General features: G+C 43.1%; 13 protein-coding genes, 3 long non-coding RNA genes and 3 other non-coding genes across 34 annotated transcripts; 8 read left to right on the forward strand and 11 right to left on the reverse strand.

The window, feature by feature from the left end:
* Positions 1-2,116: 2,116 nt before the first annotated feature.
* On the reverse strand, positions 2,117-60,528 carry LOC139534930 (DENN domain-containing protein 4C-like). The gene is made up of 34 exons (XM_071334469.1): positions 60,077-60,528; positions 37,224-37,534; positions 34,995-35,247; positions 34,384-34,453; positions 32,886-33,055; positions 32,119-32,360; positions 31,817-31,883; positions 31,678-31,736; positions 30,360-30,504; positions 29,955-30,130; positions 29,683-29,783; positions 29,253-29,471; positions 26,643-26,788; positions 26,130-26,168; positions 25,355-25,488; positions 25,052-25,184; positions 20,350-20,556; positions 20,001-20,129; positions 17,825-17,972; positions 17,364-17,495; positions 17,014-17,139; positions 16,717-16,860; positions 15,407-16,533; positions 14,902-15,106; positions 14,580-14,671; positions 14,159-14,334; positions 9,594-9,785; positions 6,987-7,176; positions 6,078-6,188; positions 5,654-5,791; positions 5,265-5,382; positions 4,880-5,033; positions 4,678-4,742; positions 2,117-4,454 (listed from the first exon to the last, which is right to left on the reverse strand). Exons 2-34 carry the CDS (start codon positions 37,520-37,522, stop codon positions 4,318-4,320), a joined length of 5,844 nt encoding a protein of 1,947 aa, XP_071190570.1. The 5' UTR covers positions 37,523-37,534; positions 60,077-60,528; the 3' UTR covers positions 2,117-4,317.
* Positions 60,529-64,391: 3,863 nt separating this feature from the next.
* Positions 64,392-71,895, reverse strand: LOC139534932 (HAUS augmin-like complex subunit 6). Its single transcript, XM_071334470.1, has 16 exons — positions 71,469-71,895; positions 71,170-71,265; positions 71,003-71,081; positions 70,759-70,891; positions 69,162-69,306; positions 68,759-68,821; positions 68,560-68,614; positions 68,277-68,450; positions 67,793-67,992; positions 67,444-67,573; positions 67,222-67,324; positions 67,049-67,127; positions 66,629-66,761; positions 66,343-66,429; positions 65,495-65,627; positions 64,392-65,399 (listed from the first exon to the last, which is right to left on the reverse strand). The coding sequence occupies exons 1-16, from the start codon at positions 71,594-71,596 to the stop codon at positions 64,633-64,635; spliced, it is 2,505 nt and encodes an 834-aa protein (XP_071190571.1). The 5' UTR covers positions 71,597-71,895; the 3' UTR covers positions 64,392-64,632.
* Positions 66,186-66,316, reverse strand: LOC139534975 (small Cajal body-specific RNA 8). Its single transcript, XR_011667061.1, has one exon. It is a non-coding gene; the product is annotated as a small Cajal body-specific RNA 8 (non-coding RNA).
* Positions 66,849-66,979, reverse strand: LOC139534974 (small Cajal body-specific RNA 8). Its single transcript, XR_011667060.1, has one exon. It is a non-coding gene; the product is annotated as a small Cajal body-specific RNA 8 (non-coding RNA).
* A 69-nt stretch (positions 71,896-71,964) lies between the features above and the next one.
* LOC139534936 (tripartite motif-containing protein 16-like) lies at positions 71,965-75,272 on the forward strand. Of its 4 annotated transcripts, XM_071334478.1 has the most exons (7): positions 71,965-72,054; positions 72,170-72,799; positions 72,945-73,040; positions 73,249-73,539; positions 73,721-73,880; positions 74,002-74,061; positions 74,176-75,272. In XM_071334478.1, exons 2-7 carry the CDS (start codon positions 72,209-72,211, stop codon positions 74,703-74,705), a joined length of 1,728 nt encoding a protein of 575 aa, XP_071190579.1. In that variant the 5' UTR covers positions 71,965-72,054; positions 72,170-72,208; the 3' UTR covers positions 74,706-75,272. The 4 variants fall into 4 exon arrangements, with proteins under 4 accessions (XP_071190579.1, XP_071190580.1, XP_071190582.1 ...); XM_071334479.1 differs by having other exon boundaries at positions 71,966-72,799; positions 73,730-73,880; XM_071334481.1 differs by having other exon boundaries at positions 71,967-72,799; positions 73,249-73,482; positions 73,730-73,880.
* Positions 75,273-75,492: 220 nt separating this feature from the next.
* Positions 75,493-81,080, reverse strand: LOC139534950 (uncharacterized). Of its 5 annotated transcripts, none has more exons than XR_011667041.1 (7): positions 80,712-81,080; positions 78,180-78,223; positions 77,992-78,031; positions 77,704-77,791; positions 77,569-77,605; positions 77,106-77,352; positions 75,493-76,815 (listed from the first exon to the last, which is right to left on the reverse strand). It is a non-coding gene; the product is annotated as an uncharacterized lncRNA (long non-coding RNA). The 5 variants fall into 5 exon arrangements; XR_011667042.1 differs by having other exon boundaries at positions 77,106-77,414; XR_011667043.1 differs by having other exon boundaries at positions 77,704-77,874.
* An 8,424-nt stretch (positions 81,081-89,504) lies between these two features.
* On the reverse strand, positions 89,505-94,776 carry LOC139534940 (perilipin-2-like). Of its 2 annotated transcripts, XM_071334487.1 has the most exons (9): positions 94,661-94,776; positions 94,310-94,341; positions 93,753-93,948; positions 93,204-93,286; positions 92,591-92,876; positions 91,816-92,000; positions 91,520-91,627; positions 91,038-91,328; positions 89,505-90,263 (listed from the first exon to the last, which is right to left on the reverse strand). In XM_071334487.1, the coding sequence occupies exons 2-9, from the start codon at positions 94,337-94,339 to the stop codon at positions 90,141-90,143; spliced, it is 1,302 nt and encodes a 433-aa protein (XP_071190588.1). In that variant the 5' UTR covers positions 94,340-94,341; positions 94,661-94,776; the 3' UTR covers positions 89,505-90,140. The 2 variants fall into 2 exon arrangements, with proteins under 2 accessions (XP_071190588.1, XP_071190589.1); XM_071334488.1 differs by lacking the exon at positions 89,505-90,263 and having other exon boundaries at positions 90,563-91,328.
* A 3,127-nt stretch (positions 94,777-97,903) lies between these two features.
* LOC139534938 (stabilizer of axonemal microtubules 2-like) lies at positions 97,904-104,150 on the forward strand. Its single transcript, XM_071334484.1, has 4 exons — positions 97,904-98,232; positions 98,712-98,894; positions 99,031-99,230; positions 99,324-104,150. Exons 1-4 carry the CDS (start codon positions 98,174-98,176, stop codon positions 100,361-100,363), a joined length of 1,482 nt encoding a protein of 493 aa, XP_071190585.1. The 5' UTR covers positions 97,904-98,173; the 3' UTR covers positions 100,364-104,150.
* LOC139534935 (la-related protein 7-like) lies at positions 100,554-108,884 on the reverse strand. Its single transcript, XM_071334477.1, has 14 exons — positions 108,711-108,884; positions 108,469-108,599; positions 107,951-108,184; positions 107,517-107,617; positions 107,330-107,413; positions 107,075-107,239; positions 106,871-106,976; positions 106,342-106,704; positions 106,048-106,186; positions 105,657-105,805; positions 105,301-105,416; positions 105,027-105,186; positions 101,950-102,041; positions 100,554-101,768 (listed from the first exon to the last, which is right to left on the reverse strand). Exons 3-14 carry the CDS (start codon positions 108,165-108,167, stop codon positions 101,691-101,693), a joined length of 1,770 nt encoding a protein of 589 aa, XP_071190578.1. The 5' UTR covers positions 108,168-108,184; positions 108,469-108,599; positions 108,711-108,884; the 3' UTR covers positions 100,554-101,690.
* A 494-nt stretch (positions 108,885-109,378) lies between these two features.
* On the forward strand, positions 109,379-115,722 carry LOC139534951 (uncharacterized). Its single transcript, XR_011667045.1, has 5 exons — positions 109,379-109,545; positions 110,803-110,904; positions 111,261-111,297; positions 111,415-112,017; positions 112,308-115,722. It is a non-coding gene; the product is annotated as an uncharacterized lncRNA (long non-coding RNA).
* A 2,898-nt stretch (positions 115,723-118,620) lies between these two features.
* On the reverse strand, positions 118,621-121,453 carry LOC139534945 (ceramide-1-phosphate transfer protein-like). 2 transcript variants are annotated; one of them, XM_071334498.1, is made up of 5 exons: positions 121,018-121,453; positions 120,832-120,902; positions 119,794-120,011; positions 119,275-119,643; positions 118,621-119,075 (listed from the first exon to the last, which is right to left on the reverse strand). In XM_071334498.1, exons 1-5 carry the CDS (start codon positions 121,100-121,102, stop codon positions 118,847-118,849), a joined length of 972 nt encoding a protein of 323 aa, XP_071190599.1. In that variant the 5' UTR covers positions 121,103-121,453; the 3' UTR covers positions 118,621-118,846. The 2 variants fall into 2 exon arrangements, with proteins under 2 accessions (XP_071190599.1, XP_071190600.1); XM_071334499.1 differs by having other exon boundaries at positions 120,832-120,897; positions 121,018-121,335.
* A 35-nt stretch (positions 121,454-121,488) lies between these two features.
* On the reverse strand, positions 121,489-132,330 carry LOC139534939 (uncharacterized). 2 transcript variants are annotated; one of them, XM_071334486.1, is made up of 5 exons: positions 131,883-132,330; positions 131,396-131,449; positions 129,507-130,677; positions 122,350-122,548; positions 121,489-122,038 (listed from the first exon to the last, which is right to left on the reverse strand). In XM_071334486.1, the coding sequence occupies exons 2-4, from the start codon at positions 131,408-131,410 to the stop codon at positions 122,352-122,354; spliced, it is 1,383 nt and encodes a 460-aa protein (XP_071190587.1). In that variant the 5' UTR covers positions 131,411-131,449; positions 131,883-132,330; the 3' UTR covers positions 121,489-122,038; positions 122,350-122,351. The 2 variants fall into 2 exon arrangements, with proteins under 2 accessions (XP_071190587.1, XP_071190586.1); XM_071334485.1 differs by having other exon boundaries at positions 122,412-122,548; positions 131,883-132,324.
* Positions 132,331-132,871: 541 nt separating this feature from the next.
* LOC139534954 (zinc finger HIT domain-containing protein 1-like) lies at positions 132,872-139,995 on the reverse strand. The gene is made up of 5 exons (XM_071334508.1): positions 139,864-139,995; positions 137,988-138,164; positions 137,727-137,806; positions 134,667-134,836; positions 132,872-134,168 (listed from the first exon to the last, which is right to left on the reverse strand). Exons 1-5 carry the CDS (start codon positions 139,886-139,888, stop codon positions 134,147-134,149), a joined length of 474 nt encoding a protein of 157 aa, XP_071190609.1. The 5' UTR covers positions 139,889-139,995; the 3' UTR covers positions 132,872-134,146.
* A 141-nt stretch (positions 139,996-140,136) lies between these two features.
* LOC139534955 (uncharacterized) lies at positions 140,137-143,792 on the reverse strand. The gene is made up of 2 exons (XR_011667046.1): positions 143,663-143,792; positions 140,137-141,535 (listed from the first exon to the last, which is right to left on the reverse strand). It is a non-coding gene; the product is annotated as an uncharacterized lncRNA (long non-coding RNA).
* Positions 143,793-147,689: 3,897 nt separating this feature from the next.
* Positions 147,690-167,057, forward strand: LOC139534952 (coronin-1B-like). 2 transcript variants are annotated; one of them, XM_071334507.1, is made up of 11 exons: positions 147,690-147,824; positions 149,206-149,411; positions 150,063-150,185; positions 150,522-150,651; positions 158,826-159,007; positions 161,327-161,446; positions 163,278-163,382; positions 163,503-163,648; positions 163,902-163,959; positions 164,157-164,495; positions 165,072-167,057. In XM_071334507.1, the coding sequence occupies exons 2-11, from the start codon at positions 149,208-149,210 to the stop codon at positions 165,192-165,194; spliced, it is 1,530 nt and encodes a 509-aa protein (XP_071190608.1). In that variant the 5' UTR covers positions 147,690-147,824; positions 149,206-149,207; the 3' UTR covers positions 165,195-167,057. The 2 variants fall into 2 exon arrangements, with proteins under 2 accessions (XP_071190608.1, XP_071190607.1); XM_071334506.1 differs by lacking the exon at positions 147,690-147,824 and adding an exon at positions 148,042-148,182.
* Positions 167,058-180,836: 13,779 nt separating this feature from the next.
* Positions 180,837-186,152, forward strand: LOC139534573 (uncharacterized). The gene is made up of 3 exons (XM_071333806.1): positions 180,837-180,974; positions 183,571-183,700; positions 184,022-186,152. The coding sequence occupies exon 3, from the start codon at positions 184,024-184,026 to the stop codon at positions 184,687-184,689; it is 666 nt and encodes a 221-aa protein (XP_071189907.1). The 5' UTR covers positions 180,837-180,974; positions 183,571-183,700; positions 184,022-184,023; the 3' UTR covers positions 184,690-186,152.
* Positions 186,153-186,313: 161 nt separating this feature from the next.
* On the forward strand, positions 186,314-186,385 carry trnaa-cgc (transfer RNA alanine (anticodon CGC)). Its single transcript has one exon. It is a non-coding gene; the product is annotated as a tRNA-Ala (tRNA).
* Positions 186,386-186,655: 270 nt separating this feature from the next.
* On the forward strand, positions 186,656-206,001 carry LOC139534574 (E3 ubiquitin-protein ligase DTX4-like). 4 transcript variants are annotated; one of them, XM_071333808.1, is made up of 9 exons: positions 186,656-187,042; positions 187,480-187,527; positions 187,726-187,940; positions 190,675-191,818; positions 201,497-201,558; positions 201,854-202,015; positions 202,400-202,782; positions 202,928-203,017; positions 203,170-206,001. In XM_071333808.1, exons 3-9 carry the CDS (start codon positions 187,733-187,735, stop codon positions 203,398-203,400), a joined length of 2,280 nt encoding a protein of 759 aa, XP_071189909.1. In that variant the 5' UTR covers positions 186,656-187,042; positions 187,480-187,527; positions 187,726-187,732; the 3' UTR covers positions 203,401-206,001. The 4 variants fall into 4 exon arrangements, with proteins under 4 accessions (XP_071189909.1, XP_071189908.1, XP_071189910.1 ...); XM_071333807.1 differs by lacking the exon at positions 187,480-187,527; XM_071333809.1 differs by lacking the exon at positions 187,480-187,527 and having other exon boundaries at positions 190,714-191,818.
* Positions 206,002-214,892: 8,891 nt separating this feature from the next.
* On the forward strand, positions 214,893-217,689 carry LOC139534575 (myb/SANT-like DNA-binding domain-containing protein 1). 2 transcript variants are annotated; one of them, XM_071333811.1, is made up of 3 exons: positions 214,893-215,369; positions 215,639-215,926; positions 216,538-217,689. In XM_071333811.1, the coding sequence occupies exons 1-3, from the start codon at positions 215,110-215,112 to the stop codon at positions 216,836-216,838; spliced, it is 849 nt and encodes a 282-aa protein (XP_071189912.1). In that variant the 5' UTR covers positions 214,893-215,109; the 3' UTR covers positions 216,839-217,689. The 2 variants fall into 2 exon arrangements, with proteins under 2 accessions (XP_071189912.1, XP_071189913.1); XM_071333812.1 differs by having other exon boundaries at positions 214,904-215,363.
* The last annotated feature ends 4,188 nt before the right edge of the window (positions 217,690-221,877 follow it).

Genomic DNA, 221,877 nt, shown 5'->3' on the forward strand with positions numbered 1-221,877 from the left:
TTTGTTTTTCAACAGGACAATGACCCAACACACCTCCAGGCTGTATAAGGGCTATCTGACCAAGAAGGAGAGTGATGGAGTGCCGCATCAGTTGACCTAGACTCGACAATCACCTGACCTCAACCCAATTGAGATGGGTTGGGATGAGTTGCACCGCAGAGTGAAGGAAAAGCAGCCAACAAGTGCTCAGTATATGTGGGAACTCCTTCAAGACTGTGCAAAGCTGTCATCAAGGCAAATGGTGTCTACTTTAAATCAAATAAAATATATTTTGATTTGTTTAACACTTTGGTTACTACATGATTCCATATGTATTATTTCATAATTTGGATGTCTTCACTATTATTCTACAATGTAAACAGTAAAAATAAAGAAAAACCCTTGAACGATTAGGTGTGTCCAAACTTTTGACTGGTACTATATGTGTGTCTGCATCAGGATATAAAGCTGGTTCCACATATGTCCATCTTAAACAAACTGCATGTGCCAATAAACAGTTTCTCAGGGACTGAAATAGCTGAAGCACTGGTTTGCAGCATAGCCTCTTTAAGATACATCTTCTATTTTATTAGATTGTTAACTTTAGGATACTAGTAACATATTTAGCTTTGCAGTTTCTAGGAAGTTTTGAAAAGATAGATCTCATCTTTTATGGAATAGAAGAATAGTCAGGATCAGACAAAACATTTTGCGGTTGCATATAGGATATAAAGCTTTAAAAAGCTTAATAAATGTACCCCTAAAAAATGGTACTGTACTTATATTTCTATTAGTTTACATCAGGGAAAGGGTCAGGGAAGAGGAGGGATGGTGAACAGTAGATTACACAGTGTTTGGTTTGACATACAGGTCAAAGGTTATTCCAAACTTTGGTGGCTTTCGTGTAGTTGGGTGTGTCATTGTGACAAAGTACACTGATGAATTCTTACCTTGGTGTAAGAGATGATTTAGGTTGCTTTAGACCACACTTAAGTATGTTGGCGATTCCCCTTCTAGAATACTGTTTTTTGTTTGATCACCATCAGTATGAGCGAACAAGACAATGGTTCAGAAAAAGCTTTCCAAAGTGTTTTTCCTGCATCGGGCGTCATTTGTTCGTATGTTAGGAGTAGGTTAGCCGACCTGCAAAGCAAGTGCTTCGAAAACAGTTGGTGTTCTTTCGTACTTTACAGTGCTAATGGCTTTGACACCAAAGACCATGAAAATAAACTTATGAGGGTAGTGAGAGCGGAAGTAGGAGAGATAAAGACGTAGATAAACTAGAAAAAAAACATGCTATGAATATGTTTTTCTTGCAGTCATAATGAGATATGAAATATTATTCTAATCTCAGCCCACTCCCTGTATACAATGACAAAGGTCTTGGTCCCAACCACAATGCCCTGGGAGAACTTAGTTGTTCATGCAGTTGTTCTCTTCCTTCCTGGTCCTCTTCAGGCATGTTATTGTGTGTATTTGTTAAGACCGAGAACTGTAAGTCTTCAGAAGCAGTACACTGTAAGAGTAGTATGTACAGATACACCAATAAAGTTGATGATCTTGTACATGACTTGACTTACCTTGTACTCATGCATTGATGTTTTTGCATTTTGTATCATTTAATCGGCTATTGCAAAGGGCTATGATGATAATTGTCAAATGTGCATTCATGTGTGCGTGCATTCAAATTGTGTGCTCAAATTTGTTTACATACCTTTTAGTGAGCATTTCTCCTTTGCCACGATAATCCATCCACCTGACAGGTGTGGCATACCAAGAAGCTGATTAAACAGCATGATCATTACACAGGTGCACCTTGTGCTGAGGCCGGATGAAATAATTTAAATTGACTGATTTCCATATGAACTGTAACTCAGTGAAATCTTTGAAATTGTTGCATGCTGTATTAATATTTTTGTTCAGTATATATATATATATATATATATATATTTGTATTATTTATTTTTTACATATTGTTAGTATTTTAAAATCATTAATTCTAAAAAGGTATTTTTCCAGAACTGTGTTGGTGTTTTGGTGGCAAGATGTACTCCCTTAATGCCATGTTGAAGAGTGGGTTAGTAATTGTCTCCAAACCAATGCAGTGACTAATGCAAATAAATCACTAGATGCAGGGTTTGTTTTGAATCAGGTCACAACTAATTTATTGCGGCACAATAGTGTATAGACATTCACATCAATTCCACAGGACAGTAGAGGGTCCGTTTAACCATTTTGTATAGAACGGTCTTTCTGTACATCCTCTGGCAAGCATATCATCATAAGCTCTTAGCCAACAGGAAACGCTCAAATGTACAATACCACATATGGTGGAATCACTTCAATATAAGAAGTTAGTCAAACGTATAACACCACTGTGTGATTGGACTGATACATGTTCTATAGTCCGTCCATATGTTACCATATCATAATAACAAATCGTTGGAATTAGGTTTATTTTAGGTTTCCTGTAGGTTTTAGATTCTCATCCCATTTACTGATTTGGAAAGAAATGGTGAATTCAATGTTCATCGGTGGTAATGTTTGATGTTTAAACCTTTAAAATGTTGGAACAGAGGATAACAATTGTGGTTAAATCATGTACTAATCTAAGCAGGGCAATCTGAACAATGAACAGTATATTCACACATCTGTATATTCACCCATTGTCCTACAACGCGGTGTGTAGAGCCGTTGTAGGAGTTAGGATACTTTCTGGAATGTAATTTGGGTCCGTATTCTTAAAGCATCTTAGAGTGCTGATCTAGGATCGGCACTTCTATTCATAGGCGCTGGGCACATCTCTCTCGTTTGAATACACTAGACCACGTTGGTTTTAAGTCCTTTACGTTCTGTGTAAAGTCTCTTCCGCTCTTCATTGTCAAAATTGATATTCCATTCACAATCAATGGAAAACAAGAGACGTGACAAAATGAATTAAGGCAGACCACACTAACATGTAAATCTTTAAAGCTAGCTTGTCCAAAGAAAACAGTATTTGCCATAACTACAATGCTTCATAATGCTTTCCAAGGGAGATGTACTAATCTATATATTATGGTTTATGATTAAGGAGTAACCCAAGCATGTACACAAGCAGATTTTTTATCACATGAATGCATATATTGGCATATTTTACCATAATCGTTTTACTGTATTGTATGTTGCAGTTAAAAATGAAATCGTTAAAAACATAACACATTGGACTGACTGACTGGTCACTACTGAGGTACCGCAGTAACTTACCATGGTTTCTTTTCATGTGAGAGAACCGCTCTCGTCTCTTGCTTAAGGCATGGAGCGATGGCAGGAGAAGGAAAGAGCTGCACTTCAGTGGTTTGGCATCTTAGTTCCCTTCCAATTTACGCTTACGTTTGATGTCTAGCCCCAAAATATCTGGAACATTCAAGGTTTTTGGGTATGCTATCTCTCTCCTATTGGGATGTCAATATTGTAAGAATCCAACCTCATATAGTTCTTGCTTTTCTTTAAGACACAAGTGCAGGGTTCTGGAATGTTCTCGAACTGATCTTGACTGACTGTGGCAGCCTCAAACCGCCCTTATCCAACACTTATTCACACACAAACAAGAGAAAAGTACTCCTCAAAAATAAATTGCATCGAGAGAAACACCCACAAAGACAATAGCATTTGTTTATATGACTGAATCTGGAGAAATTATCAAGGCATCAATATTCCTCCTCGTTTTGAAAAAAAGGCAACCCCGGTTTTCAAATTTCCCACATGTAGAAAAATATGTACAAAAAAGACAAGCAATGGACTGGTAAAGTTACCGTTTCTAAAAGTGCACATCAATGACAGTGACGATCAGTATTCTGTCCATGGGTGAATGGCCTCCTAGGTTACTACAAGGTGGTTCTAGAGGTCACCGTGGGGCTACAGGACAGTAGGACAGAGCTGGAGCAAGGTCACTCAGGACTGGGCAGTGAGATACACACTTCACTCGCTCTACAACATCGATAAAGAAACACACCATTTCATAAAGAACAAGTCTCTCTCCCTCACCCTCCAGAATATTCACATAAATAACTATTTGAGTTACAAATCGGCCTGTGGGAAGAGCTACAATAGGCAGGAGAAAAAACAGGGCCTTTCAGGATAGGGATAAAAAAAAAAAAGTACCATCTTTGGGCGATAGGAGGGTGTAAAAATGATCTGTCCAAGATTCTCCCTTACACCCTGACCCACCACTACCCATCAAGTTTCTTTCCCCTTTTTCTCTGTCTCCTCTCTCTCTCTGCTTCTCTCAATGGCGTGAGTGAGGGCCACAGGTGGAGTGCTTCTCAGACCGTCCAGTAGAGGGCAGCGGTGGCAAGGTCAGATGACTGGAGCTCCAAAGCACTTGAGGCACCACTGGACATTGCTGTTGGGTGGCCGGTCAATCTTGTGCAGGGCCTTGAGCTGCTCTGTGCTCAGATCATCAAAGGCCAGGCGGTATTCACGGTCAAAGGCCTCTGTTGGAAACACAGGAGGGAAGATTATCGAATCAGAACATGATAGAAACCTGGAAATAGAATTCGTTTTTTTATACAAATAGCTTATCAAACTCAGGATAGAAAAGCTCATAGTAGTTGTGGTAACTATAGCAGTCTCAACAACACATTGGTTGATTGGAATTACCCAAATCCAAGTCTTGGTTTAAAGAGAGTGGTTGGGTTATGAAAACAGTTCACTCACCGACGTCAATGTTCTCCCGTCCCAATGCCACAAGCGCCAGGAAGAGGATCTCCCTATAGATACCCCTGATAAGATACAGATCGATTGATTCATGAATAGATCAAAACAGTACAGACAGACACCAACAGAGAACATTGACAAATGCAATGCTTTCGTCTCAAAAAAATGGATCACCCAAAATCATAAGCTTCAGAGGACGTACCTTTGGCGTTTGACCTCTGGGTGCCGCTTGACCTCTCGGAGGAGCAGATTGATGGGGCCGTATACGTCGTTGGTCTGGATGCTGCGGACGATGCTGTTGAGGAGGGTCCGTGTCTCCTGATGGTCCGTGGGGGCCAGGGTGCCCTTCTTCTCCACTGGGGAACAACAGATGGCTCATTACTCATTACATTCACTGTTCAATACATTAGAATAATGTGTGTCATGGGTATGGATATTTTTAATAGCACACATCCCAAAGTGCTGTCCATTAATGAATATGGCCAAAAATACATCACACACACAGACAGACAGAGACCCAGAGAGAGAATACACAGTGTTCTGATTGATCAGACGTACGAGCTCTCTCTCTCTCTCTTTGTACTCACGCAGGGTCCTCCAGCTCTGGTAGAGGGGATCGCCAGGCTCCTGGTGCAGGTTGATGTTGTCCCACAGCAGCTGCACATACACCTGTTTACTGTCCTGGGACAGGGAGGTCTGGGGGAGCTGCAAACATAGTGAATGAAAAATACAGACAAACACAGTCATCTTCTGTTGCCTTACTTGAACAGTGCTCCGGCGTGATCATAAGTAGAGAGAGCAATGTTCCTAAACTTCATGTGACTATCTGCGTGAGATTGACCACTAGTCTATTGTTACAGTATTCTCAGGTGGAGAGTAGTATGTGTGTGTGTCTGTCTGGGTGGGAGGGTGTGTGTGTGTGTGTGTGTGGGTGGGTGAGCATGGGTGTGTGCGGGAGCTCTGCATGGCCATGTACCTGTACTCCGTTGTTGCAGTGTTCTGAGGTGAGGATGAGGCCAGGCAGGTAGCTGGGCAGGTCCAGGCGACAGAAATAAAACACCAGGTTCCAGAAGATGATGGGGTGCTGACTCAGGAATTTATGGGTGTAGATCACCTGGTTGTGAATTAAACAGTGCTCAAAAAGAGGTACTACAGCTTATTGTTCAAATCTGTCAAGTCACTGGGATGATGGAAACAGCAAAAGCAAGGTTGAAAAATGACCAGATCTGCTAAATGACTTAAAAAGTCAAATGGGACACACACAATAGCATCTTGACATTATTGACACATAACTAAGTCATAATACATGTGACAATCTATGGGTTCCATTTTGCGGTCCTGTCTAGTTGAAATGTTGCATCTTTCTGAACATATTCTTATGTCTGTTAAATGTGTGTTACCTGGTCCCCCTCGTTCTCTAGTAGGGTCTCCAGTTCTTTGCGGAGGACCAGGGGGCTGAGGTAGGGCACAGACACTGGCATGGGGTTGGGCCGCTTTGGTCCCAGGCCATCCTGGGGGAGACACATACAGACGGCTTTAGGCAGTTGCGTAACTCCTTCTGACCATCCACACAAGATAACATTTGCTGGAAGGTGAACCTTCGCCCCAGTCTGAGGTCCTGAGCGCTCTGGAGCAGGTTTTCATCAAGGATCTCTATGTACTTTGCTCTGTTCATCTTTCCATTCGATCCTGACTAGTCTCCCGGTCGCTGAAAAACATCCCCACAGCATGATACTTCCACCACTGTGCTTCACTGTAGGGATGGTGCAAAGTTTCCTCCAGACATGCCAGTTGGCATTGAGGCCAAAGAGTTCAATCTTGGTTTCATCAGACCAGAGAATCTTGTTTCTCATGGTCCGAATCATTTAGGTGCCTTTTGGCAAACTCTAAGCGGGCTGTCATGTGCCTTTTTCTGAGGAGAGGCTTCCGTCTGGCCACTCAACCAAAAAGGCCTGATTGGTGGAGTGCTGCAGAGATGGTTGTCCTTCTGGAAGGTTTTCCAATCTCCACAGATGAACTCTGGAGCTCTGCCAGAGTAACCATCGGGTTTTGGTCACCTCCCTGACCAAGGCCAATGCACTGTAAATGCATGGCCAGTATGCATGCTGCAGTTTTAGAGTACAGGAAAATTACATTTCAATGAAAGTCCACAAATAGAAAGTAATTTTCGACTCAAAGATGAATTTCAATTGATACCCTGAATTGACTAAAGTCCTGGTGCGCTGGAAGTGGTAAGGTTTGAGAGGACATTACTGGGACATTGTGAGGACATTATTGGTACGTTAAGAAAACATTCTAAGGACACTCACCACCTCTGTCAGGCTGCAGGGCAGGCTGGTGGTGGACACGCCGTGTCCGGGTTGTCTCTGGGCAGAGACCAGGCTCTGTAGTGGCCCGCCCACGCTGTTACTGCGCGTCAGAGACGTCCCCCGCTTCCCTGCCTGGAGTTCCAGCAAGCCCAGAGGGTCCGACTGAGCCGGCTCCGGTACCGGTACCAAACTGACAAACGTACAGAGGAGGGGAAATACAGAGACATAGGAACTTTAACAACAGAAACATTTACAGCAAGAGTGAGTCAAGTCGTCAGCTTGTGATGTTTCGGCTCTGACAGTTCAATTTAAAAGAGGAAGAAGTTAACATCATTAGGGTACACGTGATGGCCCTTATAATAGTATCAAATATATTTAGAACTGGCCTCTCGAGTGGCGCAGTGGTCTAAGGCACTGCATCGCAGTACTAGCTGTGCCACTAGAGATTCTGGGTTCGAGTACAGGCTCTGTCGCAGCCGGCCCATTGGCCCAGTGTCGTCCAGGTTAGGGGAGGGTTTGGCCCGGCAGGGATGTCCTTGTTCCATCGCGCACTTGTGACTCCTGTGGCGGGCCGGGCGCAGTGCACGCTGACACTGTTGCCAGGAGTACGGTGTTTCCTCTGACACACAGCTGTGGCTGGCTTCCTGGTTAAGCGGGTGTTGTGTCAAGAAGCAGTGCAGCTTGGCTGGGATGTGTTTCGGTGGGTGCATGGCTCTCGACCTTTGCCTCTCCCGAGTCCGTACGGGAGGTGCAGCGATGAGACAAGACCAATTGGATACCACGATATTGGGGAGAAAAAGGGGCTTTTATAAAATTGTATATATTTTTTTTAACACACACTATATACATATATATATATATGTAAACTCAGCAAAATAAGAAACGTCCTCTCCCTGTCAACTGCATTGATTTTCAGCAAACATAACATGTGTAAATATTTGTATGAACATAACAAGATTCAAACAACTGAGACATAAACTCAACAAATTGCACAGTCATGTGACTAACAGAAATGGAATAATGTGTCCCTGAACAAAGGAGGGGGTCAAAATCAAGTCAGTAAGTATCTGGTGTGGCCACCAGCTGCATTAAGTACTGCAGTGCATCTCCTCCTCATGGACTGCACCAGATTTGCCAGTTCTTGCTGTGAGATGTTACCCCACACTTCCACCAAGGCACCTGAAAGTTCCCGAATATTTCTGGGGGGAATGGCCCTAACCCTCACCCTCCGATCCGATCCGATCCAACAGGTCCCAGACGTGCTCAATGGGATTGAGATCCGGGCTCTTCATTGACATTCCTGTCTTGCAGGAAATCACGCACAGAACGAGCAGTATGGCTGGTGGCATTGTCATGCTGGAGGGTCATGTCAGGATTAGCCTGCAGGAAGGGTACCACATGAGGGAGGAGGATGTCTTCCCTGTAATGCAGAGCGTTGAGATTGCCTGCAATGACAACAAGCGCAGTCCGATGATGCTGTGACACCGCCCCAGACCAGGACGGACCCTCCACCTCCAAATCGATCCCGCTCCAGAGTACAGGCCTCGGTGTAACACTCATTCCTTCGACGATAAACGCGAATCTGACCATCACCCCTGGTGAGACAAAACCGCGACTCATCAGTGAAGAGCACTTTTTGCCAGTCCTGTCTGGTCCAGCAACGGTGGGTTTGTGCCCATAGGCGACGTTGTTGCCGGTGATGTCTGGTGAGGACCTGCCTTACAACAGGCCTACAAGCCCTCAGTCCAGCCTCTCTCAGCCTATTGCGGACAGTCTGAGCACTGACGGAGGGATTGTGTGTTCCTGGTGTAACTCGGGTAGTTGTTGTTGCCATCCTGTACCTGTCCCGCAGGTGTGATGTTCGGATGTACCGATCCTGCTTAGGTGTTGTAAACGTGGTCTGCCACTGCGAGGACGATCAGCTGTCCGTCCTGTCTCCCTGTAGCGCTGTCTTAGGCGTCTCACAGTACGGACATTGCAGCATGCCTAAGTCACATTCACACAAATGAGCAGGGACCCTGGGCATCTTTCTTTTGGTGTTTTTCAGAGTCAGTAGAAAGGCCTCTTTAGTGTCCTAAGTTTTCATAACTGTGACCTTAATTGCCTACCGTCTGTAAGCTGTTAGTGTCTTAACGACCGTTCCACAGGTGCATTTTCATTAATTGTTTATGGTTCATTGAACAAGCAATGGAAACAGTGTTTAAACCCATTTAAATGAAGATCTGTGAAGTTATTTGGATTTTTACGTATTTTCTTTGAAAGACAGGGTCCTGAAAAAGAAACGTTTCTTTTTTTGCTGAGTTTATATATCGAACTAAACCAAGATACTTCATCTGTGTTCTTTTCAATGGGAGTAAATGAAGCATAGTGGGCAGAGCCAAGAACAAGCTAGCGAGACCCCCATTGGCACATTCCAACATGCATTTGCATATTTCTGTTAGGGAACGTCTGCAGAATGTAGGCCCAGTTGCATTTCGCTCCATACTCCCCCCACTGCCGGCCACTGGGCTTCCTCTCCTCACCAGATTTATACATCTGGGTCCTTGTTCTACCTGTGTTAGTATCGTCACTAAGTCATTCATGAGACAGGCATTTCTGTGAACAGACCTCTTGTGAGTGGCGGTTTGGCTGGCCGGGGCCTCCCCTGGGTCCTCAGAGGAGGATTCTGGGAAGCTGATGAGGTCCGGGCGCGGGGTGTCTACTGCACCCCCCACCTTGAGCACAGTGGAACCCGTAGTTGTGGGCTGGTGGCTGGCGCTGTGGATACTGTCTCCTGATGCACTGGGCTTCAGGTAGAACCTGTAGGGGAGATCAACACTATGAAACAGAATAGAGCATACACAACTATCCAGCCAAATACAGTACTGTGAAAAAGTATTCGCCCCCTTTCTAATTGTCTCTATTTTTTCATATTTTTATACTGAATGCTATCAGATCTTCAACCAAAACCTAATATTAGATAAAGGGAACCTGAGTGAATAAATAACCCAACAATTACATACTTATTTCATTCATTTCATAAACAAAGTCATGCAACACCCAATGCCCCTGTGTGAAAAAGTAATTGCCCCCTTACACTCAATAACTGGTTTTGCCATCTTTAGCGGCAATGACTGCAACCAAACACTTCCTGTAGTTGTTGATCAGTCTCTCACATAACTGTGCAGCAATTTTTGCCCACTCTTCCACGCAGAACTGCTTTAACTCAGCGACATTTGTGGGTTTTCAAGCATGAACTACTCGTTTCAAGACCTGCCACAACATCTCAATTGGGATTAGGACTGCACTTTGACTAGGCCATTCCAAAACTTCAACTTTTTAGCCATTTTTATGTCGACTTGATAGTGTGTTTCAGATCATTTTCTTGCTGCATGACCCAGCTGAGCTTCAGCTCACAGACAGATGGCCTGACATTCTCCTTTAGAATTCTCTGATATAGAAGGAACCATGTATTCTGCTCTGTAAAGGTAAGTCATCCAGGTACTGAAGCAGCAAAGCATCTCCAAACCATCACGCTTGACCGTTGGTATAAGGTTCTTAGTGTGGAATGCGGTGTTTGATTTGTCAGGCGTAACAGGACCCATGTGGTCCAAAATGTTATACTTTTGACTCATCTGTCCATAGAACATTCTTCCACGAGTCTTGATGATCATCCAGGTGCTTCCAGATGCTTTTTGGCAAACCTGAGTCAACTTTTTGGATGAGATGGGTCCCATATATACACATACAGTGGGGAGAACAAGTATTTGATACACTGCCGATTTTGCAGGTTTTCCTACTTACAAAGCATGTAGAGGTCTGTAATTTTTTATCATTAGGTACACTTCAACTGTGAGAGACGGAATCTAAAACAAAAATCCAGAAAATCACATTGTAGGATTTTTAAGTAATTAATTTGCATGACATAATTATTTGATACATCAGAAAAGCAGAACTTAATATTTGGTACAGAAACCTTTGTTTGCAATTACAGAGATCATACGTTTCCTGTAGTTCTTGACCAGGTTTGCACACACTGCAGCAGGGATTTTGGCCCACTCCTCCATACAGACCTTCTCCAGATCCTTCAGGTTTCAGGGCTGTCGCTGGGCAATACGGACTTTCAGCTTCCTCCAAAGATTTTCTATTGGGTTCAGGTCTGGAGACTGGCTAGGCCACTCCAGGACCTTGAGATGCTTCTTACGGAGCCACTCCTTAGTTGCCCTGGCTGTGTGTTTCGGGTCGTTGTCATGCTGGAAGACCCAGCCATGACCCATCTTCAATGCTCTTACTGAGGGAAGGAGGTTGTTGGCCAAGATCTCGCGATACATGGCCCCATCCATCCTCCCCTCAATACGGTGCAGTCGCCCTTTGCAGAAAAGAATCCCCAAAGAATGTTTCCACCTCCATGCTTCACGGTTGGGATGGTGTTCTTGGGGTTGTACTCATCCTTCTTCTTCCTCCAAACACGGCGAGTGGAGTTTAGACCAAAAAGCTCTATTTTTGTCTCATCAGACCACATGACCTTCTCCCATTCCTCCTCTGGATCATCCAGATGGTCATTGGCAAACTTCAGACGGGCCTGGACATGCGCTGGCTTGAGCAGGGGGACCTTGCGTGCGCTGCAGGATTTTAATCCATGACGGCGTAGTGTGTTACTAATGGTTTTCTTTGAGACTGTGGTCACAGCTCTCTTCAGGTCATTGACCAGGTCCTGCCGTGTAGTTCTGGGCTGATCCCTCACCTTCCTCATGATCATTGATTCCCCACGAGGTGAGATCTTGCATGGAGCCCCAGACCGAGGGTGATTGATCATCATCTTGAACTTCTTCCATTTTCTAATAATTGCGCCAACAGTTGTTGCCTTCTCACCAAGCTGCTTGCCTATTGTCCTGTAGCCCATCCCAGCCTTGTGCAGGTCTACAATTTTATCCCTGATGTCCTTACACAGCTCTCTGGTCTTGGCCATTGTGGAGAGGTTGGAGTCTGTTTGATTGAGTCTGTGGACAGGTGACTTTTATACAGGTAACGAGTTCAAACAGGTGCAGTTAATACAGGTAATGAGTGGAGAACAGGAGGGCTTCTTAAAGAAAAACTAACAGGTCTGTGAGAGCCGGAATTCTTACTGGTTGGTAGGTGATCAAATACTTATGTCATGCAATAAAATGCTAATTATTTACTTAAAAATCATACAATGTGATTTTCAGGATTTTTGTTTTAGATTCCGTCTCACAGTTGAAGTGTACCTATGATAAAAATTACAGACCTCTACATGCTTTGTAAGTAGGAAAACCTGCAAAATCGGCAGTGTATCAAATACTTGTTCTCCCCACTGTACATGTTTGCAGCCACTTAGAACATTTTAAAGACTTTGACAACTGCAATAAGGTATCTAACATTATCCCGTTAAAATGTTTTCAAAGTTTCTGACAAAGCCTTCCACCTTATCCTTGAATGCAGACATTTGTGTGAGCGCTTGATTGTGTTTTGTACATGAAATCTGATTTAGTGTGTCCAAATGAATTGAGGTTAAAGGTCCAATGCAGCAGTTCTCAATATCAAAAACAAAACAAAAGTAGCATCTTCGCAAAGAGTAAGAATTTTTCTAGGACTGTCTGGGAGTGGTCTGAGTGGGGAGGGGGAAACTGAAAACTAGCTGTTATTGACAGAGATTTGGAACTATTTCTTATTGGTCTAAAAACAAATTTACTGCCTGGTGATGTCACCGGGCAGTCCAAAACTCCATCCCACCAAAACAGGCAAAAAAATAAGTATTTTCAAACAGCTCGTACAATAAAAGGGCATTATCATTAATTTCACAGCATTATTCCAACCTCAGTGTGGAAATACACACTACCGTTCAAAAGTTTGGTGTCACTTCGAAATGTCCTTGATTTTGAAAGAAAAGCAAATTTTTGGTTCATTAAAATAACATAAAATTGATCAGAAATACAGCGTAGACATTGTTAATGTTGTAAAGGACTATTGTAGCTGGAAACAGCAGATTTCTTATGGAATATCTACATAGGCATACAGAGGCCCATTATCAGCAACCATCACTCCTGTGTTCCAATGGCACATTGTGTTAGCTAATCCAAGTTTATCATTTTAAAATGCTAGTTGATCAATAGAAAACCCTTTTGCAATTATGTTAGCATAGCAGAAAACTGTTGTTCTGATTAAAGAAGCAATAAAACTGGCGTTCTTTAGACTAGTTTAGTATCTGGAGCATCAGCATTTGTGGGTTCGATTACAGGCTCAAAATGGCCAGAGTTCCTCTGTCCAGTGTCTGTGTTATTTTGCCCATCTTAATCTTTTCTTTTTATTGGCCAGTGTGAGATATGGCTTTTTCTTTGCAACTCTGCCTAGAAGGCCAGCATCCCGGAGTCGCCTCTTCACTGTTGACGTTGAGACTGGTGTTTTGCGGGTACTATTTAATGAAGCTAGTTGAAGGACTTGTGAGGCATCCGTTTCTCAAACTAGACACTAATGTACTTGTCCTCTTGCTCAGTTGTGCACCGAGGCCTCCCACTCCTCTTTCTATTCTGGGTAGAGACAGTTAGCGCTGTTCTGTGAAGGGAGTAGTATACGGTGTTGTATGAGATCTTCAGTTTCTTGGCCATTTCTCACATGGAATAGCCTTCATTTCTCAGAACAAGAATAGACTGACGAGTTTCAGAAGAAAGTCCTTTGTTTCTGGCCATTTTGAGCCTGAAATCGAACCCCCAAATGATGCTCCAGATAATCAACTAGGCTAAAGAAGGCCAGTTTTATTGCTTCTTTAATAAGAACAACAGTTTTCAGCTGTGCTAACATAATTGCAAGAGGGTTTTCTAATAATCAATTAGCCTTTTAAAATGATAAACTTGAATTAGCTAACAACGTGCCATTGGAACACAGGAGTGATGGTTGCTGATAATGGGCTTCTGTATGACTACGTAGATATTCCATTTCCAGCTACAATAGTCATTTACAACACTAACAATGTCTACACTGAATTTCGGATCAATTTGATGTTATTTTAAAGGACAATTTCTTTTTGCTTTTCTTTCAAAAACAAGGACATTTCTAAGTGACCCCAAACTTTTAAACGGTAGTGTATATAAAACACAGGGAAATCACTGGGTTTTAAACAGGAAAGATATACTATTAAACGGATCTATTCAACGATCAACAAATCCACAGACACCCACGCTGTGTTGGTGCGCAGGTCGTGGAACTCAACGTGGAGCAGAGGCAGGAAGGCGGTGCGGCAGAAAGGACAGGTGGTGTTGAGGTTGGAGTCGTCTGCCGTCCAGCCCGCCATGATCTCCTCGTCGTACACCAGACACTCACACGACCGACACAGGGAGCAGCTGGACATCAGCACCTAGGAACACGCGGAAACGCACACAGAAACATTACAGATGCACCTGGCATAGGCTACTTGAGGATCCCTGGCTAGATAACAGCAGCAAACTCGTGTTATGGATAGCAAGATGTCACAGTCTAAAATGACTCTATAGCTCCTATGTATGTACTGCCAGGTTACTAAAGCACTTGTACTCACTCTTTGACTCGGTGAGACAGAATGTTGAGTACTGTAGCCAGTAATTGTGAGTATGATATTCTCACCTCTAGGGCACAGTTTTGGTAGATACTTGAGGAGCTGGTGTGGTGGGAGCCTTGATCAGAGTCTGGACCTCTCCCTGGCCGTCCTGGAGTCACTACACACACACAGAGTATACAGTCACTCACTTCTACACTCAGTTTTCAACCATACACCCGTCCACATATATTTTGTGTGTTTACTGTGCGCGCACAGGTAACGTTTCGACTGTGTATACGGGTAACGTTGTTTGTCTCTGCGTGCATGCATAGGAGTATGTGAGTATATGCCTACATACTTTTGTATTTATATAAGCTGTGTGTGTGTGTGTGTGTGTGTGTATCTTACGTGTGGAGTGAGGTCCTCTCCCTGTGTCACTGCTGCTACTGCTGCTGGCCAGGCTGGTGCTGCTCTGTGTCAGTCCGTTGGACACCAGGCCTTGGGTTGGCCCTCTGTGGGTGGGACTGTCCCCTCCTCCACCCCCTGACAGCATGGACTCATCCAGCCCGGCAGGGAAACTATCCCTATCCCTGTAGCCCGGGGCCAGCTCATCCTGGGGAGAGGGGGGAAATAAGAAAAAATTCAAACTTCCAAACGATTGTGAATCTTCATATTATTCCCATGTACAACATTGAACGCATTCTGCAATATGATTTGCGAGGTGAAACTGAAATGAGAAGCTCTGCTTGCATAATGAAAGTCTTACATCATTTTTCTGTATATAATGGTGTTTGACCGTGTGGTATCTATATCATCCGGCTGTTGCAGGTTATTTTTGTGCAATTAATTACCATTTTACTGTTATTTCTTAGTTAATCTATGTATGCATGTTCTGCAGTCCATCCCCGCTCACCTCGTCATCGGAGTAGGAATAGGCTGAGGCCACGGCCCCCCACACTTTGCTGGCCAGGTTCCCTGCCTGCTTCATGCCTGACTTCAACACGTCCATCTTGGGACCAGAGAGCAAGGTGTCCATCTTCATGCCTGAGATGGAGTTGATGACCGAGCCCAGCGAGCCGTTTTGCGATGACCTCACCAGCGCCGTCAGTGACGACCTCGGGCTGGCCACAACACCGCCGGAAGAGGCGGGGCTCCTGGTGGCCATAACGGTGAAGGTCTTGGAGCGCGTGACAGCGGCAGGGCTGCGTTTGGGCGTCGAGTCCCCGCTTGAACCCCCTGGGTGTTTGACAGGGGGCACAGGGAGGCTGGACCTCCGTTCTAGAGCTTGCTTAACTGGGGCAGTGTCCGGGGAAGAGCCCCCTCCCTGGCCCCCCTGGTGGAACTCCATACTGGAGGACTTGGGGCCCAGTGGGCTTCGCAGGCTCATGTACATCTCAATTTCGTCTGCCAGGTTTCGGGACACCACGGCGGGCAGGGAGTGCGGCAGCTCCTGGCTGGTTACGGACGCCAACTCTTCGTGCTCTGAGACCAGCAGGGAGAGGGGATCAGCCCCGACCTCCACCTCCTTCATCTCCAGGGTTGGCAGAGAGCTATCACCACTCCCCCCTGAATCTCCTTCCTCCTCCAACTTCAGTCCCATCTCATCCTCACCGTCCATTCTCTTCTCCTCTTTCCCTAGCCCCTCCAGTGCGGTTGGGTCCAGTACAGGACCCTCCTCTGACAGTTTCCCCAGCATCGGACCACGCCCCTCCTCTGACTCCAACTCCTTAAAAAGGGCCTTGGATGGCAGATTTGTAGGCGGTTGGGTGGTGCCACACCCAGAAAGGGCAGCGGCGAGGATTCGGGCATCGGCGCCCATGCGTCTCGCAATGTGGTCCACGCCATGTTTCTCCATCAGCATGCCGGCACGACTCTCGACGCTGAAGCTGCAGCTGCGCTCCGAGAAGGCCTTCTGGCGCTGGCCCTGCCCCTGAACTGCAGGCCCCTCCTCCCCAGAGCCACCCGGGGCTGCAGACTCACCCTCCTCCGGCAGAGAGACATCCTCACTCTGGCTGCGCAGAGAGAACAGCTTCCCTGGGCCTGGTGGTAGAGATGAACACAGAAGCATGCCTTCAATTCTGGGGGCCATTTTCTGTCTGGAAGTTTACTCAACAACCCCCCCCCCAGAGTTCAGTGATATTGCAGATGTTACCCTTAATATCAAATGTGTGAACCTCAGATTGAGATCAGGTTTATAAGTTTGGGTCTGCTCCTGTCACTTACCAGTGTCTCCTCTCTTCGTGGCGGTATCGAAGCTCCCTCCTGTGGACAGCTTGACGATGCTGGGGACATGTGGGATGGCTTCAACAGGGCTGGTGGGCTCCGCTACGACCACAGAACTGTCCACCGAGCCAGCTATGTCCCCACCTGAAGAGACATTATCCCACATCAATTGAAAAAAAAAAATGTAATTCATTTTTGCTGATAGAAAATCCTGAATAAAAGTGCATGCTCAACCAGCAGACGAGTTCTTCTAGATTAGACTGGTGTTTATATTTTGGAAATGCCTGATTTGGTTACCATTGTGCTGTGCTTTGGGCTTGCTGCGGTGATCCACATCGACAAGAGGGGCTGCTGATTGAGCCAAATCCACTTGCACCTGATGCAACTCATCTTTAGAGCCGTAGCCCTGGTCAGACTGACCTCCTGTGGGACACAAACATATTGTTTTCATCTACCCAGTCCGTTCAGATCTGTGCATTTCTAAGGAGTTGGGGCTCAGTGCTCGGGGCTATAGGCTAGTATCTAGGGGTGAGGGGCTAGCAGCTAGGGGATAGGGGCTAGGAGCTAGCAGCTAGGGGCTGGGCAAAGTTGTGTGAGTGGCCTGGTCCAGTGTTTCCAGGCTGTAGTTTACCTGTGCTGCAGCCTACCTGTACTGCAGTGGTTGTCCGTGGCATCTCCTATGATGAGGCTGCGGGCGAACAGCGTGTGATCCTCTCCGTTCACCTCACTGGAGAGGTCTGCACTCCCGGGGCTCAGCCGGTCACCACTCACTGACACCACTACAGACAGAGAACAAGCCTACATCACTTCCTGTGTCCCAGATCAGAGTTTTAGGTGAGTAAGGTAAAAGGGACCTACTGCCCTTTACCATGTAGTAGTTATACAAAGAAACAAAGCAATACAGCCTGTACAGTATAATACTGTATTATTGTGAATTGACTTTACTGTCCTACAATCAAGCACTGATTCATTACATTGCATCGTTAAAATGGATTTAAAACACTTAGAAAGAAATATGCATTTGGTGCAAAACCTGTTGTGATTCCACTCCAACCTAAGTGAACGACACTCTCCCATGCTCTGTCCCTGTAGTGTTCTGACACCTCACCTGGCGTGATGATGGTAGGTCCTTTCGTGGCGGGCATCCGGTGGAGTGCCTGTTTAAATTGGGCCACAGTGCGCACCACGTTGCGAACCTTGGCCCACATGAAGAGACCACTGCGGTTCCGACTTGGCCAGGGGCCTTCCAGAACAGCCTGGAGGAAAGAGCGGATTGCAAGTTAACATGGACCTGCTTTGAATTTAGGTATTTGTATGAGCTAGTTTAAAAGTGCCCTAACCCTCCCTACACCTTTTCCCTAATCTTAAATGTTTGCAGATATATAAGGTATAAGCAATATGGTGGAATCTCCACCACTAAACATCTTAAAGGGATAGTTCGATATTTTGGTAATGAAGCCCTTTATCTACTTCCTAAGAGCCTGATGAACTAGTGGATACCATTTTTATGTCTCTGTGTCCAGTATGAAGGTAGCATGCCAATGTTTCCTGTAGACTTCCAGTCATTGCGCTAACGCTTGTTAGCATTATCTCACAAAACTACTGCTAACTTCCTTCATACTGGACGCAGAGACACAGAAATGGTGTCAATGCGTTCATCAGACTCTCGGGAAATTGCCCAAATCTATCCCTTCAACCCTATCCAGACCAAACACTGAAGGGTCAAAGGAGATGGGGCAGAGAGCTAATTGGACTGCCAAAATAAAGGAAACACGTGAGTAAATGAGGGATACAAAGTATATTGAAAGCAGGTGCCTCCACACAGGTATGGTTCCTAAGTAATTAACATCCCATTATGCTTAGGGTCAAGTATAAAAATACCCAGTTGCCCATTATTTTGGCTACCATGGCTAGTTGGAAATCTCAGTGACTTTGAAAGAGGGGTCTCAAAGGAGTATAGGGTGTGTGTGTGTATATATATATATATATATGTCACAAAATATATATATATACATACATACATACATACATACATACATACATACATACATACATACATACATACATACATACATACATACATACATACATACACACACCCACCCTGTACTCCTTTGAGACCCCTCTTTCAAAGTCACTGAGATTTCCAACTAGCCATGGTAGCCAAAATAATGGGCAACTGGGTATTTATTTATATATATGTATATATACACAAAAGTTTGGGGTCACTTAGAAATGTCTTTTTTTTAAAGCACATTTTTTGTCCATTAAAATAATATAAAATTGATCACAAATACAGTGTAGACACCATCACTCCTGTGCTTCAATGGCACGTTATGTTAGCTAATCCAAGTTTATGGTACTTGTCCTCTTGCACAGTTGTGCACCGGGGCCACCCACTCCTCTTTCTATTCTGGTTAGAGCCAGTTTGTGCTGTTCTGTGAAGGGAGTAGTACACAGCGTTGTACGAGATCTTCAGTTTCTTGGCCATTTCTCGCATGGAATAGCCTTCATTTCTCAGAACAAGAATAGACTGACGAGTTTCAGAAGAAAGTTATTTGTTTCTGGCCATTTTGAGCATGTAATTAAACCCACAAATGCTGATGCTCCAGATACTCAACTAGTCTAAAGGAGGCCAGTTTTATTGCTTCTTTAATAAGCACAACAGTTTTCAGCTGTGCTAACATAATTGCAAAAGGGTTTTCTAATGATCAATTATCCTTTTAAAACGATAAACTTGGATTAGCTAACACATTGGAACACAGGTGTGATGGTTGCTGATAATGGGCCTCTGTACGACTACGTAGATATTCCATTAAAAAATCTGCCATTTCCAGCTACAATAGTCATTTACAACAATAACAATGTCTACACTGTATTTTTGATCAATTTGATGTTATTTTATTGGACAAAAAATATGCTTTTCTTTCAAAAACAAGGACCTTTCTAAGTGACCCCAAACTTTTTAACAGTAGTGTATACATACATACATACATACATGCGTGTCTCTGTCACCAGATCTCAACCCAATTGAACACTTAAAGGAGATTCTGGAGCGGCGCCTGAGACAGCGTTCTCCACAACCATCAACAAAACACCAAATTATGGAATTTCTCGTGGAAGAACGGTGTCGCATCCCTCCAATAAAGTTCCAGACACTTGTAGAATCTATAACAAGGCGCATTGAAGCCGTTCTGGCCCAACGCCCTATTAAGACACTACGTTGGCGTTTCCTTTATTTTGGCAGTTACCTGTAAGTGTATGGGCTGGTTAAAGTAACCTACCTTGTTGTAGTAGCCATAGGTGATAGCGTTAGGGTGCACCCCTGCCTTCTTCATCTCCACCAGAACACGGACGGCCATGACCGGCTGACCGTACAAACCACACAGCTGCATCACTACACGGTAACACACCTACAGAGGGAGAGATGGTGGCTAATAATAACAACCTAATAGCTACAGTAGACTTCCACTGTAGTCGTTACCCCTGTAGTGGAAAAGATGACACTCGTGCACACACACAACCACACATGTTAACGTTGACAAACACCTTTACATACCAATCTCCCCACCATCCCCACAACCAAAACCCCACATCCCAACCCTTCCCATTCCACAACTGCCCTCCCTTCACCTCATCCAGGACCTCCACCTCAGAGGTCCTCATCTTGAGCAGGACGTTGTAGGCCTGCTGCATGGCCCAGCTCTTTGACTGGACCAGCCTCACCCCCACGGGCAGACAGATGAACCACAGACTGTAGCAGTGGCTGAACAGACACTTGGCCCACAGTGGAGGGTCGGAGTAGAAGCGCTTGGCCATCTTGTAGGCCAGCTTGATCTCCTGCAGAGGGGCAAAGTTCATTTCTGTTCAGTTTAAATGAGCTTTATTTGTCACTTTAATGGGGGTGGGAGACATGAATACAGTTGAATGATTATGAGTGATTCCAGATTATGTTAAGTTTATTATTATCCTGTGCTATTTCCTCATGGTCAGAGTTGGGAGGAGAGTGTGTGACTGTGCACGTTCCTAATGGTGAACCTTCCCTCTCTCCGTACAACAATGGCCTAATAATACTGCATGTGGCCTTCTGAGGCGAGAGTCTTTCAAGCGCCACAGAAATATTAACGCCCACATACTGACACCCACCACGCAGTGTTTGTGGTATGTGTTTGAATATAAAAATGTGTGGTGCATGTTATGGAATCTATTTATATAATTAGATTAGTAAAAATAAATGTTTTGTAATACCCGTGGTATACGGTCTAACATACCACGGCTTTCAGCCAAATCAGCATTCAGGGCTCGAACCACCCAGTTTATATTATGTAATCTATTTAGGTCTTCTACACGTAGCCAGACAAGCGCTACACATACACAGCAAACAGTTTTGTCTGACCTGGAAAAATATATTGGCCTCCCACAAAAGCTAAGGACAACAAAACAACAAGAATCACAAGACAAAGAAAGCCTGTTTCCTGGGAGGTCTATTATTCTAAAAACAGGTCACAGTGACCCCCTTCCCCAAAACACACACACCCCCTGTTCCATCTCTGTCCAAAGTAAGCTGGTTGTCTGTACTTGGCCTAGACAGAACTCAAAGAGCAGCAGTGGTACAGGCCAGAGTCTGCTATTCTACTCTGCCCTATTGTAAATAAGTTGCTGCTGATGACATTGGTGAGTGACTTATTTTTATTAGAACCAGCCTGTGTACCATTCCAGAAGGAGAATGGTTGTCCAAAATGGCACCATATTCCCTACATAGTGCACACATCACCCTATAGGCCCTGGTGAAAAGTACAGTACTATATAGGGAACAGGGTGCCATTTGGGACACCGGGTGAGAGAATGACTCAGCAGCCGACAGCGTCCATGGCAGGCAACGTTATTCCCTGACTGGGGAATTGGTCATGTGGTCAGGGCAGTAGACAGGGCACAGTGAGTAAAACTAAAATGATCAGGACAATGTTGTTGACCAATGTCTGTTGACCAAGATGGCGCTGCAGTGAATTGTAGCAGTTTTACGGGCTCCTGAGCAATTCTGCTTTTTGTGTTTTTTTACGCTGGTCTTAACTTTTTTTATTTTACATAATGTCTCCGACATAATTTTCTATGACCAAAAACAGCATCTGGACATCAGAACAGCTTCGAGGCACGCAACACTGAACCATGCATGAGAGCCCCAGCTGTTCCGGACAACTGTGTGATCTCGCTTTCCAGAGCCGATGTGAGTAAGACCTTTAAACAGGTTAACATTCGCAAGGCCACGGGGTCAGATAGAATACCAGGACACGTACTCAGAGCATGCGCTGACTAGCTGGCAAGTGTCTTCACTCACCTGGTCTGTAATACCAATTTGTTTCAAGCAGACCACCATAGTCCTTGTGCCAAGAACACCAAGGTAATCTGCCTAAATGACTATCGCCCCTTAGCACTCACATCATCAGCCACACTGACCATCAACACAGGGGCCCCTCAACGGTGTGTAATTCATCCCCTCCTGTACTCCCTGTTCAACCAGGACTGCGTGGTCTGACGACACAACAGTGGTAGGACTGATCACCGACGACGATGAGGCAGCCTATAGGGAAGAGGTCAGAGACCTGGCAGTGTGGTGCCAGGTCTCTGATTTGAGGGCCAATGTCATGGACTACAGGAAATGGAGGAGCGAGCACGCCCCCATCCACATCGATGGGGCTGTAGTTGAGCGGGTTAAGAGCTTCAAGTTCCTCAGTGTCTACACACCCTTAGGAGGTTGAAAAGGTTTGACATTGGCCCTCAAATCTCAAAAACTTCTACAACTGTACTGCCATCCAGGACCTCTATATCAGGCGGTGTAAAAGGAATGCCTGAAAAATCGTTAAAGACTCCAACCACCCAAGCCATAGACTGTTCTCTCTGCTTCCGCATGGCAAGTGGTACCGGCGCATCAATCCCGACACCAACAGGCTCCTGAACAGCTTTTATCCCCATGCCATAAGACTGCTAAATAGATACACCACATGACCAAAAATATGTGGACACCTGCTCATCGAACATATCATTCCAAAATCATGGGCATTTAACACGGAGTTGGTCCGCCCCTTTGCTGCAATAACAGCCTCCACTCTTCTGGGAAGGCTTTCCACTAGATGTTGGAACATTGCTGCGGGGACTTGCTTCCATTCAGCCACAAGAGCATAAGTGGGGTTGGGCACTGATTTTGGGCGGTTAGGCCTGGCTCGCAACCGGCGTTCCAATTCGTCCCAAAGATGTTAGATGGGATTGAGGTCAGGGCTCTGTGCAGGCCAATCAAGTTCTTCCACACCGATCTCAAAAAAACATTTCTGTATGGACATCGCTTTGTGCACGGTGGCATTGTCATGCTAAAACAGGAAAGGGCTTCCCCAAACTGTTGCCACAAACTTGGAAGCACAGAATCGTCTAGAATGTCATTGTATGCTGTGGCGTTAAGATTTCCCTTCACTGGAACTAAGGAGCCTGAACCATGAAAAACAGCCCCATTATTCCTCCTAAACCAAACTTCACAGTTGGCACTATGCATTGGGGCAGGTAGCTTTCGACTGGAATCTGCCAAACCAAGATTTGTCCATGGGACTGCCAGATGGTGAAGCGTGATTCACCACACCAGAGAACACATTTCCACTGCTCCAGAGTCCAATGGCGGCGAGCTTTACACCACTCCAGATGATGCTTGGCATTGTGCATGGTGATCTTAGGCATGTGAGCGGCTGCTCAGCCATGGAATCCCATTTCATGAAGCTCTGAACGAACAGTTCTTGTGCTGACGTTGCTTCCAGAGGCAGTTCAGAACTTGGTAGTGAATGTTGCGTGCTACAGCACTTGGCGGTGCCGTTCTGTGAGCTTGTGTGGCCTACCACTTCGATGCTGAGCCGTTGTTGCTCCTAGACATTTCCACTTCCCAGTAACAGCACTTAGTTGACCGGGGCAGCTCTAGCAGAGCAGAAATTCGAAGAACTGACTTGATCCTATGACGGTGCCACTTTGAAATCATTGAGCTCTTCAGTACTGGCCAATTTACTGCCAATGTTTGTCTATGGAGATTGCATGGCGGTGTGCTCGATTTTATACACCTGTCAGCAACGGGTGTGGCTGAAATAGCTGAATCCACTAATTTGAAGGGGTGTCCACATATGGGGCGACAGCGTAGCCTAGTGGTTAGAGTGTTGGACTAGTAACCGAAAGGTTGCAAGATCGAATCCCCGAGCTGGCAAGGTACAAATCTGTCGTTCTGCCCCTGAACAAGGCAGTTAACCCACTGTTCCTAGGCCATCATTGAAAATAAGAATTTGTTCTTAACTGACTTGCCTAGTTAAATAAAGGTCAAATTAAAAATTAAAAAAGACTTGTGTGTAGCTAAGAAAATGGCTACACGGACTATCTGAGTTGACCTTTGTATTTTAATTTTGCACTGTCACTCACAGGGCTCTACGCACACGTCACTCACACACTCTATGCACACCCCAACATAAACACTCACTCCATAATTTGCTCACACACACATTTATACTGACACTACAAACACTCACATACAATCATCATATACACTGCTGCTACTCTGTTTATCATATATCCTGATGCCTAGTCACCATAGCCCTATACATATCTACCTCTATCGATCCAGTATCCCTACACATTGTAAATATGGTACTGGAACTGACCCTGTGTATAGTATGCTTATTTACTTTATCGTGTTCTTATTTTTATATCTCTTGTGTTTTTGTTCTACCTTGTTATTTGTAGTATTACATTGTTATTGATTATTGCATTTTAGGGGATAGAGCTTGCAAGAAACGCACTGACATTAAAAATGGAAACATACACCCTACCGCACTAACTCTCCTGCACTGACTATGAGCACACACTGGATTCTACCCACACACACACACTATACGCCCACACTTTCACACTCACCACGTACGCTCTGCTACGGTTTTACCTATCCTGTTGCCTAGTAACTTTACCCCTAACTATATGTACATACCTTCCCAATTTCCTCATACCACTGCACATCGACTCGGTACTGGTACTTCCTGTATATAGCCATGTTATTTTCACTCTTTATTGTTATTAACTGTGTATTTATTCCTCATGTCACCATTTCGATTTTATCTTTAACTCTACATTGTTGGAAAAGGACCCGTAAGTAAGCATTTCACGGTTAGTCTAAACCTGTTGTTTTACAAAGCAAATAAAACGTACTGTACCAGAAGTAGCCTGTTACACCTGATCCTCTGGCTAACTGTTTGTTATTGTACACACCATTGCATCTATCCCATGATCCTGCAACTGTGCGTGTGTGCGCGCACGCGTGTACCTGCTTGGTCCTCTTGGCCAGCAGTGCAGGGCTGCTGGACAGGCTGGCCCCTGGTGTACTGCTCCTCAGCGCTGGTATCACCTCTCTGGGACGGTCAAACAGGTCCATACGCAACCGAGGGAAACTCTTATAACTAACAGAGTGAGAAAGGAAAAAAAACACCACAGGTATGAGTGTGAAGCTAATGCAGACCCGCTTCCCTTCCTCTGAGCCAGACGTCCACTGTAAAACACTACCGGTCTCACTGGTGTTATTGTGCTGTCAATGTGTTGGTGGTGCAGCATGTACTGGGGGGTAGCTCACCTGTAGCGGGTAGGGGGATCAGATTCATCCTCCGTGTTGGGAGGTTCTGGGGGCATGACGAAGACTGTATGCTCGCTCTTCTGTGATTCGTCTAGTTCCATGAGCTTAGTGTCCTCTGAGGACTCACCCTCCACCTATGGAAAGAAAAACATGTTGTCAGTGTCAGCGCACATGGCCATACACACACAGACAAGCCTCTCGAGTGGCTCAGTGGTCTTAGGCACTGTATCGCAGTGCTAGCTGTGCCACTAGAGATTCTGGGTTTGAGTCCAGGCTCTGTTGCAGCCTGCTGCAACCGGGAGACCCATGGGGCGGCGCACAATTGGCCCAGCATCATCCGGGTTAGGGGAGGGTTTGGCCGGCAGGGATGTCCTTGTCCCATCGTGCACTAGCAACTCCTGTGGCGGACCGGGCGCAGTGCACGCTGACCAGGTCGCTAGGTGTACGGTGTTTCCTCCGACACATTGGTGCGGCTGGCTTCCGGGTTAAGTGGGCATTGCGTCAAGAAGCAGTGCGGCTTGATTGGGTTGTGTTTCGGAGGATGCATGGCTCTCGACTGTCGCCTCTCCTCAGTCCGTACGGGAGTTGCAGCGATGAGACAATTGGATACCACGAAATTGGGGAGAAAAAAGGGGTAAAAATTAGATAGAAAAAAATCACTAAATAAAAACACAGACAAATCAAAATCACTAAAACCATTCTTCTAATGCATAAAAATGAGAGACTAGTTGGAAAAGGAGATATGTTAAAACTTGATTAGTGTCCGAGGGATTACCTTAGTGCCTTTGTCGTTGCCTTTATCAGAGGGAAATAGCTGCAGGGGGAAAAAAGTAAAAGGAACAGATTAAATCAGAGGAAAATGAGCCTTCCTCCGTCAGTCTCCTCTGGAGGAATGTTACGACTGAGTCACCAATAAAACACATTAAAAACAGTACCACAGAAATTGGGTTCCGAAAATTGACATTGCTCTAGGGCCATGTTCTTGTCTAGCAGGGTTTGGGGGGAAATTCCAAATAAAAAATCTAAAAGTGAAGTTCATTTTCAAAGATACATTTTCAATTAATTAATTGATGTTCAGTTCACTTCCTGGCTTGATGGGAGTTGGAATGGAATTGGCCAACCCAGCAGGCAAAGCATAAAAAAATGGCATCATTACAAGCAGTTTTAGCTGCAGGGAACACTGTTGGAACTCAAAATCATTCATTGAATTTCAATTAACTCCCTGGATTGACGGCGTTGATATTAAACTGACCCCCCACACGGACTCCTGTTGCTTGATAATGCTCACCTTCTCGATGCAGTCGTCGAAGAAGGCAAGGCCTGTGTCCTTGTCGCTGACGAATGTGCACTCCTCGATGAAGCGGATGAAGATCTGAGTCTTGGTCAGCTGCGAATAGAACTTCTGGTGGGCTCGCTCCCTGCTCTTTAGGAAACCTGGGAGAGGACAGAGAGCCAGGTCAATGGGCCTATCCCATAGGAAACCCTCAGGAAATGCTACACAAATGTTATCTAAACACTAAAACGCTGTGTGGCCAGAGTCAAAATAAAATGCCAAAGGAAATTTGCATTGTGTGGATTTTATAGTGTCCTTATTTTAAATTACAATTCTCCAGTATTAAAAACCAAATGTATATTCAGTGAATGGGTAGTGTGGGACTCAGTGAGATGGTGAACTAACCTTTTAAATCAAACGGGCAATAGAATATAATGGTATAAGTATATTTTCTTACGAATGCATTATGTAGTTGAAAGTATTTAACCCAGGATGAAGACAATATAGCCACTACAGATGGTCACATAACCAAGATGTGTAGCTCTTTCCCCACTGGTTCTGCAGCCTCCATTGGCCTCCATGGACCTAAATGAGGATGTGATCCCTTTCCAAGAAGCCTACATCAGTGGAAAGTCTTTGCAGCCAATGCCACGGATGGTTGATTTCAGATACTTTGAGCAATGACTGAGTAGGCTTGTGAAATTAAAGATTTGCCTGTTATGAACACTTGGAGCAGCAGTCAGATACGCTGTCTGGTTAGCACAGCTCCTGGATAACATTAAAACAATGTATAATATACAGTACCAGTCAAAAGTTTGGACACAACTACTCATTCAAGGGTTTTTCTTTATTTTGACTATTTTCTACATTGTGGCATCTAAACTATGAAATAACACATATGGAATCATGTAGCAACCAAAAAAAGTGTTAAACAAATCAAAATATATTTAATAATTGACATTCTTCAAACTAGCCAACCTTTGCCTTGATGACAGCTTTGCACACTCTTGGCATTCTCTCAACCAACTTCATGGGGAATGTTAATCCAACAGTCTTGAAGGAATTCCCACATATGCTGAGCACTTGTTGGCTGCTTTTCCTACACTCTGCAGTCCAACTCATCCCAAACCATCTCCATTGGGTTGAGGTCAGGTGACTGTGGAGGCCAGGTCATCTGATGCAGCACTCCATCCCTCTCCGTCTTGGTCAAATAGCCCTTACACAGCCTGGAGGTGTGTTTAAGGTCATTGTACAGTTGAAAAACAAATTATAGTCCCACTAAGCGCAAACCAGATGGGATGGCATATCGCTGCAGAATGCTGTGGTAGCCATGCTGGTTAAGTGTGCCTTGAATTCTAAATAAACCACTGAGAGTCACCAGCAAAGCACCCCCACACCTGCTCCTCCATGCATTACACATGCAGGGATCATACGTTCACCTACTCTGCATCTCACAAAGACACAGCGGTTGGAACCAAAAATCTCACATTTCGACTCATCAGACAAAAAGGACAGATTTCCACAAGTCTAATGTATATTGCTTGTGTTTCTTGGCCCAAGCAAGTCTCCTCTTCTTATTGGTGTCCTTTAGTAGTGGTTTCTTTGCAGCAATTCGACCACGAAGGCCTGATTCAGTCTCCTCTAAACAGTTGATGTTGAGATGTGTCTGCTACTTGAACTCTGAAGCATGTATTTTTGGGCTGCAATTTCTGAGGCTGGTAACTCTAATGAACTTATCCTCTGCAGCAGGGGCAACTCTGGGTCTTCCTTTCCTGTGGCAGTCCTCATGAGAGCCAGTTTCATCATAGCGCTTGATGGTTTATGCGACAGCACTTGGAGAATCTTTCAAAGTTCTTGAAATTTTCCGGATTGACTGACCTTCATGTCTTAAAGTAATGATGGACTGTCGTTTCTCTTTGCTTATTTTAGCTGTATAAATAAATAAAAACCCTGTAATGAGTAGGTGTCCAAACTTTTGACTGGAACTGTACATTGCGCAATTATAATACTTTGATAAATGTGTTAGATTGCAACAAATAAATTATAATTTGACTGTTATTTTAACGTTTTTTGTTGTGGTATTTTTACGTCACTTTTTCTCCCCAATTTTGGTGATATCCAATTGGAATCCAATTATGATCTTCTTTCATCGCTGCAACTCCCCAACGAGCTCGGGAGAGGCGAAGGTCGATTCATGCCTCCTCCGAAACATGAGCCGCCAAGCCGCGCTTCTTAACACCCGCTCGCTTAACCCGGAAGTCAGCCACACCAATGTGTCGGAGGAAACATCGTTCAACTAACGACCGAAATTCAGCTTGCAGGCGCCCGGCCCGCCACAAGGAGTCGCTTGAGCACGATGAGCCAAGTAAAGTTTTAGTATACTAATTATTTTCTTAACTGTCTATTTGCACATTTTACGTCCGTTTTGTGTACAGCATGTGTGCAAGATTTTGTTCTGGGTACCGTGATAATTGTTGTGGGCAAATAAATGAATTAAGGACTAAAAACGACCCATTCCCCATTGTTTCAGTGTAGGTAATTTAGTGAGTCGGAGGCGGTGGCCTTATTGGAGGGGACTTGGGTGATGGGTTTGAGATGAGAGTGGTGACACACATCCACACTAACCCTGTAGGTCATATAGTGAGTCTGCAGAGGTGGCTTTCTCAGAGGGGGCCTGGGTGATGGGTTTGAGGTAGGAACGGTAGCCCTTCAGGATGTGGGCCATGAAGCGCAGCAGGGCCTCTTGGATCTCCATCTCCAGGGAGGTCATCTTCTTGTGCCAGGTGAAGTCCGCCTCGATGGGGGTCATCTCCACCGCCAAGCCCTCCTGGGCCGTCCGACGCACTGGAAAACAGCCACCAGATAGGGATAATTACATTTCACATGCTAAAGGACTAGGGATAGTAGGCTAAACGTGCTATTGACTTATATCCTTTTCACCAATCACACTATGCTGTATCAGATATCTTCCAGCACGGTTCCATGTCTCAGGCATGAAGCAGTTTCTATGAGACTCGAGAGTAAAGTTGAACTAGAATTATATGACTGTTTGTACCGATGCCCAGCTGGTGTTGCAGGTTGGTCAGGGAGTTAAACAGACTCTTGCAGGGCTTCTTTGGGAGGTTCTTCCAGTTGCTGTGTTTCTTCTCATCAGACCTGCAAAGATGGTTCAGAATGTTAGGTGTTACTGGAATATGCGCATGCTGGTGTAAATTATAAAATACCTCATACGCGATATAACGACTGAAAAACGGTTTCTATCGACAACAGTGAGGATAAGTGTGTTAAGAGATGGGGGAATGCTACTTTAAAGTGTATGGATCTTACAGGTAGATCGTATTGGTGTCCAGGTCCACACAGACCACGTCCGGCGGGGGGTCATAGAGGTCAAAGTAGCGGGAGTCCACACCCACAATGAAGGGACAGGGTGCGTTGAGGACCCCCGCCAGAGAGAGCGGGCAGAGGGGGATGTACGGGCACTGCCACTGGAATGGAAAAATCATCTAGATAGCAGGACATAGACAAGAGAGAAAATCAAACTTCTATTTCACATTTTGATCCAACTTTTTCACATTTTAACCTAATGTCATTCCTACATGGGCCACATAATGTATACAAGCGGTAACTGGATAAAAAAACTCCAACCAACCAACCAATCCATCTTATTTATATAGTCCTTTTTAAAACACTTGTCACAATTAAAGCTGAGTGACCATATCGCTTATCACTCACCGCCACCACAGCCTCTGCTACCCCGGTGAGTACAGCGGGTCTCAAGGAGTGCAGCAGGATCTTACTCTCCAGCAGGACAAAGTGCAATAGCGTGGCACAGTTCTCTGAGCCCAGGTTAATCAGCAGTGTACTGTAGTCTGCACCACTGAGGAGAGAGAGCAAGGGACGAGAGAGAGGAGAGTTGGAAAGAGAGGAGCAGAGGTATTGGGGAAAGGATTCAAACGAGACTCAGGGATACAATGGGTCATGAAAGGTTAGATTGGATGAAAAGTTTGTAAACGGTACATGTGCAGTGAAGAAGGTGTGTGGCTAAATCAGAAAGGGGTGAAGGTAAACTGGGGGTAAATCAGGGAGGTGTAAAGGTAAACTGTATTGAGACAAAAGATCAGGTTACAAAACCTGGTTCTTTTAAAAACCTTTTAAGGGGAAAAATACTTTATTTTATTTTCAGAGAGTAATAGGTTCAAACTTTACATAGCAGCAAACGCTTGTAAATCTGTGCCAAAGGCACTAGCCAGCAAGTCTTCCAGTCCCAAAAGGCATGAACTCACTAGCTGAACTCACATCTATTGAAGAGTTTGTGGTCATAGACACATCTTTATGAAAATGAAAAGAACTGAAAGTCCCGCACGCTGAATATGCTACCAATTTAGCACCTTTATTGACAATGTTTTGAATCGACACGGATCTTCTTCAGGTCAAACGAAAATCCATGTTGGATCGAAACATTGTCAATAAAGGTGGTAAACTGGGAGCATGTTCAGTGTGCAGGCCTTTCTGTTCTTCTCACTAGCTGAGCAACAACAACATATTCAATTCTGAAATGAAAAGTCTGGAAAGGAAAAAGCCTGATGGAAGACATGAGGTTTCTTGGCAGAATGCAATAACAGCACAACAGTTTATTTCATCTGTACAGGCTCTGTTTCTGCACTAAATAATGACGGACCTTTCCACAATGTGACAGACAGGCAGTGCTGTTTCTGGGACAGTCCTAGTGCCTGTTTTCCAGTGGTAGTTTCAAAGTGTGAATATTTGACCTGGGAAAACTGTCTGGAATTCATGCGTTTATCGAGACAGAAAGTTTAGAGTGTGCTTGGTGGATGATTGCCTTTCCTAACCCCGGTATTTCCTCTGGAAAAACTGTAGTTGATGCTCTACCATGACAACAGAAACGACCGGGCCCTTTCTCTTTCTGTTCCTGAAGTTTTTCCTTAGGCCCTAGATTATCCTGTCTCGAAACCAGTTGTCGAACGGACGTACCCTCTGAAATCAAGCTATTGAAAAAAAAAAAAAGTTGATAGCCTAGAAAAGGTCTTACCTGAGAGGCATAGGAGTACACACAGGCTGTGCGAGCATCAAGGTGTCGTGTGCAGAGAGCTGAAAGAGAATACAACGCTGTCACAACAGCGACACCAACATAAACTGCATTCGCCAGCATAGAAATAACGACATCTCACCTGGACCAAGATTCTGGGCCTCTGAGGTGAGGGGAAGGACACGTTGTGCATGAAATGTGAGATGTGCCTGGCAAAGAAACACACGCAAGCAAAATAACAGTATTAGCTTCAAACACCCACCTACTCCTCTCCAGACCCGGGTCAAATACATACGTCAAACACTTTAATCTTGAGCTGCGTCTGATTTCCTGGTACAATGAAACAACGGAATAGTCCCAAAAGTGAAAACCCCAAGCTAAATCAAGCACATCTCCAACTCAAATCCCCAACCCCCCACCATTGACAAATGACGTCATCCTTACTTTTCGATGGGCAGCGGGTGGGGCCCCGAGACGGACAGCTTGTAGAGGAACATGAGGAATTTGCGGAAAGACTCGAAGAAGGGCCAGCGGGAAAGGAGGCAGATGCACTTGTTGGTGTTGACTGTCCGGTTGGGGATCATCTTCTTCTCCACGGTGGTGAGCAGGCCCAACTGCACCTTCTGCTTCTCACTGAGGAGATCTATGGGGTAGGCCTCATAGAACTGGATGGCCGCGCCGTACACCTGGGACAGAGCAAATTAGATGAAAGACATATTGACAAGAATTTTAGGGACTTTATCGAACACCCTTCACACATTTTTATGATAGGGTGAGTAACATTTATGCACCCATTAATAAATTGCGAAATGCAACACAATTATATAACAAAGTACATTTTGAAAAGCAAATTCCCTACTCCTAGCTCAGGGAAATGCAACGTGGTTTGTGACATAACTTGTGATGAGATTGTAGTTCAGGTGCCTTGATACACACAACCTGAGGAGAAAAGTGATAATTCTCCCCAATCCCAATGTCACATGCAGCTCGGGAAGTGAGACTTGAATGTTGACTACTGCAACTATCACAGGGCTGTTCAATTCCTGTCCTGGAGGACCAAAACACTTCCGGTTTTCATTCTCTCCTAAAGAAAAACTAAAACAAGTGTTTCAGCCCTGCAGGACATACACCGAACAGCCCTGATCAATCTATTCACGAATCATTGTAAATCCCTGTTCACTGATATAATGCCATTGTTATAGTCCACCTACCTTTTCCCCAGAGGAGTTGGTTAACACAAAGGTGGAGAAAACAGGCAGAGGGTAGCGTGTGTTGGGGGTCCAGCATTCGATCTTAGCCCCCATGGGGAGGCAGAACAGGGGCACAGACTCAGACAGGGGGAATGACTCATAGTTATCCTCTGGGTAGCGGAAGATGAGGCCTGGAGGAGTAGGAGAGCAATCAATCCATCTTTTTTTATACTGCCAGTCACACACAAGACATGTAATAAACCTAGCTACATGTAATGTGAATCTAACTGGGGTACATATGATGTCAACAGATCCCACTAGACAACACTGAAGGGACGAGAGGAGGATGAAAGGACAGAAATTGGAATAAGATCAAACCCCTTTCACTCGTCATTCCTTCATTAAAGTCAGCCAGTGTGTTGAGATTTAGAACACATTATTTTCAAAAGAAATCAACACTTTGCTGACCACTGCCTTGTCACCCATGGCCTATTGTGAACGTTAGAGAATGTTGTAGGGAAAAAAAGCAACTGAAGGAGTAGGCGGGGTAGGAAGCAGTGTGTGGTCTGGCAAACAAACGTCGTCACCTCACAGGAAGAAGGCTTAGTGAAGATAAAGCGTATGTGCATGTGGAGTCTCTGAGCAGGGGCCCGTCTAAGCCAACACCCAGCTCTGAACTCAGAAAGTAGCAAGTTGGAGACGGGGACAAACTGCTGCATTTACAAGAAGGTCGATACATAGCGTGAATGAAACCATCTGAACAATTTAAGGGGTAAATGTGTTCAGAAACATTACAAATGCATGTGTAGAAAGGTATAGTCCATAAGAACCTGTTTGGAGGTCATTTAAGTGAAAAACCCAAAAGCGAAAGGATAAACCATTTAACACCGGGTGACAGCATTGACGCACACCCCTATTTTCCACCTTGAAATAAATTGGCACCAGAAATATGCCAATGAGAGTCGCCGTGAACCCGTCTAATGTGAGGCCGGTGCCCTTTTCTAAACTCCAGGTGGATGAATAGTGATTTCAACCTAGGACTGTGTCCCAAATGACACCCTATTCCCTATATATAGTGCACAACTTTTGACCAGTGCCTATAGGAAATAGGGTGGCATTTGTTACGCAAAACATATCTCGAGATTCAAAAACGCTGACAACAGCCCCCAAACCAATCCTGCCAATTTCTAGCCATTTATTCCAGGAATCATCAGGGAGAATGTGGTTCAGTTTCCAGGTATTTGAGTGACAGATAATAGAGCTGTCATTTGCCAGTGCATTTAGTCTTATCGACAGCACACAGAAAGCTCCTTTCAAATGAGATCAATCATAGGAGATCAACGTACAATTACTGTGAAGTCAACTCAGGCACAAAGCAAGTGGAAACGTATGGTAAACAGCATTGAACAAAGGCTAGAGAAAATAATAGCTATCCATCAATGAGAGCAGAAAAGAAAGACTGATGCGGAGAGATGGGTAGATTGAGAGTAACAAAGAACCAATAGCGCGTGAGACTCACCGGCTTTGTAATTAATGGAGTTGGACACCGACACTGATTTCTTGTAGCACAGGAAAACACTAGAGCCCCACTGGAGGAGGAAAAACAAGACCACGTGACTTTGGGCTACAAACAACATTTTCAACGATTCATTTCGACAGAATGTGCTCAGCGAGGTTGAGTGGCATGGCCTGAATTTCATATCACGGTATATTCCAGCTCCATACTGTACATTCCATTCCCATTGATTCCCCAAAGCTCTACTTTTGTGGGCCAGACGAAGACCCTTTTAGGGGTCGAAATGTTGTAAACCAACCGAGAAGCTATGTGTTGGAGAAATTGAGTGTGTGGTTAAGAAAGTAGCCGTGTACAAACCAGAACTACCCGTAGGGCAGGAGCCCATCTCCTGTTTCTGTAGCGTGAGGGAGCTTGATGTACAAGTCCACCCCTGGACAGGGCTCTAGTCTATCTCCTAATGCAGAATGTCAAGCACAGAGGCATCGGGTGCCATTTTTACAGTCTTTGATATGACTCGATGAGGGATGGAAGCCCCAACCTTCCAATCACAACTCTAATCACAAGGCCACTGAGTTAGTCATGAGCCTACTTCATTACCAGTGGCCTCAACTCACCATGCCACAGTTGAGGTTCTTGTCCACCTTGCAGAAGGTGTGCGGCGGCGTCTCGCCCTTGCTGGTGACGATGACGCAGATGTCGGTGACGGACAGGGAGTTCTGGGGCTGGACGGGCGGCGCGCGGCGTAAGGTGATGAAGATACGCTGTGAGGTAGCAGAGCTGTTGTTGACGTTGGCACAGCGGCCATACGGCGTGGCCTGGATTACCTCACAGCCCTGGATGAGACGCTCCTTACCTTCATATAACACCCTGAGATACAGAGAGAGGGGGGGGCAGAGAAAGAGGGGGGGACAGAGAAAGAGGGGGGGGGACAGAGAAAGAGAGGGGGGGCAGACAGAGAAAGAGAGGGGGGTGAGGAGAGAGAGATAATATTAGTGTATAATATGTACACATTCACCCACATCACACATGAATACATACAACAACAAACACATTCACAAACTAGACAGAATCATTCTGCAGATGAAGTTTTTATTTATTTATTTATTTTTTATTTAACCTTTATTTAACCAGGTAGGCAAATTGAGAACACGTTCTCATTTACAATTGCGACCTGGCCAAGATAAAGCAAAGCAGTTCGACACATACAACAACACATAGTTACACATGGAGTAAAACAAACATATAGTCAATAATACAGTGAAAAAAATAAGTCTATATACAATGTGAGCAAGTGAGGTGAGATAAGGGAGGTGAAGGCAAACAAATATATGTATAAATAAATAAAAATATAAAAAGGCCATGGAGGCGAAGTGAATACAACACAGCAAGTAAAATAAAAACTAAAAACACTGGAATGGTTGGTTTGCAGTGGAAGAAAGCGCAAAGTAGAGACAGAAATAATGGGGTGCAAAGGAGCAAAATAAATTTATAAATAAATACAGTAGGTAAAGAGGTAGTTGTTTGGGCTAAATTATAGATGGGCTATGTACAGAAGTGAAGTGAAGTGGATTGGAGGTTGGGGAAAAATGGATTCAGATGGATGAGCAATTACTTTCACAGAGTTACAGAGTCTTTCACAAACTGGTAAGAATGAAAGGGAAACAGAAAGACCCAGTACCACCATGGCCAAAAGAAAATAAGCCTAGGTATGGCCAGCGTCTCCAACTACAGGACACCACTGGAGTGGATTTTCGAAATGTTGTCCTACATATCCCACTGTAGGTAAAAACTGAGAAAGAAAGAGTGTCACAGATTAATGCCTTCGCCCACGCGGCTACCCTCTGACCTGCATTCAAAAGGCCTGAGCGTCAACTTGTGAGGAAGCTGAGATTGGCAGATAGAGTGTTGCAAAGTGCTGGCAGCGGAATGACTCCTGCCTACACAATCAGTGCTCACTCAGACCTGGCCTCTTGTTCACTCTCTGCAGACAGAGTGTGACCTACTGTAGTAGGCAGTCACTACCACAGAACACAAATGTTTCACTGAGCCATCTCTGGAGTTTAACCCCAATAGATACCGCACAGTCTACTTCAGAAAACATACAAATTGTAAATAACCTGGTCTTTTGAAGTTTATTCAACCTTGCAACACCAAAAGAGGTTTTGGAGTCTCGATGAGTTTGCATGGTGCAAAGTTTAAACTTCAGTGTAGTCATATTTCAAGTAAAGCCAATGGGGGTTATTGCTACGCACCTCCCTCTCCGGCCACAGAGCGTTACATGGCCGCTGGAAACAAAACAGAACTGCAGTGAAGGCAAAACGCAAAAGAGTAGATATTGTCCACTGGTGGGGGAATATCTGTGGTTTCTAGACACTAATTGAAGTGGGTGACGTCACTCTTCCAAAATGCAACATTATTGGGAGCTCTTATTTCCCTAATAGACAGAAAAGGAAAAGTGCCTGAAAATGAAATGATTTACTTCACAAATTGGGATGCATTCAATAAATCTAGCATATAACCCATTAAAAACTCATAATAAGCACACACTATATTACCAAGGGTTAGTCCACAAAAGCGCAATAATATACGAGAAGCAATATTTCACTACCATTTTCTCTCTTATCAGTGGAAATGTATTAAACCAGATGTACTTAGCAGCTTTATTAGAGATGACTACTCTGGTAATTGGTCTCATTAGGACGAGTAAGGGACTTAGAGGTTATGGCTTTCCTGTTTTAGAGTTACACAATGGTATCATTAGGGTTAACACTTTAACTAGTGTGGTGCTCACACACTTTGAATAGTTAATTTGGGTTCACAGAAGTGCACACACACACACATACCCGACGTCAATGAGCGGGGGCTTGTCGTGGCCCCTCTTGTAGCAGAGAAATATCTCGGGGCTCTTAAGGCTACCATGGTTGAGGTTGGCCTGCTGCGCGCTGTAGGTGCTCTCGATGCAGGTGAAGCCCTCCGGCACCGTCTCGCCCGCCGACTTGTTGATGACAGCCAGGTCAGTGATGGGCGCCTTGGGCCCGCTGGACTTGGTCTCCGACAGGTCCTGCTCCAGTGGCGTGGACTTGTCCGTCAGCCCGGCCACCACAAAGTAGTCGGTCACACGGTGACCCTTGTCCTCGATCATGACTGGGCGTGCCTGAGGAGAGAGAAGATCAAAGGTGAGGATAGAGGTCAGAGAATGTAGCCTAGGTCTTAGGGTGCCATTTGTGACGTAGCCTATGCGCACTATGTAGGGAATATTTATTTAACTCGGCAGGTCAGTTAAGAACAAATTCTTATTTACAATGACGGCCTACACCGGCCAAACCAGGACGACGCTGGGCCAATTGTGCGCCGCCCTATGGGACTCCCAATCACGGCCGGTTGTGATAAAGCCTGCAATCGAACCAGGGTGTCTGTAGTGACGCCTCAAGCACTGAGATACAGTACCTTAGACCACTGCGCCACTTGGGAGCACAATAGGTTGCCATTAGGGTGTTAAAAGTATAAAGGGAATAGGTTCACTTTTAGGACACAGCCGTAGTCTATAGATGGTACTGAGGAAGTCACATGGGAACGATCGCCTACTTATACCTCACTTTCACCATGGGACAGTCCTATACATTCTAACAGCATATGTAGAATCCCTAATATGATTGTATATGTCTAACATTAAGTGAGTGCCTGAACAGCATCCCACCATAAAGTACCTAATGTACTTAAGGAATGACTGGACTTGTTCACTTCCTGGTCGCAGACTGAGGGGCATGGAGAGAGTTAGGAGCTTCGTGACTCGGGAGAGGCAGAAGGGAGCAGCAGAGCAGTATGGAATCCACTGTGAGCATAAATCAAGACGAAACACAAGTCTTAAAAAAACGCTGTGTGAAAACTAAAGAATTGGAGTCTTGTTATTCTTTTCACATGGTATATAAAACGTTTCCATCCGGAGAATAAGGACGGCTATGCTAAAGCTCAGAGAAGATTTAACAGATGTTCCTGCTGTAGAAGACGTAACACGACTCACCAATTAGCAGTAATAAGCACCATGGCAAATATTTAGTAATTAGCATATGTAATTAGTGATATGGAATTTATTCCTTGTGTTACTAGTTTTCGCTCTGCATTGTTGGGAAGCAGTTTACACCTGTTATTTACAACGCAAGTTTGACTCAGAGGGGGTGGCAACTATCATAGCTGCTCTCTCTTTGTGGGTATAAAAACCAATGACTTTTATAATAGTCTATATGGTACTCAAATCCCTCAACATATCTCTGAACAAGCCATTGGCTGGGCACGATAAACACAAGCATAAATACTGTCAACGGTACAGCCTCTCAAATAACTTGCCAGCGTAAGTCCAGGTCATCTTGCATAATGTGACATGTGAGAGTGTGGGGATCCCATTGAAGACTGACTGCTTTATACACTTTGGAGCAATTGGAGGAGTTCTCTGTGGTGCAAACAGGGCTTATTCAGACGTCCAATAAAAACACTGGGCTTTGGAAGGAGAATATAGCATAAAGAAGCAACACGGCCGTCTAAGAAGAAAGAAAAGCTAAGAAAGCAGCGGAGACCCACACAGGAAGAGACATTTTCCAGTCGTGAGTCAGGAGTCAGCTGCAGCATGGGGCAGGAGCCAGAACGAAGAAAGGAGCAACGTGGCTCCTCTGAACTGAAAGAGCACACGGCTCTGGACTTAATTTAGCCGGCTTCATAATAGTGTTAAATCATCTCTGTCTCAGACTTTTAGCACGGCACCATGACCTCGTTCTTGCCACTTAACAGGGCAGACGTTATCCAGTGCGTCACGTGTAGCAACATGAGCAGCAGAGGAAGAAAGAGGTTCAATCTCCACACAGGCGGTTGGGGAGGGAAGCATAGCAGGGTTTCTTTATTCACCAGCAGCAAAGTCAAGTGGGAGTTTCAGGATATCCCTCTGGATTTAGCAGCCTTTAATTATCTCACTAAAAAGGTGTAGGGATAAAAATAACTGCTACCAACTCAACGAAGAGCAATATTTTAGATCAGAGGTACACAGCTCAGCATCAAGAATCTCAGAGTAGGAATGCTGAACTAGGATCAGATTCTCCCGTCATGTAATTTTATAAACTGTCATCAAAAAGGCTAAACTCATCCTAAATCAGCACTCTTACTCTAAGGCACTTGATACAGTCGCTGTATGCTAATCAAAGACTGATTTCTCAGCACGACTCAAGAGTCTGAGTCTGAGTGGTGCAGCCCTGTTGGATTTCACCCTCAAAGCATTACATCATGGTCCAGAGCCAGACAACACAGTTTCATGTTTTGTGAAAGATCGAGGGCTTCCACAAACAAGGAAGGCCATAAAAAAAAACGCCTTGATTAATGAGCAAGGGGTGGCATCCCCTCTGATGGGGTTTGGTTGTAGAATACAATGGAAATGCTAAAGTTCCCTGGAGCGTTCCAATGGTCAAATGGTGAGGGAAGGCGGACGGACGACATATGCACACAGTAGCTTCCTCTTTGGCTAGCTCAATGGAGAGAGTGAGTGGGACAGACAGGCCCTCAAGCTCAAAGGAGCACACAGATGCATCCCATAGAACACTCTTACCCGTGGCCGTCTCCTTCGCTCTGGGGGGGGTGCAAACCACAGCCAGCATTCCTTCCATACCATGAGGGTTTGTCATGCTATTGAATCTATACATGTCCCATGTAGTCCAACCTAGAGAGTAATGTTAGCCTACTTAGTGGTACTTTCCAAATCAGGGGATAGAGACATACGCAGAGTACTGATCGTGGCTGATATTGAATCTTGGCCAAAATACTTCCTCCGAGAATGTGTGTGTGTGCAAATCAAAATGCATGAAAATGTATTTTCGCGTCGCGCATTAAACAAAGTTCTCATCCAAATGAATCCGAACATGCTTTCTCGTACCACAAATATGTTGTTTGTCCAACCCCTCCACCATTCAGATAGTGAGTTAGTTTGATTCAACAGAGCCCGTAGTATGCTATGCAGTGCACTATAGCAGACAGAAGAGATAAGGCACTGACAGTCCTACTTTCTGCAGAGATTTAAACCATCGTATCCATGGTTACACCTCACTGGTAACAGAGTCGAGAACTAGACGTTTGTTTTTTTTATACATTGTTTACCGTATAATAAAGCACACCATAAAATGTGTTCCAGCTAAACGCTCCGTTATGACACAGAGAACGTGTTGGTCTGGTGGTGGATAGTCGACTTGTGACTGGAAAACAACTTGTCTTGTTAGTTTTTAAATGTGTATGCGTAGGCAGAGGGGTCTGGCGCTCTCAAAGTTGTGTCAGACATTTCACATCAAAACTCTGAAGACCACTAATTGGTCTTTTGACAAAGCACATCAGTGCTATTCACATCAGATCTTTTTCAGATCTGATTGGTCAAAAGACCAATTAGTGAAAAAAAAGATCCGAATTGGACTGCCAAAGTAAACACACACACAAAAAAAACACAGCTGAATTTACAGGTTTTTGCACTATGGCAACATAACACAAAACTTAGTGACTGACGTATTGTTTGTTTCAGAGCTAATCAATACTATACTGTATTGCCATAATATCTCAATTATAACATTGCATTACACACAGCTTAACGAGGCTAGCCTGAATGGGCTTTTAAAGCAGCTTGCCAAGTGCCTTGTGACAACGAAAATATCGATATTGATGGACTAGGGACATGATAACTAGACCAGAAGCATACACCTATTTAGAGTAGCCTCTAGACTTGTTCATTCAAGCAGCTGTCACTCAAAGTGTGTTGTCACGTTTGTCTGAGTCTGACGCCTAAAGGGGTCTACACAAATAGAGCCGACAGAGGTCCGTTTGTGTCGCTCTACACGTAGTTGTATGTACATTTGTGCGGCCAAATTATTTGGAACCTCTGTCAGCTCCGTTTGAGTACACTGTGTAGATCCCTTAGAGTGAACATAGTGTTGAGAATTAAACTATGAATTGGCATTGCGCTAGGGTGGATGGGTGCTAGCCTTAGCCTAGCTATCCTGAGGTGCTAAGCTCATGTTAACTGATGAGAGGTCAGGGGTCAGCAGCAGAGCAGTGTTCATTCCTTGACCCAGAGGCCCTCATTCTTTAGCACTGTCCATGTGGTGCCAGTATGGAGGAACTTGATTTCAAAATCATCACTTAAAATGTAGTAATTTGTAGTAGTAGGCTGCTTAGTAGTAGTAGTAGTAGTAGTAGTAGTAGTAGTAGTAGTAGTAGTAGTAATAGTAATAGTAGCACCAGCAGTAGTAGCAGTAGTATAGTATTAGTAGCACTAGTAGTAGCAGTTGCAGTAGCAGCAGCAGGAGTACTAGTAGCAGCAGCAGGAGTACTAGTAGCAGCAGCAGCACTAGTAGCAGTAGTACTAGTCATAGTAGTAACAATAGTACTAGTAGTAGCAGCAGGAGTAGTAGTACTAGTACTGGCACTTTTTGCCAGCCCTGTCTGGTCCAGCGACAGTGAGTTTGTGCCCATCGGTGACGTTGTTGCCGGTGATGTCTGGTGAGGACTTGCCTTACAACAGGCCTACAAGCCCTCTATCCAGCCTCTCTCAACCTATTGCGGACAGTCTGCAGCACTCGTAGTAGTAGTAGTAGTAGTAGTAACAGCAAAACGAGCACTAGTAGTAGTAGTAGTAGCACTAATCGTAGTAGAAGCAGCGGCACTAGTAGTAGTAGCAGCAGCAGCGGCACTAGCTGTAACCTAGCAGTAGTAGCAGCCTAGCACTACTAGCAGTAGTAGTAGTAGTAGCCGCAGCCTAGCACTACTACTAGTAGCAACCTAGCACTACTAGCAGTAGTAGTAGTAGCAGCCGCAGCCTAGCACTACTACTAGTAGTAGCCTAGCACTACTACTAGTAGTCTAGCACTACTACTAGTAGTCTAGCACTACTACTAGTAGTAGTAGTAGTAGTAGTAGTAGTAGTAGTAGTCTAGCACTACTAGTAGTAGTAGTAGTAGCAACCTAGCACTACTAGTAGTAGTAGTAGTAGTAGCAAACTAGCACTACTAGTAGTAGTAGCAGCCTAGCACTACTAGTAGAAGTAGCAGCAGCCTGGCACTACTAGTAGTAGTAGCAGCACCCTAGCACTACTAGTAGTAGTAGTAGTAGTAGTAGTAGTAGCAGCAGCCTAGCACTACTAGTAAAAGCAGCAGCAGCATTAGTCATAGTAGTAGCAGCACGAGGAGTAGCAGCAGCAGGTGTGTATATGTGTGTAAACCAGAAATGATCGACACTGATCACTTATTGCAGGCATTTTGCTAAAATCGTTCATTACGATAAGTAGCCTATACTAGAGAAATGTGAAGTTTTAAATGAAATAAGTTGACTAATATGACAGATTGTTAATGGGACAATTGATGGCTACAACCATAAACCTAGTTGTAGTAGTTAAGAGAAATACAATTTAAAAAAAGGTGGGACAGATTAATGTTAAAAACGTATCATTCTATTTATCATTATACCATCAATTAGTCAATTTATCGTGATATGGATTTGTCCATACAGCCCAGGTGTGGGGATTAGGACACTAAAATCCACTAACATAAACCATATTGCCTTTTGGTACATATTTTCTGTTGAATAAAATTACCAACTCAAACTATTAGTTCACAATCTCACTGGATTATTGAAGACTACTCATACACGGAGTATAAAACATTGTGGACAGTTAACGTTAGACCACGAACATCCACTAACACAAAAAGAGCTCCTTATTCCTCTAGCTGTCTGTGTGGTGCCAGCAGGAGTCATGAACAAACCCTTATCCCAGATCATCCTTTAAGGTGGTAGAAGTAGTAGTAGTGGGGGGTATGACTCATTCATGGCCATGCCAGCTTCCCGGCAGCGTGGGCACAGATTCCTGCTCCCTCACATAAACAAGCAACACAGGCAGACAGGCACGCAGACAGACACACTGTACTGCCAGTCCTGCCAACACGCCATTATACAAAACGCAGTTAGGCCTACATCAAATCTGTCAATCTGCACCTTGTAAGGCTCAGAACAAAATAAATCCCCCAAAACTCCCTTCAACCACAACAAAGTCATGTCGTAATTTGTGTAGGCCTAAATAAACTAATCCACACAGCATCTCATATCAAACACACCCTTCGCTGGAATTAAACAGAGGAAACATCACCCTTTATAATCACTGTCTGGTATGGATGATACTTCCTTTATCCCCCGGGATAAGAGGCATCACGGCTTCGTATTCAGCACAGGGTCCTGACAAAGTGATTAGCTCCACCGCCGTTTCCCTGACAACGGCACTCTCAACCAACCCAATTGCTTGGAATTCTGCAGCACAATGGATTACCTGCTGAACACCTACACTTAGAAAAGTACCCCCAACACACACCACACCCACACATCCTGAGAGATGTGTTGCCTGCCTGCCAAAAACCTGATCCACCATGCCAAGAGCCTCCTTCTGACACATAGGGCCAGATCAAATTCCTCCAGTAGACAGAGGGAAAGAGAGGAAAGAGACAGTGAAAGACAGAAAGAGAGAGTTGAGAGAGAGGCCCTTGTCAGGTGTGTCAGGCCACATGCCCCACAGAGCAGAGGATGTGTGTTTCCTTGTGGTAAACAGTTACCCAGAACACACACGATATGACTCACATATTGCACTAGTACAATAAGACAACAAGTAGGCGGCCAGTACTTTACAATAAACTTTTAGTGAACTAACAGAAAACATCTACATAATAAAACATATAGGAGCAGATAAGCATTGTACATCAGGAGGCACAACTGCAAAGCGTTTCGACAACTAGTCTTCCAATGAGAAGAACAAGCAGAAGTTCTTCTCTTTGTGGGCAGACTATGCAGGGTAGACAAACACTGGCGCTGCCATGGCAACGCAACCCCAACAATGCCAGGCAGCCTCGTGTTGTTATTCTATCTGGCCAGGGGTGAGTTGCCATAGGAAATCAATCTGGTGTGAGTCTTTAAAGGGTGGCGGGCAGAGACTGTATCCCTACATGCACTCTGAGGTCTACAAACAGTTAAATTCAGATGTAGGCCTACAGTAAATAAAAGCAGGGAAGGGCTGTTTTAAAGTCCACTTTAAACATCCGGAAAGCAAATAAAGATAGCTTAGGTAGGGATTGAACTAAAAGCCTTTGAGGTTTGTGGTGCTGTAAGGTTCAGTTGGTAGAGCATGGCTGTAAAGCATCTCTCTACACCCGCAATAACATTGCTAAATATGTGTAAGAGACCAATAAAATTTGATTTTTATTCTATTGGGAGTTCAATACCCGGTGCCACCCATACATAAAATGTATACACGTTGCTTTGGATAAAAGTACCTGTTAAATGGATTATTATAAATTAAAAAGCGTGCATGGACTCCATTCTCGTTCGGCCATCTTGTCTTGTGAGGATAGCAGTCTGTGTAGACTACGGGGAAACATGGAAGAGGCATCGGCCAATCAGACTGCGTGGCCAGAACTAACCGTTTTACAATCTGACACCAACATAAAATGAGTCAGCAATAAAATGTGTTGAGACAAAACAGTGACAAAAGCAACTGCAGGCCTCAGGCTAATAAAACAAATGAATATGAGAGAATTATCAAGCCCAGAGGTTCATAATAATAATAATAATAATAAAGGACAATTGAACTGGTCTGTGAAATGTCCATTGTACTAACTACAGTCTTTCCTAATGTTGTAACTTGAGCCCGAGTCACTAAAGGTTGTGAAGATAAAAAAAAATGGCCCCTCCCTAACAAAAACCTGTTCCTGTGTACCTCTGGGGCAGAGCTGAACTACTCGGGCGTCACACTGTATTTGTTTGGCCTTTACTATAGGAGCGCTGTCTCCGCTATGCTGGCTGTGTGACTGAGCAAGAGGGCAATATCAAGTGCCAACACTACTCAAACCACTCTTGTTTTCACCCAACTTTCACATGTCGTATTCATTAGACACCAAAACAGAAGACAACGGACAGGGAGGGCCAACCTGAACTGCAAAACGTTTTGCTACGGTGTTCCCCAATGAATATGTCCCAAGAAAAAAAACATTCTGACATGGAGGCACGACCTGAACTTGTCCAATAAGAACGCACATTTTCTGTTTCAAAACATTTCCGTACATTGTGCTCTTCAGAACACAGCTCTGTTGTAGCCATATGGCAGAAATTCCCTTCGTCTTTGGCCAACCACGGGGGCGTGCTGGCCAGTTCCTCACACCCAAATTATATATATATTTTTTTTTATCTCCATTGAGTCTCTCGATTCACAGGGAACGAGAGGCCAGGCCCCTCTATGCATGTGTTTTGATGGAGGTCATGTTTTTTTGGCTGTTGGGCTGGTCTCAACTTGAAAACCTGACCTGCAGGCAGCCCTTCGCAGCTGATTCTGAACGGACCGAAAAAAATAAGAGCAATATGTATATTTATAGACGTGGAAACGCGCCCATTCTCAGTGGGTGAGAATAGGGGGTTTCAGCATCTCGTGTAAGTGCCCGAGCCACGTTACGAACTTCGCCCGCTCGTTACCCATTTCAGCAAACAGGTAGTACTCGCTCTCTATAAGCAAGCTAAAGCCCAAGTTGTCAATGAATTGGCCAATGCACCCAGTGTTGCGTTTAATTACAGATTGATGGACCTCCAGGGTTACAGAGCGCTCACAGAGTTTCTAAACTATGAGGTGTAACATCGCGAGACTTCCGGGAACGCTTGCAAAAATGACCAAACAGAACAGGCCGGGGTTTGGGATTGAGAAGTGAAATATTATTCGTTAGTTGTTCATTTAATCAAAATCTAAAAAGGCACAAGCTAGATTTGACAGGCCATTACATTACCCCGGACTGTGAAAGACACACCCTCTTTATGAAAGTCACACAAGTGCACATATTTTTTTATCTTTGTAAGAAAATATTATAGCATAGACCTATACAATGTCAGCCTTACATATTGATTTCATGAACATATTTCACTTTATTTTACTGTTGTTTTCATTTAGGAAAATACAAAGGGTTGTTATTCCTGATTGTGCTCTCATCAGGCATTATGACTCATGATCATATATGGAATACCAACACTTTGTATTTTCTTAAATGAAGCACACAATTACTCAACACTAAAATAATGTGCAATATGCGTGTGAAATCAATATGTAAACATGGCTATTAAATAAACAAAAATTAACTACAGTAACTGTTGGCATTACATTTTCCTGCTATACCAAAACGTGACCCCAAAACCGCAATACGTATCGAACCATGGATTTGGTGAATCATTACACCCCTAACCGTATTTAAAAAATCCATACCGGTATGTACGATATATCCCCCTTCCCAGCACTCTTATAAAGTTTATGATAGTAGCTTGTCAACTTCTAAGCAAGATCTACACAAATCAAGGGAATAAGCAGTAGGGGCAAAAAGCCTCATCTATAGGGTTATAGTGGTTCCTTCTTCAGCGTGAGCTGTAGAGTGGAACACCCCTAACTCCATCCCCAATGGTCTCCCCCACCCACAGTTAGTGATCTCATTCCTGTCACACAAAACACCATGGATGCTAGATCTTGTGGGGGGAAGGATGGGTGCTTGTGTGTGGTGTGTCGTCATGGACAGCAGACAGCTTTGTCTCAATTATTCCAGTAGATCAGAGCCCCCGTCATGCAGCTCCATTTAGTGGGGACTGGGGACCAGCTTGTCTGAGGAGAATGGCAATGGCAGTGAGTGACACATATACAGTTGAAGTCGGAAGTTTACATACACCTTAGCCAAATACATTTAAACTCAGTTTTTCAAAATTCCTGACATTTAATCCTAGTAAAAATTCCCTGTCTTAGGTCAGTTAGGATCACCACTTTATTTTAAGGATGTGAAATGTCAGAATAATAGTAGAGATAATGATTTATTTCAGCTTTTATTTATTTTATCACATTCCCAGTGGGTCAGAAATGTACATGCTACCAAATACTAAATTTAGTTTATTGCCTTTAAATTGTTTAACTTGGGTCAAACGTTTCCGGTAGCCTTCCACAAGCTTCCCACAATAAGTTGGGTGAATTTTGGCCCATTCCTCCTGACAGAGCTGGTGTAACTGAGTCAGGTTTGTAGGCCTCCATGCTCGCACACGCTTTTTCAGTTCTGCACACAAACGTTGCTTGGGGTCATTGTCCATTTGGAAAACCCATTCGCGACCAAGCTTTAACTTCCTGACTGATGTCTTGAGATGTTGCTTCAATATATTCACAATTTCCCTTCCTTATGTTGCCATCTATTTTTGTGAAATGCACCAGTCCCTCCTGCAGCAAAGCACCCACACAACATGATGCTACCACCCACGTCCTTCAAGGTTGGGATGGTGTTCTTCAGCTTGCAAGTGCCCCCCTTTTTCCTCCAAACATAACAATGGTCATTATGGCCAAACAGTTAGATGTGTGTTTCATCAGACCAGAGGACATTTCTCCAAAAGTACGATCTTTGTCCCCATGTGCAGTTGCAAACCGTAGTCTGGCTTTTTTATGGCGGTTTTGGAGCTGTGGCTTCTTCCTTGCTGAGCGGGCTTTCAGGTTATGTCGATATAGGACTCGTTTTACTGTGGATATAGATACTTTTGTACCAGTTTCCTCCAGAATCTTCACAAGGTCCTTTGCCGTTGTTCTGGGATTGATTCACACTTTTCGCACCAAAGTACATTAATCTCTAGGAGACAGAACATGTCTCCTTCCTGAGTGGTATAATGGCTGCGTGGTCCCATGGTGTTTTTACTTGCGTACTATTGTTTGAAACAGATGAACGCAGTACCCTCAGACGTTTGGAAATTGCTCCTAAGGATGAACCAGACTTTTGGAGGTCTCCAGTTTATTTTCTGAGGTCTTGGCTGATTTCTTTTGATTTTCCCATGATGTCAAGCAAAGAGGCAGTGAGTTTGAAGGTAGGCCTTGAAATACATCCACAGGTACATCTCCAATTGACTCAAATGATGTCAATTAGCCTATCAGAAGCTTCTAAAGCCATGACATCATTTTCTGGAATTTTCCAAGCTGTTTAAAGGCACAGTCAACTTAGTGTATGTAAACTTCTGACCCACTGGAATTGTGATACAGTGAATTATAAGTGAAATAATCTGTCTGTAAACAATTGTTTGAAAATTTACTTGTGTCATGCACAAAGTAGATGTCCTAACTGACTTGCCAAAACTATAGTTTGTTAACAAGAAATTTGTGGAGTGGTTGAAAAACGAGTTTTAATGACTCCAACATAAGTGTATGTAAACTTCTGACTTCAACTGTATACACAAACACACCTGTCATACAGAGTTTGTGAGAGAGATATGAGCGTATCACAGAAAGAACTAACAGAGTTCGCCTACCGAAGAACAGATGCTTCTCTCTCGATAACTGTTTACAGAAAGTTTCAATAGGTTGCAATGACAGGAATCCCATTGCCTTATTTTCATGCATCGGAGTTGAAAACCTACACAATTTAGTAAGCCATCTCCTTCCCATTTACAGTGCTATAATCAAACAATACTTCTGAGCGAACACAAACAGGATTCAGCAATATCTCCAGGGAATCAAATAGAACACAAACTAATATCCAGAGGGTCCTGAGAGAGGGCAAAGCAATTAAATTCATATAAATTTGAGGCTCATTCCAGTTCACACAGCAAATATTGCTTTGACAATTAATTCAAACCTACATTCTTTAAAGACAAGAACAATGTGTTTGTCTCACCCCCATAACATCAGGATATAGATTTTGATTGAATATACTTCAAAATACTTTCATATACAAGATACATCAGCATATTACGTATAGCCTGCCCTAAACACATGGTAAGAGCCTGCTTTCGTCAATCTGGTGACAGCTTGGACTAATACCCCCATCGTGCAGGACCCATGTCTCCCTCAAGTGCCACTCCATGGTTTTAGTCTGCCTAGAGCTCGTGGCAAAGCAGCGGCCCTGCCACCTGTCATCACAGAGTGGTGTCTGTCTGCGCCACAGAGCTGGGACAAGGTTGCAACAAAACTCCCATTTGAAAGGAAAGAATAACAGTAAAACCAGGTCTTCTGGTCTGGGGGAGGAAAGCAGGCTTTTAATGGGGTCAATTCAAGTGGTGAAAAACCCTTTGCCTGTTGCGATTCAGATGGAATCCCCCCCCCCCCCAACACACAAAAATGAAGTCAAATAGTGACTTCAGTGATCTTCAGAGCTCGGTCTTGTCTACACTTGACACTTACATGTGACTTCTGCTCTCAGAATACGAAGCTCACATTGAAGAATACAGGTCTAGGTGCACAAAAGTTGCTTTGTGGTCTGATTATATTCAGAACTGGCTGACCACTTCAGGTGGTGGTCAGGGATTAATTGTGTGCGAATTTCTCCTCAGTCTGGACACAATTAGGCTACCAAAAGGCAATCCAGTGGCCGATGTCATCAGCACTCCTCCCAAAAAGTCTCCCGAAAACATGTGTTTTTGGGCCCGAGAGGCACCTTTTCATTATAACATTGAAGGAAATCCATTCCTAGTGTGTGAGGAACGTGTTTGCTGGCCTCAAATGCTAGCCAGCTAGCTAATATTTAAAATAAATAAAAAATTGGGGGGGGGGGGGGGGGGGGTCTGCTAACCCGTTTGCAATCCCTTTAACGTTGCTTGCTAGCTAGCTACAGAGGTTAGCTGGCTAGTTAGCTACTGCCATAGTTGTGATTGTCGCGTTACCATATTTAGCCTATTCCACCATTAATAGAACGCATACTGGCATTTGATATAGCGCGGGAAAAGGGAATCCGGACACACTGTGGACACGGTCGACACATTCAAAATGTACAGTACCAGTCAAAAGTTGACACCTACAAGGGTTTTTCTTTATTTGATTCCATATGTGTTATTTCATTGTTTTGATGTCTTCAATATTATTCTACAATGTAGAAAATAGTACAAATAAATAAAAACCCTGGAATGAGTAGGTGTGTCCAAACTTTTGACTGGTGCTGTAGGTGTAGATGCATGACGCGTTTGGAACACTAAAGCTGCATGAACTGTCAAGTCTAGACACGGCCTTTGATAACAGGCAGCAATCAGCCAAAAATTCCACCGATGCGCAGGTAAAGCGGAAAACATCGAATAGCTTATTGAAAATGTTTGCCAGAGGCAATAAGCCTCATCTGCAATTTGCAGCAAAAAGGGAAAACAAATCTGGCTACGGAGATGGAGAAAATAATGCAGCCATCCAGCAGAATGGGAAAACAAGAAGCTGAGTGGAAACCCACATGACTGGGAAAAAGAGTGATTAAAACGTACTCCATGGGCACCACCTGTTTTTCAGTGTAAGCAACATGTTGACTCAACTCTGATTCAACTCCTGATGTTTTATCCCTGCTCTGGGTAACCAAGTGCAGTCCGACGTCAAGACTAATACATTACACAGTGTTTCCCAAACTCGGTCCTGCACGTTTTGGTTTTTGCCCAAGCACTGCGCAGTTGGTTCAAATAATCAAATCTTGATGAGAAGTTGGTTATATGAATCACTTAAAATAAGGGCTGTGTTTAGTGTAGGCTTAGCCTGTCGTGATGATTTGATAACCATGTAAATCATTAGGACAAGGTGACTTATCAATATATCCCCAGCAAGCTCCTACACGTCATCTCTAGCTGACACCTTTGCTAACAGGTATTGTATCGATTTAAAACTTGCACAAGACAGTTCACAGAATTGTCCATTTAAGACATTTTCCCAATTTATTCATTACTACATTTAGCTAACATTAGAGAGTTAATCCAGAAATTTTTACATTTGCCTCGATTCTGCAGTCTCATCCAGATCATCATGGCATTTGTAGTTCTTTATGATTGCCACATGAGCAGCTAATCAGCATTTCATTTTGCAGGGGGTAAATACAGGCAAATATACTGATAAAAGTCACCCTGTCCTAGAGAGACTTACATGGTTTTCAAAACGTCACACCAGGGTAAGCCTACAGGAAACACAGCCCTTACTTTAAGTGTCTCTAAAATCCCCTATGGGAAGAATTTATGGTGGGAAAACGATTGTAACCATTCCCCTGTTTGACCTCTAGGTTTTATGGGTATTATGACTCATACTGTGGTACTACTCTATGATAATGTCATATTCCTAAATCTTCCAGGTCCTAGTGATTATCCAATTTCACGTCGGAGCATCATCTGATTTCAACAGACAAGCAGAGTATACACAACAGTTGAGAAATAGAGCGGCAGAACAATCAATTCTACACACGACAAGCTGTAAACTTCCCTCGCATCAATTCTATGAAAAGCTGTGTCAAAAGCTGAGTTTTCCAAGGCAATTTCATGATGCATCTCATGCAGGCATAAGAGCACAATAACACATCAGCACAAAAAATTACAAATATGTTTTGTCACATATACCAGACAGTTGCAGGGAAATGTGTTGTTTTACAGAGTCAGCCATAGTAGTAGGGCACCCCGGTGCAAATTAGGGTCAAGTGCCCTGCACAAGGGCACGTTAACAGATTTTTCACCTTGTCGGCTCGGGTATTCGAACCAGCAACCTTCCGGTTACTGGCCCAACACACTAACTGCTAGGCTAAATGAAACCCACAAGTTCAATACAATAGGCTACATTAGTGAATACATAGATATGAAGTCAGGAGTTTACATACACCTTAGCCAAATACATTTAAACTCAGTTTTTCACAATTCCTGACATTTAATCCTAGTAAAAATGCCCTGTCTTAGGTCAGTTAGGATCACCACTTTATTTTAAGAATGTGAAATGTCAGAATAATAGTAGAGAGAATTATTTATTTCAGCTTTTATTTATTTCATCACATTCCCAGTGGGTCAGAAGTTTACATGCTACCAAATACTAAATGAGTGTATTGCCTTTATGTTGTTTAACTTAGGTCAAACGTTTCAGGTAGCCTTCCACAAGCATCCCACAATAAATTGGGTGAATTTTGGCCCATTCCTGCTGACAGGGCTGGTGTAACTGAGTCAGTTTGTAGGCCTCCTTCCTCGCACACACTTTTTCAGTACTGCCCACAAATTGTCTATAAGATTGAGGTCAGGTATTTGTGATGGCCACTCCAATACCTTGACATTGTTGTCCTTAAGCTATTTTGCCACAACTTTGGAAGTATGCTTGTGGTCATTGTCGATTTGGAAGACCCATTTGCGACCAAGCTTTAACTTCCTGACTGATGCCTTGAGATGTTGCTTCAATATATCCACATAATTTCCCTTCCTCATGATGCCATCTATTTTGTGAAGTACACCAGGCCCTCCTGCAGCAAGCACCCCCACAACATGATGCTGCCACCCCCGTGCTTCACAGTTGGGATGGTGTTCTTCAGCTTGCAAGCATCCCCCTTTTTCCTCCAAACATAACGATGGTCATTATGGCCAAGCAGTTCTATTTTTTTTCCTCCATCAGACCAAAGGACATTTCTCCAAAAAGTACGATCTTTGTCCCCATGTGCAGTTGCAAACCGTAGTCTGGCTTTTTTATGACAGTTTTGGAGCAGTGGCTTCTTCCTTGCTGAGCGGCCTTTCAGGTTATGTCGATATAGGACTCGTTTTACTGTGGATATAGATACTTTTGTACCTGTTTCCTCCAGCATCTTCACAAGGTCCTTTGCTGTTGTTCTGGGATTGATTTGCACTTTTCGCACCAAAGTACGTTCATCTCTAGGAGACAGAATGTCTCTCCTTCCTGAGCGGTATGACGGCTGCGTGGTCCCATGGTGTTTATACTTGCGTACTATTGTTTGTACAGATGAACGTGGTACCTTCAGGCGTTTGGAAATTGCTCCCAAGGATGAACCAGACTTGTGGACGTCTACAATGTTTTTGGTCTTGGCTGATTTCTTTTGATTTTCCCATGATGTCAAGCAAAGAGGCACTAATTTTGAAGGTAGGCCTTGAAATACATCCACAGGTACACCTCCAATTGACTCAAATGATGTCAATTAGCCTATCAGAAGCTTCTAACGCCATGACATCATTTTCTGGAATTTTCCAAGCTGTTTAAAGGCACAGTCAACTTAGTGTATGTAAACTTCTGACCCACTGGAATTGTGATACAGTGAATTATAAGGGAAATTATCTGTAAACAATTGTTGGAAAAATTACTTGTGTCATGCACAAAGTAGATGTCCTAACCGACTTGCCAAAAATATAGTTTGTTAACAAGAAATTTGTGGAGTGGTTGAAAAACAGGTTAATGACTCCAACCTAACTGTATGTAAACTTCCGATTTCAACTGTACGCAAGAACACAATATCCCAATGCATATTTGTGGCTTTCCCAGGTGGAGTGCCCCCTTGACTACCAGCCAATGGAAAAAGGTGACATGCAGGCAGTGTCCATTTTTATTCAAGTCTACTAGTTGGAGGCAAAGGGCCTAATACCGACACGGGGTTGGTTCACTGACTGTATGAGGTTATGAGGGTCATGTGGGTCCTTTTGAATGACACCAGTGTGTTTACAGTGCCTTCAGAAAGTATTCACACCCATTGACTTTTTCCCCATTTTGTTGTGTTACATCCTGAATTTACCATGGATTCAAATTAGATTTTTAGTCACTGGACTACACACAATAAGGTCAAAGTGGAATTTAATTAATTAAACATTAAAAGCTGAAATGTCTTGAATTAATAAGTATTCTACCCCTTTCTTATGGCAAGCCTAAATACATTCAGGAATAAAAATTTGCTTAACAAGTCACATAATAATTTGCATGGATTCACTGTGTGTGCAATACATGTTTAACAGGATGTTTTAATGACTACCTCCTCTCTGTACCCAAAACATACAGATAATTGTAAGGTCCCTCAGTCGAGCAGTGAATTTCAAACAAAAATTCAACCCCAAAGACCTGGGAGGTTTTCAAATGCCTCGCAAAGAAGGGCACCTATTGGTGTATCTGGGTTTAAAAAAAAATTTTTTTTAAAAGCTGACATTGAATATCCCTTTGATCATGGTGAAGTTATTAATTACACTTTGGGTGGTGTATCAATACACCCAATCACTACAAAGATACAGGCACCCTTCCTAACTCAGTTGCCACAGAGGAAGTAAACTGCTCAGGGATTTCACCATGAGACTAATGGTGACTTTCAAACAGTTGGAGTTTAAATGGCTGTGATAGGAGAAAACTGAGGATGGATCTACAATACTAACCTAATTGAGAGTGAAAAGGAAGACTGTACAAAAAAATCCAAAAAAACATGCATCCTGTTTGCAACAAGGCACTAAAGTAATACTGCACAAAATGTGGCAAAGCAATTAACACTTTGTATTCAGGACAAAGACAATACAAGACATTACGGAGTACCACTCTCCATATTTTCAAGCATAGTGGTGGCTGCATCATGTTATGGGTATGCTTGTAATTGTTAAGGACTGGGGAGTTTTTCAGGATAAAAAAAGAATGCTAAGCACAGACAAAATCCTAGAGGAAAACTTGGTTCAAATTGGCTTTCCACCAGACACTGGGAAATTAATTCACCTTTCAGCAGGACAATAATGTAAAACACAGGACCAAATCTACACGGGAAATTTTATACAGAAGACAGTGAATGTTCCTGAGTGGTCAAGTTACAGTTGACTTAAGACTACTTGAAAATCTATGGCAAAACCAAAAAATTGTTGTCTAGCAATTATCAACAACCAATATGACAGAGCTTGAAGAATTTTGAAGAGAGTAATGGGAAAATGTCACACAATATAGGTGTGGCAAGCTCTTAGAGGCTTACCTAGAAAGACGCACATCTGTAAATCGCTGCCAAAATGTGCTTATACAAAGTACTGACTCAGTGGTGAGAACACTTATGTAAATTAGATATTTCTGTATTTCATTTTCAATACATTTGAAAAAAATTCTAAAAACATGTTTTCACTTGGTCATTATGGGGTATTTGTGTGTAGATGAGAATATATTTTTTTTAATCCATTTTGAATTCCGGCTGTAACAACAAAATGTGGAATACGTCAAGGGGTATGAATACTTTCTGAAGGCACTGTAACTACTAAAGTCAGGACAATACCAGTATTGCAATATTGTTATCCATGGCAAAAATGAAAAAAAAACTGTGCAGACCAAACTTTTTGGTCCTTTAAAACCCTCCTGTATGTAAAATATAGTCTACTATAACTTGGAAAATAAATAACTCTGGATGACAACAATGATGTACGTAGAACGCCATCTCTAAAGAGTCTTGTAAAGAGAGATGTCAATACAACCTGACAAAATGTTCACTCGTCTTTCTACCCCTCTTTTCACTCATCAGACAGCAACTAAAAGCAGGTTCTCTGTGTCAGTGTTCCATTCTAAGATGGCTTTGTTACCATCTGAAAGTCGGGCACTATGAAATACAGTACTGTTGCGTTGGTGTTTATAATGCACTTAATGTCAAAGAATTCATACCGCCTACATATCCAACAAAAGACATGCTTTATATACAAGCCTGATAAAATGTTTGCACTGCGAGGCGTGATGTTGTCTTCTGCCCATGAGTGTAGTGTTGGCTGTAGGAGATACAGAATAAATACAAGGCTAACAAACACTCTTGATCATCTGTCTGACGTATTTTTGTTTAACCTTTATTTTACTTAGCAAGTCAGTTAAGAACAATTCTTATTTTCAATGACGGCCTAGGAACAGTGGGTTAATTGCCTTGTTCAGGGGCAGAAGGACAGATTTTTACGTTATCAGTTCGGCGATTCAATCCACCAACCTTTCAGTTACCGGCCCAACACTCTAACCACTAGGCTACCTGCTTATGATGACTATAAGCAGGAAACAGGGAGAGAAAAATTAGAGAGAATGAGTTTTCAAAAGGCTAAAATATACTTGAAAAAGGCTTAATTACAATATTTATAATTGAATAGCTCTGGTGCCATTACAATACTTTGGGGGGTACTCATTAACAGGTGAAATGCAGCGGGTTAGAATAACACAGAGGAAGCTGAAGAGTGAAGGAAAGCTCAGCTGAAACGTCAAGACTCACTGCCTCCTTCCTCAAGCGTGACGGGCGGCCAGACAAAAAGCATTGTTTCCACAGGGAAGTGGAGGGAGAGGGGAAACACTCACTGCCCTAACTAACTACACTGACAGACGAAGCACCCAGATCCATTGAAAGTTCAGAACAAAAAGATTGCAGAGACATCCGAGTCAGAGGAAATGAATACGTCACCTGAGAAGACACCAAAGAATGGATTCTTTCAATGATCCTTTGCAAAGTTGGAAGAGTAGGCCTATCTCCATTTATAAACGACTTCCTGATTGTGTGTGATGTGCACGTCTTATTTAGAAAACTGAAGGCATGTGCTACAGTGTCAATACTGCACTGTGGCTTCAGGTGAATTGAGGCCTATTATGGTCTATAGAAACATGACTATTGGGATTCAAAATCTTCAAACTAAGAGTAGGACTAAATTAAAATACAGTATTTAGAAAACAAGGCCATTTTAAAAAGTTAAAAAGGCAAAACATAAAGCTTTGTTGTGAGCACTAGAATACCAATGAATTCTAACTCTACTTGGCCAAACTAAATTCCCTCATATGAACTATTGCTATAACTCAATTAAGAGACTGAAGCCATATTCTGATTCTCCTCTGCTTCACACAGAACGAACCACAATATCAATTTCCTCTGTGGCACATCTGAGACGCACCTAAACAGCATGCGGAAGTGAAGCATATAAATGGTATCATATTTATTTTTTTGCAGGAAAAGGCCTACCTAAGTACATGCTGTACAAATTAATTATTACTTTTTCAACATTGTATTTGTCAGAGGATGGGCAGTGCCATTGAGGCCAGCTCCATTTTGAAGTAGTCAATTTTCTTCTTCTACGAATTGGTAAACAAACTAAGACTGTGTACTGCCCCCTGGAGTGTGTTGTATGAACAGGTACCAAAGCCACAGGTGGCAATTTACTGCCACATGCAGTTATGGAATGTTTGCTCAAGAGTATAATTCATTGGCTGAACACTCCTGATGACCTGGATGGAATTATGTGATCCTTTCTTTACCCATCGGAAGTCCCACCCAATTGACTACTAAAAAATGGGTAAAGTTCTCAATGGTGTTGCCCATGCTAACACAGGCTTTTTGGCACTAGAGTCCTCTATCTATCTCTATGTTTGAGCCCTGCTCGTTGTTGTTCCCTTGCCAGACAGCTTCCTTATTTTCCCCTGTCACCTGACACAGATGTCCTGGCACCTAGTTGAAATATCTAATTTACCTAGTGTCAGTCAAAAGTCTGGACACAGCTACCTCATGAAGCTGGTTGAGAGAATGCCAAGAGTGTGCAAAGCTGTCATCAAGGCAAAGGGTGGCTACTTTGAAGAATGTCAAATATAAAATATATTTGGATTAGTTTAACACTTTTTTTGGTTACTACATGATTCCATGTGTGTTATTTCATAGTTCTGTCTTCACTTATTTCTACAATGTAGAAAATAGTAAAAAAAATAAAGAAAAACCCTTGAATGAGTAGGTGTGTCCAAACTTTTGACTGGTACTGTATGCACGAAGACACCCAACTGGGGCCATGACCCAGTTAGTCATGGCATAACATTGAATGTGCCAAAACGTACTCAGTCACAAGTTCTCACAACAGACACACTAGTAAGTACTATGGCACCACTTGCTAGAGCGCAGCATTTCATTGCATTCCAACACTAGCGGTTGGCCTGAAACAATATTCAAGATAGAAATCTGAATAGATTGTGTAATTCATTGTTTCCCATGCACAGAGACAAGTCAGATTATGTTCCTCCTCACGAGAGTATAGTCTTATTTTAGGGAATACTGTGCCACAAACTGCATTGCTAGTAAAATGCCTGAGCTGACACCCTCCCAAAAATGTTTGTAGAGGCGCTGACTAACAAAGAATAAACTGTAGAAAAATAAAGTCACACTTCATATATGGTCCCAACAATTTCATGTGTTAATAATTTAACATAAAATCAACATTTCGACAATGCAGCACCAATTAACCCATTAAATTTGGTAGCATATAGAGCAGGGATGGGCAACTGGCGGTCCCGCCTGCGACCCCCGAATCAATTTCCCCCCTTATATAATAGCAAAATCTCTCCACCCATGGAATAGTGTAAAATTGTAGCAAACTTGCTTTAAAACAGCAACATTTTCTCTATGCCCATGGCAAAATGTGTAAAATTACAGGAAATTAACTCTAAAACAAAATTACACTTAGGGCCCCAAAAGGCTAGGGCCTGCTCTGACTGCGTGAGTGGGTATGGATGTGGGTACGCAGACCCGCGAGCGATTGTGGCCCCTTATAATGAGTTCAGATTTTTTTTGTGGCCCCCACCTGCATCAAAGTTGCCCATCCCTGATTTAGAGGGTGAGACTTTCTTTTAGCACAAACGCATTGCTACCCCAATGGAAACCAAAATGTGGCTACAGTACCTGTGGGAAAATACCATTCTTTGCCCTGCTGGGACTAATGCCGTAGACGACTGGCACAGAGATGCCATCAAATCAAGCTTTACTTATACAGCACATTTTAGAGATGAATGCAAGGCAATTTTCTTCACAGAATTATATATATATTTTTAACTATGAAAATAAAAACTGAAAATATGTACTACAAAACAAGAGGATAAAAAATAAAAACAGAAAGACTAACAAAGCACCCTAAGGAAAAGCAAAGCTAAAAAGGTGTATCAAGATCTCTTAAATATGCCCACAGTTTTGGCCCTCAGGTTGCCATGGCAGACACACATGGAGGCCCGCATAGAGGTTAGGGAGGAAGGAATGACACATTCTGTTTGTCACTGCAGCGCCTCAGTTGCTTAATGGCAATCAGTCAAGTGCTGAGCAACATATACTGTATGTGAGCACCTTGGCTTGCAGGAACCTGTAGGTTACAGAGCGTCATTGACAGACATTTAATTCTTACTCAACTTAGTCAGTGTCACACGAATGCAGACGGACATTGCAAATTCAGTAACAAAAGTCCACTTAGGCTTAGCCTAAACTGAGGTCCACACTTTGAATGACATGTAGTAGAGAATTGTTTTGGAATTACTAGGCTACTACAAGTGCTCTCTGCATGTTTATTTTTTTAGGCCCATTACCACATGAAACGTATATTTTCCTGTGGAGAATGGCATTTGTGAAAAACAACAATTAAATGTTCTAGTAAAAAAAACTAAAAAAAGTTATAGTATGAGTGGTGGTTGTTTCATTTGATAGTATATTGTTGGAATTGATCTTAAGACTTTTTTTGCTGGGAAAGCGAGGCAGATATTTCAAAAGACAATGGTTTTGCCTGACAATAGACTACCTGAGTGTTGACACACCCAAGGCCTACAGGAGAACCCATCTCTCACAGTATAAGGGGCCTAGAGGGGGCGGGGGGAGTGTTACGTTCCAACTGTTGCATCGTAGCCTATGGCTTTATTATAAAAGTAGGTCAACATTTGATCACTGAAAACAAAGCATTTCATTCTCAATAAGAGAATGCGTAGTAAAAAAAAAAAAATTACGCAGACACCGGGCTCTAGCAATACATTCACGCAAAGGATTGCAATTTAAATGTTTGAAACATTGCATACCGTTAAACTGCATCATAAAGTACGTTTATTGATACAAAGTTAAAGCGCATAGAACCCTAACAAAAACAAACTTGCTTTAGTTCCCTAACCAGAATAGGCAGGCAGTGCTGTAATACTTACCAGCTGTTTACAACACTACAAGAGACAATTTTGACATGTAGGCAACTTGCAGCTTTCACCCGCTCGAGTTATTCCGATCCAGTTTTAGATTACAAAACCACCACTGAAGGCACAAAGTGAGCGCACTTCGATAATCCTTGGAAACTTTGTCACACTTGTTCGCTGAGGTATAGCTTGTTCACGACACTCTTATCGGTAGCTGTCGGTGCAAGCAGTCGCCATGTTTGCGTCTGGTCACACTTTGGTGAGCAATTTTTTATTTTTTTTACACTGCTGCATGAGACAGAATGAAACCGCCCAGGGGATAGTGACTGGCACTCAGATGACAAACCCTCTCCGCCTTTTTCCAACCGCCTCTTGAAGCCAGTGTATGCTTAATCTGAAAATGTGGTCGGAGGCTTCGTATGGCGGGCGTGACGCAATCGCGGAGCCTCCAGCGGCCAAATCAAGCTCTGTACGGCATCGCCGTGCGCCTATCAAATTGTGTAACAATGCGGAGGGCTCTGTACAGCTGCATTGACATGATTGGTTGACGGTAGGTGGGGGCGGGAGGTCCTATACAAACACAAACTCACTTCCTTGACAACTTCCTTCACAACAGCTCATCTCTGCTCCACGAAGCGCAAAAAGTATGTTTTCTTTGACTTCTGCGGAGGCGCATTTACTGTATGGTCACTGCAGATTTCGGCTTGACCATGTAAAGCCTATGCCCCTACCCCCATGTGAAATGTAATGCATGATGTCTTGACACCAGAATATTGTAGGCTGTAAATTCAACAGGTGTTGAATTTTTTTCCATTTAGTGACAATATATTTTATCTACAACCTCCCTTAGTCAGTTTGGGTGTTATATAGCCAATACTAGGTCTACTGCATAAATAAGCAAATTTTCAAAAATCAAGTAGGCCCATATTTCATGAATTGAAAAGTCCAATGAGAATTAATCCCAAAATAATCCAATGATTATTCTGGATAACGTATAGTTTCCCATGACTAACTGTTCTTACTGATGAGACCCGTAAACCCTTAAGAAGCTGAAATATTTCACTTTTATACATTCCCCAATCGCTAGAAAAATGGGACTGAATTATACTGAACAAACATATAAACAGAACACGTAAAGTGTTGGTCCCATGTTTCATGAGCTGAAATAAGAGATCCAGAAATGTTCCATACGCACAAAAAGCTAATTTCTCTCACATTTTGGACACAAATTTGTTTATATCCCTTTTAGTGAGCATTTCTCCTTTGCGAAGATAATCATCCAACTGACAGGGGGCATATTAAGAAGATGATTAAACAGCATGATCGTTACACAGGTGCACCTTGTGCTGGAGACAATAAAAGGCCACGCTAAAATGTGCAGTTGTCGTCAAACACCGTCACAGATGTCTCAAGTTGAGGGAGCGTGCAATTGGCATGCTGACTGCAGGAATGTCCACCAGAGCTATTGCCAGATAATTTTATGTTAATTTCTCTAACATAAGCCGCATTTTAGAGAATTTGGCAGTACCTCCAACTGGAAGCTCATCTGCTTGGTCGTCATCCTCGCCAGGGTTTTGACCTGACTGCAGTTCTGCCACGCAACTGAATTCAGTGGGGAACACCCAATCTTTCTGTTAAGATACCTTAACAGAAAATGAAAACAAAGTTATCCAGTAAAATACTTTTTGATTTCACTCAAGTAGTATTTGGTTTTAAATATGTAATTGCTACAATATATTTAAGTGTCAAAAAATGTATTTCAAATTCCTTATATACTGAACAAAAATATATGCAACATGCAACAATTTCAAAGGTTTTACTGAGTTACAGTTCATATAAGGAAATCAGTCAATTAAAATAAATTCATTAGGCCCTAATCTATGGATTTCACTTGACTGGGAATACAGATCTCTTGTAGAACAAGACTTGTTCACAGACACCTCAACAACAACAAAGTAGGGGCGTGGATCAGTAAACCAGTCAGTATCTGGTGTGACCACCATTTGCCTCATGCAGCAGGATACATCTCCTTTGCATAGTGTTGATCAGGCTGTTGATTGTGGCTGGTGGAATGTTGTCCCACTCCTCTTCAATGGCTGTGCGAAGTTGCTGTTAAATTGGCAGGAACTGCAATGCGCTGTTGTACACGTCAACCAAGAGCATCCCAAACATGCGCAATGGGTGACATGTCTGGTGAGTATGCAGGCCATGGAAAAACTGGGACATTGTGTACAGATCCTTGCGATACGGGGCTGAACAGCACGACACTGGGCCTCAGGATCTCTATAAAATGCAATCGCTTTTGTTGTCCGTAGCTTATGCCTGCCCATATCCCCACTGCTACCATGGGGCACGAGAGTATAGTCTTAATTTAGGGAATACTGTGCCACAAACTGCATTGCTAGTAAAATGCCTGAGCTGACACACCCAAAAATGTTGACATCTTTGACACCATCTGCCCAGTAGTTGAAACCAGGATTCATCTGTAAACACACTTCTCCATCGAAGGTGAGCATTTGCCCACTGAAGTCAGTTATGACACCGAACTGTAGTCAGGTCAAGACCCTGGTGAGGACGACTAGCACGCAGATGAGTGTTTTCCTGAGACAGCTACAGACAGTTTGTGCAGGAATTCTTCAGTTGTGCAAACCCACAGTTTCATCACCTGTCCGTGTGGCTGGTCTCAGACGATCCCGCAGGTGAAGAAGCCGGACGTGGAGGTCCTGGGCTGGTGTGGTTACATGTGGTCTGTGGTTGTGAGGCCGATTGGACATACTGACAAATTCTCTAAAACGACATTGGAGGCTTAAGGTTCGAGAATTTAACATTAAATTCTCTGGCAACAGTTCTGGTGGCCATTCCTGCAGTCAGCATGCCAATTGTACACGCCCTCAAAACATGAGACATCTGTGGCATTGTGTTTTGACCAAACTGCTCCTTTTAGTGTCCATTTATTGTCCCCAGCACAAGGTACACCTATGTGATGATCATGCTGTTTAATCATCTTCTTAATATGCCACACCTGTCAGGTGGATGGATTATCTTGGCAAAGAACTGCCTACATCCCGGTTACATAAATTTGTACACAATGAGAGAAATGTTTTTTGTGCATATGGAAAATGTGATCTATTTCAGCTCATGAAACCAACACCGTACATGTTTATATTTTTGTTGTGTATTAAGCAAAGCAGACTGCACAATTTTCTTGTGTTCTTAAATTTACAGATAGTCAGGGGCACACACCAACATAATTTAAAAACAAAGCATGTGTGTTAGGTAGGTCCACCAGATCAGTCAGTAGGGATGACCAAGGATGTTCTTTTGTGAATTGGACCATTTTCCTGTCCTGCTAAGCATTCAAAATGTAACACGTACCTTTGGGTGTCAGGGACAATGTATGGAGTAAAAAGTACATTTCTTTAGGAATGTAGTAACGTAAAAGTAGTCAAAAATAAAAATTCAGAAGTACAGATATCCCTCAAAAAACAACTTGTTGTACTTAACACTATGCTCACTGGCATACTGAAGAAGTGTGCTCTTCAATGACTAATCCTGGTTTCAACTGTACCAGGCAGACAACGTGTATGACCTGTGGGCGAGCGGTTTGCTGATGGCAACTTTGTGAACAGAGTGCCCCATGATGGGCAGGTATAAACTACATACAAACACAATTGCATTTTATCGATGGGAATTTGAATGCAGAAATACCTTGACAAGATCCTGAAGGCCATTGTCGTGCCATTCATCTGCCGCCATCACCTCATGTTTCAGCATGATAATGCACGGCGCCATGTCGCAAGGATCTGTACACAATTCCTAGAAGCTGAAAAATGTCCCAGTTCTTCCATGGCCTGCATACTCACCAGACATGTCACCCATTGAGCATGTTTGGGATGCTCTGGATCGACGTGTATGACAGCATGTTCCAGTTCACTCCAATATCCAGCAACTTCGCACAGCCATTGAAGACGAGTGGGACAACATTCCACATTCAACAGCCTGATCAACTATGTGAAGGAGATGTGTCGTGCTACATGAGGCAAATGGTGGTCACACCAGACACTAATTGGTTCTGATCCACATAGTTTTTTTCTTATTGTATCTGACCAACTGATGCATGTCTGTATCCCAGTTATGTGAAATCCATAGATTTGGGCTTAAGGAAATCAGTCAATTGAAAAAAAATGCATTATGAACTTTAACTCAGTAAAATCTTTGAAATTGTTGCATCAGTGTAGTTTAGATGATTGAACCCCCAATAACGCCATGCAAGTGTAAACAAGGCCTTTACAAGCCCAGGAACTGAATCCCAAAAAATATTTAACCCTGATTGACATTGGTAAGAATTTAATTTATTTAACAATATACAATTCATGTTTGTTTATTCTCACCCATCATGTCATTTAGACATTAAAAAATATTTAACTTGTTTCTATAGGAAAAACAGACCATGTTAGATTGGCACAGATATGTACAAATATTTTAATTGCATGTGCATTGAAATTAGTTAGCCTTAATTGTGAAAGTAAGAAATTAGAAGACTGCTCAGAAAATATATAAATGTGGTGACACTACAGGTCATCTATGGGGGAGAATGTGAACAATTGCGGGAGGTTATACTGCCCTGTTCTTGGCGGTGAGGGGCTCTCTAGAGTGTCCAGATCCAGGGAAAAGACCTTGTCTGTCACTTCCACTGTGGCTGCAGTCTCCAGTGTTGCTGCCATCAGCCAGTCGCTGGTATCCAGGCTCCTCTTGTCATGCTGTGAGGGAGAGGGCTCTGGCGACCCCTGGCGGTGGTCCATGAAGGAGGCCTCTCCAAAAGCCTGCTGGATGTTGTCCAAACGCCTGCGTGCGTCCAGCAGGGCTGGCTCAGTCTCTGTGGTGAGGAGATATGGGATGTGGGGGAGGAGCAGCTCTTCCTCCTCGGTGTTGGATATGTCCCTGGAGTTAATGGAGGTCAGGAGGCTGCTGTCGTTGCCCGGCAGCTCAGGAAGTGTCTCCTGATCTATACTGAACTGCTCGGGGAACACCTCTTGGTTGATGCTGAACTGGACCACGTCACTGTTGCTCAGGCTATTGAGGGCCTCCATGTTGGAGGAGTCCCAGGACAGGGTGGACATGAGGGAAGCCTGCTGGGGGGCTGCAGTACTGCACACGTTGGTGGGATCCAGGCTTGTGTTCAGGGCGGTGAAGTCGTGGCCAAGGGAGGCCTCATGTACCTCGCTGAGGGGCATGAAGCACCCGAGAATGTTATCGCAGTCAAACGTAGCAGACAGGCAGGCCTTTTTAGCCTCCCCCTCCTCCACTGCCCTTCGCCAGGAACTCTTCACATCCAAAACTGAGGGGGGGGGGGGAGAAGAAAAAATTGCTCCTCTGGCCAACAAAAGGCAAAATTGCCCTTCAAATTACATCAAATAAAGGTCCAATACTCACTCAAACTCTCTGGGGTGCGTGGAATCTGCTTCCTGGTGGAGAAAGGGTCTTCGCCAAGAGTATGGAGTAGGTCTCCCTGCTCAAGTCCTCGTAAACTTATGTTGCCAGGGCCGGTGGTCACAGCCTCCGCAAACTAAAAACGCACACAAACAGTAAGGAATTGAAAATGCTCCATGCATGCATGGCATGTTAAGCAACATGGTACAGACAATACCAGTCATACGCAGATCAGAGGTTAGAACAGAAATGTTCCACTCGTGCCGAGCAGAACCCCTATTTATTTAGTTCCGTTCCAGTGTTCCGACCAGCATTATACAGTTCTGAACCAGTTCAAACCCCAAAAAAGTAATGCTTCAAATAGTTATTTTTTACCATTTAAAATTAGCAGTTTTTAAATTTAGCCAAATCATTAACTCCACCAATTAGCGTGGACAGAGCAGCTTGCTATGGAACATGTAAGCTAGTTGTTTATATGCTTGATGGACAGTTAAGTGCAGGCGCGTGATGTGACAGATTTGACGGGTGTGGATAGAGTGAAAGAGGGGTGAACATTGAGGGGGCTTGGCTTGAAGCGCTGAGCATCATGACATGTGAATTGGAATGGTTTAGGCCATTATTAGCATCCTAACTTCACTGAATTATATATTCTCCTCTGTTCCTAGAACCAGTTCCAACCCCTGATGCAGGTATGGATTGTCTGCTCCGTATCTGTCCGTTGCGATTTCACTCATCTCGCCCCGGTCATCAGAGAGCAGGTATGCTATAGGGAGAGCTAGCGACGGTCAGAGCACAGCTCAGGACTGACCAGATATCTGCCTCCCATCAACCCCCCTATATGGAAACTGTACCCGATTTGCTAAGTTGTCAAACTCAGAGTCAAGGATCTGAGCCTTTTTCTTCACCGCAAACACACGAGGAGTCTTCCTTACACTGGCCTATAAGGAAACAGAATGGTCACATAGGTGATTAAACATGTGCATAAATTAGGGACATATTTTGGTATTCAGGGGTGAATAAAAGGCCAAAACCCTTTAAATATAAAAAAGATTTATAACATTGAATTAACTAAAACAAAGCCTTAAAATATATATATATTTTTAAAGCCAATTAGGATGCTTGTTGCACATCACCTACCGGCAGGTGGCTTGGTGAGGGAGCTTTGGCAGGGACAGCCAGAGGAGATTCACAAAGTGCAGGGAGGGGAGTCAGTGGGAAAATGTCCACACTAGGAAGAGATGCAATCATCTCAACAGCTGGAGGGCAGAGGCTGTTAAAAAAAGAGACCTGTTATAAAGACATTCTGTGGATCAAATGATGTTGGAGATATGGTTAGAAAAAAACAAGACTGGATAACGGTTGTCTGCTCCGTATCTGTCCGTTGCGATTTCGTTCAACTCGCCCCGGTCATCAGAGAGCAGGTATGCTATAGGGAGGGCTTGTGACGGACAGAACACAGCTCAGGACTGACCAGGTATCTGCCTCCCAACAACGGAGTATTCAGAATATTAGTTGCCCATTAGCAATGAATGCAAGGCAAGCAGAGTTTTAATATACCTTTTGAGGGTATAATCCACTGTGGTAACGGTCTCCATTGGAACAGAGTCAGTCGCCACAGGCTTCTCCTCAGGAAATTCTAAGTTATGAAATCACCACAAGGTACCAATTGTTAAAATATTCAGTTAACATTTCCACTTCTAAGTTGCTTTTATTGTTTTTGTTTTACTCACTGGGTAGCTTGGCCGAATACTGAGAGAAGATGCTGGATTTGAAGCTGGCGTCGGTGGCCGGCTCAAAGGACAGAGGAGCCATGGGGAACAGAAAATCCAGGGCCTAAAGGGATAGAGAGTACAGCCCTCAGTCAGATTTGAATAGCCCTGGCCTAGGGAGTAGGGGCTGTTGCTGGACAAAGCCATTTAATACATCCATGTCAAACTAGAAAAGGCACTTACAGGATCCTCGTTGAGGAACGAGGTCAGTGGCGTGCGTTTCAAACAGTTCGCCCACTTCCGGTCCCACTCCGCCTCCAACTTTCTGATGAGGCTCTTCACCTCGGGAATTTCTTCCTTTGAAATCCTCTTCCTGGTAAGAGAAAGACAGTGATGCCAGAGAGAACAGAGCTTGACAGTTTAAAATAGCTATTAATACTGTCCAAGACTGATTTAAATTGCTGCTGTCTTGTGTTAAAGGACAACGAATTACAAACATGTTAAATGCTGCTACGCAATTCAAACAGTATTACATAAACTGGGTAGCAGTTCCCCAACAAGCAAGCCTCTGCGATAGCAGTTTGTAGCCCACCTCATGACTCGGAGATCCTCAATGGCGCGGGCCATCTGTAGGTTCCTCTCCTGCAGGTGCAAGGGGTGGAGCTGGGCGATGGGGGTGTGTCCTGCCACCCGGGTCCTTTCCTCCCCTAGGAGGACCAGAGCCTGGTGGAGCAGCTCCAGCATACGGAGGATGTTCAGCTGGCCTGCCTCGTAAACACCGCCGACACTCGACTGGCGAACACACAGAACTTACTTAGTGATAAACACTAGAGCAGTACCCACAGCACTCAGAAAGTTCCACTTATTTGTAGGATTTCCAGTACTAGCATACCTGATTCAATCAGTTAACTAATCACCATTCATTCGTTTCATCGGTTGTGCTAGCTCTGGAACATATCAAACATGTGGAACAGCTGGGGTTACTTGAGGTTTGGGAAACATTGCGCTGACATATGGACTAGATTCCAAATGCACCATCACCCGCTAAGCTAAAAAGGCATTTTTGCACATCTCACCAAGTGGGATAACTGCTCTATCCGCTCTAGCAGAACCCGGGGGATTTTGAGGGCAAGGTCCGTCCCGTCCAGGGTGTACTGGTCCACATCTCCCCTGATGACACGCTCTACCACCCGCCGCGCCTCCTCCAGGGTGGACAGCACTCCGTCCATGGACGACCACAAGGAGCGAACCTGAGGTGTGTTCAGAGGTGAAACGGTCAGACTATTGCAGATAGAAATTTTATGAATGTCCATTTCTAGTCATGTTATACAAACTATAAGTCATTTATAAAATGAAAACCTTCTGAATCTTGTCAGCTTGAGGGGTTCCCTCCTGTTCAACTTTCTTGTGACGCCTGGGCAGGGGAAATACATTTATTTTACCAGCTGCCATTGATTATTAGCACTTGGTGTGTAATGTTTGATACAAAAAAGTTTTACATCTCAACTACAGCCCCCCAAAAATACTTCAAAAAGGGTAGATGGAGACTCATACATACTTGTGCAAATCATCATACTTTGCGTCTTCAGCCCTCCAATCTCTCAAAGACTTCACTCTTGATCTACAAGAGAGAACAGATGTAGAATGGCAAAACAAGGCACATTTGAAAAGAAACAACAGTTGACTGGCAAAGGCAAGACATTCACCTCCGGGCATACAAACTCCAAACCTCTGTGACCACCTGGTTTTAAGAGGGTGGCTTAATGATTACCTGCTCATCATTTGCACCTGTGCTAATTAGCCAGAATCACGACACACCTAACCAATGACATTTTTTTTTATCCAACCGAATTGGTCTCAACATAAATGACACTTTTCTAGTCATTGTAAACATCCAGAAAACATCAGTGTATCTACAAACACATCCAATGCCTGTGGTTTGTGTAGTTGCCATGACTTACTGGGCCTGTCTCTGGTACTCCTGCAGCATCCGGTCCTGTTCCACAGCTCCTCTCAGGAATCTGGTCTTGATCAGCTGAAACCGCTTCAGCGCCATTTCCACAGAAGAGGCAGGGGCTGCCGCTGCCTCTGGGACCCACGTGCCATCTAACACACATTGGCTGCGTTCACACAGGTAGCCCAATTCTGATATATTCTTTCACTAAATCGGTCTTTGACCAATCACAGACCTTTTCACATGAGTTTTTTTTATTTTACAGAGCTCATCTGATATCAGAATTGGGCTGACTGAACATACCCACTAGCTAGGTTTCCATCCAATTGTTGACAAAGTGATTATTGTAAAATATGCCAATTTTCCCACAAGAGATGTTTCCATCAAAAGTACTTCTTGCGGATATTTTTATTTATTTAAAGTCTGTGCGTGATGACGTAGTGCACATAAAATAACTTAGCAGTTAAATCCCCATGTACCAAAAAAAATATTTTTTTAAATTGGTTTGCTTCACATTTAACTCTACTGATGGGTTTGTCACACAAAACAAGTGCGTTATATAGTGAATATGCCCACTGAATGGCACGTGCGCTCTAACCAATAGCTTGCAGATACAATGCGGGTATAGTCTACATGAGACTATTATGGACAAAAGAGCAAGATTATGTAATTTGTCAAACAGCAGCCAAGCATCGATCATCATGTCACCAGAATAAGACCCTGGATATTTATTGGAAAGCAGCATCACGCTCATCACATTGCACTTTCACCACCCTGTGAAGCTCATGATTTATTTCATCTGTAGCCTAATAAACTGCATGTCTTCGAGTCGTAGTGGGAGGACCACACAGCATGTCATCGCGTGACTCCAAGTTTCCCTCAATATAATGGTTATTATACCAATATTTGTGCATAAAAGCATTTCCACCGCCATTTCTCACATAATCTTATAGACACAAACACCCCACCTTCTCTAGCATATTTTGTTTTGTCGACATTTGGAAAGTTACCCAACAAATGAGCTGTTTCCATCAGGCCTGTCGTGACATGTACTTTATGTGCATAGAAAGGTTAGATGGGACCTGGTTATTGACAAACAGTTGCAATTCACAGGGAGATGAAAAGCCAATTCAGCCTTTTTATTTTACCTTTATTTAACTAGGCAAGTCAGTTAAGAACAAATTCTTAATTTGGTAACTGCCTTGTTCAGGGGCAGAAGGACAGATTTTTTACCTTGTCAGCTCAGGGATTCGATCTGGCAACCTTTCGGTTACTGACCCAACGCTCTAACCACTAGGCTACCTGCGTTTAGACAGGCAGCCCAATTCTGCCATTTTTTTCACTAATTGGTCTTTCGACCAATCAGATTAGCTCTGAAAAATATCACAATCGGCTTGTGTGAAAGCAGCTTAAGAAGTCCAAACCTTGGGCTAGTCATAGTGTAAATTTGATAGCCCCATAATGACAAAGCAAAAACAGGTTATTGTGTGTAGCTTGAGGGGGAAAAACAATTTAATCCATTTTAGAATAAGGCTGTAACATAACAAAATGTGGAAAAGTCAAGGTCTGAATACTTTCTGAATGCACTGTATAGGTCTTACTACCTGTTGAAAATGTCTTCATCTCATGCAACATGACATGATTGGCTAGATGGAGCATAAGGTTGACGAACTTGGGTCCACCAGGTGAGAGGAATAGTGACGCCACCACTTTGGGAACTGTGCTCCCCTGCTCATCCTGAAAGCACAGATCAAGTTCAAACACTTTAGACCTGTTGACCAGACAGCGTCTGCTGCAACAAGTAGGTCAAATCGTGTACATCTGAAAGAAGACATGTCAAATCCTTACCATTAGATCTCGCAGCCAAGCACAGGTCACCTTACGGAATTCGGCATCTGCTTTGTGGTCCAACACTGGCCAGCAATGCCTGCATACAAGACCCAGCATTTTACATGATTGCAAAAAATTACAAATGTGTTTAGAGAAACAAGCCGGGAATGGGACCATCATCATACCTGTATGCATCGTGGAAGCGTGCAGGGTTGAGTTTTTCTAACAGGAAATGGGTAACTATGTAGAATGCGTCCTTGTTTGGTTTGTCAAACATATTGCTGTTGGTGAAAAACTGGTGTCAAAACAGGCTTTTGACTGACCTGAGAGAATGGAGTCGTTCTACCTCTGCCTATTATTTTATTTTCATTGTCATGACATCGCCAGTTTGTCTCACTGGATTGAAACAGGGTTGCAAAACTGATGTTGATACTGTCAACGCTAACTGTTAACGTTAGCTGTTACCACAACAATCAATACTTACGGTCCAAGAATCATGTGTTTGACATTGGCTTTGCTGGCTCCTGATGATGCTGCGACTTCGGGTTGAAATCCAAGACCCACAAGAGACCACCACAGATATTTGCCGTTTGTTCTCTGAAGAGTCGACATTCTTCCAGCAAGCTGACAACTTTTAGATCTCAAAACTATCTAACTGCTAGCTAGCAGAAGACTGAAACATACGATGCAACTAAATTAACGGTAGCTAACTAAATTGTCTAGCTACTTAACGTTAGTTGGGCAGAAAGCGAACATAGCTAGCGATAGTAACTAACGTTACCGTCGTCGAATTTCAACAAATGATACAAATACAATTGCCGTAAAAATTAAAGCATGTACACCATACATATGTAGTTACTCGACATTACGCATGCCAACTTCGATGAATGTCTTCTTCAAACCGCCAAATATTTAAAGAAGAAAAGAATTAGCCGGATGCTGATATGCATACTTCCTGTGTTGCGCATAATTTTGTCCCCTGCAGATCTCGGATTGATCCTTCGCTGCTAGTCGATTCAACAATAATAACCACATTGAATTGTCATATCTTGAATTGATAATCACGACTGGTAAAATGTGTATTATTGAATTGGAATCAGGCTAGTTCAACTGGGGGACTGGGATATATTTTAAACGTCTAGCTGTCTAGATTAATTCATTAATTCACGTTTTGTTTCTATGTAGCATTGCTACCGGGGTGTGTCTTTGTGAGTGATCGGTGAAATGGCTGAGCAGGGAGTTCTCCTGGACCAGGGCCAGTTCTGCTGCTCTATCTGCCTTGATTTACTGAAAGAGCCTGTCACTATCAACTGTGGACACAGTTACTGTAGCAACTGTATTGAGGACTCCTGGGATAAGGATGACCCAACGGGTGTCTACAGCTGTCCCCAGTGTAGACAGACCTTCTCTCCAAGGCCTGCTCTGATGAAGAATAGCCTGCTAGCCATGGTGGTCGGGAACATGAAGAAGACAGGGCTCCAGGCTACTTCTCCTGCTCTGTGCTTTGCTGGACCTGGAGATGTGGAATGTGATTTCTGCAATGGGAGAAAGCAGAAAGCTCTCAAGTCATGTCTGGTGTGTCTAGCCTCTTACTGCGAGACTCATCTCCAGCCTCACTATAATGTAGCTCCATTGATGAAGCACAAGCTGGTCAAAGCCACCACACAATTACAGGACAATATCTGCTCTCATCATGACAAACTGATGGAGATTTTCTGCCGGACCGATCAGCAGTGTATCTGTTATCTGTGTACCATGGATGAACATAAAGGCCATGATACAGTCTCAATCACTGCAGAAAAGACTGAGAAACAGGTGAGAATCAGAGCTAATCTTAAGTTATTGTGATCAAAACAACATAGCAAAAAAACATCACATGTAGATAGGCATATGAGACAGATTTGCATTGTCAAATCGCATCACTGCCATGTAGCTCAATAAAGTGTTTTTTTGTCCACAGAAGCAGATAGGGACGAGTCAGCAGAAGGTCAACCAGAGAGTCCAGGAGAGGGAGAAAGAGTTGAAGGAACTGCAACAGGCTGTGGAGTCTCTCAGCGTGAGTATTGACCAGAGGAGATTAACCATGTCATCTTTGTTGCAGTCGTGTTGGGCAGATCATATGATCCCAAACCGCCTGGAGAAGCGGTTGATATCTCAGGAACCACAACGATATGATATAGCAATCTTCTGAGGCTCCAAGTCAGAGAAAGAGAATAGACTTTTTAACATAAAGCCATCTCTTGTCTACATTTGTGTTTTAACAGCGCTCTGCACAGGCAGCAGTGGAAGAAAGTGAGAGGATCTTTACAGAGTTGATTGACTCCATTGAGAGAAGGCGCTCGGAGATGAAGGAGCTGATCGTAGCCCAGGAGAATTCAGCTGTGAGTCAAGCTGAAGCTCTCATGGAGCGTTTGGAGCAGGAGATCACTGAGCTGAAGAGGAGAGAGATTGAGCTGGAGAAGCTGACACACACAGAGGATCACATCCATTTCCTGGAGGTAGCTTCACTGAGTGACCATCCGTCTGTTATTGCAAAAGGAACTCGTTATTCTGGGGTGGGTTTACCAAAGCCTTTGTAGCTAGCTAAAGTAGTGAGTAGTATGTTATTTATATAGCTAGCGGACTTAGACTTATGTCTCTCGTAGAGTAGCAAAGTGCTTCATTTTAGGAATTTGTTAGTTCACACACAGAAGATTGACTGTCAAACATCCATACAAATAAATTCTCTCTCTGCAGAGTTATCAGTCTCTCGCCAGTCCCAGTGTATTTTCAGACTTGCCCACCATCGATGTCCGTCCTCTTCAGTACTTTGAGGATGTGAGTGAGGCTGTGTCTAACCTGAGAGAGAAACTGGAGGGCATCTTGAAGAGAGAATGGTGCAGAATCTCCACCAGAGGTAGGTTAGAAAGTACCATCTGTTCCATCTGCATACTTTGATGACATTGAAGTTCTAGCCTACACTGCATTATATTGTCTAATCATAACACTCTTTCACTGTGTGTGAATGTGCGTTTCAGTGAATCTAGTGGATGTTCTACACCCACCCGAGCCCAAGACCAGAGCCGACTTCTTACAATGTGAGTCCAATTGCTAACAGTTGTCTTTTCAATGATACTCACCACAAACCCTGAGATGCAAGTAAAGAGGAGGACTCATATCATATCTTTCTTTCTTAATTTCTCTTCCCTCAGATTCATGTCGGCTCACCCTGGACCCAAACACGTTATACAGACAACTCTTTCTGTCTGAGCGGAACAGAAAGGTGAAACTGAAGCGCAAAGGCTACTCCTACCCCAGTCGTCCAGACAGATTCACTCAATTGTGTCAGGTGCTGTGCAGGGAAGGTCTGTCTGGGCGCTGTTACTGGGAGGTGGAGTGGAGTGGGTGGAAGATTTATGCAGGCGTTTCGTATAAAGACATCAGCCGATCTGGGCCTGCGGATGATTGTCAATTTGGACACAATGACAAGTCCTGGAGTTTAGAGTGCTGTAGTAATGGTTACTTTTTCCGACATAATAATGTAAAGACTGAAGTGGCACGCCCTCAGTCCTCCAGAGTAGGAGTGTACCTGGATCACCAGGCGGGCACTCTGTCCTTCTACAGTGTCTCTGACACAATGACCCTCCTCCACAGTGTCCAGACCAGATTCACGCAGCCCCTCTATCCTGGGTTCTGGCTTCATTGCTTTAAGACCACAGCTGAGTTATGTGAGTTAGATTAGAGACCTATGTCAGTGATGCTTTATCCTACTATTCTGTGAGTTGTTTATCAGATATAAAACTTTCCTTCTATGAATCTCAGAGGATTGACTCTCACAAATTGAGCTCTCTGTAGTCTAGATAGAATTTGAGGTTATTTTCCCCAAATTGTAGGATGTTTAAAATCAAGTAGTCGAGTTAATCTAATGTCTGTGTTAGTCAGACAATCCATATCACTAGTGAGATTTTACTTCTGACAGTATGTATTAGGGCAGGCAATACATTGTTTTCAGAATGATCTCTGAACTTGACATGTCTGTGTGTTATTGCGTATTCTATGTCAGCAATTTTTATGTAGGCTACTGTGCATATATTGCAGTCAGCGTTTTTTTGTTTGTTGTTGATGGTATATTCAATTTGTATTTGTCCTAGAACTCATGTTGCATCATGTTACAGGTCCCCTCGAGGTCCATATTATACCAATAGTTTTTCAATCAACTGAAGTAAGTAGTTTACTGAGCCCTTATTAACTCAATATTGACAATGCTGAAGCAAATGCAAACTGATAAATAAACGGTGTATTTGTTGAACATCTGATTAGTGTATTACTTCTTAAACCTTCAGAGCCTCCTAATGCTCTCGTGACAATCAGTCGTTGGTGTCATATTTACATTTGAGTCATTTAGCAGATTATATTACTGTTATGAGAATTTTGTTATCAATGTTCATAAACTTCAATTAATCTACTCCGTCTGCAACCCAGAGTTTGTAAGATTCTGGTTTAAATGAAACAGACAGATTTCTCAGCTTACAATAGTCAAAATGTTTATTCACGAGGACGTCCTAACATCAAAAATGCAAACCCAGTCTTTATAACACACACAAACAAGTTCAAATCTTAAGCTACGCCTTGCTTAGACAGTCTGTGTTTTTCCACTACACAGATACATTGTTTAATCTGCAACATGTTTCATAATTTTCTGCAAGCCTAACAGTTTCTGCCCTCCACGGGTGGAGACAGAATGTCCTGTAAGGAACACAGTATTACAACTTGTCTGTCGATAGCTCCTCTTATCATTTGTTTCCTACTTGCACCCTGCTTACATACTAAACAGGAACAAAAGGTCCTTGTTCTAATTCTGACTAAAATGACACACATCATCAAATTATAGTTTTATGATTCTAATCAATTTCATACAATTATATGGTTTCAGAGTGGAATTATTTAATCATCTTTCAACATATAAAATATTTTATCAATTATCCAGAGCGATTTACAGTAGTTTGCCTTGTTTCACAGCCTGAGGAGAACTGGAACCACTCTGGGCCTGCTCCTCAGAAAGGAATCCATCATTTCAGAGGCTTCAGAACCTACATTAATTGTAGTTGTTAAATGGTCTTCTGACATAGCTGGCAGATTCCTTTCACTGGCCAGATTACTTGAAAGCTCAGGTGTGCAAGCAGACGTTTGTGCAGATCGACTTCGCTAAAAACTTTAGTAGCTTCTGACTTCAATTCATCACTGGATAATTTATCAATGGTTGTCATTACAGGAGATCCAAACATTTTCTCAGAAGGTGAAAGTATGAGGATGTTTTGACTCACCAAGCTGCCAGGGGATACAGTCTCTTTCAGATATTCTTTCTCTGCTAGGGAGTCTTCCAGAAGACCACCAACACTATCCCTTGAAGCGGGAAAAAAATATGGACTTTGTGCGATTTCTCGAAGCGCATCCATTGTTCCTTACTCTCCTTCCTGGCATTCTCTGGGGTTGACCATAACAGCCATGACCTCTCCTGTCGACAGTGCAAAGGAAGCCTCAATGTCCACATTCTCCTTAGATGGATCGGTTTTGGCTTGAGGCGCAGACTGTCCAGTGACTCCAAACCTCCACAGCTTGGCACAGATAGCAGACACCAGCTTCTGGGCGGCCTGCATGGTATATCGCCTGCCAGTGTCACACAACACCGGTCTTGATTTACCTGAGCTGGAACAGGAGATGATCAGTGAGATGTCAGAGTTCACCTGACTCAAGACATCTCTGGCAACAGATCTTTGATCCCAAAGAGGGCATTAAGAGGATCTGTCAGTCGAGCGTCTCCTCTATGTGCCCTCTGCAACGACGTCTGGGAACTTCAAAACAAACACAAGAATTGATCAATCTTGGCTAATGTTTACATATTGATCTCTACAAATAAATACTTTAAATTCACCTAAATCCCAATAATTGTAATATTTAGTTCTCTAAAGATGTGGTGTCTGCCTTCTTACTTTACCATAAAAACAGTCGTTCTTTAAATTTTCATTCTTAGAACTGTCATATGCTGTGTAATGTGTGAAAAAGTTAGCCTGAGTTCAGTATGTATACGGTGCTAAGATCAGTCAGGTCAGGCACACAGTTGAAGTGTGGTTGGTGAACATACCTTGTGGAAGAACGTGGAGTGGGTGTGTGGGAGCTGTAAAATTGTCTGCCACTGCCACTCGTCCTCAATTCTCTGTTGTGGTAACTGTGTTCGCTGATCATTTCTTGACCCGTTGACTACACATGGCCTTTCCACTGCCAGGCCTCTTAGGTAGACCTTCATTAAATTTCACCACATGTTCCTGGATGCACGCACTCTGATCCAGTCAGCGAGGGAGAGGCGCTAGCTTCTTTAACGGCATCTAGCTCTAATATATGTGCAAGGGTCAGGGTGAGGATTTCTTCCGCTATATGGGAAACTGTTTTCGCTCTATTCCCGTAATATTTTGGTTTCAATACAAAAAAAGAGCATGATATTTATTTTTGAGAGGCTGTGGTGTCAAGTGCTTAGTTAGTCAATATGATAAACTTCATGTCGAACTTTCTATCAAATAATCACATCAAATGTTGACAGATAAACTTACAGGATTTCTCATGCCCTCCTGAATCACCTTCCACTGCCTGATAAAGACACAAGTTAACATGTTCAGTTGTTTTGTAGTGGTCCAGACAGGGTTGTTGTATAAAGAATGGACGCTATTGAAAGATTTTGAGCATACCTATCAGTGAGATTCCTCATGAAATTGATGAGGATTGGGAAGCAGACGTCCTCTCGGATAAAGTAGACTCTTCCGTAGTTCCTTCCTCCTGTAAGAGTTGAATTACTGCCACTCTGTTTTGGTATTTATCTGGATACTGAGCTCGGGGTGAACAGAATGCCACTGAGGGACCTAAAGGACATGAGCTGTTTTGTTTTTAAAAGAATGAATCTGAACAACAAAGGGCACACTAACCAAACAGTGCATGTACTGGGAAAAGCAATAATTTAATATAGAAAAATCTCTAACCTGCTTTAGAAGTGTTCTTGGAACTTGATTTTCTCTTCATCTTCAAGGAAACAGATTTCAGGTCCCACATTAATTATTATCCTTAATGTGTTGCACCAAGTCAAGGCAGCCCATTATTTAGCCAATACATAGGCAGATAGTAATTAAAACCTAGCAAGGAACCCAAATGACCAGAGGACTAATCTTACCTTCCTCTCATTGTTCAGCTGAACTCTTCTTTCTTCACCTTCTCCTATACAGTGTTCATCAAAATGAAAGTAAGAGTTTTTTTTATATGTATGAAGCTGTCGAAAGACATAGGACTACCTTCCATCCTACCTTGACAGACTTGTCCTTCTCCTTTAGTTGAGTATCTCTTCCTTCACCTCCTCCTTCATCCCTTTCTCCTGATGACTATCTTATAATTCATGTTATAAGCAACTTTTGTTGTTATAATCATCATAGCCTACAGTATATATACAGTGTTCATGAAAATTAAGCTTTACATTTTCTTCCTTCATATTTTAATCTGTAGACATTTTATAAACGTTTTGTTGAAAAGACTATAACGCAAAGCTGCCAAAATAGACCTAGAGCGTTTTCATCTAACATTGGATCAAGTTTGTAAAAGGAAACTTAAAAGCGCAGAATTGTGTCCTAGTTATAGGCTATGCCCTCTAAACAGTCTGAACCGTGGACACAGAGGGTCTGTCTGAAATGCAGCCAAAGTAAGGATAAACAGGTGTTGACCTTTTTTACATCATAATGGTGTAGTTGTGACAACAGTGGCCCTGGACAGGAATTGAAGTCCATGCAACCATGTCCCATTAAAATAGCCTACTGTAGTCATAATAAGACTTAGGCCCATGTGACAATTTCCTTCATCACTTCCAACTTCAAGTCAACATATTCATAAAAGTTCAACTTGGTCATTGATTTAAAGAAATATTTCTGCTATCCCTCGCTCCCCATTTTGTATGTCTACACACAGGAGGTTGGTGGGACCTTAATTGGGGAGAACGGGCTCATGTTAATGACTGGAGCGGAATAAATGGAATGGTATCAAATACATCAAACGCATGGTTTCCATTCCATTTGCTCTGTTCCGGCCATTATTATGAGCTATTCTCCCCACAGCAGTCTCCTATGCTACGAACCATGTTCATACCGTATTTTGAAGACCTAGCAGTGACTTTGTCACAGGAGTAGGCTTAAAACTTTGATGGTGCTAATTAGTAGGCCTAAACAACAAGCAAATAGCCACGATAGGAGATTCAGCCCCATTCCAGTGGACAGCAACTGAATCGGAATCCCGCAATCTGACGTTCAGCACCACAGTGCAGTACCCAACACTCAGTTAAAGCAAAAAAGTGGGGCTGCAGTTAAGACAAACGTGTGTGTGGGGGGGGGGGGGGGGGGGACATGTGCAGCCCATAGCTCAAAATCTATGAGTTCTTATACTAGGGTTATATTTTTTTTATGTACAATAAATGATAATGTGGGTACTTAGCATAGGCTAGGCGATTCCATGGCAAGACTAGTCTACTAAAGGCACAGTTCAGTCATAGTCTAAGTAAACCAAATCGGTGTATATAGTTGTTTTCAGGGGTAGAAATTAGGTTCTCTGAGCAAAGTACAATAGGTGTCAACTATGATTTGCATTAGACAGAGAAATCAAAGTAGTTTGTGAAATTATGCTGCGTTCAAGACAACTGGGAACTTGGAACTCGGAAATCTCCGACATCCGACTTCAGTGCATTCAAGGGCTTGTATTCGGCGCATGTGACAAATACAATTTGATTTGATTTGACTGGAACTGGAACTCTGGAAAAAAACAAGGATTCAACTGGGCAAAATGTTTTTTGTATGGTCATCCATGTTGGAATTCCAAGTCGGAAACTCTGGGATCATCCTCTGGCGTCTAGACTTGACAGTTCATGCAGCTTTTGTTTTCTGATAATGGAGTTCTGATCATGGAATTCTGAACACGTCCTGCCTCTATATTTACATTGAAATGTGTCTACCATGTCCACATTGTGTCCGTTCCCGCACTATATTCAAATGCCAATATGGGTTCTAAAAACGGTGGAGTAGGTAAAATATGATAACACAACAACAACTGATGGCAGTAGCTAACTACTGTAGCTAAGTAGCCAGCTAACCTCTGTAGCTAGTTAGCAAGCAACGCTAAAGGGAATGCACATGAGCGAGCATAACTCTAGCCAAATAAAAAAAAGTTTTTCTAAATATTAGCTAGCTGGCTAGAATATAAGAGGCTGGAAAACACATTCCCCACACGCTAGGAACGTATTTCCTCCAACTTTATAATGAAAAGTGCTGATGACGTCACCCACTGTATGCACTTTCGGTAGCCTGATTGCATCCAGACTGAGGAGAAATCCGCACACAGTGCATCCCTGACCACCACCTGAAGTGGTCAGACAGATCTGAACACAATCAGACCACAAGGCAACTGTTTTTGCATCTAGATCTGTATTTTCAACGCAATCTTCCTATTCTGAGAGCAGAAGTCACATGTAAGTGTCAAGTGTAGACAAGACAGAGCTCTGAAATCACTGAAGTCACTATTTGACCTCATTCTTTTCTGAGTTTCCAGTTGTCTTGAAAGCATCATATCTCTAGACCTAGGCTATATAATTGTGATTCTCATAACTATTGCAATTTATTTTGTTTAATAGTCATATAGTTTCTGTTAATGAAATGTGTTGGAAGTCGCTTACCTTTTCTTCATCCATATTTGTGTTGAATTGCTCATGTGACTTTCCGTTGTCTGATGTAATCGATTATGATGGACAGTAGGACAAACTCCTCCTGGACATATTAAAATGTCATGTATGTTGTACATGACGTCATAGATGTGTGTGTGTGTGTGTGTGTTGATGAGGCCCAAAAATTGCTACCTAACATTTATAATAACGTTTTGCCTAAGCATCTATACGAATGATGTGCTGGTATTTTAAAAAACAACAACATATGTTTAAATAATGCCAAACAAAATAATATCCAAATGACCTTACTTCAACCGATAAGGAAAAGCAAAACGCTAGAGAGGAAGTCACAAACTATTGAGACGTACCCCGTTTCCATAGGGTTATGCCTCTCCAGTGCTTTCCTTTAGTTTACGTGACACACCAGATAGGGGTTACATCACATTCATTCAGTGAGCTAAAGGCAAATGGAAAGCTCTGCTTCATACCACGTGACTTACATCACGTGGAAAAAATTTGCGTGGCGCGCAAAGCTGCTAGTATGAAAATCTTTCTGGTGGCAGAAAATAAGAATTAAGAAGAAATATCCGACATCCGAAGAATATAAAGCAGTTAGTTAGCTAAATGGTTGTAAGAAGCTAAGCCAAGTAAGTTAGTTCAGAAAATATTCAAACCCTATCTTATGGCGAAATATTGTTTACTAGCCAGGACAGCTTGCCGTGATGTTTTGTTGACAATCAATGCATAACATTTAAGACGTTAAAACCACGGTTTGCCGCATCTGCTAGCTAGCTAATTGGAAAGTTCCCCAAGTGAGTGAGGAAATGGACCCTACATCAAGATTTTCAGGTTTGTTGAATTGTTGTTTTAATAATGATTTTCATTGTCTGTCACTTCGACAAGCCTAGTCCTGCCACTTCTTTGGTAAGTTGCCGAGGAAGTAGAAATAGCTAGCTAGCTAAAGAGCGAATGTAAGGACTGACATTCCATGAGACTGACATTGTACTTTCAAACATATAACGACATTGTTTACAACTAATTTCATGACACACCAAAACAGTGGAGTGTACTGACAGGAACTGCCTAACTTCCACCTCTGATAACAGGTGCTGATCTCCCTCTATCCTCCCTACGTCTCCTGGTGTCACCACTACTCTGATGTCTGCTTCCATGTGGCAAGTGGCTCAGCAGCGTGACGATGCAGTATGGGAAGCTGAAGGAGTTTGTGACTCTGGTGACAGATGGTTTCCCGGAGCTGCTGACCTTCAGGCAGAGGGTCCAACTCATCCTGGGACTGAGAGCGAGGGTGAGATGGGTGGAAGTGTTTAGGGTTGAGAATGGTGTAGGGTCGGGGGTGAAATTCAGACTTTTGTTCGCCCCTAGCCCCTGGATCTCAGAGACAAGGGATTGGTGACCGAAGATCGCTCTCTTCACAATTTCCTGAACGCCTTGTATTCACTCCTTATCAGTTACATATTTGACTCCTCAGTTTGTCTCCTCAGTATATAAAATGCATACATCTCCTGTTTCAGCTGGTTCTTGAATTGTGTGGTGGTGTGTAGTCTAACCCAGCTGGGTACAAAACCATCCAGCCCCATCTAGACAGAATCCATTCATGCACAATGTGTGAGGGGGTACTTAACCTGCAATATGTGTAACACACACCAGTCTGTTAAAGGCAAGTCTGCTTTACCTAGTTGCAGATGTTTACAGTTGTTTTGTGTGTGATTGCATATTCAGAGCAAAGTCAAAGAAGTGGAGGTATCAACGGATAACTTTGTGGAGTTGGTCCAAACACTGCTAGAAGACCCAACGAAGAGGGAACCCATCAGGTGAGATAATATCTAACGTCTAGATCCTGTCACAAATCCCTGCTTCAAAGGACTAGAATGACCTTGAGGGGAATATTGAGTATGATTTGACTACTACATACATTATGCCTGTGTTTAAACTACATAATGACTCTATCTCTGTGTTGGAGGTGTTCGCTGTGCAGTACAGCTCTAGGTATGATACAGCGCTGCAGATACTGGTGTGGCGGTTATTTGACAGACTGGAGGAGATGCTGCCAGTTCCCAGCTTTACACGGTACTGACGCCATCTCACAGGAGGTTGGTGGCACCATAATTGGGGAGGACAGGCTCGTGGTAATGGCTGGAGCAGAATAAGTGCAATGGTATCAAACGGGGTTTCCATGTGTTTGATGCTATTCCATTTACTCCGTTCCAGACATTATAAACCTTCCTCCCCTCAGCAACCTCCCTCCTATTAGATCATCTAAAACACGTCGACATTCATTTGTAAACTTGCTTGAAATGTAGGTAAAAAATATCTATTTTTAAATGGCCCCCTCCATGAATGAAAAAACATCCCTAAGTATCAACAGAGTAGGGGTCCTGTGGGATTGGGCTGTGCTTTTCTCCGTTCTTCAGGCATGCTTATGTAACCGGTGTAAAATGGCTGGCTAGTTAGTGGTGCGTGCTAGTGGCTTTTCAATCAGTGACGTCACTCTCACTGAGACCTTGAAGTAGTTGTTTCCCTTGCTCTGCGGCTTTTGTGTAGCGATTGTAAATGATGCTTTGAGGGTGACTGTTGTCGACGTGTGCAGGGGGTCCCTGGTTCAGGCCCTGGTTGGAGTGAGGAGAGGTCCCTGGTTCAGGCCCTGGTTGGAGCAAGGAGAGGTCCCTGGTTCAGGCCCTGGTTGGAGCAAGGAGAGGTCCCTGGTTCAGGCCCTGGTTGGAGCGAGGAGAGGTCCCTGGTTCAGGCCCTGGTTGGGGCGAGGAGAGGTCCCTGGTTCGGGCCCTGGTTGGGGCGAGGAGAGGTCCCTGGTTCGGGCCCTGGTTGGGGTGAGGAGAGGTCCCTGGTTCGGGCCCTGGTTGGGGTGAGGAGAGGTCCCTGGTTCGGGCCCTGGTTGGGGTGAGGAGAGGTCCCTGGTTCGGGCCCTGGTCGGGGTGAGGAGAGGTCCCTGGTTCGGGCCCTGGTCGGGGTGAGGAGAGGTCCCTGGTTCGGGCCCTGGTCGGGGTGAGGAGAGGTCCCTGGTTCGGGCCCTGGTCGGGGTGAGGAGAGGTCCCTGGTTCGGGCCCTGGTCGGGGTGAGGAGAGGTCCCTGGTTCGGGCCCTGGTCGGGGTGAGGAGAGGTCCCTGGTTCGGGCCCTGGTCGGGGTGAGGAGAGGTCCCTGGTTCGGGCCCTGGTCGGGGTGAGGAGAGGTCCCTGGTTCGGGCCCTGGTCGGGGTGAGGAGAGGTCCCTGGTTCGGGCCCTGGTCGGGGTGAGGAGAGGTCCCTGGTTCGGGCCCTGGTCGGGGTGAGGAGAGGTTCCTGGTTCGGGCCCTGGTTGGGGTGAGGAGAGGTCCCTGGTTCGGGCCCTGGTTGGGGGGAGGAGAGGTCCCTGGTTCGGGCCCTGGTTGGGGGGAGGAGAGTACCCTGGTTCGGGCCCTGGTTGGGGGGAGGAGAGTACCCTGGTTCGGCCCTGGTTGGGGCGAGGAGAGGTCCCTGGTCCGGCCCTGGTGGGGGTGTGGACAGGACCCTGGTTGGGGCGAGGACAGGGTCCTGGTGCGGCCCTGGTTGGTGCGAGGACAGGGTCCTGGTGCGGCCCTGGTTGGAGCGAGGACAGGGCCGTGGTTGGGGCGAGGGGAGGGCCCTGGTGCGGGGCGAGAGGAGGGCCCTGGTGAGGGCCCTGGTTGGGGCGCGGAGAGAGATGGAAGCTGTTCTACTTATTATTCTCAACCTCTCAGACAGCATCTATTCTCAACCTGACCCTTACTGACCTGGAGGAGTGTGAGCAGTCTGTCTCTGTCTCTGACCCTGAGCATCTGAAGACACTGCTGCAGCATCATAGACATCCTGGGCACCTTAAAGAAGGTAAGGATCCCTCAGGTGATCTACTTGAACTTCACCTCTGTGGTAAATGCTTGTGGGGGATTCTCCTGAAAGAGAACAGCTTTAGTAAGCCGGTTGGATTCTCTCTTTTTTCCAGATGTTCTCTTCTACGACTCTGATACCATCCTGTCCACATTGTTCCTCCTCGTTCCCTCACTGGAGTCTAAACCGACCCAGAGAGGTGGAGGAAAAGGCAGGGTGAAGACGGAGTGATGTGACGACAGAAGGAAGGAAGAACAAGGCTGAAAGACAGAAAGAATTGGAGCATGGCGAGGAGGGACAGCAAGAAGTCAGCGGGGAAGATGAAGACACCAATGAGGAAAGTGATGAGGACACTAAAAGACTGGAAGAGGCTGGGAACTCTGGGCAGCAGAAACGGCCATCAGGGGCCGTCAATGGTATTGAGATTAAGGACAGAATATTTTGCATAGATACACTGAGTATACAAAACATTTAAGAACACCTGACTGACCAGGTGAATCTTATTGATGTCACTTGTTAAATCCACTTCCATCACTGTAGATAAAGGGGAGGAGACAGGTTAAAGAAGGATTTTTAAGCCTTGAGACAATTGAGACATGGATTGTGTATGTGTGCCATTCAGAGGGTGAATGGGCAAGACAAAATATTTAAGTGCCTTTGAACGGGGTATGGCAGTAGATGCCAGGCACACTGGTTTGTGTCAAGAACTGCAATGCTGCTGGGTTTTTCACACGCAAGTTTCCTGTGTGTATCAAGAGTGGTCCACCACCCAAAGGACATCTGGCCAACTTGACATACCTGTGGGAAGCATTGGATGTGTTCCTAATGTTTGGTATGCACAGTACTCTATACATGGTCTCCTGAGTTTAAGTTTGGTTACTTTTTCGAGAAGCAGGGTCTAGGTTTGACTACCGCCTATCTTACAATAACATTGTAAAGTAACTTATCCCACCTTTTTGCTTTTTTGTTGTTGTTATTGAATTTCTCACTCTACTCCGTAACTCAATTTAGTGGACAGTTTCTATAACTGCACAACAGATTTCTGCATATTTAAAATTTAAAAAAGATTATCGTCTCATCAGCTGCTGATGACAATCTGCAATGGAACGTTGAACTCAGCAATTTCACTCTCCTGTGTTTTGTACCTGCAGGACAAGCTAAAGCCGAGCCCCCACAGTCCCAGGGCTTCTGCTCACAGTGTCAATTCTCTGACAGGCGATAGACCACCCTCCAAGAGCATGTCAGGAAGAACCATCCGAATGAGGACAGCAGGATCCTGGGCTCTGGAGAAGCTGGAGCTGAGAACAACTCCCTGCCTGTCAGTGAGACAGAGAACTCCTAAGTCAAGAAGACCAGGGAGAACAGGTACATTTGTTCCCAGTGTGGGAAGGGTCACAAAAACGAATCTGACCTGAGACGACATGAAACAGTTCACTCTGAGGCAAAGCCGTTCCATTGTGACCCGTGTGAGAAGAAATTTCATTCAAATGTGGCTCTGAAATAGCACCGTCGAGTTCACACTGGAGAAAGGCCATACGTTTGCTCACATTGTGGCAGGGGCTTTAGGAACACGGAAGTCTTGAAATCACATGTACGCACTCACACTGGGGAGCGACCTTTTGTCTGTTCCATCTGTGGGAAGGGATGAAACCAACAGCGAATACTAGTAGGTCACCTCAGGTGGCATAGAGGGGAGAAACCGTTCTCGTGTACCGTTTTTGGAAATATTGTTTCGTACCTTAGGTGCCTTGTTGGTGCACTGACTAACACACACGGATGAACGCCCCAAAATCTGTGAGCATTGTGGGAAGAGGTTTTAGAAGAGCTTGCGATCTCACAGTACATCGGCAGATCCACACAGGCGAGCGGCCGTTCTCCTGCACAGAGTGTGACAAATGCTTCACCTCCCACAGCGACCTTAGCAGACACAAGCGAATTCAAACAGGAGAGAAACCTTACAAGTGTAGAATGTGCAGTAAGAGGTTCACTGAAAGTGGCAACCTGAAAGTATACCAGCGGGTTCATCGGGAAAAAGCCACATTTACAGGTTTCAGTGAGTAATGTCAGTACGGTCCACCACCAGTCACCAAGTGTGGCAAGAAAGACAGACAAACACACATTATATTGGGGATTTTTTTTTCTCCCGTTTATAACATAATTGTTATTTCATAATAACAAATGATTGACTTGCATCGTAATATGATCTTTCTCGTAATAATAAGGTAATTGGTTATTTTGTTTCTCCAAGTGGCAGCTTTTCGACACCGTATATTAGGTAATCACACAAATATTAATTGAATCCTGCCCACTAACAGTCACCGACATGAAAGCTAGTCAGTCAGGGAGTGTCGAACATTTGAAAACGGATTGCTACAGGAGTACAGGGCATTGTGCTCTATAGGACTCTACAGAACTCTACGGTAGTGAAGATAAAGGGATGCTCGCTAGAATTATAGTTTGACCACGGAACGTGACTTGACATAACCACCTTATCATATACAGTTGAAGTCGGAAGTTTACATACACTTAGGTTGGAGTCATTAAAACTTGTTTTTCAACCACTCCACAAATTTCTTGTTAACAAACTATAGTTTTGGCAAGTCAGTTAGGACATCTACTTTGTGCATGACACAATACATTTTTCCAACAATTGTTTACAGACAGATTATTTCACTTATAATTCACTGTATCACAATTCCAGTGGGTCAGAAATTTACATACACTAAGTTGACTGTGCCTTTAAACAGCTTGGAAAATTCCAGAAAATTATGTCATGGCTTTAGAAGCTTCTGATAGGCTAATTGACATCATTTGAGTCAATTGGAGGTGTACCTGTGGATGCATTTCGTGCCTCTTTGATTGACATCACAGGAAAATCAAAAGAAATCAGCCAAGACCTTGTAGACCTCAACAAGTCTGGTTCATCCTTGGGAGCAATTTCCAAACGCCTGAAGGTACCACGTTCATCTGTACAAACAATAGTACGCAAGTATAAACACCATGGGACCACGCAGCTGTCATACCGCTCAGGAAGGAGATGCGTTCTGTCTCCTAGAGATGAAAATACTTTGGTGCGAATAGTGTGAATCAATCCCAGAACAACAGCAAAGGACCTTGTGAAGATTCTGGAGGAAACAGGTACAAAAGTATCTATATCCACAGTAAAACGAGTCCTATATCGACATAACCTGAAAGGCCGCTCAGCTAGGAAGAAGCCACTGCTCCAAACCCACCATAAAAAAGCCAGACTACGGTTTGCAACTGCACATGGGGACAAAGATTGTACTTTTTGGAGAAATGTCCTCTGGTCTGATAAAACAACAATAGAACTGTTTGGCCATAATGACCATCGTTATGTTTGGAGGGAAAAGGCGGAGGCTTGCAAGCTGAAGAACACCATCCCAACCGTGAAGCACGGGGATGGCAGCATCATGTTGTGGGGGTGCTTTGCTGCAGGAGGGAGTGGTGCACTTCACAAAATAGATGGCATCATGAGGGGGTAAAATTATGTGGATATATTGAAGCAACATCTCAAGACATCAGTCAGGAAGTTAAAGCTTGGTCACAAATGTGTCTTCCAAATGAACAATGACCCCAAGCATACTTCCAAAATTGTGGCAAAAAGGCTTAAGGACAACAAAGTCAAGGTATTGGAGTGGCCATCACAAAGCCCTGACCTCAATCCTATAGTAAATTTGTGGGCAGAACTGAAAAAGCATGTGCGAGCAAGGAGGCCTACAAACCTGACACCAGCTCTGTCAGGCGGAATGGGCCAAAATTCACCCAACTTATTGTGGGAAGCTGGTGGAAGGCTATCTGAAACCTTTGACCCAAGTCAAACAATTTAAAGGCAATGCTACCAAATACTAATTGAGTGTATGTAAACGTCTGACCCACTGGGAATGTGATGAAAGAAATAAAAGATGAAAGAAATCATTCTCTCTTCTATTATTCTGACATTTCACATCCTTAAAATAAAGTGGTGATCCTAACTGACCTAAGACAGACAATTGTTACTAGGATTAAATGTCAGGAATTGTGAAAAACTGAGTTTAAATGTATTTGGCTAAGGTGTATGTCAACTTCCGACTTCAACTGTATCTATACTTCTTCTCTTATCAAATCAACGGGTACACCTGCTCCCAGTGTGGGAAGGGTTTCAGAAACCACTGTGACCTGAGACGACATGACATGAAAGTGTTCACTCTGAAGCCAGGCAGTTCCTTTGCAACTAGTGTGAGAAGAGATTCACACTGGAGAAAGGCCGTATGTTTGCTCACATTGTGGCAGGGGCTTTGGGACTAAAGCAGTTTTGCAATCACATGTACGCACACACCCCGGGGAGAGACATTTTATCTGTTCCATCTGTGGGAAGGGATTTACACAGTCGAATATACTGACATTACACCTCAGGGTGCACAGAGGGGAGAAAACGTGCTTATGTAGCGTTTGTGAAATGACCTTTTACATCTCGGGTCACTTAATGGTACACATGAGAAAACACACAGGTGAACGGCCCTACAGCTGTGAACATTGTGGGAAGAGGTTCAGCGTACCATGAATGCTCGCACAGTATCTGCGGAGTCACACAGGCCGCAGCAAGCTGTATGAAAAACGTTTTTTCTCCAACCGCGGCATTAGAAACCACATGAGAACTCATACAGGGGAGAAACTTTATCAGTGTATAAAGTGTGGCAAGAGATTCACTGAAAGCGGCAACCTGAAAATACACCAGCGACTTCATTGAGATTAAGTCTCAATGTTGTCAAAAAGGTCTTGAGGGATGTTGTGCTCTACAGTTTTTGCCATATGTCATTAAGACTTGATCGGAAGTCATGTTAAGGATTCCTGGCAATGCTTTTGTAGAGATTTTGTGTAAATGACTATTCCTTGTTAGACATTGTCATGAAGGCGTTATGAGCATTATGTCAAATAAAGTGGTCCCAGCTTTTCTTTAGTTTTGTAAGTGTCTTTACTGAATAAAGAACGGATCATTGAAACACAACCACACACAGGTTACATTTACTCCTAAATGATCTGCAACTGAGAATGATGTATTCTTGTTAGTCTGTATCCCACTGTCTTCCATTATATTCAGCAAAGGACACCATGGTTACTGTATAGCTGCAATGTTTATTTAAAGGCTCACACACCTGCCATGAAAATACGCTGGGAACGTGGCCACCTTCTGTGCCTTGTAGTTTTTAAACGGTTTAGTGCAAGAAGTACAAAAATGAAAAACGCTGTCATTAAGGCATCAGTAGATAATCCACAAAAATTGTATCTTAAATGACTGCGTTCATGGATTCTATGATATCTTGAATCCCATTCAAAACTGTATTTTTTTTTCTCACAGCGAATAAATATTTTTTCATTCCACAACAGAACAGACCTTTGTTCAAATCCATGTGTATTTAATACCTACATATTTAAATACATAGTGTATTTTCAAATACAGTGTCCAAATCAACTACTATGAATGTCTACCAATGGTATTTCAAAAATATTAGAATCTATTTTCAAATATAACTAAGCATTACAGACAGATGATCTGTGGACATTTTATTTATCTGACAATGCAGGTTATTGGTGGGCAAGGGGAGCTGATAGGGGTTCGTTGCTGTTGGACTCATCTGACATGCCATCGTCCTCAACTGAGGAGAGGTCAGGTTCCGAGGCCAAGTCTGAGAAGGTGAAGTCTGGTACCTGCCAATGGAAAATGCAACTAAGTCCAACAAATAAAACAGCCTAATGGTATGTTCTTAAGACTACAAATAAATACAGGGAGGGTTGCATCATTCTTGCAAAACCTAGTCCTGGAAAAGCATACCACTACTGTTCAGTTAGTTTAATCACTCAACTCCATATCCAAGATATCTCAATGCATTACACACACAATTCACTGAAGCGGAAGATGGGTGTGACAATGTATAAAAACACCAAATTCCATTTTCTCATGCTTTCAAACCGGCTTATTTTCAAGGCAGCAAGGCAACACACAGATGAAATATTAACCTATTTATTAAGACTTGTATAAAGATGAAAGCATACATGGTTATGCGTTAACATGAGTCTATAACTACTATATGGCAAGTTATGGATACAGGATATAGGATATAAAGTGATGTCAAAAACAACCGTATCAAAAGCACTGTGCTGCATAAGACAAGGCATGGGCAAATGTAGCTAGATTATTGAGCACACACGGAGCAAAGTTCAGTCAGAATGCCTAAACATTGTCAAACAGTATGTCAACATTTATTCATCAACATGCTGAATAAATGCAGGCTCATTAGTGTGACTATCAGGGATGTTTGATGAAGGAATAATACTATGGGATATGATAGAAAGTCGTTAAACAGGCAGCTAGTGCTTAGAGTCCATGGATTTCATCTCCACCTCTGCGGGGGCTGGTGTCTTCTGGGACGGGGAAGATGCAGCGGTGTGGGGTGGGGCCAGCCGGGGGTAAAAGGGACCTACCAGCCAGTTGAGGGGCGTGTTGTTCACCAGGTAGTCCATGACGTCATCCAGCGACTCCTTCATCTTGTTCAGATGGGCCTTGCTGCTGGCTAGAACGCCATCCGACAGGTCCCCGAACACCGACGCTTTGCTGAAGCTGGAGTAGATTTGCGAGGCAGAGTGGCTAAGGGACAGCGCCTCCTCCTGGATGTTCTGTGGAAGGCCCTGCAGACCAGAGACTAGCGCCAGGCACGTTGTCTGCAGCTGCTGAGTGAGGGAGCGAGCCATCGCCAGGGTCCTCGACTCTATGTTCTGGGGGAGAAATGAGGAAGTCCGTTTAATGAATCTGTATCTTCACATTAAAATAGCCTTTCCCCAATGATTAGCCAAATAAAATAACTGAAATATGCAATTTAGATGCAACCTGCCAGAGGGTAGATGTACAATCTGACTTGGCTAAAATAGTGTTTTATGAGGACTGCTCTTTGGAACGTGATCATTACCTCTGCCTCATTGCCATCTCCTTCATTAGACTTCCACTCGACCAGGGAGCTCAGTTTGCCTTTCACCTTCTGGTTAGCTCCGTCAATATTCTTTCTGGCGTAATCAATCTAAAAGGGTTGAAAATAAAATAATAGATTTTAAAAAATCTGTCTCATTCTCTCAGTATAAAACGAGTCTCATGAGATCTATAGGATCTTAATTTTCAATCATTTGAAAGAAAGGTCATCTCATCTGAATATGTCCACATTCTATGGACAATAAAAGTTCTCGATTTCCACAATTTGATGTCACTCACCAGGTCCACAGTGTGGTTGAGCTGTGAGATGGACTCCTGGCTGCGCTGCTTGGTGTCTTTGACCTGGGCCAGGGCCTTGTGGTACGCTCTCTTACGCAGCTTGGTAGACAGAGAGCCCAGACGGACATAGTAGTTAGGTGCATCCTTGGCCACGTCGAACCCTTTCACCGTTTTAGCCTCCATTTCTGTCCAGATGAAAAGAGGAACATGAAATAAAGCATTGCGTTACTTTGAGAGTTTTGTGTAAAAAACATCAAGCGCCTTATAAAATCATTATTGTAATCATCGTAAATGCTGACCTTGTATGGGTTTAGAAGTTAGCATGCGTATTGAATGTTTTCACACATTCTAGGAAATGGATTTATGAGTAGTTCACTTTCTAACACAGAGTCCATTGACAACATTTATGTTTTGGATTGTAGGAAAACATTGTGTACAGGATTATGCCTCTTTATATCTGTACTCCAAACCAAGATAATTCAGCCCCCCAAAAAACAGACCTTTCCCTCATTTGGTCATTAGAAAACATGGACGCCTCTGAACAAGTTTATTATCTGTGATCATGACCGAAGCCGAATAAGCTCCCCTTTTGCTGGAAAATGTATGAATTTAGATGTGGTTGTTTAACCTAATTTAGTTGAATGTACTGATTGTAAGTCACTCTGGAGAAGAGTGCCTGCTAAATATCACCAGCATAGCTCAATTGTATCAATGACTGATCCTAATGCTCGGGTTGTCAGCCCACTGAGCCACAAGTTAGAAGCCTGACACTCACCCAGCTCGTCCTCAGTGCGAGGCAGGTACTGGTCCACCAAGCGCTCGGAGGTGGTGAGGGCCGTGTCCATTCCACTGCTGACCATCTGGGCCATGCGGCTCTCCATCACCGTGTTTACGCTACCACTGACCGCAGCCCGGGTCATCTGCATACTGTCCTGCACAGCGCCCCTAGTCCGGTCCACCGCGCTAGTCAAGGTGTGGGACACACTGTCCTTGGCCCCCGTGACGGTGGCAGACATCACGTCTTTGACACCGGTCACTGCATCCTTGGTGTTGGCAACAATCTAAACAGGAAGAATTGGATTGAGAGAAAAGAAATAAGGTAATTTTTCAGTTATCCTTCATTTAAAAAGTGAAGTCACATCGAGGTTGACATCTGATTTTCAAGTGAGCCCTGTGCTTTAAATGACCGCTAACTGACTAGACACTTATTTACGACACAGGGAGAGCCAGATCCAAATGGGTGACCCGTTTGTCACCCAGGGTACGAGTCATTACTCCTCTCTCTACGGTTGGCCTCCCTGACTGGCATGTGCTTGATTCGTTGTGAAGTGTGTTGTCGCGATGCCAGTCAGTGCTAAGTAAAGACTGGGCAGCGAGTCATCACATACCTGCTCAGAAGGCTGGTGTAGGATTGGCAAGGTCTTCTCAATCTTATCCAAACCTTTACAGGCCAGGTCATTGGCCATGGCAACTGGGGTCAGAAAAAGGCAGAAAATAATGAGCTAAATGTATCACATTCAAGGTTGGGAAGGGAGAGTAATAATTTGTATCACTACACAGGAATACATACTCAAAAAAAGTCTTACTGCTTCAAGGCAAGGCCTTACACATTACTGGGTAAAAGGTCATGTTGTTGAGCAACAGCTCAGAGATGACTGGCCAGACTTCATGCTCCTTACAAATTTATTAGGAAGTCGGACTCAATCTTCTCATCGTCACAAAAGGCTTGGCAGTTCACCTCAGTGTTAGTAATAAGCATGTGCTTAAAATATTATGCTAAAAATGCAATTCTGGCATCTCACAATAGTGTATTTTTTCCCGTTTTTTTAGGTCTCCGGATTTTACCAATGAATCAAACAGATGAAACTCAATATGTAGGTCTACATTAGTGAAAGTATACCAGGTTGCTATAGATTTGGAGATGGCTAGATTCTTACTTTGTGGCTCCAGCTTGCCGATGATCGGCGCTGCACCAGTGAGGGCCACAGTGGTGATGGTTCGCACCCCCAGCTCGGCCACCTCACACATGGACTTGAGGTAGGGGTGGTTATCCTTGGTGGTGCAGTAGGCACTGGACACCATGTCATAGGTGGAGCTCACCAAGGGGAGGCTGGCCACCCTCTCAACCACATTCTGGTGACAGTTGAAAATGGATGTTAGAACACTCGGTCAACAAAATATCTCAAGTACAAACAAATACTAGGTTACAGGTTGCTAAGGAGGTTAGGATGAGCAACCCAAATCATATCAACTGGAGGCAATTAGCGAAATAATGATTGTGAATCCATGTCTGGGACACTGGTCCTGCCTACAGTAGTATAGTGTAAAACGGTGTAAATTGCTAGGATTTTTCACAATACTGGACAAGAAAACACCGAATCAATAAAAAAAAGTTATTATCAATGCCACTTGAACATGTTAGTTATTTGACTTTGTGTATGTTATATTCTGCTCTCATGTTTAATTTTTAGATACTTTAGTCCCAAAGTCAAACCTGATTATTGACGACTTCAACTGACTCCATGTCTGCAAACATAAACGAGGAGAAAAGTAAATGTTATACAAAATAAATCAGTCGTTTCATTAAAAAGATAAAAAGAGAACTAGTTCATTATTTTCTGCTGACTAGACGAATTAAACTATCTACCTCTGTATGTTCTGACCTACCCCACGACAGCATACACATTAGTGCAAGTGATATTGATTGATACAGTATAGCAAAGGTTACAGCAGCGCAGTCAAAATCGAAAGATGAACTCTCACGTTCAAACAGTTTTCCACAAAACACAACCACCGTCACTCATAAGCAGCCTATATAATAAAAAAAATTGAAAAATGTACCTACCAAACCTGTTGGTTAACTTTGGTAAATGATGTTCCCAGCAGTATAGTAACTCACTCTATATCAGGTTTGATTTGACAGTGAACAGACAGCGTCCGTATTTATAATATCTGCTTCTCGCGAGATATTGCTCATAACTTGACGTGGACGCCACTAAAAAATCTAGGGCAAAGGTAACGGGCACGAATTGTCCTGCATCACTTGAGAGTAAATGATGTCAGACATACATTGTATGTGCTTTGTACTTGATAGTCAACATCTAGTGGATATCCCATAGTGATATGGTCTATTTATTTCAGTGCATACAATGTCATAACTTTCTGCTGTTTGGATTCTATTCTATGCTGGTTATGTTCAGAGAATATCTTTGAATCGTGGTCCCTAAAAGTAGGTGCTGGCCATTTGGATTACATCCCGAGCAAAAAGTCCCCAGGATTCCATAGACTGACCAGCTATTGAACCTGGATTTTACAGTACTTGAGTCTTTACAGTCAGGGGTGTCCGAATAATGGATACTTTTATCAAAACATTTAGGTTGTATGGTACAGTCATTGGGCCCTGGACAGTGTGCCTATAATTACAATGCCTGTAATTAAGTGTAATTCATCTTTAGGCTGAATCATCATGCCATGTGATTTTGAAATACTCAATACTTTGGTGTTACTCAATGAACTATTCCCCAGTTGGCTATTATTTTTGGCCATGCTCAAACGTCTGGTTTAAATAGATATTGAACTAAGATACTGATATTTTCTACATAACTGACCTAAACCCCATTTCCTTTGCCTTTTATAGTTATAAGCAGGAAGTAGTGGTAAAATAGGATACATTCTGAACACCATGGGTAAATAGGTGGGCATAAATAAATCTCCCCCAAAATGTAACCTTTATTTAACTAGGCAAGTCAGTTAAGAACAAATTCTTATTTACAATGACTGCCTACACCGGCCAAACACGGACGACACTGGGCCAGTTGTGCGCCACCCTATGGGACTCCCAATCACGGCCGGTTGTGATACAGTCTGGATTCGAACCAGGGTGTCTGTAGTGATGCCTCTAGCACGGAGATGCAGTGCCTTAGACCGCTGTGCCCTTCGGGAGCCCAAATTATCTATAGTAATAGGTGGTTAACCCTATTCACAACATAAAAAAGTGGGTAAAAACAAAGTTTACACTCCACTACGTCACTGGTTATAAAATGTAGGCTAGAACCTTCCAATGACTAAGTGACGTTTGTGATTACTACGCTGTACTGGTGTGAACTATGATACGATCACATAGTGTATTATAATCCAGAATGGATCATCATATAATTTGAATTGCCCAGCATGATGTGATGACAAGCAAAGTACAACCTATGAATCAAGAACAGACAATGAATGTCATCACTTTTTTTATTCACTTTGTGATGTCACCATTGTACTAGCAGTTACTGATGTCTTGAATCTTATACTATAGGTGCTCTAGACCTATACATATCATAGACAATAAGCGATATTTGCATTTGGAAATATTAGGAAAGTCTAACGCAGCTTTAACTAATCAACAAGTTGAAGTTGTCTAGCAGCAATGCATAATCAATGTGTAGCTTTGTGTTTTTGTCACATTGGGTTTTGTCATTAGGCCTAGGCTATGTCTAGCATGTGACATGAGAAACTGACAAGATGATGTGGTAGGTTTTGTAATCCAACTTTATATAAATGTTTACTCAATGTTGATTGATAGTGAAAGCAGCTCCAATGGCCCGTTAAGTGTTATCAAAGTTCAATGTCCTATTTTGACTTCCTGTCATGCCACAGCTTTACAGTTTAGTTATCTCTCTCTCTCTCTCTCTCTCTCCCTCTCTCTCTCTCTCTCTCTCTCCCTCTCTCTCTCTCTCTCAATGTGATTCAATCATGTAATATGAAACCAAGAAGGTAGTACGATTGTGATTGTGTTGATAATGTAAGAAACAGGATATGGCTGCCTCTGTGTGGACTTTTTGAGACATTGCAGGCTAAAATTGGAAATGCTTTTGGATTAGGGTCCACTCACTACGTACTATATTATGGGCCTTATGCCCAGCGATGCATTAATGGCATAATGTAATTTATTTAATATAGGTTGAGGTCACTATGACAAATCCACAGAAATATAATGATTACAGCCCAAATATCAATGTCATAAAGTCTGTCACGTCCAAAGAATTTGTTCCAATTCTATGATCACACTCGTGGAACAAGCCTAATTATGACACAAACAATAGCACAATCTCGAATATTAAATTGCAAGCTTGGAATCATTATTCTTTCAAAACACGAAACTGTTATTAAAAATGCAATAATATATCTGGAGCTTCGAGTCAACATACCGACACCATGGCAATCCAATGTATGTGCCAGATATGCACCTGCGGGTAGGTACCAATATCCCGACCGACCGGTGCACTCACCCAGCGCTTTCAGCTGCAGTCAACTGCTTTTTTTGGCTAGGAAAAGGTAACAGATGGACAGCACTGCAACTACGACACGGCCTAGGCCATGGAGATCGCACACTGACTCAAAATCTGCAAGCAACATGTCTCATAGCCTATTCTCACTAGTAGTCTACACTGACTGTACAAAACATTAGGGTAACACCTTCTTAATGTTGAGATGCACCCCCCTTTGCCCTCAGAACAGCCTCAATTCGTCGGAGCGTGGATTCTACAAGGTGTCGGGTGCTGGCCCATGTTGACTCCAATGCTTCCCACAGTTGTGTCAAATTGTCTGGATGTACTTTGGGTGGTGGACCATTCTTGATACACACGGGAAACTGTTGAGCGTGAAAAACCCAACAGCGTTGCAGTTTTTGACACAAACCGGTGCGCCTGGCACCTAGTACCATACCCCGTTCAAAGGCACTTAAATATTTTGTCTTGCCCATTCACCCTCTGAATGGCACACATACACAATCCATGTCTCAAGGTTTAAACATCCTTCTTTAATCTGTCTCCGCCCCTTAATCTACACTGATTGAAGTGACATCAATAAGGGATCATAGCCTTCACTTTGATTTACCTGGTTAGGCTATGTCATGGAAAGTGCAGGGGTTCCTAATGTTTTGTACCGTCAGTGTATTTCAATCATTAATTTCCAATTGGAGTGAACATGGAATGACCTATATATCTGCTGTTCATTCATTTAAATGTAACTATTTTTGTTTACTAAAAGTAGCTGGACTTTATGTAATCCATTCCAGCACGAAAACCCTAAAAATAATCCTCTAGTACAGAGCAAAAGCACAGCCGCGTCCAGAACTTCTCATCCTCATCAAAGACGCATCTGTCTTCGCTCAGTGATTCAAACGCGTCAGTTAGAGAGGGAGTAATCCACGTGCATTTATTTTTAGAAGCGCTCTCTGTCACTACGCACTTCATTTGTAGCCTTCTACAACACAATCCATGTTCTTCTGGTCAATAATTTCAACGCTGTTTGGGTACGATGGATTGGGTCACAACGCCCGAGTGTAAAGCGTAAAGATGCACAGGGATATTCCATGAGGGCGATGTTTCAAGGTATATCCAGAATTTGGAGATGCCCACCTTTGCCAAGGAGGTAAGATTAATGTTTAAACGTTGCGGTCGTTAATACATCGGAGTTCCTATTTGATCGTGCATGGATTACGAGTTATATTCTGGTGATAGAGAGAGTAAACTATATGAATGATAAATCGTTGATGAGAGGAAGAAAAAACTGAGTATGGGTTGCAATACATGTTTACTTGAAGGTAGGGTAGGCTTAGGACTATGCCTTCCAAAATAATGCAAACATATTGACTGAACTGATTAAACGACATTATCAAAATTAAGTGCTGTAGACTTGATTTCCATGCTGTGTGGGAGCAAATCATTATTTGAATGTAGCTGAGAGACACAAAATAACCGGAGATCAATATAATTGAAATATTTTTCTGATAAGAAAAACTACATTCCATTACTGTTTTGAACACCAACTTGGCCTAAAGCATATTCTCAACAACACACTCTCTTGGCCATTCTAACCAATCCCAACACTTAATCCCTTTTTCCTGGTAGGAAGCACCACTGTTTACAAGGATCCCATCCAGAGGAGCCGTGTGTCCTGATCCCAGGCGGCATGGTCTCGGAATACCAGGAAAAGTACCCTGCCTACTTCAACACTGTTGTCCGGGCAGCCAAGAAGCCGAAGAATGAGTACCAGCCAATGGAAGGAAAGATATCCAACATGACCACTTTCAGGTACGAGACAAACACATAATTCATCAAGGACAATATGATATTCTGATTCTGACAACATTCCCTCTTTAATAGTTTGCGTAGTTCATTCAGTCTGCACGTTGCAAGTCATGAGTGTAACGTCTTTAATGTCTTTCAGGTCAGACTACGTGGCCCATGAAGTGACCCAGAGGCCACCAAAGGTCACCAAGTTGAATGTGCCACCTGATGGGAGAATGAGACACAGCAGCACTTACGTCAGGGACTACCCAACTCACCCTGTTCAGAAGCACATCGTGACCAAGCCAGATGGGTACCATCCGCCCACAGCAAAAATGGTTGCCCAGTCTTTATACAAAGGTACAGTAGGTGTGTCTTCGGGAATGTCATCAAATACCAATAAACTATAGATTTCAAATGAAACTAAGTCCTCTCTTTAATTATTATTTTCAGAGGATTATCGAGCATGGCACACCCAGAAAGTCCAACCCTGCAGGACGCGTGACAACCTGAAGTTGAACAACAGCAAATTTGAGGTGACCACCACCTATCAAGATGAATTCTGCTACAAGGGCCCAGCCGAGGCCAGGGAGAGATTCAAACCAGCCCCCGACGCCCCAGAGACCCTGCCCTTCGATGGCGCCACCAACTACCAGATGCAGTATATGTCCCATCCTGTCCAGCCCAGGCAGCCCAAGGAGAAGGCCGTCTACAGGCCCACCAGCGCCCCCCTCAATGGGGTCTCCACCTACAGGCAGAACTACCTGGGCCTGCCGGCCAAGCCCTTCAGGGCCAAGGTGGCTTGGGAGAGCAGCCCGGCAATCTTTCAGGGGACCACCGAGTTCCATGATCAGTACAAGTCCTGGCCCCTGCAGCCCAAGCACCGGCACCATGCTGAGGAGTACTGCCCAACTGAGGGCACTTTGGTTGGTCTGTCCACAGCTCATGCTGACTATGTCGGCCACGAGTGCCAACAACGGCCCCAGTCCGCTCGCCCCCCGGTCGAGGCCTGGACAAAGGAGGCCAGGGCACCCCTCCAGACCAGGTCCACCATGAAGGAGCACTACCGTGCCTGGGACATGTTGCGTCCCCGCCCCACTTTACATGCAGATGAGCTAGAGAAACCCAAGGGGGCTTTCGCCAAGACCACCACCTTCCGCTCAGCATACACACCCAAGACGGCCCAGCGCGCCACTAGCTTCAAGCCCACTCAGACGCTGCTGAGCCCCCAGGCCATGAATGAAGACTCTGTCTGTCGCCCCACCAACAAGCCCAAGGAGATCCCATCTTGCCCAGCCTGGGATGGCTGTCCTCCTGGCTTTGAGTACAGCTCCATGGGGGCTGGAGGACACAGGCTGTACCGGACCATCTCGATACAGGAAACAGGGCCGAGTCAGCTGGCCGCAGCCACGAGCGAGAAGTCTCCTTACTCCCACAGCAGGAAGAGCTGCATGGTCCCCAGCCACCAAGCCAAGAGGGCACCAGAGTCCTGATTACTGACCTGTACACACATAGCTAGCTAGAGGACTTTCTTATTTTTCTATTCAAATAGAGCACCTTCGGTATTTTTTATAGTCACATAAAAAAAAATGGGATAATGCTAGTTTATTTATTTTATACAGAGGTCACACAAATTCTTACTTGAACATTTCATCGTTAAGCTTTTTGCAATTTTTTTTAAACAATGTAAGTTAACAATGTGGACACGAACGTAAAAGATCAGACACCATCTAGCATAGGAAAACTCATAGTAACGCACCAGATGCAACAGAATGTGTGTGCCAGCAATATAATCAATTAAGTTTTTATTAATGAGCTGAATAAAAAGCCAGTCCATTAAAGGCCCAATGCAGCTGTTTTTATCTCAATATCAAATCATTTCTGGATAACACTCCATCCTGGTTACTGTGTTATCTGGGTGAGGGTGGTAAGTACCTTAGTGTGATTGTTTTCAATTAAAATGGTCAAAAAGAAACAAAAATAGCTTCTTAGCAAAGAGCAATTTCTCAAGCAAGAGACCGTCTGGGAGTGGTCTGAGTGGGGACGGGAAAACTGAAAACAAGCTGTTATTGGCAGAGAGGTTTGGAACTCTTTGTTGGTCTATAAACTAATTTATCTCCTGGTGATGTCTCCAGGCAGGCCGAAACTCCATCCCACCAAAACAGGCAGAAATTTCAAACAGCTCTTTAACTAAAAGGGCATTTTCACAATATTATTCCAACCACAGTGTGGAAATGCATAAAACACAGGAAATTCCCTTTTTTTTTTTTTTTTTACTTCACTGGGCCTTTAACCACCAAAATGTATTTTTATTAATTAGAAAATAGGTACATTACTTCAAAAAGAAAAGGTTATCGGTGCCATGACCAGTTACAGAAAACAGATCATGGGCAAAGCTCTGGGCAAGTTTTGAAATCCTATGTACAGCATATATACATTCATATTTCCTAACTGAAATCTGGGCAGCTCTCACTACAACACAATCAAAGAAGACTAGTGAGCAAATCTATTCGCAATTTAAATAATGCAGCTGCTTTCTGCTTGTAGAACAGCAGCCATACATAACTTTCCAGTTAGTGGAACTACATTGGAAACTACATTGGACAGAATGGCTGTTTAAAAAATAAACACAACGTTACCATGACTTATTAAAATTCTATTTTAAAACCATGGCTTCTCTCTGCTTGTACCACTCATGAACAGTAAAACAAAAACATCATACTATTTAGGAATGACAAAATGGCCGACATTTCAATAAACTCTTAGGGAAGAAAAGGATTCAGAAAAGAGAGGACGCACAGTAGAACTTGACAGTCTTGATCAGTCTTCCATGAAGCGGATGTGCTTAGTGGCCTCCTTGGCCCGGGCTATGATGATTTTCTCGGCTTTGGAAATGAGCTGGGGCAGAAACAGAGATGAAAGGGAGACATTGCTCTGTTAAAACCAATTTTAAGGCCTAGAATAATATGAGTGAACAACATGCTCATTCAAAAATGGTTTTCCTCAAAAGAAAATGGTTGGGTGCTGCTAGAGATACTTGTAAATAATCCATAAAAAATGTAAATAGAGGGAACTCTACCTTCTCTGTGCCCCGTTTCTTGTCTCTGGGCCGGTTCAACTTAGCTTGGCGGTCCACCAGGATCTTCTGCCAGTACCTTTGTTCGTGGTCGCCTACAAGTACAAATTAATGAAGAAATTAGCAATTGTCCATTTCAAATGTAACCACCAGCCCTTCCACTGGAACGCAGCAGCACATGAAAACTCACCCAAACATCTCTTTCCAAAGTGCAACAAATAATTCAGCTACATTCTCCTCTTAATAAGCAAATGAAGCCAAAACAGTCAGACATATTTTGGTTAAGGACATACCTTCATGAATATGCTTTCTTGATCCTCAAATTAAGATGCAGTAAGAGGACTCGAAAAACGTAATATATAACAATTGAATAATAATATATAATAATTCATTACTGTATGAAATATTATAATAATAATAACATGCTATTTAGCAGATGCTTTTATCCAAAGGGACTTAGTCATGCGTGCATACATTTTACATATGGGTGGTCCCGGAAATCAAACCCACTATCCAGGCGCTGCAAGTGCCATGCTCTACCAACTGAGCTACACAGGACCAGCAATTGTTATTTAACAAAGATATGACAGTGCATTTGGAAAGTATTCAGACCCCTTGACTTCTTCCATATTTTGTTACGTTACAGCCTTATTCTAAAATGTTTTTTCCCCCTCAAAATCTAAACATAATATACCATAATAGGTTTTTAGAAATGCAAATGTATAAGAAAAAAATCACATTTGTTGAAGCACCTTGGCAGCAACTACAGCCTTCTTGGGTATGACGCTACAAGCTTGGCACACCTGTATTTGGGGAGTTTATCCCATTCTTCTCTGAAGGTCCTCTCAAGCTGTCAGGTTGGATGGAGAGCGTCGCTGGACTAGAGGTCGACCGATTAATCAGAATGGTCGATTAATTAGGGCCAATTTCAAGTTTTCATAACAATTGGTAATCAGCAATTTTGGACATCGATCATGGCAGATTACATTGCACTCCACGAGGAGACTGCGTGGCAGGCTGACTACCTGTTATGCGAGTGCAGCAAGGAGCTAAGATAAGGTGCTAGCTAGCATTAAACGTATCTTATAAAAAAACTATCAATCTTAACATCATCACTAGTTAACTACACATGGTTGATGATATTACTAGTTTATCTAGCTTGTCCTGCGTTGCATATAATCGATGCGGTGCCAGTTAAATGTATCATTGAATCATAGCCTACTTCGCCAAACGGGTGATTTAACAAGCGCATTCGCGAAAAAAGCACTATCGTTGCACCAATGTGTACCTAACCATAAACATCAACGCCTTTCTTAAAATCAATACACAAGTATATATTTTTTAAACTGCATATTTAGTTAATAATGCCTGCTAACATGAATTTCTTTTAACTAGGGAAATTGTGTCACTTCTCTTGCGTTCATTGCACGCAGAGTCAGGGTATATGCAGCAGTTTGGGTCGCCTGGCTCGTTGCGAACTAATTTGCCAGAATTTCACGTAACTATGATATAACATTGAAGGTTGTGCAATGTAACAGGAATATTTAGACTTATGGATGCCACCCGTTAGATAAAATACATGACGGTTCCGTATTTCACTGAAAGAATAAACGGTTTGTTTTCGAGATGATAGTTTACAGATTTGACCATATTAAATGACCCAAGGCTCGTATTTCTGTGTGTTATTATATTATAATTAAGTCTATGATTTGATAGAGCAGTCTAACTGAGCGGTGGTAGGTAGCAGCAGGCTCGTAAGCATTCATTCAAACAGCACTTCACTGCGTTTGCCAGCAGCTCTTTAAGCATTGCGCTGTTTATGACTTCAAGCCTATCAACTCCCGAGATTAGGCTGGTAATACTAAAGTACCTATTAGAACATCCAATAGTCAAAGGTATATGAAGTACAAATGGTAGAGAGAAATAGTCCTATAATAACTACAACCTAAAACTTCTTACCTGGGAATATTGAAGACTCATGTTAAAAGGAACAACCAGCTTTCATATGTTCTCATGTTCTGAGCAAGGAACTTGAACGTTAGCTTTTTTACATGGCACATATTGCACTTTTACTTTCTTCTCCAACACTTTGTTTGTGCATTATTTAAAACAAATTGAACATGTTTCATTATTTATTTGAGACTAAATTGATTTCATTGATGTATTATATTAAGTTAAAATAAAAGTGTTCATTGTTCATTCAGTATTGTTGTATTTGTCATTATTACACATATATATATACATACATATAGAGGTTGACCGTAGAGATACCGATACCGATTTATTGGAGGACCAAAAAAAGCTGATACCGATTAAAACTGCCGATTTTTATTTATTTATTTATATATATATATATATAGATCTGTGGCTCGACACAATGCTCTCTCGGAGCTCTACGGACAATTGCTTCGACCTCAAAGGCTTGGTTTTGCTCTGACCTGACCTGCACTGTCAACTGTAGGACCTTATATAGACAGGTGTATGCCTTTCCAAATCATGTCCAATGAATTGAATTTACCAGAGGTGGACTCCAATCAAGTTGTAGAAACATCTCAAGGATGATCAATGGAAACAGGATGCACCTGAGCTCAATTTCAAGTCTAATAACAAAGGGTCCGAATTAATATGTAAATAAGCAAAAAATATTTTATTTTTAATACATTTGGGGAAAAAATCAACAAATCTGATTTTGCTTTGTCATTATGGTGTATTGTGTGTAGATTGATGAGTAAATCCATTTTAGAATAAGGCTGTAAAGTAATAAAATGTGGAAAAAGTCAAGGAGTCTGAATACTTTACGAATGCACTGTATATAGCCATTGCCTCTTTTCAATGTAGTAAATAGTTTATGGCCCCGTTTGAACTCTCCCAAATACATCCATCCCTTCTCCCATCCTTGAAGAAATCCCTAATCTAATATGATTTGATAGGCGTGAGCAAGGCTACCTCTGTGTTGCTGTCACTAGTCATGTCATGTCAGCGCTTACCTCAAAGAAGGGAGGAAGGAAGGATGCAAATAAAGATTATTTGAACAGGGCCCTTGGTGAACTATAGTGGTAGTAGTGGGAGAGTCAGCCTACCAGAGAGGATCTCCAGCTGCCAGCTGTGTTTGTTCTGCAGCTCGGTGCGAGCGTCAATGATGGCCTTGGCCTCTGCTGGAGTCTTGAAGCGGACGTGACCCTCGGCGTCCCCCTCTAGGGTGTCCACATACACCACTGGGGACACCTCAGAGAGAGCGTCCTAGATACACACATACTTTGAGTTAGAAGAACACATGGCTCTAATCATTTGTATGTGAAACAATGAATGCGTAATAAACATGGTAAACGAAGACCGTTAAAAGCTCATCTCTACCTTGATGACTTTTCTGCCAGGTAACGGTTTGGTGTGGGTGATCCTGACGATGCAGCCACTCTCAAACTGAGGGCCGAGGGGGCTCTCCTTTTCACCTGCCTTCTTACTCTCCTCAGCTTAGGAAAAAAAGACATGGTGAAGAAGACATAATATTGTGTTTGGAAATGGTCAACTGTATGGGAACCGGTTTCAAAAGATTTTCAGCATTTATTCTGATGTAATATGTGGACAGCAAACTAACATTTGACTCAATATCAATATTTGGGGTGTTTATTTGAGAGTACTAGGGGTTTTAAACATGCAGAAGTTGTACTACTGACAGATAGGTAAGTAGTGGATAACTATTAGGCACTAACGAGGTGTCTGTTTCTGTTGGAGACTGGTGTCCATCTCCATTTTCTCTCCTGCCCCCTTGTGGCGGAACTTGGTCAGGCACGCTTTCAGAGCTCCCATGCTCCTCTTCTGCAGGGTCAGATACTCCACCTTCAACTTCAGCCAGTCTTTCCTTCCATCCAGACAGCAAAAAGGAGAGTATGGAGAGAAGGAGGAAGAGAAAGAAGAGAACGAGAGAGCAAGCTCTCAATTTGAATAACAATATCTTGTCTAACACTGGGGTATTGGATTGTTCAATAAAGATGCTATGGTTTAGACCAATTTAATTAGGGATTTATTTAGATGAAATCAATGCCATTGGTCTGATTGACTGAGAGCAGGCTATTAGTCATAAAGATGCATGAAGGTTCTTACTTGGAGAGAACCCGGAGAGGAATGACCTCTTCACCAATCTTCACCCTCTCCTTGTGCTTCTTCTTCCTCTTCCTCTTAGCTTTTAGCAGGGAGTCGTCCATCTTCTCCTCCTCTTCCTCCTCAACCTTGACAGGCAAATCTGAAGACACCAGATTACTATTAGGCATTATTTGTCACTGTTGACCAGTAGACCATCTTTTGGACTGGATTTAGTCAAACCTGCCCACATGTATTTTCTTGTACCCAAAACCAGTGATTTTATCTGTTCACAAGTAATACAATGAAGATCCTTACCTTTCCCATCGCTCTCCTTCACCTCGTCTTCCTCCTTCACCTTGCCCTCCTCCCCCTCGCTCATCCTTCTCAGCTTGGCCGGCATGTCTCCCTGGACGTCACTCTCTGAGCTTTCCCCTGCCTGGGACCGCCGTCTCTTCTTCTCTAGCCTTTTGGCCGGGGCCTTATCTGTGCCCCCCTCAGGTGCTACAACCTCTGCACCCTCGGCCGTGCATTTCCTCTTCCTGTCAGAGGGCTTAGACTCAGATTCTATTTCCTGTTCTTTAGCCCCGCCCACTGTTGTCTCTGCCTGTGACGGGGCGTCCTCTTTGGTGCTGCCCCTGGACTTCTTCTTTTTCCTCCTTTTCTTTTCCTCTTCCTCGTCTGCAAAAAACAGACACACACCGTAGTTTAACAGATGGTAAAGGGCTTTAACTTGATACTTAAATGTTGGCACTTAACTAAAAAGTTTCCAACATATGCATTTGTTGTGATTGTGTGTAGTCACTCTGGAGTTAACCAGCAATGCTTTATTCTTCCCAATACCCACCTAGTGTGGTGTTCAGGGTGGGTGGATCGGGGATAGGCTTCCTGTTCTTGGTCTTGGGGAAGATGCCAGGTTTCCTGGGGGCGTCCTCTGGAGGGTTGTTCAGCATCTGGACGAGGAGAACATGGTTAGTTCTCTACCTTATTACTAGGTAGGACACATCCATTTGATCACAAAATTCATTACAGAGGAATCTTTATATCTCACCTCTATGGCTTTCTGTGCTTCCTCTTTCGTCTCAAACTCAATGAAGGCGAACCCTTTGGAGTGGCCCGTGGTTTTGTATCTCGGCACACTGACGTAAACCACATTTCCACATTTGGTAAACACTCGTTCTAGCCAGTCGTGTGTTACTTTCTTGGGCAGAAGCTCCTGGGGTAAAAATATATTTATTTAATATAGCGTTTTGTATTCAAAGGACCACATCATGACTTGACAAACATGAACAAAACTGGTATTTACCACATAGACTGTTCGGTTGTCTACATCTTTCGGATCCTCTCCAATTGGACGCTGACGTCGCACTTTAGTTCCCTCTAGGTTGACCTGAAAGACCAAAACAGATCACAGTGAACACCATACGTCTAAGAATTCAATACAAAATTCCAACCAGCAACTGAAAAACAGATTATGTACAGTAATACTTGACCTCAACGACAGATGAATTTTTCAGTGCCCTTGCAATCAACTTGCAATCAGTTGTCAGATTTTTCATTCGGTTGAAGGATGTCAAAACAGATATATCAACATCTGTAGAAAATAAAACCACTGTTAATTAACAGGAACATAATCCCAAAGGAGCAGTACAGGACAAGTGAGAATAGGATGATTGTTGTATGGTATCCCTTAATCGCCATCACAAATCTGGGCCAAAATTCTACCCTGACCACAAGATAGACAAAACACTTATTGTTGGTGTTTCCAGCTATGTTAGCCTGGTCCCAGATCTGTTTGTGCTGTCTTGCCATTTGTCAACTCAATGACCATAGGAGTTGGCAAGACAGCACAAACAGATCTGGGATAAGGCAACAGCTACATAGGATGGGACAATGACGCCAAATGCTGCCCATTACAACTACTTACATCCATCTCGTGACTCTTCAATGAGTCGTCTCAGAAACCTGTCCTTGTGAAGGTTGACATCCCCAAACCAGAAGTCCACCTGCTTCTTCACGTCTGCAAGCAGCTGCTTCACACGGGACCTCTTCTTCTTCTCATTCTCTTTGTTCTTTCCACCTGGGTTCATGGTAGATGATAGGGCACCACCACCACCTACGGCTCTTTCCTCTGTGTCTACCATTATGTGTTTAACTACACCTGTGAATGATCATATCTCATGGCTGAGTAACATTGCACTGAAGGTATTGGCATTCATTCATCATTAGTTATCTAGTGTTTTGAATTCTACAAGTGAGAACACGGAGTCTACGTTATGTAGCTAATGTGCATGCATAACGTTATATGTATTTAGCTCTTTCGAGCTAAGTTAGCTAACAAACTAATTAAACGTTAACTTCCTAGCGACTTACTCAGTCTGACAAATAACAGTATGGCTGTTTCAAAAGATTTTAAAATGTAGCAAATCAAACAGAAGACATTACCTTATTATCTGCGGCAGTAAGTAATCATTTAGCTAGCTATATTTTAGAATTCAGAGCTACTGGCGTGTGTGTTTCGTTTTCGAGTGAGGTCCTCGCACAGTTGAGAAACAGTCAGAGTCGCTCAAACTTTCCTGACGAATAATTAATTAGTTAATACACTATACTTTAGCAAATTAGTACACCCAAATTACAAATGTGATTATACATATCAGATGAAATGCGTTAAACACAGGTAATAGTACCAAAAGCTAAATTAGATGGTCTGTATTTCTCTAAAAAGGCTTTCCTTTGGAAACCTATTTTGTCTCTTGTTGATGACGTTTCCTCCACGGGAATACGAAAAAAGGAGCGAAATACAAACATACTGCAGCAGCCAAATTGGCCGTGTTCGAGAGGATTAAAACCGTAATGTATCATGGGTAAATTGTGACTGACTGACGGATCTACAAATAACAATGAGAGTTATTTATGATGCAAGGTTCTTTGTATTGTAGATCAGTAAGTCGGAATTCGGCTGCACTGTAGAACAAGCCTATAGACACATACACACATCGTTACGTTATGTACAACTAAACATAATCAAAACCTTCTATTTTGCTACAATTTAGATTAGAACGGACAGATAGTGTTATGGGCACGTGTCGTTGTTTTCCCCTAGTTTGCCCTAAAGCTACAATCCTTATTCGTTTTCCAGCTAAACAACACTGCTGCCCAGCCACTTTTTTTCTATAGGCCTATTAATAAGGGATGGGTGGCTCTATGGTGAGCAAACCATAGAGCCAACAAATGTTATGGATTGAGATTATTATTATTTTTTTACGCATGTTTGAATGCTTATGGCAAAACTATTTTATTTTAAAATCTTAGCATTTATTTTGCTTCATGAAAAGATTGATAACCCCCACAAAGACATACACACGCCCATCTCTCTGTTACGTCATGTACAACCATTGTGTAGCCTACATGACGTATTACGGTAAGGACGAGTTCGGTTTCCTATACCATCCTTTATCATTAATTGACATCCCACCACAGAACATTTTTCAGCAATTCAACACAGAGATGGATGAAGAAAAAGTAAGTGCCTTATGTCGTTTATTTAAAGCTATGGCTATATTTAAAAATATTTCTTACTTTGCCTAATGCAAAATATAGGCAAAACCTTGTATTTCGCTACCATCCAGATCAGAACGGACAGATAGTGCTATCGCCCATGTCATTTCCCCCCATAGTTTGCCTTAAAGCGGCAATCTTTACTTCGTTTTTTCACCCAAACTGCAGCCCGCCACTTTTTGTTATAGGCCTATTACTGAAGGATGGAGTTGCACGAGAGACGACTGCTGTCCACTGCACTTTGGTGCTGGACGCGAGATCGCGGTATTCCGATTCAGTCGCTGTCAATTAAAATTATTCTTAAAATGAATCTCCAATCGCGTCTGTTTTCGTGTTGTTTACGTAGTCCTACTTTCACACCATCGTTTTTTTTTGCTGACAACTGTAACAAAGTCGACACACGGTTTGTAGACGTAAAGAATTGTGAGTAATAGCAGAAATCCTTTTTGAAATCAACCAAGTTGAACTTCTATTAGGTTGACTTGCAGGTGATGTTGACTTGCAGGTGATGTTGACTTGCAGATGATGTTGACTTGCATGTGATGAAGGAAATATATCACATAGGCTTAGCTGTGATATTGTCGCGTAGGTCTAACTGTGTGGATGGAACCAGTTATTATGCCTTATCAGAGGGTTTGGGATAAATGCGGAAGACACATTTCAATTGAATGCAATTCATTTGCGCAACTGACTAGGTATCCCCTTTCCTTCCATATAGGCCTTATTATTACTGCAACCGAGATTGTTTTTTTTATCACATTAGGCTATTTTTAATGGTTGCATTCAAATTCCTGTGCAGGGCCACCCGTTGTCCACTATGCCATCATTATGACGTCAATAAGGTCAACACCATAGAATTAGGAATTAGAATTCTTTTATTTAATAGGATCTCTAATGGCCAACACCTGTTTGAGTACTTTGGCTGCAGTTCAGAAAGACCCTTCTCTGCTGTGTCCTTGGTGCAGACTGTGCTTAGATGGCATAGCATATAACTAGAACACATTTCTGCACTTTTTGGTTTCGTTTTACAAATTCATTCAAAGTCAGACAAAAAGGAGGTAGGTCTATTTTGGCAGCTTTGTGTTACCGTCTTATTAACACAACTTTTTACAATGTCTACAGATAAAAAGCTTCATGGTTTAAAATACTTTTAATGACTTTTGAGGATAACTGCAATAGGCTAGTTATGATGATTATAACAACAACACTTGATTACAACAGGACTTGGAAGATAGCCACCAGGAGAAAGGGATGGAAGAGGAGGTGAAGGCAGAGAAGCCAGATGCTCAACTAAAGGAAGAGAAGAAGGTCACGTCTGGCAAGGTAAGATTGGTCCTCTTGTCATTTTTTACATTTTTTTTGCTAGGTTTTAATCTATCCTGTTTCATTTTACAAACTTGATTCAATGTCAGATGAAAAGGAGGCAGTCCTATGTCTTTCAACAGCTTCACAGCTTTTCAACAAAAAGTTTACAGAATCTCTACATATTAAAAAAACTAATTACTTTCATTTTGATAAACACTGTATGGGATAGAAAGAATGAGAGGAAGGTGTGATTGGTCCTCTGGCCACTTGGGTTATTTTCTAGGTTTGAATCTATCTTGCTATCTATTGGCTAAATAATGGGCTGCTTTAACTTGATGTTACAAATGTGTGATTTGAAAACTGTATTCTTGAAGGCCAAAAAGAAATCAGCAGACCAAGGCAATGAAGAAGGTTAGAGATTTTTCTATATTAAACTATTTATTTTCCTAGTACATGTACTGTTTTGTTAGTGTTCGTTTTGTTGTGCAGATTAATTATTTTAAAAACAACATTATTGTTGTGCTTTAGGTCCCTCAGTGGCATTCTGTTCACCCCGAGCTCAGTATCCAGATAAATACCAAAACAGAGCGGCAGTAATTCAACTCTTACAGGAGGAAGGAACTACGGAAGAGTCTACTTTATGTGTAGGAAGATAGCGAAAACGGTTTCCCACATTGCGGTAGAGATCCTCATCCCGACACTTGCACAAATATTAGAGCTTGATGCCGCTGGAAAAGCTAGTTCCTCTCCCTCGCTGACTGGATCAGAGTGCGCCAACATTGCAAGCATCCAGGAACATGTGGTGAAATTGAATGAAGATGGTCTACCTAAGAGGCCTGGCAGTGGAAGGTCCCTGTGCAGTCAACGGGTCAGGACTCCCTACCCCTCGGCCACTGATTTTGAGCAGTCACACATGGTGACATTTGATGACAAAGATCTATCCACAAGGCCCAGCAGTGGAAGGTCTCTGTGCAGTCAACGGGTCAAGAGTCCCTACCCCTCATCCACTGAATTTGAACAGAGGCTGGAATTGATCCGTGAACACAGTTACCACAACAGAGAATTGAGGACGAGCGGCAGTGGCAGACATTATTACAGCTCCCACACACCCACTCCACGTTCTTCCACAAGGTATGTTCACCAACCACACTTCAACTGTGTGCCTGACCTGACTGATCTTGGCACCGTATACATACTGAATTCAAGCCAACTTTTTCATACATTAAACAGCATATGACACTTCTAAGAATGAAAAGCTAATGAACGACTGTTTTTATGGTAAAGTAAGAAGGCAGACACCACATCTTTAGAGAACTAAATATTATAATTATTGTGATTTAGGTGAGTTTAAAGTATTTATTTGTAGAGATCAATATGTAAACATTAGCCAAGATTGATAAATTCTTGTGTTTGTTTTGAAGTTCCCAGACATCGTTGCAGAGGGCACATGGAGGAGATGCTCGACTGACAGATCCTCTGAATGCCCTCTTTGGGATCACAGAGGCCACAATTCTCCAAACGCTGGGTGATCAATCCTGCTCTTCTGGCTCACCTGGATTGACCAGATCTGTGGTCAGAGATGTCATGAGTCAGGTGAACTCTGACATCTCACTGATCATCTCCTGTTCCAGCTCAGGTAAATCAAGACCAGTGTTGTGTGACACTGGCAGGCGATATACCATGCAGGCCAAGTTGTGCCAAGTTGCGGAGGTTTGGAGTCACTGGACAGGCTGCTCCTCAAGCCAAAACCAATCCATCTAAGGAGAATGTGGACATTGAGGCTTCCCTTGCACCATTGACAGGAGAGGTCATGGCTGTTATGGTCAACTCCAGAGAATGCCAGGGAGGAGAGCAAGGAACAATGGATGTGCTTCGAGAAATAACACACAAAGTAAAGTTTTGGCTTCAAGGGATAGTGTTGGTGGTCTTCTGGAAGACTCCCTAGCAGAGAAAAAATATCTGAAAGAGACTGTATCCTCTGGCAACATGGTGAGTCCAAACATCCTCATACTTTCACCTTCTGAGAAAAAGCTTAGATCTCCTGTAATGTCAACCATTGAGACATTCTCCAGTGGTGAATTGAAGTCAGAAGCCACTAACGCTATTAGCGAAGTGCTCATTAGGTCTAGCAGAAGTCTATCTGCACAAACGTCTGCTTGCACACCTGAGCATTCAAGTAATCTGGCCAGTGAAAGGAATCTGACAGCTATGCCAGAACTTTTAACAACTACAATTAATGTAGGTTCTGAAGCCTCTGAAAGTATGGATTCCTTTCTGAGCGATATGACATGTATCGCACAATCATATTTCACAAAAATGAAAGCTCTACCTGTGGCCCTTAACCTTTCTAAAAGGTTGCAGAATACGGTGAGGGGATTTTACTCTCGACTTTTGGCCCCTAACAGCTCAGATCGAGACAAAGAGGAGAATCTAGAGCAAGCTAAAAACATTTCTGCTCCTACTTTTATCCAAAAGTCATTTGGCTCCAACAAGAGTGAGCGTATGCTTCCAGGGGTCAACTCACCAGGAGAAGTGGCTCTTCATAGACATCAGAGCGAAAGCTCCAGACCTATGATGGCTTTTAGCCCTCAGATCATTCAGCTTCACCTCGACTCTACCACTAAGGAGGTTGTGAGCACAATTGTGTCATGTTACAAGCCAGAAGTTCCTGAGGAAGAATTGACATATTCAGATGAAAAGATGTCATCGGATACGTCCCTTTTGGCTACTGAGTTTGTGGACCACGTCATAGCTTGGTTAAAGGTCATCTCTGCCGCAAGTTCTGCAACTTCTTCATCAGAGAGTTTGTGCGTTTCTCCTAATGCATTAATTTGCGAACTCTCCAGTGAAACGTTTCAGACACAGGCTGTGAAACAAAACAAGTCCTAATTAAATCTGTCAGGTGCTTTTCCAACTCGGGAATTTCCAGCATATCAGAGTCCCACACTAGTTGGGTCAGTCAATCAGATTTTGGCATTCAACAGGATTCCTCCTCAACTTCCTTTATGAGCATGGACTCATCTGCTTTTGGTGTTGTTGCAGCCGTTGTGAAAGACATGAAGAGCCTGTTGCAGACCACCGAATCAACTGATAGTCTACAGCCAACTGATTCTGCCCTTCTACATGGTACCACAAGTTATTCTGAAACTTCAAGCAAGAGCTGGCAAAGTGGTGTTGCCATTTCTGACTTTAAACTTTGGTCTACAGCACAGACTATTTATAGGCACCTGGGGAACAACCTGAGAGAGTTTTTCATCCGGCATCATCAACCAGATGTAAAAACCACGGATGCTACAATGACGCAAGCCAAGAAAAGCAGCAGTCAAATCTTGCTTGCCATCCAAGAGGACATGACCAGATCGGAGGAATTGATGACCTCACGGGAGCTGGTGCAACTCCATGACATTGTGGGAACGATGCTGGAGGGTGTGGAGACAGTTTGCAGTGAGGATGATACAGAGCAGGAGTGGCAAGAGCTTCAAAGGCCTTCAACTTCTTTATCTACTGCTTCAAAAGGCTCAAGGTCTCAGAGATGGAACAATACTCACACTCTCCCAGGAACTCCAATGTCAACTGAGTTACTGGACAGTAGCTTCCATGTCATTAGAAGCACATGTATTGATGCAAGAGACGATATTGCATTCGGGGCCTCATTGAGTCGCCTAGGAAAAACCCTGAATGGTGTGGTGAGCTTTATCTTTGAACATCTTGATCCTGAAGTGATGCAGCAGATCACTTCTCCAGACTCTGATCTACATCACTAGAAGAACTTATCTCAAAGGAGAAGATTCACTCATTGTGCCATGACCTTGCTGCGCAAATTGAGAGCCTCATTCGGGCGCAGAACAGCATCCCACTAATCAAATCGGGGGCAGTCGCTAAGTGTGTCTCTGACACAGTTTTGCTTAACCTTGCAAGGAGGGAAAACCAAGTGGGGAAACCCTTCTCCTCCAAACTCATCTACATGTTCGCTGAGGAATTAGTGAAGCAATTGCTGCTTCCTTTGATCTTCCCTCCTTCATTGTGGGGCTTGGATCAGGAAGTCTCCCTTTACGATGTTCCGTCGAGCACATCTAGTCACCGCAGCTCAAGTTCCACTACTTCTCGAGTGACTGTACTTGATGGTAGTAGCTCTCTGGTGTCTTCTAGTTCTTCGCAGATTTACGATGACACAGTGAATCTGTTCACAAGCGCGATCTGTCACCAAGTGATGGACAACATTTCTGGAGCCTCTAGTCACACAGTGGAGGACAACATCCATGACAGAGAGGCATCCATCATTGCTACTGGGTCTGTGGAGCAGGCCCAGAGTGATTCCAATTCTCCTCAGGCTGTGAAACAAGGCAAATGGATGTTCAGATTCCTCCTCCCAAAGATCCTCCCAAAGATTTCCAAGTTCAGACTCAACCTCAAGGTAAACCAGAAATGGGTCTAAGTGAAATGTTATTATTGAGTTTTGCTGTAATTTTTGGGTGTTTATTACTTGCTCTTTGGTATCTTACTACACAATATGAAAACCTCTCAATGGTATTACTTTATACTTGTTGCTGTTGAATAAAGTATGTCATTTTAAGAATTACATTCAGTAAGACATTTTATTTTGAAACAATAAGTGCTTTGGGCGGCGCAACAAAAAGGAGGTACAGCCCTCAAAGGAATCCCAGGACCAGATTAAGGTTCCCCGGGAAGAGGACCATTGCATACGTAAATCTAACTGCTATTTATTATTTTATCACAGTTTTCTTTATATACAGTGGGCTCCAAAATTACTGGCACCCCTGACTGGCAATGCACAAATAATGCTTAAACAAATATAAACAATATAAATATAGAGATAAACTCAAAATACCAACATGTGAGAAATACAATACTTTATTAATGTTTCAATGGAACCAACCAAAATAATTTATTGATTTAATTAAAAATCAATGTCCTCCAAATCAAGGTTTCACAATTAATGGCACCCTGAAAGATTATTGTAAATAACATCTACCAAAATTAAACCACAAATTAAATTCCACTTATTTAAGTTTATCTAAGTCTTAAGGAACTATATTGAGCCATTACATCACTTCCTGTTTCACTAGGGTATAAAAATGAGGTAACACACATGCAATATCCCACTGTCATCCAACACCATGAAGAAAACAAAAGAACTGGCAGTTAAAAAGAGACAGATGGTCGTAGACCTTCATAAATCTGGTAATGGCTACAAGAAGATTGAATATACCACTGAGCACTGTCAGGGCAATTATTTAAAAATGCAAAAAATATGGAACAGTTGAAAACCTCACGGGTAGAGGACGCAAATGCATTTTGCCTCCCATGATAGGGAGGATGGTGAGAGAAGCAACAAAATCCCCAAGAATCACTGTGAAAGAATTGCAGGCCTTGGTGGCGTCTTGGGGTCACCAGGTTTCAAAAAGCACCATCAGACGCCACCTCCACAACCACAGGCTTTTTGGAAGGGTTTCCAGAAGAAAGACCTTTCTGACCACAAGACATAGACGCAAGCGCTTGGAGTTTGCCAAATGTCATTTAAATTATGACTGGAAGAAGGTGCTCTGGTCAGATAAGACCAAAATTGAAAGTTTTGGTCAGATACAGCATCGGCATGTTTTGCGTCGAAACAGAGATGCATACAAGGAGAGGTACCTCATACCCACGGTGAAATATGGAGGGTGGTCAGTGATGTTTTGGGGCTGTTTTAATTCCAGAGGTCCAGGGGCACTGGTTAAGATTGATGGCATAATGAATTCCACCAAGTATCAGGCAATTTTGGCTGACAATCTGGTTGCCTCTGCCAGAAGGCTGGGACTTGGCCGTAGTTGGACTTTCCAAAAAGACAATGACCCGAAACATACCTTAAGATCCACACAGAAATGGTTCTCTGACAACAAAATCAATGTTCTGCCATGGCCATCTCAGTCGCCGGACCTCAATCCAATCAAAAACCTGTGGGCTGAGTGGAAGAGGGCAGTTGATAAGCGCAAACCCAAGAATGTGAAGGATCTTGAAAGGATCTGAATAGAGGAATGGTTCAAAATCCCTCCAAATGTGTTCCTTAACCTTGTCAAACATTACAGGAAAAGACTCCATGCTGTTATCCTTGCCAGAGGTGGTTGCACTAAGTACTAAATGAGGAGTGCCAATAATTATGAAACCTTGATTTTGGTTAAATTAATTTTGTATTAAATAATTGTATGATTTTGGTTGGTTCCGTTTGAAACATTAATAAAGTACAGTATTTCTCACATGTTGGTATTTTGAGTTTATCTCTATAATTATATTTTTTAAAGTATTGTTTGTGCATTGCCAGTCAGGGGTGCCAGTAATTTTGGAGCCCACTGTATATAAACGGCATAATATTTCACTGTCCCACAACATTAGTAACATGAAACGATGCACACACAATCATTTTAAAACCTAAAGTCCATGTAGGCTTGTTGACTGAAGTTCATGCCAACTTTCCCTCCGGTCTCCAGCACCCAACATAGTGCCAAAGGCTGTCATGTCATGTCATGTCACTTCAAGAGAGTTGTCTCTCCACTTCTCAACCCAAGGAGAAGAAACACAAACCCTCAATCTTTGTCAGGATGTTCTCGGCCATCAACAAAGGCTTTTGGAGCACCTTAAAATGTTAATCTAACAAGTAACAATTGTTAAAACAAGTAACAGCACTTAATTAAGAAAATAAAGATTTACTGCATTCAAGTAATTTCCATTGTAATCTTTTCATGTCGTTTTTCACAAAAAGACACTGTAAAATGAAATGTAACTCACTTGGTGAAATGTATTTCAAAACAGAGTATTCATGCTGCTTTGTGATTGCCACTAGAGCATTAGGAGGCTCTGAATGTGAAAGAAGTAGTTCACTAATCAGATGCTCAACAAATACGCTGTTTATTTATCAGTTTGTATTTGGTTCAGCATTGTCAATATTGAGTGAACACTGTAAATAAGGTTTCAGTAAACTACTTACTTCAGTTGATTGAAAAACTATTGGTATAATATGGACCTCGAGGGGACCTGGACCTCGAGGGGACCTGTAACATCAAGCATTTGAGAGATCTAGGATAAATACACATAGAATATACAGCAACATATGCACTGTAGCCTACATAACAAATGGCCACCTCTGAAAAAGAATACACGATAACAAAGGGAAAGAACAGGTTGAGAAATTATTCTGAAAACAATGTATGGCCTATCACATGCTGCCTTCAGAGGTAAAGTCTCACTGGAGATACAGATTAATTTTCAACATCATAGGATTGGGGGAAAATAACTGAATTCTAGAAATAACTGAATCTGTGAAAGTCAATCCTCTGCTATTCAAAGAAAAGGAAAACCTCACAGAATAGTAAGGCATGATAAACCATAACCTCAAATTATATCTAGACTACAGAGAGCTCAATCTGTGAGAGCCAATCCTCTGGGGGTCACAGAAGAAGGAAATAAACAATTCTGATAAACAATTCACATAATAGTAGGGTAAAGCATCACTGACATAGGACTCTAGTCTAACTCACATAACTCAGCTGTGGTCTTAAAGCAATGAAGCCAGAACCCAGGATAGAGGGGCTGAGTGAATGTGGTCTGGACACTGTGGAGGAGGGTCATTTTGTCAGAGACACTGCAGAAGGACAGAGTGCCCGCCTGGGGATCCAGGTACTTATTCTAGTTCTGTGATTTACAGCAGTAGACACACACACAGAAGAACAACTACAGACATGTGAATAAATAACATGTTTATTCACTCCTTTCACTGACACAAAGCAGGTATTCCAAGGTTATCATTAGTTATATTGGCTTTTCTACATATACAGTTGTTAACAGGCTTATACGGTAGGCCTAACTAACTGAGTTGCTGTGTGTTTCTACAGTCTTTCTAACACGTGTCTTTATAGTCTGTGCAGGCTATGTGTGCTGGCGTACGTGTCTGTCTGTCTGTGTCTTTCTATGGCAGCTCCATCATGTTGTGTTCTTCCAGTATGCTCTGTGTGCGTGTGTATACCTCTCTCATAACGTCTACAACAATGTTGAGCACCGGCCCAACCTCCTCCTCTTTTCTCACACAAACTATATCCAGGAACACGCTTCTGTCTGGCAGCGCTACAAACACCAGCTCAGCCGCGCTGCGGATCAACCAGGGGTGATGGGGGGCCAGGGCCACGGTGTACGCATCCCTAGGGAACAGGGGCAAGGTTAGGGTTAGTGTGTGTGCATGAGTGAGAGAGCAGGCATCTGTGCCCACGGTACTGGCAAGCTGGCATGGCCATCAGGCTATGGGTAGTGTGAGACTTGGTCTTCAATAATTTAGTGAAATTGTGAAGTAACCTTTTGAGTGTGTGTGCAAGTGTGTGTATGCTTTCTGTCTAAAAATACCTGCAGAGCTCCCCAGGGGTGCGGTAAACCCCCTGTGCGTCCGGTCCCTCCCCCAGGCCCTGCAGTAGCAGCAGGATCCAGAGCAGCGAACGGTGGAGCCGCAGCAGATTTCTGCAGCCGGAGCGCGTCCGCACACTGAAGTTCACCAAGCCCCTTTGCAGCTCCGACTCCACCATGGAACGCACTGAACTGTAGGCCGCTGGGCCTTGTAGTCCTGATGTGAGAGTTTGTAGTCCAGAGTGTCCTTCTACTGGACTACGTTTCTCAAGGTCCTGTTTCTCCTGCTGGGCCAGCTCTCTGATGACAGCGATCTTATCGTTGACCTTCTGAGAGAAAAAACTGACGAGAGGTCCGAGAGATTCCATAAACCTAGAGAGAGAGGAGTGGGGAATCAATGTAGAGCCCTTCACCTAACAACTCCTTACTGCATCATTCATGGCAAGTTTAAAAGGTGTTCCCCTTATAAACACTCTCACACACACACACACACACACACACACAGACACACACACACCATACTTGATGAGTTCGTCCCAGCTGTAGAGGTAGTGTTCCAGCAGAACATCATCAGAGTGCGTAGCCATGGAAGAGGTCAGGTGGGACATGAGACGCCACACCTGGAACTGTTGACCTTGACACACCTGGAGAGGGGGCACAGAACCTAACACTACACCCCTCTCACCCTGCTGTCCCCCACTCTGCACCCCTCCTGGATGAGGAATAACAGGGCTCTCCGGCTGGAACAAGGGAGAGAGGCAGAGAAGATGAATGCACAAAACGAGAGGTATCATCTACACTACATGACCAAAAGTATGTGGACACCCTTTCAAATTAGTCAATTCAGCTATTTCAGGCACACCCGTTGCTGACAGGTGTATAAACTGAGCACACAGCCATGCAATCTCCATAGACAAACACTGACAGTAAAGCTGCCCTGGTCAAATGTAAGTGATGTTATTGTGAAGTGGAAACTTTCAGGAGCAACAACGGCTCAGCCGTGAAGTGGTAGGCCACACAAGCTCACAGAACGGGACAGCGGAGTGCTGAAAAATTGTCTGTCCTCGGTTGCAACACTCACTCCCACGTTCTAAACTGCCTCTGGAAGCAACGTCAGCACAAGAACTGTTTCGTTGGGAGTGCCATGAAATGGGTTTCCATGGCTGAGCAGCCGCACACACGCCTAAGATCACCATTGGAATGCCGACTGCAAGCCAGGCCTAATCACCCAACATCAGTACTCGACCTCACTAATGCTCTTATGGCTGAATGGAAGCAAGTCCCAGAAGCAATGTTCCAACATCTAGTGGAAATCCTTCCCAGAAGAGTGGAGGCTGTTATTGCAGCAAAGGGGGGGACCAACTCCACATTAATGCCCATGATTTTGGAATGAGATGTTCGACGAGCAGGTGTCCAAATACTTTTGGACACCTTTAATATATCTTTATTATATATTAAAATCTTTCACTTGGTTTCACACTACAATATAAATTATAGAACGACTAACTAACTGTTAAGACATTTCCCTACAGGCTAAATTGTGTGTGTGTGTGTACTCACTGTTGGAAGGTAGAAATTGAAACTCAGACAGGGGTGCCAGGAGGTCTCACAATCACCCATTGCAACCTGAGCTGAGAGCGAGAGAGACACGTGTACAGTTTGTCACAATATACACACACAGCCACACAGAGAACAGTATCAGCTAAACCCTATGGTTAAAGTGGAAACTCAAAAGTGGAAACTCACGGAGCCAGAAGGAACTGAGGAAGAGCAGCAGAGCCATGATGGAGGCTGGCAGCAGGTAGCGTTGCAGTCGCCCATTAATGCCCATCTTGTCTACACAAACAGGTACTGTCCTGAACAGACACTGTCCTGAACACAGACACACTCAGTAGACCACCCCTCACATACTGGTAGGTAACCTCGTCCCCAGGCTATTCGCGACAGAGAGATCCGGCTGGGGAATACGACTAACTAGTAGTAAACGGCTATAGTAAAGAAACACTTCCTATTTAAGCCACACCTCCTGGAACACTCTGTACTTAACCTTTAACCTTTGGCTCTTATCTCAACCACTGTTTCATCAGCCCTCTATAAACGCACACACACACACCCTGTATCTCATGAGGTCTCTAGACTCTGACCATGGGTTGGATCTTATCAGTGAAGTCACACACACACACACACACACACACAATACAGAGACAAACAAGTGTGTTATGATACATTTGATCATTTATTTTTTACAGAGACCTGCTTCACCTCACCACATTGCTTTTAAATCAAATCAAATCAATTTATATAGCCCTTCTTACATCAGCTGATATCTCAGTGCTGTACAGAAACCCAGCTTAAAACCCCAAACAGCAAGCAATGCAGGTGTAGAAGCACGTCCATGTCTTACATGAAGAGGTACAGTGTGTGTGTTTTACAGTGTGTGTGTGTTACAGTGTGTGTGTAAGTCTGTCGGTGGGTTGGCATTGTGTCTATGATGTTAGTGTGTTGGCAATGGCACATGGCAGTATAGATAGTGTTTGATAATGTGTCATTCAGTTCTCAACTCCACAGGGGGAGGGCCACAGGACTGCTGGTTTTCATTCATTTCAATTACATTATACAGTAGCTGGGGTCATCAGAGGCACTTTAGCTTAGTCTAACGCTTTGTCCCATTAGACAGCCTGGGACCTGCCTGTCCTCTCCTATTGGCCATGGAGTCTGAGCGGAGTGTCTGGTTGGCTGCTCCTGAGGCAGTGGCAGGGCTAGGATTCTGGAGCACAGAGAGAGAGTCAGGAAGAGTTTATATACACCACAGTAGATCAATTCTCACATCTTGCCCCAAATACTTTCTGTCCTCCCGCCTTCCAGAGAAGACCGTGGTGTGACACACACACACACACACACACACACCTTACCGTTATACCTCTGCCCCATCCAGAGAAGACAGTGGTGTGACACACACACCTTACCGTTATGTCCCTGCCCCGTCCAGAGAAGACAGTGGTTTGACACACACGCCTTACCGTTATGTCCCTGCCCCGTCCAGAGAAGACAGTGGTGTGACACACACACACACCTTACCGTTATGCCCCTGCCCCGTCCAGAGAAGACAGTGGTGTAACACACACACACACACACCTCACCGTTATGCCCCTGCCCCGTCCAGAGAAGACAGTGGTGAGTCCTTTAGAGACAGAGACGTGGTTCATAGGACGGGACTGAGATTGACACAGCTCAGTTAGGAGCTCAGGACTGGAGAGAGACAGGAGAGTAGTGCAACCTACACACAAACACACAAATGTTATTGTACACCACTACGTTACACACAGCAGCTCGACTGGAGACACACACACACACACATTACTACTGTACTAGTATACCATAACTACACTACTACTAGCAGTATACTATAATGGCACTACTACTGTTAGTATACTGTAACTACACTACTAGTCAGTGGTGGAAAACGTACCCAATTGTCATACTTGAGTAAAAGTAAAGATACCTTAAGAAAATTACTCTAAGGTATCTTTGTGAAAGTCACCCAGTAAAATACTACTTGATTAAAAGTCTAAAAGCATTTGGTTTTAAATATTCTAAAGTATCAAAACTAAATGTAATTGTTAAAATATACTTAAGTATTGAAAGTAAAAGCATAAATCATTTCAAATTCCTTATATTAAGCAAACCAGACGGCACCATTTTCTTGTTTTTTTATTTACGGATAGCCAGGGGCACGCTCCAACACTCAGACTTCATTTACAAACTAAGCTTTTGTGTTTAGTAAGTCCGCAAGATCAGAGGCAACAGGGATGGCCATGGATGTTCTCTTGATAAGTGCATGAATTGGACAATTTTCCTGTTTTGCTAAGCATTCAAAATGTAACGAGTACTTTTGGGTTTCAGAGAAAACGTATTGAGTAAAAAGTAAATTATTTTCTTTAGGAATGTAGTGAAGTAAAAGTAGTCAAAAATATAAATAGTAAAGTAAAGTTTAGATACCTAAAAAAATACTTAAGTAGTACTTTCAAGTATTTTTACTGAAGTACTTTACACCACTGCTACTAGTATACTATGACTACACTACTACTACTAGTATACTATAGCCACACTACTACTGCCAGTACTACTACTATTAGTATACTTTGGAATATTATAACTACACTGCTACTACTAGTATACTACAACTACACCACAACTACTACTAGTATACTATAACTACACTACTATTGCTAGTGTACTAGTGTAATATAACTACACTTCTACTAGTGTACTATAACTACACTATTACTAATAGTGTACTATAACTACACTGACTGCCAGTGTACTATAACATCACTACCACTAGTGTACTATAACTACACTACTACTAGTGTACTATAACTACACTACTACTACTAGTGTACTATAACTACACTACTACTACTAGTGTACTATAATGACACTACTACTAGTATACTATAACAACACAAGTATTACTAGTATACTATAACGACACTACTATAACTAGTATACTATAACTACATTACCACTACTAGTATACTATAACGACACAACTACTATAATATACCTACACTACTACTAGCATACTGTAACCCCACTACTACCACGAGTATACTAAAACTACACTTCTACTAGTATACTATAACTACACTACTACTACTAGTATACTATACCGGCACTACGACCACTAGTATACTATAACTACAATTCTACTACTAGTGTACTGTAACGACACTAGTATTACTAGTATACTATAATGACACTACTATAGTATAACTACACTACTACTACACTATAACTACACTTCCACTATATACAATAACTACACTACCACTAGTATAACATAACTACACTATGAGTAGTATACTATAATTTCATTACTACTACTAGTATACTACACTTCTACTACTAGAATACTGTAACGACACTACTACTAGTAGTATACTATAACGGCACTACTGCTAGTTGTATACTATAACGACACTACTGCTAGTACTAGTATACTATAACTATACTACTACGGGTATACTACAGCTGCACTACTACTACACTATAACTACACTTCTACTAGTGTACTATAACTACACTTCTACTAGTGTACTAGAACTACACTTCTACTAGTAATGTACTATAACGACACTACTACTAGTATACCATATCGACACTACTACTACTACTAGTATACTATAACGACACTACTACTACCAGTGTACTACAACGACACTACTACTAGTATACTATAACACTAGCATTACTAGTATACTATAACGACACTACTACTACCAGAGTACTATAACCACACTACTACTACTAGTATACTATACTACTACCGGTATACTACAGTTACACCACTACTACTACTACTGCTATACTATAACTACACTTCTACTAGTATATTATAACTACACTTCTAATAGTATACTGTAACTACACTTCTACTACTAGTGTACTATAACGACACGACTACTACTTGTGTACTATAACGACACTAGTATTACTAGTATACTATAATGACACTACTATTACTAGTATAGTATAACTACACTACTACACTATAACTACACTGCCACTATATACAATAACTACACTACTACTAGTATAACATAGCTACACTACTACTAGTATAACATAACGACACTACTACTAGTATACTATATCGACACTACTATTACTAGTATACTATAACGGCACTACTACTAGTGTACTATAACAACACTACTACTAGTATACTATAACACTAGTATTACTAGTATACTATAATGACAAGTATAACTAGTATACTATAACTACACTAATACTACTAGTATACTATAACTACACTACCACTAGTACTATATACAATAACTACACTGCTACTAGTATACCATAACTACATTGCCACTACTAGTATACGATAACAACATTACTACTACTAGTATACTATAACGACATTTCTACTACTAGTATTCTGTAACGACACTACTACTAGTAGTATACTATAACGACACTACTGCTACTAGTGTACTATAATGACACTACTATTACTAGTATAGTATAACTACACTACTACACTATAACTACACTGCCACTATATACAATAACTACACTACTACTAGTATAACATAACGACACTACTACTAGTATACTATATCGACACTACTATTACTAGTATACTATAACGGCACTACTACTACTAGTGTACTATAACGACATTTCTACTACTAGTATTCTGTAACGACACTACTACTAGTAGTATACTATAACGACACTACTGCTACTAGTATACTATATCGACACTACTATTACTAGTATACTATAACGGCACTACTACTACTAGTGTACTATAACGACATTTCTACTACTAGTATTCTGTAACGACACTACTACTAGTAGTATACTATAACGACACTACTACTAGTAGTATACTATAACGACACTACTGCTACTAGTGTACTATAATGACACTACTATTACTAGTATAGTATAACTACACTACTACACTATAACTACACTGCCACTATATACAATAACTACACTACTACTAGTATAACATAGCTACACTACTACTAGTATAACATAACGACACTACTACTAGTATACTATATCGACACTACTATTACTAGTATACTATAACGGCACTACTACTACTAGTGTACTATAACGACACCACTACTAGTATACTATAACACTAGTATTACTAGTATACTATAATGACAAGTATAACTAGTATACTATAACTACACTAATACTACTAGTATACTATAACTACACTACCACTAGTACTATATACAATAACTACACTGCTACTAGTATACCATAACTACATTACCACTACTAGTATACGATAACGACATTTCTACTACTAGTATTCTGTAACGACACTACTACTAGTAGTATACTATAACGACACTACTGCTACTAGTGTACTATATATATACACATGACTAATACTAGTGTACTATATATACACTACCAGTATACTATAACTACACTACTACTACTAGTATACTATAACTATACCACTACGGGTATACTACAGCTACACTACTACTACTACTACCAGAGCACTATAACTACACTACTAATACTATTATAATATAGCTACACTGCTAATACTCGTGTACTACAACTACACAACTACTAGTATACTATACCTACACTACTACCAGCATACTATAACTCCACTACAAGTATACTAAAACCACACTACTACTAGTATACTAAAACGACATTACCACTAGTATACTATAACGACACTACTACTGATAATATACTATAACGACACTACTTCTGCAGGTATACTATAACGACACTACTACTTTTAGTATACTATAACGATACTACTACTGCTAGAATACTATAACGACACTACTACTCGTATACTAAAACGACACTACTACTCGTATACTAAAACGACACTACTACTCGTATACTAAAACGACACTACTACTAGTATACTATAACGACACTACTTCTGCAGGTATACTATAACGACACTACTACTTTTTGTATACTATAACGATACTAATACTGCTAGAATACTATAACGACACTACTACTAGTATACTAAAAACACACTACTACTAGTATACTAAAACGACACTACTACTAGTATACTATAACAACACTACTACTAGTATACTATAACGACACTCCTACTATTAGACTGGAAGTACATTACTAGTAGTACACTACAACTACACTACTACTTGTATACTATAACTACACTATTGACAGTAAACTACACATTCACTACTAGTAGTATTCTATAACGACACTGCTACCACTACTAGTATACTATAAAGACACTACTACCACACTATAACTCCATTACTATTACTAGTATACTATACCTCCATTACTACCACTGGTATACTATAACACATTACTACTACTGGTATACTATAACACCACTACTACTACTAGTATACTGTAACGACACTACTACTGGTAGTTTACTATAACTACACTACTTTTACTATAACTACACTACTACTACTACTGGTAGTTTACTATAATGACACTACTACTCTAACGACACTACTACTACTCTAACGACACTACTACTACTCTATAACGACACTACTACTAGTAGTATGCTATAACGACACTACTACTAGTAGTATACTATAACGACACTACTACTAGTAGTATACTATAACGACACTACTACTACTGGTATACTATAACGACACTACTATTACTAGTATACTGTAACGACACTACTACTGGTAGTTTACTATAACTACACTACTTTTACTATAACTACACTACTACTACTACTGGTAGTTTACTATAATGACACTACTACTACTCTAACGACACTACTACTACTCTATAACGACACTACTACTACTCTATAACGACACTACTACTAGTAGTATGCTATAACGACACTACTACTAGTAGTATACTATAACGACACTACTACTACTGGTATACTATAACGACACTACTACTACTAGTATACTGTAACGACACTACTACTGGTAGTTTACTATAACTACACTACTTTTACTATAACTACACTACTACTACTACTGGTAGTTTACTATAATGACACTACTACTACTCTAACGACACTACTACTACTCTAACGACACTACTACTACTCTATAACGACACTACTACTAGTAGTATACCATAACGACACTACTACTACTCTATAACGACACTACTACTAGTAGTATGCTATAACGACACTACTACTACTAGTATACTATAACGACACTACTACTAGTAGTATGCAATAATGACACTACAATTAGTAGTATGCTATAACGACACTACTACTAGTAGTATACTATAACGACACTACTACTACTAGTATACTATAACGACACTACTACTAGTAGTATGCAATAACGACACTACTACTAGTAGTATGCTATAACGACACTACTACTACTAGTATGCAATAATGACACTACTACTACTAGTATGCAATAATGACACTACAATTAGTAGTATGCAATAACGACACTACAATTAGTAGTATGCTATAACGACACTACTACTACTAGTATGCAATAACGACACTACAATTAGTAGTATGCAATAACGACACTACTACTAGTAGTATGCTATAACGACACTACTACTACTAGTATGCAATAATGACACTACTACTACTAGTATGCAATAATGACACTACAATTAGTAGTATGCAATAACGACACTACAATTAGTAGTATGCTATAACGACACTACTACTACTAGTATGCAATAATGACACTACAATTAGTAGTATGCAATAACGACACTACAATTAGTAGTATGCAATAACGACACTACAATTAGTAGTATGCTATAACGACACTACTACTACTAGTATGCAATAACGACACTACTACTACTAGTATGCAATAACGACACTACTACTACTAGTATGCAATAACGACACTACTACTAGTAGTATGCAATAACGACACTACTACTACTAGTATGCAATAACGACACTACTACTACTAGTATGCAATAACGACACTACTACTAGTAGTATGCAATAACGACACTACTACTACTAGTATGCAATAACGACACTACTACTAGTAGTATGCAATAACGACACTACTACTAGTAGTATGCTATAACGACACTACTTCTACTAGTATGCAATAATGACACTACTACTACTAGTATGCAATAATGACACTACAATTAGTAGTATGCAATAACGACACTACAATTAGTAGTATGCTATAACGACACTACTACTACTAGTATGCAATAACGACACTACAATTAGTAGTATGCAATAACGACACTACTACTAGTAGTATGCTATAACGACACTACTACTACTAGTATGCAATAATGACACTACTACTACTAGTATGCAATAATGACACTACAATTAGTAGTATGCAATAACGACACTACAATTAGTAGTATGCTATAACGACACTACTACTACTAGTATGCAATAATGACACTACAATTAGTAGTATGCAATAACGACACTACAATTAGTAGTATGCTATAACGACACTACTACTACTAGTATGCAATAACGACACTACTACTAGTAGTATGCTATAACGACACTACTACTACTAGTATGCAATAACGACACTACTACTAGTAGTATGCTATAACGACACTACTACTACTAGTATGCAATAACGACACTACTACTAGTAGTATGCTATAACGACACTACTACTACTACTATTCAGTAGCTGAAAACTGGAGAGAGACAAGCATCACATGACTTTACTATCAGTACTAGACCATGGCACTGCTTCAAAACTCACCCTCTTTAGTGGGCATGGAGAGGGACAGGGGCTGTGGGGGGGAGGTAAGGGTGGAGGTAAAGGGGGAGACCAGGGTGGAGCTGGGGGAGGTGAGGACATCGCTGGTGTCACAGGAGACAGTTCTCAGACCACGGCTAGCTCTCCTCAGAAACTCAGCCTGGAGCTGGGGACTGGACAGGGAGAGGGGTGGAGGAGGGGAGGAAAGAGGTGGAGGAGGGGAAGAAAGAGGGGGAGGAGGGGAGGAGAAGAGGGACACAGAGGGGGAGACAGAGGGAGAGAGTTGGTGGGGAAGGTTTTGGTGTCTAGCCGAATCGTTGTCGGGGGAAGCAGCTCTGGGAGCTCTTCTCAGAAACTCAGCCTGGAGCTGGGGACTGGACAGAGAGAGGGGTGGAGGAGGGGAGGAAAGAGTGGGAGGAGGGGAGGAGAAGGGGGAGACAGAGGGAGAGGGTTGGTGGGGAAGGTTTTGGTGTCTAGCCGAATCGTTGTCGGGGGAAGCAGCTCTGGGAGCTCTTCTCAGAAACTCAGCCTGGAGCTGGGGACTGGACAGAGAGAGGGGTGGAGGAGGGGAGGAAAGAGTTGGAGGAGGGGAGGAGAAGGGGGAGACAGAGGGAGAGGGTTGGTGGGGAAGGTTTTGGTGTCTAGCCGAATCGTTGTCGGGGGAAGCAGCTCTGGGAGCTCTTCTCAGAAACTCAGCCTGGAGCTGGGGACTGGACAGAGAGAGGGGTGGAGGAGGGGAGGAAAGAGTGGGAGGAGGGGAGGAGAAGGGGGAGACAGAGGGAGAGGGTTGGTGGGGAAGGTTTTGGTGTCTAGCCGAATCGTTGTCAGGGGAAGCAGCTCTGGGAGCTCTCCTCAGAAACTCAGCCTGGAGCTGGGGACTGGACAGAGAGAGGGGTGGAGGAGGGGAGGAAAGAGTGGGAGGAGGGAAGGAGAAGGGGGAGACAGAGGGAGAGGGTTGTTGGGGAAGGATTTGGTGTCTAGCCGAATCATTGTCAGGGGAAGCAGCTCTGGGAGCTCTCCTCAGAAACTCAGCCTGGAGCTGGTGACTGGACAGAGAGGGGGGGGAGGGAGGGGAGGAGGGCTGGAGGGGAAGGGTTTGGGGTCGAGCTGAATCCTGGGGCGAAAGTGATGTTGAAGATCTCATTGGAATGATGAGGACTTCTCCAACTGGATGCTGTAGGAGAGGACAAGAAAGAGAGAGACAGAAGAGAGAAAGAACGAGAGGTAGAGAGAGAGGGGGGTTGGTGTATGATCAGTGGTGGAAAAAGTACCCAATTGTCATACTTGAGTAAAAGTAAAGATACATTAATAGAAAATGACTCAAGTAAAAGTGAAAGTCACACAGTAAAATACTACTGGAGTAAAAGTCTAAAAGTATTTGGTTTTAAATATACTTAAGTATCAAAAGTAAGTGTAACTGCTAAAATATACTTAAGTATTGAAAGTAAAAGTAAAAATATTTTCAAATTCCTTATATTTTGCAAACCAGATGGCACCATTTTCTTGTTTTTTTTAAGGATAGCCAGGGGCACACTCCAACACTTAGACATCATTTACAAACTAAGCATTTGTGTTTAGTGAGTCCGCCAGATCAGATAAGTGTATGAATTTGACAATTTTCCTGTCCTGCTAAGCATTCAAAATGTAACGAGTACTTTTGGGTTTCAGAGAAAATGTATGGAGTAAAAAGTACATTATTTTCTTTAGAAATGTAGTGTAGTAAAAGTAGTCAAAAATATATAAACAGTAAAGTACAGATACCCCAAAAAACTACTTAAGTAGTACTTCCAAGTATTTTTACTTAAGTACTTTACACCATTGGGTATGATGATCAGACGTTCTGCAACAGATACTGTTTCATTGAATCACAATAAAATATTCCGATATTTTACCTCTTTCCTCTCCATGGCAGCAGTAGTATCAATGGGGGTCTGGGCTATATAGCCCTGCACACAGAGAAACACACACACACAACATATTCACACAATCTGTGCAGTGTGCACACCTAATCCAATCGGTTATGCGCTCCTCAGAGAACACAGAGCTTGGCCAATCAAGGGCTGATGTCTATAGCCAGTGTTGAGAGGATTTTCAGCATCAAATAAATCATATAAAAAAGCGAAAATAAACATTAAAATAAAATCATGCTTCTCTGAGTGAAAACTGAGTTATTTGGCTTGACTATACCCGTTTGAAATGGACGCCAGCTGTAGCCTAAAGTTTATTGTGCCCAATGATCACCGCGTATTGAAAGAGGGATTAATCTGCCCGCGGTCTCTGCCATCCCCCGATAGTGGTTTAGGTTTTGGGTAGGATAATCGGATCCAAGATCTGTGTTAAAAGGACGACCCATACACCAATTCATTCCAGTCTACTCACCTTGCGCGCTCCAGCGGTCGACTCGCTTGAAAGCTCGAGGCACCCCCGTTCCGCTACAAGCTTAGCTTGACAGCTGCTCGCGCCACGTTCCTGGATTTCCGTACACGCAACACTCCATCACCGGGCAAAGTCTGCCGTGCGAACATTGACCGATTATTGTACCGAGCCTAGCGCAGTCATCCGCCATTTTCACAGCGCCCGATGCAAGCGCAGCTTTCACTCGTTGGTAGGAGCACTCAACCTCCCAGTTCTGTAAATGGGCTACAAACACACATACAGCCTACTCCGACGTCCTGTCTGTGCCAAATCAGGCGCTACCTTCGCTCTCATCCACCGCTTGTCACTATAGTTAGCACAGCCACAAAGTCATAAACCCGCCTATTTCGACCATTTCTCTTCTTTAAACGATTTTAACCCTAATCCTACCCACACTACTGCTGACCTTATGCCTAACCATAAATTAAGAGAACAAAGCTATTTATGTTTTTCATTAAGTTTTACAATATAGCCAATTTTGACTTTGTTGCTGTGGTCACTAGTGGAACCCCCCCCCCAATATGCGTGCATTAATAATTAACGTCCCTTTACAGCTGAGGTTCAGGGGTTGTTGCCCATAATTACCACTTGACCCCTCTGCCCCCTTCCTCCAATATAATTATATAACATGCAATACATAAACATATAATCATATACTTTACCACTGGTAGACTTTAGTCAGTTATGCAGAAGGGTGTGTGTTGATGTCAGGATGTGTGTGAACAGTGGTTTCAGAAAAAGAAAGTTGTTTTAATCCTCCTGGAAGCGGATAAGCGTACAACCTGTTGTTCCCTCTAAGAACATTCTTCCTAACAGGACAGAGCTTATAAACAAACATCTGTATACAAACCTAAACCAGGGTACACACACACCAGTCACACAAACAGGCTCCACGTGCACACATACACAGGAGGTTACGCTATAGCATAAAGGTTTACAATACACACACTGAGTCATAATCAGACATGTTTAATTAAATCATTACAGCAAGTTAGACAGACAAAGATAGTCAGACCCCCCCTACTACACACCATACGACACAAACCCATCCCTTACTCCTGCCCTGTTTCTGTCCCCTTCAGACCAGTGGCGTGTATTCATGGATGCCAAGCTTCCCCCAAAAATTGACCAAGAAGAAAAAAAAAGTTTATTTTGTGTCTGTTTTTCATCATTTTCAATTCGCATGAGGAAGAATGTATCTCACTGGAGAAAGCTTCCGGGCGAGCGAAACAGCGCCCCTCTGTCTCTACACGTGTAGGCCATCTATCTGATGCTGTCTGGTCCATTGTTGCAGTCCGTAGCATTGAAGAGAATGCAAGGGAAGCCAGCGAGCATCTGGCCTCTTGATAAAAAAAAAGTATAAACAATTAGCCAGTCAACGTTGAGCTAAATTGAACAAGCTCAATTGTGAAGGGTCCTGGTCTGCCAAAAAAAAAAAAGGTCAAGGAAAGCGAGCTTGGATTTTGGCATCACTCCTATCAAAACGCATTGAAAGCCTACGTCATTGACAGAAACAAATTGAATTGTTGCATCTCGTTGTGTTGTTGTCCTCCGGTGACTAGCTAGCTAAAGTTGACCCTTTCTTAAATTAGCCATGGATGGAGATAGGGATTTGAACTTGTGGTTCTACTTAATTCTCTGTACCAGCCAATGATTATAACGGCGATTCTGATCCAACCATAAACTCATACATTGTTATGCCCCTGGCCTGAGAGGATGGAAGTTCAATATGTAGCTAGATATAGAAGGCTAATGATAACTAGCTAACGTTTCCCATGAATGGAAGTTAAGCTAGCGAGCAAGCATTTTAGCCAGGTAACCTAGGACAACAAAAAAATAAAAGTGTGTACTGTATGACAGAGTGATAGACCTATTCGTGAAGTAATATGAATTAACAAGTTATAGAGCAAACAATGCAATTATCACAACACATAGGTTGTAATATGGCTTTTTTTCTGGCTTCCCCAGTGATTTTACCCACGCACCACTACTGCTTTAGACCCTACTCCACAACACTGACGTCACACCGCTGAGCCACTGTGTGCATGTTTGTAACTTTCTAGTAGCGTTCCCTATTACTTCTCTGGTAGTGTTCTCTCCATAGCATCTCTGGTACACGGTCATTATCCGTAGCGCCGTTCCTGTGTTGTAACATTCTATACAGCTACAGGTAGACAAATTTACCATCCACATTTTGTGAGCATGCCCAGGTATAGTCAGATCAGCTGCTACAGAGTCATCTTCAGACACCTGAAAGAGAGAGAGAGAAGAGATGTGAGGCTAAGGGTAGTAGGGTTAATATACAATCCTGTGTGTATGGTATTGTGTGTGGGGGGGGGGTGTAATGTGTGTGTGTTGCATTCATGTTACGTAGCCTCTGTGTGTCGAATACGTATGGAACAGTGTGTGTGTGTGTGTGTGTTAGAGCTGGGCGATATGGACAAAAATTCTTATCGCGATAAATTGCCTAATTGATGCGATAACAATAAATCGAACAATAAGTTAATAACAATGTGCACCACAGTTTTTATTGTATTATCCTTCAAACTACTACTATTGGTTTTTGTCCCATTAACAATCAACCATATTAGCAAACGCATTTCATTTCAATCTTCACATTTCTTTACTATAGGCTACTTATCGTAATGAACAACATAAACAAAATGCCTATGATAAGTGATCGGTATGGTTGGTGTCGATCAATTTCAGTTTATGGTCCCAGCTCTAGCTTAGTGTAGTGTGAGTTACCTGGTCTCTCTGTGCGTGATAAGACAGCGCGTGGAACAGTAGCGCCCCCCACAGGAGCAACAGGTGTAGGAGGAAGGAAATCCACAGACGGAGCAGAAAAGACGAGGGGGGAGCGAGGAGGGAGGGGCTGCAGCTGACAGGTAGTTAGGCTCCTCCCTCTCAGACACATTCTGCCAATCACAACACAGCAAGGACAGGGTTAGCCTCTCAGCAAAGACGGGGGCTATAGATGGGTTAGTGAACAAAGCGCTTCCTTGGTGCAGAAATCAGCGTATTGTTGTGATTCTGGATGGCCAGATTGCTAGCAAAAATGACAAGAAACTGCCATGTGGGGAATCGTAAGTAGGATAGTTTCAGCTCGATTTATCTTGTTCTTGAGGTGTTCTGACTGATTTCATATCAATGCTAATATGGCTAAAATTCGTTAGCTAGCTAACCAACCAACAACTGTAAGGATGTATTGGAGAGGATACAAGAGCTCATTGTGCAAATGTATGTTTTCAATAAACATTGGTGACAAAATATAGCTTACATGTCAACAATCTAAGCCAACCCTTCTATTTTGCGTGCATTGGTTTTGTTGCTAAACAACCAACCAGTCTATGGGAAGATCAATTAATGATTTCAAAGGAAATTATTAATATAAGAAATATGGTGGAAGCTCCCACTAGCCAATTCCTCCACCAATCCAATGCTTTTAGATTCGTGGGTAGTAGTGAATGGGTTTACTTTGGGGCGTTCTGGATCAGACAAGGCTTAAGTTTACTTTTTTGAATTTAGTGAATGAGTTCACACTTCAGGAGAAAGGAGATATTATTGGTACGCACCCAGGGTCACGTTCAGAAGTCTCCATAGCAGAGGTCGACCAATTAATCGGAATGGCCGATTAATTAGGGCCGATTTCAAGTTTTCATAACAATCGGTAATCAGCAATTTTGGACACCGATCATGGCCGATTACATTGCACCCCACAAGGAGACTGCGTGGCAGGCTGACTACCTGTTATGCGAGTGCAGCAAGGAGCCAAGGTAAGGTGCTAGCTAGCATTAAACGTATCTTATAAAAAAAAATATTAACAGAATCACTAGTTAACTACACATGGTTGATGATATTACTAGTTTATCTAGCTTGTCCTGCGTTGCATATAATCGATGCGGTGCCTGTTAATTTATCATTGAATCATAGCCTACTTCGCCAAATGGGTGATTTAACAAGCGCATTCGCGAAAAAAGCACTGTCGTTGCACCAATGTGTACCTAACCATAAACATCAACGCCTTTCTTAAAATCAATACACAAGTATATATTTTTAAACCTGCATATTTAGTTAATATTGCCTGCTAACATGAATTTCTTTCAACTAGGGAAATTGTGTCACTTCTCTTGCTTTCTGTGCAACAGAGTCAGGGTATATGCAGCAGTTTGGGCCGCCAGGTTCGTTGCGAACTCACTTGCCAGAATTTTACATAATTATGACATAACATTGAAGGTTGTGCAATGTAACAGGAATATTTAGACTTATGGATGCCACCCGTTAGATAGAATACGGAACGGTTCCGTATTTCATTGAAAGAATAAACGTTTTATTTTCAAAATGATAGGATTCCGGATTTGACCATATTAATGACCTACGGCTCGTATTTCTGTGTGTTATTATGTTATAATTAAATCTATGATTTGATATTTAATAGAGCAGTCTGACTGAGCGGTGGTAGGCAGCAGCAGGCTCGTAAGCATTCATTCAAACAGCACTTTCGTGCGTTTGCCAGCAGCTCTTCGCAATGCTTCAAGCATTACGCTGTTTATGACTTCAAGGCTATCAACTCCCGAGATTACGCTGGTGTAACCGATGTGAAGTGGCTAGCTAGTTAGCGGGGTGCGCGCTAATAGCGTTTCAAACGCCTCTCGCTCTGAGACTTGGAGAAGTTGTTCCCCTTGCTCTGCAAGGGCCGCGGCTTTTGTGGAGCAATGGGTAACCCTGCTTCGAGGGTGGCTGTTGTCGATGTGTTCCTGGTTCGAGCCCAGGTAGGGGCGAGGAGAGGGACGGAAGCTATACTGTACACTGGCAATACTAAAGTGCCTATAAGAACATCCAATAGTCAAAGGTATATGAAATACAAATGGTATAGAGAGAAATAGTCCTATAATTCCAATAATAACCTCAACCTAAAACTTCTTATCTGGGAATATTGAGGACTCATGTTAAAAGGAACCACCAGCTTTCATATGTTCTCATGTTCTGAGCAAGGAACTTGAACGTTAGCTTTTTTACATGGCACATATTGCACTTTTACTTTCTTCTCCAACACTTTGTTTTTGCATTATTTAAACCAAATTGAACATGTTTCAGTATTTATTTGAGGCTAAATTGATTTGATTGATGTATTATATCAAGTTAAAATAAAAGTGTTCATTCAGTATTGTTGTAATGGTCATTATTACAAATAAATAAATATAATAATACATTTTTTAAATTATTATTATTTTTTTTTTTAAATCGGCCGATTTATCGGCATCAGCTTTTTTTGTTCCTCCAATAATCGGTATCGTATCAGTGTAGAAAAATCATAATCGGTCGACCTCTACTCTATAGAGCTGACGTCATAGAGCTGAGTGAGAGAAATGTGCTACATGGCATTTAGCAGACACTTTTATCCAAAGCACTTTACAGTCACGCGTGCATACATTTTTATCACTTGGGTGATCCCGGGACTTGAACCAGTTACAAGCATCATGTTCTACCAACTGAGCTACAGAGGACCATACATACGAGGGTTAGCGTCGATTCCGTTTCAATTCAGAAAGTAAACAAAATTCCAATTCAACATTTCCCTTACTGAAAAGCATTGGAATTTCAGTGTACTTCCTGAATTGACTGGAATTAAAATGGAATTGACACCAACCCTGATACATACCATCATAATCTATTTCTATCTGAAAGTTCTGTCAGGATGCACCCCTCTGCACATGATGCTGGTGTGTTTCAAATGACACCCACTTCTCTAAATGGCGGACTACTTGTGGGGTTAGAGGTCAGAGGTGTTCTCATTCTATTACCTACCTCTTCTTCTAGTAGAGTCTGGAAGTTTTTGCGAAATCTCTGTTTGAAGTGATCACCTCTAGTTTTCCTCTTCTTCTTACCTAGAGACAGAAAGAAAGAGGGAAGGCGGAAGAGAGGCAGGAGAAGAGGGAGAGGAAGAGAGAGGAGGATGAAGAGATGAAAGAGAAGGGAGGCAGAAGTACACGTGAACAAATTAATATAGAGCTCTCCACCAAACAATAGCACTGGGCAGGTCTAAAAGGTGTTCCTTCACACACACACCCGGTTCCTCTCCTTCGCTAAAGGCGGGCAAGCGGGCGGTAGGACCAGAGGGAGGCAGGGAGGAGAGAGGGTCATCCTGGAAGTTGTCCTTCTCTAGAGCATCCAGCTGGCGATTTAACCTCCGCTGGCGTGTTGCATCGTCCAACACACGCCTCTGTCCTGCCTCCGCTACACGGGCTGGGAGAGATAGAGGGAGTAGGGGTAGTGAGAGAGATGTTTTTATTAAAATATCCAATACCTGTAGTCATATGGATTAAGTCATTCGAGTCTACATTGGGCTCATGTTTTAAAGGCTGCCAACAAGTGCTCAGCATATGTGGGAACTGTTGGAAAAGCATTCCAGGTGAAGCTGGTTGAGAGAATGCCAAGAGTGAGCAAAGCTTTCATCAAGGCAAAGGGTGGCTACTTTGAAGAATGTCAAAAATAAAATATATTTTGATTTAACACTTTTTTGGTTATTACATGATTCCAGATGTGTTATTTCATAGTTTTGATGTCTTCCCTATTATTCTACAATGTAGACAATAGTACAAATAAAGAAAAACCCTTGAATGAGTAGAGAATATTCAAAAATATAAACAAATCCATGTTTTGTATCGAGTGAGAAATTCCAGCTTGCATGTATTTACATATTTTGGTCCACTGTGTGACGCGCTGTCATCTACTTCTACACATGGCCGTGTCGCTTAGAAAAGAGCTGGACACAGGCATTTATAAGATACACTTTTCTTCGGAATCGAGAACGAAGAAAGTATCGCCAAGTACAGGTTAGTTGAATATGTGCCTGCTATGCTTTACTCAGACCCGAGCTTTCTTAAAGCTGCAATAGGGTTGGACAGGTTTCCTGTGTAGATTAAGACGCAGCGGAGCCAGCGCGAGATATGGCTCGGAAAACGTTCCTCAATCCATGGATGAGAAATGCATTGTACTCCGAATTGTTCCATTATCCCAACTGTTATACCGAGATAATTGTACGACTGCTAGTTAAGTAAACTGCCATGTTTCGTTCTCATCCTAGCTAACATTAGCCACCGCAGCCAATCTCTCATTCCATTCAAAGTGGTTTGGAGGCTGGAATTTTATTTTGAGTGGATTAAAGTGCGCAGGTAGCCTAGTAAAAGACCCATTTGAAGTAATTGTTTGACAATCAGATGAAAACATCATGACTGGTTCTGTTGGCCACATTAAAAAGTAATACATTTTTTAAGTTAAAATCTCAAATCTTTACAACTAGTCCCACAGAGATCCTATTGAATTAATAGGGATTCTATATGTAATTCTATGATTCGGCCCATACATGTTTTTGGTTTAGGAGGTACTGTATAGCGAAGAAATTAAATCTACTTTCATCCCTGCTTAAGCTACACGTCTTTCTGACCCTAGTGCAGCTGTAAGCAAGTGGGTCAGATCTGCTGGCTAGGTTTACACTAGCTACATATCAACGACTATCACACAGCTGGAACAGCTATAGCCGGGCTAGAAGAACTAGTAACGGTCGGACTAGACGATGATGTATTAGCTAACCTTGCTGTTGGAAAAGTACTGGTTACTTTCTGTTGTCATGTACTTCCTCTCATTGCAATTGAATAAATTTTTCGCCTGCTTTCTAGGTTAATATGAGATGCTCTAGTTATATGTTTCAGTATAGTATGTCAAACGTGCTCACAACCGGTATTTTTTGTGATGATAGCGCCTTTGTACGATCTGGACACAACACCACCAGGTTAGCCAGTTAGCAAGCTCAAGTGACAAACGAACGGTTGTTTGTTAATTCAATTGTTGTTGTATTATTGACTTGTGAACTCAAGTTATGTACTCGATATAGTTATTATAATCAGAAGCAACCATTTCACTAAGAAAAAAGAGTTAAACTCACCCGAAGACTTCTTTTCAAAAACCATTTGATCCTTTCTACTTTAGCAGGAAACGTGTTCGGATAATCTACGTAGGCCTGCAGCGAACAATTTGTCCCAGATTATTTTCTTGCGCGTTTCTCTTCGTGTGACATGGTCGCCTTCTTGTGGTATGTATGAGCATGGAATTCAAATGATATTTCTAGTGGTAAGAAATAGATAAAATATGATCATATGGATTATGATAACTTCCTGACCCAAATAAATCACACAAATAAATACACCGGATATAATAATTTAGCCCTATTAAAATGTTTCAACTTTATTTCTCAATGGTAACAAATCATTTACATTTGTACTAATCACGAAATAAAAATCAAATCAAAGGGATGGCATACTTTGAGAGCTCTAGAGTCTTCTAGAAATTAAACAATTAAAGTATATAGGCCTACATACCCTTACATGAAACCCCCAAAACAATGGAAGGATTATGGAATGTAAAAAAAAATAAACAAATTATGAATATTTTCATTAATTTGAACCTCTAAACGTCTAGGGAGTATTGGTTCCATGGAAATACACGCTGGCATAGTGGTATATGCAGTGAAAACATAAATTCATTAAAAATCCTACAATGTGATTTTCTGGATTTTTTTTCCTTATTTTGTCTGTCATAGTTGAAGTGTACCTATGATGAAAATTACAGGCCTCTCTCATCTTTTTAAGTGGGAGAACTTGCACAATTGGTGGCTGACTAAATACTTTTTTGCCCCACTGTATATAAGGTCCCACAGTTGACAGTGCATGTCAGAGCAAAAACCTAGCCATGAGGTTGACGGAATTGTCCGTTGAGCTCCAAGACAGGATTGTGTCGAGGCACAGATCTGAGGAAGGGTACCAAAACATTTCTGCAGCATTGAAGGTCCCCAAGAACACCGTGGCCTCCACAATTCTTAAATGGAGAAGTTTGGAACCACCAAGACTCTTCCTAGAGCTGGCCGCCTGGCCAAACTGAGCAATCAGAGGAGAAGGGCCTTGGTCAGAGAGGTGACCAAGAACCTGATGTTCACTCTGACAGAGCTCCAGAGGTCCTATGTGGAGATGGGAGAGCCTTCCAGAAGGACAACCATCTCTGAAGCGCTCCACCAATCTGGGTTTTATGGTAGAGTGGCCATACGGAAGCCACTCCTCAGTAACAGCCCACTTGGAGTTTGCCAAAAGGCACCTAAAGACTCTCAGACCATGAGAAACAACATTCTCTTGTCTGATGAAACCAAGATTGAACTCTTTGGCCTGAATGCCAAGCGTCACGTCTGAAGGAAACCTGGCACCATCCCTATAGTGAAGCATGGTGCTGGCAGCATCATGCTGTGGGGATGTTTTTCAGCGGCAGGGACTGGGAGACTAGTCAGGGTCGAGGGAAAGATGAACAGAGCAAAGTGCAGAGAGATCCTTGATGAAAACCTGCTCCAGTGTCCTCAGGACCTCAGACCGGAGCAAAGGTTCACCTTTCAAACAGTCAACGACCCTAAGCACACAGTCAAGACAATGCAGGAGTGGCTTCGGGACAAGTCTTTGAATGTCCTTGTGTGGCCCAGACAGAGCCTGGACTTGAACCCGATCGAACATCTCTGGAGACCTGAAAATAGCTGTGCAGCGACGCTCCCCACCCAACCTGATAGACCTTGAGAGGATCTGCAGAGAAGAATGGGAGAAACTCCTCAAATAACCAAGAAGACTTTAGGCTGTAATCGCTGCCAAAGGTACTTCAACAAAGTTCTGAGTAAAGAGTCTGAATACTTATGTAAATGTGATATTTCTGTTTTTTATTTTAAATAAATTAGCAAAAATGTCTAAAACCGTTTTTGCTTTGTCATTGTGGGGTGGTGTGTGTAGATTCATGAGCGAAAAAAACACACAATTGAATGCATTTTAGAATAAGGCTGTAATGTGAAAAAAGTCAAGGGGTCTAAATACTTTCCAAATGCACTGTATATGGCCAGCTTTTGACGTGGTTAAATGATACTGACTGCTTTTGCCATACAGTTGAAGTCATAAGTTTACATACACTTAGGTTGGAGTCATTAAAACTCATTTTTCAACCACTTCACAAATGTATTGTGAACAAACTATAGTTTTGGAAAATCATCTACTTTGTGCATGACAAGTAATTTTTCCAACAATTGTTTACAGACAGATTATTTCACTTAATCACAATTCCAGTGGGTCAGAAGTTTACATACACTAAAATGATGTCATGGCTTTAGAATCTTCTGATAAATGATGTCAATTAGCCTGAGTCAATTGGAGGTGTACCTGTGGATGTATTTCAAGGCCTACCTTCAAACTCAGTGCCTCTTTGCTTGACATCATGGAAAAATCTAAAGAAAATCAGCCAAGACCTCAGAAGAAAAAATTGCAGACCTCCACAAGTCTGGTTCATCCTTGGGAGCAATTTCCAAATGCCTGAAGGTACCACGTTCATCTGTACAAACAATAGTACATAAGTATAAACACCATGGGACCACGCAGCCGTCATACCGATCAGAAAGGAGACGCGTTCTGTCTCCTAGCGAAGAACGTACTTTGGTGCGAAAAGTGCAAATCAATCCCAGAACAACAGCAAAGGACCTTGTGAAGATGCTGGAGGCAACAGGTACAAAAGTATCTATATCCACAGTAAAGCGAGTCCTATATCGACATAACCTGAAAGGCCGCTCAGCAAGGAAGAAGGCACTGCTCCAAAACAGCCATAAAAAAGCCAGACTATGGTTTGCAACTGCACATGGGGACAAAGATCGTACTTTTTGGAGAAATGTCCTCTGGTCTGATGAAACAAAAACATAACAGTTTGGCCATAATGACCATTGTTATGTTTGGAGGAAAAAGGCGGAGGCTTGCAAGCCGACGAACACCATCCCAACTTTGAAGCACGGGGGTGGCAGCATCATGTTGTGGGGGTGCTTTGCTGCAGGAGGGACTGGTGTACTTCACAAAATAGATGGCATCATGAGGAAGGGAAATTGTCGATGTATTGAAGCAACATCTCAAGACATCAGTCAGGAAGTTAAAGCTTGGTCGCAAATGGGTCTTCCAAATGGACAATGACCCCAAACATACTTCCAAAGTTGTGGCAAAAAGGACAACAAAGTCAAGGTATTGGAGTGGCCATCACAAAGACCTGACCTCAATCGCATAGAAAATGTGTGGGCAGAACTGAAAAAGCATGTGTGAGCAAGGAGACCTACAAACCTGACTCAGTTACATCAACTCTGTCAGGAGGAATGGGCCAAAATTCACCCAACTTATTGTGGGAAGCGTGTGGAAGGCTCCCCGAAACGTTTGACCCAAGTTAAACAATTTAAAGGCAATGCTACCAAATACTAATTGAGTGTATGTAAACTTCTGACCCACTGGGAATGTGATGAAATAAATAAAAGCTGAAATAAATGATTCTCTCTTCTAATATTCTGACATTTCACATTCTTAAAATAAAATGGTGATCCTAACTGACCTAAGACAGGAAATTGTTACTCTGATTAAATGTCAGGAATTGTGAAAACCTGAGTTTAAATGTATATGGCTAGGGTGTATGTAAACTTCCGACTGCAACTGTATATGTGCAAATACAGTACCAGTCAAAAGTTTGTACACACCTACTCATTCAAGGGTTGTCCTTCATTTTTTATATTTTCTACATTGTATAATAATAGTGAAGACATCAAAACTATGAAATAACACACATGGAATCGCGTAGTAACCAAAAAAGTGTTTAACAAACACATGTTGGCTGCTTTTCCTTCACTCTGCGGTCCAACTCACCCAAACCATCTCAATTGGGTTGAATTCTGGTGATTGTAGAGGCCAGGTCATCTGATTCAGCTCTCCATCACTCTCCTTCTTGGTCAAATAGCCATTACACAGCCTGGAGGTGTGGTTTGGGTCATTGTCCTGTTGAAAACAAATGATTGTTCCACTAAGCGCAAACCAGATGGGATGGCTTATCGCTGCAGAATTCTGTGGTAGCCATGCTGGTTAAGTGTGTGTTGAATTCTAAATAAATCAGAGTGTCACCAGCAAAGCACCCCCACAACATCACACCTCCTCCTCCATGCTTCACGGTGGGAACCACACATGCGGAGATCATCTGTTCACCTAGTCTGTGTCTCACAAAGACATAGCGATTGGAACCAAACATCTTAAATTTGAACTCATCAGACCAAAGGACAGAGTTCCACTGGTCTAATGTCCATTGCTCGTGTTTCTTGGCTCATGCAAGTCTCTTCTTATTATTAGTGTCTTTTAGTAGTGTTTTTTTGCAGCAATTCAACCATGAAGGCCTGATTCATGCAGTCTCCATTCAATTGTTGATGAAATGTGTCTGTTACTTGAACTCTGTGAAGCATTTATTTGGGCTGCAATTTCTGGTAGGCTGGTAATTCTAATGAACATATCCTCTGCATCAGAGTTAACTCTTGGTCTTCCTTTCCTGTGGTGGTCCTCATGGGAGCCAGTTTAAGCATAGCGCTTGATGGTTTTTGCGACTGCACTTGAAGAAACTTTCAAAGTTCTTGACATTTTTCGGATTGACTGACCTACATGTCTTAAAGTAATGATGGACTGTTTCTCTTTGCTTATTTGAGCTGTTCTTGCCATAATATGGACTTGGTCTTTTACCAAATAGGGCTATCTTCTGTATACCACCCCTACCTTGTCACAACACAACTGATTGGCTCAAACGCATTAAGAAGGACAGAAATTCCACAAATGAACTTTTAATACGGACCCCCCCCTCCCGGATCCGGGATCATCCTCATCAGAAAAGCTGACTAGCATAGCCTAGCGCCACAGGGATATCATATAATATAATTTCATGAAATCACAAGTCCAATACAGCAAATGAAAGATAAACATCTTGTGAATCCAGCCAACATTTCCGATTTTGAAAATGTTTTACAGCGAAAACACATATATTTATGTTAGTTCACCACAATAGCCAAACACACAACGCCATTTTTTTCACCGCAAAGATAGCTTTCACAAAACCCACAAATAGAGATAAAATTAATCACTAACCTTTGAACAACTTCATCAGATGACAGTCTTATGACATCATGTTATACAATACATTTATGTTTTGTTCGAAAATGTGCATATTTATAGGTATAAATCGTAGTTTTACATTGCTAGACACCTCATTCAACGTTCTACTGCCTGTTGACATCTAGTGGAAGGCGTATGAAGTGCATACATATCCATAAATAAAAGGCAATTGAATAGGAGCAGCCCTTCACAGAGACCCATTTCAGAATTTTCACTTTCTGTTTGGAAATTTGCCTGCCAAATGAGTTCTGTTTTACTCACAGATATAATTCAAACAGATTTAGAAACTTCAGAGTGTTTTCTATCCAATAGTAATAATAATATGCATATCATATGATCTAGAACAGAGTACGAGGCCGTTTAATTTGGGCACTATTTTTTCCCAAAGTGGAAATGCGTTTTGCCAGCAGCTCTGCTGTTTATGAATTCAACGGATCAACTCCCGAGATTAGGCTGGTGTAACCAATGTGAAATGGCTAGCTAGTTAGCGGGGTGCGCGCTAATAGCGTTTCAAACGTCACTCGCTCTGAGACTTGGAGTAGTTGTTCCCCTTGCTCTGCATGGGTAACGCTGCTTCGAGGGTGGCTGTTGTCGATGTGTTCCTGGTTTGAGCCCAGGTAGCGGCGAGGAGAGGGATAGAAGCTATACTGTTACACTGGCAATACTAAAGTGCCTATAAGAACATCCAATAGTCAAAGGTATATGAAATACAAATCATATAGAGAGAAATAATCCTATAATTCCTTTAATAACTACTACCTATAACTTCTTACCTGGGAATATTGAAGACTCATGTTAAAAGGAACCACCAGCTTTCATATGTTCTCATGTTCTGAGCAAGGAACTTGCGTTAGCTTTCTTACATGGCACATATTGCACTTTTACTTTCTTCTCCAACACTTTGTTTTTGCATTATTTAAACCAAATTGAACATGTTTCATTATTTATTAGAGGGTAAATTGATTTTATTGATGTATTATATTAAGTTAAAATAAGTGTTCATGGGCCTCCCGGGTGGCGCAGTGGTCTAAGGCATTGCATCGCAGTGCTAGCTGCGAGAGTAGCAGCAGCGTAAAAGAGGGGTTGGGGTGGGGGGGAACACAATGCAGATAGTCAGGGTATCCATTTGATTATCTGTTCAGGAGTCTTATGGCTTGGGGGTAAAAACTGTTGAGAAGCTTTAATGTCCTACACTTGGCACTCTGGTACCACTTGCCATGCGTTAGTAGAGAGAACAGTCTATGACTAGGGTGGCTGGGGTCTTTGACAATTTTTTGGGCCTTCCTCTGACACCGCCTGGTGTAGAGGTCCTGGATGGCTGGCAGCTTAGCCCCAGTGATGTACTGGGCTGTACGCACTACCCTCTGTAGTGCCTTGCGGTCGGAGGCTGAGCAATTGCCGTACCAGGCAGTGACGCAGCCAGTCAGGATGCTCTCAATGTCGCAGCTGTATAACCTTGAGGATCTCAGGACCCATGCCAAATCTTTTTAGTTTCCTGAGGGGGAATAGGCTTTGTCGTGCCCTCTTCACGACTGTCTTGGTGTGTTTGGACCATGATAGTTTGTTGGTGATGTGGACACCAAGGAACTTGAAGCTCTCAACCTGCTCCACTACAGCCCCGTCGATGAGAATGGGGGCGTGCTCGGTCCTCCTTTTCCTGTAGTCCACAATCATCTCCTTAGTCTTGGTTACATACACTTAGGTTGGAGTCATTGAAACTCATTTTTCAACCACTCCACAAACTTCTTGTCAACAAACTATAGTTTTGGTAGGTCGGTTAGGACATCTACTTTGTGCATGACAATAATATTTTCCAACAATTGTTTACAGACAGATTATTTCACTTATAATTCATTGTATCACAATTCCAGTGGGTCAGACGTTTCCCTGCACTAAATTGACTGTGCCTTTAAACAGCTTGGAAAATTCCAGAAAATGATGTCATAGCTTTAGAAGCTTCTGATAGGCTAATTGACACCATTTGAGTCAATTGGAGGTGTACCTGTGGATGTATTTCAAGGCCTACCTTCAAACTCAGTGACTCTTTGCTTGACATCATAGGAATATCAAAAGAAGTCAACCAAGACCTCAGAAAGAAAATGTAAACTTCTGAATTCAACTGTACATTAATTATTAATTTCGGTTGACTTTCCTGATGTGAAGTTTGTTCTATAGAAAGTATTTGACTCTAGCCACAAAATTAAGGAAATTAGAAGGGGGGGATTTCGGCAAGGCCATGTTCTTGCCTTCCAAAATCCCCACTTCTAAATTCCAAAATTTTGTGGCTAGAGTCAAGTACATTCTGTGGCACACATCAGAGTCAAATACTTTCTATAGAACAAACTTCACATCAGGATAGGCAACCGAAATGAATAATTAATGTGTTTTATATTAAACATAGAGGGAGTAAAATGTAGGCAAGCAATAAACACTTCAGAGCAACTACTAGTCGAATTAGACATGGGAGCGATGACGAATTTTGGCAAAGAGATTTTCGGCACAACACCTGTACCACATGTATATAGCCTCGTTATTGTTATTTCAGTCACATGAGTGCATGTATGGCCTGATATATGCTTCTGATGTGGTTCAACAGCTTTTTTTTTGCTGCCATCATGTAATGCCAATGTTGACAGAATACGTCACGTACACACATATTTCAAACACTTGTTTAGCATTTCAGGTAGTACAGTAGGCCTTTGTTTTTAGTGCAGCAAGCCAATCCAATAGAAAACTGTTGAGAAATGCGATGGATACAACAACGCTACATCCACTATATCCTGCCAGGGGCGGAAGTCTGGAAGTCTGTTCCAAACAGTAATCATTCCAACACGGAGTGTGAAGTGTCAGCATCTCCCCCGTCGCACGCCCATAATTCCTGGTAACCATTCTCTTGTTGTCTACATTTTAATTTACCATTATTTTGACGCGTTTTAAATGTTTGTTCATTTTAAGTATTGCACCACAGATACGCATTTTTTTACCAACTAGGTGGAAAATAATTTTGCAACAGGATTGTGCGCCGCGCGTCTTTATTTTTTTGAGCGCTAATCATCGCTTGTGTTTATCCATCTACAACAAATATTTCCTGCCATCGTGGTAGGTCGGCTGTGTAGCCGTCTCTCAGACATAGCAAAGGATTAAGTTACTGCTGGTGGCGGATTATTCTATTGGCTTCCTCTTGTCACGTTCTAGTCTTCGGCCTTTATCTTTTCCAATTGAAGTTGCCTGAAATCGAGGTAGAGTAACTGAAAAAATGTCCGTTTTGTTTAACTAAAACTCCTTGTTATTGTATTTACTTCGACTAATCTCCTAAAACCTCAAATTGTCGAATCGCTTCTCCAAGTAGGGCAGGCTACTTTTAGGCTATTTGTTGTGTTACATTCTCTTAGTTGTATTTTGTGTCCTTTTTATTTTGATATTTTCTGACCCACCTTTTCCATTAATGTTGATGCTAATAATGTGCGTTGTGCATCTACAGTATTTGCTAACTACACCTACCACTCCCTGTGACATTCTTACATTCAAATTATCTGGATGCAAGCCAAGCCAACATTTCTCACTACCACGTTGTTATAGGCTACATTGTTACGTTAGATGTAACACATGTTAACACCCTTGTTTAGATGGATACTGCATCGTCAACTATACCACCCCCTACTGCATCGTCAACTATACCACCCCCTCCTCTCTCTAGCCGTCTGTCTCTAGCTGCCAATCCCCCCAATGTTCTTCTTAGAACTGACTGACTCACATTATTGGAGAATTTAGCTGTTGCACATTGTTTACTTCCTTTCTTATCCCCAGCCTCATTAAATGTTACTGATTAACTGAATATACATTTCTTTATTGGTTAGTGCCATATTGTGTACCCCAATCAGCTGGTTTCACAGAGACAGGACGAGACAACTTGTTTCATAGGCTTGACTCTTGACATTGTAGCCTCCTTGAGGATGTTCTTAAAAGAACATGGCTCAAAAAGTTTTGGAACTCATAGGCCTACCAGCTACCACGTGTCTATTAGTACTGACTTGCAAGAAGCAAAACTAGCACCACCAGAATTCTAATCGCTACTTGCATGCGAGTGTCTCAATATGTATTTGATGTGGTAGATATATTGGAACCATGGTACATTTCTCACCTGGGGTGTGGCTGATAGGCTAGCTACATCATTAAAAGTTGAGGATTAAAACCTCCACATCGATTTGTCATGTTGTTGCTTAGGGTGCATTATGGTTAACAAGTAATATCTCCCTCTTCAGTCATGTCGTTCCGAAGAGGCGTGGTCAGACAGAGCAAATTTAGGCACGTTTTCGCCCAGGCTTGGAAGGCTGAGCACTGCATCGATGATGTCCGAGTGTCCCGTGTCACATGGGACGGGCCCCTCTGTGCTGTGAACCCCAAATTCACCGCAGTCATCATTGAATCAGGCGGAGGAGGGGCCTTCCTCATTCTGCCACTCAACAAGGTTTGTACTCGCCCACTTAAGCATCCAACCTCTCTCAGATTGAGGATAAGCATCGGATCAATACCCTAAAGGTGTTTATGGGCAATTCCATGGTAATGGTATTATGCTGAGACTCAGATTTTTCACTTTAAAATATATACCAAACAAAAACCATTGATTTCAAAGTTTAACAAACCAAAGAACCCAGAACATTTTACAAAAACACATTCAGAGGAAGAACTGTGCACCTACAAAGTTTAGAATAAAACTGACGGCGATTTTACCGTAATTCTGTTACCAAACTTGCATCTGCACAGTTTTTCCAGTAAATGTTTTTATTTATTTTTTATTGACCATGTAAATTGTACAAAGTAGTCATTGTGCATAGAGTTCTATGGTTTGTTAAACTTTGAAATCTTGGCTTTTGTTTGACATGCATTTTAAAGTGAAAGCATAATTCCGTTGCCATGGAATTGCTCTTACTGGGCTGACGTTACTGGATGGGTTGTAGCAATATGTTAGCTACTCTGAGTCTTCCTGACCCACTGATTTTCATGTAAAACAGTGCTTTTCTGTTAGTAGTAAGTCGTATTGAGATCTACCTTGGAGGTTGTGACTTATCTGATGATGAATTGTCACCTGGCCCACCTTACACCTGCTTCTCTCTCACAGAGTGGCAGGATTGACCAGGCCACTCCCACGGTGTGTGGACACGCAGCCCCGGTGCTGGACGTCCAGTGGTGTCCTCACGATGACAACATCATCGCCAGTGCCTCAGAGGACTGCACCGTAAAGGTGAGTGATGGGAACGTAGCTGCCCTCTAAAAAAGCAGCGTAAGCAGTTCACAGTAGTCTGATGACACTTTCAACCCTTCTCCAGATCTTTGCTTAGATTTAGGTGGACCGCTGGATGATAGTTATGTGTTCATTAAGGGGACATAGTAGATGCACTATTATATGATGGCATTATGTTTGGCTTGTGATATATGTTCTACTATCCAGAGGGAATATTTGTGTTGAGAATGCTGCAGATGCAGTCATTGGTTAGGCCTATAGAGTTGAAACAAAGGTTCAGTTGTATGCTCTACTCCTGTAACAAAGTGTTGTCATTGATTGTATTGTCTATGACAGGTTTGGGAGGTCCCTGATGGAGGGCTGACAGGGCCAATGACAGAGCCTGTAGTTACACTGGAGGGCCACAGCAAACGAGTGGGGATCCTGGCCTGGCACCCGACAGCCTTCAACATCCTCCTAACTGCAGGTATCTGCACCTCGTTGTCTCACGTCGGATACTGTGATCATAATGCCATGGCCGTCTGAGAGGACAATGCATGGCAGACTACTTGAGGTGCAGACATTGTCCTCTGTCTTTGGACTATCCAACTCACTAGCGATGCCTCTTGTATCAATGAATGTGATTGGTAAAAGGAAAGGTAGACATGGTAGGGGCACAATTGGATCCCCAGGTCCATGATAATGGGAGACCTCTTATGTTAGGACTTTTCTGAGAAAGAAGAACTGAGTGTTTTAAGAGGGAAGTGTTGCATGTAGTCACGCTCACACCTGGAAATGTAGACATAATGATAGTGTTAGGACACAGTTTGGTCACGAGTCAGGGTAGCATGTAGCTCGCTAGTTAGTCACCCATGTGTCGACCATTGGACCCTGTGTGATTGCCAGAGAAAGCTAACGTGTAGCAGTAAATGTAAATGGTGAGAGTCTAAGGACAGCTCTAAACGCACTGGAGAGTCTAAGGACAGCTCTAAACGCACTGGAGAGTCTAAGGACAGCTCTAAACGCACTGGAGAGTCTAAGGACAGCTCTAAACGCACTGGAGAGTCTAAGGACAGCTCTAAACGCACTGGAGAGTCTAAGGACAGCTCTAAACGCACTGGAGAGTCTAAGGACAGCTCTAAACGCACTGGAGAGTCTAAGGACAGCTCTAAACGCACTGGAGAGTCTAAGGACAGCTCTAAACGCACTGGAGAGTCTAAGGACAGCTCTAAACGCACTGGAGAGTCTAAGGACAGCTCTAAACGCACTGGAGAGTCTAAGGACAGCTCTAAACGCACTGGAGAGGTGTTACATGAAAGACAGTTCAATTCCAAATGCATTATACAAGCTAGGAATTGAGTTTCCTTCCTCTGCAATTAACAGCATGTGATTATTATTTGACCCTGCTGGTCAACTATGAACGTTTGAACATCTTGAAGAAAAATATGGCCTTAATGGCCATGTACTCTTATAATCTCTACCCGGCACAGCCAAAAGAAGACTGGCCACCCCTCAGAGCCTGGTTCTTCTCTAGGTTTCTTCCAAGGTTCCTGCCTTTTTAGGGAGTTTTTCCTAGCCACCGTGCTTCTTTTCTGCATAGCTTGCTGTTTGGGGTTTTAGGCTGGGTTTCTGTATAAGCACTTTGTGACATCTGCTGATGTAAAAAGGGCTTTATAAATACATTTGATGTGGTTTGCAAGTTTTAAAGGAGACTGTGGTTAAGGTTAACATGAAACTAAAGAGGTTTCAAGAGGTTGTGGGAAGGTTTCAAATGTTAGAATAAAAAACATGAGCTGGCGCACACCGAGAATTATTTTATGTAGAGGTGCTGACTAATGGCGTATAAACTATAAGCTATAAAAATAATAGTCGCAGTCGTATACAGTGAGCACCATAATTCATTGGACAGTGACCATTTTTTGGTTCTTTTGGTTCTGTACTCTAGCACTTTGAGTTTGAAAGGACACAATAAGGGTGAAGTGCAGACTGTCGGCTTTAATTTGGGGGTATTTTCATACATATCGGATGAACCGTTTGGAAATGACAGCACCTTTTGTACATTGTCCCCCCCATTTTAAGGTACTACAAGTATTTGTTGTATTGGCTTCACAGATGTGTGTAGTTAGGCAGGTGTATTCATTTGTGTCGTTAGTGAATGCAGGAGAGCTGTTGATGAATAGTGTTGATTCTAGACTTTGCTATTACCTTTGGAGGTTGTTGTTGGGGTGTGACAACATGAGGAAGACAGCAGTGTCGATGCAAATGAAGCTGGCCGTCATAAGGCTCAGAAATGAAAATCAATCAGGAACATTGCAAAAACCCTGGACATGCCCAAGTCAACAGTTTGGTTCATCATTAACAAGAAGAAAACAACCGGTGAACTCAATTATGTCGAAAGACCCAGTAGACGGAGGAAGACCACTGTAGTGGACGACCGGAGAATACTCTCTATGGTGAAGAAAACCCCCCTGACAACAGCCCAACAGATCAAAAACACTCTCCTGAATGCAGGTGTAGATGTGTCAGTCTACCATACGTAGAAGACTACACCAGCAGGACTACAGAGGGTACACTACAAGATGCAAACCACTGATAAGCCTGAAGAACAGAAAGGCGAGATTACAGTTTGCTAAAAAGCACCTAAAAGAGCCCCAAGAGGTCTGGAATAAAGCATTGTGGACAGATGAGACAAAGATGATTATGTACCAGAGTGATGGAAAGAGGAAAGTGTGGAGGGAAAAAAAAGACATGCCCATGATCCAAAGCATACCACCTCATCTGTGAAACATGGTGGAGGGGGTGTTATGGCTTGAGCCTGTATGGCTGCCAGTGGAACAGGCTCACTTGTCTTCATCAATGATGTGACTGCAGACAGAAGTAGAAGAATTAATTCTGAAGTCTACAGAAATATTTGATCTGCTCAGATAAAACCAAATGCCTCAACTCATTGGACGACACTTCATCATGCAACAAGGCAATGACCCTGAACATACTGCTAGAGCAACAAAGTTATTTTTTTGATGGCCAAAAAGTGTAAAAACCTTGACTGGCTGAGTCAATCACCGGATCTGAATACAATTGAACATGCATTTTACATGCTGAAGAGGAGACTGAAGGCAATAAGTCCCCGAAACAAGCAGGAACTGAAGATTGCTGCAGTACAGGCAGAGCATCACCAGGGAAGATACCCAGCGTCTGATGTCGATGCATCGCAGACTTCAAGCACTCATTGCATGCAAAGGATATGCGACCAAATATTAACAATGATTACTTTATTCTACATTATGTTAAACTGTCCAATGTTTGGGACTATGTACAAAAGCTTCTATCATTTCCAAACGGTTCATCCGATATGTATGATAATACCCTCAAATTAAAGCTGACACCCTCATTGTTATTGTATCCTTTCAAACTCAGTGCTAGAGTACAGAACCAAAATAACCAAAAAATGGTCACTGTCCAAAGAATTATGGTGCTCACTGTGTGGTGTGTGTGTGTGTGTGTGTGTGTGTGTGTTGTGTGTGTGTGTGTGTGTGTGTGTGTGTGTGTGTGTATATATATATACACTACTAAAAAATAAAGGGAACACTTAAACAACACAATGTAACTCCAAGTCAATCACACTTCTGTGAAATCAAACTGTCCACTTAGGAAGCAACACTGATTGACAATACATTTCACATGCTGTTGTGCAAATGGAATAGACAAAAGGTGGAAATTATAGGCAATTAGCAAGACACCCCCAATAAAGGAGTGGTTCTGCAGGTGGTGACCACAGACCACTTCTCAGTTCCTATGCTTCCTGGCTGATGTTTTGGTCACTTTTGAATGCTGGCGGTGCTCTCACTCTAGTGGTAGCATGAGACAGAGTCTACAACCCACACAAGTGGCTCAGGTAGTGCAGCTCATCCAGGATGGCACATCAATGCGAACTGTGGCAAGAAGGTTTGCTGTGTCTGTCAGCGTAGTGTCCAGAGCATGGAGGCGCTACCAGGAGACAGGCCAGTACATTAGGAGATGTTATAGGAGGCCGTAGGAGGGCAACAACCCAGCAGCAGGACCGCTACCTCCGCCTTTGTGCAAGGAGGAGCAGGTGGAGCACTGCCAGAGCCCTGCAAAATGACCTCCAGCAGGCCACAAATGTGCATGTGTCTGCTCAAACGGTCAGAAACAGACTCCATGAGGGTGGTATGAGGGCCCGACGTCCACAGGTGGGGGTTGTGCTTACAGCCCAACACCGTGCAGGACGTTTGGCATTTGCCAGAGAACACCAAGATTGGCAAATTCACCACTGGCGCCCTGTGCTCTTCACAGATGAAAGCGGGTTCACACGCACATGTGACAGAGTCTGGAGACGCCGTGGAGAACGTTCTGCTGCCTGCAACATCCTCCAGCATGACCGGTTTGGCGGTGGGTCAGTCATGGTGTGGGGTGGCATTTCTTTGGGGGGCCGCACAGCCCTCCATGTGCTCGCCAGAGGTAGCCTGACTGCCATTAGGTACTGAGATGAGATCCTCAGACCCCTTGTGAGACCATATGCTGGTGCGGTTGGCCCTGGGTTCCTCCTAATGCTAGACCTCATGTGGCTGGAGTGTGTCAGCAGTTCCTGCAAGAGGAAGGCATTGATGCTATGGACTGGCCCGCCCGTTCCCCAGACCTGAATCCAATTGAGCACATCTGGGACATCATGTCTCGCTCCATCCACCAACGCCACGTTGCACCACAGACTGTCCAGGAGTTGGCGGATGCTTTAGTCCAGGTCTGGGAGGAGAATCCTCAGGAGACCATCCGCCACCTCATCAGGAGCATGCCCAGGCGTTGTAGGGAGGTCATACAGGCACGTGGAGGCCACACGCACTACTGAGCCTCATTTTGACTTGTTCTAAGGACATTACATCAAAGTTGGATCAGCCTGTAGTGTGGTTTTCCACTTTAATTTTGAGTGTGACTCCAAATCCAGACCTCCATGGGTTGATAAATTTGATTTCCATTGATAATTTTTGTGTGATTTTGTTGTCAGCACATTCAACTATGTAAAGAAAAAAGTATTTAATAAGAATAGTTCATTCATTCAGATCTAGGATGTGTTATTTTAGTGTTCCCTTAATTTTTTTGAGCAGTGTATATACAGTGGGGAGAACAAGTATTTGATACACTGCCGATTTTGCAGGTTTTCCTACTTACAAAGCATGTAGAGGTCTAATTTGTATCATAGGTACACTTCAACTGTGACAGATGGAATCTAAAACAAAAATCCAGAAAATCACATTGTATGATTTTTAAGTAATTAATTTGCATTTTATTGCATGACATAAGTATTTGATACATCAGAAAAGCAGAACTTAATATTTGGTACAGAAACCTTTGTTTGCAATTACAGAGATCATACATTTCCTGTAGTTCTTGACCAGGTTTGCACACACTGCAGCAGGGATTTTGGCTCACTCCTCCATACAGACCTTCTCCAGATCCTTCAGGTTTCGGGGCTGTCGCTGGGCAATACGGACTTTCAGTTCCCTCCAAAGATTTTCTATTGGGTTCAGGTCTGGAGACTGGCTAGGCCACTCCAGGACCTTGAGATGCTTCTTACGGAGCCACTCCTTAGTTGCCCTGGCTATGTGTTTCGGGTTGTTGTCAGGCTGGAAGACCCAGCCACGACCCATCTTCAATGCTCTTACTGAGGGAAGGAGGTTGTTGGCCAAGATCTCGCGATACATGGCCCCATCCACCCTCCCCTCAATACAGTGCAGTCGTCCTGTCCCCTTTGCAGAAAAGCATCCCCAAAGAATGATGTTTCCACCTCCCATGCTTCACGGTTGGATGGTGTTCTTGGGGTTGTACTCATTCTTCTTCTTCCTCCAAACACGGCGAGTGAAGTTTAGACAAAAGCTCTTTTTGTCTCATCAGACCACATGCCCATCTCCCATTCCTCCTCTGGATCATCCAGATGGTCATTGGCAAACTTCAGATGGGCCTGGACATGCGCTGGCTTGAGCAGGGGGACCTTGCGTGCGCTGCAGGATTTTAATCCATGACGGCGTAGTGTGTTACTAATGGTTTTCTTTGAGACTGTAGTCCCAGCTCTCTTCAGGTCATTGACCAGGTCCTGCCGTGTAGTTCTGGGCTGATCCCTCACCTTCCTCATGATCATTGATGCCCCACGAGGTGAGATCTTGCATGGAGCCCCAGACCGAGGGTGATTGACCGTCATCTTGAACTTCTTCCATTTTCTAATAATTGCGCCAACAGTTGTTGCCTTCTCACCAAGCTGCTTGCCTATTGTCCTGTAGCCCATCCCAGCCTTGTGCAGGTCTAAAATTTTATCCCTGATGTCCTTACACAGCTCTCTGGTCTTGGCCATTGTGGAGAGGTTGGAGTCTGTTTGCTTGAGTGTGTGGACAGGTGTCTTTTATACAGGTAACGAGTGGAGAACAGGAGGGCTTCTTAAAGAGAAGCTAACAGGTCTGTGAGAGCCGGAATTCTTACTGGTTGGTAGGTGATCAAATACTTATGTCATGCAATAAAATGCAAATAAATTCTATAAAAATCCTACAATGTGATTTTCTGGATTTCTGTTTTAGATTCCGTCTCTCGCAGTTGAAGTGTACCTATGATAAAAAATGACAGACCTCTACATGCTTTGTAAGTAGGAATCACTGCCGATTTTGCAGGTTATCAAATACTTGTTCTCCCCACTGTATATGTATATACACACAGTGAGGCAAAAAAGTATTTAGTCAGCCACCAATTGTGCAAGTTCTCCCACTTAAAAAGATGAGAGAGGCCTGTAATTTTCATCATAGATACACTTCAAAAAATCCAGAAAATCACATTGTAGGATTTTTTATGAATTTATTTGCAAATTATGGTGGAAAATAAGTATTTGGTCACCTACAAACAAGCAAGATTTCTGGCCCTCACAGACCTGTAACTTCTTCTTTAAGAGGCTCCCCTGTCCTCCACTCGTTACCTGTATTAATGGCACCTGTTTGAACTTGTTATCAGTATAAAAGACACCTGTCCACAACCTCAAACAGTCACACTCCACTATGGCCAAGACCAAAGAGCTGTCAAAGGACACCAGAAACAAAATTGTAGACCTGCACCAGGCTGGGAAGACTGAATCTGCAATAGGTAAGCAGCTTGGTTTGAAGAAATCAACTGTGGGAGCAATTATTAGGAAATGGAAGACATACAAGACCACTGATAATCTCCCTCGATCTGGGGCTCCACGCAAGATTTCACCCCGTGGGGTCAAAATGATCACAAGAACGGTGAGCAAAAATTCCAGAACCACACGGGGGGACCTAGTGAATGACCTGCAGAGAGCTGGGACCAAAGTAACAAAGCCTACCATCAGCAAGGGCATTGAAGATGAAACGTGGCTGGGTCTTTCAGCATGACAATGATCCCAAACACACCGCCTGGGCAACGACGGAGTGGCTTCGTAAGAAGCATTTCAAGGTCCTGGAGTGGCCTAGCCAGTCTCCAGATCTCAACCCCATAGAAAATCTTTGGAGGGAGTTGAAAGTCCGTGTTGCCCAGCAACAGCCCCAAAACATCACTGCTCTAGAGGAGATCTGAATGGAGGAATGGGCCAAAATCCCAGCAACAGTGTGTGAAAACCTTGTGAAGACTTACAGAAAACGTTTGCCCTCTGTCATTGCCAACAAAGGGTATATAACAAAGTATTGAGAAACTTTTGTTATTGACCAAATACATATTTTCCACCATAATTTGCAAATAAATTCATTAAAAATCCTATAATGTGATTTTCTGGATTTTTTTCTTTTTCATTTTGTCTGTCATAGTTGAAGTGTACCTATGATGAAAATTACATGCCTCTCTCATCTTTTTAAGTGGGAGAACTAGCATAATTGGTGGCTGACTAAATACTTTTTTGCCCCACTGTGTGTGTGTGTGTGTGTATATATATATATATATACACTCATTTTCAGGTGACCCTGAAGAAGGCACAGTGATGCTGAAACGTTGGTGATTTACCCAATAAATTACTGGGTGTTTATATATATTTTTTAATTTCACCTTTTATTTAACTAGGCAAGTCAGTTAAGAACAAATTCTTATTTTCAATGACGTCCTAGGAACAGTGGGTTAACTGCCTGTTCAGCGGCAGAACGACAGATTTGTACCTTGTCAGCTCGGATTTGAACTTGCAACCTTTCGGTTACTAGTCCAACGCTCTAACCACTAGGCTTACCTGCCGTCCCGATATAGTGTGCAACTCAATTTTTTTACATTTTTATATATAGCTTAAGGTTTCAAATGTTGAAAGCAATTTGATTTGTCTTTTTGTCTGCATTACATAGGATGTTATGTCTGTATTATGACTATTTGCATGCTGTTCATATACATTTGATTGTATCCATATGACATAGTTTTTTAGGTTTTAGTTGTCTACAACTACAGAACTCGACACACAATTTAACTTCTGCACTTTTATTGTGGTTGACGTCTTGGAAAACTGAGATTGGTAGTGTGCATGTTAACCCTCTTCTGTAAACACTGTTTTGTCTGTGCTTTCCTAGATGCTGTGTGAACACCTGTTTTGAATATTGCATCTCTTCTCTCCTTTCTTGTCTCTCTCTCGCTCTCTCTGTGTCTTTGTCTCTCTGTATGTGTGGCTCTCTCCTCTCTCAGGCTGTGATAACCTGGTGTGTGTGTGGGACGTGGGCACGGGGGAGCTGGTCTACCAGATAGCCGATGCCCACCCAGACCTGATCTACAGCGTGAGCTGGAACCGGGAGGGCAGTGCCATCTGCACCGTGTGCAAGGACAAGGCGTTGCGTGTCATCGACCCGCGACGGGGCACCGTCCTCAAGGTGAGTCCTGTCTGTCCTATGTCGTATGACACACCCATGCAAATGAATGGAAAGAAGTCTTAAGAGATTTGGATATAATGACGAGATATCTACAGTTGAAGTCGGAAGTTTACATACACCATAGCCAAATACATTTAAACTCAGTTTTTCACAATTCCTGACATTTAATCCTAGTAATAATTCCCTGTCTTAGGTCAGTTAGGAACGCCACTTTATTTTATGAATGTGAAATGTCAGAATAATAGTAGAGAGAATTATTTATTTCAGCTTTTATTTCTTTCATCACATTCCCAGTGGGTCAGATGTTTACATACACTCAATTAGTATTTGGTAGATTGCCTTTAAATTGTTTAACTTGGGTCAAACATTTCGAGTAGTCTTCCACAAGCTTCCCACAATAAGTTGGGTGAATTTTGGCCCATTCCTCCTGACAGAGCTGGTGTAACTGAGTCAGGTTTGTAGGCATTCCTTGCTCGCACACGCTTTTTCAGTTCTGCACACAAATGTTCTATAGGATTGAGGTCAGGGCTTTGTGATGGCCACTCCAATACCTTGACTTTGTTGTCCTTAAGCCATTTTGCCACAACTTTGGTTGTATGCTTGGGGTCATTGTCCATTTGGAAGACCCATTTGCGACCAAGCTTTAACTTCCTGACTGATGTCTTGAGATGTTGCTTCAATATATCCACATAATTTCCCTTCCTCATGATGCCATCTATTTTGTGAAATGCACCAGTCCCTCCTGCAGCAAAGCCCCCCACAACATGATGCTGCCACCCCCGTGCTTCACGGTTGGGATGATGTTCTTCGGCTTGCAAGCCTCTCCCTTTTTCCTCCAAACATAACGATGGCCATTGTGGCCAAACGGTTCTATTTTTGTTTCATCAGACCAGAGGACATTTCTCCACGAAGTACAATCTTTGTTCCCATGTGCAGTTGCAAACCATAGTCTGCCTTTTTTTTTTATGGCAGTTTTGGAGCTGTGGCTTCTTCCTTGCTGAGCGGCCTTTCAGGTTGTCGATATAGAACTCGTTTTACTGTGGATATAGATACTTTTGTACCTTTTTCCTCCAGTATCGTCACAAGGTCCTTTGCTGTTCTGGGATTGATTTTCACTTTTCGCACAAAAGTACGTTCATCTCTTGCTCCCAAGGATGAACCAAACTTGTGGAGGTCTACAATTTATTTTTTCTGAGGTCTTGGCTGATTTCTTTTTATTTTCCCATGATGTCAAGCAAAGAGGCACTGAGTTTGAAGGTAGGCCTTGAAATACATCCACAGGTACACCTCCAATTGACTCAAATTATGTCAATTAGCCTATCAGAAGCTTCTAAAGCCATGACATCATTTTCTGGAATTTTCCAAGCTGTTTAAAGGCACAGTCAATTTAGTGTATGTAAACTTCTGACCCACTGGAATTGTGATACAGTGAAATAATCTGTCTGTAAACAATATTTGGAGAAATGACTTGTGTCATGCACAAAGTAGATGTCCTAACCGACTTGCCAAAACTATAGTTTGTTAACAAGAAATTTGTGGAGTGGTTGAAAACAAGTTTTAATGACTCCAACCTAAGTGTATGTAAACTTCCGACTTCAACTGTATATCTCCATCTTAAAAACGGGATTTGTTGTCCACAGAGCGGAACGGTGGGCTGTCAAGCTCCTGCCTATTCCTCTCTTTGGATTGATGGCTGCATTTAGTTTATAGTTTTTTGAATATTAGAATTTGGGGTGTTAATGTCAACCGCCTGTATTCAATGGAGAGAGATGCTATGCTACTAGCCACATGTCATGAATACGCATAGCCATCTCAAGACAATTCTGATATAAAAAATTCTTAAAGTTGCCGGGGTGTCACGAGTCCTATTTATATCAGTATGCTCGTAACAACCTGAGTAGTATGAAACTTCTATTAGATAAAATAAACCATTACATTTATTGTTGTTGACCAAATTCGACACTCATTGACTTTCATACGAAAAGTCCTCACTTGGTGAGCGTAATAAATTAAATAAATCTCTCTGGAGAAGACAGATTTTTCACCCAGCTGTCCCCCTCGCTTCGTCTTTTCCTCTGGTCTTTAAGTACCAAAAACAAGCAATACAACTTTATTATCCTTCAAGGGGAAAGTAACCAACACAAAGTGGACTGTAACACACAAACTCTCCACTGCTTAAGAAAATATCCTTATCAAAGAGAATTGGATTCAGCCAAATCCCCCAAGTACTGTATATTGTTTAGTTTGTATGAACTCTACCTTCTGTACATGTGGCTTTTGACATTGACTCTACCTACCACTTGTTGCTGTGTGCCTCAGGTGAAAGAGAAGGTCCACGACGGCACCAGGCCCATGAGGGCCGTGTTCCTCTCCGACGGGAAGATCCTGACCACGGGCTTCAGCCGCATGAGTGAAAGGCAGCTGGCCTTGTGGGATACGGTACGGCGGCTGGATGGACACACTTCATATACAATGAATATAGCAAACATTAGGAACATTTTCCTAATATTTAGTTGCACCCCCCCCTTTTGGTCTCAGAAGAGCCTAAATTGGAGCATGGACTCTACAAGGTGTCAAAAGAGTTCCACAGGGATGCTGCCCCATGTTGACTCCAAAGCTTCCCACAGTTGTCAAGTTGGATGGATGTCCTTTGGTTGGTGGACCATTCTTGATACACAGGAAACTGTTGAGTTTGATAAACCCAGCAGTGTTGCAGCTCTTGACACAAACCGGTGCGCCCAGCACCTACTACCATACTCCGTTCAAGGACACTTCAATATTTTGTCTTGCCCATTCACCCTCTAAAGGATACACATACACAATCCATGTCTCAATTGTCTCAAGGCCTCGAAATCCTTCTTTAACCCGTCTTCTCCCCTTCTACACTGATTTCGAAGAGACATCAATAGGATCATAGCTTTCACCTGGTCAGTTTGTCATGGAAATGTGTTCAATGTTTTGTACACAGTGTACATGACCTTGTTGAGTCTTATGAGAGTGTATGGTAGAGGAGAGTGTTGTGCTGCGGTGTCATGGCAGTACAGTTCAGGTCAGCCCTGTTTATTTTCCCTTGACGCAGCACCTAGGGGTTCACTACACACACTGACCAAATAGTGGGAGCTAAGTGAACACTAACTGTAAACAATGGAATCTTCATAGTGCCTTGGAAAGGTAGCTAGATCAACAGGTTCAGCTGCTACATGTTCAGCCAGGCACAGCAGTGACGTACGTTATCAGCATGAGATTAAGTACATTAAAATCCAAGCTCATAGTTTCAAGTTTTCTTAGTCGTAAGGGACACATACAGATGGTATACACGGTACAACAATCTCGACAATGCAACAATAAGAAATAATTAAATATAAGAATACAAAGTAAATGTCTCAGTAGAATAAAATAAACATTTTAGCATAAGTATAATACAGGAAGGAACAATTTATGTTCCAATATTTACACATGTATCAGGGAATGGGCAGTGGGGGGGACATTTTTTTTAAATTTTGCAATATTAGCAATGATTAATAAGAGTCTGGTAGCAGCGTGTGTGAATGTGTATGTGATTGCACTCAGACCTCATGCTCCGATACAGTCTGCTTGACGGTAAGGGAGTGAACAGCATGTGGCTGGGGTGTGTGGGGTCCTTGATGCTGCAGGACTTCCTCAGGCACCGTTTCAAGTAGATGTCCTGGATGGGTGGGAACACGGCCCCAGTGACGTATTAGGTCCTCTTCATCACCCGCTGGAGGGCCTTGTGGTCGTGGACAGAGCAATTCCTGTACCAGGCCGTGATGCAACCGGTCAAGACGCTCTCGATGGTGCAGCGGTAGTATTTGGAGAGAACCTGGGGTGGTGTTGGTCCATGTCAAATTATCGGTGATGTGTACGCCGAGGAACTTAAATGCTGACTGTTTCTACTGCAGTCGCGTTGATGTTGTTGGGGGCTTGTTCCCCCCTCTGCTTCCTGAAGTCAACAATCAACTTCATGTCCTGGCACCACAATGCTAGTTAATTTACCTCCTGGGAGGTGGACTCGTTGTTGGTATCAGGCCTACAACCGTGGTGTTGTGCAAAGGCACACAGTCGTGGGTAAACAGTGAGTGAGGACACACCCCTGGGGGGCACCTGTGTTAAGTCAGTGTGGAGGTGTTGTTGCCAATCCTCACAGCCTGTGGTCTTCCCATCAGGGCTCTGAGTTTGGTGACGAGCTTGGAGGGAACAATAGGATTCGAATGCTGTAGTCAATGAACAGTATTTGGTATTTGTGTTGCAGAATGATATGTCTGAGCCAATGGCAGTGCAGGAGATGGACACCAGTAACGGTGTTCTCCTTCCCTACTACGACCCTGACACTAACATGGTCTACCTGTGTGGAAAGGTACAGTACACCCATTTCCTACAACACTTTCAACAAATTCTGCTGGTGGCATATGATCAGATTAGAAGATCCCCCTCTGGATGTTTGGTTCAGTCCCTTTTGTCTGTTGATCACTCTCAGGGGGACTGCACCATCCGGTACTTTGAGGTGACGGACGAGTCGCCTTACGTCCATTTCCTCAGCCTGTACAGCAGCAAAGAGCCCCAGCGAGGAGCAGGCTTTCTTAGCAAGAGGGGCGTGGACGTCAACAAGTGTGAGATCGCCAGGTGAACAGGTTTTTCAGCATGACTTCATGGTTGTTAGTTGAATTCTTCCTCTGTGTATTTGCTTCCTTTGTTTTCTCTTTCACCCCTCCTCTCTCCCTCCTACATTCCCCCTTTCATGCCCTCCCACTGTAATTAATTTCTATCGTCTTTCTTTCATTCATTCACGCTTTCATTCTCTCATTCATTCACTCTTTCATTCACTTTCTCGCTTTCTTTCATTTAATCTCGGTCTCCTCTCTTTCTCATATTGCAGGTTCTACAAATTGCATGAGAGGAAAGTAGAGCCCATTTCTATGACGGTACCACGGAAGGTAAGCCATGCATTTCGAAACAAAGCCATTTGAAGTCAATAATTTTTGGACAAATGCCATATTCCAATAGCCATACTAGCGTCCCACTTAGAATCCATGCCCAAAACATAACATTCTACTAAGTGGCATGTTAATGTGGATATTGGAACAGAGAATTTTACTCAAACCTCCCCCTCCCCTCTCTCTTTCCTCCTCAGTCAGACCTGTTCCAGGGGGACCTGTACCCGGACACTGCCGGTGTAGAGCCCTCTCTCCTGGCCGAGGATTGGATCGCTGGGCAGGATGCGGCGCCCCTGCTAGTCTCTCTGAGCGGGGGCTATGCTGGCACCCCCTCCAAGCACAGGGACAAGCTCAGGAACAAGCCCAAGCTGCTGTCGCAGGGCCCTGGGACGGATTCTTCCCCAGTCCCCCGGCAGGCCGCCTCTCCCACGGCAACCACCACCGCCAGGGAAATGGAGAGCGAGGGGGTGGGGGTGGTGCAGCAGAGGGTCACTCGAGCAGAAGGAGAAGGAGCATCCGATAGGGCGAGAAGAGAGGTGAGAATGGAGTTTGGTTATACGTGGGTATGGCAGTAAGCATAGCAGGGGTGTATTCACCAGGACACACTGTAGCCACTAATAAACGGATCACTTGTCACTTTAATAATGCCACTTTAATAATATTTATATATCTTGCATTACTCATCCCATATGTATATGCTGTTTTTTATACCATCTATTGTATCTTGCCTATGCCGCTCTGTCATTGCTCATCCGTATATTTATGTACATATTCTTATTCCATTCCTTTACTTAGATTTTTGTGTATTAGGTAGTTGTTGTGGAATTGTTAGATATTGCTGCACTGTCGGAACTAGAGGCACAAGCATTTCGCCACTCGCAGTAACATCTGCTAACCAGGTGTATGTGACGAATTTATTTGGGATTTAGCAAAACGTTTTGTAACGAGAGTTTCTTATTGCTCAAGTTTAGGTTGTCTCCCTTAGAGAAGTAAGTATGAGTATGGAGGTAGAAGTGCCAGAAAAGTGACACTTTAGGATGTCATCATGTATGTGACTGCATTCTCCCTCTTCACCTCCCTCTCGTCCCATCCATCCCTCTCCCCCGCTCCAGGAGGAGGTGCTGAGTGAGGTGCTAGCAGAGGTGAAGGCCCTCCGTTTGGTGGTCTTGGCCCAGGGCCAGAGGATTGAGCTGTTGGAGAGGCAGCTGGTCCGCATCGAGGACGGGGATGTCTGATTGGCCGATGGGGCATCACCACTACACCCAAAGGGCATTCTTACTAAAACTCCATAGACCATAGCCTTACTAGAATCAACAGCAGTACCTTAAGCTGAGTGGGAGGATGTAGTGAAGTGTAGCTCCGTGACTAACTATGTATATCACAGAGGGGCCGAGAATAAGGTGAACTGTTATAGTGAAGGTGTGCTGTGGGTGAATCTAAATTGTGTTTCCTTGTTCCCTCGCATCCTCTCCCCTCACCTTCTCAAAACACATTGGAGGACAAGGTCAGAGGGTCCTCCCCTCAGACCTTCTCTTCCAATGGGTTTTGAGAAGGAGGGAACAAGGAAACACAATTGAGATGCACCCTACAACTCTTCAGATGCTGCTTCAGATAGGATGAATGGAGATCATCTGTATAAAACATCCATACTGCAGTAAGACATGTCACTGGATTTTTTGAAGGAGCATCGATGGTGACAGTATTTGAAGGTGTATCACTACAAAACTTAAGACATGCGGAATCAATCATAGCCTACTCACGAATCCTTATGACATCTGGCACAAAGGTCTATGTTAATTTGGTACATTTTGAAAAATGGCACATCAGTATACATTGTATGTATGTGTGTACACCCTCAATAAATAGTACCAAGTAGATTGCCAGATCATTTACAGTTGCTGTGTTCATTGAAGCACTCGCATTGTGAATCCATTCGGGATTGTTTCATCAGGTAGTTACAGATGCTAATCATGTCATATCAAATGTGATACTCCATTATTAATACTTATACATTTGTACATGTATGGCTTTATACATTACCATCATAGGAAGCTATTACTCTACAATCAGACCATTGGTATTATAAATATAATTGTTAATGCTAATAGCGCTATGCTGTTTACAAAACTGCACTGGTTCATTGCGATTGGATTAGTTGTATTGAATTGTGCTGTACAGCGCCTATATTGACATAAAGAAAAACAGATGGGTCAATTTCCAAATAATGTTTATTTTGATATGAAGCTCTTTTTCTTACAAATTATGTGAAAGATGTGAGTTGGAGGTAGCTTAAAAACATTCCTATCATGTATGTTTATCTCTTTTTGGGTGATTTTTGTAATTATTTTTTTCAACCTTAGAAGGTAATACTTAATTTTTGCTCTCCAACTTAAGTTGTCTTAGGTGAATGAAGCAACATGCAGTATCATTTGTCACAAAGGGTTATAAACTCCAATGACAGCTTATAACAGAGTTCAAGTTAAGTGTTACCTCAGAGAATGTGTTCCAAGCAGAACAAACGTAATATACCATTAAAACCATAGCAGTTCTATGAGTGTCACGAGGCACAGAACTTTAAAACATTACAATGAAATTAGATTAAACTTCTTTTTTTACTGTGAATGATGTAATCCAAGCCAGTAGAACCTACTAGACTAATGTAGCAGCAGCTGCTGTGTTTCTATTTGAAGATGGGGAAGGGCATACGCTGCACGACTGTTGGACGGAACTGAAAAATAATAGTTCACTGTGTTACATTTAGAATTTTTTTTGCGTTTATCAGCAGTTTATACCTCACCCCTTTTGCAGCCTTGGGTACTGTTCACATATAGCCTGTTCCCAGATCTGTTTAAGGCTGTATTGTCTACAACGACTACAGGAGTTGGCGAGACAGCACAAACAGTCCTGGGACCAGGTTAGTTCACGTCGGGCTCATCATGTGTTTGTTTTATTTACTTGATTAATATTTCTGTATGCTCTGTCATAATACAAATTTTATGTGTGTGGTTGTGAACCAATAGAGGATGAAAATGACACTCCACTGTGCAAATCTTCCAATAAACACTCCTTTTGCATTGTGCAACAGGCACTTAATTATCCTCACTGGTCACGTGTCAGGAAGTCATAGCTGTCATTGAAATGTATTAGTAAGCCAGTGTACTGACATACACACACAAAAATAGGAAAGTAAACAAACGGGTAATATGTTCTAACAGTAGTACAATTATTTAATTTCATAGCGAACGTGTGTCCTATATACATGGGGGTACCGGTACAAAGTCAATGTGTGGCTGCACCGGTTAGTTGAGGTAGTATGTACATGTGGGTAGAGTTATTAAAGTGACTATGCATAGATGACGACAACCGAGAGTAGCAGCGGTGTAAAGGGGGAGGGGGGGGGGGTAGGCCTTTTTATTTAAGATTAAAAAAATTAAAGGGGGGGGGGGGTAGGCCTTTTTATTTTTTTATTTAAGATTTTAAAAATTCAGGTAGCCATTTGAGTAGATGTTCAGGAGTCTTGTGGCTTGGGGGTAGAAGCTGTTTAGAAGCCTCTTGGACCTAGACTTGTCGCTCCGGTACCGCTTGCAGTTCGGTAGCAAAGAGAACAGTCTATGACTAGGGTGTCTGAAGTCTTTGACAATTCCTGGTATAGAGGAACTACAAGTCCTGGTTTGCAAGCCCTGCCACATCCGACGAGTGCCAGAGCCGGTGTAGTACGATTCGATCTTAGTCCTGTTTTGACGCTTTGCCTGTTTGATGATTCGTCGGAGGGCATAGCGGGATTTCTTATAAGCTTCCGGGTTAGAGTCCCCCTCCTTGAAAGCGGCAGCTCTAGCCTTTAGCTCAGTGCGGATGCTGTCTGTAATCCATGGCTTCTGGTTGGGGTATGTACGTACGATCACTGTGGGGACGACGTCATCGATGCACTTATTGATGAAGCCAATGACTGATGTGGTGTACTCCCGGAACATATTCCAGTCTGTGCTAGCAAAACAGTCCTTTAGCTTAGCATCTGCTTCATCTGACTACTTTTTTATTGATCAAGTCACTGGTGCTTCCTGCTTTAATTGTTGCTTGCAAGCAGGAATCAAGAGGATATAACTATGTTCAGATTTGCCAAATGGAGGGCGAGTGAGAACTTTGTATGCGTCTCTGTGTGTGGAGTATAGGTGGCCCAGCGATATTTATTTATTTATTTATATATATATTTTTCCCCCCCTTTGGTTCCACATTTAACATGCTGATAAAAATTTGGTAAAACGGATTTAAGTTTCCCTGCATTAAAGTCCCTGGCTACTAGGAGCACCACCTCTGGGTGAGCGTTTGCTTATGGTGGAATATAGCTCATTCAATTCTGTCTTAGTGCCAGCCTCTGACTGTGGTGGTATGTGAACAGCTACGAGAAATACAGATGAAAACTCTAGGTAGAAAGTGTGGTCTACAGCTTATCATGAGATACTCTACCTCAGGTGAACAATAGCGCGATACTTCATTGGATATCGTGCAACAGCTGTTTTTTACAAAAATACATAGTCCGCCGCCCCATGTCTATCCTGCCGGAATAGCGTGTAACCAGCCAGCTGTATATTGATAGTGTCGACGTTTAGCCACGACGCCGTGAAGCAAAAGATGTTACAGTTTTAATGTCCCGTTGGTAGTTTAATATTCAGCGTAGCTCGTCGATTTTATTCTCCATGTTTGCTATCAGAATGGAGTGAAGTGGGGGTTTATTAGATCGCCTACAAATTCACGCAAATCGCGGGGATCTGGGCCTGTTCCCGAGAAAGCAGTATATCCTTCGCGTCGGGCTCGTCAGTCGTGAAAGGAAAAAAATTATTCTGCTTCGTAAAATGTCTGCCTTCATCTCCGGCGCCATAACCCAGTGGTTATCATCTTATGTTATCATCTTGTGTTATCATACACAGTGTAACCCAGTGGTTATCTTCTTGTGTTATCATACACTGTAACCTAGTGGTTATCATCTTGTGTTATCATACAGGGTAAGCATGCTCCTGAAGCTTTTCTGATTGGTTCCTCAACGCTTTGGAAAGAAGAACTCAATTATATTCAGCATTAGAAATGGACTGTCAAGTTTAGTCCTCCCACAACATCATAGCAAAATGTACATGAATTCAAATCTACCTCTACGGTTCCCCAGAAGTTTATTGGGTTGTGTTTGTACTAGCCAGTGGAGCACATAACAGGATGTGGTCCCAGGTTAAAAAAGCATCAGCTCTGTGTCTCTTGAACCACTCACTTCCTGCCTTTGGGCTATGCAGTGTCTGTCAGCCGAGTGGTTCTGCACTGCTTCAACTCTTAACATAGTGCATTCGGAAAGTATTCAGACCCTTCCACTTTTTCCACATTTTGTTACGTTACAGCCTTATTCTAAAATTAATGAAATTGTTTTCCCTCATCAATCTACACACAATACCCCCCATAATGACAAAGCAAAAATTTAGTTTTAGAAATGTTTGCAATTGTATAAAGAAATACAAACTGAAATATCACATTTACATAAGTATTCAGACCCCATGCTCCGTTCATCTTTCCCTCGATCCTGACTAGTCTCCCAGTCCCTGCCGCTGAAAAACATCACCACAGCATGATGCTGCCACTACCATACTTCACCGTAGGGATGGTATTGGCCAGGTGATGAGCGGGGCCTGGTTTCCTCCAGATATGACGCTTAGCATTCAGGCCAAAGAGTTCAATCTTGGTTTCATCAGACCAGAAAATATTGTTTATTGTGGTTTGAGAGTCCTTTGGGTGCCTTTTGGCAAACTCCAAGCGGGCTGTCGTGTGCATTTTACTGAGGAGTGGCTTCCGTCTGGCCACTCTACTATAAAGGCCTGATTGGTGGAGTGTTGCAGAGATGGTTGTCCTTCTGGAAGGTTCTCCACAGAGGAACTCTAGAGCTCTGTCAGAGTGACCATCGGATTCTTGGTCATCTCCCTGACCAAGGCCCTTCTCTCCCGATTGCTCAATTTGTCCGAGCAGCCAGCTCTAGGAAGAGTCTTGGTGGTTCCAAACTTCATCCATTTAAGAATTATGGAGGCCACTGTGTTCTTGGGGACCGTCAATGCTGCAGAAATGTTTTGGTACCCTTCTCTAGATCTGTGCCTCAACACAATTCTGTCTCGGAACTCTACGGACAATTCCTTCGACCTCAGGGCTTGGTTTTTGCTCTAACATGCACTGTCAACTGTGGGACCTTATAGTCAGGTGTGTGCCTTTACAGGAACGAGTTTGGGAAATCCTGATAAAACTGATATCAATTGCTCTTTAGAGTGCGAGCTGCTTTTATAAGAGTTGGTATTTATTAGCAGAATCACCATGTCCAGTTAGGTTCAGCCACTCTGTGGTCATTGGACTGTATGCATCTGTGAACCTTGAACTTCAAATCAAATTTTATTTGTCACATACACATGGTTAGCAGATGTTAATGCGAGTGTAGCGAAATGCTTGTGCTTCTAGTTCCGACAATGCAGTAATAACCAACGAGTAATCTAACTTAACAATTCCACAACAACTACCTTATACACACAGTGTAAAGGAATGAAAGAATATGTACATACAAATATATGAATGAGTGATGGTACAGAACGGCATAGGCAAGATGCAGTAGATGGTATCGAGTACAGTATATACATATGAGATGAGTAATGTAGGGTATGTAAACATTATATGAAGTGGCATTGTTTAAAGTGGCTAGTGATACATTGTTTTACATACATTTTTACATTATTAAAGTGGCTGGAGTTGAGTCAGTATGTTTGCAGCAGCCACTCAATGTTAGTGGTGGCTGTTTAACAGTCTGATGTCCTTGAGATTTAAGCTGTTTTTCAGTCTCTTGGTCCCTGCTTTGATGCACCTGTACTGACCTCGCCTTCTGGATGATAGCGGGGTGAACAGGCAGTGGCTCCGGTGGTTGTTGTCTTTGATGATCTTTATGGCCTTCCTGTGACGTCGGGTGGTGTAGGTGTCCTGGAGGGCAGGTAGTGCCCCCGGTGATGCGTTGTGCAGACCTCACTACCCTCTGGTGAGCCGTACGGTTGTGGGTGGAGCAGTTGCCCTACCAGGCGGTGATACAGCCCGACAGGATGCTCTCGATTGTGCATCTGTAAAAGTTTGTGAGTGCTTTTGGCGACAAGCCAAATTTCTTCAGCCTCCTGAGGTTGAAGATGCGCTGCTGCGCCTTCTTCACCACACTGTCTGTGTGGGTGGACCAATTCAGTTTGTCCGTGATGTGTACGCCGAGGAACTTATAACTTACTACCCTCTCCACTACTGTCCCGTCGATGTGGATTGGGGGGTGCTCCTTCTGCTGTTTCCTGAAGTCCACGATCATCTCCTTTGTTTTGTTGACGTTGAGTGTGAGGTTATTTTTCTGACACCACACTCCGAGGGCCCTCACCTCCTCCCTGTAGGCCGTCTCGCCGTTGTTGGTAATCAAGCCTACCACTGTAGTGTCGTCTGCAAACTTGATGATTGAGTTGGAGGCGTGCATGGCCACGCAGTCGTGGGTGAACAGGGAGTACAGGAGAGGGCTCAGAACGCACCCTTGTGGGGCCCCAGTGTTGAGGATCAGCGGGGTGGAGATGTTGTTACCTACCCTCACCACCTGGGGGCGGCCCGTCAGGACGTCCAGTACCCAGTTGCACAGGGCGGGGTCGAGACCCAGCGTCTCAAGCTTGATGACGAGTTTGGAGGGTACTATGGTGTTAAATGCTGAGCTGTAGTCGATGAACAGCATTCTCACATAGGTATTCCTCTTGTCCAGATGGGTTAGGGCAGTGTGCAGTGTGGTTGCGATTGCGTTGTCTGTGGACCTGTTGGGGCGGTAAGCAAATTGGATTGGGTCTAGGGTGTCAGGTAGGGTGGAGGTGATATGGTCCTTGACTAGTCTCTCAAAGCACTTCATGATGACGGAAGTGAGTGCTACGGGGCGGTAGTCGTTTAGCTCAGTTACCTTAGCTTTCTTGGGAACAGGAACAATGGTGGCCCTGTTGAAGCATGTGGGAACAGCAGACTGGGATAAGGATTGATTGAATATGTCCGTAAACACACCAGCCAGCTGGTCTGCGCATGCTCTGAGGACGCGGCTGGGGATGCCGTCTGGGCCTGCAGCCTTGCGAGGGTTAACACGTTTAAATGTTTCACTCACGTTGGCTGCAGTGAAGGAGAGTCCGCAGGTTTTGGTAGCGGGCCGTGTCAGTGGCACTGTATTGTCCTCAAAGCGAGCAAAGAAGTTGTTTAGTCTGTCTGGGAGCAAGACATCCTGGTCCGCGACGGGGTTGGTTTTCTTTTTGTAATCCGTGATTGACTGTAGACCCTGCCACATACCTCTCGTGTCTGAGCCGTTGAATTGCGACTACTTTGTCTCTATACTGACGCTTAGCTTGTTTGATTGCCTTGCGGAGGGAATAGCTACACTGTTTGTATTCGGTCATGTTTCTGGTCACCTTGCCCTGATTAAAAGCAGTGGTTCGCGCTTTCAGTTTCGCTCGAATGCTGCCATCAATCCACAGTTTCAGGTTGGGGAATGTTTTAATAAACGCTGTGGGTACAACATCACCGATGCACTTGCTAATAAACTCGCTCACCGAATCAGCATATTCATCAATGTTGTTGTTTGACGCAATGCGGAACATTTCCCAGTCCACGTGATCGAAGCAATCTTGAGGCGTGGAATCAGATTGGTCGGACCAGCGTTGAACAGACCTGAGCGCGGGAGCTTCCTGTTTTAGTTTCTGTCTATAGGCAGGGAGCAACAAAATGGAGTCGTGGTCAGCTTTTCCGAAAGGAGGGCGCGGGAGTGCCTTATATGCGTCGCGGAAGTTAGAATAACAATGATCCAGGGTTTTACCAGCCCTAGTCTGCTTGGAGGGAATATATGCGGCTGTGATTATAATCGAAGAGAATTCTCTTGGTAGATAATGCGGTCGGCATTTGATTGTGAGGAATTCTAAGTCAGGTGAACAGAAGGACTTGAGTTCCTGTATGTTGTTATGATCACACCACGTCTCGTTAATCATAAGGCATACCCCCCCGCCCTTCTTCTTACCAGAAAGATGCTTGTTTCTGTCGGCGCGATGCGTGAAGAAACCAGCTGGCTGTACCGACTCCGATAGCGTGTCTCGAGTGAGCCATGTTTCCGTGAAGCAAAGAACGTTACAGTCTCTGATGTCTCTCTGGAATGCTACCCTTGCTCAGATTTCATCTACCTTGTTGTCAAGAGACTGGACATTGGCGAGTAGTATGCTCGGGAGCGGTGCGCGATGTGCCCGTCTCCGGAGCCTGACCAGAAGACCGCTTCGTCTGCCTCTTTTACGGCGTCGTTGTTTTGGTTCGCTGGCTGGGATCCGATCTATTGTCCTGGGTGGTAGGCAAAACAGAGGATCCACTTCGGGAAAGTCGTATTCCTGATCGTAATGTTAGTGAGTTGACGTTGCTCTTATATCCAATAGTTCCTCCCGACTGTACGTAATAAAACCTAAGACTACCTGGGGTAACAATTGTCGTGGCAATTTCCTGTATTACCAAATGAGGAGAGTTACAAACCACACACCAGTCAGAGTTATACTTAAACTTCATCTTTAATAATGTGAGCTTTACCATAGCCCTGTGACTTTCAACAATTTACTATCTATAATGAATTGTTGAGAGTACCAACATAATGGCAACTGAGATATTTTATAGCAAAGATACACCCCTCTCAACTTACATGACGAACCACAGATCTTTAGGAACTCTTCACAAAGGGCCTTTTACTTGAGAAAGGAGTATCCCATAGCCAGATAGCATTAGCTATAAATTATCGCTCAGTTTGGTCTCTAAAACGAGGTTCTAATCTCGTTCCTGGTACTTCATAGTACCAAAACATTACCTCATCCAAGGCATAACTCAATTGTCAACTCTTATATACTCCTATCTCAAGTAAACCCCCTCTTCTCCCCACTCCTAGACAAGCTCACTGAGGGGAGTGACTTGCACACAGACATTGTGGAGCCAAGAGATAATTGGTTCCCCCTTAATCACACCATTCCTTCACATGGTTTAACAGATACATTCACATATGAAGACAATGTTCCATTCTGACCTCTCCCCTCTCTGGGCCCCAAGTGACTGAGCCCTAGCTGAGAAGGAAAAAGTGCAACTGCCAACAGTATAGTCCAAAAGGATACATTCTAATGACAAGTATCTCACATAAGCATATTATATAAATAAAACATCTTATTTATCTATGTTACCCAACTAATTCTGATTCATCTGCCACACAATGTAAGAAATAACACGTAAAAAAACAAAATACTGCATAGTTTCCTAGGAACGCAAAGCGAGGCGGCCATCTGTCGGCGCCGGAAGTTGACTTTGCACATACAGTATGTTAATTGGTGGGTTCCTTTAGTGACAACCCTCCATTGTTGTACAAATCAATTCCATAGAATATTTTCTTGTGTCTATTTTCAAAGGATAAAGCTAAGAGCTGTTGTGGAAATTCTTACACAGGGACACTCGAAGTCAATCTTAAATGAATCATACTTTTTTGTCAGCAAAGCTGGAGAGGTCACAGTCAAACTTAGATGCATAAAGTACCGGTCTGAAGTGAGCTCTAACGGGGCAGTCCCGTTAGTTCCCTTATATACTGACAAGTTATATTTGCATGATGTAGCTTATTCATCATTCATAATTAATGTTTGCTTCATTCATGTGATGACCAAATACTGGGTCATGCATGTGACAGACCAACACCCCACAAGGCTTCTTCTTTCTAAGTTGAGACCTTGAAACTGAGATATCCCTTTCTCTAAACAAGGTTCTAGGCGTACTGCCAAATTGCAGATACTGACAGTGAGGATTCGTTCAATCAGTCACTTGCATGAACACAGAAATTGGTTTATAGAAAAGCACAAACATACACATTTCCATAACATTCCATTCTCTTATCACTTGTGTGATGATAATCATTACATTTTAATGTAAGCATTTAGATTTTAGCTTCTATATCATAATATTCTATACTCCTATTAAAGTTAGGGAAATCAACGCAGAAAAAAACACCCACTTCATTCTGGCTTATACAATCTAAATAGTATAGTAATACTATTTTTTATTTAACCTTTATTTAACTAGGCAAGTCAGTTAAGAACAAATTCTTATTTACAATGACGACCTAGGAACAGTGGGTTAACTGCCTTGTTCAGGTGCAGAATTACTTATTTTTTTACCTTGTCAGCTCGGGGATTCGATCTAGCAACCTTTCAAACAGGGATTCCAACCAAGTTGCAGGCGTCCACTCTGGTTGTGGGGAATTATTCTTAGCAACAGTTGCAATGTATTCGGCGAGATCAGTCATATTAGAAGAGTGATCTGGGACAAAAGTACAACATTCATCGCCAATGATTGCACAAGTGCCCTCTTGACCTGCCAAAAGATAGTCAAGAGCCTCTCTGTTTTGCAGAGCCAATTTATGCAATTCTTTTAGCATTGCCAATTTTCTCTATGTCTCTAGAGATCTCCCGAATTTGGCCTAGAGCACATGCATATTAACTTTCACAGGGAAGAGAGAGAACACATGTTATAACAGTTTCACACCAACCTTGATAAGAATGGGATTGGGGCAAGGTTAGCCCAAGCTACAATCTAGTGGCTCTCCTCACAATTTAGGGGCATAGCTCTGTCTCTAGAAGCCTCTCCTTCCCATATCATAATTATAAATATTGATAAATTATCCAACCCAAATTTAGAATGACAGTCCTTAGTGCTTCACATTGGTTCTATCACTTTAATTTAAGACCCTCATCAATAAATCAGAGTATTAACCACTAACAAATATTAATTAACAGGTGGGTTGTGTGTGGGTGCTGGCATGGTGCCTCCTTGTATATAGATTCCTTGCCCGCTATAATTACCATTCTATATTAACAGCTGGATCCGGGTACCTTTAACTGCTCTCCTAAGGCACTTGCCTTGGGAATCCTTTCAAAGGGAGAGATACAGAATCATTGATAAACATAGAAAAAAAACTTGATAGACACATCAGATGATACAGTGTCCCGTCAAGCTGAATAGGCACCTTCTAAAGTAAACAAACCCAGAGCCCCTCTCTTGTAATCATTGTCATTTCGACCTGTTGCGTTGACATACAATTCCATACAAACTATCCCTGGGACATAAACTTAGTCACAATTTAAAACCTGTTGAACAAATCTGCTAGGACCTTCAAAAAGTTGGTGCTGGCTTATCAGCTCAATATTCGGTACTAAAACATTTACTTGGATCTACTTCTTCTGGACACAGTTCCACGTAATGGAAACATATTGTTGTTTTAGATTACATTACCCACTTAAATCACTGGACACAGTTCCAGGTAATGGAAACATATTGTTGTTTTAGATTACATTACCCACTTAAATCACTGGACACAGTTCCAGGTAATGGAAACATATTGTTGTTTTAGATTACATTACCCACTTAAATCACTGGACACAGTTCCAGGTAATGGAAACAGATTATTGTTTTAGATGACATTACCTTCTCACTTTAATCCCTGGTGCTACCCATACTATAGAATTGAGTAATACATTGTCAAAAACGTGTCTTATTCAATTATTCATACCTCTGTCCCAAATTTCCCCACTGTGTCTCGTACAGCCTATTTGAGTTCAGTGTGTACTGGCAGCCCGAAGCTGATCTCTAACCCAAACAACAGATTACTTAAACACAAGAGCAATGGACCAGGCCTTGAAGAGTGAGCAGCCTCTAATTTAATATCAGTCCCAATGCTCAATCCCTTTGTCTTATTACTTGAAATTACTAAAATATTGCACTATTGGAGTGCTATCTGAAAGCCAATTACTATTCACTTTGTTACTTTCACTAGTCTCCATATCTGTTTCTTTCTTTCCCAATAGGAAGATCTTCTCAATCACTTTGTTAATACACACAGATCACTCTCAAACAACATTCTGCTTTTCCCCCTCTTGCAAGGTTTAAAACAAAAAAAACATGATAACCTTCTCCATATTGGAAGGCATCGATTTCATTTTAGTCTACCCTAACAATGTTAGTCTATATATTTATTTCACTTTCTGCTTCACACTTATTAAATGTCTATTATTTTAAGCTTCGTATGTAATATGCCAAATTTATAAAATACATTGGTCAATTTAGAAGGGGAGAGATAGGCAGTTATTATAACTAGGCTAGCACTGCCTATCAGTTCACTGTCATTGGAATGTTCTATCCATAAGGTTTCTGGCACTTGAGACAAAATAGACTGGGAGGCAGTGTCAGACCCCCAGTCATCCTGGGGGACTGGTTCAATTTGCCTGCTTACTCATTGGTTTAATATCTCATCGTTTGGGATATCAACAAAAATCAGGAGTACAATCAATTGTAGCCTCAAGTTTAGTTAACAGAAAATCATGTTCAACATTCATTGGTTCTATTTATAGTTTTATTGGTTAGGGGTAAGTCAAGTCCCATACAATGCTTTAACCTTATCACACCTCAAATTATCCAAAAAGGGACCACTCTGAACATTTCTCATAATACTTTTTACACCACTTACATACGTCTACGTGTGGGTGTGCAAATTGTATATACAGTGGTGAGAACAAGTATTTGATACACTGCCGATTTTGCAGGTTTTCCTACTTACAAAGCATGTAGAGGTCTGTAATTTATATCATAGGTACACTTCAACTGTGAGAGACGGAATCTAAAACAAAAATCCAGAAAATCACATTGTATGATTTTTAAGTAATTCATTTGCATTTTATTGCATGACATATCCCACCACCGGTCCAGGTGACATGCCCAGGCCGAGGTAGCTGTTCTGGAAGGTAGCTGTTCTAGAAAGAGCCAAGAACTTGAGAGGAATGTATATCTTCCTCAACAAGGACTATCCTGAAGCTATGCGCCAGAAGAGAAAAGACCTTATCCCAGCCATGAAAGCTGCCAGAGCGCATGTGGACATTGCTTACATCCGCTATGACAGGCTCATTGTCCACCCTCCCTCCCAAAAATGCCTGGAAGGGATGAGAGAACCAAGACTATGGGTTCATAGCTTTAACCTCGCAGCACACACCACACTTTCACACACCAATTGATTAATGAACTGCTGAATGAATATTTTTTTCTCTTGCTTTATCTCTGATAAGCTACCCAGGAAAGGGCTGAAAATAGCCCATATTAATATACACTGCTCAAAAAAATAAAGGGAACACTTAAACAACACAATGTAACTCCAAGTCAATCACACTTCTGTGAAATCAAACTGTCCACTTAGGAAGCAACACTGATTGACAATAAATTTCACATGCTGTTGTGCAAATGGAATAGACAAAAGGTGGAAATTATAGGCAATTAACAAGACACCCCCAAAAAAGGAGTGATTCTGCAGGTGGTGACCACAGACAACTTCTCAGTTCCTATGCTTCCTGGCTGATGTTTTGGTCACTTTTGAATGCTGGCGGTGCTCTCACTCTAGTGGTAGCATGAGACGGAGTCTACAACCCACACAAGTGGCTCAGGTAGTGCAGTTCATCCAGGATGGCACATCAATGCACATTTGTGGCCTGCTGGAGGTCATTTTGCAGGGCTCTGGCAGTGTACCTCCTTGCACAAAGGCGGAGGTAGCGGTCCTGCTGCTGGGTTGTTGCCCTCCTACGGCCTCCTCCACATCTCCTGATGTACTGGCCTGTCTCCTGGTAGCGCCTCCATGCTCTGGACACTACGCTGACAGACACAGCAAACCTTTTTGCCACAGCTCGCATTGATGTGCCATCCTGGATGAACTGCACTACCTGAGCCACTTGTGTGGGTTGTAGACTCCGTCTCATGCTACCACTAGAGTGAGAGCACCGCCAGCATTCAAAAGTGACCAAAACATCAGCCAGGAAGCATAGGAACTGAGAAGTTGTTTGTGGTCACCACCTGCAGAATCACTCCTTTTTTGGGGGTGTCTTGCTAATTGCCTATAATTTCCACCTTTTGTCTATTCCATTGCACAACAGCATGTGAAATTTATTGTCAATCAGTGTTGCTTCCTAAGTGGACAGTTTGATTTCATAGAAGTGTGATTGACTTGGAGTTACATTGTGTTGTTTAAGTGTTCCCTTTATTTTTTTTAGCAGTGTATGTAGCCTAAGAAATAAGGTTCATGAAATCAATAACTTGCTGACATCAGATAACATTCATATATTAGCCATTTCTGAGACTCACTTAGATAATTCATTTGATGATACATCAGTAGCAATACAAGGATATACCATCTATAGAAGAGGCAGAAATGCTTATGGGGAAGTGTTGCTGTATATATTCAGAGCCATATCCCTGTAATGCTTAGAGAAGCTCATATGTCAAGTGTTATTGAAGTGTTGTGGTTTCAGGTTCACTTGGCACATTTAAAGCCTTTTCTGTTGGGGTGTTGCTATAGGCCAACAAGTGCTAACAGTCAGTGTCTAAATAATATGTGTGAAATGCTTGATAGTGTATGTGAGGTAAACAGAGAGGTCTACTTTCTTTATTGACTGGTTTTCATCAAGCTGCCCACTCAAGAGGAAGCTTCTTACTGTAACCAGTGACTGTAATCTGGTTCAGGTTATTAATCAACCTACCAGGGTGTTTACAAACACTACAGGAACAAGATCATCCACATGTATCGATCACATTTGTAGAACTTTGTTCTAAAGCTGTATCTGTACCCATTGGATGCAGTGATCACAATATACTGGCTATATCCAGGAAAGCCTAAATTCCAAAAGCTGGGCCTAAAATGGTGTATAAGGGATCATACAAAAGATTTTGCTGTAGATGATGTAAAAAATATTTGTTTGCAAGTCAGTTAAGAACAAGTTCTTATTTACAATGATGGCCTACAAGGGAACATTGGGTTAACTGCTTTGTTCAGGGACAGGTAGACAGATTTTTTAACCTTGTCAGCTCAGAGATTCGATCCAGCAACCTTTCATTTACTGGCCCAACACTCTAACCACTAGGCTACCTACCGCTCTAAATTTAATAAGCAGCATCCAGATGCTGCACTTGATGAATTTATGAAATTGCTTCTTACAATTATTGATAAACATGCACCTGTTAAGAAACTGACTGTTTGAACTGTTGAGGCTCCATGGATTGATGAGGAATCGAAAAACGTTATGGTTGAAAGAGAAGAGGCAAAAGGAGTGGCTAATAAGTCTGGCTACACATCTGATACTCATGTAGCTACCCTGCACACCAGCTGCCAAACCTTCAATCTGCACTACAGCTAAAGTACACAGACCACTACAGCTTCCTCTTTCTATGTATATTTGGGTGCACACTTTACTTGCTTATCACCCCTTGCAACATTTCCCCTCCACCCTGCTTGAGTTAGTGGGTTGGTTTATCTATCAATTATCAATTGTCATTGCAAATAAGAATTTGTTCTTAACTGACTTGCCTGGTTAAATAAAGGTTAAATAAAAAATTCAAAAATTAGTCATCTCGCTCTCTCTCTGTCTCTCTGTCTCTCTCTATCTGTCTCAGTGTTGTACAGTGTTGTAATGATGTGCAAATAGTTAAAGTACGAAAGGTAAAATAAATAAACATAAATATAGGTTGTATTTACAATGGTGTTTGTTCTTCACTGGTTGCCCTTTTCTTGTGGCAACAGGACAGACATCTTGCTGATGTGATTGCACACTGTGGTATTTCACCCAATAGATATGGGAGTTTATCAAAATTGGATTTGTTTTCGAATTCTTTGTGGATCTGTGTAATCTGAGGGAAATATGTGTCTCTAATATGGTCATACATTCGGCAGGAGGTTCTCTCTGTCTCTGTCTCTGTGTTTCTCTCTCTCCACCCACATTATATCCCCTCTCGCTCTATTTCTTACACGCCTATCTTTAAGTTTCTGTATCCCCATCTCTTGTTTAAAAAAGTGCCACCACTAACACCTGCCTCGTTGGGTCTGTCTCTTTTGAAACCATCGTTCAGACTGTTCATTTTATAGCAACACATTGGTGAGTTTACATTTTTTTAATCAATGATAATTCATCAAATCTCCCCTATGTTTGGCATTTTATGGTGTGGATCTGTTTGAACATTTTCTCTCATCTTCCTATGTGTGACCATCTTGTCACGGCTCTTTCCACTCTCTGTATGTCCATCCTTCAGCTTCACACTCTCCACTCAATCTCTCCACATCTCCTCCTCACTTTTCTCCCACCACTGTTTCTCTCCTTCCACTGTGTTTTTATTTAGTCTTTTTAGGACTTTTTCATATTTCCCCCCCTTTTTCTTTTTTTGGGTGTGACCCTGGTGTATTTAGTTTCAGAACTGTAAGAAGAATGTTAGTGTATGTAGTTCAGTCCTTGAGCTGTTCTTGTCTATTGAGGTTTTGTATTATATCATGTTTTATGTCTTATGTGGAGCCCAGGAAGAGTAGCTGCACCTTCAGCAACAGCTAATGGGTATCTGAATAAAATGCCAATACCCAATCTACAAAATGAAAGAATTGCATTGGGGTTAAAGGGTGTGGTTAATGGTTACATATCAAGTGGGCCTTTGCTTAAAACATTTACGTTATCTGTGCTAATGCTGCGTAAGTATTATGCATATAAACAGAGTATGTAAACAGCACACCCCTAAGTGAGATCCTTATTAAAGATCCTTATTAAATCAGTGCTCCACCCCAATACGGCTGCCTTTACAAAGGCAGTCTAATTCTAATATTTTTCCTACTAATTGGTCTTTTGACCAATCACATCAGCTCTGAAAAAGATCTGATGTGAAAAGATCTACTGTGGTTGTTCAAAAGACCAATTAGTGGAAAAAAGATCAGAATTGGCTGCCTGTCTAAACGCAGCCTACTGTACCCTGCCTGCCTGCACCACATGAAAACATGTAACGGGAAATGTTCAGATATGCCTTCGACTTATTGTCTGGTTGGTCATATGCATAAATGTAAAGGCATTGTAGGATGTAGAAAGAGAGAGCAAACATTGCTTAACGTATTTTGCATAATCAAGTTGGCAATCTAGGATGAACTATGCCTTGTTGATAACTTTCATCTGATGAGCAGAATGTCACATTTGTACGTCATATGAAACAACAAGTCCACATACTCTACCGTTCAAAAGTTTCGGGTCACTTAGAAATGTCCTTGTTTTTGAAAGAAAAGCACATTTTTTTATCCATTAAAATAACATAAAAAGGATCAGAAATACAGTGTAGTATTGTTAATGTTGTAAATGACTATTGTAGCTGGAAATGGCAGATTTTTTATGGAATATCTACATAGGCGTATAGAGGGCTATTATCAGCAACCATCACTCCTGTGTTCTAATCGCACGTTGTGTTAGCTAATCCAAGTTTATCATTTTAAAAGACTAATTGATCACAGAAACCCTTTTGCAATTATGTTAGCACAGCTGAAAACTGTTGTGCTGTTTAAAGAAGCAATAAAACTGTCCTTCTGTAGACTAGTTGAGTATCTGGAGCATCAGCATTTGTGGGTTCGATTACAGGCTCAAAATAGACAGAAACAAAGGACTTTCTTCTGAAACTCGTCAGTCTATTCCAGTCACTTACAACATTAACAATGTCTACACTGTATTTCTGAAAAATTAGATGTTATTTTAATGGACAAAAAATAAGATTTTCTTTCAAAACCAAGGACATTTCTAAGTGACCCCAAACGTTTGAAAGGTTGTGTACATGAATCCCATTGCATTCCTGTCTGAACTAGAACTATAAACTAGTCTTTACTCAATATGTCAGCTATCCACACAGATTTGGGAAAACCACAGGTGCACTTATTTTAAAATGCATTTGTCGACTCTGACAGGCATCCATATTTATCTATACAAGCATCCATATTCATCTATATAACAGTTTCCAATTGACTGTTATAATTATTCAACTAGAAGTGAGCAAGACCGAGGGAGAGAAAGCATCTGCTGGCTTCCTGTTAGTGAGTCACACAGGCAGAATCAGGGTGAGAATCTCAATTGCATACTCCCCGCGTCCTCTCTCCGCTCTCCTCGCCTCCTTCTCAAAACCCATTGGATGAGAAAAACAGAGGTCCCACCCCTCTGACCTTCTCCTCCAATGGCTTTTGAGAAGAAGGTGAGGAGACAGGAGAGAGGACGCGAAGAGTATGCAATTGAGATTCTCCCATTGCCTACGCCTCACACTCACTTCCTGTGTTTGTGAGGTGTGACGTGCTGTATCTGCAGGGACAGTACAGCACAATGAAACAATAGCATGGCACATCAATCACCATGACACCACAACTGTCAGAACCATTCACAACCAGTCAGTGTGACAGTTTCTGCTTACAATAATCATATTATTATTCATGGCCAGGTTTTAGTCTACATTTAAAACCAGCCATACTTTATCCTGTAAAATATTTTTTTCTGAGAGTCCACCTTTCCGCCACAAACATTTCCAGGTGTAATTATCTGTATATATATTTAAAAAAAAATTGCTGCATGGATATTGTAATTGGGAGGTGAAATGTGTTGCTTGTCAGGAGGTATAATGAACACTACTCAATTATACTGCAAACATTTTCGTCAGTAGGAAGCTAATGTTACTATATTTTCTTTACAGATCCAGTCATTAATAAATCAATGTATGGATCACCTCCAATTGAAAGGAAATAAACTGGATCTCCACCGCAGCAGTTTTACCTTGGATTGAGCAAAGATTTCTTCAACTTTTCTGAGAACTATTTGAAGAGGTACGTTGCGACATCAAATCTATCTTACCCTGCTAACCCCAATAATAACAGATTTATGGTTTTGTTCTAATAAGAGGCTAAACATGACTGGATTTGAACAGCTTTAGAATAAGAGACTTGTATTTTGTGACTGTCACAGTTGGGGTCAATTCCATTTCAATTCAGTCTGACAATTGAAATGTAATATTTATAGTGCAGATGAGGACCAACCAATCACTTCAGGATCTGAATCAGAGATACTGTATATGCCTTTAGATCCAACCCAATGTCCCTGTCAAATGTCAGTTTAAACAGTTTTTCCAATGTTACTCTCTCTTGTAGGCATGACTACTTACGATCCAGAAATCAAAGACCAAACCACATCCTCCTTTGTCGTCTTGACTGTCTTCTTCATCCTGTTCACCCTCGTTGCCCTCCTGGTCGTTCTGTACATGTGGCTAAACCGCCAGACTAATGGCCAGTACACAGTCCACCAACTGGTCCTTGGGGAGGGTGGGGCCAGGGACCGGGTGAGGGGCGGGGTCCAAGTCCTGGAGGTGTGGTTCAGGCGTCGCCTTTGGCCTCTCAGTGAGGATGAGGAGACTGTAGGAGAGGAGGAACAGAGAGACGAAGAGGAGGATGTAGAGAGAGTGAGTGAGGGAGGGGAAAGCGAGGGGGAGGGGAAGAAGGAGGAGGGGGATAAGGAGGAGGGGGATGAGAGGGATGGCCGAGTGGACGACTCTTCGGATGACTACTCCAGTGCGGAGGGCTGTGGCCTGACGGAGAGAGTGAAGGTCATGGACGCGAAGAAGGAGAGGAGAGAGTGTGAGGGGAAGAGAGAGGAGAATATGGAGGAAAAGGGGGATAGCAAAGGTGATGAGGGAGCAGCGGGAGGAGAAGAAAGTGGACGGGGAGGTTTGCTGATACACCTGCATCAGTACTCTGGTAGTGCTATCTGGTCTGAAGATTATGAGGGAGGCAAAGACAACAATGATGTGACTGCATTGTGAGGAAAGGATCAGAAAGGGGAAAGAGTTCCATAATACATTTGTGTACAGTAATAGCGCTTGACAGAACATTGGCTACTTGTCATCATCACCATCATCATCATCGTCATAATTGTCATAATTGTAAACCTTACAAACCAGTGTTATAACAATCAAGGCAGAGAGCAACAGAGAGTACTAAATCAATCATATTATCAAAGTGACTGACAAGAGCAACAATTGCAGCTTGAATACATGAAGCTATATTAATGTATTTTAGATATAAAATATCATTTTTAAACGGTTTCGGAGTTTTGGGGTTTGCACTGTTGCTATATGATGATTAGTATTGTAAATATTTGTGTTCTGTATATTTTATGAATTGAATAGCTATTTAGATAGGCCTGCCCAACCTTCTTCCTGGAGATCTACTGTCCTGAAGGTTTTCAGTCCAATCCTAATTTAGCATATTTGATTCAGCTAGTTAAGGTATTGTTGAGCAGCTAATTAGTAGAATCAGGTGTGTTAAATTAGGGTTGGACTGAAAACCCATAGGACGGTTAATCTCCAGGAAGAGGGTTGTGCAGCCCAGGCCTATGGCTTGACTTTGTGCTATACTGTTTCATGTCTTTTGTGCATGATGTTTATTTCCAGAGAAATCCATGTAGTGAATTGGAGCCTCTGCCACAGTCAGAGAGCCATAGGCCAACCATTTCATTGATTTGCATGTGACAATTTTTTATTTTCTGATACAACTTAAAGGCCCAGTGCAGTCAAAATTATGTTTCGCTTATGTTTTGTATGATGTTGTACAGCAACTGATGAAACAAACACTGTAAAAGTGTGAACATATTTGATCAGTGTTATTCCTGATAGTTGCTGGTTGAAAATACAATCTACACAGGGCCTTTACATTTGTATTTTTGATGAGAGACTGTTACAGAGGAGTGTAAATGTTTTTTTTTAGGCTGGAACATGTTGTTGAATTGTATTGTTGTATGTTATAATTGTATAATGTATTGATTGTTGCTGCCTTTTTGGCCAGGTCTCCATTGAAAAAGAGGGTCTTAATGTGCTTTTCCTGGTTAAATAATGGTTAAAAACATTTTTTTAAATCAGCAGGTTTGCATGGCATTCCCCTCCCACTCAGACCACTCCCTGACAGTCCTAGCAAAATTCTTGCTTGAGAAATATTTTTCAGCAAAAAGGCTATTTTTGTCCATTTGAATGAAAAACTATTATAGTAAAGGTTCTTAATTGTTACCCAGAAGTCATTTGATATTGATATAATAACGGTTGCATGAGGCTTTTAAGTGTTTGCGCTGATGTGATTATATTGTCTGTTTCCTTTTCTTAAAACTGCATTGTTGGTTAAGGGCTTGTAAGCAAGCAATTCACTGTTGTATTCGGCGCATGTGACATATAATATTTGATTCGATTTGATTTGATAGTTATATTGTTGAAATAAAAAAATATTTTCCAAATTACTATTATTGAAAGTGTGTTTTTCAAAAAAATCAATATAAGTATTATAAAAAGTGTAGGCTATAATACTTATACTTTTTAAAGTCATAAATATAATTTTAGTGATTATTTTATGAGATTTACTAGCTTTATAACCCTTTTTGCAACTTCCCTTGTAGCCAATGGGGATGTAGCTCAGTGGTAGAGCGCATGCTTCGCATGTATGAGGCCCCGGGTTCAATCCCCGGCATCTCCATGTTTTTACCTATTGTTAACCCAAGAAATTCATTACAACACAAAATGATAATTTGGAGTTACACTCATACTAACTCCTAATAACACATTTAATCATGTCATTTATTTATTATGTTTTATTATAGGGCTGTGACAATGGATGCTGCTTGCACATTACGCTTCCTTGTCCGCTCAGCCATGGGCGGAGTATTGGGCATTGCTTCTGAAATTTGATTGGTTACTTTACCTATAAACTGGGCGGGGTGAAACACTGGTCCAAGCATTCACGCCAACATTTAGTCAAATATTATTTTTGCCGGGAGCACCCACGGAATAATTTTCAGTGGTCCTCTCATATAAATGCAACCCACTCATAAAACCAAGACACATCATGGACCAATTGCACGACCTGGCTATGCAGACCCAAATGCGCTTTCATAGAGATTCAAACAAATAGTCTAAACAAAGCTATTGCATTGAACGTCAGGGCAATTATATAACGCGAATCCGTGATTTTTCTCGCCACAAACGTCTTGGATTTGCAATACTAGGCTATATTTTCTAACAGAACGAGATGGATAATCGCTAAACCGTATAACCGAAAATACCATAGCCCACACTGGATTGGCTTTGATTGGAGGTAGAAGAAGGCGAACTAAAAGTAGGCTACCCGGCATTGGTAAATATGTCTATATTGATTTACTTTAGGCTATAGCCTACCTACAAATAAACCAATACGCCTAACATGTTAAGGGTATAGAGTGGAATAAAGCTGTGGAACTCCTGACAGTTGTTGGTCTTTTCAGTGACCAGTGGGCGCTCGCTGCTTATCTCTGACATTGTATCTATTAAAATAATGCATAATGAAACCATATCTGGCACTTGTTACAGTAACCCACTTTATTCATGTTTGATGTATCCAAACTCAGTGCACCACCACCATAGCACATAGCATCTTCACACACCCAAATTGGATTGTGCCATATAAATGATTTCAGTAGCCTAACCTATACGTCATTTTTCTGCATACGGACCAAAATGCAAGGAACCTGCTTGTTTTTTTGCCCTGCTATATGAAAAACGATTCTAATGATTTATTGATTCGCTTGAACAAAGGAACGAAATATTGTTGTATGCTACCTGTACGGGATATCAACATGGAAGGTAGGCTGCACAGACAATAGGTAGCCTACCTATGACAGAGCTGCAATATTATAGTTAATATAAACATATTTCGATAGCCTATCCTAGCTGGTAAATGTCTCAAGATGGATGCAGCTGCGCACGGAGATGTGTGTAAAATAGGACATTTCTAAAAAGAAAACCACTTAGACGCGTAATTTGTGCTATTTTCTTTTGCAGGAGTAGGATGTTACTAGCGTCGGCCGTGGTGGTATGGGAATGGCTGAACGAGCACGGGCGCTGGCGGCCTTACAGCCCAGCGGTCTCTCACCACATCGAGGCAGTCATCCGCAACGACCCACGGGGTGGTAGTGTTGTCTTAGGCCAGGTGGACACTCGCCTCTCGCCCTACATCGTCGACTTGCATTCCATGCACCAGTTCCGACAAGATACCGGTAAGACGAATGTGATTGACAACCGTGACATAGCCCTATTTGTATTGAGGGAATATGAATTGGCCCTATGCTATTACAGTGTTATTACTGCAGTGAAACCGATGATGTAGCATACGACACAGCAATACAATAGCCTGCACTTCTAATTTAACTCATATAACCTACATTTGATTTCATGTTTTAAATAACAGCCTTTCTGTTATTGTTTGATGCGACATCTTATGCAGACTAGGCTATAGCCTATGTGTGCATGCACGGTTGCAGACTGTTGTTGTTCACTGATATTTTTCAAGGCCTTGTTTGTTAACTGCAGTTGCCTCCATTATGCCAAACCGTTATCTTTTTCTTTTTCTCTTGATCATGTGTTTTGCATTTTATAAAACAATATTTCACAAGAATCTGTCAGCATCATCATTGTTATCATATTTACATTTTAGATCTGGATAACATGGTTAGGGGCTAAAGAGAAACCTAGCATAGAGATAGTTAAATAAAAAATCTAATATAAAATAGAGAGGTAGCCAAATTGTGCTATTCATATCTTAAACCTCAACACCGAGTAGCCTGCATCACTTCCATGTTGCTACAAGCTGATTTTATGCTCCTTCTCTCCACATCTTGCAAGTGCAGTCCACTCTTGATAAATGCAACGGCTTGGAATACGCCTTTACATCATGCAGTAAACTGGAGCATGCTGGTATCTGGAAATAAATATATGGAAATATGTGGAAAGCAACTGAATTGGGCCTGGAAAACTGCATGCTTAAAAAGTTTGTTCTCATTAGGGAGTCCACTTATCATTAGGTACATAAAATCTCATTCATTGTAATCTAAAAGGAAAAACTGATCCTAAATCAGCGCTCATATTCTGAGACACTTGATGCATACAGGCCCCTGGAACCTGCTATGTACATTGAATACATACAGTACGACTGGAGGGTTTTTCAGCTTCTGTGTTCACGACTTCAAAGGCTGTGAGCGTACAGTGTGCCAATACTCAGCGGTTAGTCACTGGTTGTAGTGTGTATGTGGACATCTACAGTGTATGTAGGCCAAAGTTATGGATGAGCTGTTCAGGCCTCTCATTATGAGTATGCAAAACATGATCATGAATAAAGATGAGAAGGCAGAGGGGAAATTGGGGTCGGTTTTAGCTTGCCCACTTGTTTGTGTGGAGTTATACCACATTGATCAGTAGTATGTTTTTGTTGGAAGCAGAGGGTACACACTATTTTATCACACAGTCATCATGACACATACCCATACCATGCAATCCTGGATTGGATTCACAGTGCAACTGCAAGGCTCACATCATTTCTCATGAGCAGCACATTTCCAAATTAAATCCCTATAAAACTCCTGTATATACTCTACTCTCACCTATGACTGGCTATCTGAATAGAGAGGGTGAAGGTGAAATGCTATCTGAACCTTCCTTCATCCCCACACTTTCCCTTATAGGTCTCTTATTAAGGCTGTTAATGCTATTCTGTAGAATGGTACTGATTGTCTCAAGCCCTCCAGACTTTAGGTGCTGGCAAAGAGAGAAGTCTTCACACATTGAAGTGAGGAAAGTATGGGATAACACAAAGGGAAGAATTGTCACTTTGGCCAAGACCACCGCCCTCCTCTCAACTTTGGCTGACAAAAGCTTTTGTGCAGTCTGCCTGCTTCCCAGGCCGGGATAGCTGTGGGGAGAGAGGGGGTAGGCTGCCCTTGTCCCAAAACTAGAGAGAGATGAATTGCAGAAGTCTGAGGTCATTGAGAGAAGGGGGTAGTTGGGTTGAGTTCAGATTCAATTAAATAATTACTCTTGCATTCCACTCTTGCATTCCAGGCATTGTTGTGTGTCTAGTATAGTCTCTAAATTGTAATAGACTATACTAAGTATGTATGTTTTTCAAGTATACTTTACATTCAAACCCTATTGTTTTGAACAACATACTGTATTGATAGATTCATTATATTGGTTTGTGTCTTCTTAGTTGAAGCTTTCGTTTTTTATTGTTGCAGTTGTAAATGAGAACTTGTTCTCAACTGGCCTACCTGGTTAAATAAAGGTGAAATAAAAATTAAAAAAAGCCCTTTTACACAATTTATTCTCCCAAAATGTAGTTTTCGTTAAAAGAAGTCATTCTCAATTTAATCTTTTTGCAGGATTAGAAGTGATTTAATTCCCATTTAATAGGTGAACAGTATGGACAGGGCTTTATTGAACATTCTCTGAGTTTAGTCTCTGGACTCCCTGGGAAAGCAAACATGACCAGCTCTGAGCCCGACCAAGGCCAGCGACCAATCACAATCCAGAACATGGTGTGCGGTTACCAAGGGAAAGCTGTTAGCCTGTTTGCCCAAATTCTTAGCGAGCACACACCTATATGTCAAATTTGCTGGTTGTGTAATCTGCTTGACTACAACAAATATTACAGCAGGGCCTACAGAACATTTAGCTCATGTAGCTCTGTTGGTCTCAGTCAACAACAAAGCCTTATTTAAAACATTTATTCACCATTTTCCTTTTCTTTTTTTTTAACTTGAACTGGTCATATCAAATCACATAAAAGTAGAAACACAATCATGTCTAGAGATTTGGCTAGAAACATACTAGTGATTTGTGTCAATGTTTGTCTATTAATGCAGTGTCTTAGTGTAATAATACATGTTGTCAGTGTGACAGTGTGTGGTTAGTTGACAGGTCTTCTGGAACAGGTCCTTCTTGTTCCCCTCTCTGTAGTTCTGTGGCGTGACCCTCGTCTTTCTACCGTTACCCCAGGTACCCTCAGACCGGTGCGCCGCAGCTTCTACGACCCCACGTCGGCGCCGGGTCAGGGCTGGCTGTGGGAGTGGGAGAACGACACAGGCTCGTGGACAGCCTACGACACAGAGGTGGGCATCGCCATCCAGGCGGCACGCGACCGCCAGCAGCCCTGGCTGGACTTGGCGCCACTGGGATTCTGCTACCTCATCCACTTCCAGAGCATGACCCAGATCAACGGGCAGACGCAACGCTGCCGCCGCATCCAGCGCCGCTCTGACCTGGCTTACCCACTTGTTTCGGGTCCCCTTCCCAAGTCACACCACGCCTGGGGGCCCGGCCCCGGGGGACTTTTGGGGGTGTCCGGAGTAGGCATGGGGGTGGGGTTGAGCGGGATGGGGAACGGGAACGGTAGCGCCTACCCCAGCGGCGCCTTGCCAGCCTCCGCAATCACCTCCCTGGGCCAGCCCTGCGCCTGTCAGCAATGCATGCTGCTCCTAAGCGTCAAGGCGGGCGCCATGGCAACAGCCCACACCCTGGGCAGGAGGCCACCCCAGAACAAGCCTCCCAGCCCCAAACTGGGTGGGGGTTACTCGGCCATGGGGGTGTCCTACTCGCTCACCCTCCCCCGTCCCCCCTCCTCCATGGGCAGGTCCCTTCCTCACCACAGGACGTCCGTGGGCGGGGCTAGCGGTGGCTTGGGGGTCGGAGGGGGCGGTGGCTTTGCCCACTCGCTCTCTCTCCTGGGTTCGGCCACCGCTGCCCTGTCCCTCTCCTCCACCCGGCCCCCTCCCCCGCCTCTACCCCCTCTTCCGCCTCCTCCGCCTCCTCCGCCCTCCTCCATCACCTCCAACAGTACTGCTCTTACCCCCTCCTCTTCCTTCTCCATGGCATCCATGGCTTCCTCTGCCCCTCTGTCGATGCCCGTGCCCCCCCCTCCTCTCATCTCCACATCAGCTTCCTCCTGCACCCCCTCGCCCTCTGCCCGTGTCCTGGGGCCGGTGTCTTCAGCGGCGGCGGCCTGTGCCGCCCCCCTGCCTCCCCGTGCCAGCCTGGCTGGGCTGAGCCGACCCGCCCTGCAGCGCATCGCCATGGCCCAGTCCAGAGCCCTTATCGCCTCCGGGTGAGTCACTGCTCCAGCTGTTGCTATGTCACTACAGTTCACTTAATATTACACCTTGTCCTTTTATATGATCAATTATCCAGGTACTATCCCAATACTACACCTGTTCGGGCAGGGACTTCACTATACAATATTATCACGATACTTACAGTAGGTAAACGATACAATTTGTGTCACGATTTATCACCATATGCACTTCGATTTGATACTGCGATTTTATTGCATTTCGATGTTCCAAACATATTGCTCACTGTATGTCTGCTGCAGAGGGACAAGAGAGAGCCATAATAACATGAGTTTTGATCAGTCATGTATAAAAAAAGTGCTGAAAACGTATTGGCTCACCATTTAAAAATAAGATATTGGCCAATCTATAGGAGGAGAAATACTCAAGTTTTGGTGCAAGCACAGCCGACTACCACTAGCAATTTTTTGTTGTTGCTGTTGTTGAGAATCTATACTTGAAGTCATAGAATCAGTATATTATCATTAAAATCAATAGACATGGGAACACTGCTTGTGTTGTTCTTACATATTGAATGGCTCTTCAGAGAATCTCTATTGAACATGCATTTTACTACAGAACTAGGCTTAACCCATCTCTGGGAAGTCGTCCCAAAGAGTTTTGCCAAGTTTTCTTTCTGAAGACAAGGGGCTTTCAGTGTTGAGAATGAGATTCAGTAGTGTTGTGTACCCTATGCAATGGGTAATGCCATCATGATACACGGTCGACTAACCCAATGTACAGACTTGTCTCTCGCAGATAAACACGACACGAGGTAGGAAAAATGAGGATAGGCAAGGAATTTATACATTTTGATCCGAAGCGTTACCACTAGCGTAGACATGCCTCCATAATCACTGCCCATATCTGACATAAACAGCTCATTAGAATTCATAAGCCTTTAATCCTTATGACAAATTCTGTTAGCCTGTTCATTTCCATGTGAAAGCAACACCCAAACAACGTATTCATATAAAGAATGCGGCATTTTCACAAGTGTCACTCAGATTTGATTCACCCAGTTAGAATGTGAGGGACAGGAGGGGGGAGGAGGGTGGAGGAGGGAGTGGGGAGATACTGACATCTTCCCTAACACACACAGTTCCCAGGCCTATTCTCATTCTTACAAGCCCCTCTATTCCTGTTAGTGTGAGTGTGAGTGTGAGTGTGAGTGTGTGTGTGTGTGTGTGTGTGTGTGTGTGTGTGTGTGTGTGTGTGTGTGTGTGTGTGTGTCAGGGTGCGGTCACCGTGACAACCATTGTGGGCACAGCCGAGGCCTGGTTCCCATTTACAAAACAATGTTGGGACATGGGCAGAGGCAGGGGGTTCTCAGGGCAGGGGGTATGAGGAGATCCCAACGTTGTAGCGACTGGCCCAAGTGTTACCCTGAGAAACCGAAGCTGCGTGACTGCTCTGTGGTATTGGTTGGGGAGTTGGACCTGAGAGTGAATGTGACATTGATGGGGGGTGGCGATGGGGGTAATATGGAGACATGAGACTTGTTGATAGGGGACATTTGGTTGAGGAGGGAGTGGGAAGGGGAGGGGGGGTTGTCAGAGGCATACGTCTCCAGTCTTGGAGACACAAAGCAGCGTCTCAGTTTGAGATGTGTTCCTGGTGCCTGAGAGGCTTGGTTTAGACAACTACTATATTGCTTTCACCAATGCCATCTTTTCAGATTGACAAGGGGCCATTGAGAAGTGTCTAGGGGTAGGGACTTGGGGTCATGTCATACTGGTAAATGCTATAATAAGCCACTATCCAGTACCCAAGCATGTGTAGATGGGAAAGCATAGGAGAGACAGGTTTAAGCTCCACCTTCTTCCATATCACTTTTGCATGTGCCATATTACCTGTCTAATTTTTTCAAATCTGTGTATAGGGGTAAGGGGGTGATTTGAGATTGAATGCAAGATACTGTGTGGTTTGGGATCCTGGCAAAGGACAACCCAGGTCGTTTTTAAACTGAGGTAGCAGATACTTAGGTAATACATACATGCAAATAGATGAGTTGTCACCTGAGGATAGGCCCACAGGGCGAGTATCAATATTGACATAGTTACTGGCGCTGTTTGAAGGAATGTGTTATTGTGAGAAGAGTGAGAGTGTAGCAATGATCTCCTCTTAGCATTAGAGGGCACTTTTTGCTGAGTGACCAACTCACTGGGAAGAGCTAAGACTTTTTTTTATTTTACCTTTATTTAACTAGGGAAGCCAGTTAAGAACAAATTCATATTTACAATGACGGCCTACCCTAACCCGAACGACACTGGGCCAATTGTGCGCAACCCTATGGGACTCCCAATCACGACCGGTTGTGATACAGCCTGGAATCGAAACCAGGGTCTATAGTGATGCTTCTAGCACTGAGATGCAGTGTCTTAGACCGCTGCGCCACTCGGGAGCCCCAAACCATACTTGAACTATACCAGACAGACAGTAGCTGAAGTCTGGTGTCAGAGGCTGAGAGATGTATTTGTGGGCTTGTGGAGGGTCGGCTATTTGAGGGACGCCTAGTTTGTTTGACAAGAATCACTGATAACTTGCTTATTAATTAATTTTCAATTATAATTTTTTGTGAAGTGACATATAGTTTTATGAGAGGGCAGTTTCAGACAGTTTCAGGCCTATTTTGTGGGGGGAAAATGGGATTTCCAAAATAATAAACTGATTACCAACAATGACGAGACAGCCTACAGGGAGGAGGTGAGGGCCCTGGGAGTGTGGTGCCAGGAAAATAACCACTCACTCAACGTCAACAAAACAAAGGAGCTGATTGTGGACTTCAGGAAACAGCAGAAGGAGCACTCCCCTATCCACATTGACGGGACCGCAGTGGAGAAGATGGAAAGCTTCAAGTTCCTCGGCGTACACATCACTGACAAACTGAAATGGTCCACCCACACAGACACTGTGGTGAAGAAGGCGCAACAGAGCCTCTTCAACCTCAGGATGCTGAAGGAATTTGGCTTGGCACCTAAAACCCTCACAAACTTTTACAGATGCACAATTGAGAGCATCCTGTCGGGCTGTATCACCGCCTGGTACGGCAATTGCACCTGCCCTCCAGGACACCTACAGCACCCGATGTCACAGGAAGGCCAAAAAGATAATCAAGGACAACAACCAACCGAGCCACTGCCTGTTCACCCTGCGATCATCTAGAAGGCGAGGTCAGTACAGCTACATCAAAGCTGGGACCCGAGAGACTGAAAAACAGCTTCTATCTCAAGGCATCAGACTGTTAAATAACCATCACTAGCACATTAGAGGCTGCTGCCCTATATACATAGACTTGAAATCACTGAGCACTTAATAATGGAACACTAGTCACTTTAATAATGTTTACATATTTATATTCTGTATTCTATTCTATTCTACTGTATTTTAGTCTATGCCGCTCCGATATTGCTCTTCCAAATATTTATATATTCTTAATTCCATTCCTTTACTTTAGATTTGTGTATATTGTGTATATTGTTATGAAATTGTTAGATATTTCTTGTTAGATATTACTGCACTGTTGGAGCTAGAAACAGTCGCTACACCCGCAATAACATCTGCTAAACACGTGTGTGTGACTAATAACGTTTGATTTGAGGGACAAATTCGAAGTGCTTCCAGGACTAGGCTTAATCTGTGTCCAGGACACCGGCCCAATACGTTTAATTGATTAATGCATTCAACACTTCATAGCATAGTTGTAAACTCTGTTCACGTTTGTTTGGCAAGTTTGATGGGCTGTCTGGCGCCCTCGAGCGCCAAAGAGGGGGAGTGGAAGCAGGCGTGACAGTAGCCACCCCTCTAGGGGTGCCACCAGGCGTTCCACCTGGGTGAGCCTGACGGGCCGACTGAGGCATGGGAGCTGACTGAGGCGTGGAAGCCCGACGAGCCGGCTGAGGCGTGGGAGCCCGACGAGCCGGCTGAGGCGTGGGAGCCCGACGAGCCGGCTGAGGTATGACGTGGGATGGGAGCCTACTGAGCCAAATGAGGCAAGAAAACTTCTCAAGCCAGCTAAGGCACCCCCGGTTCCTTCGGCAGCGGCACCCAGACCCGACGTCACCAACAAAAAAACAGAAACAAAAAACTCCCTGATGCTTCCAATATTGTGGTGTCAGCATTCTGTGATGACAAATGCTGGGATACGAGAAGCATGTACAGGGAGTGAATATTTAATAAATAAACGACATGAAACAAAACAAGGATAGCGTCTGGACAGGGGGAACAAAACTACATTAATGCAGACACGGTGATGAAACTGAGGAATAGACAGATATAGGGGAGGCAATCAATAAGTGATGGATTTCAGGTGATTCCAATGAACCGATGATGCACATAACGATGGTGATAGGTGTGCGTAAGGATGGGCCGCTTGGCGCCTTCGAGCGCCAGAGAGGGGGAGCAGGGGGCAGGCGTGACAAAAGGAGTGGTTGGGGCATGGTCAACCACGTCAAGAGATTAACCCATGACGTTACAGGGTCAACCCCTTTCTCCCCTGTCACGTGTGTGCATGTCAGTGGTCCAGGCACAGTGTTCCTGGCAATTGTGTGTATATTTCCAGGTATCTGTGAACCAGACGGTTGTTTTAGGATCTGACCCACAACACATGATTTTAGAGCTTGTGGGTGTATATGTTTCCTATGGCCAGGCTGTGTGTGACTATTCTTGTCATATAATTTCTAGTGCTCCAGGGATCAAACAAACGTGACTAAACAACACAGTTAACTCCCAAGTCCCAACTCCTCCTCACCTTGTCGCTCTCCCTCCCCTCCTTCACTCTTTTCCTCTCTCCTCCACCCGTTCTCCATCCTTCCGTATCTCACACCTTGCAGGTTCGCTCCCTGGCACGAGTGTGTTCCCCAATGTGTTTATATCTACTGCTCTAGTTCAGAAGGTGCTGTTTCATTCATACATTCATCAACACCTTAATATCCCTGAGAGAACATTTACATTTACATTTAAGTCATATAGCAGACGCTCTTATCCAGAGCGACTTACAAATTGGTGCATTCACCTTATGATATCCAGTGGAACAACCACTTTACAATAGTGCATCTAACTCTTTTAAGGGGGGGGGTTAGAAGGATTACTTTATCCTATCCTAGGTATTCCTTAAAGAGGTGGGGTTTCAGGTGTCTCCGGAAGGTGGTGATTGACTCCGCTGACCTGGCGTCGTGAGGGAGTTTGTTCCACCATTGGGGTGCCAGAGCAGCGAACAGTTTTGACTGGGCTGAGCGGGAAAACCAGAACCATGGGGATAGATAACCCAGACAGTCACTTGTTTACCATACAGGAGGGTGGTGACCCAATGAAATGCATGGGGTTTCCCTATTGGTCAGCCAATTTAGGGGATGACACCAGACAGGTCCTGTGGAGGGATGGGGTCATTTTCTTTAGCCTTTGGAGGTTACTTGGGATAATGTTAAAAGCGCTATGGCCTACAATTGAAAGTTGATTGAGTGTTTGGACAGTGCAATAAGTAAGAGGTTCACAGACTATTACAGATGCTCAAATGATTAACTAAATATTGTCATTGGATGAATTAGAAGTAATCTACAACTGTTGACGTGTAATAGCTAGTTTAATTTCCTCAGCCACTCAAGTTTTAAAATTAGTTGTAACATGTTGCAGCTGATACACTTGATAAATGAAACCAATTGTACTTATGGAACATCTACGCTAGATCATCTGTAGGGGTCAGGGGCTTTCCAAATAAAGTGATACCAACATTTTTAAAGAGGGACTGATGGGGGTTTAACTAGTTCTAAATGTGCAGATGAGGAATATCTCTGTTGAGGAATGGACCTTGGGTATGGTGGATGGTAATGTATATTCAACGAATGATCCACAGTTGGTCAGTGCAGTGTTGTCTTCATAAACAGAAAGATGCTAAGAAATATCCAAGTTGCTGGGCTAACAGTATGTTTCAGTACCTATTTAAAATAATTTGCATATGTGGATGAACCGGACTTTGGTTAATGTAGCATTTTTACTATTCGCTCTAATGTGATTAGCATGACGGTGTAAGTAACAAGAACATTTCCCAGGACATAGATATCTGATATGGGCAGAAAGCTTAAATTCTTGGTAATCTAACTGCACTGTCCAATTTACAGTAGCTAATACAGTGAAAGAATACCATGCTAGACGAACCATCAAACAAGCAAAGCGTCAATACAGGATTAAGATTGAATCCTACTACACCGGCTCTGACGCTCGTCGGATGTGGCAGGGCTTGAAAACTATTACGGACTACAAAGGGAAGCCCAGACGCAAGCTGCCCAGTGACGCGAGCCTACCAGACGAGCTAAATGCCTTTATGCTCGCTTCGAGGCAAGCATCACTGAAGCATGCACGAGAGCACCAGCTGTTCTGGATGACTGTGTGATAACGCTCTCGGTAGCCGATGTGAACAAAACCTTTAAACAGGTCAACATTTACAAAGCCGCTGGGCCAGACAGATTACCAGGATGTGTACTCAAAGCATGCGCGGACCAACTGTCAAGTGTCTTCACTGACATTTTCAACCTCTCCCTGACCGATTCTGTAATACCTACATGTTTCAAGCAGACCACCATAGTTCCTGTGCCCAAGGAAGCGAAGGTAACCTGCCTAAATGATTACCGCCCTGTGGCACTCGTGTCGGTAGCCATGAAGTGCTTTGAAAGGCTGGTCATGGCACACATCAACAGCATCCTCCCGGACACCCTAGACCCACTCTAATTCGCATACCGCCCCTACAGATCCACAGATGATGCAATCTCAATCGCACTCCACACTGCCCTTTCACCTGGACAAAAGGAACACCTATGTGAGAATGCTGGTCATTGACTACAGCTCAGTGTTCAACACCATATTGCCCAGGAAGCTCATCACTAAGTTAATGACTCTGGGACTAAACACCTCCCTCTGCAACTGGATCCTGGACTTCCTGACGGGCTGCCACCAGGTGGTAAGAGTAGAAAACAACACGTCTGCCACACTGATCCTTAACACTGGGGCCCCTCAGGGGTGTGTACTTAGTCCCCTCCTGTATTCCCTGTTCACCCACGACTGCATGGCCAACACAATCATTAAGTTTGCTGACAACACAACAGTCGACATCGATGAGACAGCCTATAGGGAGGAGGTCAGAGAACTGGCAGTGTGGTGCCAGGACAACAACCTCTCCCTCAATGTGAGCAAGACAAAGGAGCTGATCTTGGACTACAGGAAAGGCGGGCCGAACAGGCCCCCATTAACATCGACGGGGCTGTAGTGGAGCAGGTCGAGAGTTTCAAGTTCCTTGGTGTCCACATCACCAACGAACTATCATGGTCCAAACATACCAAGACAGTCGTGAAGAGGGCACGACAAAACATTTTCCCCCTCAGGAGACTGAAAAGATTGGGCATGGGTCCCCAGATCCTCAATAGGTTCTACAGCTGCACCATTGAGAGCATCCTGACCAGTTGCATCACCGCCTTGTATGTCAACTACTCGGCATCTGACCATAAGGCGCTACAGAGGGTAGTGCGAATGGCCCAGTACATCACTGGGGCCAAGCTTCCTGCCATCCAGGACCTATATAATAGGCGGTGTCAGAGGAAAGCCCATAAAATTATCAGAGACTCCAGTCACCCAAGTTATAGACTGCTTTCTCTGCTACCGCACTGCAAGCGGTACCGGCGCGCCAAGTCTAGGACCAAAAGGCTCCTCAACAGCTTCTACCCCCAAGCCATTAGACTGTTGAACAATTCATAAAAATCGCCACCCGGACTATTTACATTGACTGCTACTCGCTGCTGCTACTCGCTGTTTGTTACCTATGCAGTCACTTCGCCCCCACCTACATGTACAGATTACCTCAACTAGCCTGTACCACTGCACACTGACTCGGTACCGGTGCCCCCTGTATATAGCCTCATTGTTGTTATTCTTATTGTGTTACTTTTTATTATTACTTTTTATTTTAGCCTACTTGGTAAATATTTTCTTCTTCTTGAACTGCACTGTTGGTTAAGGGCTTGTAAGTAAGCATTTCACGGTAAAGTCTACACTTGTTGTATTCGGCGCATGGGGCAAATAAAGTTTGATTTGATATGCAATAGTTCATTGGATCAGTCTAAAACGTTGCACATACACTGCTGACATCTATTGACCAAGGTCTAAATTGCGCCTGGGCTAGAATAATTCGTTATGGCCTTTCTCTTGCATTTCACAGATGATGGTACAAAAAACCACATGTTCTTTTCTTTGTATTATCTTTTACCAGATCTAATGTGTTATATTCTCCTACATTTATTGCACATTACCACAAACTTCAAAGTGTTTCCTTTCAAATGGTATCAAGAATAGGCATATCCTTGCTTCAGGTCCTGAGCTACAGGCAGTTAGATTAGGGTATGTCATTTTTGGCAAAATGTAAATAAAAAAAAGGGGGGCGGATCCTTATTAATCACCCGAGACCAATCCCAGCCCCTGCTTCACGTCATGTACTATCCCTCAGTGAAATCCCACAGCATTGCCTAGAGGGTTAGTGTCGAGGGTTAGAGGGTGTGACCCCAGCTAATGTCATTACTACAGTATGCGCTGGTGTCTGTCTGCCGTATGGCGGCCTTGCACGGTGATGTGCTAATAGACAGGTAATCTCGGTGTGGTGACATCAACAGATGGAAACAGGCGGATTATCCTTATAAGAGCCAGAGGAATAAGATGGGACAATCATACACCTACTGACTGATCTAGAGAGGGAGACTGGAGCAGGGAGATACGGCGTATCTGAGGTTAACAAGGATTTATTCTTTAGATTTGGAAAGGAGAAGTAAGATAGAATTGAGAAAGATTAAAGCTTGGAGAAGCGATAGCGGGAAGCGTCTTTGGGATAAAACATTTATTCGTAGCTGAGGTGTTGTGCAGATTCAGCTGAGAAACAAACTCCACAATCAAAGTCAAGATGACCATAATCAAATTCAACGCAAAGTGAGTACGGTTTCTGATTGGATTATACTGCGAATAATGTGGAGTCTCATCATGAGAATGATACAGCACAGCAATCTTTCAGTTGTCCCACAGAGAAGACCGTAGGGAATGATGGGCAATTTCAATCCTGGCTATTGAATTCTGTTTCAATTCCTGTCAGTTATATTGGGCATGGCATTTTTCTATAGGAGTGATATTCCATTTCTGAGGTGATTGGAATTAAGATGAAATTGACCAACGGGCCAACTCTGCTGACTCCAAAGGGTTCTATTTCCTGTTGATAAATATTCAGAAGTTTCACAACCTTCTATGTACTGAACGATAAAGCAGTGCTGGCTCAGGTTAGGGTTGTTGTTTTCAGCCAGTGCTTAGACAACTAGGGGAGTCCTGGTTGGCGCAGCGACATGTCAACATGGTGCTATTCTAGTCCATGAGCCACTTAGCCATTGTGTCTAAAACGTGACTTGGTAAAAGCTCTTTGACTTGTAAACAAGATGTGAGCCTTGACACAGCAAACAGCAGACGCTATGGTCACCTGTGCGTTTCCCACCTGCAGTTTACCTATGACACAGCAATTAGTGTGCCTAATCCTAATCCGAATGTGTGTGTGTGTGTGTGTCTGTCTGTGTGGTGTGTGTTTGTGTCTGCTAGGTGTGTGTGTGTGTGTGTTACGAAGTGTTTTTTTTAACCCTAGTGTGTGTTTTGTATTTCAGAGTCCCAACGGTTCCTGTGAAGAACCTCAATGGATCCAGCCCTGTCCACCCTGCATTGGCAGGTAGGAACAGCCATTAAGACACTATCAAAACAATATAAACAACAAGCCTAGTTTCTTAGTTAAGGAAATGCCAGTGTCCAAATTCATTTTCGCTCTTAGTTGCTAGGCCTATCAACGGCCACTTTATCTAACAATGATAGACAGTGTTACAGAGAATCAGGTTTAATTTCTTAATTAATGTGACCCACATATGGTCAATGAGAGTAGCTTCTGATGGATGAGATTGTGTGTAAACAGTGTTAATAGATGGTGATGGAGAAGTGGTCTCACTGCTCCTTCTGCTGGTTGTCTTTAGGTATTACAGGGATCCTGATGAGCGCCGCAGGACTTCCTGTCTGTCTGACCCGACCCCCCAAGCTGGTGCTCCACCCCCCGCCCGTCAGCAAGAGTGACATCAAGCCCGTTCCCGGCCTCGGCCACTGCTGCCGCAAGACCACCAAAAAGCAGGCTCGCAAAGGTGGGTGTAGCATGCAGAGACACACACACACACACACACACACACACACACACACACACACACACACACACACACAGACAGAGACAGAGACAGACAGACACGCACACACACACAGAGACACACACACACACACACACACACACACACACACACACACACACACACACACACACACACACACACACACACACACACACACACACACACACAAAACAACACACACACACACACACACACACACACACACACACACACACACACACACACACACACACACACACACACACACACACACACACACACACACACACACACACACAGTCAGACACCAGCATAGGAAATTTGTGAAAATCTCTCTCTCATCCATTCCTCCCTTTCTCTCAGGCAAGACCCCTGAGGAAGTAGTGAAGAGGTACCTTCAGAAGGTCCGCAGCCCCCCAGAGGAGGACTGCACTATCTGCATGGAGGCCCTGCCTGGGCCCTCGGGCTACAAAGGCCCCGGTGTTGGGGGCATCCAGCGGGCAGAGTCGGTGGGTCGCCTGGCCCAGTGTGGGCACCAGTACCACCTACAGTGTCTGGTGGCCATGTACAACAATGGCAACAAGGATGGCAGCCTTCAGTGCCCCACCTGCAAGACCATCTACGGCGTGAAGACGGGCAACCAGCCGCCTGGCAAGATGGAGTATCACGTTATCCCCCATTCGCTGCCCGGCCACCCCGACTGCAAAACCATCCGCATCATCTATAACATCCCGCCAGGCATCCAGGTAACAGCCTTATTGCTTATCCACATCTGATGTTCTGTAAATCATGATGTTGACCATCATTTTCAATTCACTCTTTAGTACTTAGGAAGAACTACTGTACATGTCACTTGTTTACATTCTAATCGTGACCTTTCACCTTTCCCAGGGCCCTGAGCACCCGAACCCAGGCAAGCCCTTCACCGCCCGGGGATTCCCCCGACACTGCTACCTCCCTGACAGCGAGAAGGGACGCAAGGTAAACACCAGCCTACTTCCTGTTTAATGTTTAACTTCTTGATTACTAGTTTACCCAGTTGTACCGGTTTGCAGTGGATGAAATGACTGGACTATGTGGCTAATTAATTTCCTCCTTCTCTCTCTCTCACTCCGTCTCTTTCTCCCCCCCAGGTACTGAGGCTGCTGCTGGTGGCGTGGGACCGGCGGCTCATCTTCTCAGTGGGCACATCCAGCACCACGGGCGAGTCGGACACAGTCATCTGGAATGAGGTGCACCACAAGACGGAGTTCGGCTCCAACCTGACAGGACACGGCTACCCCGACCCAGGCCACCTGGACAACGTTCTGGAGGAGCTTAAGGCCCAGGGGATCACCGAGGAGGAGTGCCTACCCAGAGACTGAGCTAGACGGGCCGATGGGGAAACAGCAACAGAGAGACTTGTCAGACACTGGAGGGCATGGCTAAAACAATGAACATACAGTCAGAGAGACAAAGGAATGGAGAGGGGGAGTCATAGACATATGAATATGTTTTGAAAAAGAGAAGTACAGAAATGAACACAGACGGTACAATTGTGACACCCACAGAAACAGACAGCCTGAAAGACAGCATACGAGAAGAAATTAATGAACCGATGAACAGATGAGCCAAAAAAAGAACCAACGGGACATAAAACAAATAGAGAAACAGACAAATAGACTTTCTGGCTCTAGTTTCTAGGGACGCTAACTGAGGTACGACATTAGAAACCCTCTGAGCAGGTGGGCTGTGGGTCGGCTCCGCTGCATGGGTCAGTTGTATGATGGAATGTATATTTTTTTTCTGCTACATTAATGGGGCTGTCACAAAATGTAATTCAGTGAGAGGTTTGAGGCCACAGTGCACATGCAATTCATTGTTGGACAGAAGCTGTCGTTTAGACCCTGAGAGTTCGACAAGAATGTACTGAATCTTAATTGGTCCATTTGAATTCAATGGTGTACCAAGTTTACCAGAGCGGCTGTAAGTGGTATGATGAGCGCAAAAAAATGGGTATTAAAGGGAATATGCTTAATAGGGTATTGAATGGAAGAGGGCAAGAGAGAATACTAGGCTTAAAGTATTAGACCTTTGGCAGCATAGTAACAAATCTCTCGTTACAGAAAACATAACCTAACATAGCAGGCTTAAAAGAATCGTCTGAGCGGCGTTTCTTTCTTTCTAGTCCTGACAAGAAAATAAAAAACTGTTAGGGGATTTTCTCTTCTGAATCTGCACTGTTTAACCAATCCAGTAAATGCGGAGGAGGAGTTGAGATGGAGTGTCACCAAAGACGGTTAGCTCTGTGATGTCGCCTCGTTAAAGTCCAAAAGAAGAAGTCCGTCTCTATTTCCATTTGCTATGAAAACCGGATGCATCCGGTTGAACCTTCCCCCACTGAGGGTGCAGAAAACTTTACAGAGAACGTTCAAAATATCTCAAGTTTATGACTGGATATGTGTGAGCATGAGTGTTTACTGCCCTCTAGTGGTACTTATCGAAAATACATTCCCGTTTCCTCTAGGTTCTTATCGGTATTTTATTAATTGCTGTACCATTTGGAAAATGCATTGTTGTACATTTTAAATAGTTGATATATATTGGCTCAGTTGAGTTGAGTATCATTTTTACATTCCATTTTGTTCTTAATTTTTAACATTGTACGTTGTCTATTTGATTGCCAGAGCATTATTTTCTATATGTGGCATTGTAAGGAGATGTGTCAAGCTTGAGTCTTCTCGGGAGGGCTCGCTCCTGAGTATTACGAGCCACTATAAGTGTGTTCAAAAAATTTCACTGAACATCGATTTTAGACTCATCCGTTGCCAATCAATATGAATGATTTGGGAACCCTCTTGATGGGGTGGGTGAGTCTAAATGTACAAAATAAGAGTCCTCAGACCATGGGTGCATCTCAATAGTCTTGTGTAGCTTCCTCTCCTATTCTTTCATGTCAATTCAGATGAAAGAACAGGAAATGAAAAAAGGCCCCTATAGACGGTTGAGAAGTCAGAAATAAAGCTATGATTGGACCTGCCACCAGAGGTCAGATTTGCACTGCACAGGGCATTCTCTCTTTTTTCCTTCAGTCAAAAGGAAGCATGGAATGTTAGATAAAACAGTTAAAACTACTTTGGGTTTCATTGTATTTTCTTTGTTTTGGACACCGTTGGCACCATTGGCAGCTCTAAGGAAAGCAAACCTTCTATTGTTTTTGCCATAACGAGGTACACGTTTGAAAGATTTGCTCTGTCGTCAATCTAACCTGTGGTCAAACAGTCCAGTCGGTTTGTGTTAGGTTCATGACGGACCTGCTTATAAAGTGGTACTGTTGACAATATTTATTGGTATGTGTTAACATACAATGTTAGGCCAACATTTATACTTTCTGTATGCACTGGATATATGTGTTAATGTACACGACTTAAAACCATTAAACCATTTTTAAAGGTACGAGTATAACGTAACTGTACACTTAATACCTCCTTTATTTAATGTGCTCTCTATTTTTTAATCGTTTGTATCAAATTGTTAAGTTCAAATAATTCAAAACCACTATTTTTTCACTTTGAGGTATTGTTTAGCCACATTTAAAGCTGTGTGACTACATGAAGACTACATAGCCATTCTACTTTGTGAGTAGGGGTACATGCATTTGGTACGTCATGTGACCTTGTAATTCTTTCGATGACTCCTGCAGCTGGATTGGGAAATGTAGGACTTTATGTAGTCAGTCATGTTTTATGTCAGTTCTTGCAATGCTCAATTTGGTACATATCATTTTCTTTCCCAGGCACATGTCTGTCAATGGGAATAAAACAACGGTTGAAGGCTCATTCACACTTTGTATAAAACCTCTGTAAAAGTTGTAATGGTGAGAACGAGTGACGTGGAGACATCTATGATGGCAGAGAAAGTGGTAACATGTAAAAAAGATTTTAAGTAACCGTGGGACTATTAAATTAACATGACTATTATGATAACGGTGTTGGTGTTTTTTAATGTGTGACATTAAGGGTTTCCCTATTACCCGGGGCAAGTACACTAAGCAGTTGGTAAAGGCGTGCAATTATTTTACTGAAACAACCAAACTGCAAGAATTCCAGTAGCCTTAACCTGATCTCTAGGTCCTCACCTGTAACGGCAGTCATTGTTGTTCTCCTCCTCAGACGAGGAGGAGCATGGATCGGACCAAGATGCGGATTGGTGATTAATCATACTTTTAATGAAAACAAGACACTACAAAACTACAAAACAACAAACGTGACTAACCTTCAACCGTCCTGTGTGGCCCAAACACTGACACAGGAACAAACACCCACAAAACCCCAGTGAAACCCTGGCTGCCTTAGTATGACTCTCAATCAGAGACAAACGATACACACCTGTCTCTAATTGAGAATCATACCAGGCCGAACACAAAACCCAACATAGAAATACAAAACATAGACTACCCACCCAACACTCACGCCCTGACCAATAAAGACATACAAAACAAGAGAAAACAGGTCAGGAACGTGACAGAACCCCCCCCCTTAAGGTGAGAACTCCGGGCGCACCAGCACAAAGTCTAGGGGAGGGTCTGGGTGGGCGTCTGTCCACGGTGGCGGCTCTGGCGGTGGACGAGGTCCCCACCCCACCATAGTCACTCCCCGCTTCCGTATCCCCCTCCCAATGACCACCCTCCAACTCAACCCACCTAAATAAAGGGGCAGCATCGGGATAAGGGGCAGCAGCTCCGGGATAAGGGGCAGCAGCTCCTGGCTGAGGGACTCTGGCAGGTCCGGGCTGAGGGACTCTGGCAGGTCCGGGCTGAGGGACTCTGGCAGGTCCGGGCTGAGGGACTCTGGCAGGTCCGGGCTGAGGGACTCTGGCAGGTCCGGGCTGAGGGACTCTGGCAGGTCCGGTCTGGCGGAAGGCTCTGGCTGATCCGGTCTGGCGGAAGGCTCTGGCTGATCCGGTCTGGCGGAAGGCTCTGGCTGATCCGGTCTGGCGGAAGGCTCTGGCTGATCCGGTCTGGCGGAAGGCTCTGGCTGATCCGGTCTGGCGGAAGGCTCTGGCTGATCCGGTCTGGCGGAAGGCTCTGGCTGATCCGGTCTGGCGGAAGGCTCTGGCTGATCCGGTCTGGCGGAAGGCTCTGGCTGATCCGGTCTGGCGGAAGGCTCTGGCTGATCCGGTCTGGCGGAAGGCTCTGGCTGATCCGGTCTGGCGGAAGGCTCTGGCTGATCCGGTCTGGCGGAAGGCTCTGGCTGATCCGGTCTGGCGGAAGGCTCTGGCTGATCCGGTCTGGCGGAAGGCTCTGGCTGATCCGGTCTGGCGGAAGGCTCTGGCTGATCCGGTCTGGCGGAAGGCTCTGGCTGATCCGGTCTGGCGGAAGGCTCTGGCTGATCCGGTCTGGCGGAAGGCTCTGGCTGATCCGGTCTGGCGGACGGCTCTAGCGGCTCCTGTCTGGCGGACGGCTCTAGCGGCTCCTGTCTGGCGGACGGCTCTAGCGGCTCCTGTCTGGCGGACGGCTCTAGCGGCTCCTGTCTGGCGGACGGCTCTGTAGGCTCATGGCAGACGGGCGGCTTTGCAGGCTCATGGCAGACGGGCGGCTTTGCAGGCTCATGGCAGACGGGCGGCTTTGCAGGCTCATGGCAGACGGACAGTTCAGACGGCGTAGGGCAGACGGGCAGTTCAGGCGCCGCTGGGCAGACGGGCAGTTCAGGCGCCGCTGGGCAGACGGGCAGTTCAGGCGCCGCTGGGCAGACGGGCAGTTCAGGGGCCGCTGGGCAGACGGGCAGTTCAGGCGCCGCTGGGCAGACGGCAGACTCTGGCCGGCTGAGACGCACTGTAGGCCTGGTGCGTGGTACCGGAACTGGAGGTACCGGGCTAAGGACACGCACCTTCAGGCTAGTGCGGGGAACAACAACAGGGCACACTGGACTCTCGTGGCGCACTCTAGGCCTGGTGCGTGGTACCGGAACTGGAGGTACCGGGCTGAGGGCACGCACCTCAGGGCGAGTGCGGGGAGAAGGAACAGTGCGTACAGGGCTCTGGAGACGCACAGGAGGCTTGGTGCGTGGTGCCGGAACTGGAGGCACTGGGCTGGAGACACGCACCATAGGGAGAGTGCGTGGAGGAGGAACAGGGCTCTGGAGATGCACTGGAAGCCTGGTGCGTGGTGTAGGCACTGGTGGTACTGAGCTGGGGTGGGAAGGTGGCGCCGGATATACCGGACCGTGAAGGAGGACACGTGCTCTTGAGCACCGAGCCTCCCCAACCTTACCAGGTTGAATGGTCCCCGTAGCCCTGCCAGTGCGGCGAGGTGGAATAGCCCGCACTGGGCTATGCAGGCGAACCGGGGACACCACCTGTAAGGCTGGTGCCATGTACGCCGGCCCGAGGAGACGTACTGGAGACCAGATACGTTGGGCCGGCTTCATGGCACTCGGCTCGATGCCCAACCTAGCCCTCCCAGTGCGGCAAGGTGGAATAGCCCGCACTGGGCTAAGCACGCGTACTGGGGACACCGTGCGCTTTACCGCATAACACGGTGTCTGACCAGTACGACGCCCTCTTACTCCACGGCAAGCCCGGGGAGTTGGCTCAGGTATCCAACCCGGCTTCGCCACACTCCCCTTTAGCCCCCCCCCCAAGAAATTTTTGGGTGAGCTTCTCGGGCTTCCAGCCTCTCATACGTGCTGCCTCCTCAATCCACCGCTCCTGGGCTGTGGCTGCCTTCTTCTCCTCCCGCGAGCGGCGATTCACACCAACCTTAGCCCAGGGTCCTTCTCCGTTGAATATTTGTTCCCAACTCCATTCCTCTTCTCTCCATTGCTTTAGTTCCTTTCCTCCGGCTCCAATCCGCTTGGTCCTGTTGTGGTGGGTGTTTCTGTAACGGCAGTCATTGTTGTTCTCCTCCTCAGACGAGGAGGAGCATGGATCGGACCAAGATGCGGATTGGTGATTAATCATACTTTTAATGAAAACAGCAAACAAGACACTACAAAACTACAAAACAACAAACGTGACTAACCTTCAACCGTCCTGTGTGGCCCAAACACTGACACAGGAACAAACACCCACAAAACCCCAGTGAAACCCTGGCTGCCTTAGTATGACTCTCAATCAGAGACAAACGATACACACCTGTCTCTAATTGAGAATCATACCAGGCCGAACACAAAACCCAACATAGAAATACAAAACATAGACTACCCACCCAACACTCACGCCCTGACCAATAAAGACATACAAAACAAGAGAAAACAGGTCAGGAACGTGACATCACCATTGTTAAAGTGAAAGATGGAGAATTTATGGCATTTCTGTGTGTAAACGTGTTTGGGCAAGTGACCATTTTCAGGCAACCAAAAAATATTCCTGATTTGCCTGATGGAAAGTGCCTTTCAGAATACAGTAATTCTCCCCCCCCCCCCCCATTGTTTTCTCATTTATAATTTTTTTTTAATACAAAGAATACAGTAATTCCATTAGGTTCTTCTCCAGATTAGTTACAGTCTATTGGTTCAGTCTAACCATGCGAAACCACGAGGGACAGTTCATCTCTAGATTAGTCTATGCACTGGATTAGTTGTCTGGATTATGTCCACTTTAAAGAATGAGAAAAGCCATATATAGTAGCGTGAGTAGCCTATTAGATTAAACAATGACTGTTGAATTTCTGCTCTTCTTTTAGTTGCTAGGCAGATGTGTAGCACAGTAGCCAACACACCTACTAGCATTTGGCAGTCTTTGTAGACTACCAGTCAGTTGCTATATATCACTGTGCGGTTATGAGAGGGCTTTTGTGCCACAAAGTGCAATTTCTGGCCAATTAAGTCCAATTTCTGATTAGGTTTTGATCTATTTGACAGGCTCGAGCTGCTTGAATACATTTGCGGATATGCAGACGGTCAAGAGGTATAAGTAGATTAACATAGTCTGTGTCTGTGAAATGGCTATGGTTGGAATAGGCTCCAAATTCATAAGGACTCTATGAGGCTTGCCATTGTTGGAAGTCTTGGAGTTCCCTTTTTTAGATAACAACACATTATTTGATTCTTGTACAGGGTTAATTTGACGAATGAAGTGAGAACATGGCCCTGGCACCACCAAGCTACTACAGGCATAATCCTTACAATGTCAAAAGGGGTCTCTTGAAACATTATCCAAGTTTGATATTATACAAATTATTTAATTATGTATAATGAACAAAAATATAAACGCAACATGCAACAATTTCAACTATTTTACTGAGTTACAGCTCATTTAAGGAAATCAGTCAATTGAAATAAATTCATTAGGCCCTAATCTATGGATTTCCCATGACTGGGCAGAGGCGCAGCCATGGATGGGCACGGGAGGGCATAAGCCCACCCACTGGGGAGCCAGGCCCAGCTAATCAGAATTATGTTTTCCTCACAAAAGGGCGTTATTAAAGACAGAAATACTCCTCAGTTTCATCTGCTGTCCGGGTGGCTAGTCTCAGACGATCCCGCAGGTGAAGAAGCCGGACGTGGAGGTCCTGGGCTGGCGTAGTTACATGTGGTCTGTGGTTGTGAGTCCGATTGGACATACTGCCAAATTCTTTAAATCGACATTGGAGGAGACTTAAGGTAGAGAAATTAACATTCCATTTTCTGGCGGACATTCCTGCAGTCAGCATGCCAATTGCACGCTCTCTCAAAACTTGAGACATCTGTGGCATTGTTTTGTGTGACAAAACTGCACATTTTAGAGTGGCCTTTTATTGTCCACAGCACAAGGTGCACCTGTTCCTGTCAGCTTCTTGATATGCCACACCTGTCAGGTGGATGGATTATCTTGGCAAAGGAGAAATGCTCACTAACAAGGATGTAAAAAAAATTGTGCACAAAATTTGAGAGAAATAAGCTTTTTGTGCGTATAGAACATTTTTGGTATATTTTATTTCAGCTCATGAAACATGGGACCAACACTTTACATGTTGCGTTTATATTTTTGTTAAGTATAGAACTAGAAATACATTTGAAGCAAGGTTTGTTCTTCTGCCATCTTTAGCCACCTCAGGACAGACATGAAAACACATCAATATGTAGTGTTTTGTGGTCATGCGTGACTTAGCAACGATCATGGGTTCAAACTCCCACAGGGAACACTTACAAAAAATGTATGTATTCAATTTATTGTAAGTTGCTTTGTGTAACAGTGTCTGGTAAGTGCTCTAACATAAACCTCTAGTTCTCTGTCCATTTCAATAATGGATGTTTTCTATAGGTAAGTGACAGCAGTGATGGATTGTGAGAAGCTGCCAGTGTTATGGCATGATTAAACGACTGTCAGTTTCTATGGAGCAGATGGACCAGGAGGTCTAATAAGGGCAATATAGGGTAAAGACACAGTGACAGAAAGTGTCACTAATAAAGACAAAGTGATGGTAAGTCACAGATGGATCCGTCTATTAGTGGCAATATAATCTCTTTCGACTTCAATGAGGCCCCTTCTTGGAAATTTGAGGATTGGTTGGGGGTGTTTTCACATGTAGCCGTCTTTAAAAGCAAACTCCAAGGTGAGAAAAGGATGTACTATGTACTCCTGTTGGAGATCTCAGCAGGCTATCCGAACAGACACTATTACGTCCATGTTGTCTCTAGAGTGTTTTATGGAAACTAGTATTGAAACCTGCCATTGACTACAGTATAATGGAAACTAGTATTGAAACCTGCCATTGACTACAGTATAATGGAAACTAGTATTGAAAACTGCCATTGACTACAGTATAATGGAAACTAGTATTGAAACCTGCCATTGACTACAGTATAATGGAAACTAGTATTGAAACCTGCCATTGACTACAGTATAATGGAAACTAGTATTGAAACCTGCCATTGACGACAGTATAATGGAAACTAGTATTGAAACCTGCCATTGACGACAGTATAATGGAAACTAGTATTGAAACCTGCCATTGACGACAGTATAATGGAAACTAGTATTGAAACCTGCCATTGACTACAGTATAATGGAAACTAGTATTGAAACCTGCCATTGACGACAGTATAATGGAAACTAGTATTGAAACCTGCCATTGACTACAGTATAATGGCTCGTATCCATCAGTGCACTCTGTTTTGTAGGCCCGGGGCGATACCGGTATCGCAATATTTTTTCCATGACAGAAAGGAAAAAGCAAAGCAGACCAAACTCAGACCAAAAACCTCCTGTATGTATAATATTGTGTGCTATAGCTCGGGAAATAAATACATGTGACTCTGGATGACAACATAATGACGTTTGTTTCCAACATTAGGGCTGTTTTTCTAAAGAAGTTTTAATCCGCGAGAGAGAGAGAGTGAACTTGAGAGAAAGAGAGAGAGAGAGAGAAAGGGAGGGAGAGACATTGTAAATACCACCAATATTGATCTGTTTATTTACTGGATCTTCCCCCACTATTAGTACTACAACTATTTTCACATTGCTAAAACTAACATCAACCCAAAAACTATTAGAAATTAACAGTAAACATTGCACTCAAAAAGGTTGAAAAAAGATAAGCATTTCAAGTGTTACATTATGAGTGTTTTAGCAATGTGAAAATAGTTGTAGTACTAATAGTGGGGGAAGATCCAGTAAATAAACAGATCAATATTGGTGGTATTTACAATGTCTCTCCCTCCCTTTCTCTCGGTTTTTTGTTGATGTTAAATGTATTTCTTCTCACTTTAATTGATTGTTTATTTCACTTGCTTGGGCAAGGTGAACATGTTTCCCATAAAGCCCCTTAGAAATGAATTGAGGGAGAGAGAAAGAGAGAAAGAGAGAAAGAGAGAGAGAGAGAGAGAGAGAGAGAGAGAGAGAGACAGAGAGACAGAGAGAGAGAGAATTCAACATCCCAATTAGGATCTGGCTAAAAATACTTGAAACAGTTATAGAACCCTTTGATGTCTGGGTTCTGCTTACCAACCAATAATTCACAAAATGGGACATGCAGAATTCTGCAAAAACATCCTCTGTATCTAACGTAAAACACCAAATAATGCATGCAGAGCAGAATTAGGACGATACCCAATGATCAAAATCCAGAAAAGAGCCGTTAAATTCTACAACCACCTAAAAGGAAGCAATTTCCAAACCTTCTATAACAAAGCCATCACTTACAGAGAGATTAACCTAGAGAAGATTCCCCTCAGCAAGCTGGTCCTGGGGTTCTGTTCACAAACACAAACCCCACAGAGCCCCAGGACAGAAAGAAAATTAGACCCAAACAAATCATGAGAAAACAAAAAGATAATTACTTGACACGTTGGAAAGAATTAACCAAAAAACTAAGCAAACTGGAATGCTGTTTGGCCCTAAACAGAGAGTACACAGTGGCAGAATACCTGACCACTGTGACTGACCCCAAATGAAGGAGAACTCTGACTATACACAGACTCAGTGAGCACACTGAAAGTTTGCTGGATCGAATCCCCGAGCTGACAAGGTAAACATCTGTCGTTCTGCCCCTAGACAAGGCAGTTAACTCATTGTTCCCTGGGAGTCGAAGACGTGGATGTTGATTATGGTTGCCTCTTTGATTCAGAGGGGTTGTGTTAAATGCGGAAGACACATTTCAGTTGAATGCATTCAGTTGTACAACTGACTAGGTATCCCCCTTTCCCTTTCCCTTAGCCTTGCTATTGAGAGAGGCCGCCGTAGGCAGACCTAGCTCTCAAGAGAAGACAGGCTATGTGCACACTGCCCACAAAATGAGCTGGATAATTAGCTGCACTTCCTAACCTCCTGCCAAATATATGACCATATTAGAGACACGTATTTTCCTCAGATTACACAGACCCACAAAGAATTTGAATACAAATCAGATTTTCATAAACTCCCATATCTATTAGGTGAAATACCACAGTGTGCCATCACAGCAGCAAGATTTGTGATCTGTCGTCACAAAAACGGTGAACCAGTGAAGCACAAACATCACTGTAAATACAAACTATATTTATGTTGAGTTATTTGCCCTTTTGCACATTGTTGCAACACTTGAAATGTCTCTATTCTTTTGAAACTTTTTGGAGAGTAATGCTTACTGTTCATTTGTAATTGTTTATTTCACTTACATTTATTATCTATTTCAATTGCTTTGGCAATGTAAACATATGTTTCCCATGCCAATAAATTCCATTGAATTGAATTGAGAGAGAGATAACATGCTGAGCTCACCCTTGCAGGCCAAGGTCCATATTGTGGTGTGGGTGGGGGAGGGTGTTCAATTGTCCACGCATAAGCTGACCTACCGACAGGACTACCATTGTCTTGGATGATTAGAATACACTGACTCCCCCCCTGAATGTACTCTACAACTCCCCATACATATCCATTTCAATACAATTGTTTCCCCTGCACTTTCATATCATTTGCATATAATTTAATTGTGCATTGAGAATAGTATCCACACACTGCCAAAGTATGTTGCTTTTGATAACAAATGTAGGTGTATTTTCCTCAGGTGAAGAGTAATATACTACTGTTTGCACCACTTTGACTGCAAAAAGCCAGTCCCTGTCTGTTATTAAAAGCATTTAAATGCAGTAACATCTTGGCAGCCTGCCCAGTCCAAAGGCCTGTTGCCAAGGAAACAAATGACACCTGCTCTCTTGCTCTACTCCCTCCCTCCCCCAAGGCTCATATTTCAAATCTGTTTTTCCTGTAATCTCTGGTATACCACATTGCCTTTCAGCTAAAAGCTTTTTGTTGTGGCATTGGAGCAAGAGAGCGAGAGAGAGGAAGTGAAAGAGAGGGAGTGGTTAAGAGAGGGGGAGGGAGGGAGAAAGAGGGGCCTCCTCCTAGTTGCTAGGGCAACTTGACATCACAGTGACGATTTCCTCCATTTAAAAGCTTTTAACCGGATCCCTCTCCTGCCCTAGGCCCCATTTTGAGTCCTCTTTCAGCTAAGCTCGGGGGAAGGGCACAGCACAGGCAGAGCGGTGTGTGACTGTTTGCAACCACATTCCACTGACAGCATAAGAAATAATGCTAAACAGCAGAGAAGGGCTTTCAAACTAAACCGTTTTTGGGGCCTATTTTTGTTTACAAAACCAAAACAGGAAGAGAGTGCTTTTGAGAGGGCTTTCAAAATGGCTGCCGAGGAGAGTTTTAGTTACCTCATTCCGGGCCACAGCGAGAAGCACAGAAGGGCCCGAAACTGGACCGATGCAGAGATGAAGGGGCTTCTGTATGTATGGGAACAGAATGTCGCCGAGCTGAAGAAATGTAAGAGGAACGCCAAGATCTACGAGAAGATGGCACAGAGGTTCTTCGAGCTCACTGGAGAACAACGCCATCGGGAGGAGATAAAGATGAAAATCACCAACATGTCTTTCCAGTACAGGCAAGTGTAAGAAATAGCTTTTAATTATTTATTGGGGGGGGGGAGTTGAAAAAGGTGGCAACATAAATCCACAAAAATCTTGTATTGTATGAACGCACTTTAATATCCAGAAAGAACTGAGGTAGGCTACGTTGGAATGTAACTCCACAGGTGTCAGAGCATCCTGCATAACTAGAACTCAATACGGTCTGCTATGATACTTAGAAACCCAGACTTCTTATGTCCCCTACTTTACCCAAACCAATATATACCATCCTTGACTCCTTATTTGACAGGAAAATGAAGTGCACAACCAATGGGAGCGGTGGGACACCCGACTGGCCGTACTACAAAGCAATAGAGAAGCTCCTCACCAAGACTGACGATAATGGGACTATGAACCCGTTTGAGCTCCAGTCTCCTGGCCCCTCCACCTCCACAGAGGCCTCGATGTCCCATGCAGAAGGCCTCCCCACGGGCTTCCTTCCGGAGTACACAGGCTCCTCGGACGAGATGGAGATGAGGGAGGACCTGGATGGATGGGAGAGCTCTGGCAGCCTGCACTCTGGACTTCCCTGTCCTGAGTAAGGCCATGTTTACATATTGGGCTTCAAATGAGGAAACGGAGAGATAGAAAGAGAGAGAGAGAAAAAGACGACACCTCCTGAGAGAGAGAGAGAGAGAGAGAGAGAGAGAGAGAGAGAGAGAGAGAGAGAGAGAGAGAGAGAGAGAGAGAGAGAGAGAGAGAGAGAGAGAGAGAGAGAGAGAGAGAGAGAGAGAGAGAGAGAGAGAGAGAGAGAGAGAGAGAGAGAGAGAGACAGAGAGACAGAGAGACAGAGAGAGACAGAGAGAGAGAGAGGGGCGGGGGTGCTGAGGTATTGAGCTAAACTGCCCACCCTTGCCGGGAGGGGTCGTCTATTGTCATTGGGACGGACTGATTGTCTCCACAAGGCTCTCTAAGTGATACACATCACAGTGTATTGTGATGATAGTTAATCAGCATGAGAGTAATTAGCATACAGCAAGTTTACTTTAATTTCACATTATTTTGTAGTTCTCGGCTTATCCCAGAAACCGCTTTACCAAGTTTGATCGAAAAGGGCCCTACATACAGAACTCTTGAATGCTTGTATAACTCTCTCTATAAATTATGTCATTACCATTGCTTTGACTAACAAAACCGCTTTCTGTCCAGTTCCCACCCGGCGCCGGCCAAGAGGAAGAAGGTGCACCAGCACCTGTCTCTGAAGCGGCGGAAGCTGAAGGTGATGGAGGCCATGCTGCAGGAGCAGCGAAAGGTGAGCCGGGCAGTGGAGGAGACGTGCCGCGAGGTGCGCCGCGTCATGCACCAGCAGAACTTCCTCCAGGTGCAGAGCCTGCAGCTCCAGGAGCGCATGATGAACCTGCTGGAGAAGATGATCCAGCCACTGACGGCCCCCACGCCAGCCTGGGGTGCTGCTGCCCAGCCTGGGGTCAAAGAGCCAGGCCAGGGATGAAGGGTCCAGAGTGAGGGGTCAAGGAGGGTGGTGGTGGTGGTCAGGACTCCCTAAAAACACGGCACTTCGATACAAGGGACTTTTCGTAGCAGGTTAGGTGAGCATTTCTGCTGACCCTAAACCCTAACCCTTTCCCTAACCTTAACCTAATTCTCCTAACCTGCTACATTAATTCTCCTAACCTGCTGCGTAAGTTCTCCAAACCTGCTACGAAAAGTCGTAGCTATATCGAAATTGCGTCCCTGTGGTGCTCACTATATGGCTATGCTAGAAAATAAATGCCATATGCTACATGGCTATGTGTTATATGCTACATGGCTATGTGTTATATGCTATAATATGGCTATGTGTTATATGCTATAATATGGCTATGCTTCATCTGGTGTATGGCACTTTTTAACAACTGATTGAGAGTAAATAATGTCAATCTCACCCTAACCTTACCCCTGACCTGAATGCTCACTGGCAGAGAGAGGAAAAAAGCAACTTGCTCATCAGTGCTGAGAGGCCGGTTTCGTCCTTTCTAGCATGGCCATCTAGTGGTTGCTGTGCGAGAATGAGAGGTCAGGGGTGAGGGTTCAGAGGTGTATGGCTGAGGCTGCTTTAAGACACGTTCCACCATTCATTGACCGATTTGAGAGATATCTACAAGCTAGGAAAATACTGTGCTAATTCACAAAAGACAACGTTTGTCCACAAATTCTATATCTTAATGACAAAAGGCATGGGCATTTGGTGTTGTATCACTTATTTTCCAATGTGTGTCCTGCTATGGTGTATGTATCTTCCAACTAGCATAGCCTACTTGTTTGAAATGTATGACTGAAATAAAAACATATGTTCTGTTGTCATTTTTTGTCTGTCTTTCAACTATTCCTGTTACAATCTTGTCTCCCTTTCATCCTAAATATTGTCATAATGTAGCCGACATAAAGTCAGCATTCACACTTTGTGTGTACTGTCATGTAATATGATCTCCATACAATAACACATCATATTAAATGGTAACATACAGTACCAGTCAAAAGTCTGCACACACCTGCTCATTCAAGGTTTTTTCTTAATTTTGATTATTTTCTACCAAAAAAAGTGTTAAACAAATCAAAATATATTTTAGATTTTAGATTCTTCAAAGTAGCCTCCCTTTGCCTTGATAAAGTCAGAGCATCTGCTGTCTCAGCCACTGCCTGTCACCAAGGGTGTACCCCAAGGCTCAATCCTAGGCCCCACACTTTTCTCAGTTTACATCAAAAACATAGCTCAGCTGGCCCCTCCCACAAATGTCATGTGGTTTGGTAAGAACAATGCCCCTTTCCCCACAGGTGTGATTACTACCTCTGAGGGTTTAGAGCTTGAGATAGTCACCTGATACAAGTATTTGGGAGTATGGCTAGACGATACACGGTCCTTCTCTCAGCACATATCAAAGCTGCAGGCTAAAGTTAAATCTAGACTTGGTTTCCTCTATTGTAATCGCTCCTCTTTAACCCCAGCTGCCAAACTAACCCTTATTCAGATGACCATCCTACCCATGCTAGATTACGGAGACGTCATTTATAGATTGGCAGGTAAGGGTGCTCTCGAGCGGCTAGATATTCTTTACCATTCGGCCATTAGATTTGCAATCAATGCTCCTTATAGGACACATTACTGCACTCTATACTCTTCTGTAAACTGGTCAGCTCTGTATACCCGTCGCAAGACCCACTGATTGATGCTTATTTATAAAACCCTCTTAGGCCTCACTCCCCCCTATCTGAGATATCTACTGTAGCCCTCATCCTCCACATACAACACCCGGTCTGACAGTAACATTCTGGAGGTGTGTTGAGTCATTGTCCTGATGAAAAATAAATGACAGTCCCACTAAGCGTAAACCAGATGGGATGGCGTATCGCTGCAGAATGCTGTGGTAGCCATGCTGGTTAAGTGTGCCTTTAATTCTAAATAAATCACAGACAGTGTCACCAGTAAAGCACCCCCACACCATCACACCTCCTCCTCCATGCTTCACGGTGGGAACCACACATGCAGAGATTAAATGTTTTATTTTATTGAATCTTTATTTAACTAGGCAAGTCAGTTAAGAACAAATTCTTATTTACAATGACGGCCTACCAGAAGGCAAAGGCCTCCTGCGGGGACAAAACACATCACGACAAGAGAGACACCACAACACTACATAAAGAGAGACCTAAGGTCAACAGCATAGCATGGCAGCAACACATGAAAACACAGCATGGTAGCAACCATGATCATCCGTTCACCTACTCAGCGTCTCACAAAGACACGGCTTTTGGAACCAAAAATTGCAAATTTGGAGTAGATGTTGACATGTGTCTGTTACTTGAACCCTGTGAAGCATTTATTTGGGCTGAAATTTCTGAGGCTGGTAACTTTAATGAACTTATCCTCTGCAGTAGAGGTAACTCTGGGTCTTCCTTTTCTGTGGCGGTCCTCATGAGAGCCAGTTTCATCATAGCGCTTGATGGTTTTTGCGACTGCAAAATTGACTGACCGGGTTGACTGACCTTCATGTTTTCAAGTAATGATGGACTGTCGTTTCTCTTTGCTTATTTGAGCGGTTCTTGCCATAATATGGACTTGGTCTTTTACCAAGTAGGACTATCTTCTGTATAACACCACTACCTTGTCACAACACAACTGATTGGCTCAAATGCATTAAAAGTAAATACATTTCACAAATGAACTTTAAACAAGGCACACCTGTTAATTGAAATGCATTCCAAGTGACTAACCCGTGAAGCTGGTTGAGAGAATGCCAAGAGTATGGAAAGCTGTCATCAAGTCAGAGGGTAGCTACTTTGAAGAATCTCCAATATAACATTTGTTTCGATTTTTTTACACTTTTTTGGTTACTACATGATTCAATGTGTTTTTTCATAGTTTTGATGTCTTCACTATTATTCTACAACGTAGAAAATAGTAAAAATAAAGAAAAACCATGTAATAAGAAGGTGTGTCTAAACTTTTGACGGGTACTGTATAATGTGTAACAAAACATACTACAGATGTAGGATCTTAATTTGATCACCCTGAGAACTTCTTTGCGATGCAGGGCATTTTTAACTTGTAGTGTATTTGAGGTTTAAAAAGGCTTCTGAATTTCCACTTTCAAATTGCAGACTTGATTTTCCCTTAAGAAAAATGTATCAACCCTTAAAAAAAAGTGCATGAAATATAATCCACACCATTCACATTTTCTGTTGCTGCTGGATTATTTTCCTGCTGTAGCAAACTGGCTCAAATTATGATCCTACATCTACACTACTGTTCAAATGTTTGGGGTCACTTAGAAATGTCCTTGTTTTCCATGAAAACATGCATGAAATGAGTTGCAAAATGAATAGGAAATATAGTCAAGACGTTGACAAGGTAATACATAATTATTTTAATTTAAATGAAAATGGTGTCCTTTAAACTTTGATTTTGTCAAAGAATCCTCCATTTGCAGCAATTACAGCCTTGCAGACCTTTGGCATTCTAGTTTTAAATTTGTTGATGTAATCTGAAGAGATTTCACCCCATGCTTCCTGATGCACCTCCTACAAATTGGATTGGCTTGATGGGCACTTCTTACATACCATACAGTCAAGCTGCTCCCACAACAGCTCAATAGGGTTGAGATCTGGTGACTGTGCTGGCCACTCCATTATAGACAGAATACCAGCTGACTGCTTCTTCCCTAAATAGTTATTGCATTGTTTGGAGCTGTGCTTTGGGTCATTGTCCTGTTGTAGGAGGAAATTGGCTCCAATTAAGCGCCGTCCACAGGGTATGGCATGGCGTTGCAAAATGGAACGATTGCCTTTCTTCTTCAAGATCGCTTTCACCCTGTACAAATCTCCCACTTTACCACCACCAAAGCACCCCCAGACCATCACATTGCCTTCACCATGCTTGACAGATGGCGTCAAGCACTCCTTCAGTATCTTTTCATTTTGTCTGAGTCTCACGAATGTTCTTCTTTGTGATCCGAACACCTCAAACTTAGATTAGTCTGTCCATAACACTTTTTTCCAATCTTCCTCTGTCCAGTGTCTGTTCTTTTGCCCATCTTAATCTTTTATTTTTATTGGCCAGTGTGAGATATGGCTTTTTCTTTGCAACTCTGCCTAGAAGGCCAGCATCCCAGAGTCGCCTCTTCACTGTTGACGTTGAGACTGGTGTTTTGCGGGTACTATTTAATTAAGCTGCCAGTTGAGGACTTGCGAGGCGTCTGTTTCTCAAACTAGACACTCTAATGTACTTGTCCTCTTGCTCAGTTGTGCATCGGGGCCTCCCACTCCTCTTTCTATTCTGGTTATATTCAGTTTGCTCTGTTCTGTGAAGGGAGTAGTACACAGCGTTGTACGAGATCTGCAGTTTTTTGGCAATTTCTCGCATGGAATAGCCTTCATTTCTCAGAACAAGAATAGACTGACGAGTTTCAAAAGAAAGACCTTTGTTTCTGGCCGTTTTGAGCCTGTAATCAAACCCACAAATGCTGATGCTCCAGATACTAGTCTAAGAAGGCCAGTTTTATTGATTCTTTAATCAGAACCAAAGTTTTCAACTGTGCTAATATAATTGCAAAGGGTTTTCTAATGATCAATTAGCCTTTTAAAATGATAAACTTGGATTAGCTAACACAACGTGCCATTGGAACACAGGAGTGATGGTTGCTGATAATGGACCTCTGTACGCCTATGTAGATATTCCATTAATTATCAGCCGTTTCCATCTACAATAGTCATTTACAACATTAACAATGTCTACACTGTATTTCTGATCAATTTATGCTATTTTAATGGACAAAAAAATTGCTTTTCTTTCAAAAGCAAGGACATTTCTAAGTGACCCCAAACTTTTGAACGGTAGTGTATCTGTATGTGATATATCTGATATGGCAGCTAGTGCCTTGACTGAAAAAGTCCTCATTCAGAGGGAAGGGATATACAATATATGTTGTTAAAACAATTTTTGGGGATCACATTGAGCGATTGATTGATAGTGCAAGACATCCTAATTAGACAAAT

The sequence above is a fragment of the Salvelinus alpinus genome, chromosome 11 (genome assembly GCF_045679555.1).
Source record: "Salvelinus alpinus chromosome 11, SLU_Salpinus.1, whole genome shotgun sequence".
NCBI classification, from domain to species: Eukaryota; Metazoa; Chordata; class Actinopteri; order Salmoniformes; family Salmonidae; genus Salvelinus; species Salvelinus alpinus.

Coding starts and splice junctions, on each gene's coding strand:
- LOC139534930 (XM_071334469.1), bottom strand. CDS start 37,522: ATGATCGAGGACAAGGGTCACCGTGTGACCGACTACTTTGTGGTGGCC. Junction 31,884..32,118: donor CACCCGCTGCCCATCGAAAA/GTAAGGATGACG, acceptor TTTCTTTGCCAG/GCACATCTCACATTTCATGC. Junction 29,784..29,954: donor GACACCAATACGATCTACCT/GTAAGATCCATA, acceptor CCATCTTTGCAG/GTCTGATGAGAAGAAACACA.
- LOC139534932 (XM_071334470.1), bottom strand. CDS start 71,596: ATGTCGACTCTTCAGAGAACAAACGGCAAATATCTGTGGTGGTCTCTT. Junction 67,128..67,221: donor GTATTCGGCCAAGCTACCCA/GTGAGTAAAACA, acceptor TTCATAACTTAG/AATTTCCTGAGGAGAAGCCT. Junction 66,762..67,048: donor GTGGATTATACCCTCAAAAG/GTATATTAAAAC, acceptor TTTTTTTAACAG/CCTCTGCCCTCCAGCTGTTG.
- LOC139534936 (XM_071334478.1), top strand. CDS start 72,209: ATGGCTGAGCAGGGAGTTCTCCTGGACCAGGGCCAGTTCTGCTGCTCT. Junction 73,881..74,001: donor GTGCAGAATCTCCACCAGAG/GTAGGTTAGAAA, acceptor TGTGCGTTTCAG/TGAATCTAGTGGATGTTCTA. Junction 74,062..74,175: donor CAGAGCCGACTTCTTACAAT/GTGAGTCCAATT, acceptor CTCTTCCCTCAG/ATTCATGTCGGCTCACCCTG.
- LOC139534940 (XM_071334487.1), bottom strand. CDS start 94,339: ATGGAGTCAGTTGAAGTCGTCAATAATCAG. Junction 92,877..93,203: donor TACACCAGCCTTCTGAGCAG/GTATGTGATGAC, acceptor CTTCCTGTTTAG/ATTGTTGCCAACACCAAGGA. Junction 92,001..92,590: donor TCGCACTGAGGACGAGCTGG/GTGAGTGTCAGG, acceptor TCATCTGGACAG/AAATGGAGGCTAAAACGGTG.
- LOC139534938 (XM_071334484.1), top strand. CDS start 98,174: ATGAGGGCGATGTTTCAAGGTATATCCAGAATTTGGAGATGCCCACCT. Junction 98,233..98,711: donor TGCCCACCTTTGCCAAGGAG/GTAAGATTAATG, acceptor TTTTCCTGGTAG/GAAGCACCACTGTTTACAAG. Junction 98,895..99,030: donor TCCAACATGACCACTTTCAG/GTACGAGACAAA, acceptor AATGTCTTTCAG/GTCAGACTACGTGGCCCATG.
- LOC139534935 (XM_071334477.1), bottom strand. CDS start 108,167: ATGGTAGACACAGAGGAAAGAGCCGTAGGTGGTGGTGGTGCCCTATCA. Junction 102,042..105,026: donor GCAGCTGGAGATCCTCTCTG/GTAGGCTGACTC, acceptor TTGTACTTGTAG/GCGACCACGAACAAAGGTAC. Junction 101,769..101,949: donor AGAAACGGGGCACAGAGAAG/GTAGAGTTCCCT, acceptor TTTCTGCCCCAG/CTCATTTCCAAAGCCGAGAA.
- LOC139534945 (XM_071334498.1), bottom strand. CDS start 121,102: ATGGGCATTAATGGGCGACTGCAACGCTACCTGCTGCCAGCCTCCATC. Junction 120,012..120,831: donor TCAATTTCTACCTTCCAACA/GTGAGTACACAC, acceptor CCCTTGTTCCAG/CCGGAGAGCCCTGTTATTCC. Junction 119,644..119,793: donor AGCTGGGACGAACTCATCAA/GTATGGTGTGTG, acceptor CTCTCTCTCTAG/GTTTATGGAATCTCTCGGAC.
- LOC139534939 (XM_071334485.1), bottom strand. Junction 122,549..129,506: donor CTCCATGCCCACTAAAGAGG/GTGAGTTTTGAA, acceptor GTTTGTGTGTAG/GTTGCACTACTCTCCTGTCT. Junction 122,039..122,411: donor GACGGGGCAGGGGCATAACG/GTGAGGTGTGTG, acceptor TCTGTGCTCCAG/AATCCTAGCCCTGCCACTGC.
- LOC139534954 (XM_071334508.1), bottom strand. CDS start 139,888: ATGGTTTTTGAAAAGAAGTCTTCGG. Junction 138,165..139,863: donor TTTTGAAAAGAAGTCTTCGG/GTGAGTTTAACT, acceptor TATCTCTCCCAG/CCCGTGTAGCGGAGGCAGGA. Junction 137,807..137,987: donor TAGCGAAGGAGAGGAACCGG/GTGTGTGTGTGA, acceptor TTCTGTCTCTAG/GTAAGAAGAAGAGGAAAACT.
- LOC139534952 (XM_071334507.1), top strand. CDS start 149,208: ATGTCGTTCCGAAGAGGCGTGGTCAGACAGAGCAAATTTAGGCACGTT. Junction 150,652..158,825: donor CAACATCCTCCTAACTGCAG/GTATCTGCACCT, acceptor CTCCTCTCTCAG/GCTGTGATAACCTGGTGTGT. Junction 163,960..164,156: donor CTATGACGGTACCACGGAAG/GTAAGCCATGCA, acceptor TTTCCTCCTCAG/TCAGACCTGTTCCAGGGGGA.
- LOC139534573 (XM_071333806.1), top strand. CDS start 184,024: ATGACTACTTACGATCCAGAAATCAAAGACCAAACCACATCCTCCTTT.
- LOC139534574 (XM_071333808.1), top strand. CDS start 187,733: ATGTTACTAGCGTCGGCCGTGGTGGTATGGGAATGGCTGAACGAGCAC. Junction 201,559..201,853: donor TGTCCACCCTGCATTGGCAG/GTAGGAACAGCC, acceptor GGTTGTCTTTAG/GTATTACAGGGATCCTGATG. Junction 202,016..202,399: donor CAAAAAGCAGGCTCGCAAAG/GTGGGTGTAGCA, acceptor CCTTTCTCTCAG/GCAAGACCCCTGAGGAAGTA.
- LOC139534575 (XM_071333811.1), top strand. CDS start 215,110: ATGGCTGCCGAGGAGAGTTTTAGTTACCTCATTCCGGGCCACAGCGAG. Junction 215,370..215,638: donor TCTTTCCAGTACAGGCAAGT/GTAAGAAATAGC, acceptor CTTATTTGACAG/GAAAATGAAGTGCACAACCA. Junction 215,927..216,537: donor TCTGGACTTCCCTGTCCTGA/GTAAGGCCATGT, acceptor CTTTCTGTCCAG/TTCCCACCCGGCGCCGGCCA.